Source organism: Elephas maximus, chromosome 4 (assembly GCF_024166365.1).
Source record: "Elephas maximus indicus isolate mEleMax1 chromosome 4, mEleMax1 primary haplotype, whole genome shotgun sequence".
NCBI lineage: Eukaryota > Metazoa > Chordata > Mammalia > Proboscidea > Elephantidae > Elephas > Elephas maximus.
Window position 1 is genome coordinate 71,585,848 of NC_064822.1, and position 288,358 is coordinate 71,874,205.

At 42.7% G+C, this 288,358-nt stretch overlaps 3 protein-coding genes across 3 annotated transcripts; 2 read left to right on the plus strand and 1 right to left on the minus strand.

Moving 5' to 3' along the window:
* The first annotated feature begins 21,061 nt into the window (after positions 1-21,061).
* On the plus strand, positions 21,062-82,701 carry FAM234B (family with sequence similarity 234 member B). The gene is made up of 13 exons (XM_049882516.1): positions 21,062-21,129; positions 41,213-41,611; positions 43,951-44,049; positions 47,994-48,182; positions 49,825-49,955; positions 53,778-53,925; positions 54,293-54,434; positions 55,441-55,584; positions 55,758-55,839; positions 57,076-57,231; positions 72,423-72,540; positions 78,329-78,549; positions 79,279-82,701. Exons 1-13 carry the CDS (start codon positions 21,093-21,095, stop codon positions 79,282-79,284), a joined length of 1,872 nt encoding a protein of 623 aa, XP_049738473.1. The 5' UTR covers positions 21,062-21,092; the 3' UTR covers positions 79,285-82,701.
* Positions 82,702-83,823: 1,122 nt separating this feature from the next.
* On the minus strand, positions 83,824-174,738 carry GSG1 (germ cell associated 1). The gene is made up of 10 exons (XM_049884840.1): positions 174,593-174,738; positions 172,830-172,958; positions 171,745-171,913; positions 100,003-100,143; positions 98,390-98,647; positions 89,124-89,442; positions 87,611-87,658; positions 86,688-86,840; positions 86,099-86,210; positions 83,824-84,254 (listed from the first exon to the last, which is right to left on the minus strand). Exons 1-10 carry the CDS (start codon positions 174,736-174,738, stop codon positions 83,909-83,911), a joined length of 1,821 nt encoding a protein of 606 aa, XP_049740797.1. The 3' UTR covers positions 83,824-83,908.
* Positions 174,739-205,833: 31,095 nt separating this feature from the next.
* Positions 205,834-227,716, plus strand: EMP1 (epithelial membrane protein 1). The gene is made up of 5 exons (XM_049882523.1): positions 205,834-206,002; positions 222,795-222,913; positions 224,656-224,752; positions 224,865-225,005; positions 226,058-227,716. Exons 2-5 carry the CDS (start codon positions 222,836-222,838, stop codon positions 226,222-226,224), a joined length of 483 nt encoding a protein of 160 aa, XP_049738480.1. The 5' UTR covers positions 205,834-206,002; positions 222,795-222,835; the 3' UTR covers positions 226,225-227,716.
* Positions 227,717-288,358: the final 60,642 nt, after the last annotated feature.

Below are 288,358 nucleotides of genomic sequence, written 5' to 3' on the forward strand. Positions count from 1 at the left end.
ATTCTACACTTAAAAATAATTTGAGTGACAAACTTTATATTCTGTGTATTAAATATATGCAGGAAACCCTGGTGGTGTGGTGGTTGAGTGCTTACGGCTGCTTAATCAAAGGATTGGCAGTTCAAATCTTCCAAGCGCTCCTTGGAAACTCTATGGGGCAGTTCTACTCTGTCCTGTAGGGTTGCTATGAGTCGGGGAATCGACTCGACAGCACTGGGCTTGGCTTGGGCTATATAAAAAATACGTATGTTTTATATATGTATACGTATACATGTATTTCTTTTTAATGGAAAAGTAGCCCCATGCAATATTGTCTGTCCAAGAGATCCTCCTTGGTTATAAGTTTTGGCTCTTCCAAAATTAGGGCAAGTGCCGCTTTCTCAGCAAGAGTGTACCTTGATTTTTTGATCTTGAGATAGAAATTTCAGACACTAGAGGGCAGAAGCAGTCAGAAGATGTCCTCACCGGTGCTATACAAGGTGTGACCATCCTGGCTCCCAGTGGTCCTGGGCCCAGATTTGGTGCATCTTTGACTGTCAGGACCTAGATGAGAGAGAGCTTGTCCACTCCCTTGCAATTGAGTGTCTGCAGGCATGTCTCGGTGACTACCATATTTTTTTTACCCGTGATGCACCCACGTAAATAATGTACCCACGCAAGTAACACACATAGCACACCTAGGAAAATAATGTGTGAGGGGGTTGTGTGGCTGGCAAAAAAAAGTATAATGTGTGCATTATTTGCGTAAAAATACAGTATTCACTCCATGTATTACTTTGCTCAGAGTAGATACTGTGGACTCATGGAGAGAACCCCTCACATCCTTTTACTTCATTTGGGTAACCAAGGGACAAGTTTATTCCTGTCCTTTTGGAAACAATGAAAACATGCATGCATGATTTCTCAATAAAGAAAAAAGTTTTGTAAAAAAAAAATCCACCCTTGTGTCAGATGTGCAGCCTGGCTTTTGGGAAGAGATTTATGAATCTTGCCGTGCCTTGTTTTAGAATAAGAAATACGTAGTGATGGCCAGTTAATCCCATGTGCTGCCCGTGAGAAGAAAGGATCACTACATTGTTGAGATAAGGCCTCCTTCTGGCCTTACATAGGGCTATCTGCAAGTATCCCATAGTAGGCTTTTAATTGGACTACAGAAGAAGGTAGCTTTGGGGAGAATCTCTCTAAGAAAGGACCAGAAGAGAAAATAATATCATTTGGGAAATCTACTACATAAGAGAACAAAACTTCACATCTATCAAGCAGATATACACCAAAGATTATTTATGATTGCTGAAGAATTACCAAAAAACCAAACCAGTGGGCGTTGAGATAATTCTGACCCATGGCAATCTCATGTGTTGCAGGGTAGAACCGCGTTTCATAAGATTTTTAAGGCTGTGACCTTTTGGAAGCAGGTCACCAGATCTTTCTGCCAAGGCACCACTGGGTGGGTTCAAATTGCTAACTTTTTGGTTAATAGTTGAACACTTAACCATTTCTGCCACCAGGATACTGTGCTGAGGGATTAGGTGGCTCAGTTGCTAAGCACTCAGCTTCTAACCAAAGGGTGGGCAGTTTGAATCCACCAGCTGCTCGTTGGAAGGCTTATGGGGCAGTTCTACTCTGCCCTATAGGGTCGCTATGAGTTGGAATCAACACGATGGCAACGGGTTTGGTTTTGGTTTTAACAGATTAATAGCCATCTTCCCTGCCTAGCTCCTATTGATCAAGTGAAGGCAGGAGATGAAAAATATCAGCTTCACTACTGAAAGAACGCTAAGCTGGATATTGTGGCTTAATTACTTGGCAAAAGGGGCTTGCAAAGTCTTTATCTTTGAATTAGGGTGACTTACTTAGTCTGACCCAGCTGGACAACTGTAGGTCCCTTAAGCCATGGCAGAGGGTAGATCAGAATGCATGCATGCTCTCTGAAGGCAGGCGAGTCACATGGGTTTCAGGACACCAAACTCTCCTGATTATCCTTCTGCCTCTCTGGTCATATCTGCTGGTTTCCTGTGCTGGTTCTTCCTCTTATCCTGGAATTGTGATTGTTGAAATACTGCCGGGCCCACTCTTTGGTTCTCTCTTCCTCTCCCCTCCGTTTACCTTCCACTCATGATAGATCAATATAAAACCCAAAACCCCGTTACTGTTGAGTCAATTCTGACTTACAGTGATCCTACAGGACAGAGTAGAACCACCCCATAGGGTTTCCAAGGAGTGGCTGACAGATTCGAACTGCTGATCTTTTGGTTAGCAGCTGAGCACTTAGCCACTTCGCCACCAGGGCTCCGATGGATCAATATAGAGGGAAATAATTTATTTCTATACATTGCGTGTTGGGCTATCATTTAAGGCCATGCACGGTTCCACATAGCACAGTGGTCTCTGGTCCAGTCTTCTGGATGAGAGTGATTGCAGCTTCAGAACGATTGGCTGCTGGAGTGGTAGATATGCGGCAGGATGGGTACAGTAACTGTCTCATTTGCAGTCAGCCTCACAGGAGAAGAAATGTGGGTTCTGTAAGGTCTGATAGTTTGTATAATAAGAGGAAATAAACAGCACACGTATTTTCTTTCTTCGAATAGGAGAGCAGTTAAAAACTCAGCATTTGCGCATACATCGTATTTGAGAGACAAAGTAGGAGTACTCAGGCCACCATGACCTCTTCCTTATAACTGCTCTCTCTGTCTCCATTCTCATTTTCCTCCAATTAAGTCAATTGGATACATCACTTTTCTAATTAAAGTCCTTTGATGCCTTCCTTCTGCTGTCAGAAGAAAATTCAAACTTTTACCAAGGCCTCCAAGACACCTGAGTGATGTGGCTCCTGTCTACCTCTGGCTTCTCACCACCCTTTCTTTGCAACTATCTTCCGGGCATGCTGGCTTTCCTCCATAGAGCCATGTTTTTGTCTGACTTGGGTCTTCACATGCTGTTCCTCACCTATCACGTGGGTAATGTCTACCGTTTTTTCCGGCCTCAGCTTAGGTATCAGTTTATTAACCATTTCCTCACTCCCCAGCCTAATCTATGTTCTCTCTGTACTATGCTTTCTCATTGTGCTATGCTTTTTCTTCCTCATGCTTATCACAATATGCGATGACATATTTATTTGTCGGTTTACTTGCTTAATGTCTGTCTCCCCCATTTGGGCTGGAAGTCCTTTGAAGGCAAGCATCTTGCTGGTTTTGTTCACGGTTTTATATCCAGCTCCATGGATGGAAATGGACAGGAACGGCCCCTTGAGAAAGATATAGCCAGTGGATTCCAGGAGCTCTTGATATCAAGTTTCAAGGCTTCCCATTATGTGTTATGATTCTTTGTAGAGATGCAGTGATGAGATGAACAGAGGTAATTATCGGAAAAGCTGAGTCCAGTTGACTGGTGGGATAGAGAAGAAGTTATAATCATGAGGTATATGTGGAACATGCAAGCACTCCAAAGGTTTTCCTGAATTCATGCTGACTGGGTGCCTGGATCATGACATTGGTATGAAGTAGAGTGATGAAAGAACTTGAGCACATTTGGGCTACATGAATTAAAGAATGTGAACATCGAAAAAAGTTTCATTAATTATAAAGTCCCCCCTTCTTTGTTTTGTTCTTAAAAAATTGATTTTATTTTCTTTTATAATGCAGTAGCCATTCGTTCATGAATTCACATTTATCCACTAACATTTCCTGCAATGTGTCATGCATTGTGTAGGGCTAAAAAGATACAGGAAACCCTGGTGGCATAGTGGTTAAGTGCTACAGCTGCTAACCCTAAGGGTCGGCAGCTCAAATCCTCCAGGTGCTCCTTGGAAACTCTATGGGGCAGTTCTACTCTGTCCTGTAGGGTAGCTATAGTCAGAATCAACTCGATGGCACTGGGTTTGGTTTTGGTTTTTTGAAAAAGGTACAAAACCTCACCTCCATTCTTTAGGAACTCAACATTTAGGATGGAGTTTTAACATGGTAGATATATACTCAAATCATTACAACACAGAGCTGCCTGTTATAAATACTCCAAAAAGGGCCGAAAAATGAAGTATTCTACTACTTCAGTAACACAACCAGTAGTACCCTAATTTATTGACTTTTAGAGCATTGCTTAAGTACTCTACTACTAGTCAAAAGGCCAGCAGTTCAAACCAACCCAGAGGTGCCTTGGAAGACAGGGCTGGTGATCTGCTTCTGAAAGGTCACAGGCTTGAAAACCCTATGGAGCAGTTCTACTCTGCACACTTGGGGTCGCCATGACTTGGGATTGTCTCTACAGCAACTAACAGCAGCAATATAGGACTTAAACAGCGAGCTAGAAGTGCAGAACTAAAAATACTCAACCAGGTGTGCTATTTAAGATATTAAAAAACTAGTACCGTTGCAGGGCAAGGCTTCCCAGCTTGGGACTAAGCCCTGTCTAGGTTCTTGCCTTCTTCTGACCAAGAATGACTCTGACCAAGAGGCTCAGAAGTTCCACACAAACAGAAAGAGAGTAAAGGCTCGCGAGGAAGAGACAGAGAGGGGCTTCCACCTATGCTAGCCTCCAGTCTCTCTCTGGACAAAGGGTTTCCTAAGGTTTATAAAAGTTTTTAGGTGGGAAAAAGGCATCATCTTTGTTCACTAAATGGGTGGAGATTTCCAGGAGAAGGGGAGGGATTATGAAAATCAAAGGTGAGCGCAGTTAGAATTCAAGATGGATTTCCTTGCAGAGGTTGCTGGAACTAAGATTGAGTCTGTCACAAAGGCTGCCAGGATGTTGAACAGGACTTATTCTGGGATGTTGTGCATGTGTGATGCCTCTGGACCTTGGTTCAAGTCCCGGCAAGGGGTCCCTGCTCATGTTTGTCTCATGTGGAAGGTCATTCATAGGCCATGTTACTCTTTGCTGTGCACACTCTCCACCTGGTGGGGCCTTGAAAAACAACTCGGGAGGATTATCAGTAATTTATAGCTGGTCAAGCATACAGGGCCTTGAAATGTAGCCCCTTGTCTTGTCTAAGCACCTAGTTTGTTAATCACAAGTAGTTCTTGGGTGCCAGCAGCAAAAGCTAAATGGTGGTCTGCACTTAGGTTTAGATTCCAAAAATACTGAGTCAGAGGTAATTTAATTCAGCCAGCCCCATCTCTTGCCTGTCTCAGTACCACACAGGCCCTGACCAGTCCTAATATGTCTGACTAATCAGATAGGACTCCCCACCTATCAGAACAAACATTGCCCAAATATCAGTTAGATTCCACACTGAACACCTGTCACGAATGAGCTACTGTGTTAAAGGGGTTTTTAGTCCGGTTACAATACTGTAAGCGAAGCAGGGATTACAAATAGTTCTCAACTTTTGGGGGGGAGTAAAATATATATAACATAAAATTTTAACCACTTTTAAGTGTACAACTTAGTGGCATTGATTATATTCACCGTTTTGTACAACTATTGCATTATTTATTTCTAAAACATGTTCATCACCCTAAATAGAAAAGTTGTACCCATTAAACAGTAACACCATTCCCCTCCCTCCCCAGGTCCCAGTAACCAATAATCTACTTTCTGTCTCTATGCATTTTCCTATTCTAGATATTTCATAGAAGTAGGATCATACAATATTTGTCTGGCTTATTTCACTTAGCATAATGTTTTCAAGGGTCATCCATGTTGTAGCACATATCAGAACTTCATTTCTCTTTATGGTTGAATAATATTCCAGTGTATTATAGAAAAGGGCCCTGGTGGCACAGTGGTTAAAGTGCTCTGCTGCTAACTGAAAGGTCAGCAATTCGAACCCACCAGCCACTCCTCAGAGAAAGATGTAACTGCCTGCTTCCATTAAGATTTACAGCCTTGGAAACTCTATGGGGCAGTTCTACTCTGTCCTATAGGGTTGCTATCTTAGGCTGGGTTCTCTAGAGAAGCAAAACCAGTAAAGCATATAAATATATACATACACACACACATATATATATATATATAGAGAGAGAGAGAGAGAGAGAGAGATTTATATCAAGAAAATGGCTCATGCAGTTGTAGAGGCTGTACAGTCCCATGTCCGTGTGTCAGGAAAGAGGCTTCTCCTGATTCACGTTGCTGCAGGGGCTGGCGAATACAAGATCAGCAGGCCAGAGAGCAGGGCTGTTGCTCACTGGATGCGAAGATCAACAAATTCCCAAATCACCAGGCAAGACCACAGGTAAGTTGCCAACTCAAGTCCTAAGAACCGGAGGTCAGACTAGCAGGAGCCAGCTGCAGGATCCAGAAGGACCAAAAGCCCCCAGGCCTTGCCAGAATGTCTACCCACACTTGATACATACCACTCGCCCAAGGAAACTCCCCTTCAACTGCTCGGCTACTCACAGCAGATCCCATCATGGGGATGTTCACATGTCAAATCTCAACAGAGAAGTGACCACAACATTACACAACTGCCAAAACACTGAGAATCGTGGCCCAGCCAAGCTGACACATGATCTTAACCATCATAGTCACTGTTAGTTGGAATCGACTCCATGGCAGTGGATTTAGTTTTGGTTGGTATATATAGATCACATTTTGTTTCCTCATACCTCTGTTGATGGGCACTAAGTTTGTTTCCACCTTTTGGCTATTGCAAGTAGTGCTGCAATGAACACAGGTGTACATGTATTTGTTTGAGTATCTACTTTCAATTCTTTTGGGTATATACCTAGAAGTGGATTTGCTGGGTCATGTGGTAGTTCTGTTTAACTTTTAGAGGAATTGTCAAACTGTTTTCCGTAGTGGCTGTACCATCTTACATTCTACCAGCAATGGAGAAGGGTTCCAATTTCTCCATTTCTCTATTCAAGTTCTTTGCCTATTTTTAAATTGGTTTGTCTTTTTGTTGTTGAGCTGTAGGAGTTTTTATATATCCTGAATGTTAAACCCTTGTCAGATATATGGTAAAATCCATTGCCATCAAATTGATTCTGACTCATGGTGACCCTATAGGACAGAGTAGAACTGCCCCCTAGGGTTTCCAAGGAGCAGCTGGTGGGTTCAAACTTTCAACATTTTGGTTAGCAGCCAAGCTCTTAACCACTGTGCCACCAGGGCTCTATTGTATGGCTACCAAATATTTTCTCCCATCCTGCTAGTTAACTTTTCATTTTCTTGACAATGTTCTTTGATGCACAAAAGATTTTTAATTTTGATGAAGTGCAATTTATCTTTTTTTTTGCTCATGCTGTTGTTGTTATCTCTAAGAATCCACTGCCAAATTCATGATCATGAAGATTTACCCCTATGTTTTTCTTCTAAATTTCTCATAGTTTTAGCCCTTAAATTTATGTATTGATCTGTTTTGAATTAATCTTCTCATTTGGTGTGAGGTAGGGGTCCAATTTCATTCTTCTGCATGTGGAGATCCAGTTTTCCAAGCAACATTTTTGAAGAGACCATTTTTTCCCAATTGAATGAAATTGGCATCCTTGTTGAAAATCAATTAACCATTGTCATGAACTGAATAACGTTCCCTCAAAAATGTGTGTATCAGTTTGGCTGGGCCATGATTCCCGGTATTGTGTGATTTTCCTATATGTTGTAAATCCTGCCTCTATGATGTTAATGAGGGAGGATGGGCAGCAGTTGTGTTAGTGAGGCAAGACTCAATCTACAAGGCTAGATTGTGACTTAAGGCAATCTCTTGAGATATAAAAGAAAGAAGTGAGCAGAGAGATGGGGGACCTCATATCACTGAGAAAGCAGCACCAGGAGCAGAGCACGTCCTTTGGACCGGGGTCCCTGTGCCTGAGAATCTCCTCGACCAGGGAAAGACTGAGGACAAGGATCTTCCTCCAGAGCCTACACAGAGAGAAAGGCTTCCCCTGAAGCCGACGTCCTGAATTTGGACTTTTAGACTACTTTACTGTGAGGAAATAAATTTCTCTTTGTTAAAGCCATCCACTTGTGGTATTTGTTATAGCAGCACTAGATAACTAAGACAACCATAGATAATATGGGTTTATTACTGTGCTCTCAGTTCTATTCCATTGGTCTATATGTCTATCCTTATATTAATACCACTCTATTTTGATGACTACAACTTTGTAATAAATTTTGGAATCAGGAAGTGTGAGTTCTCATACTTTGTTCTTCCTTCTTAAGATTGTTTTGGCTATTTGTAACTCTTCGCAATTCTGTGTGCATTTGAGTAACGGTTTCTCCTTTTCTGGAAAAAAAAAAGGCTGTTGGAATTTTTATAGGGATTGCATTGAATTTGTAGATGGCTTTGAATAGTATTGCCATCTTAACAATATTATGTCTTCAAACCCATTAACAGGGCGTGGTCGTTAAGGTAGTGTGTCAGCTTGGATAGGCCATGATTCTCAGTGGTTTGGCAGTTACGATGTAGCTTGGCAGTCGTGTAATGATGTAATTACCTCCATGATGAGATCTGATATAATGTGATCACCTCCATGATGGGATCTGCTGTGAGTAGCCAATCAGCTGAAAGGGAGTGTCCTTGGGGGTGTGGCCTGCATCCAATATAGGCCAACATTCTGGCAAGGCTCATGGGCTTTTGCTCCCTCTGGATCCTGCAGCTGGCTCTTATTCATCTGACCTCTGGTTCTTGGGACTTAAGCTAGCAGTTTACCTGCCATCTTTCCTGTTGACTTTGAGATTTGTTGGTCTTCGCAGCCTGTAAGCCAGAGCCCTGCTGTTTGACCTGCTGATCTTGGGTTCTCCAGCTCTTGTAGCTACGTGAGTCAGGAGTGGGGCCCAGACCAAGGGAAGGCAATGCAACAGGTTCAGGATGCCATGCAAGTGGCTGTGTCACTTGGGCCGTAGGATCCAGCTGATCCAATGGCACTTGAAGTGTCAGTGGCAGACAAAGCTACTGTTCAGAGTCTTGGCAGGCCTTTATTGGTGATTCACTGCACAGACTCTTAGGATTTTGGAGTAAAGCTCTGCCATACTCTGCAGATAACTACTCTCCTTTTGAGAAACACCTTTTGGCTTGTTACTGGGCCTTGGTAGAACTGAATGGTTAACCTGTGGGTTACCAAGTTACCATGTGGCCTGAGCTGCCCATCATGAACTGGGTGTTGTCTGACCCACAGAGCCATAAAGTTGGACGTGCACAGCAGCACAGCACCATAAAATGGAAGTGGTATGTACGAATTTGGACCTGAGCAGGACCTGAAGGTACAAGTGAATTCCATGAAGAAGTGGCCGAAATTCCCATGGTTTCTACTCCTGTCACATTACCTTCCATCTCCCAGTCTGCACCTATGGCCTCATGGGAAGTCCTTTATGATCAGTTGAATGAGGAAGAGAAAACTCGTGCCTGGTATACAGATGATTCTGTGCAATATGCAGGCACCACTAGGAAGTGGACAGTGGCAGCACTGCAGCCCCTTTATGGGACCTCACTGAAGGGCAGTGGTGAAGGGAAATCCTCCAAATGTACAGAACTTCAAGCAGTACACCTGGTTATTCACTTTGCTTGAAAGAAGAAATGGCCAGATGTGTACTTGTACCCTGATCCACGGGCTATGGACAATGGTTTGGCTGGATGGTCAGGGGCTTGGAAGGAACATGATTGGAAATTGGAGACAAGGAGGTATGGGGAAGAGGTCTGTGGACAGACCTCTCTGAATGGGCTGAAGAAATGAAGATATTTGTGTCTCATATGAATGCCCACCAGAGACTGACCTCAGCAAAGGAGGATTTTAATAATCAAGTGGATAAGATGATATGTTCTGTAGAAACCAGTCATCCTCTTTCCCCAGCCACTCTCGTCATTGCCTAATGGGCTCATGAGCAAAGTGGCCATGGTGGCAGGGATGAAGGCTATGCATGGGCTCAGCAACATAGACTTCCACTGAACAAGCCTGACTTGGCTACAGTCATTGCTGAGTGCCCAGTCTGCCAGGAGCAGATACCAACACTGAGTCTACAATATGGCACCATTCCTCAGGTGATCAGCCAGCAACTTGGTGGCAGGTTGATTACATTGAACCACTTCCATCACGGGAAGTGTAACATTTTGTTCTTTCTGGAATAGACACTCTGGATACGGATTTGCCTTTCCTGCATGCAGTGTTTCTGCCCAAGCTACAGTCAATGGACTTACAGAATGCCTTATCCACCATCATGGTATCCTACACAGCATTACCTCGGATCAAGGGACTCACTTCACAGCAAATGAAGTGTGGTTATGGGGCCATGCTCATGGAATTCACTGGTCTTACCCTGTTCCCCATCATTCTGAAGCAGCAGCCTTGATAGAATGATGGAATGGCCTTCTAAAGATACAATTATGATGCCAGCTGTGGCAATACCTCTCAGGATTGGGGCAGTGTTCTCCAGGAGGCTGTATATGCTCTAAACCAGTGTCCAATATATGGTGCTGTTTCTCCCATAGCCAGGATACACGAATTCAGGAATCAAGTGGTGGAAATGTGAATGGCAGCACTCACCTTCACCCATAGTGACCCACTTGCAGGACTTTTGCTTCCTGTCCCCCTGACCTTATGATCTGTGAGTCTAAAGGTATTAGTTTGAAAGGGAGGAATTCTCTCACCTTAAGGCACATCACTCATTCCACCGAACGGGAAGTTAAGAATGCCACCTGGCCACTTTGGGCTCTGGATCAAAAGGCAAAGAAGGGAGTTACTGTATTAGCTGGTGTAATTGATCCTGATTACCAAAAAGAAATCGGATTGATATTAAATATTGGAGGCAAAGAAGAGTATGTCTGGAATGCAGGAGATCTCTTGGGGGCATTTCTTACCACTACCATGCCTTGTGATTAAAGTCAATGGGAAACTACAGGAACACAATTCCAGCATGACTACTAATGGCCCGGACCCTTCAGGAATGAAAGTTTGAGTCACCCCCTCCCCGCCCCAAGGCAAAGATCCATGACCAGCTGAGGTGCTTGCTGAGGACCAAGGGAATATGGAATGGGTGGCAGAAGAAGGTAGTTCTAAATGCCAGTTACTACCACATGACCAGTTGCAGAAACGAGGACTGTAATTGTTTTGAGTATTTCCTCCTTGTATGTGCGCATCAAATATTTTTGTTTTCTTCACTTATAAAATATAAGATGTAAACAGGGCTAGTGCATTTTCCATTGTACATGATTAGTTCTATCATGTTAGGCACAAATATGACTTTGTAATTGTCTTTATTCAGAGATTATGTATGGCTTAAGGAGATATGTACAGGTGCCAAGTTTACAAGGTATGCACAGTGATTGTTAACATTGTGTTTCAACTTTGCTAGGCAGTGATTCTCAGTGGTTTCTTATGATGTAACTTGGCAGTTGTATAATGATGTAATCACTTCCATGATAAGATCTTATATAAAGTAATCACCTCCATGATGGGGTTTGCTGTGAGTAGCCAATCAGTTGAAAGTGGGTGTCCTTGGCGGTGTGGCCTGCATGTAATATAGGTAGATTTCCTGGCAAATCTCAAGGACTTTTGCTTCCTCCGTATCTGCAGCTGACTCCTGTTCTTCTAACCTCTGGTTCTCGGAACTTGAGCAGCTTACCTGGGAATCCTGGGATTCATCGGTTTCCACAATCTGTGACCCAGAGGCCTGTTGTTTGATCTGTCGATCTTGAGTTTGCCAGCCCCTGCAGCTACGTGAGTTAGGAGAAGCCTCTAGCCTTACCCATGAACTTGGGACTTTCCAACCTCTACAATCACGTGAGCCATTTCTTTGGTATGAATCTCTCTCTCTATATATGTAGATGATTCACTTGTTTTGTTTCTCTAGAGAACCCAGCCTAAGACACACAGTTTTCAATTTTTCAGGGAAATAAAATTGATAGGTAGTGGTTCCCTGCAAAGCTGAGTTAAGGATTCTGAAGCTGTGTCTAGGCTCAGTGTGAAAGTGTGTGGTGATTGACATGTATTATGTATGAAGCAGGGACAAATTGTAGCGCATGTGTCATGTATTTGATGTCCTTGTTTGTAATGAAAAGACAGACAAACCTGCACTCAAATCCTCCTTTTAGTACTTAGGAATTTTGTGGCCTTTATCTCTCTGGGCAAGTGGCTTTATCTATTTGAGCTTGTATTTCCTCATTTTAAGGTTGGGACAGTAATACCTGCCTCATATGATTATTCTGAGAATTAAACAAGATAATATTAGAGGGACAATATGGTGAACATTGTATCTTCTTGCTAACTGGTGTGAGAATCCTGTTGTATAGAGTGACAGCTTCGGTGAAAGATCCTGCCCACTGTGAATGCTATGTGCCCTGTGACCTTCCCCATGGTCCCATAAATCTTCAGTAAAACTATACAAGTCACAATATGCTTGGTGCATTGGGAGTTTTTTTGAAACTAGTGAAGGGGCTAATTTTAGAATCAAGGTTGGCAAGGGTCAAAAACAATATCTGCCCTTGTAGGTGGTAGGTGCTCAGTAAATGGTAGTGATCACCATCCTCGCTACTACTACAAGTGCTTTGGTAGACATATGAGCAAGATATAATGATGGCATAGAGGAAGAAGAGCTAAACTGGCCTGAGTTTGTCTGTCCTTAATTATACTGTTGTTTTAAAACATATATTCCATCCAGAGACTTTTTAAAAAGAAGCTTTCGCTTAAATTTCAGGGTCCAGAAAGCATTTTATCCTCTAGGCTCTAGAAAGTTCTTACAGCTGGAAGTCTGTATGAATCTGAGCTGGATGAGAACTTGTGCTTTATCAAAGGACTCTCTGGGAACATAAACCTGTTTGTGGTATGATGGATCACTTTTGCATAGCCTTTCTTGCCATGGTCTTGTAACTCACACCCAAGCGACTGGGTGGGACTGTGCAAATAAGGTAATTGTGGCCCACCAAGGGAATTGGTCAGTTTTACCATCCTGCTAGGCTTAAAAAGAGAGCCACTTCCAGAGCAGGAAGACGATCCTACCGTCACCAAGGAAGAATAGTCAGGAATAGAGCATGTCTTTTGGACCTGGGATCCCTGTGCTGAGAAGTTCCTGGAGCCAGGAGACAGAGAAAGAAAGAGAGCTGTAAATCTGAAACAGCGAAAAGTGGTGACAGAGAAATGGCAGCAAGAGACTGGCAGGAAAGACCAACAGGAGAGACTGGTAGGAGAAGCTGGCAAGAGACATCACAGTGGGTTTCACAGCCCACGGAGCAAGAAAGCTGAATGCCTTTGGGCCAAGGCTTACTGGTGAAGTGGAGTGCCTATGGACATTTATGGGTAAGCTAGAAGAGCTTTGTAACATTTGCCTGAGTAGGGCAGATGCCAATGGGCCAGAGAGAGATGTGCCTGAGAGCATGGCTGGGAAGAGGCTGCCCTGATGGAAGAACTGTATCTTGAGCCTTCCTGAACCTGAATTGTAACCTGTTACTTTCCTAATAAACCCTATAATTGTGAGTCTTGTCTGTAAGTTCCGTGTGACCATTGAAATGAATTAATGAACCCAGCAGAGAAGTAGAGAGTGCTGTGGGAAGGAAGGTTGGTGTCAGAACTGGTAAAGATAGTGGAGAGTGGAGCCATGTCTGACCTATCTGCCTCATAGGAATCAGCCTTGGGCTGTTGATCTTGATTCTCCTTCCACCTTGAGAAGTTAGAGGAGGTAGTTGCCGCCCCCATGCCATTTTTACAGTCTTCATAAGTTACACAGCCCTGGTCATAGAGTCATGGTCTCTGTGATGAGGATTATGCCATTTGTACATGCCTTTTTTGAACTTCGGATCCAAATGCAAGACTGATCATGCACTCTCTGACATTTGCATTTAGCTCAAAATTATTCTTTGGTGAGCACCTCTTTTGCTTTCCTCAATGTCACTACTCTTATTGCTATTTGCTACAGTATTTTCTCTTTTGCTTCCTTGATCTCATACTAATTGCTGCCTGATTCTACCTCTTTGGCACCAGCGTAGCAGCAGGTGCTAGTCTGAGCCTGAGATGGGTCCATCGGTGGAGTTTTGACATATCGATGCCCTGCTGACAGATGTAGGAATGCCCTCCAGAAATCCATCTGCAGCGGGACCGTGGAGCCTCTGGGAGAGAATTACCTTAAAGTAAAGAAAGTCCGTAAGTCAGGGCAATATGCTTGGCTCAGGAACAAATCTTCAGTCCCTAAAGGAGAAAGGCAATTCTAAGTAGAGCAGCTTCTGAGCCCTTCCCCCTCCACCAAAGACTCAGGTCTGCATCCTACAAAGAGGTGGAGCGATGAGTGTGGCTAGAGTTTCGCCAAATTTGTTTCTTTTTCTTTCTGGGCTCACAGTTCCCCGCACGTTTGTACCTGAGTTTTGGCCAGATAAAGGTGTATAGAAGTCACCTGGAAACACTGGTGGTGTAGTGGTTAAGTGCTACGGCTGTTAACCAAGAGGTCTGCAGTTCGAATCCGCCAGGCACTCCTTGGAAACTCTATGGGGCAGTCCTACTCTGTCCTATAGGGTGGCTACGAGTTGGAATTGACTTGACGGCAGTGGGTTTGCTTTGGTTTTTGGTAGAAGTCACCTACACCACCTCCAGGCCTGGCCCATAAAACTTCCTGCATAATCTGGGATGCAAATGATTCAGTGGAGGACTCCCAGGCTCTATGGGTTGAAGAAGCACTAGATGGAAGAAACCTGGGTCCCTGAATGACTGGAGGATTCAAGCACGAACACTGCCTACCCCTTACCCTCACTTTCATTGTGATATAGGCAAAAAATGAACTCTCTCTTAAGTCACTGAAATGTTGCTGTTGTTTGCTGCGGTAATTAGCTTGCCCTAACTGATTTATTATGTACAAATGGAGAACTTTTTAATGAAAATACTTCTTTCGACCTTGAGGAACAGGCAGCATAGCATTGGTATTTTTTTAATAGTATGTTACTTAAAAGAAGAGACAGGCTGTCTTCCTTATTTGCCATTGCACTACACAGCTTTGACATGAAAACAACACTAAAATATGAGGTGGTATTGACTGGTGGAAGATACAGAAAGAACAGATTTTTTAAAAAAATTATTTTTATTGTACTTTAGATGAAAATTTATAGAACTAGTTTCTCATTAAATAGTTAGTACACACACTGTTTTATGACATTGGTTAACGACCCCACGACATGTCAACACTCTCCCTTCTCAACCTTAGGTTCCCCATTACCAGCTTTCCTGTCCCTTCTTGCCTTCTAGTCCTTGCCCCAGGGCTGGTGTACCCCTTTGATCTCATTTTGTTTTCCGGGTCTGTTCAATCTTTGGCTGTGGGGGAAACCTCAGGAGTGACTTCATTACTGAGCTGAAAGGGTGCCAGGGGCCGTACTCTCAAGGTTTCTCCAGTCTCCATCAGGCCAGCAAGTCTGGCCTTTCTTTTCGAGTTAGAATTTTGTTCTACATTTTTCTCCAGCTCTGTCCGGGACCCTCTATTGCGATCCTGTCAGAGCAGTCAGTGGTGGTAGCCGGGCACCATCTAGTTGTACTGGATTCAGTCTGGTAGAGGCTGTGGTAGATGTGGTCCATTGATCCTTTGGACTAATCTTTTCTTTGCATCTTTAGTTTTCTTCATTTTTCCTTGCTCCCGAAGGGGTGAGACCAGTGGAGTATCCTAAATGGCCACTTACAGGCTTTTAAGACCCCAGATGCTACTCACCAAAGTAGAATGTAGAACATTTTCTTTATAAACTATGTTATGCCAGTTGAGCTAGATGTTCCCTGAGACCATGGTCCCCACAGCCCTCAGCCCAGTAATTTTGTCCCTCAGGGAGTTTGGATGTGTCTATGGAGCTACCATGACCTTGCCTTGTACTGGCTTTCCCAGTATTGTTCATTGTCTTACCCTTCACCAAAGTTACCACTTATCTGTTGTCTATTTAGTGTTTTTCCATCCCTACCCCTCCCCTTCCTTGTAACCATCAAAGATTGTTTCTTTTTGTGTGTAAACCTTTTCATGAGTTTTTACAGTAGTGGTCTCATACAATATTTGCCCTTTTGTGATGGACTTATTTCACTCAGCACAATGCTCTCCAGATTCATCCATGAGATGCTTCACAGTTTCATTGTTGTTCTTTATCGTTGCATAATACTCCATTGTATGTGCCATAGTTTTTTTATCCATTCATCTGTTGATGGACACCTAGGTTGTTCCATCTTTTTGCTATTGTGAACAATGCTGCAATGAACATGGGTATGCACATGTCTGCTCGTGTGATGAGTCTTATTTCTCTAGGATATATTCCTAGGGGTGGGATTGCTGGATCATATGGTATTACTATTTCTGGCTTTCTAAGGAAGTGCCATATCGTCTTCCAAAATGGTTGTATTATTTTGCATTCCCACCAGCAGTGGTTAAAAGCTCCAATCTCCCCATAGCCTCTCCAACATTTATTTCCTGTTTTTTTGATTCGTGCCAGGAATGCTGGGGTGAGATGGTATCTCGTTGTGGTTTTGATATGCATTTCTCTAATGGCTAGTGATCTCGAGCATTTCCTCATGTGTCTGTTGGCCACTTGAATGTCTTCTTTGGTGGTCTGTTCATATCCTTTGCCCATTTTTTAACTGGATTATTTGTCTTTGTGTTGTAGAGGTGTTGGATTTTCTTGTAGATTTTAGAGATTAGACCTCTGTCTGATTTGTAATAGCCCCAATTTTTTCCCATTCTGTAGGTTTTCTTTTTACTCTTTTGGTGAGCATAAGAGTTTAATTTTTAGAAGATCCCAGTTATCTATCTTATCTTCTGGAGTTTGTGTGTTGTTGGTTGTGGTTTGTATCCTGTTAATGCCGTGTATTAGGGCCTCTAGTGTTGATCCTACTTTTTCTTCTACGAACTTCATAGCTTTTGGCTTTATATTTAGGTCTTTGATCCATTTTGAATTATTTTTTGCATATGGTGTGAGGTATGGGTCCTGTTTCATTTTTTTGCAGATGGACATCCAGTTTTGCCAGCACCATTTGTTAAAAAGACTGTCTTTTCCCCATTTGATAGACTCTGGGCCCTTGTTGAAGATCAGGTGACCATAGGCAGATGGATTTACATCTGGGTTCTCAACTCTGTTCCATTGCTCAATGTATCTGTCATTGTACCAGTTCCAGGTTGTTTTGACTACCATAGCTATGCAGCAGGTTCTGAGTCAGGTAGTGCGTATCCTCCTACTTTATTCTTCTTCAGTAGTGCTTTACTTGTCTGGGGCTTCTTCCTTTTCCAGACAAAGTTAATGTTAAGTTTTTCTATCTCTTTAAAGAATGTTGTTGGTATGTGGATTGGGATTGCATTGTATTTATAAATCCCTTTGGGTAGAATTGTCATTTTCACAATGTTGAGTCTATCTATCCATGAGCATGGTATGTTTTTCCATTTATGTAGATATCTTTCGATTTCTTGCAGTAGTGTTTTGTAGTTTTCTTTGTACAGGTCTTTTAAATTCCTGGTTGGATTTATTCCCAAGTATTTTATTTATTTTATTTTTTTAGGGGCTATTATAGATGCTATTTTTTCCCCTGATTTCCTTTTCATTGTTCTCTCTATTGGTGTATAGGAATCCAATTGAGTTTTGTATGTTTACCTTGTATCTTGCTACTGTACTGAATCTTTCTATTAGTTTCAGTAGTTTTCTTGTGGAGTCTTTTGGGTTTCCTATGTATACTATCATATCATCCACAAATAGAGACAGAACAAACAGCTTTTGCAAGGAGACAGAGATGGCCAAGGGGCCTGGCAGTCCCAGTGGTACTGGGGGCAGGGGTGGCAGCTTCTAGTGGACACAGTGGTACTGGTTCCAAGAGGTAGCAGTAAGACCTAGTAGGAGGGTTAATTTCAGCAGAAGTGGCCACAGAGCTCAGCGAATGGCAAGTATTTTTGATGGCCAGATTTGATCATGAGCACGTGAAGGACACTTAGGGATTTTCGGCAGTACTTGGGGTATCACAAAGGTACCAAGAACTAGCAAATATGGGTCCCCTCTATAAGCAATTGGGACTAAGAAGATTCGGGAAGAATATTCCCACTCCAAATCAATGAAGGAAGAATAGAACCTGCGTTTGTGGCTTCATTTGTGACTTTCAGAAAAATAATGTTGCAATATCACTATATTCACAAATTCTTAGTGAAGGACTCTTTGGAGCAGAGCACAGACTAGCTACTTCTAATGGTGTGATCAACAGGCATTTATTACTTACAGAATAAACAGAACAGGGATGAGTAGAATAGCACACATCATTATCAGCCTAGATTCCCCAAAGTTAGGTTACTGTCCACAGGGTTAGGTCACATCCAAGAATGCCCTAGTTCATATCCTAGAAGGGGAATGCCTAAATTCCTCTCTCCTGGGATTAAATATGAATCAGACAGCCACGTCTACACGGCAGATGGCATGTACAGATAGTAGGTAGGGAAAGGGGCAATAAAAGGGGGTGATAAAAGGTAAAAGATGGTAATAAAAATGGAAAGCCCACTGCAGGCAATGGACATAATTTATTGCCCCTGTTCAGAGTGGGCTAAATTCTGGTGCCAGAGAACAGCTCTTCCTCCTCTACCCCACTAAGATAGCTTAACAGAGTTCTGGGTTTCTTCAGAGGGCAATCATCTCCCCCTAAAGCACATACGTTATGTCCATTAGTACCTATTATGCCCATTAGCAGCTAGGGAGGCTGTAAGGGGAATTATAATAAAGCACACCTGTGTATCCAGCATATGCCCTCTCTTCAAAGCAGGCACAGCACTCAGGCAGCCTAAAACTCTCCATGGGCTTCACACCCCCAGCTGCCCTTGTTTTACTTCTTAGGGAGGCAAGCCCAGTTCAGAAGTCAGGGAACCCCTGGGCGTTTACACATTGCACAGTGGCCTCAGTGAGAGCCTATGGGGTGTTTGGGCAGTGAACGCACCCACATACTGTCAGGTAACTAGAGAGGTGCTCACGGGTTTTCTCTGTGGAAAAGGCAAGGATCCTGATTCATTTGGCTTCCATTTTGAATTTTTTCTTTAATGAAAGAAGAGTTCATTAAAATTGAGAAGCACTATTCTAAGTGGTAATTCCTGTTAAAGTGGAACAAATGTGGAGAGATGGGAGAAAGGCTCTGGAGGTGGTAAGGAAGACGGGTAAAGGAAAGCTCAGAGAGCCAGGGAGAGAGGGATTCCCTTTGCATCTGCTTTCCCCTGGAAATCATCTGAAGAAAGCTGCGGCGATTGCGGGCAGGGTGGAAATGCTATAAAGATGAGGCATAGAAATCTGAAGGGCTAGAGATGCTACATCTATTGGATGTGTATACACTCATACATGTTTATGTACACATACCCAAGTGTGTGTACACGCACAGGTGCTTTGGGTGGCTATACAGTTTGAAGCAAAGTTTTTAATAAAACTTTAAAATATATACTTTTATTTTACTTGCCTCATATAAAGAGGGATCCTCCCGCAATATGCCTTTTCACTCCCAGGACAGATTTTCTCCTTTCCTCCTATCCTGTGTAATCTGGTATTTCATTCTATCCGTATCCTCAGCTACAAAACTTGTTTCTGTTCTTCCGCAACTCAAGTTGACATTTCCTATATCCTACTCAAACTTCTCAGTCTTCCTATCTCAAGAATGTATTCCAATTAGCTAATCTGATATCAGACAAGTTACTGCTGGCTCATTGTGACATGCAGTGTTGTTCCTTTTAGATGACCTACACAGATGTAGGAAACCCTGGTGGCATAGTGGTTAAGTGCTATAGCTACTAACCAAAGGTTTGGCAGTTCAAATCTGCCAGGCACTCCCTGGAAACTCTACGGGGCAGTTCTACTCTGTCCTATAGGGTCGTTATGAGTTGGAATTGACTCAATGGCACTGTGTTTGGGTTTTGGACATAGATGTAAACTATGGTTTTAAATCACGGCAGTGGTGGTTTAGTGGCAGAATTCTTCCCTTCCATGTGGGAGACCCCAGTTCAATACCTTGTGCATGGGGTCCCCACGGGTTGGGGGCCAACTCAATACCAGCTAACAACAACGTGCCAGGCACTGCTCTAAAGACTTCGCATATACATTTGTTTAATCTCAGACAACTCTGTGGAATAGTAAGCATTATTAGCCCCATTTCGCACATGGGGCAATTGAGGCACAGCGAGATTAAGTAACTAGCCCAATGCCTCACAGCCAGGAAGTGTTGGGAGCCCTGATTTGAATTCAGGCAGTCTGGCTCCAGAGTCTGTGCTCTGCCAGAGTCTGTGACATATTTTCGCGGAGAAAGAAGTGGTGACAATGGCTGTTAAGAATCTCTCAGAATACACCCACAGGACAGTTTTATCTACAGTTTCTCATGGGAATGAAGCTGCCTCCGAGTGAGTTATCTTAGAGCTTTTGTTCTGGCACTAAGAAGTCACATCACCTTTGTAGATCTCGGTTTTCTCTACAATAAAACAAGAAGGGTGGGACTAGATAGCCTCAAGATACATTTCTTTTTTAGGGTAATACAACATCTTCAGCATTCGTGCCCACCAAAATGCCGTTCTCACGGTGCATGTGGGGAAGAAGCAGGTCAGATTCGGTCTCCCCGACACATCACGCTAGAAGCCGCGCGGGGTAAGGAGGCTGACACCTGGAAAGAAACAGTAGTAAGAAAGGAGGATTAGAGCTACTAGAAACTTCAACCTCTACTTAAGAAACATAAAAGAATCGCACTTATTAGTGCCTACTGTGTGCGCTGTCTGTTCAAAATAGATTATATAATTTAATTCTCACAGCAAGCTTATGAAGTCTGTAGTCTCTTCTCCATTTTAAAAATGACGCTGAAGCTTAGGCATTCCAAATGACTTGCCAAAGATGGCCCACCTAGTAAGTGATGCAGCCAGGATTCAAATCCATTTTGTCGGACTCCAAAGCCCACGCGCATTTCACAACCTGTGCCTCCTTTATGACTTGTTACCTCATTCCATTCTCACTGAAAACCTAGAGGGTAGTTAACTATTTTCCCATTTTACTGAGGAAAAAAAAAAAAAAAAAACTCAGCGGTCATCGTAAGAAGTCCGGCTCAGAGCCAGCAGGCAAAGAGCCTGTAGGAGCGTGTACGTGGGCGCGGCCGCCGCAGCCCAGCGCCTCCTCTCGCCTCTGTTCAGCCGAGCGAGTCCCACCTTTTCGGATCTCCGCCTGGGCGCAGCCCGCACCGAACTACACTTCCCGGCAGGACGCGGACGCGCGCACGCGCACCGGGGCCTCCGCCATGGCGACCGTGCTGTCCAGGGCGCTCAAGCTCCCGGGTAAGTAGTCGCAGCGCCGCGACCACCCCGCCCCCGTCGGCCTGGGGAGACAGGGAGGAGATGCTTTGGGGGCAAAGCTGGTCCGGGCCTGGACGCAACCCGGGAGGAGCTGCAGGAGACCAGAGGCGAGGCGGATGCAGCCCTCGCGGGCTGGGGTCCTTGCGCCGCCAGGGGGCTGGAGGGGCGTTCGGCGGCGCGAGGGTCGTGAGCGCCGGGCGAGCCTGGGAGAGAGAAGAAGAGGGGCCGCTGGAGGCGCGCGTGGCAGGTGGCTGGGAGCGGGCGGGCGCCGCGGTGCCGCGAATGTCCGAGCTTGTGCCGCCTCCATCCAAGGAAAGGGGTGCTGAGGGGAGCATCCTTCCCCAAGCGCAGCGGACGAGGTACTGGGGGTCTCCAGCTCCTTCTGTTGTGGACTGGACCTGGGCGGAGGAGGGGAAGGGGCGGCAAGGCGACGAGTGACCCTCTGTGGAGCAGCAGCTCCCCTGAATGACAACAGTGATGCAGCCGGGAGGGTGCGACAGGTATTTCCCTTGCTATTTCACGGAATAAGAAAATGAGAGTCATTTGGCTAACTGATTTGCCCAGTCCAATGTCACGTAAGCAGGACTGGAAAAGCCTGGTCTTGAACGCTACGGGTCTTTTGACTCTAGATCCTGGTCTTTTGATTCCACTTGGTCAGCGTCTGTCTGTGGAAGCTAAGCATTTCCGAAAAAAATGCTTTAGCACCTGCAATTTGCAGATAATTTGTGGAATATTCTTTAAGGAGGTGGTAGTGGTGATGACGACTTCCAGAATTAATTCAGTTCTTTGGGCAGCAGCTCTGACCTTTTTTTCTATCTCTGAACCTCCAGAATGGGACTATGCTATTAGAAACTTACTATTTTAATAAAAGTATGATATTTATTCTGCCCAAATAAATGTTAAATACTAAGTCTTTTTAAAAAACTTTTATGGTTCTACCTAAATAAATTTTAAAAACATTAATCTGTAAGCATTTGTTTGCTGATAACTTAAGATGTTAGTGGGAAAAGCAGTTGTTTTTCACTGGCATCATTAGAAACGGTTAGTTGGGTGTCTGCAGGATACCGAGCTTTAGGCTACAGGGGGATTCCAGGGCCCTTGTTCTCAAGCAGAAGGTCTGTGGTTAGGACAAACGGGTTGCACGCTTGGCTGCTAATCAGAAGGTTGGCAGTTTGAACCCACTCTGTCACTTCAGAAGAAAGGCCTGGCTATCTGCTTCCATAAAGGTTACATCCAAGAAAGCCCTATAGAACTCAGTTCTACTCCGTAATACATGGGGTCGCCAGGAGTCAGAATTGACTTCACAGCAACTGGTTTGATTTTGGTTTGGTTTTCAGGGAGTTTCCAGTATAAAACATTGAAAGGAGCCTTGTGCTTTAGATGACACTGGGTTGGATATGAAATACGGAATTGTATTTCTGTTCCCGGACTTCATAACATCAGACAGATTTTTTTCCCCCCATCGGGCTCCTTAGAATATTGGAAGGAACATTGATAATATGTATCTTGGAATGTGTATATAACATTGAAATTAAATAAGGGACATGTCCCTTTACCTGAAGGATTAATTAATTTTGAAGAAAGTAGCCTCGTGTATTCTTAGTGTAAGATGATATACCCACGGGGGAGTAATGAAATTTCAAACGTATTTAGCTTTCTTTCTATTTTTCTTTTAGATTCCTTGTTTTATTTCAGCATGGTAATTGTTATTCTTTAAGGGTAAGAATGCAAGAAACTCTTGAGCTCTTTTGCTTCTCACATCTTGACACTGCGGCACTTATTACTTCCTAGAGTATTTAGTTGCAGTAACCTGGTTAGCTGACAGGGAGTAAAGCGTTCCCATGTTCACCCCTTGACCTGTGTTTGGATGGCAGCTTGTCCCTGAACAGTCTGGTATGTCTGTTTTTTTAGAGGGTCAGTGAAAAAGAGGAAGACCCTCAATAACATGGTTTGACATGGTGACTGTAACAACGGGCTCAAATATAACAGTTATCGTGAGGATGGTGCAGGACTGGGCCATGCCTCCTTCTGTTGTATGTAAAATTGGAATCACCTCGACGGCATCTAACAACAAGGGTTATTATAAGTCAGAATCAACTTGACGGCAGTGGTTTGGTTTTTTTGAGTATATATAGAGAGAGAGAGAGCGCAACTGTGAGTCCCTTGGTGGGGCAAATGGTTAATGAACTTGGCCCCTAACTGAAAGGTTGGAGGTTTGAGTCTACCCAAAGATGCCTTAGATGAAAGGAGGCCTGGCAGTATACTTCTGGAAAATCAGTCATAGGGTTTTCAATGGCAGTGATCTTTAGGTAGCAGATTGACAGGCCTTCCCTTTGGGGTGCAGCTGGGTGGGTTTGAACTGCCAACCTTTAGGTTAGCAGTCTAACACAAACCATTCGTGCCACCCAGGGACCAAGAAAGAGGACCAGGAACTCGATATTTGGAATTGGCAGTAAAGATGGAGACTCTCCACTGAGATCAGGGCTCGAGGAGACAGAGAATGAGGCCAGCTGTGGCTCCAGTTTTTGGAAGGAAGTCTTCTGCATTTAGATTTTTTTTTTTCTTTTCTAATAGACTTTATTTTTTAGAGCAGTTTTAGATTTACAGAAAATTGCACAGAAAGTACAAGAGAATTTCCATATACTCCCCTTCCCCTGCAGTTTCTCTTATTATTAACCTTTTGTATTCTTGGGGTTCATTTGTCGCTATGAACCCACGTTAATGCACTGTTGTTATAGCTGCCATGAAGTCGGCCCTTGACTCACAGCAACCGCATGCACAACAGAACGAAACGCTGCCCGATCCCACGCTATCCCCATGATCTGTTGTAGATCGCACTATTAATGACCCATAGGGTTTCTTTTTCTTTTTTTAAAATTGTGGTTTAGGTGAAGGTTTACAGTGCAAACTATTTTTTCATTAAACAATTAATACCCATACTGTTTTGTGATATTGGTTGCCAGCGCTACGATATTTCAACACTCTCCCCTTCTCGACCTTGGGGTCCTGTGTCCTCCTGCCTTCTTGTCCTTGCCCCTGGGCTGGTGTGCCCGTTCAGTTTCATTTTGTTTTGTGGGCTTCTCTAATCTTTGACTGAAGGGTGAACCTCAGGAGTGACTTCATTACTGAGCTATGAGGGTGTCCGGGGGCCTGTAATCTCGGGGTTTCTCCAGTCTCTGTTAGACCAATAAGTCTGGTCTTTTTTTTTTGTGAGTTAAAATTTTGTTCTACATTTTTCTCTTGCTCTGTCTGGGACCGTCTACTGTGATCCCTGTCAGAGCAGTTGGTGGTCGTAGCCGGGTACCATCTAGTTGTGCTGGATTCAGTCTATTGGAGGCTATGGTACTTGTGGTCCATTACTCCTTTGGACTAATTTTTCCCTTGTGTCTTTGGTTTTCTTTTTCCTCCCTTGCTCCAGTTTTTTTTTTTTTTCCCCTTGCTCCAGATGGGGTGGGACCAGTGCAGTATCTTAGAAGGCTACTCACAAGCTTTTAAGACGCCAGAAGCTGTTCACCAAAGTAGAATGTAGAACATTTTCTTTATAAACTATGTAATGCCAGTTGAGCTAGATGTTCCCCGAGACCATGGTCCCCACAGCTTTCAGCCCAGTAACTTCGTCCCTCGGGGAGTTTAGATGTGTTTATGGAGCTTCCATGACCTTGTGTTGGATAAGTTCTGCTGGCTTCCCCAGTATTGTGTACTGTTTTACCCTTCACCAAAGTTACCACTTATTTATTGTCTATTTAGTGCTTTTCCCTCCCACTCTGCCTTCCCTTGTAACCAGGAAATGTTTCTTTTTGTGTGTGTGTAAACCTTTTCATAAGTTTTTATAATAGTGGTCTCATACAATATTTGTCCTTTAGTGATGTGTTTCACTCAGCATAGTGTCCTCTAGATTCATCCATGTTGTGAGATGCTTTGCAGATTCATCGTTGTTCTTTATCATTGTGTTGTATTCCATCATGTTTGTACCATAGTTTGTTTATCCATTCATCTGTTGTTGGGCACCTAGGTTGTTTCCATCTTTTTGCTATTGTGAACAATGCGGCAGTGAACATGGGTATACTTACGTCCATTCATGTGATGGCGCTTATATCTCTAGGATATATTCCTTGGAGTGAGATTGCTGGATCATATGGTATTTCAGTTTCTAGCTTTTAAAGGAAGCACCATATCATTTTCCAAAATGGTTGTACCATTTTGCATTCCTACCAGCAGTGCATAAGAGTTCCAGTCTCCCCACAGGCTCTCCGACACTTGTTATTTTCTGTGTTTTTGATTCGTGCCAGTAATGTCAGCTTGAGATGGTATCTCGTTGTGGTTTTGATTTGCATTTCTCTAATGGCTGGTGATCATGAGCATTTCTTCATGTATTTGTTAGCCACTTGTATGTCTTCTTTGGTGAAGTGTCTGTTCATATCCTTTGCCCATTTTTTAACTGGATTATTTGTCTTTTTTTTTTTTTTTTGTAGAAGGGTTAGATTGTCTCGTAGATTTTAGAGATTAGACCTTTGTCTGATTTGTAATAGCGAAAATTTTTTTCCCAGTCTGTAGGTTCTCTTTTTACTCTTTTGGTGAAGTCTTTTGATGAGCATAAGGTTTTAATTTTTAGAAGATCTTAGTTATCCACCTTATCTTCTGGTGTTTATATATTGTTAGTTATGATTTGTATCCTGTTAATGGCATGTATTAGAGCCTCTAGAGTTGACCCTATTTTTTCTTCTACGATCTTTATAGTTTTTGTTTTTTTTTATTTAGGTCTTTGATCCATTTTGAGTTCATTTTTGTATATGGGGTGAGGTATGATTCCTGTTTCATTTTTTTGCAGGTGGACATCCTGTTTTGCCAGTACCATTTGTTAAAAAGACCGTCTTTTCCCCATTTGATGGGCATTGATCCCTTGTTGAAGATCAAATGACTGTAGGTGGATGGATTTATATCTGGGTTCTCAATTCTGTTCCATTGGTCAATGTGTCTGTCGTTGTACCAATACCAGGCTGTTTTGTCTACCATAGCTGTATAGTAGCAGGTTCTGAGGTCAGCTAGTATAAGTCCTCCTACTCTGTTCTTCAGTACCCACCACTGCCACTGCCGTCGTGCTTTACTTATCCAGGGCCTCTTCCCTTTCCGTATAATGATTAGCCTTTCCGTCTCTTTAAAGAATGCTGTTGGTATTTGGATCGAGATTGCGTTGTATCTGTAGATTGCTTTGGGTGGAATTGACGTTTTCACAACTTTAAGCCTATCGGGTATGTTGTGATACTTTTTTAGGCCCACATACAATAGCCATATGTTCTTGTATGTGTTGCTGGACTTTTTTCTCCCTTTGCACTTTTCCTTGCCTTTCTTCCCTCCAAAACACACTTTTTAGCTTTTTATGTAGGGTAGAAATTACTTTCCTATCACTCTCTTTCGACACCCACACCTGTTAACTGGGCCTGTGAGGTTGCCTGTCCTGGTTGGGCTACTTTGTCATGTTAGTTTAGTTCACATCCTCACTATTTTTATGTATAACAGAGGCAGAAAAGAATGGTGGCTAAGAGGAGGACACAGGCTTGGGTTTAAATCCAGTCTTCACCTGATGAGTTATTTAATCTCTTTAAGCTTTAGTTTCCACATCCTTAATGTTATTGTGGAACATTTACTACATGCTGTGCAGTCTACTCCATATTTACTGAGTAGGGTTATTTGGAATATTAAAAGAGGTGGTCGTATTTAAGAGGTTTATTAACTTCTGACGTGTTAATTAGGAGTTCTCTAATCAAAACTTCATAAGTGTTGGCTATTACTATTATCATCATTTGCACTGTGATCATTTCTGAATGTGATACCCGAAGGAAGGCCTGATGTGATAGTAAACTAATGACAGGTCTCAGCAACCTCGCGGTGAAAGACCAGTTGATGGGAATGTGTTTCAGTCTCGTACCCTTTCACTAAACTCAGCATGGAAAGATGTTTGGCTCACATACATAGAATGAAGTTAATCAGTAACAGAAGGACAGTATGACATTCATAAAGCCTGTGGGACAGCTTATCTCATAAGCTTATATGTTTTTTTAAGGCTGGTTTGAAGTTTGAAGGTCAAACACTGAAGATAATATCAAAACATAATATTATTGTAATGGATTTTTTGTTATGTGTAACTCAGAATGATTATGTGCCCTTGGATAAACTAATCCATGATGTGAATTATTTACCTGTAGTTGCATTAGAGCGCGTAGTATAATACATATGTAGTATAGTATACGTTCCTGTCTTGGTTACCTAGTGCTGCTATAACCGAAATACTACACGTGGATGGCTTTAACAAATGGAAATTTATTTCCTCACAGTAAAGTAGGCTAAAAGTAGGCCAAATTCAGGGTGTCAGCTCCAGGGGCTGGCTTTCTCTTTCTGGAGGAAGATTCCGTGTCCTCAAACTTCCCCTGGTCCAAGAGCTTCTCAGGCTCAGGGACACGCTCTGCTCCCGGTGATGCTTTCTGGGTGGTGTGAGGTCCCGAAGACTCTGGTTGCCTCACTTTCCTTTTATCTCTTAAAGACATAAAAGGTGGTGCAGGCCACACCCCAGGGAAACTCCCTTTACATTGGCTCAGGGAGGTGACCTGGTGTTACAATGCCACCCTAACCCTCTTAACATAAAATTACAATCACAAAATGGAGGGCAACCACACAACACTGGGAGTCATGGCCTAACCAAGTTGATACACACATTTTTGGGGGGACATAATTCAATCCATGACAATTACAGTGTAGTACATGTCCTAAGATAGTATATGCTGTAGTATATTTTCTTCAAAACATATGAGGATAGATTCTTCTCTTTCCTGTTTGTTTTCCTCTGTGCCATTTTGGAAACACTGTTTTAACCAGCACCCTCAGTCTTTCTAAGATGAAAAGTGATAGCTATGGAAAACTCATTTATACTGACGTATTATGAAATCAGTGCCCGTACCTTATTCTCTGAAACTCTTTCAGTGATTAAAAATCTGAGTGGGAGCTGAAATTAGAAGAGAGTGCTAAAGTACCCAGGACTATGAAGCAAGGATTTGATGTCTAACTCTTCAGCCTGAGTATAACTTTAGGCAAGTAATTACACTTATGCTTCAACCTGTCTTGCTGTCTTTCTGTGAATACATAGAAAAATACTTATTTGGGTGTTCTCTAATCAAAACTTAGATCCTGTAATAATTAAGCTGAGGTTGGATTTTGCACTATCTGAAAAAAATATGCATTAGTAAGTTAAAAGTAAATACCCATCCTCAGAGTTTGGCCCTAATCTTCTATGATCTTTTATAGAAAGGCTCGAGGGTATGATAACCTCTGAGTTTTTGCATGTTTGTCTTTATACTTAACAATATCGTGGCTGGGTCAGAGATCTTGGACTTTGCACCCCATGCACGTTCTTTCAGGACTTTGTAGATATTACTGCACTACCTTTTACTAACGTATGTTGTGGTGGAGAAGTCAGCAGGACTTTTATTCCCATCATTACTGACTTGATTGTTTTTCCCTGGTCTGGCTACTCCTATGATTCTTTGTCCTTGAAGTCCAGTGCCTTTACCAGGATATATCTCAGTATTGATTATTCTCTACCTGTTTTTCTTGGGACTCCTTTTACGCTTTTATTCTGCAGTTTTAGGTCTTGCTTTATTGCAGAAACTTTTTTTGTATATCCTTTAAATATTGTTTTTGCTTCCACTTTCTTTATCTTATCTCTTTGGTTACGCATATATTGAATCAGCTTTGTTCTCTGTTTCTATCACTTTCTAGTCCTTTTAAAAGTCTTGTTCTTTTCTGTGGGAGACACATAAGTAGTCATTAAGAGTACAGGCTTTGAAGGTAGACTATCTGGGTTTGAATCCTTGCACTGTTACTTGCTGTTTAACTATGGGCCAGTTACTTAAACTTAGATTTTTCAGGTTTCCTCATCTCTAAAATGGAGCTAATAATGTGTGTTTACCTCAAAAAGTTGTTCTGGAGATTTACTGAGGTAAGATGTTCAGGGGCTTGGAAGAGTGCGTAGGTAATGCTCAGGAATTGCCAACGATTGTTTCCATTCCATTTTGCTTTTTTTTTCTAATTTATCCTCCTTGACTTTGTTTTTAGCAATATCTCTTCTCCTTTTTTGCTGGTTCTAATAAGAATTTCTTTTCTCTAATTGTTTTATTAGTTTCTTCCATTGTCTTCCTGAACCCTGATGGTTTTACTTTTTATCTTTTCTGTTGAATGCCATTTGTTAGAAATATGAGCGTAAGTCAAAAAGTATTGCTATAAAATCATAGAAATCTCTGTTAAACAAAAATATCAAAATGTGAAGCTATTGTTTCTTGACATACCCTCCGTCTAGGTCTGTATGCTTTTGAAGGCAGTGTTTCCATCTCTCTAACCGTTCCCTGAAGAATTCTGTGCTCTTCGATTCAAACCACGTCAAAATGGCAGTTTTGGCATCCTCGAGGGACTCAAATCGTGTTCCTTTTAAATGTTCTTTGAGTTTTGGGAACAAAAAGAACTCTGAAGGGGCAAGATCAGGGCTGTAGGATAGATGGAGTAATATTTCCCAATGAAATTCTCATAGGATAGCCCTTGCTACCCTTGAAGAATAAGCAAGTACGTTGTTGTGATGGAAAAAAATTCCTTGATACAACTTTACTGGCCTTTTTCTCACCAATGCAGTTTTCAGTTTTCTTAAACCTTCTTTGTAATAAGTCCCCCGTGATCGTCCTGTGTCCTTTGAGATTACCCATTTGGAATCCCAAAAAACAGTTGCCATAACCTTCTGGGTGGTCTTCCCTCTCTTGGCTCATCTTTGAGGTCTTCTCGACCTTCCTTAAAATGCTTGATCCATGTAAAAACTGTTGTTTTATGTGGGGCAGCATTCCCATAAACTTGTTGCAAAGCTTCAGTGATTTGGGAAGATGTCCACTTGAGTTTTGTTAAAAACTTGATAATAGCCCTGACCTCAAATTTTTTTTCCTCCCATGGCACAGTAAGTATCCCTTTTTTAGAAGGCACCCTGACGAAACTAAGACAATTGTATTACAGAAGGAACTTGTCTGCAGCCATCCACTGATCACAGAGACGTGTTTAAACACATTTTGTTTGGAATAAATCCATGCATGTATGAACTGGAACTCTAGTAGCGATACTTTTTGACTTACCCTCGTATTTTGTCTTCTCTGTGGCCCTTATTTCAGACAAGACACATTTTCTTTGCTTTCTTGGCTTCCATGGGGAAGTGTCTATTCATTGTTTCTTCTGTGTCGTGATGTAATCTGTCCAGCATTTGTTCTTCAGCTAATTTTATTTGTGTGTTTGATTTTAACTTTTTTTATTGCATATTTATAGAACTTTGTGGTATCCTGTAGAGTGAATGCTATTGATGGTTCCTTTCTTTTTTTTCCTTCATTATTTGAATATGCCACAATATATTCTATCTTCTTTTGATGGAAATTTACTAATTAAACAGTGCTGCAGTAAACATTGTTGTAATTAGCAATTTTGGCAAATGTGCTTAATACTTCTAGGGTATACAACTAGGAGTGAAACGACTGGTTTTGTGCATTTTCAATGTCGTGATATACCACCAAATTGCTGCCCAATGTGGTTATATCAATTTACACCCCCATCAGCAGTGTGTGAGAGCTCCACTTGCTTTATATCCTCACCAGCGCATGCTTTTACCAGATTTTAAAAGTTTTTGTCAACCTAAGTGAATGAGTATCTGATTGTTATTTAAATTTGCACTCCCCTCATTACTAGTGAGGTTGACCTTTTTCCATATATTTATTTGCTGTTTGCCATTTGGGTTTCCTCGTCAGTGAAGTGCCTGTTTATGGCTTTTATTTTTCTTTCTTTTATTCTATTGAGGTATTAATTTGAAGGAGTTTTTTTTATGTATCCTTATACTAATCCCATGTGATACATGTGTGTTATACATCTCTTATTCCATTTTATAGTTTATCGTCTACTGAATTTATAGTAAGTCTTGAAATCTGGCAGGACAGGTTCTCCCAAACTTCTTTAAAATTGTTTTGGCTTGTTGTTCTTCTTTAATAATTTTATATTAAGCTTCTCAAGTTTCATGAATAATTCAGTCAATATCTTGATTGGAATTTCCTTATATCTATAAATTAATCTGAAGAAAATGAACATCTGTGTGATGTTGTCTTATCTGTACACATTGTATTTCTATCAACTTCTTTATATCTTCTTAAATATCTTTTTATCAAGTTTTATAATTATTTTTCTTAAGAATCTTAACCTCATACATGTTTTATTAAAATATAAATATTTTATCTATTGTAGCTGAGATTATAAATTAAATCCATTAAAAAAATTGTATTTTCAACTGCTTGTTTCAGGCGATTATTATACAGTAATTCTTTTTTGTTGTCGTTAGGTGCCATCGAGTCAGTTTTGACTCATAGCAGCCCCATGTGACAGAGTAGAACTGCCCTGTAAGTTTTTTTTTTTTTCAATAATTTATTTTGTTATTGTTGTTGAGAATATGTTTTTGTTAGGTGCCCTCGAGTTGGTTCTGAATCATAGCGACCCTGTGTACAACGGAACAAAGCACTGCTCTATCCTGCACCATCCTCACAATTGTTGTTATGCTTGAGCCCATTGTTGCAACCACTGTGTCAGTCCATCTCTTTGAGGGTCTTCCTCTTCTTCGCTGACCCTCTGCTTTACCAAGCACGATGTCCTGTTCCAGGAACGGATCCCTCCTGATAACATGTCCAAAGTACGTAAGGCAAAGTCCCACCCTCTTTGTGTCTGTCTAAGGAGCATTCTGGCTGTACTTCTTCCAAGACAGATTTGCTTGTTCTTTTGGCAGTCCATTGTATGTATATTCAATATTCTTTGCCAACACCACAATTCAAAGGCATCAATTTTTCAGTCTTCCTTATTCATCTTCAGGCTTTCACATGCATATGAGGCTATTGAAAACACCCTGGCTTGGGTCAGGCACATCTTAGTCTTCAAGTCATCTGCATAACACAGGTTGTTAATGAGTCTTCCTCCAATCCTGATGCCCCATTCTTCTTCATAGAGCCCTGCTTCTCAGATTATTTGCTCAGCATATCCATGGCACTGGGTGGGTATACAGATTGAATACCAAAAACCAAACCCAGTGCTGTCGAGTTGATTCCGGAGTTGATTCCAACTCATAGCGACCCTATAGGACAGAATAGAACTGCCCCATAGAGTTTCCAAGGAGTCCCTGGCGGATTTGAACTGCCGACCCATTGGTTAGTAGCTGTAACACTTAACCACGACGCCACCAAGGGATACAACCCTGACACACACCTTTCCTGACTTTAAACCATGCAGTATCTCCTTGTTCGAATGACTGCTTCTTGATCTTTGTACAGGTTCCTCCTGAGCAGAATTAAGTGTTCTGGAATTCCTGTTCCTCACAATGTTATCCATATTTGTTATGATCCACACAGTCAAATGCCTTTGCATAGTCAATAAAACACTGGTAAACGTCTTTCTGGTATTCTCTGCTTTCGGCCAGGATCCATCTGACATCAGCAATGATATCCTTGGTTTCACGTCCTCTTTTAAATCTGGCTTGAATTCTGGCAGTTCCCTGTAGATATACTGCCGCAGCTGCTTTTGAGTGATCTTCAGCAAAATTTTACTTGCTTGTGATATTAATGAAATTGTTCGATAATTTCCGCATTCGGTTGGATCACCCTTCTTGGGAGTGGACCAAGTAGCCATCTTCCAGATTTCTTGGCATAGCCAGATGAGCACTTCCAGTGCCGCATCCGTTTGTTGAAACATCTCAATTTGTATTCTGTCAATTCCTGGAGCCTTACTTTTTGCCAGTGCCTTCAGTGCAGCTGGACTTCTTCCATCAGTGCCATCGGTTCCCCATCATATGTTACCTTCTGAAATGGTTGAACATCAACCAGTTCTTTTTGGTATAGTGACTCTGTGTATCCCTTCCACCTCCTTTGGATGCTTCCTGCGTTGTTTAATATTTTCACCATAGAATCCTTCAGTATTGGAACTCAAGTGTTGAATTTTTTCTTCAGTTCTTTCAGTTTGAGAAATGTCGAGCATGATCTTCCCTTTTGGTTTTCTATCTCCCGGTCTTTGCACATTTCATTATAATACTTTGCTTCGTCTTCTCTAGCTGCCTTTTGAAATCTTCTCTTCAGCTCTTTTACTTTATCATTTCTTCCTTTTGCTTAAGCTACTTGACATGCAAGAGCAAGTTTTAGAGTCTCCTCTGAAATCCATCTTGGTCTTTTCTTTCCTGTCTTTTTAATGACCTCTTGGTTTCTTCATGTATGATGTCCTTCCACAACTCGTCTGGTCTTCGATCGTTAGTGTTCAAAATGTCAAATCTAGAGACAGTCTGTAAATTCAGGTAAGATGTACTCAAGGTCCCACTTTGGCTCTTGTGAACTTGTTCTAATTTCCTTCAGTTCCAACTTGAACTTGCATATGAGCAACTGATAATCTGTTCCACAGTTGGCTCCTGGCCTTGTTCTCACTGCTGATACTGACCTTTTCCATCATCTCTTCCTACAGATACAGTCTATTTGGTTCCCGTGTATTCCATCTGGTAAGGTCCACATGTATCATCAACATTTATGTTGGTGAAAAAAGGTATTTGCAATGAAGAAGTCATTGGTCTTGGAAAATTTTGTCACGTGATCTCCGGCATCATTTCTATCACTGGGGCCATATTTTCCAACTACTGATCCTTTTTCTTTGTTTCTAACTTTCACATTCCAATCACCAGTCGTTATCAGTGCAACTGTTATCAGTGCATGTTTGTTCGATTTCAAACTGCAGAAGTTGGTAAAAATCTTCAATTTCTTCGTCTTTGGCCTTAGTGGTTGGTTCATACATTTGAATAATAGTCCTATTAACTGGTTCTCCTTTTAGGCATATCACTGACAGCATTGTACTTCAGGATGGATCTTGAAATATTCTTTTTGATGATGAATGCAACACCATTTCTCTTCAAGTTGTCATTCTTGGCATAGTAGACCATATGATTGTCTCATTCAAAATGGCCATTATGAGTCTGTTTCAGCTCACTGATGGGATATCGATGTTTATGTGTTCCATTTCATTTTTGAGGATTTTCAGTTTTCCTAGACTCATACTTTGTACATTCTACTTCCTGATTATTAATGGATGTTTGCAGCTGTTTCTTCTCATTTTGAATCATGCCATATCAGCAAATGAAGGTCCTGAAAGTTTGACTCCATCCTTGTCCTTAAGGTCAACTTTGAGGAGGCATCTCTTCCCCAATCCTCTTTTGAGTGCCTTGAAACCTGAGGGGCTCATCTTCTGGCACTATATCAGGCAATGTTCTGCTGTTATTCATAAGGTTTTCATCATCTAATTCTTTTCAGAAGTAGACTGCTGGCCCCTTCTTCCTAGTCTTAGTCTGGAAGCTCAGTTGAAACTTGTCAGCCGTGGGTGACCCTGCTGGTATTTAAATAGCTTCCAGCATCACAGCAACATGCAAGCCCCCACAGAACGACAAACTAACAGCCGCGTGGGAGTGTTGACAATATACACAGCATAATGTTTTTTTAATGTACGCCAATTCAGCAATTTCTCCATGTACAATTCAATGACATTGATTACATTCTTTGACTTGTGCTACCTTTCTTACCTTCCTTTTCTGAGTTGTCCTCCCCGAATAACATTAACTTCCCCCTAACTTTCCTGTCTAATCTTTTGAGTTGCTATTGTCAGTTTGGTCCCATATAGATAGTTCTTAAAAGAACACAGTACTCAAGGCAGATAGTCTTTACTAGTTAAGCTCAACTATTGCTTGGTTTTAAGAAGACTTTAAGGGGGTATTTTTGGTTTAAAGTTTAAAGATTATCTCAGGGCAGTAGTTCAAGGGGTTCATCCAGCATCCATGGCTCCAGTAAATCTGGGTTCCATGAGAATTTGAAATTCTGTTCTACATTTTTGTCCCTTTCATCGGGATACTTCTGTAGAACCTTTGGATCAAAATGTTCAGTAGTGGTGGGATGCCTCCTTTCTGATTATTAAAATAAAATAAATCTCAGTTCAGCAATCCCACTCCTGGGAATATATCTTAGAGAAGTAAGAGTTGTCACATGAATAGATATATGTATACCCATATTTATTGCAGTATTATTCACAACAGCAAAAAGATGGAAACATCCTAAGTACCTATCAACAGATTAATGGATAAACAAATTATGGTACATACACACAATGAAATACTATGCAATGATAAAGAACAGTGATGAATCCGTAAAATGTCTCACAACATGGATGAATCTGAAGGACGTTATGCTGAGTAAAATAAATCAATGACAAAAAGACAAATATTATATGAGACCATTATTATAAAACCCAAGAAAAGGTTTTATAAACAGAAAAAAAAGTCTTTGATGGTTTTGAGCAAAGGGAGGGGTGGAGAAGGAAAGTCACTAACTAGATAGTAGATAAGTGTTAACTTTGGGGAAGGGAAAGACAACACAAAATATAGGGGAAGTCAGCACAACTTGACCTGGGCAAAGTCATAGAAGCTTCCTAGATACATTCAAACACCTTGAGGGACTGAGTTACTGGGGCTGAGGGCTGGGGACCATGGTCTCGGGGAACATCTAGGTCAGTTGGCAAAACATAATTCATAAAGAATATGTTCTACCTCCTACTTTGGTGAATAGCATCTGGGGTTTTAAAAGCTTGCCAGCGACCATCTAAGATACATCTATTGGTCCCATCCTGTCCAGAGCAAAGGAGAATGAAGAAAACCAAAGACAAAAGGAAAATATTAGTCCAAATGACTAGTGGACCATATTAACCACAGCCTCCACCAACCTGAGCCCAGAAGAACTAGATGGTACCCAGCTACCACCACCCACCACTTGGTACGATAGAGGGTACCGGACAGAGCAGGAGAAAAATGTAGAACAAAATTCAAATTTACCAAAAAAGAGTTACTGGCTTGACAAAGACTGGGGGAACCCCTGAGATTATGGCCCCAGACATCTTGTTAACTCAGAACTGAAGCCACTCCGAAAGTCACCCTTTCAACCAAAGATTAGATAGGTTTATAAAACAAACAATAACATGTGAAAAATGTGCTTCATAGTTCAATCAAGTATACAAGACTAAATGAGCAACACTAACCCAAAAGCAGAGAGGAGAAGGCAGGAAGGGACAGGAAAACCAGGGTGAATGGACACAGAATCTAGGGTGTAAAGGGAAAGATGTGGAGGGACTCTTCTGATTCTTGATCATATTTAATTGGAACAGTTGTTTTTCAGTTAGCTATTGGCTGACATTTGGAGCACAGGATGCAGTTAGGGGCATGAGCTGGGCCCGTTGGGAGATAGAATTTAATCTAGCCTTATTAACTCAGATCCCTTTCCCACCAGGACTCTTCTATGTGGACGTCTCTATCCTGGCTAGCTGGCTATCTGTTTGTCACCTTAGAGTGCTGATTTAACATTTACTTCTCTTTGGTTGTTGTGGCAGTTAAAATTTATTGCTCCTCAGCTCCAAATTCGCCTTCATTGCCTGATCTGTGAAAATGGATCTGGGCCCTTTAAATACTAAGTTGGTTTTTCATAAATTTGTTTGTCCCTCAGCCCTAGTGTACCTTTTAGAGTCCTCTTTTCATCTTTGTATTTACACTTCTATCATTGCTTAAAGAGCGCTGGTTAAAGCGATCGACTGCTAAATGAAGTGTCAATAGTTTGAAACTACCAGTGGCTCTGAGGGAGAAAGCTATCGCAGTCTGCTTCCGTAGAGATTTATAGCCCTGGAAACCCTGTGGGGTCGCTTTGAGTCAGAATTGACTTGATGGCAGTGGGTTTGGTTTTGGTTTGGTATCATTGCTTAATAATTTTTTTATATTAAATTTTCCTTCCTTGAATTACTGTCTAGTTTCTGTCTCCTGATTGGACCTGGATTGATAAAACTGTCAAAAATCAATCTGTTGCCCCTGGGTGGTGCAAATGGCCTGCACTTGGTTGGTAACCAAAAGGTTGGTGGTTCGAACCCATCCAGGGGCGCCGCAGAAGGAATAGGCCTGGCGACCTGCTTCTATAAAGATTACAGCCAAGAAAACCCTGAGGAGCATTTCTACCCTGTAATGCACCGGGTCCCAAAGTCATAAACCAACAACAAAAACAAAAGCAACAAAAAAAATCAACGTCTTCAGAAAGGATTGCCCCTGTACTTAGTTACTTTTTTACCCTGCTACTTTTTTTTTTTTTTTTTTTTACACTGATAGCCTGCTTCTTGCAAAGATACGAGCCTGTGCTTCTTCTCATTCGTCAGTCTTACTTCCCCTTCTATTCTGTAATGTTGGTGGAGCTCATTGGTGCTCTGTGATCCCAGAATTTGTCTTTTCAAGGAAGTGGTGAGTGATCTGACTATATATTTTTAGAGTATAAATTATTGGTTAAGAGTATGATTGCCTGGCTTTGAATCTTGGCTTTTCCTCTCACAAGTTCTATGATCTTAGGCAACTTATTTTTCTATGTTTAGGTTTTTTTGTTGATAAAATAGGATAATAATAATGCCTAACTTTATGGGGTTATTGTGAGGATTAAATGTGAAATGCTCGGACCAGTACCTGAGACATAGTAGGCAGTCAGCAAATTCCCAGTTATTATTGTCATCATCATCACTAATTCTGTGACCTCGTTCATTGCTAGAGATCTGTAGAAATACGTATCTGCTCCTACTGTGCCTCCTCGATTTGATATAAAGTTCACTTGAATTTAGCAACAGTTTTTCACAAATTGTGGTTTGGGAATCTGGCTGTTTTCCTATTTTTAAAAATTTATCTTTTTTCATTTTGATTTTCCTGGTTTTGGGGAAGAGAGAATGACAGAAATGCCTTCTTTGCCACTATTAACGAGCAGCATATCATTTCTTTAAAAGGACAAATTCAGCAGCAGCTTTGTTTTTCACAGAATACGTGGGAATTATTTTTATAGACTCATTAAAGATTTTACAAGTTTCTGTAGCATATGCAGCCAAGTTTTCTTTCTACCTGCCGGGGATAGTGTATGACATAACTAAAATGCATTTCTTTTAAATTGTTTTTGTTAGCCAGAATTTTATTAATGATTTCACTTTGCAATGTAGTGTTTCAGGCTGATATATTTATTGCAAGTTAGAATTTAGTAGGGGTTGATGTTAAATTTTTCACTTGATGCTAAAAATTCAATTGTGCAATTATAGGATAGGAGGAGTGTGTGTTGGAAATGCTTGGGAGTTTTAGTTGAGTCACTTGTATGTGACTGCCAAGAAAGCTACTAAGAGCTTAGGTTACAGTAATTGAATTGCAGTGTACTGTCTGTAACAAGGGAGGACGCAGTTCTGTCCTCCACTGCCCTGGCCAGACTGTACCCCGGGGGTTGTATCCAGTTCCCAGTACCATACTTGAAAAAGCAGTGACATATCACGTTGTATCCAGAGGAGGGTGACCAGGATGGGGAGGACACCAGCAACAGTGTTTCTTCTGATAATGAATTGAGAGAGGTGGAGATATTTAACTTGGAGATGAGAAGACTGGGTGGGAGAGTTAGGAGATACAGTCCAAGAGTAATGGCAATGATAATTATAGTGGTAAGAATAACAATACTAGTAATAATAATAGAAGCTAAAATTTATTGAAAGCATGCACATATTACCTTATTTAATCCTCATAACAATCCTATGAGATAAGAAGAATTATTATCCCATTTCATAGAGAAATAGACACTCAATAAAATTAAGAAATTTAATTGAAGTCACATAGTTGATAAGAAGTAAAGCCAAGATTTGACTCTGTTTGTGTGGTTGTAAGACCTGAGCTCTTAAGTACCATATTATATGTCTCTTATGGTTAGTGTCTTCAAGTATTTAATGGATTTATATGTGGAAGAAGGTATCTCAGAAATTAAAACTAGGACAGATAGTTGACAAGTGCCCAGAAATAGATTTTTGAATCAGCGTAAGAAATTGCTTTCTAGATTGGAAGGGAGTGGACATAATACTGGTTATATTCACTTGTACACGGCATGACTGCTTGGTGGGTGTTTGTAAGGAGTTGCAGTTTTGGAATAGGGGTGGGGTAGACTATGTGAACCTCAAAGTCTCTTCTAACCCTGAGGTTTGGAGATGCTGTGTATGTTTTCTTCTTTGTCAGGTGTTTTCTTTTTTGCTAGAAAAAATAATCATTTTACAAACCTACCCAACAGCTCTGCAGGAGAAAGACCTGGCAATCTGCTCCTATAAAGATTACAGCCAATAAAACCCTGTGGGACACTTCTAGTCTGTCATATGGGGTTGCTATGAGTTGAAATCAGCCTAACAACAACATGGTTCTGTTTCCTATATGTTTACATATAGAAAGCTATCTGGGATGGTTAGGGAATAGTGTGCCCTGATTGATAACGATAATTTGGTTTATAGAGTAGATATATAAATTGTAAGAGATTAACTTGAGCCTTTATTGACCCTATGGCATCTCCCGGAAATACTACTTTGAATTAAGCTTTTAATACTCAGTTTATTTATTTATTTACTGTAATTTGTGCCTTTAAAAATCAATTCCGTGTTTATTGGAAAAAAATTAGTAGCTCTCAATGTGAAAATGGTAGAAATTTCTAGTTAATAGAATGCCAGATTACTCAGTATTGTCTGTGTTTTTTTGCAGAGTACTTAATGTTATAAAATAATTTTGTGGGATGTTTATTTTAAAAAATTTAACAAACACTTATCGACCAAACATCAGCATATACTGTAAAGATTTTAGTTTCCCACATTTGGTCTCCACAAAGTGTTTTTTTTACTGTATATCATGAATTGTGCAAACTGAGATATATAACATATAAAATGACGTTACCAAGATCACAGGGACCCAGAGACAGAGATTAGCATCAATAATTCTTTTTAATTAGGTGGATTATATTGCCTTTTTAAAATTTCCTTATAACAAAAAGTTTGATAATAGAGTTTACATTAGTTTACTAGGTAATTCCCCCCAAACAGAAACCTTTCGTTGGTTTTTACTTGGCTACAAAATGAAATAAAGGCCCTTGGTAGTGAGGGCCAAGAGTAGCTTGGGAGGAGGGTGCTTAAGCCTTCCTGTAATTTCTACCTCTCAGCCACCCCAAGTAAACACAGTCTAAGTAAAAACAGGGTGCTGGCTGTTCAAACCAGCTGCAAGGCAAGTCGTTTACTTCTGTCTTCCTGTTCTGTTGCCAACACTCCCAGAATACCTGCTCAGAATAGCATTTTTTTTTTTTAGAGGTAAACAGTGTTTACTGAAGATCTGGTGCAAAGGGATTAGAATATAGGAAGATTCTCAGAAGTGGGTTTTCAGTAAAACGTCTCCAGATGACATTTAGTGTTTTAGCTTTCTAAGTTGTTTGCATAGAAACAATTGAGAAGCCACACATATTGGGTCTTGAAAAGCAGCGTACAGGGAAGAATTATTCTAAAAGTTTACCAGGAAAGATTAGGATATCAGAGATCTAAGAGAATCTATGGAAACCCTGGTGACGTAGTGATTAAGTGCTACGGCTGCTAACCAAGAGGTCGGCAGTTCGAATCTGCCAGGCGCTGCTTGGAAACTGGGGCAGTTCTACTCTGTCCTATAGGGTCGCTATGGGTCGGAACCGACTTGACGGCAGTGGGTTTGGTTTTTGGTTTAAGAGAGTCTATGGAACTATGTTTTTCATGGAACTATGTATATTAGCTATACGGGAAGTTAATATAAGAGCCATGGCCTTTTTCATTTGTGCGAGTCAAACAAATCAAGAGGTGTTTTTGTTTTGGTGTAGCTAGAAGATATTTGCTAATTTCTCTGTCTCCTTTTCATGATCCTTAAACTCACGAAGGCACATAATTCTAGGACACTGTAATATTCTTTTTCCCCATTCTCCACACTTTGCTGGCATCTGTTTTAGCAATAGCCACCCAGGTCCACACTTGATGTAACCTAGAGTTTTTGTTTTCTATGTGTTCACCGTTACCATGTATTTATTTGGGGAGGGCTTCTCCGTCCTAGTTTTCCTTGACAGATTTTCTGTCTTTTCAGGGAAGAAGAGCCCAGACTTAGGGGAGTATGATCCCCTCACACAGGCTGACAGTGATGAGAGTGAAGACGACCTGGTGCTTAACTTGCAGCAGAAGAATGGAGGGGTCAGGAATGGGAAGAGTCCTCTGGGAGAAGCCCCAGAGCTCGACTCTGATGCTGAGGCTGCAGGGGCTGCTAAACCACATCTTGCAGAAGTCACCACAGAGGGGTACCCCTCGGAGCCCCTTGGAGACATGGAGCAGAAGGCGACCTCTTCCATTGTGTCTTATGTGCGCACATCTGTCTTTCTGCTAACTCTGGTGATCTCAATGATCCTGGTGCTTGTATGTGCTTTCCTGATCCCGTGTCCCCCTAGAGATCTGCACAGCACTTGGAGCCGCCACTTGGGCCCGCAGGGAGGTGAGTCGTAGGATTTCCAGCCCTACTTCTGTAAAACTTAATGGTATATCTGATTACTTTGAAATTCTATTCCAAGTCTTAAAAAATTAATGCATGCCATTCAGCGTTTCCCTCTCTGAGTATAGAAATGGTTAGGAGGGTCAGATTCGAAATCAAACAAAAGAATGGAAAGATACATATCGAAAGCATGGGAACACTGCTGTGTCTCTGTCGGCATGGGTCTTAATTAGAGGCAGAGAGGGCAGGGCGTTGATCTGCTGGTTTCCTGCTGTGGTGCCAGTAATGTATCAGGGCCGTGCAAAGCTGTTGGAAGGGATATTTATGGAGAAAAGTAGGGCCCAAGGCTGGACAGACCAGAGGCGAGTGCTGTGGTAGGACCCTCAGGCATTCATGGTTTATAGAAACCTGACCTTTTAAATGAAATTATTTTTAAATAACTTCATGTAAAAGAGGGCTGCTATCTTTTCTGTCTTGCTACTAGTAGGTAGGGTGGTTGTGCCCAAGTAATTCCAGCTATTTTGTCTCATCATGGAGCAGATTAAATCAGCTTGCACTGGGTCAGGGGTGGGGATGACATCTAAACTGTCAGTGCCGAGTATCCCTGCCTCTTGTAGACTGGATCAGGCTATTCCCAGGCCCCTGGCATCACCTGGATCTGCAAATATTTTGTCTTTGATACTTGTCAGATCCCAGTTGAATTAGCTTCTCATGAGTTCTGTGTTCTTGTCTTTAGTTTCTCTTAAGGCAAAACTGAGTAGATGTGACTTATGATATGTTCCTCCCAAATAGAATAGCTCTCTCTCCCTTCCTTTCTTTGATTTTTCTAAATAAGCACATGTAATATTTGTATACCGCATGAAGACTAGTAATAAATTGTTCGTGTGTCCGCCACCTACCTTAAGAAAGAGAACATCCCAAAGAACTTTCAAGTCCCTGTGCGTGCCTCCTGACCATATCCTCCTCTGTCTGCCAAAGGTTCACACAGTCCTGAGTCTTGTGTTGGTTGTTCCTTTACTCTTTAAAGTTTTACCATACAGATATGTGTCCCAAAATAATATCTTCTTTCATTTTGTCTGGTCTTGTAGTCATGTAGTCTTCTGTGACTTGCTTTTTTGTTCAAAATTATTTTTTAAACGTTTTTAAGATTCATTTATGTTGATGGATCGTAACTGGAGCTTCTTCATTTTCACTACTATCTAAAATTTCAGGGTTTGTGTATCCCATGATTTATTTATCCCTTTTACTGTTGATGAACATTTAGGTAACTTCTTGTTCTTTTTTTTAATTTAAATAATAATGCTGCTAAGGACATTCTTGTACGTGTTTCCTGATGTGATGTATAGGAATTTGTCTAGGGTATAAACCTAGGAGCGAAGATGCTGAACCATAGGGTGTGTGCATCTTCAATCTTAGTAGTTTATGTTATTTCCTAAAGCTGTAACAGTTCAGACTTCCACTAGCAGTGTGTGAGTTCTCTCCAGATTTGCCAGGCATCCTCTGACTCCGTGCTGCTGGGGGCGGAAGGGTGGCAGGCGGTGCTGGATAAGACTTCATTACTGCCAACTGGGAGTAGAAGTCCACTTCCCACTGGCCTCTACTGGCATCACCCTTGCAGGGAGGGGGAGGCGTGCCTCATTACCTCTGGGTGGGGGTAGAAGTGTAGGCTTCCCCTGTGTGTTTGTTGTGGGGGGGCCTCACTATTGTTGGACAGGAAAGTCCTCTGACACCACTGTAGATGTGGGGGGGCACCTTGTTACAGCTGACTGTGAGCGGAGGTCTCAGCTCCCACTTAGCCTTTGCTGTGGGGCTAGGGGTGAGGCTGTGGTGTTTAGTTGGAGTAGAGCAGTTATTATCTAAAGTTCCTCTCTGGCCAGGCTTCCCCTTCCCTGGTCCTTTAGCTACAGAGAGTCAGCTTTTCCTGGGTTTTTAAAAAAAAATCGGAGCTTGTTGGCATTTCTGGGTTGCCAGCTTCTCCAGCACCCTGTCTGGGATATATGAAACAAAGAGAAAACCAGGAAGCTCATCACTGTGCCGTTCCTCAGATCCCAGAGTCTCTAGCTGGTCTGCCTTCTTCTCTCCACCTTGCAGTCTTGTTTCTTTTATATGTAAATATATATGTGTGTATACATTACACACGCTCATATATACAATAAATAAAGGGATTTTTAGCCCTACTTAGTAGGAGGCATTGGGAGAAGTATGTAGGAACTGAAAGTCTGCCTGGTTTTTATGGAGGTGCTGGCGGTACCACGTGTCCATTCCCTTTCTAACCTGGCAGCAGAGAACTGATTTGTGGTAACTTGCTAAGGACCTTTTTGTTTTTTTTGTGTATGTATCAGGTGGGGACCTGTCTCCACTGGAATTGGCTGATGTGAATGGAGATGGCCTGCGTGATGTACTTCTCTCCTTTGTTCCGTCAAGGAATGAGAGTGCAATAGGTAAGAGACATGTCTTTTAGAAGCTGCAATGTTGTTGTTGTTTTTGTGTGCTGTCGAGTCAATTCTGACTCATAGCGACCCTACAGGACAGAGCAGAGCTGCCGCAAATAGTGTCCTAGGCTGTAATTTTTATGGGAGCACATTGCCAGGTCTTTTCTCCCACAGAGCCACTGGTGGGTTCCAACCACGGACCTTTTGGCTAGCAGCTGAGCACTTTAACTGTTGTGCCACCAGTATTCCTTGGAGGCTGTTACAGAAGAAGTTTATTGATTGGCTGGGCTGTCAGCTAAGATATAGCATCAGAGTTGTCTCCTGAGGGGCACCGTAGAAGAGGGTCTACAGTGAATAGAAGAAGTTCCCATGATCTGTCACACATGATGACTGTTACCAGAAAATTCTGGCCCATCAGTGAAGCTCAGAATCATAGCGAGTTATAACTGGGAGGAGTTCTTAGTGATCCTTCGTGAAGGACAGTTCTCAGTGAAGAAACTGAGATGCAGGGAGGTGTTGACTTACCTACACTCCAGCAGTGAATAAGCATTAGTTCTTAGGTTTCCTGAGTTTTCTTCAATTTTCTGTTGACTTTTAAATAATAAATGCTGACTCTATCTTACCTTCGCACCCTCTGGCAGAAAACTTTTGTTCACATACTTTACGTGTCTTTACACACATCACACAAACGTCTTGGCTGGATGTCTTCTGTTCACGCCTCCAGATCTGCTCTCTCCTGCTCTCTGCTTTGGTAGGCTGACCTGTATGGATTATATCAGCATGTTCCCTTGCCTACTGGCTTCCAGTTGGGTTTGGCCAATGGGGAGCACCAGCAAGGAATTAGAGGGAGGGAAATGAGGAGAGGGGTCGCCTCAGGATGGCTACAGCCCTCACCACAGGCCATAGCTCCTCTTAAGGTGATCCTCTTACATGACTTTCTTTTCCTGGATTCCTGTAATTGCTTCCTCCCCTTGTCCCTTTGGACCAAGGAGTGGCGACAGTTCTGAGGGACTATACTATCTTGTGTAGTTTCCCTATACCTTGACCACATCTTTGTAAATAGTCTCTTTATTAAACCTTTCACAACTTACTTGGTTGAGTGTGCGGTTTCCCAGGACCTTGACTGTAATACATAGCGACTGAAAAAAAAAGAGTTCCATTTTCAGCATAGGTACACAGGGGTGTTTGGTATATCCTATAGCCTCTTGTCTTAGTCATCTAGTACTGCTGTAACAGAAATACCACAAGTAGATGGCTTTAACAGAGAGAAATTTATTCTCTCACAGTCTGGCAGGCTAGAAGTCCAAATTCATGGTGCCAATTCCAGGGGGAAGGCTCTCTCTCTCTTTCTGCTCTGGGGGAAGGTCCTTGTCATCAATCTTTCCCAGTCGAGGAGCAGGGACCCAGAGTCCGAAGGACGCGCTTTGCTTATGGCGCTGCTTTCTTGGTGGTATGAGGTCCCCCTGTCTCTCTGCTTGCTTCTCTCTTTTATATCGGAAAAGAGATTGGTTTAAGACAAAATCTAGTCTTGTAGATTGAGTCCTGCTTCATTAACATAACTGCCACTAATCCCATCTCATTAACATCGTAGAGATAGGGTTTACGATACGTAGGAAAATCACATCAGGTGACAAAATGGTAGATAGTCACACAATGCTGGGAATCATAAAAAAACCTAGCCAAATTGATACACATATATTTGGGGGACACAATTCAATCCATGACACACCAATTAAAGTGGATTAGAACTGCAGTCTGAAAACTGATACAGAAACTCTAAAAATGCCCTGTTATTAGCTACTGTCAAGTGGCCCCCTGACTCATGGTGACCCCATGTGTTACAGAGTAGAACTCCTCCATAGGATTTTCTTGGCTGTAATCTTTATGGAAGCAGTTTGCCAGGCCTTTCTTCTGCAGAGCTGCTGGATGAATTTGAACCATCACCGTTTAGGTTAGCAACCTATTGCAGAACACTTGTGCCATCCAGGCTCGTAAAGATGCCCCACTAACTACTTTTTAATCATTCAGACCCTGAAATGAACAGCTCGGTATGCTTTAGGGAATTCTAAACCACATGCCTCTCTGATGTTAATAGAAATTATAAGAATTATAAGGGTTATGTGATATTTAGAAGCAGCTGAGCAGAGATTTGTTACAGATCAGGAAATTGATTTTCATATGGTTGAACCCTAATTACATTTTTTTCTTGCCTGTAACTCATTAGCCTTTGAATTAAAAGTTTCCCTCATTCACTTTTTTTTTAGAGGTGTTTTTAGTCATTTGGTATTTCACAGAACTCATAATGGCAAAAATGTAGGTTGGACACAACGTGGACCAGCCTATTTGACCACAGATTATAAAATAGTAAAGCTAGCATATAGTTCTTTCTATGTGTTATTCACTGTTGTAAGTACATGACGTATATGAACAAATTTGTCCCTTAGCAGAATCCTATGAGGTAGACTAATATTATTCCCCTTTTATGGATGAGAAAACTGAGACATAGTGAGGTGAAGGAACATGCCCAAAGTCTCACAGCTGGTAAATGGTAGAGCTGGGGTACAAACCCTGGGAGCCTGACTCGGGGGTTCATGTTCTTACCCCTTTTCCCAAACTGATGTTCCCATAACCCCAACTAGTGGGTTCACAGATCGGTGCCATAGAGCATAAGAGGGGCTGAGTTTTTTTTATTTGCTTGTGATTTGTCCATCAATGCATTCAGCAACTATGTATTGAATACCTGCTGTGTGTTAGGCACTGTGCTAGGTGCTGGTTATATAGTGCTGAACAAAACGAGCATGGTCCGAGTCTGTAGGGGTCATGGTATAGTGGGGAAGGGATAGCCCATCATCGCCCTGAGAAAATTGCTTAGAGAAGTGAAACAGAGTTAGTAAGGTCCTCAAGTAAGAACAAAAGTACAGTGTATTTATCGTAGCATCCTTGGAAAGTCTGGAAATTAACATTTATTACTACAGTTTGTCAGTGCTTGGCAATGAGGTCTTGGACAGAGAGCCACAGTTTGTCACTTGTTTTTAGGTTGTATATTTAATTAGTAATACTGAGGAACAGGTAGCATGGAGTGTTACAACTTATGTTTGTTTGTCTGTATTTGTTGTTGACAGAAGCAGAAAGTATGTGAGATGGGCCAGTATCCCTATCTTGAAAGTGACTGTAAAACTGGCAAGACAGAGTTATTATTCTAATAGTTTAAGTGACATAAAAGATTATTTACTAAATAGGTGAGTTACTGAAATCATTTACTAACTATGCTTGGGCCTAGGTGTTACGTTTACCCAAAGTACTCTTTCCTGACTGGGACCATATCAGCTGATTACATGGGACTCTAGACCAGGAAGACCTGCTGATCTGTGCTACATGTAATCTTCAGGTTTACTTCAATTTTTTTTTTTTCTTCCTGCTTTCGGGGAGCATTTTCTAGGGATTATTAGAATTCTGGTATTTTGCTCCTTGTTCAACACATATACTAGGTCAGTCTCACTTTTCCGAGTATACCTTTGCCTCCTGGTTTTTTCGTTTTCAGCAACTGCTTTTCCATATTCTTTATTTCGCTCTTGTCTTTTATTCAGCAGATAATTGGTTGTTATGTGTCAGGCACTTTGCAAGGTATTGAGGATATAGTAATTAACGAGACAGCCCTTTATCCTCAAGGGTAGAACTATTTAGTGGGGGCTGAGGTGACAGACATATAAACAAATGTGTTGTGAAAAGCAACGGAGTACACCAGGCAGCATGAAGACTGTCTGTAGCATCTTGTCTTACATGAGACATGTGTTGAGCAGATCTGACGGACGCTGTTTTCAGACCTTGTGGTCAGAAGTACAGAAGGGTGACTGCCTTACCACCATTTGCTTTTGGTTTTCTGGCCTCCTGTTCCTCTCTGCCTCTTTTTTCTTTGCTTCCTTTGCTTTCTTATCTCTCTTTTGTGCTTTTAGGTGTCTCCAGGCCAACAGCTATTCTTGTGTGCCTTTCGGGGATGAATGGCAGCACACTCTGGTCCAGTCCCCTCCCAGAGGAGGCCCGGGATATTACATGTTTGGATCTGATGCCAGGAAGCTTGGCTGCAACCATCTGCCTTGTGACAGGGACCCGTAAGATGCTCAGTGCATTCAACGCGACATCAGGTAAAGATCATTTGCCAGGAAAGATCTCTGCTCCAGTGAGCCATAATCGTAGATTAGATCCATCCAGTGTGGAAGGGACTTCACCACCCTTACTTGGTAGAAAGTCTGATTTACCTTCTGGAAGGTAGATATTAAAAAGGAAATAAGAGAAAGGGTTTTGATAGATTGAGTAAATAGATCCATGATTCAACCTGTTTGAAAATAGAATGAGGCTCAACTGAGTTATGGAAACGGAAACAACCCTGAGGCCTTTGGTTTGTAATCTCCTAAGTGTTCCTTGTACAAAGACAGCTGAGCTTTGTCTTCAGACTTGGTGTACATGGGGCCCACGGGTAAACTTGGACATAACTACTTAAAAATCTGTCAGTGGAAAAACTAAGGTTTGTTGAGACACGTTGATTTGCCTTTTTATCTTCTTACTACCTTCAGACATATATATCAAAAGGAATGTAAAAGGATCAAATATAATGATGGCTCCTTACAGAATCATAAGTATACTTCCAATATGCTTGTTAAAAAAATAGCACCTTGGACCATGGGCTCCAGTGAAGTCGAATAAATAATAACTTACTAGTTTTTGAAGTAGGAGTTCAGTAGTGGGGTGCTTCTGAGTAAAAGAATTTTGCATGTGAAATAACTCTATAACTGAAGTTATCTTGAAAACTGCCTGCGACTTCTCTGATGCTTACTTATGTAAATATGTGGTACAAGGACTGAGAGTTGGTCTTCTGGTTGGCTGCCCTTGATTATTAGTTACAATAACCTCTAACAGGTTAGTTCCCCTGACCTAGACAAATTTGCTGTTCTTTCTTGAAGAGTCTTTAGCACCTTTATCTTTTCTAAAAAAAAAATCTAGATGTGAGGATTTTAGCTCACACCCAGTCTTAGTTATCTATTGCTGCTATAGCAGAAATACCACAAGCGAGTGACTTTTAACAAGGAGAAATTTATTCTCTCGTAATTTAGGAGGCTGGAAGTCCAAATTCAGGGCACCAGCTCTAGGGGAAGGCTTTCTGTCTCTGTAGGCTCTGGGGAAGGTCCTTATCTCCTTTCAACATCTGTAGGTCCACATTCCTTGGAGATCTCCATGTGTCTTGGCATCAATCTTCACCTAGGTCTAGGAGGTTCTCAGTGTAGGGACCCCGAGTCCAAAGGATGCACTATGCTCCCAGCTCTCCTTTCTTGGTGATAGTGAGATCCCTGCCCTCTCTGCTTGCTTCTCTCTCCTTATTATCTCTTGTAAGGTAAAAGGTGTGCCCCAAGCAAGGGTGTAACTTAAGTAAGGGCGTGACTCAAAATATGCCCCATACCGATCCTGCCTTATTAACATATAGAGATCAGGATTTATAACGCATCACAAAATGGAAGATAATTGTATCAGATCACAAAATGGAGGACAACCACACAATACTGGGAATCATGGCCAAGCCAAGTTGAGATATATTTTTGGGAGACACAAATCCATGACACAGCCCTGTACCCTTCCTTTCCAGTAAGATAAAATTAAAGGAAAAAAGTAAGTAGGAGTTACTGTCTGTTGTTCAGCCCGCCCAGTTATTCTTTCTTGAGCAGAGAAAGTTCCATCTGCCTTTTCCAGAGGCAGAAAGCCATAACTGTGATCAGCTTGTTTGTCCTTCCCTAGGGAAAACCATTTGGACTTTAAACCCAAAGTACTTGTCCAATGGTACGTTGGCTGCCCCAGTCGTGGTGCTCCCAGACTTGAATGAAGATGGCATTAGAGATCTTGTGGTTCTGGCCATTGGAGAATTGCAGGTATGATCTACACTAAATGATTCTTGTTTTTTATGGGGAATGTTTCAGTTTTAGTTATCTCAATTCCTAGTGTTACTGTTATAAACGGGGCTTGAAGCTTTCTTTTTACTAGGGCTTAGGTTTAAATAAACTCTTTTTGTGAGAGTCAGTGAATAAATTATCATTACGAGCCCATTTTTCCTGGCAGTCACGTGGTTTCATTAACTGTGGTATCTATTAGCTTTGGAACCAGATAGATCTGTCTTTGAATTTTGCCTCAACCACTTTGTAGCTTTGAGGCCTTGGTAAGTCCTGTAACTTATCCAAGCTCTGCCTTCTTTGTATGCAAAATGAGAATGTTAATATCTACTTGCAGGATTGTTTAGATAATTAGAGCTAATATATTTCAAGTGCTTAAAATAGTGCCTACTCTTTACCTTGTAAATGTATTGTTCATTTTTTTATAGATATTTAAATTCCATTTCAACCATAAAATAATAGGATAGACTTATAGAAAGTTCATAAAATATTTACAGGAAAAAAATCTAAGTCAAATAAGTTATAACAACAACAACCAAAGAAAGGAGGGTTGTAGTATATGCTCTGATAACATAAACTTTGTGTCCATTGCGCTGGGACAAGTTATTCCGTGCACAGATAATAGTCTTTCCCCCAAATCACAGGAAAGAATAAACTGATGAACAGAATTATCTCAATTTTAATTTTTTATTCAATAAGCTTTTCTCAGAGCTTTTGTTAGAGCTTCTCTAAGACTTTTTCTCAGACCTTCCTAGTGCTAGTCTGCCAGGAAGTGCTTGTGGACAAGAGAATTAAACAATTGGCAAAGAATATTCATGGAAAAATGTGGATACAGATAATTTTGTCTCATATGATAGCTTTTTAAAATTTTAATAGATCTTGTGTTTGCTTTTGTGATTCTCGTATTGCATATATGGAGTAGAGTTATGAATTCTGCAAGTAAAGTATTTAGCATGGAATGAAATCTGTCAATATGTTATGGTTTTCTGCCAGGAGTACCATAAATTCAAAGTGTTCCACCAATTACACGCTTGGAGGAGCAAACTTAGTACGCTAGGCAATAACTTGTGTATCTACTTTAAGGTGAGAAGAAAGGAGGTAATGAACTAAATTTCTGAAGCCTGTTCAGCTTTAAGGGTACTTTCTGTTAGTTTTCTTCAGCTAGCCAGTTGGTCTCAGTGAGCCTGAACCAAAACTTCAGGAGTTACCCTCACAATGTTTATTTATCCCAACCATTGGGAAAATTTCAATTATTACTTCTAGCAGGAGTGATCTGCAAAGGTCCCAAAGGGAAAATTATGGAGAGTTTCTTCTTGATGGAATTACGGTCAGCAGAGGCATAGCAAGACATTGAAAAATTTTATATATCCTCAACAAGTTTAAAAATCTTGGTCTTAATGCCCCAGCTGGCTTCTTACTAGCCAGTAGGTTTTGACAGGATAGCAGAACGGCCTTTGGGATCCTCCATAATGAGCAGGCCTCTGTTAGAGGAATTGACTTTCTGTCTGCTCCTACTCTGTGCAGTTTTTTGTTGTTGTTCTCTACCCAGTGTATTACTCAGCTTGCCATTCAGACTTTACTCATTTGCATAGTCATGTCCAGATATGGAATAGTCTCCATTCTGCCTGAAGAGTGATAAAAAAGTACTAGAAAAATCTTGGGGAGGTGATGGGTTTAGAGCAGTAGCTTCATCTTTATGCTGATCTCTTTTGACCTTTGTGTAGTAACAAAGAACCCAAGGAACCTGTTTAAGTTACGGCATGGAAGTTTCTGTCTTCACAAGGAAACATATTAGGTTTCTGACTTGGGCATTCTTAGATTGGGTTTAGAGCGAGTGGGATTAGAAGAACTGAGCTGGTCTAGAACATTAGTGTAAAGGGACTTAGAAAGCCATGTGGTTAAACCTCTCACACCGTGTTGTAGTCTCAGATACAGCATTCCAGACACATTGACACCTACACTCTTCTGAGCACTTGGACTGATGGGAATATCATTAATTTGTGAGACAGTCCATTTCATTTTTGGAAAACTCTAGAAAACTGTCGTATTGATGAGAAATCTGATTTCTTGTTGCTTCCATTTATTGTTCCAGCTTTAGACCCGTGGAGCTACTCAGTGAACCCAGTCCCTTTTCTGTATGAAAGCCCCTTAGCCATTACCTGTCCTCTAAACTGGCTACTCTCAAGGTTAAATATCCGCAATTTCTTAAACTGTTCTTCAAGCAACGTGAAGTTCATACACCTCTCTTTCTTGTTTGTTTTTTACTTTGCTTTTCACTTTGTCTGCCTCTCTCTTAAATTGTGGCATCCAGATCTGAAAACAGTATTCTATTTGTAGGATAATCAGTTATATCAATAATAATGAAATTATTGCCTCTTTTGATATAGATACTGTTTCTGTTTATGCAGCTGAAGATTGCACTAGCCTTTCTAGATTCACTTTTGTTTATAATCATTTAAGCCATCAACATGTTTTTTTTTTTTTTTTTATATAAACGGTCCCTATTCGGAGGTACAAAGTATTTTAAATGTAAATGAAGGACTTTACATTTTTCTGTTAAATTTTATCTTGTGAATTTTGACCCATCTTCCAGCCTTCTTGTCTTTTGAGTTTATCATACAGCATATTAATTATCCCTCTCAGTTTTGTGATAAGCTCGAATCCTATTCGTTTAAGCCATTGGAAAAATGTTTTATAGGATTGGGGCAATAGCAGAGTGCTGTGGCATTCCACTGAAAACCTTTCTCTGGGTTGGCATGGACCCTGTAAGCATCTATCTCCAGGTATATCACAAACCACATTTGTTTATCTTGTCCATAAGAAAAATCATGATAAACTTTATCAAAAGCTTTACCAAGATCAAGATATCAATACAATCCTTTTATTTCCCAACTAGTAACTCTATAGGAACCCTGGTGGTACCATGGTTAAAGCACTCAGCTGCTAACCGAAAGGTCAGTGGTTTAAAACCACCAACCACTCTGAGGGAGAAAGATGCAGCAGTCTGCTTCTGTAAGATTACAATCTTGAAACCCAGTGGGGCAGTTCTGCTCTGTCCTGGAGGGTCACTATGAGTTGGAATTGACAGGTTTTGTTTCGTTTTTGTCTTTTTTTTTTAGTGACTCTGACTCCAAAAGAAAATCCTGTAGAGCAAATATCAGCAAACTGTAAATCCAGTCTGCTGCTTGTTTTTGTAACTAAAGTTTTATTGGAATACAGCCATGCCATTCATGTGTGTATTATCTATGGCTGCTTTCATGGTACAGTGGCAGAGTAGTTGTGGCAGAGACCATCTGGCTGGCAGAGCCTAAAATATTTACATCTTGCCCTTCACAGAAAAATTTTACCAGCCCCTGCTTGACATAAGGTTCATAGCAGCTGGGCCAGACATCTAATGTTACGGGAGAGCACTGCCTAGGTTTATTCTAGTTGGGACCAAATATTACTGGACATTTCTGGGTATAGGAGTATGGACCTGGGGATCAGCTGGGCCTACTTAGCTTTAGATTAGAATTTTGTACCTCAGGACACTGTTCGGTCAGCAACAGATTTGCTTCAGAGAAAGTGCCTGAGCTACCATAAGGTTGTTCTTTGCGCATTACCTAATAAGAGAATGGAACATTTGCCTCACTTTCTCTCTTCCTGGGAGATAAAGAGAGGCAGCTTTGGCTTTGTGTTTTTCCAGTTTTCAGAAGTGTTTCTGAACCCTTTGCTGATGAGGAGGTAGTGACTATCTGAAGAAACTATTTGATCAGGAAATGATAGGGTTTCCATTGACTTGAACCCCTTCTTTCACTTTTTCAGCCAGATCTGTGCTTTCTGCTGGTGTCTGGCCGGACAGGGAGTCTTGTGGGCCGACCTGTGAAGTACAACATCGTGGGAGTGGGGAATCTGATTGGTCCTCAGGTTTACGTCACCACAAATGGGGCTGTCTACATCCTATTTGGCTTTGGTAAGAAGCAAGGCTAGTTTTTGGTACTGCTCCTCATTAGTGTGTATGATAAGTCTCCCTTGTGAGACAGGGTGAAAGCTCAGGAATTGCTGATACCAGCCCTTTCATTAGCTCCTATTGCAGGGGCCTTTCATCCTCCCCACCTGTTGCAGATTATTAACTCTGCTTTCCCTTGATCCCTCCTCCAAGGAGAAGAATCTTTGTCTAGCACCTGGTAACCACTTTCCTACTCATTCCATGTTGGACCAGTCAGGGTGGGCTCTGTCAGACCCAGTTGATCAGGCTCCATGTCTCCTGCTCAGACTCTCACTGTAGGATACTTCTATTAAGTTCACCTTCTCAGTGTTGGTTCTTGTTGTGGTGCTAGGCAATATCCAAGCTGTCGCCCTGCGGGACATTTTTGTTCAGGCTCAAAATCGAGACAGCTCACCACCTTCCCTGCAACTTGAAGAGCCAGAATGGGAGAAGCGAAGATCCATCAACCTGTCCGAGCTCATTGACATTTACAGGTAGGACAGTCGTCTGTCCTCAGTCATAGTGATATCATGGAGCCTCTAAGTTCGGTTGGGCTGGCGAATGTGTGGGCAGAGGTTTGAGGGGAAAACAGTGCCAGCCTTATGTACCATCTTCTGATCTGGCTAACGTTAGCAAGAAGTTTTCTTATCTTGGTAACATAATGTGTTGATATTCATGTGTGGTGACCACACTGTGTGATCACTTTGCGCACAGGTTGCAAAAGAGGGATATTTTTTTAGGCTTCCAAGTGAGTGGGGAGAATGTAGCTGGGAAACCTTGAGATAGATTTATTTAAAATACCTGTTTGTAAACTTGTGCTGAAGTGTCTGTCCTAATCTTTTCTTGTGTTTTTGCCTTAGTTAAGGCATCATTTTGGCAGAAGCAAGGGTAGCATCCATGAATCTTATTTTTCATTCTTATTTATTTCTTAACTAAAACCACGTAGTTTGCTATGTGCAGTGGATTTTACCCATTTAAACCTAGGCCTGGGCAATAATTGTCTGTTCTTTCCTACCAGAAGCTTCAAATCATTTTCTAGCAATATGTTTCTGTGAATTGGACAGATATTGAGTAGAGTGGTCCCAGTTGTACAGAGAAAGAAATAATTTGATAAAGGGTAACCACAAGTGGCTGTCTAAGCATAATGACAGTTCGAAGCCTCCTGTGTTGTGCTTGTGGCTTAGATCTCATCTGCCTCCCCTGCTTTATTGTTGGCTCTGTTCGTTTTCCCATCGTACCCAGTGGGAGAGGATTGGCACCACAGTGCTCCTCCTGGGTTTCTTTTGAACTTGCAGGCAATTCGCTAGGGATCCTTGGTTTCTAAGACTCAGGGAAGTGAGGTTCAACTGGAAGGACAGAATTCCCCCACTTAATAAGATGATGATGAGAAATACATACACGAGTATATACAGACAAGCACACTGAGAGAAAAAGCAAAAACAAATAGATCAGAATCCCATCCAGGTAAGAGACTAACTGTGGGGGTCTTGTTTGATCCAGTGATGGCGTTGAGCTACTCCAGATGGTGAAGGCACCAGATTCCAACTGCAGCGATCTCCTGATTACAACCAGACAAGGCCTTGTCCTGCTTCGGGGACAAGATCTTATACCTTACTGGACGTTGAGCTTTCCAGGCCTGCGCAGGTTGGCAGCGTGCTCCTTCTCGTGTCTGCTGTTTGATCTCCTTTCCATGTTTCAAAACTCCTTAGAATAATTGTTTGATATCTGGGACTGATACAAGAGAAGGAAGGGGAAGAGTTCCTTGTTTTCCAATTTTCTTATTAACTATTAATTGCTTACTTTGCCCTCATTTGCAGCCAGCCTACTCCTGGGTATTTCACTGATGATCAGACCTTAGACTTCTTTCTGCAAACTGAGGATGGAGTTGGGCTGAAAAAGGTAAAACTTTGGGACTCAAGGCAGTCGGAACGTGTGTAAAGTGTAAACTTTGTTTCCAGCCCTTTTCCAGGTGCTCGGAGGAATAGAAAGAACTTAAAACATGGTCCTTTCCTTCAAAGAACTCAGTGTCTAGCTGGATGGATAACTTAGTGCTAAGTTATATTCTCTTGGAAGCTTTTGTAGGCTAATCTCCTTCTCATGCAGGAGTTCCTTTTTTGAGATCAGTAACTTACAGTTAGGCCTTCTAAAATTCCTGGGTGGAGAAAGGGAGGTATAAATAAATGAAATACTTCAGTCCAGATATGTTGCCTAGTATTTCAGAGAAGGCAGGATATCTGTGGTAGCTAGAGTTGTTGTGGAAGACTTTATAAAGGTGGGAAATGTGAGTGGAACCTTTAAAGTTGAGTTGTATTTATAGGAAGAAGCGGTGGAAGGAAAGGCATACCAGGCAAGGAACACCAGGAGTGGAGACTCGGAGACAGAAATTGTGTGGCATTTCCAAGCAAAGCGAATAATTTTCATTGGCATCCTTAGGAGGATTAAGGGAGAGGGTATATACATTGGTTAAGGCTAACAGCTGAGATGCTGAGGGTTTTAGACCTGGGTTGTAATCCTGGCTCTACTGCTTACTGGTGACCTTGAGCAAATGACATAATCTTTCTAAGCCTCAGTTTTGGCATCTATAAAAGATGGGTAACAATATCACCTACCTTCATAGGGCTATTGTGGCAGTTAAATGAAATAATGCATATGTATTATAGGATGTAATTTTTTAATGTGGTGTTACTAGACTTCCAGTCTCCCCAAGACTGCCAGAGGGAATCTTGAATTGGTAGTCTGTTTTTGCCTCTCTGCTCATTCAGAAGAGTTTGTCTCTGCCAAGTTGAACCCAAGGCATTTTGTGATGCAGAGTCTGAGCCTCCATTTTGTCATCTGTTAAACAAGAGGTTGGCTGGATGATTTACCATGACTCCTTCCCACTCTAGAATTCTACAGTTCTTTAAACTCTATTAAATGGGAAAAACAGCTGTAGAAATTTGGTCCTGGTCTTTAGCCGTTACTTAATGATCTCTGAGCACCCAATTGGCTTATATCTAAGAAGTTCAGACTGTTAATATATGTATTATTTTAATATCTGTGTTTGTTTCTGTTTTATTTTGTTGTGTGTTTGTGTTGTTGGCCTGCTACTTTTCTGAGGACTGACTATGCCCACTCTCTGTGTCTTTTCTTTTGCAGATGATGGTGGTGGATGGTTACTCTGGCTCTGTTACTTGGAGTTACAGCGTTCCATGTCACATGAAAGAAACACCAACCACCTCGGCACTCACTTCAGACCAGAAGTCTGTCTTCCTCTTTTGGGCTGAAGGGCTATCAACTGTACCTCCCAAGCCTGTGAGTGAGCCTGGAAAGAGCCTTTTCTCATTTTGTCAGATGGCAGCTGCTCTGCAGCCTGACCTGGGCCTGGGGATGTTATTTGACTAGCTATGCTTTCAAGTGGTTATGGGTAGAAGCAAAACAGCATTTGCACGGGAAAAGCAGGAGTCTTGCTTCCTCCTGAGCTATGCCTACAGACCTTTGGATTTCAGCCAAGCTATGGGAAAGTTGTTAGCAGGCCCTAACTACTGACTACCCTGGATACCCACAGTGGGAGGCTCGATAAAGAATTAGCAGTCCTTTCAAGATACTAGGTCTGTATTTACAGTTGTTGAAGAGAAGAAGTAATTATGGGTGGTCCATAATAGGCAGGGAAAGTTTCTCAGGAGGGGCAGGCTGACCTTTGAGGTACATTAACTGAGACTGTAGAAATGGATGTGGGGATGGGCAGAGCAGTTGGGGAGGGATGTTGAATAGGCTAAAGTAGAGAGGTCAGCTGGGGGAAGGATGAGAGAGAAGGTCTGATACATAGAATGAAGCAGATTTTAGAAAGTCTTAAATCCTGGTGGTGTAGTGTTTAAGTGCTACATCTGCTGACGAAAAGGTCGGCAGTTCAAGTCCACCAGGTGCTCCTTGGAAACTCCTTGGGGAAGCTCTACCCTGTCCTGTAGGGTTGCTATGAGTCAGAATTGACTCGACAGTAATGGGTATTTTTTTTTCTTTGGTTAAGTGCTATACTGAAGTATTTTAATGGAGTCAATGAGGCAGGGTGCCCAGGGAGTTTTTAGTAATACCCACCCTGATTTAATTAAATTAAAAAAAAACTGATCCAGCACCTACTATGTGCCAGACACTGTGTTCTCTGTAGGGATTTAAAGATAAGCTGAAAAAGTCCTAGTCCTCTAGAAAAGACAGTTGATACACACATGATGGAGGAACCCCGATACAGGAGGAGTCCTGAAATCATTGACAATCATGTGCTTTTGGACAAATTATTTAACTTTTCTGAGTCTCATGTTCTTTATCCATTATATGAGGACATTAAGATACTCCCTCATTTTAAGGATCAGATTTATTTAAAATTTAGATTATAGTCCAAACTCTGATATGCCCTAATAGTGTGACCACGGGCAATTTACCTAACATTTTAACTTCCTGGTTTCCTCATATACTAAAATGAGGGGATGGGACTAGATGACTCTCAAATGTAAACTTCTATAAGTAATTACAAAAAAAAAAAAAAAGGCATGTGACAAATGCTATATAATGGAGGTACGAATAAGTTTAAATGGAAGCAAAAAAGAAGAGAGGGATTAATTTTGCCTTGGGTTATTAGGGGGCCCTTCATAAAAGGTGGCATTCAAGTTGGGGCGTAAGGACAGGAAGGAATTTAATGTGTGGAAATGTGGTATAGAGGATGGCTAGACTGTGTAAAGGAGAAATAATGAGATTGGCAGAAGTTAGATGAGCAGAGTGAAGCATGGGGTGGGCGAATAAATAAATGTAGAAGACTAGAAAAGGCAGATGCTGCTGAAGTGGTTTAAGAGCTTAATTTTCATGCTGAGGAACTTGGACTCCATTCTATATGAAGTGAGGAAGGAGTTTGGCTATTTTCTTGTCATGTTGTCTGAGTCAGAGATCTGTCCCCTCATACTTGGAATTCTAAGGGTGTCTGGAGAACTACCCTCTTCTGCTTTGTGGGCATGTGGTAGGAGTGAGGTTGCAAACTTCCTGCCTATGTTTCTCCTCACTTAGCAGACTACTACTTCTTCCCATGCTAAGAATTTGGAAGCAGTGGTGATATTCAGCCCTCAGGGATTTTATTTCCTTCACTAGGATAGACCCAAGATGATGCCAGAGGAGGTGAGATACTTGGGGAGCTTAGGAGAGCAGCCATCCACTAAGTGGTATGGGATTATTTTATTTATTTACTTTTTGTAAATTTTTTTTTTTTAATTGTACTTTAGATGAAGGTTTACAGAACAAACTAGTTTCTCATCAGTTAGTACACACATTGTTCTATGACATTGGTTAACAACCCCACGACATGTCAACACTCTCCCTTCTCAACCCTGGGTTCCCTATTACCAGCTTTCCTGCTCCCTCCTGCCTTTTGGTCCCTGCCCCAGGGCTGGTGTGCCCCTTTGGTCGTTTTGTTCCCTGGGCCTGTTCAATCTTTGGCTGAAGAGGGAATCTCAGAGGTGATCTCATTACTGAGCTGAAAGGGCGTCCAGGGGCCATACTCTCAGGGTTTCTCCAGTCTCTGTCAGGCCAACAAGTCTGGTCTTTCTTTTTGAGTTGGAATTTTGTTCTACATTTTTCTCCACCTCTGTCCAGGGCCCTCTATTGTGATCCCTGTCAGAGAAGTCAGTGGTGGTAGCCAGGCACCATCCAGTTTTACTGGACTCAGTCTGGTGGAGGCTGTGGTAGATGTGGTCCATCAGTCCTTTGGACTAATCTTTCCCTTGTATCTTTAGTTTTCTTCATTCTTCCTTTCCTCCGAAGGGGTGAGACCAGTGGAGTATCCTAGTTGGCCACTCACAGGTGTTTAAGACCTCAGACACTACTCACCAAAGTAGAAGGCAGAACATATGTTTATAAACTGTGTTATACCAGTTGAGCTAGGTGTTCCCTGAGACCATGGTTCCCACAGTCATCAGCCCAGCAGTTTGGTCCTGGAGTTTGGATGTGTCTATGGAGCTACCACGACCTTGCCTTGTACAGGTTGCACTGGCTTCCCTAGTATTGTGCACTGTCTTACCCTTCACCAAAGTTTCCACTTATCTATTGTCTATTTAGTGTTTTTCCATCCCCACCTCTCCCCTCCCTGCTAACCATCAAAGATTGTTTCTTTTCGTATGTAAACTTTCTCATGAGTTTTTACAGTAATGGTCTTATATAATATTTGTCCCTTTGTGACTCACTTATTTCACTTAGCATAATGCCCCCCAGATTCATCTGTGTTACGAGATGCTTCACAGAATGATAATTGTTCTTTATCATCGGGTACTACTCCATTGTACGTACCACAGTTTGTTTATCCATTCATCTGTTGATGGGCATCTAGGTTGTTTTCATCTTTTTGCTATTGTAAACAATGCTGCAGTGAACATGGGTGTGCATAAGTCTATTCGTGTGATGACTCTTCTTTGTCTAGAGTATATTCGTAGGAGTGGGATTGCTGGATCGTATGGTAGTTCTATTTCTAGCTTTCTAAGGAAGTGCCTTATCGTTTTCCAAAACGGTTATAACATTTTGCATTCTCACCAGCAGTATATAACTGTTCCGATTTCCCCACAGCCTCTCCAACATTTGCTATTTACTGTTTTATTGATTTGTGCCAGGAATGCTGGGGTAAGATGGTATCTCATTGTGGTTTAGATTTGCATTTCTCTAAAGGCTAGAGATCTTGAGCATTTCCTCATGTGTCTGTTGGCCACTTGAATGTCTTCTTTGGTGAAGTGTCTGTTCATTTCCTTTGCCCATTTTTTAATTGGATTATTTGTCTTTTTGTTGTAGAGGTGTTGGATTTTCGTATAGATTTTAGAGATTAGACCTTTGTCCGATTTGTAAGAGCCAATTTTTTTTTCCCCAGTCTATAGGTACTCTTTTTATTCTTTTGGTGAAGTCTTTTGATGAGCGTAACTGTTTAATTTTTAGAAGTTCCCAGTTATCTAGCTTATCCTTTGGAGCTTGTGTGTTGTTGGTTGCAGTTTATATACTGTTAATGCCATGAATTAGGGCCTCTAGCATTGATCCTATTTTTTCTTCTATGAAGTGCATGGTTTTTGGCTTTATATTTTGATCTGTGATCCATTTTGAGTTAGTTTTTGTATATGGTGTGAGGTATGGGTCCTGTTTCACTTTTTTGCAGATGGACATCCAGTTTTTCCAGTCCCATTTGTCAAAAAGACTGTCCTTTCCCATTTGATAGACTGTGGGCCCTTGTTGAAGATCAGGTGACCATAGGTAGATGGATTTACATCTGGGTTCTCAATTCTGTTCCATTGGTCAATGTGGCTGTTGTACCAGCACCAAGCCGTTTTGACTACTGTAGCTGTATAGTAGGTTCTGAGGTCAAATAGTGTGAGTCCTCCGACTTTATTCTTCCTCTTCAATAGTGCTTTACTTATCTGGGGCTTCTTCCCTTTCCAGGTATGCAAGGCTGGTTTAATATTAAAAAACCATTAATGTAATCCACCATATAAATAAAACAAAACACAAAAACCACATGATCTTATCAATTGATGTAGAAAAGGCATTTGACAAAGTCCAACACCCATTCATGGTAAAAACTCTCAGCAAAATAGGAATTGAAGGAAAATTCCTCAACATAATAAAGGGCATCCATACAAAGCCAACAGCCAACATCACTCTAAATGGAGAGAGCCTGAAAGCATTTCCCTTGAGAATGGGAACCAGACAAGGATGCCCTCTATCACCGCTCTTATTCAACATTGTGCTAGAGGTCCTAGCCAGGGCAATTAGGCTAGACAAAGAAATAAAGGGCATCCGGATTAGCAAGGAGGTAGTAAAATTATCTCTATTTGCAGATGACATGATCTTATACACAGAAAACCCTAAGGAATCCTCCAGAAAACTACTGAAACTAATAGAAGAGTTTGGCAGAGTCTCAGGTTATAAGATAAACATACAAAAATCACTTGGATTCCTCTACATCAACAAAAAGAACATCGAAGAGGAAATCACCAAATCAATACCATTCACAGTAGCCCCCAAGAAGATAAAATACTTAGGAATAAATCTTACCAAAGATGTAAAAGACCTATACAAAGAAAACTACAAAGTACTACTGCAAGAAACTAAAAAGGACCTACTTAAGCAGAAAAACATACCTTGCTTATGGATAGGAAGACTTAACATAGTAAAAATGTCTATTCTACCAAAAGCCATCTATACACGCAATGCACTTCTGATCCAAATTCCAATGACATTTTTCAATGTGAAGGAGAAACAAATCACCAACTTCATATGGAAGGGAAAGAAGCCTTGGATAAGTAAAGCATTACTGAAAAAGAAGAAGAAAGTGGGAGGCCTCACTCTACCTGATTTTAGAACCTATTATGCAGCCACAGCAGTCAAAACAGCCTGCTACTAGTACAACAACAGGCACATAGACCAATGGAACAGAATTGAGAACCCAGATATAAATCCATCCACATATGAGCAGCTGATATTTGACAAAGGCCCAGTGTCAGTTAACTGGGAAAAAGATAGTCTTTTTAACAAATGGTGCTGGCATAACTGGATATCCATTTGCAAAAAAATGAAAGAGGACCCATACCTCACACCATGCACAAAAACTAACTCCAAGTGGATCAAAGACCTAAATATAAAGACTAAAACGATAAAGATCATGGAAGAAAAAATAGGGACAATGTTAGGAGCCCTAATGCAAGGCATAAACAGAATACAAAATATTACCAAAAATGACGAAGAGAAACCAGATAACTGGGAGCTCCTAAAAATCAAACACCTATGCTCATCTAAAGACTTCACCAAAAGAGTAAAAAGACAGATTGGGAAAGAATTTTCAGTTATGACATCTCCGACCAGCGCCTGATCTCTAAAATCTATATGATTCTGTTGAAACTCAACCACAAAAAGACAAACAACCCAATCAAGAAGTGGGCAAAGGATATGAACATGCACTTCACTAAAGAAGATATTCAGGCAGCTAACAGATATATGAGAAAATGCTCTCGATCATTAGCCATTAGAGAAACGCAAATTAAAACTATGATGAGATTCCATCACACTCCAACAAGGCTGGCATTAATCCAAAAAACACAAAATAATAAATGTTGGAGAGGCTATGGAGAGATTGGAACTCTTACACACTGCTGGTGGGAATGTCAAATGGTACAACCACTTTGGAAATCTATCTGGCGTTTTCTTAAAAAGTTAGAAATAGAACTACCATACAACCCAGAAATCCCACTCCTAGGAATATACCCTAGAGAAATAAGAGCCTTCACAGGAACAGATATATGCACACCCATGTTTATTGCAGCTCTGTTTACAATAGCAAAAAGCTGGAAGCAACCAAGGTGTCCATCAACAGATGAATGGTTAAATAAATTGTGGTATGTTCACACAATGGAATACTACACATCGATAAAGAACAGTGACGAATCTGTGAAACATTTCATAACATGGAGGAACCTGGAAGGCATTATGCTGAGTGAAATTAGTCAGAGGCAAAAGGACAAATATTGTATAAGACCACTATTATAAGATCTTGAGAAATAGTGTAAACTGAGAAGAACACATACTTTTGTGGTTACGAGGCGGGAGGGAGGGAGGGTGGGAGAGGGTTATTTACTGATTAGTTAGTAGATAAGAACTACTTTAGGTGAAGGAAAGGACAGTACTCAGTACACGGAAGGTCAGCTCAACTGGACTGGACCAAAAGCAAAGAAGTTTCCGGGATAAACTCAATGCTTCAAAGGTCAGCAGAGCAAGGGCGGGGGTTTGGGGACTATGGCTTAAGAGGACTTCTAAGTCAATTGGCAAAATAATACTATTATGAAAACATTCTGCATCCCACTTTGAAAAGTGGCGTCTGGGGTCTTAAATGCTAACAAGCGGCCATCTAAGGTGCATCAATTGGTCTCAACCCACCTGGATCAAAGAAGAATGAAGAACACCAAGGTCACAAGACAATTATGAGCCCAAGAGATAGAAAGGGCCCCATGAACCAGAGACTTACATCATCCTGAGACCAGAAGAACTAAATGGTGCCCGGCCACAACCGATGACTGCCCTGACAGGGAGCGCAACAGAGAACCCCTGGGGGAGCAGGAGATCAATGGGATGCAGACCCCAGATTCTCATAAAAAGACCAGACTTAATGGTCTGTCTGAGACTAGGGGAATCCCGGCGGTCATGGTCCCCAAACCTTCTGTTGGCCCAGGACAGGAACCACTCCCGAAGACAACTCATCAGACATGGAAGGGACTGGACAATGGGTTGGAGAGAGATGCTGATGAAGAGTGAGCTACTTGTATCATGTGGACACTTGAGACTGTGTTGGCACCTCCTGTCTGGAGGGGAGATAGGAGGGTAGAGAGGGTTAGAGGCTGGCAAAATTGTCAGTAAAGGAGAGACTGGAAGGGCTGACTCATTAGGGGGAGAGTAAGTGGGAGTATGGAGTAAGGTGTATATAAGCTTATATGTGACAGACTGACTTGATTTGTAAACGTTCACTTAAAGCTCAATAAAAATTATTAAAAAAATGTTGGTATTTGGATTAGTATTGGATTATATTTGTAAATTGCTTTGGGTAGAATTGTCATTTTGACAATGCTGAGTCCACTTATCCATGAGCGTGGTATGTTTTTCCATTTACGTAGATCTCTGGTTTCTTGCAGTAGTGTTTTGTAGTTTTCTTTGTATAGGTCTTTTACATCCCTAGTTAGATTTATTCCCAAATATTTTATCTTTTTTAGGGGCTATTAAAAATGGTATTGTTTTCCTGATTTCCTTTTCATTGTTCTCTTTATTGGTGTGTAGGAATCCAACTGATTTTTGTATGTTTATCTCATATAATGCTATCTGCTGAAGCTTTCTATTAGTTCTAGTAGTTTTCTCGTGGAGTCTTTTGTATACTATCACATCATCCACAAATAGGGACAGTTTAACTTCTTCATTACCAATTTGGATGCCCTTTATTTCTGTTTCTTGCCTTATTGTCCTAGCTAGGACTTTCAACACAATGTTAAATAGGAGTGGTGATAAAGGGCATCCTTGTCTTGTTCCTGTTCTCAAGAGGAATGTTTTCAGCCTCTTTCCATTAAGAATGATGTTGGCTGTTGGTTTTGGATATAATCCCTTTATTATGTTGAGAAATTTTCCTTCTATACTTACTTTATTGAGAGTTTTTATCAGGAATGGGTGTTGGACTTTGTCAAATGCCTTTCTGCATCGATGGAGATGATCATGTGATTCTTTCTTTTCATTTATGTGGTGGATTACATTGATCGATTTCCTCATTTTGAACCATCCCTACATATCTGGTATGAATCCTACTTGGTTGTGGTGTATTATTTTTTAATATGATGCTTAATTCTATTGGCTAGAATTTTGCTGAGAATTTTTGCGTCTATATTCATGACGGATGTTGGCCTATAATTTTCTTTTTCGTGGTATCTTTGCCTAGTTTTGGTATCAGGGTTATGCTGGCTTCATAGAATGAATTCGGAAGTACCACTTCCTTTTCTATGTTCTGAAATAGTTTGAGTAGTACTGGTGTAAGCTCTTCTCTGAATGTTTGGTAGAATTCTCCAGTAAAGCCATCTGGGCCATGGCTTTTTTTTTTGTTGGGAATTTTTGTTATTACCTTCTTAATCTCTTCTCTGGTTATGGGTCTGTTCAGATTTTCAACATCATTTTGTGTTAGTTGGGGTAGGTAGTGTGTTTCTAGAAATTTGTTTATTTCCTCTTGGTTTTCAAATTTGTTGGAGTATAGTTTTTCATAATACTCTGTTATGATCCTTTTTATTTGAGCTGGGTCTGTTGTAACGCCCCCCATTTCATTTCTTATTTGGGTTATTTGTGTCCTCTCCTGTTTTTCTTTTGTCAGTTTGGCCAGTCGTTTGTCAATTTTCTTGATCCTTTCGAAGAACCAACTTTGGTTTTGTTGATTCTTTTTATTTTTTCTATTCTCTATTTCATTTATTTCTGCGCTGATCTCTATTATTTCCTTTCTTCTGGTGGCTGTGGGCTTCTTTTGCTCTTCTCTATTTGTTCAAGTTGTATAGTTAATGTTTAGATTTTGTCCCTTCCTTTTTGATGTGTGCATCTATTGCTATAAATTGACCTCTGAGGACTGCCTTTGCTGTGTCCCAAAGGTTTTGGTATGATGTGTTTTCATTCTCATTTGAGTCTTGGAATTTTTTGATTCCATCTCTGATTAGTTCTGTTACCCAGTGGTTTTTAAGCAAGGTGTTATTCAGTTTCCATGTAGTTGATTTTTTTTTCCTTACTCTCCCTGTTGTAAATTTCTACTTTGACGGCATTGTGGTCCGAGAAGATACTTTGTCTTATCTCAGTGTTTTGGATTTTGTTGAGGGTTTCTCTGTGGCCTAAGATGTAGTCTGTTCTGGAGAACGTTCCATGTGCGTTGGAAAAGAATGTGTAATTTGCAGCTGTTGGGTGGAGTGTTCTATATATGTCTGTGAGGTCAAGTAGGCTGATTGTGCTCCTTAGGTCTTCTGTATCTGTGCTGAGTTTCTTTCTAGATGTTCTGACCTTTACTGAGAGTGGTGTGTTGAAGTCTCCTACTATTATTGTGGAACTGTCAGTTTCTCTTTTCAGTGCTGTCAGAGTTTGTTTTATGTATTTCGGAGCCCGGTCATTGGGTGAGTAGATCTTTATTATGGTAAGTCTTCATGATGGATCGTTCCTTTAATCATGATATAGTACCCTTCTTTGTCTTTTATGGTGGATTTTGTTTTAAAGTCTATTTTATCTGAGATTAGTATTGCCACTCCTGCTCTTTTTTTTAAAAAATTTTTATTGTGCTTTAAGTGAAAATTTACCAATCAAGTCAGTCTCTCATACCAAAGTTTATATACACCTTGCTATATACTCCTAGTTGCTCTCCCCCTAATTAGACAGCATACTCCTTCTCTCCACCTTGTATTCCCGTGTCCATTCAGCCAGCTTCTGTCCTCCTCTGCCTTCTTGTCTCCCCTCAAGACAGGAGCTGCCCACATAGTCTCATGTGTCTACTTGATCCAAGAAGCTCACTCCTCACCAGTATCATTTTCTATCTTTTAGTCAGTCCAGTCCAATCCATGTCTGAAGAGTTGGCTTTGGGAATGGTTCCAGTCTTGGGTAACAGAAGGTCTAGGGACCATGACCTCCGGGGTCCTTCTAGTCTCAGTCAGACCATTAAGTCTGGTCTTTTTATGAGAATTTGAGGTCTGCATCTCACTGCTCTCCTGCTCCTTCAAGGATTCTCTGTTGTGTTCCCTGTCAGGGCAGTCATCGGTCATAGCTGGGCACCATCTAGTTCTTCTGGTCTCAGGATGATGTAGTCTCTGATTTATGTAGCTCTTTCTGTCTCTTGGGCTCATAATTACCTTGTGCCTTTGGTGTTCTTCATTTTCCTTTACTCCAGGTGGGTTGAGACCAATTGATGCATCTTAGATGGCCGCTTACTCGCGTTTAAGACCGCAGACACCACTCTCCAAAGTGGGATGGAGAATGTTTTCTTAATAGATTTTGTTATGCCAATTGACTTAGATGTCCCCTGAAACCATGGTCCCCAATCCCCCACCCCTGCTGCACTGGCCTTAGAAGCATTCAGTTTATGCAGGAAACTGCTTTGCTTTTGGTTTAGTCCAGTTGTGCTGACCTTGCCTGTATTGTGTGTTGTCTTTCCCTTCACCTAAAGTAGTTCTTATCTACTATCTAATTAGTGAATTTCTTCTCTCCCTTCCTCCCTCCCTCCCTCCCCCATCTCGTAACCATCAAAGAATATTTTTTTCTCTGTTTAAACTATTTCTTGAGTTCCTATTATAGTGGTCTTAAACAATGTTTGTCCTTTTGCTACTGACTAATTTCACTCGGTGTTAATGCCTTCCAGATTCCTCCATGTTATGACATGTTTCACAGATTCATTACTATTCTTTATCGATGCATTAGTATTCCATTGTGTGAATATACCACAATTTATTTATCCATTCAGCCATTGATGGGCACCTTGGTTACTTCCATCTTTTTGCTATTGTAAACAGTGCTGCAGTAAACTTGGGTGTGCATATGTCTGTTTGTATAAAGGCTCTTATTTCTCCAGGATATATTCCAAGGAGTGGGATTGTGGATCATATGGTAGTTCTATTTCTAGGTTTTTAAGGAAGAGCCAAATCGATTTCCAAAGTGGTTGTACCATTTTATATTCCCACCAGCAGTGTAGAAGTATTCCAGTCTCACCACAACCTCTCCAATGTTTATTATTTGGTGTTTTTTTTTTATTAATGCCAGCCTTGTTGGAGTGAGATGGAATCTCATTGTAGTTTTGATTTGCATTTCTCTAATGGCCAATGATTGTGAGCATTTCCACTCCTGCTCTTTTTTAGTAATTATTTGCTTGATACACTTTTTTCCATCCTTTGATTTTTAATAAATTTATGTCTTTGTTTCCAAGGTGTGTCTCTTGTAGACAGCATATTGATGGATCCTGTTTTTTGATCCATTCTGTCACTCTGTTTCTCTTTATGGGTGCATTTAGGCCATTTACAGTCAGTGTTATTATTGATGGGCATGTATTTATTGCTGTCATTTTGTAGTGCTTTTTTTGTGGTGCTAACATTTTCTTTGTTCCTCTTACTCTCCTGTGCTGAGGTCCTTTTGTTTGCGGGTTTCTCTTTAATTTATTTTGTTTTTGTAGATTTTGTTTTTTTTGAGACTTTATGTCTTTCTCCTTTATTTTGATGGGTAGGTTTGTTAAATTTCTTCGTGGTTACCGTGAAATTTACGCTTAGCTTCCTAGGTTTGAACCAGTCTATTGTTACTTGGAATCGCCTTGCATTCCTCACCATTAAAGAGTTCTATACCTATATCATTTATTCCCCCCTTTATAGTTCTTTTTTTTATAGTTCTGATGTTGTTGTCTTTTACAGATTAACCTCTCTGGTTCCCTGTTGCAACTTTTTTGATTTTCGATAGTCCTTGAGAGTTCATTTCCTGTGTTGGTATCTAGCTGGTACAATCTCATGTCCTAGGTTCAGGCTGTGGTCTGATGTTGTTTGTTCTTAAACCGAAGGACTCCCTTTAATAATTCTTGTAAGTTTGGTTTTTACATATTCCCTTAATTTCTGTTTATCTGGAAATGCCCTAATTTCACCATCATATTTGAACGAAAGTTTTGTAGGATATATACTATTCATGTTTGGCAGTTTTTTCTTTCAAGGTTTTATATATGTCATCCCATTGCCTTATCACCTCCATGGTTTCTGCTGAATAATCAGAGTCTAGTCTTGTTGTTTCTCCTCTGTTTGTGACTTTTTGTTTTTCTCGAGTTGCTGTCAGGAGTTTTTCTTTATCTTTGGTTTTAGTGAGTGTGATTATGATATACCTTGGTGTTTTCTTTTCGGGGTCTATGTTGTATGGGGTTCGTTGAGCTTCTTGGATGGTCAGCTTTTCATCATTCATGATATTAAGGAAGTTTTCTGTCAGCAGTTCTTCAGTGATCCTCTCTGTGTTTTCTGTTGTCTCTCCCTGTTCTGGAACTCCGATCACTCATAAATTTTTGCTTTTGATTATATCCCACATAATTTTCAGGGTTTCCTTATTTTTCTTCGTTCTGTTTTCTGATTTTTTCTCAAACAGAATTGTAGCCTAGTGTTTGTCTTCAGTTTCACTGATCCTTTCTTCCATCATTTGAAACCTGCTGCTCAGCTCTTCTGTGACACTGTCCATTTCTGAAATATTGTTGATTATCTTTTGGATTTCTAATTGTTTTTGTATGATTTCTAGTTGTTACTTTATTTTAGGATTTTGTTCCTGTATTATTTTCCTGAATTCTTCCATTTTTTGGTCTGTATTTTCCATGAATTTTCTGCTTTTTCCATACATTTGCCTATTTTTTCTTCATTTTTGTCTGCTTTTTGCTTCAACTCTTGGATAGCTCTGAATATTGTAGATTTGAATTCCCTGTCAGGTAGTTCTAGTGCCTTTTCTTCTACTGGAAAGTCAGTTGGTGTTTTATTTTGGACGCCTACTGGAACCATCCTGTTCTGTTTTTTAAATATATTTTGATATTGTCTGCTTTCTTCGGGACATTCAGTAGTTATTTTCTTTGTTTCTTGATTGTGTATTTGTTTCATCCTGTTTTTTTTTTTTTTGCTTTATCTGATTATGTCTGAGTAGGTGGGCTATGCATTCCTTGTTTTTGCTTGTCTGTAGTCGGATACTTTTCCCCTCTTTGTATAATGGGCAAGGCTGGTCACTCAGCTATGTGCAGCAGGGCAGGTCCAGCTGAAGGGGAGGGGCTAGGATTGGTGGTTTGTGGCATGTGCTAGGGCCTACAGGGCGGGCCAGGAATCAGTGCCGGGCAGGTTCCCGTAGGCCGGGCCTGTGGCACTCAGAGGTGTGATGTTCACTGCATAGCGTAGGTAGGCAGGAAAGGGGGTAGGTTGTGATGTGTGGAGCTAGTATGGGTATGGGAAAGAGAAGAGAGAATCAGGAGCCAAAAACAAAGGAAAAAAAAAAAAGGAGTGCAATGGGAGCTTGCCGTTGGAGTGGAGAGATAAGAAACTGATCAATGAGAAAAGCAAAAAGTAAGAAAAAGGGAAAATGAAAAAAATAACTAGATAAAAATTTGGAAAAGAAAAGCTCCAGCGGTCCCACCAGTGCAGCCACGAAGACTGGGGAAGTCTCCCAGGCTGTGCAGTATAGCCTGGGTAGGGGGGGCCACACAGCACTAGGTATTCAGGAGACAGGAAAAGAAGATACGTATAGACAGAGGAGAACTGAGAAATGAAGAAAGGGAAAAAGAGAGAAGAAAGAAAAAAAAATGCCCCCGGGGTCCCGCCTACGCAGCTGCGCAGATTGAGGGAGTGTCTCCTGAGCTGTGCATTGCCGCTTGGCTAAAAGGGGCTCCCAAGTGCATAAAGAAAAAACAGAGAAACAGAACAAAGGAAAACAAAACAAGCAAAAAAAAAAAGCCCCAGGGATCCCACCGGTGTGGTGCCATGGGCCGGGAGAGTGGTTCCCCAGTCGAGTGGGGCTTCACAGCCTTTCTAGAAGAAGCAGTGATGGCACACAGAGCCAGGTGTTCGAGAGAAAGGAGGGGGAGGTGGTGGGAGGCATGGAAGAAACCAGAAGAGATGGAAAGAAGCAACACCAGCTCAGGGACCCGGCCGATGGGGCGAATCCAAGCAGCTCGGGGCAGAAACAATTGCCTCCTGGCCAAGACACCATGGCTGGTGGGAAGCAGAGGAGGCCCAAGGGGGAGGGGAAGGAGGGTGGGGGTTAGGAAAGCGTATATCGCTTGTTTCCGGGTGCTCTGTCTCCTGGTGGGAACTTTGTGAAGCTGCTTTTTAGTACTCCCTGTCTGCCAATCTGTGATGTGGGTGGGGCGAACCCAAGCAGCATGGAAGCTGCACTTCCTGGCTGGCCAGGCCACTGCAATCAGTCAGGAAGCCTGGAGGTAGAGCAGCAGGGAGAGGATGGGGAGTGGGAAAGCATGTAACTACTGGTTACCGGGAGCTCTGTCTCCTGCTGGAAGCTCCGTGAAGCTGCTTTCCTATGCTCCCTGTCAGCTGATCTCTGACAGGAGTCCAAGATGGGGAGTCCGTGCTGTGTTAGCTGATAAGGAACCTCTGCATGTATCATTCCTCGCTGTCTGCCCTCTGTCAGTTTATTCCATTCAGTGTGTTTGGCTGAGTTCTTTATCTCTTCATTTGACACTTTGGGTTCCAGGAAGGACGTTAGTTTTTCAGGTCTTTGCTGTGGAGGGACGGCGTGGTACTTCTGTCTGTGGCACCATGTTGGCTGCAGTATGGGAGTATTTTAGAGCTTCAACAACCATGTGGCTATACACGTGTGCACCTTCCAGATAGCCTCCCTGCATGGAAGTCCTATTGATAAAGGTTGTCCCCATGTGCATTTCTTTTGCTGCAGGGAGTTTGGAGAAGAATACTTAGGCCTTGGAGTTTTTGCTTTATAATCGATGATTTGCTTCTGCTTGGTCAGAGTTCTGTATATTTCAGGAACTGAGAAGATTAATTTTCAGCTTGATTCCTGCAGTTGGCTCTGTGGCCCAATGAAAGGAAGTCTCTGTGGCTCACTGTGCTTTAAAAAATGGATTTTTGTCTCTACAAGTTCCCCAGCCTTCTGCCGCTCAAGAGATGAACCGCTTTTCAAGTATTCCCTTAGGCAGAAGACTGACGGTGGTGGAGGGGGTCTCCATATCAAATTTCTCTTTTGGGGCACTCACATTTCCTTTTTTTTCATGAGAGAAAATATTTTTTAGCTTAGACAGTGGTTTGAAATAGTGATCTGTCTGTGTTTTGAGCTCTTTGCAATGTGTCTCTTGTATATGGGAGTTTCTCTCAAACAAATCTTTGAAGTAGGAATCAGGTTTTAGCACTTTCTTTTCTGCCTTTTTTTATCTGAAAAGCATCAGGTTTTGGGAATGTAGAGTTACATTTGCTCTTCCTTTTTGCTCATCACAGGACAGGATCCTAGGAGCTGAGCCACCCAGCCTTCATCACCTTTACCTCCTGCATCCAGCGTTCCCCTCGATTCTTCTCGATCTAGCTAATGCCACAGACACAGTGACGGCTTCAGAGGGTAAGTCCCAGTGACAGGGAGTCTGTACACAGAGACATGGAAAGCGTATGTGCTAGCTGTGTGTGAAGTACCATAGTCCCTCCAGGGAAGGATGTGCTCTTTTCAAACAGCAGCAGGGGGTTTGTGCTGAACTGTCTTCCCTGGTGCCCCTTGTGGCTAGGGCATTACAAGAGTGCTGTCTCTGGGTAGGAGCACAAGCTTACATATCTTCTGAGATGAAAGCCATTCCCATCCCCAGATGGTTCTAAGGCGATAATGAGAATTCATGCAGCAGACATTTATTGAGCACCAACTACATGCCAGGCACTGCACCAGGTGGTGGGAATCCAATAAGACTAGTTTCTTGGCTCTCTAGGAACTTTAGAATTTGGAATTGATGCTGAGGAATATGGTGAAGGAGATAGAGTATATTTTGTCAGGGCATTGATTTAGGATCATTGGAGACTTGAATAGTAAAAGTAATCCTGTCTACTCCATAGAAATTGGAGCTAGCAGAAAAATCAAAGGAAAAAAGAAGTATCACCTGTAATCTGGCCACTCATAACCACTGTTAAGGAAATGCTCTTCTAGTTTATACACCTATCTAAATAATATTGTCATGCAAAATTGGGATCATATACTGGATCCCTGGTGGCACATTGCTTAAGAGCTTGGCAGCTAACCAAAAAGGCTGGCTGTTCGAATCCACCAGTGGCTCCTTGGAAATCCTATGGGACAGTTCTGCTTTGTCCTGTAGAGTTGCCATGAGTTGGAATTGACTCAATGGCAGTGGGTTTTTTTTTTTTTTTTATTGGGGACCCTTACTTCAGGAAACCAAAGCCCTGGGAACTCTTGCCATCGCTACCTGCTAGTCTGGAATTGCCAGAATAGAGAGTCACGGCTTGACTTGAGCCACAATCCATTGAATGAAGGGGAGGCCAAGTCCCTGTGAGGAAGGACCCCACTGCACTTGCAAAAATGAATACTGTTAATCTTTCTCCCAGCCTTTTATAAGAGTGACTGTTCACTGGGGAAAAGCAGATAATCAGACTTTTCAGGGATTACTGGACACTGGCACTGAACTGGAACCCTGGTGGCACAGTGGTTAAGAGCTTGGCTGCTAACTAAAAGTCCGGCCATTTGAATCTACCAGCTGCTCCTTGGAAACCCTATAGGGCAGTTCTACTCTGTCCTATAGGATCACCATGAGTCGGAATTGAGTCAATGGCAAGGGTTTTGGTGGGCTCTTAACTGACATTAATTCCAAGAGACCGAAAACGTCGCTGTGGCCCACTAGTCAGAGTGGGGGCATATGGAAGTCAGGTTATTAATGGAATCTTAGCTCATGTCTGCCTCACAGTGGGTCCCTAAACCCATCCTGTAGTGATTTCTCCATACTCAGCAACTGGCAGAACCCCCACACTGCATCCCCTGACATGTGGAGTAAGGGTTATCATGGTAGGAAAGGCTAAGTGGAAGCCATCAGAACTACCTCTACCTAGGAAAATAGTAAACCAAAAGCAATACTACATTCCTGGAGGGATTGCAGAGATTACTGCCTTCATCAAGGAACTGAAGGATACAGTGGTGGTGATTCCTATGACATCCCCTTTCATTCATCTTACCTGTTTGGCCTGTGCAAAAAACAGATGGATCTTGGAGAATGACAGTGGATTACTGAAAACTTAGCCAGGCGGTGACTTCAATTGCAGTGCTGTTCCAGATGTGGTTTCATTGCACTTGAGCAAATTAATACATCTCCTGGGACCTGGTGTGCACCAATTGATCTGGCCAGTGCTTTTTTCTCAATTACGGTTTCGGAGGAATACCAGAAGCAGTTTGCCTTCAGCTGGCAAGGCTAGTAGTGTCCTACCTCAGGGATACATCAACTCTCTAGCCCTATGTCATAATTTAGCCTGCAGGGACCTCAGTTGGCTTTCCCTTCTGCAAGATGTCACTCTCGTCCATTACATTGATGACATTATGCTGATTGGAGGTAGTAAGGAAGAAGTACCAGTGACTCTGGAGTTACTGGTAAGACGTTTTTTGCTAGAGCATGAGAAATTAACCTGACAAAAATTTAGGTGCCTTCCACCTCAATAAAATTTCTAGGGGTCCAGTGGTGTGGGGCATATCATTGAGATATGCCTTCTGAAGTGAAGGATCTGGCCTTCATTTGGCTCCTTATACAACTAAAAAGAAGGCACAATGCCTGGTGGGCCTCTTTGGATTTTGAAGACAGCAACATCCCTTATTTGGGTGTGCTACTCTGGCCTATTTATCAAGTGACTCAAAAAGCTACTAGTTTTGAGTGGGGCCCAGAACAAGAGAAAGCTCTGCACAGGTTCAGGCTGCCATGCAGGCCGCTCTGACACTTGGACCATATGATTCAGCTGATCCAGTGGTGCTCGAAGTGCCAGTGGCAGATAGAGATGCTATTTGAAGTCTCTGGCAGCCCTTATTGGTGAATCACAGAGCAGACCTTTAGGATTTTGGAGCAAAGCCCTGCCATCACCTGCAGATAGCTACTCTCCTTTAGAGAAAAAGCTTTTGGCTTGTTACTGAGCCTTAGTAGAGACTGAATGCTTAAATACAGGCCACCAAGTCATCATACGGCCTGAGCTGCCCGTTATGAACTGGGTATTTCCTGACCCACAGAGATATAAAGTTGGACATGCACAACAGCACTGCATCATTAAATGGAAATGGTATATACGAGATTGGGCCTAAGCAGGACTTGAAGGCACAAGTAAGTTGTGTGAGAAAGTGGCCCAAATGCCCATGGTCTCCACTTCGGACACATTACCTTCCATTTCTCAGTCTGTACCTATGGCTGCATGGGGAGTTCATTATGATCAGTTGACTGAGGAAGAGAAAATTTGTGCCTGGTTTACAGATGGGTCTTTGTGATATGTGGGCAGAGGCAGCACTATAGCCCCTTTCTAGGACCTCCCTGAAGGACAGTGGTAAAGGGAAGTTCTCCCAATGGGCAGAACTTTGAGCAATGTACCTAGTTGTTTACTTTGCTTGGAAGGAGAAATAGCCAGATGTACAATTGTATACTGATTCATGGGCTGTGGCCAGTGGTTTGGCTAGATGGTCTGGGACTTGGAAGGAATGTGATTGGAAAATTGGTGACACAGAAGTATAAGGAAGAGGTATGTGGATAGACCTCCCCGAATGGGCCAAAGAAATGAAGATATTTGTGTCTCATGTGAATGCTCACTGCAGGGTGACCTCAGCAGAGGGGGATTTGAACAATCAAGTGGGTGGGATGACGCGTTTGTTCTGTGGAAACCAGTCATCCTCTTTCCCCAGCCACTCTTGTCATTGCCCAGTGGGCTCATGAACGAAGTGGCTATGGTGGCAGTGATGGTGGTTTTACATGTATTCAGCAACATGGACTTCCACTTACCACGGCTGACTTGTCTACAGCTACTGCTGAGTGCCCAGTCTGCCAGCAGCAGAGACCACCCAGGTGCCAAAATAGCACCATTCCTCAAGGTCATCAGCCAGCAACCTGGTGGCAGGTTGATTACATTGGACTGCTTCCATCATGGAAAGGGCAGTGTTTTGTTCTTACTGAAGTAGACACTCTGGATACAGATTTGCCTTTCCTGCATGCAATACTTCTGTCAAAACTACCGTCCGTGGACTTAAAGAATTCCTTATCCATTGTCATGGTATTCCACATAGCATCACCTCAGATCAAGGGATTCACTTCACAGCAAACGAAGTGCCACTGTGGGCCCATGCTCATGGAATTCACTGGTCTTACCATGTTTTACATCATCCTGAAGGAGCTGGCTTGATAGAACAATGGAATGACCTTCTAAAGACACAATTGTGGTGCCAGCTAGGTGGCAGTACCTCGCAGGGTTGGAGCAGTGTTCTCCAGGTGGCTGTATATGCTCTAAACCAGCATCCAGTATATGGTACTGTTTCTGCTATAGCCAGGATTCATGAGTCCAGGAATCAAAGGGTGGAAAATGGGAGTGGCACCACTCAACATTACCCTTAGTGACCCACTCGTAAAATTTTTGCTTCCCGTTCCGCCACCCTATGCTGTGCAAGTCTAGAGGTCTTAGTTCCTAAAAGGAGGAATGCTCCCACCTAGAGACACATCAGTGATTCCAGTGAACGGAAAGTTAAGAATGTCACTCTACCACATTGGGCTCCTCGTGCCTCCGATCAATGGGCAAAGAAGGGGGAGATACCATGATGGCTAATATCGATCCTGATTACCAAGAGGAAAGTGGATTGATATTACACAATGGAGGTAAAGAAGAGTATGTCTGAAATACAGGAGATCCCTTAGGGGGTCTCTTAGTACTACCATGCCCTGTGATTAAAGTCAACAGAAATCTATAGCAGCCCAACTCTGACATAACTACTAATGCCCCAGACCTTTCAGGAATAGAGGTTTGGGTCACCCCACCAGGCAAAGATCTACAACCTCTGAGGTGCTTGCTGAGGGTAACGGGAATATGAAATGGGTGGTGGAAGAAGGTAGTTCTAAATACTAGCTATTACCACGTGAACAGTTGCAGAAATGAGGACTGTAATTGTTATGAGTATTTCTTCCTTCCATGTGTATATCAAACATTTTGGTTTCTTATAAAATGTAAGATGTAAACTGAGCTAGGGAGTTTTCGGTTGTATAGGTGTTAGCTGTATCATGTTACACACAAGTATGAGTTTATGATTGTCTTTATTTAGAGATTATGTGTAATTTAAGGAGATATGTACAGGTGCCAAATAGACAAGGGATGGACTGTAATGGTTAAGGTTGTGTGTCAACTTGGGTGGGCCATGATTCTCAGTGGTTTGGCAGTTATGAAATAATGTAATCAACTCCAGGATGAGATTTGCTATAAGCAGCCAGTCAGTTGAAACGGAATTTCCTTGGGAGTGTGGCCTGCCTCCAGTGTAAATGGATGTTCCAACTCTGGATCCTGCATCTGGCCCGTCATCATCTGACCTTGGCTCTTGGGACTTGAGCTAGTAATTTACCTGCTGATCTTGGAGTTTGTCAGCCTCCATAGCCTGTGAGCTAGTGGCCTGCCATCTGGCCTGCTGATCTTGGGTTCGTCAGCCCCTGCAGCTACATGAGTCAGGAGAAATCTTTAGCCTGACGCCATGGACTTGGGACTTGCCAGTCTCCACAACTGTGGGAGCCATTTACTTGTGATAAATTTCTCTCTATATACACATAGGGCTTTACTGGTTTTGCTTCTCTAGAAAACCCAGCCTAACGCAGCTTGTTTGAAAATACTGGATTCTCGCTGTAGTTGGCACATCCTCTCATTTCCTGAGTTGGGGCTTTTTGGAAAATAACTTTAGAAAAGCAAACGTGCAAAGATGGAGGAGACATGTATACTGCTTTGCTGGCATTCAGTCATTCACCTCTCTGCGCCCACTCCCTAACTCAGTGCCTTGCATTTATTAAAAACAACAACAAAAACAAACAGTTGCCATCAAGTTGATGTCAGTTCAGGGTGACCTCATGTGTGTCAGAGTAGAACTGTGCTCCACAGAATTTTCAGTGGCTGTTTTTCAGAAGTAAATCAGCAGGCCTTTCTTCTGAGTCACCTCTGGGTAGACTTGAACCTCCAGTCTTTCGATTATCAGCTGAGGTTGTAAACTGTTTTTACTACCCAGGGACTCTTTGTATTTATTAGGTGCTCAGTATTTCTTGTATGAGTGAATGGATGCATAAATGAATGAATCTAATTGCTGAACCAAACCACACCCTTTTAGTGGAAGGTATTTGTCCTTGTTAACTGCTCTCATTTTTCTTCTTCCTCAGTTGGAATTAACGACCTCTGGAAAGATGCCTTTTATGTTACCAGGACAACAGGGCAAAGCTCTGAAGGCCATTTAGCACCCCTGATGGTCAGCAAGCTTAGTCTACGCTGGGCACTCATGGAGGGCCAAATGGTCCAGCTAAAGGAGACCACCCCCAAAATTGGCCGTGGGGAGCTGCGAAGATTCCTCTCTAGGATAAAGTTTGTCGATTCTCCTTACCAGGTGAATAGCTTCTGAAAGAAGTATTTGGTTACTCCTCTGGGTTTAGGACAAATGCCCACTCCAACTTCGTTCTTGAAAGAAAGTAGGGAGAATGGGAGATCCATTTGTTTGGATCAGCACTATTTCCTAAGGGTGCTTCATGATCATTAAGAAATGGTCCTCAGTTTAATTGTTTTCAGCTAGAAACGGTACCGTTTCACTTGAGGGGCATTTGGAAATGTGGGGTCATGTTATTGTCCTAATGACTGAGGGGGTAGATGCTACTGGTGTCTTCTGGGCAGGGGTCAATGATGCTAACATTATGCAGGATCTGTGGTGGCATAGTGGTTAAGTGCTACGGATGCTAACCAAGAGCTTGCAGTTCAAATCCGCCAGGCACTCCTTGGAAACCCTTTGGGGCAGTTCTACTCTGTCCCATAGGGTCGCTATGAGTCGGAATCGACTCGATGGCAGTGGGTTTTTTCTTGTGGCAGGTCCGTATGACAAAGAATTACCATGCTGTCTATGGCCTCCTATGGTCTAGTTCAAAGTTCAAGAATTTATCACAGAAAAAGATTAAGTCTCTGGGCGTTTCTGAAGGGGCACTTACAAACTGGGGCAAGGCAAATCAGAAAACTCTTTAGAGGAATATTCTGACCTTTAGGCTTTTCCTATTTCTTTTCTTTGATAATGTCTACCATTAAAAAAATAACTGAAAAAAGTCACTGATACATCCACTTTTTTTCCTAGGTCTAGCCTGATGGAATCTTCAGTTTCTAAAGAAATGAATAGAATGAATACCCTGTCTTGTCAGTATAACATCCATTCTTCGGAGAGAAGGAAGACTTGAACCTCATTTTAGCACCTCCGTGAGATTGTTACAAAGCACTTTGGAAGGCATGTTGGAATTCTCTGAAAACAGCAAGATCTGTTTGGCTGGGATGTCTCGCCTACCTTTTCAGTCCCTACATTAACCTCCTGTAGGCACTGTGTGTGTAGTTTGGAAATGTGAATCTTATAAGTGTTTTATTTTTGTATGTCTAATTTATAAGCTCTTGCTGGGAAATTCTGTAACAGGAAATGTTTCATTTTGTGTTATACTGTGTGTGTATTTTTTAGTATTGTGGTGAAGTATTTTCCAGATACGTCCTAAGCTCCAGGGATCCAGTTTCTTGCTCTTATGAAGTACATCTGGTTTGTTTGGTTGTCTTGAGTCTTCCAGATGTCCTACCTCTGATATTGAGGATCACTCGAAATTTTTCCCATTCTCTCCCACCTGTACCTAGGCTACTTCCCAATCACAGGCAGCAGTAAGAAGGAGCCTGGTAGTGGCAGACTAGTTAGCCACACGAGCGTTTGTACCTCTTCCTTGTCTTAAGTATCCTGTTTCCTCAGGCTTTCAATCTATATATATATTTAGTGGCCATAAGAGTAACTATTTTCCTATGACAAGGGGAGCAAGAGAAATAGTTTAAATGACCCATCTCTGACGAAGCCTATATATTATTTTATATGTGGTTTTGATTGTTATGACAGTCATGATTTTTTTTACTGTAGTAACTGGCAGTCTACTTCTAAAAAAACTGACCAGTGAAAACCTTATAAATAGCAGTGGAAACAACCTGTGATATGCAGATGACACAACCTTGCTTACCGAAAGTGAAGAGGACTTGAAATACTTACTGATGAAGATCAAAGACCACAGCCTTCAGTATGGATTACACCTCAACATAAAGAAAGCAAAAATCCTCACAACTGGACGAATAAGCAGCATCATGATTAAGGAGAAAAGATTGAAGTTGTCAAGAATTTCATTTTCCTTGGATCCACAATCAATACCTATGGAAGCAGCAGTCAAGAAATCAAAAGATGCATGGCATTGGGAAAATCTGCTTCAAAAGACCTCTTTAAAGTGTTAAAAAGCAAAGATGTCATTTTGAGGACTAAGGTGCGCCTGACCCAAGCCATGGTATTTTCAATCACCTCATATACATGTGAAAGCTGGACAGTGAATAAGAAGACCGAAGAAGAATGGATGCATTTGAATTATGGTATTGGAGAAGAATATTGAATATACCGTGGACTGCCAGAAGAAGGAACAAATCTATCTTGGAAGAAGTACAGTCAGAATGCTCCTAAGAAGTGAGGATGGCAAGACATCATCTCATGTACTGTGGACATGTTGTCGGGGCACCAACCCCGGAAGGACATCGTGCTTCATAAAGTAGAGGGTCAGTGAACAAGAGGAAGCCCCTCCACAAGATGGATTGGCACAGTGGCTATAACAGTGGGCTCAAACATAGCAACGATTGTGTGGATGGTACAGGACTGGGCAGTGTTTTGTTCTGTTGTATGTGGGGTCGCTATGAGTTGGAATCGACTCACTGGCACCTAACAGCAGCAACTTCAGGACTGTATGTGTATGCTATCCTTAACTTAGATGAAAACTGGACGTCAGGAACAATTGAGCCTGATATCCTTGCTTCTTTCCTACTTCGCTTTCTTATCTTTTCCTCTAGGGCTTCCTCCTTACTACCTTTTTTTTTTTTTGCTTTCTCTTTTATTCAGGGATAGTTTAGCTTTGCTTGCATGAGAGCAGAGCTGTTTCTGGACATTTACCCTTGCTACTTGAGTCTAGTATGCAGCCATTCAGCCCTGCTGATCTCCTTCCTTATAGAGCCCTTGAACCACTGTATTTTGAGAAAATTCCTATGTAAATACTATAACTTGTAAATAGCTATGTTCTTTAGAATTATCTCTAGGGCTTACTTTCCCAATGTTTACTTCCCCCTTCTTCTATATATATATATAAATTTATTACCACTATTAAGTTCCCTTCCAAACTTCTAGGTCATTGTTTATATAACAGAAAATCCAGTGTTAGCTGGGGGAGAGCTGCTTTTCTTCTTGAACAGTTTTGAGATAGATTGAGATACTTGGACCTGTATCTTTTTAGCTTGTGTTAATGAAGGGATTCCAGAGAAAAATTCTTATTGATCTGATAGTAACAGTCAGATTTAAAGGGATATATATTAATTGCCCACTGATAGACATTAGGACATAACAGGAGGTTGATAGCAGTAGATCCAGGCAGGCATGTTGCCTGGTCTGCAGATGGGCCTTACTAAATTTTTGGACACCTCTGCCTTAAGCCCTGGAGAGCAAAGTTTGTTTCAACACTTTGGAAGGATTGTGTAGGTCCCGCTTATTACAGACTTTGGGGGAACAGTTAGAGGATATAACAGAGTATGGGGATGATCCCAGGTTCATTTCCAGGGTATGAATCTACTTGGGTAGAAGTTGCCTAGGATCTTGTTTAGTACAGAATCCTAAGGACTAATTATATCCAGCTGAACACTCAAAACTTTAGTTGTTGTCCTGCGGCCTGGGCTGAGCCATCAAGGGCTTAGACCTAGTTCTCTACCATGTTGAAGCTTTCTCGGAAGCCAGCCACTCTAGGCGGGGGTAAAACGCACAGTTATTTACTGAGGACCAGGTTTGGGGGGATTGTTTTGGGCAGAAGACTGTGCTCATGTTGGGTGAGTCCCAGAAAATGTGTAACAGGAAGCTAGAAAAACATGATGTCCTTGAATTCTTCACGGTGTGTTTGCAGACTGAGAGATTGTTTTGACTGTGGTAAGTTTGAATCTCCTTTTGCTAAACACAACGTCACCTCTAGATTTCTCCTCCCTCTTGGCAGCCAGTACCCAAGGATGTATGTGGTGGCTCAAGATTGAGGAAGCTTCATCTGAGCAGTGTGGGTGCTGGTCTCTTGTCAAATGTGTCCTTCAACTTCCTTCTCCTCACAGGCAGCCACTCCACCACACATCCAAGATAGGAAGTGCTCCTTTCTTTCCCTGCTCCCAACGTGGGGTTGCCAGGAAAGCCAGTACGGCCACTATTTAGAAATAGTAATGGCTTCTGCAAATGCAGGGGTCTTCTCTCCTCCCAATCTCTCTTCTTTTTTTCTCTTAACAAACCCTCCCCTTACTCTAAAACAACGTCCTCACCATCCCTCAAATGGTCTCTACTTACCCATCTGTTTTGGTATGGTGACAATAACCCCCTTAAATGTGAATTGCTCTCCTTGTTGTCCATATTAAAGAAAAGCCAGCTGATATATTGTCAGGAAGCACTATTTAAAATGTGAAGTGTTACAGAATAAATACTATGTATAGGAACATACGTGTGTGCTATTGTTTTTCTTTTTAGCCATCAAAGATGGTTTATTTTCCCTTATGGAAAAGAGAAAGGGTGAATTGGTGGATGGCAGTCTTTATGGAGAAGATAATAGGGTAAGTCTCTCAGAAGGGATAAGGAAAAGGTGGGGACTTAGAGAGGAGTGTATGCCCTAGCCCTGTTTGCTGGGGCAGTCTCCAGTATGGTTCTCCACTGGGGAGCCATAATCCTACCTGGAAATGCCTCTGTGAACCATTTTTGTAAGTGGATATGTCTCTGTATGCTTTAGGGGCTGTCTTATGTTATACGATTCTCAGAATGGCTTCTAGGATAATATTTAATAAAACGTTGTATTGGGTGTCTATAATGTGGATGTAAGACACGAATAGGGAGTGTGGAGGACATCAGTCCCAGATGCCAAAGCTTGCAGCAGTGCTTTCATCTTTCACATATTACTTCCAGAAAAATTCACACATATACCTCAGAAGTTGAGCCTCATTCCAACCTTTTGATTTGTCCACCTCTACTCCTCCAAATCCCAGACAAATGGGCAGATTTATAAGCCCCTTAAGAGCAGGGACTATATTTTATGCCTCCCCCCTCCCCCTTTAATCTCTATTGCTTATCTCAGGACCTGGGACATAACTAACAATCAGTAAAGGAGAGAAGGGAATTCTGAATGCACAGGAAGGAGAAATGAGACATGGAGGATAGTGGGGTTGAATAGTGTCTCCTCAGAAATTCATGCCCACTGGCAGAATGTGAACCTTATTTGGCGTGATGCAGCTACAAGCCAAGGAACACCAAGGATTGCCCGGAGCCAATAGAAGCTAGGAAAAGGCAAGGAACGATCCTCCCTTAGAGCCTTCAGAGCGAGCATGACCCTGCTGACACCTTGATTTCAGACTTCCAGCCTCTAAAACTATGAGACAATAAATTTCTGATGTTTTAAACCACCCATTTTGTGATAATTTGTCACAGCAGCCAGAGGAAACTGATACGTGGGGGTGAGTGAAAGGAGACAGAGCTCTGAAGGAGAAGGGAGCAATGGCATCCGGAGGCCCCACTGGACTTGTACTTGAAGATACCCTTATTCTTAGCCTCTAAAAACCATATTCAAGAAACAAAACTTTGGCTTAAGCTCATATTGATAACAAACATGTAAGGTAGGGCTTAGCCTGCATTCCAAACCCACTTATTCCTAACACTGCTCTTCCTCTGCAGATGACCCAGTGACCTCTTCTTGTAGCTCCTGGCCGGTCCCTTGCTGAAGTCTCCTGTTTGGTAGCTCTGAGTAGAAGTCAACTCCTTCAGAGATAGAGCGGATGGGCTGGTTTTGGTATTGGTGGTAGCCAGTCAAAGGCCCCCCCAGCTGGGCTGCAGATGACAGCTGCTGAAGCAAACACTGGTGGTGATGTGGGAGGCAACTCAGGTTTTCCCTGAAGCTCTTACTGTGCCTGTACTTGAATTCCAGTACCATCCTGGTGTACGTATTGAAGGTGGTGACAGCAGATGCCATGCAGCAGGTGAAGGAAACCCAGGCCATGCTAGGGACAAACGTACACAAAAAGTGGACCATGAGGATCTTTCTTAGAGGGGTGAAAACGAAACATGATTTCTTCCTTTTAGTAGTCAAGTCAGTGTCTCGGGGATTTAGGGACCTGAGAGTGCTGCTTTCCTCCATGTTTCAGGCAAGAGGACTTATTTAGTCTGTATTAGGAGGGTACATTCTGATTGTTTTGTAATAAGAGAAAATGACTCATTCAGTATTAAAGTCAGACAAGGGGTTTAACAGAATTGATTAGTTGTCATGGTGTGCCATGCTCTCTTATCCCGCCCAGGTCTATGTGCGTGTATTTTTTTTTACCTTTTATAATCTCCAGACCTTTAGTTCAGCTGTATATAGTGGGCATAGCCTAATGCAACAACCTTCTTCCCTTCTCCTCCCCCAAGACACGTACACTCTGCCAAAGGTTTCTTTCACTCATGCCAAGAGGAATTATCCCTCTTCTCCCATCCTTTGTTCTGAACTTTGCAGTCTTAGTGTCCACAAAGATGAGCCTCTGAGAGTCACTCCAGAAACATTTGGTACAAATCTGGAGATATTATAGGTTGCAGTGATGGAATTTACTTACTATGAAAACAGTGTGGTTCTTGGCTTAAGGGAGTTTATAATGGCTGGGAGAGAAGCTGGAGATTAAGGGAAAATGGATAAATTCAAGAAAGAAAGAAAGAAAGAAAAAAGACACCAGGGAACTGTATCAAACACATTCTTATAAATTTGGAAAGCCAAATTCCTAAACTTCCCCATAATTCTGGGAAGCTCAGGAAATGGGAAGTTTTGTGAGGTTAGTGAGGAATTCCATGAGGCCCGGTGATGGTTAAAGCCAGGCTGCCTGCTGGTACTGTACGTTCCTGTCTGCTGCCTCTGACAAGCTTCTAGACTGCTTAGCAGGTGGGCTGCTTCTGCTGGGAGTTCTGTAGTTTGAGCTCAGGAATGTTATGCCAAGAATGGCTTGAAGATAAACAAAGGTGAGAAACCGTGGGTCCGAAAAATGAGCTAAGCTTGATGTGGTGGCTGGTGGAGTAGACCAAAACCCCTGAATCAAATAGCACGTATTAAACCATGAGAAAGGGGATAGGATCTTAGACATTCAAGGAAAAAATGCCTAAATAGGTTTCCATGTTGCTTTCTTTAGAATGGAAATTCAAGTATAAATTGGCAACTATACAGGCTCCTGTAAGGAGTGGGAAGCTCTAGAGCGATGGGAAAGTATAGCTTGAATGTGTTTTGTCATGGTTGTTGCTTCTGGCTTTTTAAAGGAAATCTAAAATAGTTCTTTATGAGTTAGGGAATGACTTATAGGGAAAGTTTTGTTTCTAACACAGCTTTATGGAATAAGAATGGAAGAAGGAGAAAGAAATTAGAGTATTTCATTAGAGGAGAAGAGTGAACCATTCTCAAGGAATGGAATTCAATCCAAATTTTGAGGCTAAATCTCCTCCATTTCTCTGTCCTTCAATGCCTTGAGTCATCCAGTATAACTATAAAATATAAGGAATTTCCATAAGCCATAAGGTGTTTTCATTTCCCATGGGCAACATACATATCCGGGGAAGAGGCGATTGCCATAGCTCAGAACAACTGGACAAGGCAACATCCTCACAAAACAAACCAGAAGAATCATCTCTGCCACTCCTCAGAAGTTGGGGGAGGTGGGGAAGAATGGCTATGACTTGATGGTCCAGCCCAGTGTTTGGCTGTGACAGACTTCTGAGGATGAAGGGACAGTACAAGGACACAGAGCAAGCATATAGTTTAGGGGGGAAGATCTAATGAAGGTTGGCTGGAGAAGGGACTAGGAAGGTTCAGGAGATGATAAGTACTTACTAGAAGGCCCAGCCATAATTCCAAGTATGTGGCCTCCAGTCCTCTGGACCCAAGTTGGCAGTTGCCTGGAAGACTTGAGAATACATCATGTGGGCCACCATCCCCAGAAGGCCTACAGAGGAAACAAAAAGGCAGAAAACCCTTAGACAAAGGCTGTCATCGCCATCTAAGGGGAGTACAATTAGGAAGCAACCTCATCATTTTGCACAGCATTGCTGCTGCAATGTTGACTTTGTTCTTGATCTCATATAAGCACCTCTCACTTTATCCAACCAAGGTAGCCTTGAAAATGTGTGTATATGTCACGACTGAAAAATAAACCAAACATATATTTCATATATTGAGAAAGCTTGCAAATAAAATGAACCTAGAGATAAACTATTTGGTAATATACATAGTGATCCAATATAAAATTTCACATCATTTCGATTTAAAATTAAAGATGTTTTTGTAGTGTATCTCACACTCCATTCTTTGTACTGCCCTTGGGCTCTTCCATCTTTTCCTCAAGTTAGAGACTCAAACCCTTCAGCTAGTGCTTCAAAGATGGCTGAGGACAACCACCTCTGCTCCCTTGGGAGGTGCTCACCTGACAGCACTGAGGAAATAGCAGCAAAGGCACTAAGCTTGAGTCCGCGGCCAGGGTTCCCAGTAAATAGCAAATCCATTAGTAGCAAGAGGAAGCTGGTGAACTGAAGTCCAATGTAGGTGACCTGGGCTCCCAGTGATAACCAGAGGATCTCTGTGAGAAATCAGAGGAGGAAGGAACACTTACTCTGACAGTTAATAACGGAACCAGTGGGTGAACACATGATACTTGTTAGAAGTTAAAAACCTAGAGGAGAATGAGACAGCTGAAACCCGCTAGGAACACCAGTTTTGTGTTCTTTGATCTCACTCAGCTCCCAGTCTGCTCAGTATCCAGTATATTATCAAGTACACTTGACTGAAAATACTGGTAGGAAAATTTAAGAAATCATCCAATTTTCATAAAATCTTGCAGGGATATAACTTTTTTCTCGCTCCTTACTTAATTTTGAGACAATCAGTTTTGTTGTTTTTTCTCTTCTTTCCTTTCTCCTTTCCCTCCCTCCTTCCTTAGTCCTTCCTTCCATTTTACAAAAAAATTATTGGAGGAAAAGCTTAAACTATTCGACCTGATTACTTGGCAAAAGCTAGTAAAAGAGTAAGGCTGTTGGTGGTTTTCTACTTGTGAACTTTATCCCCACTGTTAAATTTTTTCAATCCTGAAGATGAGTGAAAGTCAGCTATAGAAGGGATTCGTGTCTCTCATTGGGGCACAGAAGGAAAGAAAAGCAGATCACAGTACAATTTAGATCAAGAGAAACCACATTATTAGCAACTAAATTATTTATCAAACCTACATACTTGCCACAAGCCCCAAGGGAAGGTGGGGGAGAAAAGCCTTCTCCATCAACCGCTTCCCTCCAAATCGGAGAGTGGGGTGACGTGGGCCTTGCAACATGGTAAATTCCAGTAGTCCTTTCTCACCTCTCTCGGTTGGTGGTGTGAGTTCAATGAAACTTCGGCACCTCTCCCCTGAAACATATACAAGGTACAACTTTGTGGGGGTGCTTCCTGGGACAATTGGGATGAAAGCCTTCCCCACCCCCATACCTGGTGCTGCTCCATTTACTCTGGCACAGTGCCTGCCTAGCATACAATAATGTCAATAAATGTCTCCTTTAGAAAGCAGCCAAGAGCGCATGGATAAATGAACGGCATAGGCAAGAGTCATCCAAATCAATTTCTTTCTCCTCCATTACCGGTAACAAAGAGAAAGACATTCCCAGAGAGTGCCTAGACAGAAAAATGTTCCCATTTCCTTACCTGGAAGAGTTAACAATTCTAGTATTAACTAATATCTTTTTGTTGCTGTTGTGCCACTGGACTGAATGGCCCTAAATTTTCGAAGACTGGGGTTAGAAGTGCTGTGGCACAGTAATAATTGACAAATACACATTTATATTTCTCCTTTGTCTACTTTTCCCCCTTAGTCCATTAGGGAAATTGGGCACTAGGAATTTTTTTTAGCTCTCTTTCCAGGCTAAAAGGTGACTGTTGGATGCTATGTGCCGGGAAGAGTCGAAGTCCTCAGTCTAATCCCTCCTAACCTGAGGAACCCACGTTGACTAATGCACACAGGCACAGTGCCTGCTTTGTTGACATGTACCAAGGTGGCAAGAGACCGGGGAGGGTCTATCTTTAGCTCCTCATGGGCCTCCTTACATGATCTAGTTATCCTCTCTGGCTTCAGTTCCCCTACATTTAAAATTGCAACAATAATACTTAGAATGAGAGAACACTTTTTTTTTTTTTAACTGGGGCAGGAGGAGGGGGCAGAAGGGGCTTTAAAGGTGATCTGCTATGACCCTTTAGTCTCAGAATGAGAAAATCAAGGCTTGTAGAAATGAAGTAATTTATGTAAGGTCACAGCTAGGTAGAGCTGGAACTTTTTTTTTTTTTTTACGATATTTATCTCAACATGGTTTGTTTCTAAACAGCAATTCTAGCTCACTAGTATGGAAATTCTCATAATCTTAAATGTCTAAGTGGAATCCTTAAGGTTAATGCTATTTTAAACCAGCGAGCCCCTTTGTTAGCAGTCTACTAAAGAGGCAAGAGATGGAACACCAGATGGACTCTGACCTGATAAAAAGGGAAACCTATGGAGCCCTGTTGGTGCAGTGGTTAAGAGCTTGGCTGCTAACCAAAAGGTCAGCAGTTTGAATCCACCACCTGCTCTTTGGAACCCTATGGGGCAGTTTTACTCTGCCCTATAGGATCGCTATGAGTTTGAATTGAATCGAGGGCAACCGGTTTTTTGGTTTACGGGGAAGGAACATTGTGGAAGATGCTAAGCCTGGAAGTGAGGCCCAGTGGGCAGGAAGGAGTGCTATACTTCCCACCCCTACTTCAGCTATTAGCTAGCCTAGCTGGTTCTTTGTCTGGGTGGAATCCTTTGGGGGAAAAGCAAACAAGGCAGATGGGGTGAGGAGGTTACCTGGTTCTTCCATGATTTCCTCACAGGATAGCCACATGCCGCTGTGGAAGGTGCGGAAGGAGAACCGGTCATCCCCAGTCTCCCAGCTGTACTGCACCACCTCCTGGGTTGATGTGTTGGTGTCGCCCCCAACCAAGGACATCGGCATGTCAAAGCACTTGGCTGCCAGACCTTTTCTGCACAGGGGCTTGGGCACCTTCTGTGTCCCCACAAACCAGTAGCTGCTGAGCAGGGATGTTGTGGAGAGGCTGAGTGATAGCATGTTGAGGATGGCAGATATGAAGGCCCGCTGGCTGGGGAAGACCTTCGGGAACTCCATCTGTAATAGACAAACACAAGTGGATGGGGAGCGAACTTGAGAGTGTAGAGGTTTGGGTTGTGCTGTACTCCCCACTCTGGCCCCAACCCTTAGCTAGCCTAGTTGGTTCTTTGCCTGGGTAACATCCCTTGGGGGGAAAAAAAAATACACATATACATCCTTTCTGTGGCTTCCTAAACTCAAGCCACATTTCTCCAACACTGACAGGTATCACCAACCTATGGGAGTTTTCTCCAAGTAGCTGTGTGGCCACTGTGCTTCAGGGATGGCCTGGAGCAAGCACCATAATGATAATGTTGATTTAAGCTGGTCCTTGTGTGGTTCCCACAGAAAACAAGCTGTGATTTGTGTATGTCAAATAATGAGCAGGGCTGGACTGTGGGGATGACATACAGCAATACACAGAAGGAGGGATAAAAGCCATCCACCAACTAGGACAAATTATAATGAAGGAGGTAGAAGTCAGAATGAATTGGAAACCTTCCATTTTGGGTACAAAGTTTCTGTTGGGATGGTGAAAGTTTTGGAAATAGTGATAGTTGCTCAACATTATGAATGTAATTAATGCCACTGAACTGTACACTTAAAAATGATTAAAATGGCAAATTTTATGTTATATGTTTTACCACAATAAAAAATAATATTAAAAAATCTCCCACTACTGCCCCAAGGTGAGAGTAGTCACTGCCTGGCCACCAGCTGACAGACCTTAGGGAGGATATGTACCTTTGTGCAAGTTGCCATAATGACCCCATCACATCATGTGCTCTGAGCAGCAGTGATGAAAGGCAACCTCTAGCTGGTGCCCTTAGTCCAGCAGGGACTGATTAAGAGAGAAAGTGTATCACTACAAATATTTCTCTGGCCGGTCTCTGTCTACTGCAATCCTGCCCTTCAAGGCTCATCCCAAGGCCCATCTTCTTCCGGAAGGTCCTCTAACCAGCACCTTCCATGGAAGTGAGGCTTGGAAGGGCTTCAAGGAAACTTGGTTTTTACCTTTTCCATGACGCTCTATCACCTTTATTTGTGGTCATGTCTTATCTCCCCCTCAAGACTTGAAACTGTCTTCAGGTAGCAAACATGTCTTTTTAATTTTATCTTCCCCATAGCGTCAAGCATGGTATTTTGCACGTTAGACACTCAAGGAATGGCTTATTAAGGATGATTTCATTAAAGCTTCAGATAATAACCTCAGTCATACTGTGATTAAGCCCCTGAGGTTATTGTATATAAGGTTTAGAAAAAGAATTGGAAGCACTCTAACCACTTTTGGTAGTAATTATTTTTGGTTTCGTTTCCATTGAGCGGTGGTGGCAGCACTGACTTGCCGAGGTCATTTATTATTGCAACAAAGTAAGTTATCAGGTTCCCCTCCTCCCCCCTCCGTACGGATTTCTGTGAAGGGAGTAAAGGGGATGTGTCCCATCAATGAATGTTAATGGGGATCACCTCCAGGGGGAGCACGTGGAGGCTTTGGGACTTCCAGGATAAAAGATGTGGGGCTATTGAGAGCCCTGGTCCTGGGAGAGGAGATGGGACTAATAGGTTCTGAGAGAGGCCGAGATCTGACCCAGCTTCCATCCACTGTCACTGAGATAACACAATCTTAAATGAAAGATGGCTGTAGAGTGCCTGTGGAGTCTGGACATCAAGTGTGGGGCCATGGAGCAGTGGTTGCGTGCCTGTGGCCAAGACTTTGGTCAGGCAGAGAGTGTTGGTTGTGGGAGTGGGGGGTTGGGGTGGGCATCTCTGCGCTGATGGAGCAGTGAGTAGAGCAGAAAGTAGCCATGACCAGTGTGACTCTGGCTAGAATCCCTGCCCTCCCCTTCATTTTCCTCACTACGTGAAAAATGACCAAGAATTGGACTTGTCCACATTGGTAAGTGGTGGTTTGGGGTCCGATTTAACATAATTTAGAAAAGTGAAATTTGACGCGTCTTGCACTTTGTTTATGGAGCAGTTTATACCGTTATATGAATACTCGCTGGACATTGCAGACAGATGCTGCTTAGAGTAAAGCATCTAGAGCTTTCCATGGGACCTCGAATATCTGAATTAATCAGACCTAAATCTGCTTAGCTTAAGAGATGTAAATAAAACCATAGCTAAATGGGACAGGGCCATAAATCTGCCTCTCTCAGCATCCCCAGCTTAACATTTTCGACATTTAACAGAGAACTTTATTTTAGAAATAGAACAGTTCATTCTTCAGAATTCCCACAGACTAAAGCAGTGCCTGCTACAGAGCACGTATTATTTATGGCAATACAAAATACGCAAGGCTCATATGTATGTAAAAACCCATATATAAAACATACGATAAAACAGCTTCTGGGAAGCAATCTGCTAATATGATTTTCTTTTTTTAAAGCACTGAACAAATTAACTCCACCAAGAATTATTAGTCCTTGTAAGACTCTGGGTGACCTTGGCTAAGGACTCAAAAACTACAGCATCCAGAAGAAGGAAAGATCTTATATTGCCAGACACAGAAGTCATATGTCGCCCCCGTCCAAAAAAGAATGTTTTCATCTTGGTTTTAGTTACAAAAATTCTATTTGTTTTAGTCATTGTTATGTTGCTATGAGTTATTCTTTCTAATCAATAATCCTTTCTAATTATTCTTATATCCGTTGCTCCAATAGGAAATGGGCTTCCAGGTAAAACCTCTCTATCCATCCTTCTGTATAAAAACTGAATTAAGGATCTAGGCAATTCAAATTTTGTAATCTCAGGGCACATTTTCAATAACTTTATTTTCAATCTTATTTGGTTTAGAAATTTGTCCACTATCATGTCAGATTCTAACTCTGCACCCAATCCATTTCAAGTTACACATCTCTCTAAGTATTTTCCAGGTTGTTCAGAAATAAGGATAACAAGTCCGACACCAAGGAACACCCACCTTGTGGCACCAAGATGACAGCTGATTTAAGGAAGAGGTGATTTCACAAAGGGTGAAAAAGAGCTTGGACTGAACAAAGCTCAAAGGGTGCTTCCAGAAGGAGAGGCCGCTAAAGATAGACACAAGGAGCCTCATTTTCAAGGATTTTCTTCAACACCTATAGAGCCATGCTCTTTGTCACATAGTTCTCTACTTCCTGAAAATGTGCCTCTTTTCCTCAGGATCCAGATATGAACAAATCTAATTTTGCAATGATTTCCTTAAGGTGCCGTTGATCATGGAGAAGTAACAGCCATAAGAAAAGCTATATCACTGCATTTACTGACAGGCCCCGTACCAAGGTGACTCTTTATACTCAAGAAAAGGGACAAAGGGTGGCTTCCCTGACACTCAGGGACTCAGATCAATAGGAACTGAAAAAATTCAATAACTCTTCCGTCAGCATAAATTAACAGAAAAACTCAGAATAAGGATAGGTTAATACGGACAACAAAAGTGCACACCTCTTAAAAGAATCAGGTGCAAAATAGCTATGGAATGGGCCTCCTGAGCAATAAGAGAGGGGAGCTGGTTACCTTAGGCATGGTCAGCATCTTGCAGCTTGTTCAGAAGGACCGCAGGGTGCCATCTGCGCTCCAAATCCCTCTGGTTTAATGTTGAAAGAATGAAAACTGCCTTTCCACCCTTCTCCCTCCCCTTCTGACCCCTCCTTTCTCTCTCACACTTTTTGGAGTGCCTGATGATTAAATGCTGCCTTGCAGGGAACATGGGCACTTAATAATTGACAGAGCAGTCTTGGCCCAGCTGTTCTGGGAGATTACACAGGAGAGCTTGCCAGTGGGTATCTGGGATTAAGCACAAAGAAGCAAGGACCTGCACTGGCAGAGAGAAGTCTCTTTAAAAAGTAAATGATGGTCTAGTTTCCATCTAACTGCCATTCCCTGTGTAACTGGTGTGAATGGACTGGGCTTGATTTTATGGCAGACACAGGAAATATTACAGGGTCACCATTACCACAAAAGTTCCTATTCCCTCGAGTAGGATTTTCCATCCCTTTGAATAAACTCTGCTATCTTTTTATCTGCAATGTCAGGGCTTCACAGAGCAATGGAGATGACACTGTTTCCTTGTGCCATGGTTGGCTTCCACCCTCTAGTTAGCATCCTTAGCAAGCGTTAAGAAATCTCTCTCCACATGCAATCCTGAGACAGGAGAGAGAGAGAGATGGGGATAGGGTAAGGTTAAGGATGTGGAATGGAGTAGGAGTAGGACTGGTGAAATCCAGGGCCAGGAATCCTATGGCTATAACCCATTTCTCCCCCAACCTAAAAAAGTAATCTGATAAATCTGTAAGGGGTTGATTGTATATCTTCTCGTGGCTGGTCACCTAGAAGTACAGGTTGTTCTTTCTGTCCTCAAAAATTGTACAAAATTAATTAGGGTGACAATGCTGGAGACATTTTGCAACTGCTCGTGGTTCCCTAAATAGTCGATGGACTTCCATCCTCCATGCCTTTGCCGGTGCTCTTCCTTCTGCCTGGAAAGACTTCTAATCTTTTTACCTGGTGAACTGCCTCTCATTGAGACTGGCTTAAATAGTCACTCATTCTTTGAGCGTTTCTTTTCTCCCTAAGAGAACAGTTCTCTCTTCTCTGCCATGGCACTGTACCTCTCACTTAGTACTGTACTTTCTAGATTCCATTATAATTACTTATCTTTCTCCTCTTGAATGTAAATTCCTCAAGGGCCTCTCCGTCGAGTCGATTCTGACTGAGTGACCCTATAGGACAAAGTAGAACTGCCCCATAGGGTTTCCAAGGAGCAGTTGGTGGATTCCAACTGCTGACTTTTTGGTTAGCAGCTAAGCTGTTAAACACTGCGCCACCAGGGCTCCACATTCTAGAGCAGTAGTTTTCAATTCTGACTTAAAATAGACTAATCTTTGAAACTTTGGACAACATGCAGATTTTGGGACTCTTTCTGAGAGAGCCCACAGTAGTTTCAGAGTGAGGCCCAGGAGTTTTAGAAAGCTCTTAGTATATACCCAGGGAATTAATGCACCATAAAATGATACCTACTGGACCCATATTGAGCTCACATTGAGCTGACATTTAATGATACCTTCTAGATCCTGCCCTGTAATACTGCTCCTGTTTTCCAGATTTGCTACTAAACAATGTTTTCCCCATTCTCTATTTGTGCAATTGGTTTGCAGAATCAAAGGTAGGTTCCTTTCAACTTCAGTGTTTGAATTAGTCCCCATTCTAGCCAAAAGACTCTCTTTGGATCCTGCTGTCACCCAATATATTCTCTGCTCTTCTCAGACTGATGTTACCAGCAAACTTGATACATAGCTATTTATGTCCAGGAGTGATTCCTGCATCATCCCAGTTACCCTTTATTCACTGTGGCAGAGATATCACTCTGGTCTGAGAAAAGGGAGCAGAAATTTTGTAGTCACTTTTTACATTGGCTGCTGGTTTCCTTTGAGTTTTTTGGCGCTTCTTGGAAACACTGGTGGTGTCGTGGTTAAGAGCTACGGCTGCTAACCAAAAGGTCGGCAGCACAAATCCACCAGCAGCTCTTTGGAAACCCTATAGGGCAGTTCTACTTTGTCATATAGGGTCTCCATGGGTCGGAATCCACTCAACGGCCACGGGTTTGGCACAGATCTTGTCCCAGGCTTGGTTTCCTGGCTACATGGTTTTCATCCCAACGCTAGGTGGCGCTATCTCCTCACAATTTTCCTCCTTCAGTCACATGCTTCCCCCCACCCACCCCTCCACGAGTCGGCAAAATGTGGGTGGAGGTGACTGCTGCTCCCTGTAGGATTGTTCTTTTTTCTTCATTTGGCCTCCTTCCCGCATACTAATCTACAGAACACCATGTGTCAGCCTTATGGAATCCAGGGCTCAGAATGAACTCTGGGGGCTTCCAGCCACTCTCTTGAGGACAGTTTGTAGGATTGCTTCCTGTAGCACTTTTTTGCTGCCAGCGCTAGTTTTCAGTGACTCAATAGATCCTCAAATACTTCCCATGGGAAATGCAGTTCCACAGTATCAGAGAGTACAGTTAGCCAATGTTTCCTGATGGCTTCTGTGTATGTTTTTCTTTACTTAATTGTATCCTTATTCCCTTTCCACCCGAACAGTGAATAATTCTTTTCCCTTCTCTCTGCTTACACCCTTCAAATGCTTGCAGGTACTTCTCATAGCCCGGTTGAGTCACTGTTTGGCACAGCCTTTTGTCTTTGGTTTTTATTGCCTCTGCTCATAAACCGCACCCCCACCCCACCCCAATACCTTAATAGCCTGAAGTTTGCCTTTTCCAGAGAAAAGAAGATGGGAGCGGCAGAGTCCTAGTGTGTTACACGAGGAGGCCCAGAGGTGAACTTAAAGAGAAACTAACGAAACTTCAGCTTCATGGTACCTTACTTACTCAGGCCCCTTCCAAGACGTTGTTACCTCATTCGTGCTTGTACTTTTGTATTATTATTCTTAAAGAGGGCCTCCAAAATTATGTTATTTTAGCTCTCCACAAAACCTTGATCCACCCTTAGGAGGCTGTACTTTTTTCATGCATGGTTGGCTGCCTGGCTACTTACTAGCTGTGACCTGTCTTGAATCTGCTCCCCAAGGACCCCGAGCCCCAACTTCTGATTTCCTCTTTTTGACAAAACATGAGTTTCTCTGCCCGGCAAAAATCAGTGGCCATCATCCCACTCACTTCCTTTCATTGTAGTTTGAGCACTTTTTTTTTTTTTCCTTCCCTTTCCTCTCTTAGAACAGAAAAAGTAATTGCTAGTCAAGACAGCATAAATATAATTAGGCTAGGCGCAGAAGCTCAGAAGCTAATGACTCAGTGCAGACATGACGATTCCACATCTCAGAACAGTATTTAACTTTGGTAGGCTGGAATGTTACCACCTCAGGATTACTCCCACAGGGATATCTATGTAACTCAATGTTTATGACATCACAAAGCCAAGGGCTGGGGCTACCTATATTTGCTAAGGTCCTCAGTCACTCTTCATTCCCTGCACTGCACAAAACCACATTTATAAGGTATGTGTAAAAAGAACAATCTTGGGACACCCACACCTACTTTGTAAATAGGAATACAATTTATTGTTTTGCGAGTGCACTGTAGATTGGAAGTGATTAAAGCGATGGGTAAGAAAAATGCTGAGCCAGAGCAGATCGTATACCATACCACTTCCTTAAATCCCACAGCCTAGGGCTAAGGGATCCAGGTGGGCCTTCATCCATACTGGCATCTTCTTCTAAGGAAGGTCCATTTGACCTCCCTGGGAGTAGTACCTCTGTTTTCCCAGATCCAGATTCACAACCCATGCCCCGTTGACTAACTCTCTTCTGTTACCCAGAGGACAAAAGCCTGGAGTGGAATGTCAGTGTTTCGGCTGCGCACTGGCTCAGACTGACATGCTCCTCTTCTCATTCCTTCGTGTTTTAGCGTGTGTCTCTCTCATATAACCCATCACATGGTTTACTTGTCTGTCATGCTCTCTTTAAGTTGCTTGTTAGAATAGCAGCTGTGTTTTACTCATTGTTGATCCTCAGAGCCTAGCACTGTCTATCATTGATGAATGAATGAAGTTTGTAATGGAAACGAGGCTCATTTATACAATTAGAAGCCAAAGGGTGAAGATCAGATGTGAATAAAGAAAAGTCTGTCCAAATGGGCTTCTGTTGCTAAAGCAGCTGAGCTCTTAACCACTGTACCACCAGGGCTCTGTTGCTAGACACGATCAATTCACATACGTAACAGCAGTGAGAAGCTAAAACAAGGTCCCCAGGTCCACAGACATACCCTAAATGTTTCTATACAGATACGCTCAGAGTTTCATCAAAAAGTTCCTCTGCCAATATATTTCCTCCCACCTGTGGAAACATTCCTGCTTTTTGATGAGCAAAGCGCAGAAAACAGCAATGATCTCATGAACGAGTTTTATCTTTAGTTCACAGAAGCCAGGATACAAATGGATTGCTCAAAAGCCAGTGACATATTGGAAATGATTCACCCTTTCCCAAGCCCGCTGATTCCCTACTGATTTAGAATCTTTCTGGATGACTTATCTAGAATCTTCTGAGATTTTGCTGCTCTAATTACAATTTTTACTTCAGTACCCATCATTTATTTGACTCCTTCAGCTGAGGAAGAGAATGAAGATATTTGCCCAGGACATCTTGATACCTGCATCCCAGACCAAAAGGGAAGATGCCGGTGCTAAGTGTCCAAAATAGGGTCACTGTGAGTTGGAATTGACTGGAAGGCAATGGGTTAGGACACTTAGCTCTAGGACTTCGCAGCTTCTGATTAATTATTCTCAACGGTAACCATGTTCAATCTCTTCATGACCCAAAATGCTCACACAATAAAAACGAATTCAATCTTCCTAACATGGGTCCCAAGTCCTGGAAACACTTCCACTTGTGCTCAGTAGGAAGGACTAAAGAAAAGCATTTCGGCCTCTCCTCCCTCTCGCCTTTCCTTTTCCGCTTTTTAATGGAATTGTTTAAGGGCTTTTGCTAATGCAGTCATTTCCAGGAGAGGAAGGCGCCTTTCTTCCAAACCCCAAGCAGCTGGAGTGAATCAGAGGGGTAGCCACATCTGCACATCCTGTGGGGCAATCGCTCACGCGCGGGTGACGGGGCCCACAGGGGCCTGGACGGTGGGGGGCTCTTGGGGACCGCGGGGCGGGGGTGTATCGGGGGTGGCCTCCCCAGGGTGCTTGAGATGTGGCCGCCGGCGAGCGTACTCGGACTGCCCGTTTTCGCGTGTGCCCCTCCCATCCCCTCTTTTCTTACTTGTCCCTGCTCCCCCGCCTGCCTGGGTGCCCGGGCCCAGCCTTGTCCCGCCACTTCCCCTCAGCCCTCCTCCCTCCGTGAGTAACACCGCCTTCCCTCCTCTCAGTTTACTACGGCGCCGCGGTCGCCTAGCAGCCGGCGCCCGTTGTCATGGCGACACGCCGGGAACGTGTTTTCAATTGTTTGGCGAGGCCCCGCCCTAGTGGCGACCGACCCTTTCGGACTTCCTGACTGGGTGGGGCAGGGGAGGTGGTGGTGTTTCTTCCTCCCCGGCTTCCTGCGTCTGCTGAGAACGGCGTCCCGGGGGCACTCCCAGAGAGAAGGAAAGAGCGCGAGAGGGCCGAAGGGACAGGGCCGGGGATTTGAGAGCCGCAGCGGGAGGGGACGAGGTCGAGCAGGGCCGCGTGTGCCCCGGGGAGCTGGGGCCGGGGCCAGGCAGCGAATGTTTGGCCCGACAGCTGCTTTGGCAAGCCTTGGCAGAAGGGAGTGAAGAGACTAGGTCACCTGCTGAATTCCTCATATCCAGGCCTGTAGGCCAAGGGTCAGGAGATGTGGGTTGAGGAACCCAGTCAGGCATTTCTCTGTCCCCTTCCGTACCCGCTAAAAGTACAGGTTCCCTGGCTCTTGTTCCAAAGTCAGGGTATGGCTTGGCCTTATTTCCCGGATCTGAGGTGAAACTTAGTGACGGCGGACCCCTCAGCGGATCTGAGTTCTAGTCTGTACTGTACCCAAGACTGGTGATTTTGGACATGCTACATAACCTCCCTGAGCCACTGTTTCCCAGAGGTAAACAGAGTGGGTTTTCATCCTTCACAGGTTTGCAGTGAAGATCAAAAGAGGTAGAGTGAAAGTGCCTCTAAGTGGAAAGGAGGAGAAAGGGAACCTGTACTGTGTAACAGGCATTTGGCTAGACTCTTCACAAACACCATCTCATTTAATCCTCACAACCAGCATGAAAGAGAGGTGGCATCTCTACAAGTGAGGAATCAAATTTAGAGCATTTGACTTGTTCAAGGCTACAAAGCTAGTAAATGGTGAAGCCAATATTCAAAACCTCCAAAGTTTGTTCCTTTGATTGTGGCTAGGTAAACAGAATGCAAGTCACCTTTAAGAAAATTACACAAATTCCAGGCCAGATTATGAAAAGTCACACAGAATGAGCTGACAGATTAAGTAGGCCTTATACTTCACACATATGTATTAACAGACTTCCTCTTAACCCTTCTATGTCTCTCTCCTAGAAAACCAATAATAAAAAAAAAATAATAGAAAGCAATAATAAAATTTACTGTAAGCTGTGATTGGCTTTTTAAATAAAGTTCACATCCACTTCTGAGGGTTCTTCTATATGATCTATTCACTTTGGGCTTCCAGACTGGGGAAGGCGGCTGAGCCCACGCTGACTGCAGAATAGCTAGCTCTGCTCTGCAGTTCCAGAAGTGTCTCTTACTTAGGCCCTAACCTCTCCTTTCTTCTGAGATCTCTGACTTCCTGTCCATGCACAGCTCAACACACTACTCCCTCTTGGGCTCCCACTGTCATACGTGCGTTCCATTTCACTTGCTAATTCTGTTTCATTTGTCTCTCCTGAGAAAGGCAACATACATGAGAAGGAGGAACGTTTGTTTTTTTCAGCATCTCTTTGAGCTTAAAGTCGGCAGCCCCCAGTATAAAAGGAGTCACATCATTTCTAAATGTCGGGTCCCACTCCAAACAAGCAGAGATATCTAGCCCAAGTGGTCTCTGCTGACTGTGAGGGTCTTCCTGGGTCTGGAATGATTCCTGAAGATTATCCCAGACCAGAAAAAGTTTGAAGATGTGCCCTACCTCCCAGTTCCAGGAGATTCCAAATCCGAGCTGGCTTCCAGCAGGACCACAGTGGTCCTTCGGATTTTCTGGCATAGAACTTAACGTCAGCTCGTTCAGTTTCACTAAGGCGTACACATCTCTATCACTTCCACCTTGGACCTTTCAAGGGGCCAGAATTTGGCAATAGCAATCACTCAGAGAAAGGAGAAAGAGAAGAGCCACAGGTCTCTAAAAAGACCTGGAGCAGAGAGGAAAGCAGAAATGAAGAAGCAGAGGAAGAAAAAAATGGGAGTTTTAATGGAAGAAGATGAAAAAGCAAGAGGCCAAGGTGTGGACATCACCAGGTTTATCAATAAAAACTGGGCTTGAGTAACAAATTTTCATTCCACTTCATATATTCTCTTAATGTGTTCCCAAGCTTCTTACCACAAGCATGTGAAATAACAAACTGATGGATTAGTATAACCTACATTAAAAAGCCAATATTAAGTCTACTACAAATAAGAGACATTCATGAGTTTGAAAAACCTACCTCCTGGGTGACACAAACATGGTGAGTCAGATGAGAGGGTTTGCTCATTCACTTTTGTAGTTCTGAGGTAAAGGAGTTTCAGTTTTTCTTCTGCTTTGTCTTAATCAGTTAGGTGGAATGAATATTTAGTCTGAGGACAGATTAGGTCCCCTCTTGCCAGCAGAGGGGTAAGATGGTGCGAAGTGGGTTGGAGAGGATGGAAAGGATACCCCCAAGGCAGGACACAAAGTTGAGCTGCCTGGGTGGGGCTGGCTGACCCAAGGGGTTTGCTCTGTGATGTCACAGTGACAGGCAGCGACCTCTCTGTTGCCCCCCCTGGCTCCTCCCCCACCCCCAGAAAGATGGGGCTACTCTGGACTGTCTGTCAAAGGCCTGGATGTCTTCTGAGGTCATCTAGATCAGTGCTTCTCTTATTGTGCAATAAGAATCCCCTGGGGATTTTGGTAAAATGTAGGTTCTAAAGGTCTGGGATGGCCCCCATATGGTGCCAGAGATGCTGGTCTGCAGGCCACACTTTGAGTTGTAAGGCTCTTGATCAGTACTGCCCAAATACAATGTGAGTCATATATGAAATTTTATATTTTCTAGTAATCACTTAAAAGAAGTAAAATGGACACGTGCACTACAATATAAGAAAAATATTTTATACAGTGCTATGGTTAATGTAAGGAGCCCTGGTGGTGCAGTGGTTAAAATGCTTGACCCCTAACAGAATGGTTGGTGGTTCGAATCCACCAGCCGCTTGGCGGGAGAAAGACATGGCAGTCTGCTCCCATGAAGATTACAGCCTTGGAAACCCTATGGGGGCAGTTCTACTCTGCCCTGTAGGGTTGGTATGAGTTGGAATCAACTCAACAGCAACTTTTTTTTTTTTTTTAAATGGCTAAAGTAAAATGTAGTCCTTCCAAAACAATAAAGTTGGGTTCAGTGGAGAAATAGTTTATGCTGCTTCCATTTTAAAATTTAAATTAGCTGAAATTAAATAAACTAAAAAATTCAATTTCTCGGTAGCACTAGCTACATTACAATGGCTCATGTGGCTAGTGGCTACTGTATTGGACAGCACAGCCCTAGACCATTCCCTGAAAAATAATGGTGTGCAGAAATTACCGTTCTAAAGGACTACTATCTGGAAACCTAGTAGATACTTTCTAACATAATTTAATGAATAAATAAGTAGGATTTGGGAACTATTAACGGTGGGACAACTCTCTGCGGCTTGAAAAGAGGGATGTTGGCTCCTCCAGTATCCTTCCAGTCAAGAGTATGGGTCCAAGGCCTCTGCTCCCTGAGAAGTGTCATGCTCGGTCTTCCTCAGAGCTTTGTCCTGAGTCCCCTTTCTGGGATTCCTTCCTCCTCCTTGCCACCCCACTTAAATCTTACAGAGCCTTCAGGACAGACGATTCCAGTCCCAATTCTGCCGCAAGTCTTCCGTTGTTATTCCAGCCTCTGAGTTTGCATAGCAAGTATGCCCTGGCTGTATAATGGGGAACTTTTTTATATGAGGTCTTGAATTGTTTTAGGTGTGTTAGTCTGTTTACCTCACAAAATTCTAAGTTATTTGAGGAGAGAATCTATTTCCTTCTATGGTACTCAGAGGATCAGCAAAAAAGAAGAAGACCCTCAGCGAGATAGATTGACACAGTGGCTGCAACAATAGGCTCACTGTAATGATTGTGAGGATGGCACAATAGCAGACTTTCATTCTGTTGTACTAGGGTCGCTATGAGTCAGAACTGACACGACAGTACCTAACAACTACATGGTGCCATTATAGTGCAGAGTGCAAAATAGTTGATCAATAAATATTTATTATTTTATTTAATGACCTAAGATACCTAAGTAAATTTCTAAGGGAGAACATCAGACTTAAAACTGTGAAAAACTTGAGCAAATAGAATAACGTATCTTGTTCTTGGCATGTCTCGACTTCATCAAGATGTCATCTTTCCCAAAGTTAATTTATAAATTTAATGCAATCCCAACACAAATACCAATGAGCATTTTTAAAGAGCAAGATGATTGATATTAAAGTTCATATGGGAAAACATATGCACAAGACCAGCTAGGAAAACAGAGAAAAGGAAGAACTCTGAGGGAGGGTTTACCTTAGTAGATGCTAAAACATACACAAAGGCTCTCTAATTAAAACAATGTGGTACTGGTGCATGACTAGAAAAACTGACTAATGGAATAGAATAGAAAGTCCAGAAATAAACACCAAACCCCCCTGCTCCCAAAAAAACAAAAACCCAAACACGTTGGTGTTGAGTCAACTGCAACTCATAGTAACCCTACAGGACAGAGTAGAACTGCCCCATAGCATTTCCAAGGAGTGGCTGGTGGATTCAAACTGCTGACCTTTTGGTTGGCAGCCAGGCTCTTAACCACTTTGCCACCAGGGCTCCGGAAATAAACACAACTACATATAAACATCTAGTTTATGACAAAGGTGAGTTCTCAAATCCCTGGGACAAAGATGATCTTTTTAACACATCGTGTTTGGGCAAAGGGAATAACCATTTGGAAAAATATAAATAGCATTAATTTCTTATACCACATTGTTACGGATTGAATTGTGTCCCCCCAAAATGTGTCAACTCAGCTAGGCCATGATGGCCAGTATTGTGTGATTGTCCACCATTTTGTGGTCTGATATAATTTTCCTATGCATTGTAAATCCTACCTCTGTAATGTTAATGAGGCAGGATTAGAGGCAGTTACGCTAATGAGGCAGGACTCAAACTACAAGATTAGGTTGTATCTTAAATCAATCTCTTTTGAGATATAAAAGAGAGAAGTGAGCAGAGACACAGGGGGATCTCATGCCACCAAGAAAGCAGAGCCAGGAACATGTGTGTCCTTTGGACCCGGTATCTCTGTGTTGAGAAGCTCCTAGACCAGGGGAAGATGGATGACTTTCCCCCAGACCTGACAGAGAGAGAAAGCCTTCCTCTGGAGCCAGCACCCTGAATTCGGACTTCCAGCCTCCTAAACTGTGAAAGGATGAATTTCTGTTTGTTAAAGCCATCTACTTGTATTTCTGTTATAGCAGCCCTACATAACTAAGATACATATACAATAATAAACTCGAGAATAGACTGGTGATCTGAATGTAAAAAATAAAACTATACAAGTACTAGAAGAAAACGTGGGTAATTCTCCTACAACCTGGGTATAAAAAAAGGCTTTGTAATTCTGACTAAAAATCCAGATACTAGATTAGAAAAGACTGATAAATTTGATTACATTAAAAAAAAATCACTACAAGCAAAATAAACAAACCACAAACTGGGAGAAAAATTTTGCAACATGTATCACAGACAAAAGGCTAATACCCCTAATATACAAAGAACTTTTACAAAATTCCTGTAGAAAAACAGGCAAAATACAGGATCATACAAAAAAAAAAAAAAAAAGACGTGAAGGTGGCCTTAAATGTATGAAAAGATGTTCGCCTTCACTTGTAATAAGAGTAATGCAAATTAAAACTGCAATGACATGTCATTTCTCATCTGTCAGATCGGCAAAAATGAAAAGTTTACCATATTCTCATTGCTGTAGGGAGACAGGCATTCTCACACATTACTGGTGGCAGTGCAAAATGGCACCACCCCTATGGAGGAGAATTTGGAACCATCTCATAAAACTACATGTGCATTTATCCATGATCCAGAAATCTTACTTCTAGGAATTTACCCTGAACAATTTACCTTCAAGAATATGAAAAAATATGCACAAAGTTACTTATTACAACATTATTTGTAATTGTAAAATATTGGAACTATCTTAATACCCACACAGAGGAGATTGGCTAAATAAAATATGGTACGCAATATGAGGGAGATTTCTTTGGACTGATAGAGATTAACTCTTAAGAGATATTAACTGAAAAAAAAGGAAAGTGCAAAAGATCTTTTGTGGAAGAAGAAAGGAGAAATAAAACATACCTATGTCTGCTTTTTATTCCAAGAAAAACAGAGGAAGAATAAAGCAGAAGAGAATGAAGTAGATTATTTACTGGAGGGAGAGGAAGGGGTGGAAGGGATTCAGGAGGAAGCAATACTTCTCTGAGAATAAATTTTTTTTTTTGTGTGTGTGTGTGTGTAGTTTTGACCTTTGGAAGCATACTAATGTTCTATGTATTTAAAAATAAAATTAAAACAAGACGGTCAGGAAAAAAAAAAAAAAAACTCTAAAACTGAAAAACATGCACCCAATTGTATTTCAGACGAATACTATAACCACATTGAAGAGGAAAAGAAGCAAAAGGAGGATCAAATCCAAGTAACTTATGAACACAGTGTTGGACTATCTATCCTCAGTCTTGGGTAAGGTTGAGGGAGGGAGGATTTCAAACCACTCTCCAGCTTTTTAGTAGTGTTGCTTGTTGTGGTAGATATGTGAAGTGATTTGGAAACTATTTTAGATGTATTATGGGACTGGATAAGTGAGGATGTGTTAAAGCTGTTGGGAGCAAGAGTTCTCAGTGGGGAAAAGAAACATAAAAATATGGAATAGGGGAAGGCAAGAAAGAACACTATGGGGTGAAATGAAATTAGAGGCATCAAAGTGAGCTCGCAGTTTCTTTAAAAAATGCAAACACACACATATATACACACATATGTAAGTATAACCCAGTAATCCAGTGCCATCGAGTCGGTATGTACCCATAAATATGTACGCAAGTATGTTGTTAGTTGCTATCAAGTTAACTGTGACTCATTGCAACCTTATGTATAACAGAATGAAATGTTGCCCAGTTCTGCATCATCTTCATGATCTTTGCATGTATGAGTCCATTGTGTGGCCATTATGCAGTGCCCTCCAATCTAGGGGGCTCATCTTCTAGCACTAAGCTGGACAATATTCTGTTGTGACCCATAATGTTTTTGTTGGCTAATTTTTGGAAGTATATCAACAGGCTTTTCTTTCTAGTCTATCTTAGTCTGAAAGTTCTGCAGAAACCTGTCCACTGTGGGACCTTCCTAGTATTTGAATTACCCATGTCATAACACTCAGCATCACAGCAACATGCAAGCCACCACAGCATGACAAACTGACAGACGGGTGGTGGCATATACATACATACCAGTAAAAAACCAGTTGCCGTTGAGTTGACCTCATGTGTGTCTGAGTAGAACTGTACTCCATAGGGTTTTCAATGTCTTGTTTTTTTGGAAGTAAACACCAGGCCTTTCTTCTGAGGTGCCTTTGGGTGGACTCAAACCTCCATTTCTATTAGCAGCCGAGCGTGTTAACTGTTTGCATCATCCTGGGATGCTATACATATGTACATACATGCCTACATACACACACGAGAAGGGAAGGCTCTTGCTTATTGTACAATGCAAGGAGCCTACCGGTAAATGTGAAAAAAAAAAATGTGAAGGGCATGCTAAAGCTGAAAAATCATCATGTTGCAACTATTCTAGTAAAGATGAATTTAGGCATAGTCATCAATGAACACTAAACATAGGGGAAATTTAGATGAGGAGTAGACTATTTTCACGGTCTTACAGTGTCTTCCCACAGACCACTTATTAATTGCAAGGGAGAAAGGTAACTATAAAGAATCAGACCACACCTTACACAGTCAAGAAATCAGATAACACCTTCACCAGGTGTCATGGATTGAATTGTGTCCCCCCAAAATACATGTCGATTTGGTTAGGCCATGACCCCCAGTATTGTGTGGTGGTCCTCCATTTTGCAATTGTAATGTTATATTAAAGAGGATTAGGGTGGGATTGTAAGACCCTTACTAAGTTCACATCCCTGATCCAATGTAAAGGCAGTTTCCCTGGGATGTGGCCGGCATGACCTCATACCACCAAGAAAGAAGCACCGGGAGCAGAGCACGTCCTTTGGACCTAGGGTTCCTGTGCAGAGAAGCTCCTAGTCCAGGGGAAGATTGATGAGAAGGACCTTCCTCTAGAGCCAAAGGACAGAAAGCCTTCCCCTGGAGCTGACGCCCTGAATTTGGACTTGTAGCCTACCAGACTGTGAGAGAATAAATATCTCTTTGTTAAAGCCATCCGCTTGTAGTGTATCTGTTATAGCAGCACTAGGTGACTAAGACACCAGGTGATTAAAATTAACATCTTCATGAGAGATAGTTAACCAAGCGTCTCTCGATGTGAAACTCTGAAAAGGATACATCAGTTATGTAGTGTTCAGGCTGAGGCTGCAGAAGCAATCTAAACACGAGTAAACGTCAAGCAAATCCAAAAGGAGCAACATTTTATTTTTTAAAAATTAGACTGTGTTCTTCAGACACACCAATATCTTGAAAGCAAAAGAACTATCGAAATACCCCAGATTCAGTAAAATTAAAGAGACATGACAACTAAATGTAATACTTGATCCTAGACTGGATTCTGTAAGAGGAGAATAAAAAATACTATTTATAGATATTATTGAGTCAACTGACAAAATTGGAATGTGGGTTGTTGATTTGATAAAAGTGTTACATCAGTGCAAAATTTACTAAAGTTGATAACTGTACTGTGGTTATGTAAGAAAAATCCCCATTGTTAGAAAATACACACTGAATCATTTTTGGGTGAAGGGCCATGATGTATACAGTCAGAAGGTTTAAAGAAAAAATTATCTGTGTATATGAGAGAGAGAGAGCAAATGATAAAGTAAATGATATAAAACTGTAAAAACAGGTGAATTTGCATAAAAGCTAGATAGATAAAGGGTAGATGGGTATACTTTGTACTATTCTTAGAGCCCTGGTGGCACAGTGGTTAAAAGCTCAGCTGCTAACCAAAAGGTCAGCAGTTTGAATCTATCAGCTGCTCCTTGGAAACCCTATGGGGCACTTCTACTCTGTCCTATAGGGTCAATATGAGTCAGAATCAACTCAACAGCAATGGGTTTTTTGGGTTTATTCTTATTCTTACAACTTTTCTGTAAGCTTGGAATTGTTTTTAAAAAGAAAACCAAAAACACCACATATTAACAGTGCAGAGACCCCCAAGCAGCTCTCAACTATTTTCTGGGAGCAGACCTGAATGTATCCAGGGTGTCTGGCATTAGATCCTTTTGGGAGCAGGGCTTATGTCTCATTGTGGCCTCCAGGTCTTTATTCCTGCTAATCTCTCTTGTTTATTCTTTATTGATCCTAAAGGACAGTGGAACAACCGTTTCCTGTAGTTCCCCTGGTTCATTCCTGGGAACAGAGAATATACACTACTTATCTCTGAAATCCCCACATTGCTTACTGGAAATGGATTGAATGAACCCAGATTGTTCTAATATCCAGGCCTTTGTAAAGAGATATGGAGAAAAACCTCTTCAAAGTCAACAAGGGTTGGGTAGTCAGCTGCAACTCCAAAATTGCCCCCTTGGATCTGGTGAAAGTGTTATAAACAGAGCTGGCTGCAGAATTCAGCAGAAAAAGAGTACTCATTGCTGTCTAGCGGATTCCGAATTATAGCGACTCCAAGTGCTATGGCTGCTAACCAAAGGGTTGGCAGTTTGAATCTGCCAGGTGCTCCTTGGAAACTCTATGGGGCAGTTCAACTCTGTCCTATAGGGTCGCTATGAGTCGGAATCGACTCAAGGGCACTGGGTTTGGTTTTTGGTTTTGGTACCCGTTTCCTAGAAGCCCTGGTGGCTCAGTGTAAAGATTACAGCCTTGGAAACCTTATGGGGCAGTTCTACTCTGTCCTATGGTAAAATGCTCAAGGGAGTCTGCTCAAGGTTCCAACTACCGCTGGCACATAAACCCTTGAGAAGAGCTCAGGGTAGGGGCTCTCTTAAATGCAGGTCATTTCTAGCTTTGTTTTGAAGATTCTAAACCCTCTGCATTCACGATCCTGGGAAGAATTTTCAACATTTGGATGTGATGCTGGCTGTGTAAAAAAATATATGGACTGTATTCCTGCTTATACTCCAGTCTCAAGACTAATTATAATATTCTGGCCTTCTGTCTTGATTCAAATAGTTGCTGGTAGTGTAGAAAGACGATGGAATGAGCTGTAAGGAGACTGGAGATTCAGGGTTAGCACCAAAACCCTTAGGTAAGGCACTGAAACTTTGGGTTTGTTTTCTTATCTTTAAAATGGGCTTAATAAAACCTTTCCTACTTACTTTATAAGAATGTCATAAAGCTAAAATGTTGATAGCTGCCATCGTGTAGGCCCCCAACTCATGGCAACCTATGAACAATATAAAGAAATTCTTCCTGGTTCTATGCCATTCCCATGATGGGCTGCAGATTGGACTACTGTGATCCAAAGGGTTTTCACTGTCTGATTTTCAGAAGTAGATTGCCAGGCCTTTCTTCCAAGTCTGTCTCAGTCTGGACTTTCTGCTGAAATTTGTTCAGCGTTTTAGCAACACCCAAACCTCCACTGATGGATGGGTGGTGGTTGCACATGAATTGCATTGGCTGGGAATCAAACTGGGGTCTCCTGCACAAAAAAAAACCTGCACGGAAGGTGTGAATTCTGCCCCTGAACCATCACTGCCCCCATTTCGTAGAGTCTTAAAGGGAATTAAATTTGATAACAGACATAAAACATTTAGTAGTGCCAGGCACAGAGTGTTTAATTAATGGAAGCTATTTTTATTAATAATAATAATTGATATATAAGGAATTGTGCAGTATAGTGTCGTAGTAAATACAAGGCTCGTAAAGTTCAAGAATACATTGGAAAATACATAAGCATGTTTGTATTTACTAACGACAGTAAGCAAGGCAAATATGTGTGTTCAAGCAACTGGCTGTCAACATAGAAGTATAAGCAAAACCTTAATGACTCTCTTTTGTTGAGATATTGCCCACCTATTTTTAGGTTTCAGTACTCCTACTAATGCTGGCATTTTGTGAAGCATTTTATGCCATGTGTAGTCTGATACCCATCTCCTCCTACTTCCTGCTAAGACTATAAATTCCTTGAGAATAAAGACAACATTTTCTACGCGGCCATAAAACCCCACAGGGCATGGTGAGGACTGTGTGGGTGTTTAATACATTAAGTACTAATTGGTGCCAGAGGGGAGCTGGGATTGTTATTAACTTTTCTGCCCAAAGTGATTCTGGGGAGTGGTGTGCAGCATACATGCGGAGTGGGCAGAGGAGAGGCTAATGACTTGCCAGGGATTCAAAGCCTCTTATAGAGGAATGTACGCACAGTTCTCTCCCTGGGACTTGTATTGATGGTGGCATGAATGAAAGTAGATTCTGAAGCAAAGCGAAGAAGATTGGTTAGGCCTCCTTCATTCTCCTCTGAAATACTGCCTTTGATTAATGTAGACACCAAAGTCCACGCTCTGACACTCCCTAGCCTTGAATATGTCATTAGGCCATTGTGAGTCTCAGTTTTCTTACTTGTGAAATGGAAGTGATGATTGCCGTTCATTTACTTCATGGCATTGTCGTAAGCATCCATGAGATAGCATACCTAAAAGCTGTGCAAACTGTCAAGCATGGTACACATGTATGGTGTTATTATGACGTTACTCAGCTAGTGGCTTGGGTCTTAATCCACGGCTTCTTGCCCCAGAGATGACAATCAGCTGAGTTCAAAGTATCGTGAACCTCACTGGTGTCCAGCAGAGATCCCAGCACAGTGGACTTCAGGGGCTGTGCTCCTCAGTAATCATAGTTTTTCAGAGTGCAGTAACTGTGCTGTCACTTTGTGTTTATGCCTAAGTAGCACAGACACAAAACTGGCTGTCCTTCAAAAGAAGATGTACATTGAGCTGTCCCCTGTCCAACACTGTTGTGTTTGCCCTGGCTGCTCACTGTCTTAACTCAGAGCCCTCTGTGACCACTGGGCAGGCATTTAGGGAGCAACTGGCTGTGTTTAGGGTGCTGTTGAGGGCCCAGAATGTAGTTCCCCAGTGGGAAGGTAACCAGCCCTCAACTGTCCTGGCTTCCTGTTAATTCAAGATATTCTATGAACATTTCTACCTGATACCTTCCCTGTCCACTCCACATTTTACCAAAGTTCTCCTTCCAGATTCTTTGCTTTAACTCATGGTGTGGGGCTGACCCATTGGTAAATCTGGTCCATGGAACTTGAAGCTTGACTTGGCTAATGACAAAGTCAGTTGCTAATGCCACATAGGTCTCTTACCTGTGCCTCCCCAGGTCTCTCAGGGGAAGGGACACTATCATTTGTCATTGTTACCACCCACCGCCTCACTTTTTTGAGGAGCCTTCCAGAAGAGGGGAGGCCATCTGAGATTGCTTTTGCTCCCTCCCATTGGCAGTTATGGAGAACCAAAAAAACAAAACCCATTGCCGTCAAGTTGATTCTGACGCATAGCAACCCTGTAGGACACAGTAGAACTGCCCCATAGAGTTTCCAAGGAGCGCCTGGTGGTTTCAAACTGCCATCCTTTTGGTTAGCAGCCATAGCAGTTAACCACCAGGGTTTCCATAAGACATGGAGAAGGACAGAAGTAACTGAACCCCTGGAAAAGTCTAGGGCTTCGTCACTTTCATTTCTCATAAGTTCTATTCCTTTTTACAAAGTACTTCAAGAAACCTATGGACAAAGTTCCTTCCTGCCATTCCCTCCAATTCATTATTTCACCAGGAGGAAGAACTTTCGGGTGGTTGTTAAAAGCTCCTTTAAGCTTTAATCACAGAATCACTGAACTTCAGTCTTGAAAGGAGCCTTTGAAACATCTGCCCTATATTAGCCTTCTTGTGGACACATGTGGACTATTGAGCAAGTGACACTTGTTACCACCTCCTGGGGAGGAGAAACCCACTCCATAGTTTGCAGGTGTCAGGATGGCTGAGAAGGACATGACTCACACACAGACATCGGATGGCATAAAGCTTTATTCACATACAGAAGACGAAGTTTAGCTTCAATAATGGGTGTCGGTCCTCCATGGACAGCAAGTCTCGCTCTGCAGCCGTCCTAGGAAGATGGTCTGCATGAACCTCTCTTGTGCTGCAAGAGAAGGACTGCATTCTCTCCTCACTGGGAACAGATATGTTAGTGGAGCTGACTGTATAACACACATGCTGAGCTAAAGCAGTTCCTGGGACTGTTGGCATGCGCTCAGGGCAAGAGGGAAGGGACATGTTTATAGGCGACCAGCTGCCATGAAATGTATTTTGGGTCAAGATGCCCCAGAAAAGAGAGTCCGCCCACATTCTCTTCTTGTCCAACAATCCAGGCTGGCAATCTGGTTCTAAGCACAAGGTTCATTTGTGGGTCACAAGGAAGGGTGACAGGTGAACTCATATTACCTCCTTTCACATGGACACTGAGGCTCAAAGAGGTGAGGTGATTTAGTCAACGTCCACAGCTGACAGGGGAAGAAGTGGAACTGAACTTTCAGCCAAATGCTCTCTGTTCTTGCCCACTACACTGGACAGAAGTTCCACTTCGCAATAATCAAAGACTCCCAGGCTAGAAGGAAACTTGGGAGAGATTTTGCTCTCCTTCTAGTTGAAGCAGCACTGACCGGCACTTCCAGAGTGTATGAGCGTGTAGTTTACTTCATGTTTTTATGTGACTTTCTTGTACTGAGGTCTCATAAGTCTCCCTTTTTTGCCTGCTTTTTCTCTTATTTCTCCCTTCCCCATAAAATGTAATTACTAATTACTGTCTTAGTTCCTAGATTGTGGTGCATTTTCCTAACACAACCAAACAATGATGCAATGTGAAAGGACCCCCCACACCCCTGAACACTGCTTCCCACCTGACACCAGACCTAGTCCCTTCTGCCCTTCCCACCTGTTTGTTCTGAACTTAGATCCCTTCACCAAGTTCCCTAGGCCCCAAAGAAAACCCTGCTCAGAAAGCTCAGTCACTCTCCACCCTGCCTGCCACATTCCATGGAATTCCAAGTCAAACAGGGATTTCCTGCCTTTTCCATTCAGTACAACATTCCTGGGTTTTTTCTGCTGCTGGCACGGAGCTCACAGACAGAGGAAAATGAAGCAAGCCTTTCAAGAAATGCGCTCACCTACCACAATGGAAATGATGGGAAAGTAGATAAAAAGTATAAACCATGTAGTTATAAATCATTAATAAGATTATTATCTCAAACAAACCTTGTTTATGCAAATTTGAAAATTCCATGCTTGAAAATATTTTGAAACCTACTGAAGTTATCTGAGAGCTATGTTCCCTCTCTTTGGTGATCAGTGATTTAGATCCCAAACCAGGATCCCTTTGAAAGTGAAAGTGTGTGTTACTTACTAACAAGTGCTCCAGGGCATCAGACATAAATCCCTGACAGTGGTCTTCTAGCTTATACTTAAATACTTGTGGTGGAGTATAAAAAAACTAAACTAAACCTGTGGTTGTTGAGTCAATTCTGACTCATAAAGACCCTACAGGACAGAGTAGAACTGCCCTATAGGGTTTCCAAGGAGCACCTGGTAGTGGAGTACAGGCAGCCTATTCTTTGGACAGCGCTGCACCTTAGCTGAAATGAGGTTTTTTCCTTTATATGAATGCTTCCCCTTGGGGCCACGAGGCAGAGTCTCTTCTCTCTTCACATGAGAACTGGTTGGATATTTGAGGACATCTCTCCTGTCTTCTGAGTCTTCTCTTCTCCAGGACAAACATTTCAAGTCCCTTCAGCAGTTGCTTGTTTGGTACAGTTCATGGCCTTTCACCATCCTGGTTCCTCTTCTGAATGGGAGCTCCATTTTGTCTGTATTTTAAAGCATGTGACCACATCTCAGTGCAGTCCTCCTCCCTCTCAAGCTGTTATAGCTCTATCAGCCTAAGCCTAGGTGGACTCTGGGAGCAGATAAACTCCCTTATTTTCTGGAGCTGTGATCTGTATATCTTCTTGGGCAGGGTGGATACGATTGGCGTTCATCAGTGATGAGACCAGAGGTACAGAGGAAAGAACAAGGACAGCAGGATGGGGGCTCTGTTCACACCCAAGACGGTCTCTGGGTGGAGCAAATGGTTTGTGCTAGACTACTACTAACCTAAAGGTTGGTGGTTCAGACTCACCCAGCGGCCATTGAAAACAAGCCTGGCGATCTGCTTCCTTAAGGATTACAGCCAAGAAAACCCTACAGAGCAGTTCTACTCTGTAACACATTGGGTTGTCATGAGTTGGAATTGACTCCATGGCAATGCGTTTGGTAAAAAAATGGAAAGGATTAAGTGTTATTCCTTTTTCTGTGTCAAGAGCTCATTTCCAGAATCAAACTACTTGGATTCAAATCCTATCTCATACCACTTACAAGATGTTTAACTTAAATCTCTCTGTGCCTCAGTTTCACCCACTGTAAAATGAAAACTCATGCTGTTGTCAGTTTTCTCACCCCATGCTATTATTGTTGTGATTGCTATTATTCTTCCTGCCCTCCTTTTCTCTTTGGTCACTCCAGGGAGATTTTCTGGAGCAGCAGAAATAGCTCGTCACAGGAGTGCTTCGGGCTGAAAACTCACCTCTGCCCTCTAGATTGCAGGTGTCTCTGTGGGGGATAATAACACCTAATTAATCCCTTACAGGCTCCTGTCATTAATCCCGTACAAGCTCCTGGGGCCTTTCATCCTAAAGTATTCAAGGCCCTTAAATAAAAGAAGCAAAAACATTCATTAGAAATATTAACGTTTGTATGGCAGGTACAACAAGTTGTCCTGATACAGCCCATCCTAAAACACGCTCGTTATCTGAAGCATTCACAGAGTCTTAAGAGAACAGCTTATTCTGAGTAATCTTCACATTTCAGCGGCCAGAAGAGCTTAACCCAGCATCTCCTTTCCCTTCCCCCTTAGCAAACCAGAGACGAAGGCTCGGCCTGGGCACCCTTGCCAGCTCTGTTTCCTCCGACAGAGGAAGTGGAAAGCACGGAACAAAAGAGGAAGAAGGAAGAGCTTTGGCCTCCTGCAAAATAACATCAGAATCAGCAAAGGGAACTGGGTCTTTTGTCTTAAGATTGGAAAGATATTTATACTCGACATACCTGATATCTGCTGTCGGGCACTATTATCCTTAATTTACAGAGAGAGTATTTTGACTTGCCCAAGGTTACAGAGTTTCACCTTTTAGGTGAAAACAATAACGATGTATTGGTTTGAGAAAAGATCAGTCTATGGTTTCTGATTTTTAATTAACTCTGCAAGGTTCCTCAATCAAGGGTGTGCTGGAAGTCTGCTCTGGTCCCAGGTCTGAGCAGTGTGGCTGGCCTGGCTGTGGGCACCAGAGTGACCACACAGCGGGTGATTTGGAGGTTGTCACATGCACAGCTGTGACTGCTGGAAGGCTGGCTTGCCAGCACTCAATCACATTGCAAGTCCCTCATGTTCTGTGAAAGAGATGGCAAAGTTTAATTTCCTAGTCACCCATGTGAACCCTCTCAGTAGAGTGTCATCTGCCTAGAAATAACCTGAACTTGTCAGAAAGATTAGGGCCTATTAATCTGGGCAGACCTTTTCACAACACAGGTGTTTTAAACATTTTTTAATTTTTTGAAGTTTTATTGTGTTAAAATATATGTATAACAAAAAACGTGCCACTTGAAAACTTGCAAATGAATTATACCTTGTAAGCTTCGCCATTTTAAGCCATTATTTCATTTGCATAATGTCTTCAGGGTTCATCCATGTCATGGCATGTATCAGACTTTCATTTCTCTTTGTGGCCAAATAATATTCCATTGTGTGTATGTGCCATATTTTGTTTTTCCATCTATCTGTTTGTTGATGGGCAACATGGGCTTTTAAAGACAGGCATTCCCATCTTCAGTAGCAGCAGATGGCTGGGTTTTCCTCCTGCCCTCTGCTCAATCCATGGCAGGCAGGGATCGAGGTACAAATTGATGAAGCCAGCTGTCTCTCACCATTTCTGCTCTCCTGAGTTTGGTGGCCCATTCTTATCCCTAATTTCTGGTTTCTTTAGAGAGAAGGAAAGAAAGAAGTGAGCTAACATTAAGTAAATGCTTATAATGAACTACCACTGCCATGAACTAGACATATTATATATACAATTTCATTTAATTTCACAGGGTGTAATGTTACCTGAAGCTCTCTCTGGTGGCACAAATCGTTTGAGCTTGGCTATTAACCAAAAGTTTGGAAGTTTGAATCCACCCAGCAGTACCTTGGAAGAAAGGCTTAGCAATCTACTTCTGTAAGATTATAGCCATTGAAAACCCTGTGAAGTTCTACCCTGACACAAATGGGGTGGCCATGAATTGAAATCAACTGAATGGCAACAAGCAATGTTACCTGTGAGCCCTGATTCTTCCGAAAATCCAAGTGAAGGAATGCAGTGGGTGATATGTAGTTTAGACCAGAGCATAGGAGATAAGGGGACAAGGAGACTCTCCTTGTAGGATCTATTCTATTCTTTCTGCTCACAGGAGATAAAATGCTGTAGTGTGGTCACTTTTAACATTGATATACTTTAACATTTGGGCACTTTTGGGGGTGCAAACTCTCATTTGGAGATTTATGAAATGATAGAATCATTTTACTTTGTGGACTAATATATCCAATGATAGTTGCAGTTTGGATCTGTACTGGTGGCTCTCTAGAGACAGTTTAGAATCTTTAGCAGAACTCACCGAAAGAGCATTTTCAGTTCTTCATTAACTGTGTCTCTGAGGAAACTCGCTGTTAGACCATGAGGCCACAACTAAAGCACCCCTCTCCACCTTATAAGGCAGGTATCTTGGAGGAAATAAACTGCCCCAAACGTGTATAATGATGTCAACAGTGCAACAATCATCCGTAGTATCAGTTTAATTTTAGTTCTTATTGCTTTAGTTTTACTTTTGCTCATAAGACTTATTGCTTGCTGACCGTAATAGCTCAGACTTTAATTCCATTAACATCTTTCAGGAGTAGATGACGTGCTTTGGGGCTCAGAGATCCCAGGAAAAGGGTGAAAATAGGGCTTCTGAGGTTTGACCCTGACTGTTTCCTGTGGGTGGACAGATACCCTATTCCACATGAAGAGCTGCTGGAAAGAGCTCATATGAATTACTTTAGTTTACTTTGCGTATATAAATGCTTAAGCCTGTGCTTAATAATACACTTGATGCAAATATCCTGATGAACACGCTAACCGCTAAATCAGCCTTTCACGTAAGTTCAATGGGCTGGCCATCCCACAGCTTTTACCAGCCTGCCCTCTCTCCAGGCTACAAAGCCTGCATCACAGAGACAGTAAAGCTAATTAAAACAATTAACGTTCTTTCCTACTGACTTTTTAAAAGTTGCCCTTGTGATAGATATGCAGTACAGCAACATGTGAGACTCAATCAACTTAAAAGCTTAAAACAAACAAACAAACAAATCAATTGCCATCGAATCAATTCCGACTCACGGCGACTCCATGATGTGTTAGAGTAGACCTGTGCTCCGCAGAGATTTCAATGGCTGTGATCTTTCAGAAGCAGATCACCAGGTCTTTCCCTTAGGTGCCTCTGGGTGGATTCAAACCATCAATCTTTTGTTTAGTAGTCAGGTGCTTAACCATTTGGGCTACCCATTGATAATGCAGATACAACACAGCCTCTGAGCCTGGTGACTTCAAGTTTTAAACACTGACCAGGCGCTCCTTGGAAACTCCATGGGGCAGTTCTACTGTGTCCTATAGCGTCGTTATGAGTCGGAATCGAATTGAAGGTACTAGGTCTAGGTTAAGTGGTAGCTGTTTATATTTGTCATTATGGAATGTGAGCCCCTGAAGAACCTTAGAGCTTGTCTTGGTTATCTAGTGCTGCTATAACAGAAATACCACAAGTGGATGGCTTAACAAAGAGAAATTTATTTCTTCAGAGCAAAGTAGGCTAAAAGTCCAAATTCACAGCATCAGCTCCAAGGGAAGGCTTTCTCATCAATCTTCCCCTGGACTAGGAGCTTCTCAGCACAGGGACCCTGGGTCCAAAGGATGTGCCCTGCTCCTGGCGCTGCTTTCTTGGTGGTATGAGGTCCCTATTCTCTACTTGCTTACCTTTCCTTTTACCTCTTGTAAGATAAAAGGTGGTGCAGGCCATGCTCCAGGGAAACTCCCTTTACATTGGATCAGCGATGTGACCTTAGTAAGGGTGTTATAATCCCACCCTAACCCTCTTTAACATAAAATTACAATCACAAAATGGAGGACAACCACACAATACTGGAAATCATAGCTTAACCAAGATGACACATTTTTCGGGGACACAATTCAATCCAAGACAGGGGTTTATTTAATCTAATCCTCTTCAGACATGAAAAAAAAAATGAGGCACAGAGCAGTCAGGTACAGCACCTCTGGGTTGATATGAACCATCAACCTTTTGGTTAGTAGTCAAGTGCTTAACAATTTGCACTACCTGGCGGTGCCTATAAGTGTTTACTGGGCATCTTTTGTGTTCCCACCATAAAGCTAAATGTAGATACCAGATGCAAAAGATGTGGGGGACACTATCCCTGTCCTCAAACTCTAACAATCAATTCAGGGAGTGAAGGACACTCTAGAGATAAGCATAAAATTTTTTTGACAATATGTGTAAATTACATGATTAAACTCTATCCTGGGGTATTTGAAAAGTCTTCAGGGAGGTGAAGAGATGGGCTGAGTATTGAAGAAAGAGTAGAGTTTGTGTTATCGATGATAACTATTTACAATATTGGAGCACATTAGCATTTACAGTGAGCTCTTTTTTTGATCCCAACAACATCCCTCTAAGATAGGTGGTAGAAGGAATGAGAATTTGTTGAGTAAGTATGCTAAGTTGACTGGATGACACTTACACATCGTATGGGCTTCTCTCCCCTGAGTTTAGGGAACCGAAATCTTTTATAACGGGCAGTAAGCCTGCCTGATTTTTGTTCCAAAAGGAGACAACGTCTCTGTCTTTCAAGGCTGTTTACTATACAAACACCCTTGAAAAGATAATATGGAATTTAGAAACCTCTCTCATAAGATATTCAAAAATGTGAGAGACCCATGGAGAACTGTCTTACAGTAACTTGCTCAAGATTACCCAGCTAGTAAGCATCTAGGGCTAAGAGTAGAACCAAAGTAGGCCAGATAAGTTTTCACTGGCTCCCTGTTCAAGACCATCAGTTTGTCCCAACCTCTGGGGCCATTCCATTTCCTTTTTGGGGAGTTGTTGCTGGCCTCACTCACGTGGGACATCCCCACATCAGTGACTGGGCTCTTTCTTTGTCTCTGTGGATAAACCCCAGTCTTGGACTCCATTCTTCTGGCGGTTCTTGACTTTTTCCAAAGGGCTGAAGTACCTGCCTTGGTCCTGGATCCAATCCCATAGTCCCAGGAATTTAGCTGCCATATCCTCGACCACTCTTGGCTAGCATTATGCCTGGATCTTTGTGTCTTCTATTCTAGATGTTGTCACTCTATCTCTCTACTTCATCTACTTGTTGCACTTGCAAGAGTTCCTTGATGCTGACCTACCTACTGAGAACACTCTCTTCATCCTATTATTACCTCTGCTGTTCAAAGACCATGCTCTGTGGCCCAGTTGCACTTCAAACATTCTGTCCTACACCATCTGCTCCCAAGTGCTTGTCTCGTTTTGTTCAATGTGTCTTGTTGTTGTGTCATTGTCCAGTTGCTTATTTAATTTCATTCCAATGGGAGAAGGAGGTGGTGATGGGGAGATCAAGGATGAAAAGCGTGAAGAAAGTACGGAGGGAAAATAAGAACACTGGGCCAACCAGGAGGCCGGTATGATTAAATCAAAGGGAAGAGTGGGACAAAAAAGACTTTGAATGCCAGGCTGAAGAATACCAATAAACACAACGACTGAATCATAGAACATCAGTAGTATGGACAGAGAGAGAGCATGGGCTTTGGAATCAGATAGAACCAGGTTTGAATCCTCGATCTGTGACATACTAGGTACGTGACTTTGGAAATTTTGCTCAATGTCTCAGAGTTTCCTAATCTGTAAAATGGTGGTAATAATATACCTACCTTATAGAGTCGCTATGAGTCAGAATTGACTTGACGGCAATGGGTAAATGGGTTATGGGGATTTTATGATGATTGTTGATAATGCAGCTACAACAAATAAGCTTTTTTCCCCAAGTTTTAAATGCTCAGTAAATGATAGCTGTTATATACTTGTCATTATGGAATGTTAGCCCCGGAAAAAACCTCAGAGCTTATTTAATCTAATCCTCTTACTTTAGACATGAGAAAAATCGGGCACAGAGCAGTCAGTAAAGTGATCTGTTTGCCCAACCTTGCCAGCTAGTGACAGACTCTTACTCACTGAACACTTATTACTTATCAAACAGGCATTGTTAGCATGTCGTCAGGCATTTATTAGTTGGTGGCTTTGTTGCAAGATAGCCAAGGCCATCCTCTGGAGACAGAGACCATACCTTTAATTTTGGCTTACTCTGTGGTGGGGGGAAATTTTCCTTCCTAAAGCCCAAAACCAAACTCATTTCCATCAAATGAACTCCAACTCGTGGTTCCCCCATGTGTTATAGGGTAGAACTGAGCTCCATAGGGTTTTCTTGGCGTAATCTTCATGAAAACAGATCACCAGGTCTTTCTTTCATGGAGCCACTGGGTGGGTCAAACCATCAACTTTTCAGTTAGCAGCTGAGGGCAAACAGTTTGTTCCAGGGCTTTGAACCAGCTCGAACGGGTTCAGTCATGGCTAATGAAGCGAAATTGGAACAAATCTGAATTTTTAAAATTTGGGTAAAGTGGAATGATAAGCTAAATGGGAAAAACTATGGGTTGAAGCCCTGAAATAGGAGACTTGGAAGAGGTGTAGTGAGCCCCTTCAGGAACTTGATGGGGGAGATTTGATTATTGCCAGGGCTGTGGAAAGCGACCCATATTCAAAGCAGCTTGGTCGGCCACCATCTTTGAGTGGGGTATTGCTATTTCTGACTCTGGTGGTCAAGAGATTTGGTTGCTATGCAACACACATGCTGCCCTTTTTTTCTGAGAGAGAGATTAAGTCTCTAGCAGCACTTCAAGCAGTAATTTTTCCCATTCTCCTTCACCCACATTTAAAAAATTCAGGTCTGTTTGGGTTTTGCTTTGTTGGCCATGACCGAACCTGGCAGAACCGGTTCGAAGGCCTGGGTTGCACCACTCAGGGACTAGCTAAAGACTGTCTAGATGTAAACTAAAAGTGTGCCTCTTAAAGAGTCCGGTAACCAGCACTTGAGCCTCACCCACCTTCCCTCTGTTCCTCAAACCTGCTGCTCTCTTTAGGACCACTTCACTCAGCTAATTGCTACTCATCCTTTAGGTTTCAGGGAAGCTTTCCCATATGTCCTCAGCTAGGCAAGGTTGCCTGTCATGTACTTCCATAAACTCCCTGTGCTTCTCTTTCACAGTGCTTCTCCAGCTTCTTATAAGTGATCATTACCCATCTTTTCTGCTAGGTAATCAATCCCTGTAAGAGTAGTATTTGGTCTTGCTCTCTGTGACATCCCCAGAGCCCGGCATAGAGTGGATGCTTAATACATGTTGGTTAAAAGACTGAATAAAGCTTGCTAACTGCAACAGTTATTCCAAAATTTTGGAGTTACTGCTTAGGATTAAAAAATACTCTGAAGATGGGGAGATAATAGTCTCAGAATAAAGGAGAATACTTCCCAGGAAAGGCAATTAGAAAAGTTACACTGATATGTACATATTCATGCAATATATCTACATATATGCAGCGTATTGCATTGTCTTTATTTTTCTCATTTCAGCTTGCAGTGACTCTTTGTCACAGACTTGCTTGGTCCAAGTACTTGGCATTTGGAAACTGCTATGCTAAAAGTCATAGCCATTAATTAACTGTAGCAATTGCCATTCCTGCACATTGCTTAGGAAAGCAAATTTCAGAGTCCCAAAGGTTTTCATGACACACATGCCAATTATACATCCATCTTTTATTTCCCTTTGGTTCTCTTTTTACCCCTGGTCCTATTTTTTTTTTAATGAAAATCCCATCTCATCGTGGTGGCTTATTTAGTTTTTGAGGCTGTGCACGCTGTAGGGGCAAGAGAGGTAGCAGCGCATGCAGATGAGGACCACTGCTGTTGTGTGCTGTTGAGTTGATTCCAACTCATGGAGACCCCATGTGACACAGTAGAACTCCCCATAGAGTTTTCTAGGCTGTAATCTTTACTGGAACAGATTGTTAGATCTCTCTCCTGAGGAGCAGCTGGTGGGTTCAAGCCACTGATCTTTTGGTGTGCTTAACTGTTGTGCCACCAGGAATCCTCTGTTCCTTTAGGGAGTGTCATTTAACAAAAGTGGAATAAGACCCCCCTGTGGCAGCTAAAATCCTTTCGTGGATTTATGGTGCCCTTAGTTTTTTTTTTTTTAGATCCTGGCTCAGGGTGAGGACAAGGGAACGGGCGCAGCTGTGCTTAGGAAATGAGACACAGGGATGCCAAGTAGAGCTGTGCAGGCTGTGCCCAGCCAGGGGGCCCAGCTGAGGGGTGAAAATCCTGCCAAGCTGTGTAGCCAGGTGGGAGCTGGGTCTGTTAGGAAGACATGACTACATGTTTCCAGATGAAAAGGGAAAGGCGAAGGGCTGCAGGTGTCCGTGGCACGAATGAGTTGATAGAACACGTTGATTAGAGGACCTGAACTCCACCACTTACTATGTGACTCTGGGGACGTTTGTAAGCCTTGGTTTCCTCATCTGTAAAAAGAAGGATAATACTATCAGTTTATAAGGTTGCTGGCAGGATTAAATGAGATAATGTAGTAGAAGGCTCAGCAGAGTTCAGGACCATGTTCAGTGCTTCATAAATGCTGCCTATATTGATCTTTGGAGGTATCATGAAACCCATGGTCATCCAGGAAGTACTGATGGACAGAGAATGCATACTGCCCTGCTCTCTCCTCCTCCCTAGCCCACTGATCTGTCTCAACCTGTGCCTTCCCCTAAAGTCACCACCATTTTCGCTTATCCAAACCAGAAACTCAAATAGCATCCTAGACTTCTTTTTCTCCTTTTCCCTCACCTCTGACAACCAAGCAGTCCCAAACGTCTGTGGATTCTACCAGCCAAATCCCTTCTCCATCCCTCTTACCCTGCTCCCTGGTCCAGAGCATCCCCATTCTTCACTTGGATAAGGGTAGCAGCCTCCAGGCTGACTCCCACCCAGATCTTTCTGAAACGCAAATCTGATCTCATGCACTCCCTTGCTTAAGCTTATCCAGTGGTTCCCTGCTTATGTGCAGGATAAAGCCAAATTTCTCTGGGCGTTATTATGGCTCCGCAAGATGTGGCCTGTCTCCTTACTGTTCCCACTGCCATTCCTGTGTTCCAGCACACGGCACGCTCTGTGACCTCTCAAAAGCTTTATGGGGTTTCCTGTCTCCGAGCCTTGCGCATGCTGTTTTGCCTCCTAGAATGCAGTTAATAATGAGGAGGAGGAGGATGCAGAAGAAGAAGGCAGCAACAATAGCAACTACCTCGTACTGAGCATTTACAGTGTGCCATTCCCTGTGCCAAGTGCTTTACGTTCATCATCTGCCTTTCCACAACCTTGGTCACTTGGTGAATTTATATAGTTATGCTCTTTTAAAATATATCTTTGAATTTATTCACATGAGCGCTTCACATATCATTCAGAGGACTTGACTTTGTGTCCCTCACCTACAGGGGGAGCCCACTTTGGCCTGTGTAGAAGGCTGTGTTGAGCCTTTGACTCATTTTTTTTTTTTTTTTTTCCAGTTTTTATTGTGCTTTAAGTGAAAGTTTACAAATCAGGTCAGTCTGCCATACAAAAATTTATACACACCTTGCTATATACCCCTAATTGCTTTCCCTCTACTGAGACAGCACACTCCTCCCCTTTACTCTCTATTTTCGTATCCATTCAGCCAGGTTCTGACCCCCTCTGCCCTCTCATCTCCCCTCCAGACAGGAAATGCCAACATACTGCCAACATACTCCCATGTGTCTAGTTGATCCAAGAAGTTCATTCTTCACCAGTATCATTTTTCTATTCCATAAAAAAAAAAAAAAAAAAAAAATTTTTTTTTTTTTTTTTTAGTCCAGTCTAATCCCTGTCTGAAGAGTTGGCTTTGGGAATGGCTCCTATCTTGAGCTAACAGAAGGTTAGCTGCTCTCCTGCTCCCTCAGGGGCTCTCTGTTGTGTTCCCTGTCAGGGCAGTCATCTGTTGTAGCCAGGCACCATCTAGTTCTTCTGGTCTCGGGCCGATGCAGTCTCTGGTTTATGTGGTCCTTTCTGTCTCTTGGGCTCATAATTACCTTGTGTCTTTGGTGTTCTTCATTCTCCTTTGCTCCAGGTGGGTTGAGACCCATTGACTCATCTTAGATGGCCACTTGCTAGCTTTTAAGACCCCAGATGCCACTCCCCAAAGTGGGATGTGGAAGGTTTTCTTAATAGATTTTACTATGCCGACTGACTTAGATGTCCCTGAAACCATGGTCCTCAAAGTCCCGCCCCTGGAACACTGGCCTTCGAAGCGTTCAGTTTATTCAGACAACTTCTTTGCTTTTACTTTAGTCCAGTTGTGCTGAACTTGCCTGTATTGTGTGTTGCCTGACTCATTTTTAAAGCATGGCTCAGAGCTCATCTTCTGTGATGCTGGGCCTGTCACTTCCCTTCCCTGGAAGCTGATCACTATGGCATTTGTGCTACTATTGTACCTTCTACAAACATCCATTGTGTTGTAAATATTTACCCAACAGACCGTGAGATTCTTGGAGAGAGGGGCATGCCACTCATCTTTGCATTTCCAGAGCAAAGTGCAATATCTTGTACTGATTAATTACGCAACACATGTTTGTTGAGTGAACTAAAGGTATAAAATGAAGAGACACGTGCACAGGGCAACCCTGCCTCCCTCGGAAGCACAGGGCAAGTTTTTCCTGCAGTAGAGAGTGTGAGAAATCTGATCCTGGCTACATTGCATCCTTAACTGGACTCCGAGCAAGTTTTGACAGATCCCAGATGTAAACCATTCATTCCCACCAGCTAAGCCACAGGCTAGTAAGAGGATGAATGTCCTCCTTGCTCATGACAGGAATGCTTGTTAAATGCTCGGAGGTTCTCACGGGCAAGAAACATGTTTGTCGCCTGCGTGGCATGTTTCGGAGAGTGTGTCCCCACAAAACTCTTCCTGCTCCTTTCCCATTTGTGCACCTTGTTTAGCTAGAATCTTCACTTTGAAGGAACAATCTACCTTTCTGTCTGGCTGTTCCGGTTTCCTGAAGCTGTAAGCGCATGCGCATGTGCGTGCCTAGGTGGCAGAACTCCTTTTGAATTCTTTCATGATTCAGTATATTGCAAACTTTTAAATCAAAACCTTCCTTCACTCTCTTCTTCTCCCACCACTTCTCTCTTCCTTCTGCTTTTCCTTCCTAATGTTTTTTTCTTCTTATCTTTGATCTCTTCCTTCACTTGCCGTGTTTTTGTAAAATTCTTCCCTCCCTGAACCCATTTGATCTCTGGCGTTTAGTGCAGAATGTGTTCCGTTATAGTTTAGAACACTTTTCTTTCAACCGGTCTTCTCTTGGGACCAGCCTATGCATCCAGGGTTGGTAAAGCCCTAGGGGGATGCAATTGGGAGAAGAAAGAAACTTCACATGATTCATAGGCTTGTGACCATTTGACTTACAGACATGAATGTTGAGACTTTCAGATGAAAAGTGAAAAAAAAAAAAAAAAAATCCAGTAAAAGATCACCAGATGTCTTGTCTGCAAGACTGTAGGCTTTTGATGTCAGGCAAAAAATTCTTGACTGAATTTTAAATATTTCGCTGGGTATTTTAAGGACATTTAGATAATAGTATTAGCATCTGGGGTCTGTTCAAGTAATTTGAAAAGTTAATGAAATATTCCATGCTTGTTGTAAAAAAGTCCAAATAATGTAGAAGTCTACAGGTAACAGCCTCCCTTCCTACCCCTCCAATTTCTCTCTTTCTTTCCTGAGATGAATTTCCAGATGGAACATGTATGCTTTGGGGGCATTTTTTTCTGTGCATTTGCATACACTCGTAGTTCTATTATTATGTTTTACTCAAATGGACATTTATTATACAAGTTATTCTGTGATGTTTATTTTTCATTGAACAATAGACCTTGGAGAGCTTTCATGTCAGTAAATATAAAACTACCTCACTCTTTTTAACTGCTGCAAAAGGTCTGTAACATGGGCATATTATCATTTATTTATTCCCCCAGAAGGGTTGTTTGGGTAGTTCCTTCCCTCCCTTCCCCTCCTGTCCCCTCCCCTTCCTGCCTTCCTCTGGACTTTGTGTCCTGCTTAGGAAGACTTCTTCCATCTCAATATTACTTACAAATCCCATATATTCTTTCAGTGTTTTGGTAGTTCTTTTAACCTATATTAAATTATATTTTTGTATATGGAGCGATATACTCTAAGTTTTCAAATGCGTAATTAATTGTTCAAAAATCAAACACTTTCTAGAGTTATCTCCTGTAATCTTTGACAAATAATTTTTTTCCCCCCAAACTTAGAGGAAGTTGGAAGAGTGAAGGGAGAAAGTTAACAAGGAGTCAGGAGAAAGCAAGGCAGAAGGGGCAGAGAGAGATAAGATGAGATTTTTGGACTGCAGATTCTAAAGGTCTCACTAAAGTTTTTCTGTAACAATTCAATGAGGTTAGTTTTGGCATAAAATAAGGAAAATGTAAGCTTAGTCTCCCCGAAAATATTATTTTCTAACTTAAACAGCATGGCAAGATGATTCCTAACTTGGAAATTACATAAAGAACAATTTCTGCATCTTTTTAGTGGAGACTTATCTGTGAAAGAGTTAGAATCAAGATACAAAGTTTGTAAGCTATAAACTGCAGCATTAGTAATTGATGAGTCTGTAGACATGTGAAATAAGGGAGCGAAAGAGAGAAAGGATCCAAATGCCATTAACAAGTGAATGAGTAAACAAATTGTGGTATATCCATGCAATGGAATATTATTCCGCAATAAAAGGAATGAACTACTGATACTTCCAACATGGATGAGCCTCAAAATAATTATGCTGAGGGAATGAAGCCAGACAAGAAAGAACATGTGCTGAATAATTCCATTTATATGAAATTTTAGAAAATGCAAATTAATCTGTAGTGACAGAAAGCCAGCCAGTGTTACCTGAGAGTGGGAGGAGAAGAGTCAGGGATGGATTACAAAAGAGGAACAGGGACAGTTGTGGGGATGATGGATTTACCCATTATCTTGATTGTGGTGATGGTTTCACAGGTATATATATATATATACACACTTCAAAACTTAAAAAATTGTACACTTTAAACAGTGTAGTTCATTGTATGTCAATTATACCTCAATAAAACTGTTAAAAAATAATGTTAGAAGGTGGTTATTCACTTTGAAAAGCATGGTGTTTTCTAAAAGATTCAAAATGAGTTTTTTTTAAGCTGGCAAGATCTACTACTGTATTCAATACACAGTTTGATTTAGAAAAACCCAGTTTACACCATCATACTTTTAGAATTAAAAAACTATTTAAAGACTATTTCTTAGAGTTGAAAGAGTCTGTGTTGATCATCTATGGGGTGGAAAGTGAATCAGAGGGAAATATAAGAGGTTTATAAAGGCATCTATCCAACTATAACACTCTTGGGGTTATAGAATCACTTCTCCAAAGGGAAATTATAGGCACTCCACTGCCATAGTCAATAAAATCCAACTGTGCAAAGACGACAGAGCCCAAAACTTGTAAATGCTTTCACCCAAAGATACAAGCTTTTCCCAACACCTATTATTAACACAGTCTCACACCACTCTAGGAGCAGAGGGGTACGCATCATCACCCTTTTTACAGATGGGGAGTTGTAATCCAAAAGGGCTCAGACAACCCGGCCGAGATCATGGGGTAAGGCAGATGCTGACTCAGGGGTAAGGCTTAAGAGTTCCGCCTCCTGACCCTGCCCTTACTTACTCCAACCAACAAAGGCCTCTCTGGCCCTAGACCAGAGCAAGTTTGTTCCAAACCACTTTGCTTTGGAAAAGAGATGGCATTAGACATCACACCAAGGGTGGGATCTAATGAGTCTGATGCAAAATCCATTTCTTTTCCTCCCTCACTATTTTGGACCAATTCATTGCTGTCTTCCTTTAACTCTTCGTGATTGACAGAATGTATTATTGAAGGTCAGGTGACAATCAGGATTGTCACCATTCGCTTTTCCCTGTTTCCAGAGAACCGACTTTGTTGTGGAAACTCTCAATCCTACTGGAATGATTATGGGTAAATTTGGAATTTTCTGGACCCAGGAAAGAAAGAATGCTAGAACCGATCACCAGCAAGTGAAAGATCTGACATATCCTTGGGAAGGTTTACCCCTGAGTTTCCAGGAATATTGTAGCCTTTAAATGTATCAGGGGTTCCCCCAGAGCCTAGAATGTGACCCCTAGTTGACTTTGGCTTATAAATACAGAGGAACCAGCTATTTTAGATTGTCAGATGCCATCATTAGGAGCAATTTTTTTTTTAGATGACATATGGTGAGATGTCTAATCAATGTAAGACTTATTTATTATGAGTTTCTATTGTAGCTCTTACAGTAATGCCTGGTTTATCTGGGGATTATTCATATACTAGGTGCAGCCTTCTGATACACAGCCGAGAAACCAGAAGGAAGCAAAAAGGCCTTTGCATGGCCAATATGGGCACCAGAGATTCCTAGAGCTACTTAGCTTCTCTCAGAGACTATTTACTTTTACTTCAGGCACAATCTAATAAGCTTAATTCTGTCCTGCAGTAGGTTATGATCAGCACATTAATGGGTCAGGGAGGAACTTTTAGAAACAGAAGCAAGAAGCTGACAGCTTCAAATACATACACAATTATAAAAGCACAAATAAGAATGCAAAACAAAAAGCAATCTGAGGTAAAGGTAAATGGCTCTCCATACTTCAAAAGCCCAAAAGTTCATTATTTGTCTACAAAGTTCAATATTGGAGGTTATAATTATTTATTTGTTCTACAAACATAAATTAAGAGCCGGGGTTCTGCACCAGGCACTGGGTATATAATAATAAACAAGATAGACGTGGTTCTTGCCCTCATGGAGGATAATAAATTATGTTAGATGAGCTTTGTTTAGAAAAATAGAGTATAGTTCAGTATATTTAGAAAGATTTCTGTAACAATTAAAATTTGTAAAATGATTTTACTCCCAAAGTTATAGGCTCCAGGGATCTGGAAGGAGCCATTAGGCAGAACAATTCATTCTCCACAGACCTAATAAATGTAGCATTAATTGTATTAGCATGACATTGTTAATAGATTTAAATTAAGGGGGTGGGCGTATGTGTTATTGTCTGAAGACATAGATGTCTGCCTTATCCTCTAATTATTGCCAACTCCCGTGAAGTTACATATTTCAGCTTAATTAATGCAGCCTCCTACTCCTTGTGATGAGGAGGCCAGGTACAAGCTCCAGAGCGTTTGATGTGATGGGAGGGGACACATTTGAGGGAGGAGAAAGTAAGGAGACAGAACAGGGATATAAGGGTCCTTCAGTTTTCTTTTCACCTTTTTATAGAAGACCCTTATTTTACCAGCCTCTCTCTTCGCCTTCTCCCCCAGTTGCCCCTTTCATGAAAATGGAAGTCTAAAAGGAGTAGATTTAATGGAATTAAAGAGAGGGTGGGGCCGCCTGGGGATGTGCTATGCATTTAAAATAAAACAAAATAAAATGTCTCTTGAGTGCCAAGGCAGGAACTTTCTGCCTGACTGGAAGATCTGGTTACTGGAACAGGGAGTCCTTGAGGGGCCTTTCTGAAAAGGCTGGCATGCATGGCTGTGGGAGAGCTCCTCAGGGCATCCCCACCCTCCTGAGGACTGGCTGGGGAGTGAGTCAACGCGGGGCAGTGAGATGAGTCTGACCCAGCAGAGGGATTCAGTCAGAATGTGTCCACATTCCACCAGGGTCATCTCTGTGTCAGAAAACACCGCGGGCCCAGCAGGCTGATGTTGACTGAACTGAGCAGCTAGTCTGAGCCAGATGCAAAACTAGAGCCAGCATCAGTTCATGGATGGGGTCTCTCCTCATCCACCTACCCTGACTGAAAACTTTTCTTCACGTTTTTCTCACCATTTTATCCTCAGTCCTGATAGGAGGTAAACCCGTTGCCATCAAGCCGATTCTGACTCATAGTGACCCTGTAGGACAGAGTAAAACTGCCCCATAGGGTTTCCAAGGTGCTGCTGGTGGATTCAAACTGCTGAACTTTTTGGTTAGCAGCCGAGGTCTTAACCACTGTGCCATCATGTGAGGTAAGTGCTCAATAACGTTGAATGAACAAATGAGTGGCTGGATTAAGGAAATGTCTTTGCTATCCCCTTATGATATAGCAGAGTCTGTTTCTGAAACTACTTGCCATCTCAATGAGCTACCACCTGATTTAAAAAGCAAAAGAAAACAAAAAAAAACACACGCACAGAACAAGAAGCAAAGCAAACAACACCCCAATCCAGCCTAGAGCTGCTCACACAGTGACATCCAAGGAAAGTAACCTGATGCTAAAATTGGGAGAAATCGGGCAATTATTCCCACATTATTATTATCCACTATTTCACAAAGGTTGCTGTAGAAGAAAATATTTATTCCATTTTTTCCTAGTAAAGGTTTGATGGTTTCCTGTTATTACTTTATTTACTATTAGTAATGAAGTGTATACCCAGAAGTTTATGTTTAGACAAGTTTTTACCCTGAAGGAGTAAGCAGCCTAATTATAGAAGACAAACAAACATAAATACACATACCTGCTTCTCTCATCAAAACAACCTCCGGGCAGGGCCTCTGTGCTTTGACTTTCAAACACCCCTGCCTCTTAAATATGGTGCCCCTGATGTCAGTCTCTTGTAGCGCTCTGTAGTGCTGGGAGATTGGATTTATGGAGACAAATGGTGGCACTGCCTTCTTGGAACCCATAGGTAAGCTGTAGCAGTTCTTTCCCACTGCCCTGTGGGTAGTGATCCCACAGTTGTCTACAGAAGTCAGTCCACAAACTTACCAGTCTACAATGGGTTAAGGAGCTTATGCCAAAAATGTACACCAACTATGTCATGAAACACACTGTTGGGTTCTACTTACTTTTTGGAATATGACTTTCTAGATCAAAGGTTGGCAACCTTTTTCTGTAAAGGGTCAGGGAGTAAATATTTCAACCTTTTCAGGACACTTAGTCTCTGTCACAACTAATTGCCATTTGATAGTGCACAAGTAGCCATAGACAATACATAAAGAACGTGTGTGGCTGTGCTCCAGTACAACTTTGCTTACAAAAACAAGCCAGATTTAGCCAGTGGTCTGGACAGGGGTGGGGGGCCCCTGTTCTAATTGAAGGAGGCTTTCTGTTGATTACATTCTGGTACAGGCTTCTTAGTTTGTTGCAGTTTCCTGAGATCCACTGGACTAGATGCCCTAAGAAAGGACACACTGGGTAGGATCCCAGGGCCTATCCATTTGTTGCTGGTAGACCACTAAGGTAGGCAAATATCATGAAAAGAACTACGGTTTCTCTCATGGATAATGTTTTACGAAAGTAAGCATTTATACCCTGGCTACATCGTCTTTTCCCCCAAACTCACCAACGTCCGCACCACCGTTGCTAGCCTCATAACTTCATTCAGTAAATGCCCACCTTCCCCCGGCCTGGTCTTTAAAAAGCCAGTTGCCATTCAGTTAACCCTGACTCATGGCAACCCCTTGTGTGTCTGAGTAGAACTGTGTTTCATGGGGTTTTTAATGGCTGGTTTTTCAGAAGTAGATAACCAGGTCTTTCTTCAGAGGTGACTTTGGGTGGACTCAAACTGCCAACATTTTGGCTGGCAGCCCAGCATGTTAACTATCTGCACCACCGAGGAACTCCCTCTTGCCCTTTCCTCCTTCTAAGTGCTGTCCTATACTACCGCCTGCGTTCTTGCCTCTCCTTCTAGTTTCTTGGCCATTCACCCTACCTTCTACTTTCTGCTTCCAATAATGCTTCTACTAGTGTCTCCTAAAGCAGATGCTCCTTTTCACACTTGTTGTCATAAAATGGTGAAGGCTCATGTTTTGTCATCATCCTTCTTATCTGGGTGTTCACTTCCTCTCTCTAAAGTTCTATGCTTCAAATCTTCTACCTCTTACTCCTATAGATCCTACTTCCTAAAGACTTCCCTGCCTTTATTGCCAAGAAGACTGGTCTCCAAGAGTAAATTTCCCTGTTGTGCTTCTAATTGCTAAATGGTCCTTTCCCTTTCTATCTAAAAGGGATATGGAAAGGGATAGTTTCCAACTGAGCTCACCTCAATTTCTCTCTCTAGCCTCTTGATCTTCTCTTCTGGGTTGCTGTCAAGAAACACGAATGCTTTTCCTGTATGAAAGGTTACCCCATTAATGCTTCTTGTCTCTATATTTCTTTTCCATTCAGGTTCTTTGACATGGAGTCTTTCCTTTGATTTGAGTCCTCACAATCACTACACTGAATGTAGTTGGTTGCATGGATCAGTCTCCTGAAATGGGTTGGCTGACATGGGCTTTTTAAATCTTGAATCCTCAGTATCTAGCTAGTACCTGGTACCTGGTGCCTACTCCACAAATATTTCTTGAATTGAGTTCATGTAGGCTGAGGACTGTATAGATATGCCCCCAGCCCTATGATACCTTGTAACGGGGCAAGGGCACACTCAGAATAAGCAGCAGTAAGACCTCAAAGGAGTTGTGTGGCCCTGGGTCTGGCTGGCGGTGCTGACTCTGTTTTTTGTCTCTAACTGGGTCTCTCCTCCACTCTCAGAATAGCCACCTCATCTTCTTTAGGGTGACAAATGCCTCCCTGGCCCTCATAGTCTTATAGGGCTCACCAGAGAGGCTGGTATGCTGGCAGCAGTAGAAGGGCTCCAGCACCTGACTGTGGTGGAGAATTGGGTAGGTAGAGGGTGAGGGAGACTCTGTCTTCTCCCCTTCCCGTCCACATGGTGGGATGCTTTGCATGGGGCATAAGCCCTTGTAGGGTTGGTTGTCAGTGAATGGCACTACTATCCTTCTATCACTCAAGCCAGAAACCCAGTCCCCTCAGGAGACTTCCTCTCTCACACCTACTCACATCCAATCCGTCATCCAGCCCTGTACATCATATGCCGTAATGCCTACTTCTTTACCTCTGACTACCACTATTTTGGAGCCCTCGTGGCGCAGTAGTCAAGAACTTGGCCACTAATCACCAGCTGCTTCTTGGAAACCCTATGGGACGGTTCTGCTCTATCCTATAGGGTCGCTATGATTCGGAATTGACTTGACAGCAATGGATTTGGTTTGGTTTGGTTTACTACTACTTTATTCTGGTGACCATCAGCTCTTAGTTGGAGTACAATAACAACTCTCTTCTCCCTGGTCTCCTTGGCTCCAGTTTGAACCCAGCAATTCCATAATCCTCACCATAACCAGAGGGACCTTTCTAAAATGCAGATCTGATTCTTCAATGGCTCCTCCACTTATACAATCTAAAGGCCAAATTTCTTAGCCATTCCTAATCTGCTCCTTGGTTACCTTTCCAGACTCACTGGTCACTACTCCCCAACATCTTCCTTTTCTTTTGCCTGAGCTAAGGCTCATTTGTCTTTTAGGCCCCAGGCCAGCTAACATGTAGTCACCACCTTTGGAGAACCTTCCCTTACTCTCCAGAGAGCAGAGCAGAGTAGTTGTTAAGAGCATAAGTTCTGAAGCCAGACCAAATATATTCAAATCCCAGCTTTACCGCTTACTAGCTGTGTGACCATGGACAAGTTACTTATGCTCTCTGGGCCTCCGTTCCTTTATTTGTGAAATGGGGGTGATGGTAAGCTTACCCGCTTCATGAAGATCCAATGAGGAGTGCAGAAGTTAATATATATAAAGTACTTAGAACAGCATCTGGCACATAGTAAGCATTCAGTGTTGTAGTTATTATTATTGTTTTCTCTTCCAGTTTGGGATTAAATGTGTCTCATATATGTTTCCTTTATACTGGCTATCACCCTATCTTTATACTTCCCACGCTGTGTTGTATAATCTCTCTTTACTTGCCTCCCCTGTGAGACTGTGTGTTTTTCCCTCATTGAACCCAAACGATCAGCACAGTGCCTGGCATAGAGCATATGTCAAAAAATATTTCATGAATTAATCAATGAATTAAAACCAAAGATTCTTCATGAACCCTGAAAACATTATGCTGACTCAAACACAAAAAGACAGATACTCTATGATCCTACTTATAAGAAGTATCTGTAATAAGCAAATATATAGAGACCAAAGTTTATTGGTGGTTACCAGTGGCAGGAGGGAGGGGGAGCCATTGTTTAGGAAGCATTGAGTATCTATTACTGGTGCTGGAAAATTTGCCAACAGATAGGGAGGATGGTTGTACAACGTGATTAATGTAATCAATGTCACTGAATTGTTGTTAGGTGCTGTCGAGTCAGTTTTGACTCATAGTGACTCTAAGTACAATGGGACGAAACACTGCCCGGTCCTGTGCCAGCCTCACAATCGTTGCAATTCACACTGAATTGTACAGGCAAAAAATGTTGATTTGGCAAATGTTTTGTTATAATATATTTACTACAATAAAAAAATGCAAAGATTTTTAATCTTCCTATAAAGTGGAGTGGAAGAACGAGACAAGAGGGAGAGAGAAAGAAATTGAGAACCAATACATTACTTTAAGATGGCCTTATTACTCTCCTCACAAAGATACACACGTGTCTTCTGCACCACCAGCGATTGACACGCCTTTTCTTCTTGCCACAGCAAGCAATCATCACAGCTCGTCACCTGCAGATCCTCTATTATTATGTGGGATCAAGAATTGATATCCTCACCAGAAAGCTTTTCCTCTTTTACCCCATTGTTATTTCCAGGTTCATAGCACTTTAGAAACCTGAGGGTTCCAAAGACAGATCTGGGGCTAACCGAGGTGTTAAAAGTGGATTGACTTCTCAGCAGCATTGCTCAGAATGGAATAGACCCTCAATATCTGCACATTTCCCAAGCCCTAATTATTGAAGGCTGGTGTTATTAATTAAATAGTGAAATGCCTGATTTCTCTAGTGAATCCTTGTCTTTAGTGGCCGCAGCAGCCACAGCAGAAGACTTGTTGCCCATGGTGCCATGATGAGGAATGAAGACATCCCTCGTTTTCTAACCATTGGACTTGTTCCGCCGTGATGTGTACTGCTTGGGAAAGTGAATAGCTCATCTTTAGGTGTCTTCAAAGAGGGGATTGGATGATGGTTTGAAAAAGATGTAGAGGTGAGCTGGGTGAGACAGCCTCCCTCAGATCCAGTAGGCAGTAGAGTCATTCAACTTTCTTTCAACAAGTGTTTTTTGAGCACCAACTGTGTGCCAGGCACTGTGTTAGCCCCAGAAGATCCCAAAACGAATAACATGGATGCCTGCCCTTCAGAAGCTCACAGTCTAGAAGGAGAGACAGTCAGAGAAGTCATCACATGATACGGTGCAGAGGAGTCACATCTTACTCAAGATTCGAGCCCAAAGTCAGCACATAAAGTGAAATGGCAGACGGTTAAGAAAATTGTTCACTAAAAAACCCCTTAAATAAACTGTAAGTAACTTCCTTTGCATTTCTGCTAGAATTTCCTTTTTTTTTTTTTTTTTTTCTCTGAGGCTAAGGTATATGTTGGAGGGGGTGGGAAATAAACAGATGTCTTTCTCTTTTCTCCTTTCCTTCCTGGTGTTTACTGAGCATGTACAGTTAAATTTATTCAAGTTAAATGTACATATGATGTTACTCCTTGCTCATCCCTAAAGGAGAAGTCTGTATGGATATATAAAATGCTTTGGGAGCATAGAAGAAAAAAGTCCAGACTTTACCTGAAGAAATCTAGGAAGGCTTTACAGAGGAGGTGTCATTTGAACTGGTAGAGGGAAGAGCTTTCCAAATGCAGGGAACAGCATGAACAAAGGCCTATAGATATGGGAGAGCCTGGTTTTTTCAGAAGATGATCTAGAGTTTATATTTGATGTAGGGATGGTGGTAGTGGAGAAGGTAGGAAGTGGTGGGACAAGAGAGGTTCATTAGAGCAAGACTGTGAAGAGACTAAAACACATCAAATGGCTGGCACAGCTGGAGAGAAGAGTGATGAGAAGCATCCTGTCCACTTCTGCCAGTCTGCCATCTTGCACCTCCATTTCTCCTCACTCTCAGCTTCCCCGCACGACTAACTACTTCCTGAAACGTCTAGATACACCACTCTCTGCCTCAATCATGTTGTATTGGCTGTGAATAATGGAGTGTTGTTTTCTAGCTGAAGGCAAGGATGTTTCTTCCTAAGGCGTTTTCATCTCAGGATCACCAAGTAAACTCAAAATACTGAATCACTATTAGTCTCGATGATGGCTTTAAATGTAGGTGGGTCTCACACTTCTGGTTTGTAGTTAAGAGTGTGGCGTAGCTACTCTTACGGAACCCACGAACCAGGGGTTGGCCATCATAAGCACCTAGATGGTATTCTACTTCTTGCTTTGTCATGTAGCCCATGCAATGGACATCTTCAGGGACCATTAAAACATTGTCATCTTTACTTCCTAGGAAAGGAAGAGAAAACGAGTGCCATATTTCATCACCTCTGGAAAAATTAAGGAAGTGACAATGAAATTCTCAGCCGAAGATATATCAAGGACAACATAGTATTATCTTCAAAATCTGGAGTGTTGCTTTATCAATTAGAATCAGGTCAGGTGGCATATAACAAAGAAACCAAACTAATGGTAATTTAAACAAAATAGAAATTGATTTTTCTTTCAAATATAAGAACCTAGAAGTAGGCAGCCCAAGGCTGATAAAGTCATACAGTGTTAGGGGCCCAGACTTTGGACTTATTACACTGTTATCCTCTTCATGAGGCTTCTACCTCATAGTCCAAAATAGCTGCTCAAGATCCAGCCATCACATTCACATTCTAACCAACAGAAAGAAAAAAAAACGGACATGGAAGGAGGAGCCAAAGCATACCTGGCAACTGTCTTACAAGGAAATTTATTGGAAGTTGCCACACAGGACTTCTGCTTATAGCACTTTGGCCAGAACTTAGTAGATGCTCTGAAATGTTGCCATTATTCCAGTTGGCAAGGTGAGAATAGATAAAATAGATACTCCAAAATCAAAAAATCAAATCCATTGCCGTCATGTTAATTCTGACTCATAGCAACCTGATAGACAATTTAATTAGCAGCTTCTGCCATAAATCCTGTGAGCAAGAGCCAAGCACTATACCTATGACCAGAGAGTTGACAGCAAAGTGTCGTGCCTCAGAGAATCACATAACAGCACTAGGGACTCCTACAAAGAGTCATTATCCTCTATAAATCACAGATCTGTGTGATCTGATTTTCATTGTCGTTATCGTTGTTTGTTGCCATCAAGTTAGCTCTGACTCAGGGCAACCCCATATATAACAGAGCAAAACGTTGTCCAGTCCAGGTCAATCTTCACAATTGTTGATATGCTTGAGGCTATTGTTGTGGCCACTGTGTATTTTGAATGCTTTCCAATCTAGGGGGTTCTTCTTCCAGCTACATATTGGACTGTGGTTAATTTTCAGAAGTAGATCTCCAGGCCTTTCTTCCTAGCCTGTCTTAGTCTAGAGGCTCTGCTGTCCACGATGGGTGATGCTGCTGGTATTTGAAATACTGGTGTCATATCCTCTAAGATCATCACAACACACAAACCACAACAGTAACAAACTGACAGAGGAGTGGTGGGATTATCATTAGTTCTTATTTAAATGCTAGGGAAAGGACGAGGGTCACTTTAATTTGCCACCACACTAGAATTCTAGGTTTTCTGAGAACATTGACATGGACTAATATTCTGCCTATTGACTTTTCATTCATGTAACAACCACTCATTCCAGGTAGAGCTGGGAACACCAGGGCCCTTGGAGCCCCCTTTTTTAGATCCCTACTGTTTTCCAGGCCCTCAGCTGTTTGGATGCTACAGCAGAGGAACCTAGCATCTTTTTAGCAATAATGAATATGGATTTCCTCTCTAACATAGGCAGGACATAGACAAGTGGTGACCAAAGAAACAGCAGGGGAAGAGGAGGAGAAGGAAGTGGAGGGTGAAGTAGAGAAGTAATGGTGGGCAAAGAGAAGGAGGAAGGAAATGGGTGGGGCAGGCCAGCCCTGTACAAATGTGTGAATGGATCCTGTTTCCTCTCAGGGCTCTGCACTATCTTTGGACACAATCCCCACACTCCTTAGTCATCCAGCCTCAGAGTCCTCTTTATCATAGCCTTGACCAATCCTTCCCTCCCTCTGTCCTGATCAAGAGCAACGTCTTCCGTCTTCTGTGTAGGTATCTTTAGGGATCCACGTAAGTGATAACACTGGAATAATGGCTAGTCACTAGAAGACACAATGTATGTTATATATTTACCCACTCTCCCCAACAAGTTTGATAAGCTTATACACTTCCACAATGATCAAGGTAAGAATGTATTCCTCCCAGAAGCCATATTTACAGTTAAGAAAGATTTCTGAGCCTAAACTCAAAAATATATTAATCACTTTTAATAGAATCCTAGCAAAGGGAAAAGCACTGGGTAGGAGGTGTCCCTGCAAGGCTAGGGCTGGGGTTCTGGGGCCTCCACAGGAAGGAGTGACTGGTGAAATAGGGCTCACTTCCAGCACCAAACTGGTGTGTGCCTAGTATAGTACAAGCTCCATACTAGGGGACTGATCCATAATGAATCAACACATGAATGAGAGTTTAATGAATGGACAATTTACAAAGCTGTGGGGTAGGGGTAAGAGAACCAAGAAGGAATGGTGCAGCATGCAAGGGCTAACAACAGTGGAGAACCCTTACTGCCTCCCAGCCTGAAGGGAGAAGGGGTGGGCGTGGCTACTAGACCTGGAGAGAGCTGTGGCTGGGGGCATAGGGTCTTTTGACAGAGGCTGTGGTATTTTGTGGTGGAACACAGCTACTGCCAAAGCATGACCTTGGAGGTCAAGGTGGGGGATAACTATCCTGACTATCTCTCTTCCCTCTTCCAATCTCTCGTCTGTGCCTTGTATTGGCCAAACCCACTGGAAGCCAATGGTGCAAGGGCACCTGGGTAATACAGCCTGAAGAGTTCAGCCCACCCTCCCCCCCAAGTTACTGGGCAGGGTAGAGAAAGGCGGAAAGTGGAATTGGAGGGGTTAATAGAAAATGCAGCCCATTAGCTTTTAGAAGCTTGTACTTTATTGTGGGAGATAGACTGATATGCACACAGTTCTAATAAAAGGCAGTGGGATAAGATAATGGTAAGACCAAACGAACTGACTTGGTTGGGATAGAGGGTCCATCTTGGGAGCAGGGAAGGAGATAAAGTTGGATAGTAATTAGGACCGCTCAGTGAAAAATCTCAAAAGCTGTCAGGCTGAAAAAAACAAAACAGCACAGAGCAGCCATCAATGTTATTAATAGAATATGTCATCTTACTCATTTTATTAAAAGAAAAAAAATGTCAACAGCTGTTGGCTGTTGGAGTATGGTCTGGAGATCTTCCAATCCTCAGATGAGATATAATTATAAATCAAAGTAACTTATCCATTCATTTACTCTTTCAACAAATACTGTTGTTATTGTGTGCCATCAAGTCAATTTTGATTCATAGTCAACCCTACAGGACAAAGTAGAACTGTCCCATGGGTTTCATAGGCTGTAATCTTTGTGGGAGCAGATTGCCAGGTCTTTTCTCCCATGGAGGGGCTGGTGGGTTCGAACCGCCAACCTTTTGGTTAGCAGTTAACCATTGTGCCAACAGGGCTCTCTCAAAACACACTAAGTCCTTTTCAGGTGGCAGGTGCTGTATTGGCTGTCTGCTCCTCGTTGGTTTCACATTGCCCTTTTCTTTCTATCCAGCAGACTAGCTTCTCCAGACCCTTTCTGAGGGACAGTGATGCTTCCGTGTTGCTTGGCAGGAAAGACTTGCCAGCCTTTGTTGCTTAGTGAGTAGAGAAGGGAGCTGTGAATGTTTTTGAAAGAAACAAGATGTGGATATTTGAGCTCAAGTGTGGACAGAGGAGTGGAGGGAAACAGTAGAGAATTATCGAATTTGGTAGAGAAGCAAAGCCACAGATTCTGGAATCCTGGACTAGAAGGTACAAGCTTTGGGGCAATAGGAAAGAGAAATATATAGGTGTTTAATGAAATGTTAAAGGGGGAAAATGTATTTAAATGACAGCTCATATCCCTTCCTTTTCTCCCCTTCCACAAAGAACCAAGTACAAGTACGGAGGAAAAGCTACCTTAGCAAGAGGCAGAGACTTCTCTCAGCCTGCTTGACCCAGAACTGAACTTTTTAGGACTGAACCCAGGAATTCAGCAATGTACAAGATTTATTCACACAGTCCCAAAACCATTAAGTGATGCAGACAGACTATCTTGGGCCCTTGGCACAAATTTCCAGCAGTTTCCCTTGCCAACATGACTCCCTCGCCCTCTCCGTAGGGATCTGCCTGCTTGTCTTTCCTTCATTCGGCCAAAGATCAGTGACCTGATGTCATCGTTTCCTAGGAGAACTATTTTTCAGTCTCTCACTCCTCTGTCTCTTGGAGTCACTGCTCCTTGATAATGCAGTATGTCTGGCCAGCCTCTTCTGAAGTATCTCTGAGGTATCTCCTTACATTCTGACTTTTACTGAGTAGATACTACATGTAGGAACCTTGGTAGCACAGTTAAGTGCTTGGCTGATAACTGAAAAGTTGACGGTTTGAACCCACCCAGGGCTCTGTGGGAGAAAGGCCTGGTGATCCGCTCCCATAAAGATTACAGCCTACGAAACCCTACGGGGCAGTTCTAACTCCGTAACATGGGTTGCTATGAATCGGAATCGACTCCACAGCACCTGACAACAATACTGTGTGCTAGACAAAGTGCTCCATTGCTTTTACAGCTTCTCCTCCCTTCCTTGACAGGTTCAGCTGTCAACAGGGTCTCCGTGATGGTCTCTGCTTTTAGCAGCACGGTGGTGAAGAGCACTGACGTCAGATTGCCCGTTGTTGAAGTCTGCTTCTGCTATTACCAGCAATGTGGTCTTCTAGGATAAGTCATTTAACCACTTTAAACCTTAGTTTCCTCATCTGTAAAATGGGAATAATATTAGTTTCAATTTTGTGGAACTGTTATGAGGGTTCAATGAATCAATACACATAAAATGTCAGGTCCCATGTCTGGCCTATCACGAGTGCTCAATAACTGCTCTTGTTATTACCATCGTTGGGGTTACCGTTTTCACTCAGGGGAGAGTGTAGGCCTCCTTGGAGTACAGTGTGCTGATTTCAACTCTGAATTGCTTTTTGTGCTCTGATACAAGGATCTTCTAAGCGTACGGATGACTTAACAGCTCTCAGGTTTATTTTTTACATAAAAACCTTGTTTTCCGAAGAGGAGGAGACTAGGGTAGAATCCAGTCTGTGGTCATTCAAAGGCAACGGTAAGCTTCTTCTAGAGCTTCCTTGGATTCAGAGAATCAACTAATGTTGGAGCTCAAAGTCTGTGAGATCTTTTAGCCCATAACAGGCATTTAAAAGATGAAAAAAAAAAAAATGAGACTTGCAGATTTCTTTGTTGTTAGTTGCTATCGACTCGGCTCCAACTCTGGTTGACTTTATGTATAACAGAAAAAAATGTTGCTCAGTCCTGCACCACCTTCACAACTGTCAATATTCTTCATGGACAATATTCTGTTCTGATCCATAAGGTTTTCATCAGCTAATTTTCAGAAGCAATCGCCAGGCCTTTCTCTCTAGTGTGTCTTAGCCTGAAAGCTCCACTGAAACCTACCCACCATGGGTGACCATGCTGGTCTTTGAAATACTTGTAGCATAGCTTCCAGCATCACAGCAACATGCAAGCCCCCACAGTACAACAAACTGACAGGTGGGTGGTGGACAGGTTATGAGGACTTGTCTGGTGGAAGTGGACCTACTGGAAACCTGGACTAGAAGCCACGTCTCTTACCTCCCAATTTGGCAGGGTTTCTCAAATGTCCCTTATACCTCAGTAGGGGTTTTCAAGTGTTTTATTTTTCCTCCCTCCCTCCCTTGTGCCTTTCACCTTTCCTATCTACCTATGAATCTATCTATCTGTTAACTATATAAACTTTTTTCCTCCAAATTAAATCTTTCACAGATGCCCTTTTTATAGAGGTGGAAAAGCTGAGCTGCTGTGGCTGAGGGTGATGCAGGGCCTGGAACCCCATGCGCTTGGCCTTTCCCTTGCTCTCTGCAGCAGCCCTTGAGACCGTTAACACATCTGTCTTATTGGTACTTGTACATGCATTTCTTTGACATGGCTTCAAACTCTATTTTTCTAACCAGTTTTTCTGGTATATGTTTTTGAACCTACCCTTTGAAAAACCCATTGCTGTCAAGCCAATTCTGACTCAGCGACCCTATAGGACAGAGTAGACCTGCCCCATAGGCTTTCCACGGAGCAGCTGATGGATTTGAACTGCTGACCTTTTGGTTAGTAGCCAAACTCTTAACCACTGCGCCGCCAGGGCTGTGTGTTGGTGGTTTTGGAGCCCAATCTGTCTTAAAAGACAATTGTCAGCTAGTATCCTCCATACCATATATCATAAATGGAGAAGTTTCTGGACAGATCACCCTGTACTTTGGTCTTTGCAAGGAGCCTGGAAGCCACCCTGACTATAACACTGGCCAAGGCTCTGTAGGATGGGAAGGACCCTAAAGTAAACAAGCCTACACCCCACTTTTGTCAACCGAAATATTTCTGTCCTTAGCTTGCAGCACACCCAAAACTGAGTTCCAAAAATTCCATTTTAATTTTTCTTGGCTTCTATGGTCACTCAGTTACAACTGGGGCCAGAGGAGTTTTGGCACCAAAAGCCTGCAAGGAAAAGGCTCTTTCTTTAAACTTTGTTGCCCAATTTTGCAGACAGTGTAGGCTGAGATAAGGTTTTGGATGGCCAGTCAATTCTTTCTACATGCTGCTCTGAGATGAAGCCAGACTCTGCCACCCCCTGAGATTCCCTGGTCAAATCGTGGCAGTTGTAAGCTGGCATTCCTGATGCCGAAGAGCCAAGTTTTCCCCACCACCATCTTGCGTGAGTGCGCCTTCTCCCAGCCACGCACTCCTCTTTACCCTGCAGGCTGGGCTTGGGCCACAATCTGAGCCTCTTTCTTAGGCCCTGAGCAGATGCTCAGAGTCATCTCTGTCTATGCTTGGCTGCTCACTTGAGAAGGTGAGAGGAAGGGTGTTTGGAAGCATTGCCTCAGCCCTCTCAGCTATTTCCTTTTTTTAATTGATAGCTAACATACATTGAGGGTTTACTCACAGTGGTTAAGAGCTTGGCTGCTAACCGAAAGGCTGGTGGTTTGAATCTATCAGCCACTCCTTGGAAACCGTATGGGGCAGTTCTACTCTGTCCTATGGGATCACTATAGGGAACAAGGATGTACATATACTGAGCACTTACTATATTGGGCTCAGGTGCTTCTCACAGTAACCCTGTAAGGTTGGTACAACTATTATCTCAATTGAACAGATGAGGAATCCAAAGCTCAGGACTCAGAACTTGAACTCAGGTCTGCCTGGTTCTAAGGACCGTGAACTTAAACATAACTTCGCAATTCTGCCTTCCAGATATGACAGTTGTTATCAATGGCAGGAAGTGCCAAGGTAGGCACCTCAGGAAATCATGAGTAGGGTACCAAGCCCTGCCCCAGTCAACTGAGCCTCCGACTATAAGGGTTATAATGAGATCTATGTGTGCAGTGTCTTTCCTTCTTCAGGTAGCTCTGTGTGTGTGTGTGTGTGTGTGTGTGTAAGGGAAAAGGGAGAAAGGCAAGTGTAAGGAGTCCCATTATCTTCTAAGCTCCATGAGGGCAGGGAGTGTATCCACCTTGCTTAACGTTGCATTCTCTATACCTGGCACATAGTAAGCACACAGTAAAAATTGGTTGAATGAATGTCTACCTTACTGAATTAGTAGGTCTTCTCCTCTTTCACAGAGGTAAAATGCTCACCAGCCTTGAGATGCAGGGCATGGACTTCAGTGATATTTTTCTGTCTGTGTCTATAGGAACCGGTTAGCAGAACCACCCCTCAGTTGAGGAAGCCACTTATGTGGTATGTTTTGAAGGGTGTTGGGGGTTCTTATTTCCCAAGTAATATCATCCAAGACTCAACAGTTCATCATTTTAAATTGATTTATTTGTGCTCTGAATGTTACTTGTCCAGCAGAAGTTCTCTCTGAGATGCTGATGTCCATGGTAAGGTATCACATTTGAATTTGTTAGTAAGATGAGCAGTAAGGTGTGGTGGGTGGAGTGGAAGCTCTGGAGTCAGGTGGTCCGTAGTTCTAACCTCAATTCCACCATTTAGCATCTCTGTGATCTGGAATAAGTTATTTGACTTTTCTCAGTGGGGTTCCTTAACTATAACATAGGGATAATAATATCAGGCTCTCAGAATGATGAGAGTTAAATGATATTGAGTCTGTAAGGTGTCCAGTCAAGTACTGGCATACTAAACCAAAACCAAACCAAACCCATTGTCGTTGATTTGATTCCGACTTGTAGTGACCCTATAGGACAAAGTAGAACTTCCCTATAGGGTTTCCAAGGATTGGCTGGTGGGTTCGAACTGTCTACCTTTTGGTTAGCCACTGAGCTCTTAACCACTGAGCCACCAGGGCTCCATTGACACACTGGAGACTCTCAGATAGTGAAGTCTTTTCCCAATCTCCTCCTTCCTAAGAACAAGCTCCTAGGGAAGGGGTAGGAGGCAAAGTGGGAAGGTGGTGAGAACAGAGGATAAGGATGCTTGGAGGGACAAAGACTTTTGACACAGTTTTAAAAATTTGTCTAGCAGTAGGCCTGTTGACTAATGTTGCTTAATGGGCATGCAAAACTAGTAAATAGGGAAATACTAAATTTTGTACAGTTATGTTATTTTATTGGAAAAACTAACAGGCTTAATGAGCACTTCTGTGCAAATTAGAAAAAGGTACCTCCATTAGAGGAGCCCAGGGGCACAACAGTTAAGTGCTGGGCTGCTCATTTAAAGCTTAGCTGTTAGAACCCATCCAGAGGCTCTGCGGGAGAAAGACCTGGTGATCTTCTGTCATAAAGATAGTTGTTGGGTGCAAACGAGCCGGTTCCAACTCACAGCTACCCTGTATGACAGAGTAGAACTGCCCCACAGGTTTCCCAGGCTGTCATCTTTATGTCACCTCCATTAGTGGGCTCTGCCCTCTGGTTGTATGACTTGGCAATCAGACCCGCACCTTCAGGCTCATTTGAAAAAGGGGCCATCCCCTCTGGCAGTGCAGCCCTGAGCCAGGGTGCACAGTTTGGCAAGCCCACGTCAGCGTTCATCACCGCTCACCTCAGTCAATTGCCCCCGTGAAGTGACCAAAAACCAAACCAAACCCACTGCCGTCGAGTCGATTCCGACTCACAGCGACCCTATAGAACTACTAGTCTAGTCATGAGTTGGCCTGCCAACCAGAGACACTGTTTGTGGAAAACTTGGGCTGAGTCATTAAATATAGTAGAAATTTGTGGATGAAAACCTACTATTTAAGTCAAAAGACCTGGTTCAAATGCCTTTCACTACTCTGTAACGTAGGGCAGGCTTATGAGGCAGGAAACACTCTGAGCCACAGTTTCTTCATCTAGAAAACAGTGATAGCAAATCTGTTTTAGTTACTTATTCCTGCATAACATTGCATAACAAATTGCCCTCAAACTTAGATGCTTAAAATAAGAATTAGCATTTATTATCTCATACAGTTCCTGTGGGTCAGGAATTCGAGAGTGGATTAGCCGGTTGGCTCTGCTTCAGGATCTCATGTGAGTTCACAGTCAAGCTGTTGACGGGGGCTCCAGTCATCTGAAGGCTTGACAGGGACTGGAGGATCCACTTCCAAGTTGCTGCTGGCTGTTGTCAGGAAGCCTCAGTTCTTCCTCATGTGGACTTCTCCACAGGACTGCTGAGTGGCCTCATAACATTGCAGCTGGCTTTCCTCAGAGCAAGTGATCTACTAGAGGGTAAGAGGAAAGCTGAAATGTCTGTTATAACTGGCGTGGGGGATCACACTCCATCACTTTTTCAATATAATATTGGTTTCACAGGTTAGCCCTATTCAACGTGGGAGTGTCTATGTATACCTGGAACGAATACTAGGAGGCGAGAATCATTTGGGACCATACAGGGGGCTGGAGGAGTCCCTGGGTGGTGCAAATGGTTAACACTCTAGGCTGCTAACAGAAAGGTTGAAGGTTCAAGTCCACCCAGAGGTGCCTCAGAAGAAAGGCTTGGTGATCTATTTCTGAGAAATCAGCCATCGAAGACCCTATGGCGCACGGTTCCACTCTGACACACGGGGTCTCCATGAGTTGGAGTAGACACAATGGCAACTGATTTTTTAGGAGGCTGGCTACGACAAATACCTACCTCAAAGGGTATTTTTTTTTTTTTATTATCAAATGAGGTAATGGATATAAACATATTTTGTAAATTTTAACCTACTATATATGAGTCCTGGCGGCGCAGTGGTTAAGTGTTAGGCTGCTAACCAACAGGTCAGCAGTTTGAATTTACCAGCCGCTCCTTGGAAACATTTTGGGGTAATTCTACTCTGTCCTACAGGGTTGCTATGTGTCAAAATTGACTCAACGGCAATGGGTTTTAAATAAGTATGAAATATTATTAATTGTATTATTGACCTGGATTTAACTGTCCAAACTGAATTTATGTCCCTGGGTGGGACAAACGGTTTGTGCTCAACTGCTAACCTAAAGGTTGGTGGTTTGAACCCACCTAGCAGTATTGCAGAAGAAAGGCCTGGTGATCCGCTTCTGTAAAGAGTACAGCCAAGAAAACCCTGTGGAGCAGTTCTAGTCTGTAACACATGGGGTCAGCCTGAAGCGGAATCAACTTGACAGCCCAAGACAACAACAACTGTAGTTTTCTTATTAATGGGTCCTGCCTTCGTTGCCCAGAATTCTTACAGTGTCCGGGAATTCTGCAATGATCTGCAAAATGAAGGTAAGTTTTGAGACTATGTACCCTTGCTGTCGTTTTGTTGACAGGAGAAAACATAAATATGACGGAAAAAGTAGTATTCCTAAGATTTACCGCGAGTGAGACCCAAAGGACAATTTTTGGCTCGGTTCTGCAGCCCTGCTTCTCAACTGAGTATTTATCTCCTTGCTCGCAGCTTTATTATGTGGGCTGAAAAGAGGCAACAAGATAAACTGCAAATTTAACAAAGAGAAGGGGAAAAGAAACTCAGGATTAGGATCCAAGAAGAAACACTGATTTTCCCTGGGTGATTGCCCAGGGAAGGTGCTTCACACCCCAGCTTCTGTGGACTCTGGTCCAGCTTTGAGGCCAGCCCCAGGGGTGCGGTTTCAGACCGGATGGAGAAGAGGGTGTGGTAGAATTGTAGCCAGATGGCTGTAAGCACCAGCTCCCTGCCCTTGCAGCCACCCCCCTCACCCTTGTTTATGGCTTTGGAAACACAACACTCTCTAGTCTCCAAAGTTCATGACAGCACTGGATTTCTGTCTGTGTTGTGGGGACCACTGGTTATGATATCCCCCCAGGCAGCACATAGAGTTTAGGTTCAATACAATTGGTAATGTTGGGTGCTGTTGAGTCGATTCCAACTCATAGTGACCTCGTGTGACAGAGTAGAACTTCTCCATTGTTTTCTAGGCTGTAATCTTTACAAGAGCAGATCTCCAGGTCTTTCACCTGAGGTCGAACCACCGACCTTTTTTGGTTAGCAGCTGAGTGTTTAACCATTGCGCCACGAGGGCTTCTTAGTAAGTATTCGTAGATTCACAAATTAAAGGCAGAGTCTGATTATTTGGATGTTGTTGTTGCGAACTGCTGTCTACTGGGCCCCTGACTCTTGGTGACTCCACGTACAATGGGATCAAACCGTTGTGATCCATAGGGTTTTTGTTGACTGATTTTTGGAAGTAGATTGCCAGGCCTTTCTTACTAGTCTGTCTTAGTCAGGAAGCTTTAAACAAACCTGTCCGCATCATAGCAACACACAAACTTCCACCGACAGGTGAATGGCAGCTGTGCTTGACATATACTGGCTGGGAATTGAACCTGGGTCTCCTGCGTGGAAGGCGAGAATTCTACCACTGAACCACCAATGCTTCCGATTATTTAGATAGTTTCCATAAATTGGCCTGGATGTTTCCTTCCAACTTTCTGAGTCTAATCCTTTTTCAGGCTTCAATGGTTCTTTTAGGAGAAGTCTCATCTTCACCCATTTAGTCCAAGCTTACTCCCTTTGGTACCTAAGAAATCTATTCTCTCACCTATCCAGACTTTCTTTTTCATAATTTTATAAATATTAATTGACATTTCTATTATAGCTTCCAGAATGTTCAGGTATCTTATCTCATTTAATCATCAAGCTGACCCTGTAAAGTAGGTAATGCTTTCATGGAGATGTGAAAAATCAAGCAATTCTCTTACTTGTGGGGACCTGTAAGTAACCCACATATATATAAATAATGCTTTATACAGGCCATAAGGGTGGTACAAATGGTTTGTGCTCAACTACTAACCTAAGGGTTGAGGATTCGAACCCACCCTGCAGTGCTGCAGAAGGAAAGGCCTGGCAATCTGCTTCCATTAAGATTACAGCCAAGAAAATCCTATGGAGCAGTTCTACTTTGTAATACACGGGATTGCCATGAGTTGGAATTGACATGAGGGCAACAAACAACAACAACATACCGGCTGTGGAGGCCATTCTCCCTAAATGCTCTGTTCAAATCTGGGTTATTCACAAGGGCTCCAGTCTGGCCAGTTTAGAAGTTAATGAGAAGAAAAAGTGAATCCTGGGAACGGCAAGAGACCATGCAAGTTGAGTTTACACTAATGGAAGATCGAATTCAGCTCTGGAAGCCCAGTATGAGCTCTAGAATCATTCCCACCTACCATGGTGCCTCCAGACTGGGTCTGCTCAGAGCAGACCTGGGATTGTCTTGGGCTCCATTGTGGTGTGGATTCCTGCCTTTAGATGGATGAAGACTGGACCATCCTCTGTGGGTGTACTGAGGAGGGAAAGAGGGCCTGGTTATGCCTTATGATGACATCTATCACTCTGGTTATCTTTATACACTCCTTTGCACCTAGCACAAGCTGGCACAGAAAGAATACTCAATAAATGTTTTTTTGAATTTAATTGAATTGTAACCAATATATTGTCATTTTTTTTCTTTCTCCAGGAAACTTAGTCTATAAATGAAATATACTTAACTGAAAATCTGTTGTTCTTCCCTCCCTTCCTTCTTCCTTGGCTCTCTCCCTTCCACTCAGCTCTTTTTTTCTTCCTTAACTCCTTCCATAACTAATGTCTATATAGAACATTACCATTTTCAGAGTGCCTTCCAGCCTCCTCAGGCCCTACACAGAGAAGGGCAGAACATGAACAAATAAGGAGCCTCCCCACAATAATCTCATTTGATCTGTAAATTTCACCACTCTTATCCCCCTTGAGTGTTAAATTTAAATTGCCATCCAGTTAATTCCATCCCAAATCCTAGTGTTTGTTCTGTTTTATTTTTCTACTTCCTGCATCAAAAAGCTGTTATCCCTAGTCTTCCACCCCCGCTCCTGGGGAAAGAAAAAATCCTCTCGTTTTCTGTGGGTGGCCTGTGAGTCTTCCTGAGCAGATGTTCAGGGAGTTAGGTTTCATCCATAGATTGGTGCCCCCGTCGCTTTGGTAAGCTGCGTGTATTCAATAAGCTGCTGCCTGAGGCCCGCCCCCCTCCTCCCCTCACACCTCTTACTTTTTTCCTTTTAATTCAATTCCATCATTTAAAAATGAACTCTTCTCCCACTTCCTTAGCATGTAGTTCCTTACAATAATGAGTATAAGTTGCCCAACATCCAGGAAAGATTTGAAAATTAGTTAGACCGTACATTTACGAACAATTCTGTTCTCGGCCAACTCAGGGACTTTAAGTGCACCAGGAAGGTGTGATTCAGCAATTGTTGCTGTTGTTAGTTGTCCTCGAGTCAATTCCAACTCATGGCGACCCTGTGTGTGTCACAGTAAAATTGTGCTCCATAGAGTTTCTTAGCTCTAAGAAAATAACATACAGAGAATCTCTTGGCCAAGCACTAGTTTTCTTTGAACAGTTTACCCAACGTTTTTCAATACAGAATACAATGGTATAGCCCAGCAATGCCTTCTTGTATCTGCTTTGAAAGGCGAAAACAGCATTGAAGTGATGCAATACAAGCTGTTAGACTTTTTCAGGATACCAACTAGTCTGTTCCAACTCATGGAGGCCCTGTGTGTTTCAAAGTAGAACTGCACTCCATAGGGATTTCATGGCTATGACCTTTCGGAGGCACATTACCAGGCCTTTCTTCTCAGGTACCTCTGGTTAGTCCAAAACACCAAGCCTAGTGCTTAACTGTTTGCACCACCCAGAGATTCCTTTTTTTTTTTTTAGGGCACACGGTATTTTATGGGGAAACCCTGGTGGAGCAGTGGTAAAGAGCTACATCTGCTAACCAAAATGTCGGCAGTTCGAATCCACCAGGCGCTCCTTGGAAACGCTATGGGGCAGTTCTACTCTGTCCTATAGGGTCGCTATGAGTTGGAATCAACTCGATGGCAATGGGTTTGGTTAGTCCTTTATGACAAGTGGCAGAGAAATCAAACCACTGACGTGAAAACACAACTCTTGATGTAATAATACTCATGCTTAGGGAATGAGTGTTTCAACCTGGTTAAAAGTGGCCATACTTTTATAAAACATGATTCTGAGGAACAGAAGGGAGGAAACCTGTAGGAGAAAAAGAATGGATATCAACCAAGTGTGTTCTAATAACTTAAAGGGTCCCCTTGGGAAGGACTTTTTGAAAGATGAAGAAGTTCAAGAGAACTGTTCGTTCCATAAGAAAACAATATGGTTCTAATAACGCAAGAAAAAGAGATCTTGATCCATGAGAAAGCAGGGAAGGGTAGGAAGAATTTAACTTGGCGAGGCCAAGGGCTACTTTAAAATGATCTCAGAAGTGGAAGTAGGCCAGGTGACCAGTGAAAAGAATGAAAAAAAAAAAAGGAAATAATTTGTTGAGAAAATCAGAAAAGCCAAGGAGAGAATGAAATGCAAAGACGTAAAGACATAAAGAGAAGCAGAAAAAAATGTATTATTTAGATACTTCAGGCATAAATGAGAGATACAGAAAAACATTACTGTTCATAAATGAAAAGAAGAAAGCCAATAATACAGGGTATTTAAATGCCAGTTTGTCACATGTCTGTCAGTTTGTCATACTGTGGTGGCCAGTTTGTCACATGTCTGTCAGTTTGTCATACTGTGGTGGCTTGTGTGCTGCTGTGATACTGGACACTTTGCCAGGATTTCAAATACTAGCAGGATCACCTTGGTGGACATGTTTCAGTGGAGCTTACAGACTAAGACAGACTAGAAAGAACAACCTTGCAGTCTACTTCTGAAAAAATTGGCCAGGGAAAACCTTATGGATAGCAGCAGAACATTGTCTGATATTGTCTTAGTCATCTAGTGCTGCTATAACAGAAATACCACAAGTGGATGGTTTTAACAAACAGAAGTTTATTTTCTCACAGTAAAGTAGGCTAAAAGTCCAAATTCAGGATGTCAGCTCCAAGCAAAGGCTTTCAGTCTCTGTCAGCTCTGGAGGAAGGTCTTTCTCCTCAGTCTTCCCCTGTACTAGGAGCTTCTCTGCACAGGAACCCAGGGTCTAAAAGATGCGCTCTGCTCCCAGTGTTTCTTTCTTGGTGCTTTGAGGTCCCCTGTCTCTTTGCTTGCTTCTATCTTTTATATCTCAAGAGATTGCCTGAAGACACAATCCAATCCTATCGATTGAGTCCTGCCTCACTAACACAACAGCCACCCATCCTCCCTCATTAACATCGTAGAGGCAGGATTTACAATATGTAGGAAAGTCACATAACACCAAGGTTCACGGCCCAGCCAAATTGATACTCATATTTTTGGGGGGACATAATTCAATCCGTGACAAATATACGGCTGATATATGAGCCCCTCAGGGTGGAAGGCACTCAAAAGACAACTGGGGAAGAGCTGCCTCCTCAAAGTAGAGTTGAGCTTAATGACGTGGATGGAGTCAAGCTTACGAGATCCTCACCTGCTGAGGTGGCAAGATTGTATGCTACCTCCTGAAATGGTTGAACACAGACCAATTCTTTTTGGTACCGTGATCCTGTGTATTCCTTTTATCTTCTTTTGATGCTTCCTGCATCACTTTAATGTTTTCCCAGTATGATCCTTCAATATCGCAACTAGAGGCTTGAATTTTTTCTACAGTTCTTTCAGCTTGAGAAATGCCGACCACATTCTTCCCTTTTGGTTTTCTATCTTCAGGCCTTTGCACATTTCATTGTAGTACTTTACTTCATCTTCTCTAGCTGCCCTTTAAAATCTTCTGGTCAGCTCTTTTACTTCAATAATAATTATACTTTATAATAAGTCTTAATCTCTGGTTGGGTAAGCCTTGTCTTTTTGCATTGGGCAAATCTGCTTCAAAAGATCTCTTTAAAGTGTTCAAAAGCAAAGACATCACTTTTAGGACTAAGGTGTGCCTGACCCAAGCCATAGTGTTTTCAATTGCCTCATATGCTTGTGAAAGCTGATTAATGAATAAGGAAGACTGAAGAAGAATTGATGCTTTTGAATTACGGTGTTGGCAAGAATATTGAGTACACCATGGACTGCCAGAAGAATGAACAAATCTCTGTTGGAAGAAGTATAGCCAGAATACTCCTTAGAGGCAAGCGCGGAGAGATTTTATCTCATACTTTGGACATGTTATCAGGAGGGACCAGTCCCTGGAGAAGAGCATCATACTTGTTAAGGAGAGGGTCAGCAAAAAAAAAAGAAGACCCTCAATGAGATGGACTGGCACAGTGGTTGCAACAATGGGCTCAAGCATAACGATTGTGAGGATGTTGCAGGACCGGGCAGTGTTTCGCTCTGTTGTGCATAGGGTCGCTATGAATTGGAATCAACTCAATGACACCTAACAACTAAACAATAAATGCCAGAGTTTCAAAAATTATTGAATTATAAAAGTAATTTTTACATTTAATAAAAAAAAAACTCGGTTTTATTCATATATAATCATTTTGTGTGCATTTCGGAAAGCATTTTGGTGCATTTTCTTCTAGACCTGAGATTGAAATGTGGGTAGTTCGAATTCAGATGTGATATAAGTGTAAAATACACACTGGATTTGAAGACTTAGTAAGCTCTCATTAACAATTTTTATATTGATTCCCTGGTGTAATTATTATATTTTGGATAATTGAGCTAAATAAATTATATTATTAAGGTTAATGTTACCTATTTCTTTTTAAATTTTTTTAATGTGGCTACTATAAAATTGGAGCCCTGGTGCCTCAGTGGTTAAGAGCTTAGGCTGCTAACCAAAGGTCAGCAGTTTGACTCCACCAGCAGCTCCTTGGAGATCCTATGAGGCAGTTGTACTCTGTCCTATAGGGTTGCTATGAGTCAGAATTGACTCACAGGCAATGGATTTAGTTTCGGGTTTGACTATAAAATTTAACATTACACACCGGTTCACATTGCATTTCTATTTTTTTTTTTTTTTTTAGTGCTGTAGTACTTTTGATTTTGTGTATGTGACGAAGGCACTGGGTTACTGGGTTATATGTGATAATCAGGAAGTCTTTGTTAACTTAGAAGTTAACCAAGTAAAATGGGAATAACATTTCATAAGTAGTGAAAAAGATTATATTTCATCTTGAAAATGTAATAAAAATGATAAAAAGAGGTTTATTCCCAGCCTTTTAAATAAAATCTAGGTTATCCTTGCAATCATATACCAGTTCTTAGAAGAAAATGTCAACAAATTGTGGATTTTTGAGGGGAGCAGGGGCAATTTTTTCCCCAAAGACAATGTAAGATAGTAGTTTAATACTACATCTTTCACTCCCATTTGATTTTTTTGTAACATGGCCTTAAAGAGGGCTATTTTTACAAAAATGTTTGAAGAGTTCATTGGTTTCCTCAATGGCCTCTCATGATGCTTTGATAGTCAAATCTCTCGCTTTTGCATGGCCCATGTTGTCATCATCCCTGCTGATGTTCTCTTCACGTTTTTATTGGTCTAATTCTCCAGATCCTCATTTGCTAGGGATTTTGCATGTGATTTGTTCAATCTCCTACGCACCCTCTGACTGACTTGATGAAATCTCGCAACAGTGGAGATTTGGATACTGCTTATGGGGACCATAAGTTCCCCTGTACATATTTACATACTTGGGGTAATACTGTCATACAGGTCTATATTCTATATCATCACTTAACACTACATCACAATTATTTTCCAATATCTTTAAGAATTCTTTGTAGACATCTTAAATGAATGAGTGCATTATAGTCCATTTTATGGATAAACCATAATCTGTAATTTATTGAATAATTCCCTTATTGTTGGATGTTCACAGCTTTTCTTTTTGCTATTGTAAATAATGAGACAAATAACGTCTTTCAACAGGAACCTTTATTATATTTGTGTTTTTGTTTTTGACGGATACCTAGAGGTGTAATTGCAAGGTCAAGAATTATGGAATTTTATCCACACTGCCAGTAGTTTTCCTGAATATTTGTAGTAATTTAAACTCTAACTAGCAATATATGAATGTTCATGGAGTTCTACCTTTGCCAATTGAGTCTTACCAAGAAAAGTATTTTTGTTAATCTGATATGTGAAAATAGTATACATGCAATTTTAACTTGAGAATTTTTTTGGTAACGGAGTTAAAATTTTATTAGCTAATTGCATTATATTCTCTTTGAATTCTCTGTTCACGTTATTTTTTTCATTTATTTAAAGTGGTTTTTTTTTTTTGCACTTTGCATGAGGTTTTATGTATTAAAGGCATTAACACTTTGTCTAGCATATTTGTAAAAATCTAGATTTTACTTTTTATTATTATTAAATATTTCAAGTATATAGAAATGAATAGAGAATATATATATGTAGTGAATTCCCCATACTCACCACCAGTTTTAAAAAACTTAAATTTTGCATTATTTGGCAAAATTACAGAAAACAGTCAAATTTCCTGCGGAACTTCCCTCAGCCTCTCATCACAACCCTCCTCTATACCCCTTCTCTCCCACCACAGCAGCCACTTCCTTCTGCTTCTGATTGTCATTTCTATTCATATTTTTATACTTTATAATAATTAGTATAAAAGATTATGTGTCATAAATTATATACCCAAACAAACAAAAAAACCCATTTTTTTATGTTTTAAAAATGTTATCATACTGTGTATATCATGTAGGAGGTGTTTTCTTTTTTTTTGCTCAAAAGTAAATTTTTGGGAGTCATTTATATTCGTACACTTGAACACTTTAATGCTAGCGGTATTTAATTATTATTACTCATTCTTCTACTAGTGGATAATTAGATATTTTTTGCTATGACAAATAATCTTGCAAAAAACATTTTAAACAAGCCTCCTTGTGTACATGTGCTTCCCTAAGGTACACGCACTGAGAAGGAGCGTGGCTAGGTTTTAGAGAATGTAGACCCTCAGTTTTGCTCTATGCTGCCAGCTTTCAGTCCACAGTGGGTGGTATCCATTTACATGCTCACCAGAAGTTTATGAAAGTTTTGGTTTCTTTAAATCCTTGTGAGGATTTGGTATTAACAAACTTTGATTTTTTTAACTTCCTGATTTCTAACAAAGTGGAGCATTTTTCGTAAGTATATTCATTTTTTATTTTTTTTATATTGGTAGTTTGTATTTCTCCTGTAAATTTCCTACTTGCATCTTCTAACCATTTTTCTATTGGGTTATTTGTTCTTTCATATTGGATTACAGAAGTATTTCATGTTTTCTAGATATTAATCCTTTGTTGATGACATGCATTGAAAATAGAGTCTCTCAGTCTGTGACTTATCTTTTTGCTTTTTGGGGGGGGTATCTTTACTAGTACAAAATTTTCAAAAACCAGTTCGATCAAATGTATCAATTTTTTTTCATAGAGAGTTAATGCTTTTGAGTCTTATTTAAGAAAATCTCTATTCTGAAATCATGAAGATAGCCTCCCAATTTTCTTCTAAAATGTATGAAGTTTTCTTTTCAGATTTATGTTTTAATCCATTGGGAGTTTATTTTTGTGGCTGCTGTGAGGGTGGGGATCTAATTTTGTAATAATCAATTGTCTCAGAACTATTTATTAAATATGCCATCCTTTCTCCATTGATTTTTAAAGGCCTCTTTTCTCATATGTAAGTTTTAATTTATGTGAGTCTGAGCTCTATGTTGTATCCTATTGATTTATTTGTTCATCCCTTACCAATACACTTTTTTTTTTTTAACATTTTATTGTCATCAAGGTGAAAGTTTACAGAGCAAAGCTTCTCATTCAACAATTTATACACAGCTTGTCTCGTGACATTGGTTGTAAACCCCTGAATGAGTCAACATTCTCCCCGCTTCCTCCCTTAGTTCCCCATGTCCATTCACCCAGATTTCCTGCCCCTACTGTCCTTCTGAACTTTGCTTTTGGGCAAATGTTGCCCTTTAGATCTCATATAGTTGATTGTTCTGAGGTGTACATTCCTCACTGGTGTTATTGTTCATTTTATAGCCCTGCCTATTATATGGCTATAATGCGCTCTCTGGAAGTGATTTCAGTTCCAAGTTTGAAAGGTATCTAAAAGCCATAGTTTTGGGGGTTCCACCAGTCTCTATCAGACCAGTAAGTCTGATCTTATTTATGAGTCTGAATTTTGTTCTACATTGCTTTCCCTTTCTGTCCATGACATACTATTGTGGTCCCAGTCAGAGGAGCTAGTAGTGGTAGCTGGCCACCGTCTAGTTTTTCTGGTCTCAGGCTAGTGGAGGCCATGGGTCATGTCCTTCGGACTAATTGTTTCCCTGAGTCTTTTATTTTCTTCACTCTTTTTTGCTCCTGACTGGATTTTACCATTACATTTTGTCTTAATAATTATACTTTATAATAAGTCTTAATCTCTGGTTGGGTAAGCCTTGTACCCTTACTTCAGGAGTGTCTTGGCTATTTTTGGCCATTTTAATTTCCATATGAATTTTAGGGTCAAATAAATATTTGATTGAAAGTATATCCAATTTATAGGTTTATTTAATAATAATTGATGTCTTTTCAATATTGAGTCTTCCATCCATGAAGATGCTTTATTTTTTCATTATTCAAGTCTTTTCTTATGTCCTTCAATGATGTAATTTTTTTTGTTAGAGTGGGCAGGATATTTATGATTTCCTGAAAAGACTGGATTTAAGTGATCCCTTCAATGGTATGCAGGCATGAGATAGAGAGGAGGAGTAGGGAGCAATTGAAGTAGAGGAGGCTGGAAGAGGTGAGCAAAGGCACAGAGTCAGGAAAGCACAAGATATCAAAAGGTAGACCAGTTGACTGTGATGTACAAATTGTGCAAAATGGCTTTTGGAATTCAATCTGGAAAGACATGCTGGTAGATTACTTCATGAAAACTTTTGTGATGACATGCAGCCCAGATTGGAGTAGGGAAAGCCAGAATCTCAGGCAGGAGGCCATTGCTGCAGTCAAAGTGAGTGATAGTAAGAACCTTTCATTGGTTCCTCATTGCTCTTCGGATGGAGTCCAACCAGATAACCTATCCTGATCGACCAGGTCTGACATGGTCTGTCCCCTTCCATCTTCTTCGGCCTCATCTTGCCCCCCTACCCTCTCAGCTCCAGCCTCATTAACCTCTCTCAGTTCCTCTATATTCCTTTGATCACAGAATCTTTGAATGAGTTATTCCATCAATAGGAAACTGTCTTCCTCTTCTCAGCATGCCACCTCTGTTTGTCTAGTCAACTCCTACATATGCTTCATGTCTCAACCCTTAAATATGATTTTCTCTTTTAGAGTACTCATTTCAATTTGTGGTTATGTACTCATTAGTGTTTTCTTGAGCAGTGTCTATCTCTTCTATCAAGTAATAAATTCCATCGATGGGGCAGAGGGTGTCTGTGTCTCTTCTGTTTACCCAGTTCCAAGCAAAAAACTTGGCACAGGGTAGGCACTCAATAAATATTTGCTGGATGAATCAATAAAAGAATTAATTACCTGAAGCAGGGAGTATGAAGTCAGTAGGAATAAAAAGTAAGAAGGAAAGGAGACTGTGAAATTATCAGAAAGAAGAACTGACTTGGTGATTGACTAAGTATGGGATGAGAGAGGAGGAGGAATTAGGAAAGACTCTGAGGGTTAGCTCTTACATGATCAATTAAGAGAGACAGGGAAGCCAGGAAGATGATGAATTTAATTTCAGGTATATAAAATCACTATGAAGGCCCTGAGAAGGACAATATCCGATAGGCATTTGCAGGGCGGAATAGTCATTTATGAAGGTACAGATTTTGGATGCATTTTCAAAATGAAACAGCCAGCCATTCAAGAGAATGGATGAAATTAACAAGAGAAAGAGTACATAAACAGAACAGCAGAGGCCCTAGGAACTAAATATTGACTAATATCTATATTAAGGAGCCCTGATGGTGCAGTGGTTAACAGCTCAGCTGCTAATCAAAAGGTTGGCAGTTCAGATCCACCAGCTGTCCCTCAGAGACCTTGTAGGGGCAGTTCTACTCTGTCTTATTGGGTCGCTATGAGTCCGAATCAACTTGATGGCAATGGGTAGAAGGAAGAGGAGCTGGCAAAGGACACATGGGGGCAGGTAGAGAGATTGAGACAGTGGAGTTGCGTGCTGTCACAGAAGCCATGGAAAATGAGAATTCCACTGAGGGGAACACTGATATTTCAGAGGAAGAATGAGGATGGAAAATTAGTCATTGACTTTCAGACAGTTCCTTGGTGACCTTTGAAAGTAACATTTCTACAGAGCATGAGTTGGGGCAAAATGCTAGTTTAGGGAAAGAAGAGGTCGTCTTTATAGATCACTGATCTAGAAAGTGTGGCAATAAAAAACAAAACAAAATAAACACCAAAATAGGATTTTAAGAGTGAACAGTGGAAGAAACATCAAGGGACATTTCTCGAATTATGAGAGGTCTGAAGGAGTCCCTGGGTGGCACAGACGGTTACAAAAATTTGGCAGTCGAAATCCACTCAGAGGCATCTCAGAAGAAAGATCTGGCTACCTGCTTCTGAAAGGTCACAGCCTTGAAAACCTTATGGAACGTCGTTCTACTCTGCAACACATGGAGTTGGAATCAACTTTACGGCAACTGGTTTCAGTCTTTTTGTTGTTGTTTTGATCACGCTCATAAACGGGACAAAAAGTTTGTGAAAGAAGTTGAAGGAATTGTCGGATGGGGAATGGGGAGTAGGTGGGGTCAGCCATGCTTACTGAAAGCTAAGGGTTCAGGGAGAAGTGATGAAAAAGGACCAGAGCATAGAGGTGTGATTAACCTTGAGTTAAATAGGGCGCTCCTTTCCTGAGATTGGAGCGAATAAAGTCTTTCGGGATGGAGAACAAGAAAGGCAGGTGTCCTTATCTCAGTCAGGTAGGAGATCATTGTTTCCTGTCAAGACTGCTGAAGATATTGGAGTAGGAAGGGGAAACTAGGGAGCTTGAAGGAAGTGGAATAATTGGGACTAGGCATCCACACACATCCCCAATAGTCTCCACTTGCACAAGCTCCCACTAGGGGAAGATAATGAGATTTTGCCCTGGAGCCAGCTGCCTGTCTGCTAGGTCAGTTGTGACACGGCTTCTTTAAAATGCTCTAGATGCCGTGAGAAGAAAAATAAAAAAGGCAGCTCTAGGGGCTGACACAGAGCAGCAGCCACAGTGCATTCTAGGGTTGTGCTCGCAGCTGGTCCCAGGCATAACTTGCCCCAGCCGTGGCCGCTCTGAGGTCAGTGGGAAGAGGCACTTCCCTGGGTACACGGGTGGAGGAGACCGCCTTTCCAATTCCTGCCCCGCCTCTGGCCCAGCCCAGCTGCCAACACCCTTCCTTTGGGCTGTGAACTCTACTGCAAGGGCTGGCGTAGGAAGCTTGACGCCAGTAGTGAAAATTCCTTACGTTTCCTGTCACAACAATTTCAAAAGGGCTTTCCCAAAACATGATCTCATTTCATCTTCATGGCACCACGGCATTGTCCCCAGTTTAAAGATCTCAATTGTTAACTGTCTTGAGCAAGGCTGTGCAGCTGATACTTGTCTGGGCCTTTTGATTTGGGAGCGCAGCCTCTTTCAACCATCACACATTGTCTACACCTCACTGATGCACTTTGGTAGTGCGGAGGTGGGCTCTGGGAATTGAGAGGTGAAAATGGCAAAAACCTATATTTCCCATGTAGCCTGAGCTTGCCAAGAGTAGCCACTTCCTTCTGTAGGCCAGGAAGCCATTCCCACTTCTGCTAGAGGGAACCGATGATGACTACAGATTTTTAATTTTCTAATGGAAATAAAAGGTTTAATGAGTTCTTAGAAGCAATGTTGTTGCTAGGTGCTATCGAGTTGATTTTCCTCACAGTGACGCCATGTGACAGAGTAGAAGTGCTCTAGGGTTTTCTAAGCTGTAGTCTTTACTGGAGCAGATCACCAGGTCTTCCTGCCGCTGAGCAGCTGAGAATATTTGAACCACCATCCTTTTGGTTAGTGGCTGAGTGCTTAACCATTGCACCACCAGGGCTCCTTTAGAAGCAGTATACCCATTGCCATCAAGTCGATTCCAACTCTTAGCAACCCCATAGGGCAGAGTAGAATTGCCCCCTAGGGTTTCCAAGCCTGTAATCTTTACGGGAGCAGATTGTTACATCTTTCTCTTGCTGAGCAACGGGGGATTCCAACTGTCAACATTTTGGTTAGCAGCCAAGTCTTAGCCATTGCACCATCAAACTAAATCCAAACTCATTGCTGTTGAGTGGATCCCAACTCATAGCAACCCCATAGGGTAGAGTAGAACTGCCCCATAGGGCTCCCAAGGCTGTAATCTTTATGGAAGCAGACTGCCACATCTTTCTCCCCAAGATCAGCTGGTGAGTTCTGACCTTTTGGTTAGCAGCTGAGCACTTAACTGCTGTGCTACCAGGGCTGTTCACTGCGCCACCAGCAGACAATTTATGTGTGTGTTTGGTAGTGGTGGCTGGAATACGGAGAGGAGGGAGAAATGTCTAAAACTATACTTATCTGTCTTGAGTGAACCCCATTACTTGAAGCACAACAGGTAAGCAGCCTATTTCCTCCTCCTTCACCTTGGATGTGTGCTTGTCCATTTCCAGGTGGAGGGCACTGACCAGATGTGTGACCCTGGGCAAATCACTTCATCTCTCTGAGCGTCAGCTTCCTTTCCTGGAAAATGAAGATTCCTTGGTTAATTCCTAAGTTTCTAACTCACTTGAATAGTCTCCGAGTCCATCATTTCTAGGAAATTGGAAATCGTTAGCAGGAAATGTTCCATCTTGTGGACTTCCTGTTCAAGGTCAGTGAAATCATCAGTGGTTCTAGTGCCCTCGTATCATTTGCAAAACCAACAAACACCTGAGTGGCAGCCAGAGAGCAGGGAAGAAGCTGTTGCAAATATCTTCTTTTGTGGAAAATAGTGAAAGGAGGCCATGACCTGGTGGGGAGTGGTGTTGCTATTTCCCCTCAGGAACCAGGGAATTGCAGGTCCAGCAGACCCTGTAAGTGAACAAGAGTAACTTATGAGTAAGGGCACGTAATGGTCTTATAGCCAGGCGATCGAATGAATCTCTTCCAAGTATGAATTGTCATTAAAGTACCAACAACTGGACAGCAGTCCCAGGATGTTTCCTGACACAAACCCCTAAGTGCTCCTCAGCTTGCAGGGCACAGGTGATTTCAGTTTCATGCGCCCGTGCCAAGAGTGGAGAGGCCCTGTGTGCACTTTCAGTCATGTGATCTAGTGACTCAGGCCCTTTCTGGTTCATGCTTGTTAGAGTATGGGAACGAGGGAGGAAAGGTGAGAAAAGACTTTGCAGTAGCCCTCTGAGAGGGCCTGGGGTTGTGCGACAGCTTGTTGTTCTGTGGGTCTCCCTGAACACTTTTAGGAGGATACAATAAACTCATCTTATAGCCCCAGAAATGACATTTTAAGGTGAGACTTCCAGAACTCATGTATTTCATCTCCTGTCTCCAACAAAAGTAAGCCAAAATCATTGGAGGGAAAAAAAATCCACATTTCACCACTTCCTTTAATGAAATAGTTTGATATTTAACCACCTCATCACCAGAGATACTTTTTATGGTACCTGTCTGACCTGAATCGACCCTGCCACGTTTAAGCTCGATTCCTCTTGCTCTGCTTGATGGAGTGGAAAACTCGTTCCACGACAGTAGGAATGTCTGAGTAACCGTAAGAGAAGGCAATTATTCCCGTCTCATTTTCTTTTCTCTGCCAATCTATCGCCTTCTTTTCTTTCAAAATAGGTTTCAGGTGTTACCTCCTTTAGGAATCCTTCCCTGATGAATCCTTCCTTTCCACAAGAGACCAGAATATATAAGCCCAGAGCTGTATTTTATCATGCATTTGTTCTTGTTGACCTGCTATTTTGAAAATATGTTGAGTCTATTTCAGGGCCCCAGTCTACCTACCAGGTGCCACTGAGTCAACTCCGACTCACGGAGAGCCCGCATGCGCAGAGGAGAACTGTGTTCCATAGGATTATCGTGGTGTGAACTTTTGGAAGCAGATCACCAGGGCTTTCTTCCAAGGCATCTGTGGGTGGGTTTGAACCACCAACCTTTTGTTTAGTAGTTGAGTGCTTAACCATTTGTACCACCCAGGTACCTTCTATTGTAGGGTACCAAACCAAAAACCAAACCCACTGCCATCAAGTCGATTTTGACTCATAGTGCTTTGTGTTTCCAAGTTGGATAGATTCTCTTCAATGCAACTGTGGTGTCAGGAAAAGTGTTGTGGGCTTGATTCGAAGGTCCTGGACTTGTCATTTACCAGCTGTTACTTAAGGCAGCTTTCTCAACCTCTGAGAGGCTCAGTTTACTCATCTGAAAAACAGAGAAAATGGTGCTTTAAACAGAGAAGAACAGGGAAAAGGGGATGTGTATGAAAGTGCCAAGGATGGCGGCTTGCACTGAACAAGTTAAGGGGAGTGACTGTAACTTCTTTTTGTGTAGTTTTTCCTAAAAGGCCTCAGTATGAGCTTAATGCATACTGCTAACTGGCTGTCTATTTGGCAGTTGATGACAGGCAAGCTAGAAATGATTTAGGGCCATTTTATGATCTGGGTGAAGTCTTGAGAAGTCCAAGGTTTGAGGGTCCTGATTCTAAGTAGGCTGAAGGAGGTGGGAAAGACATGGGTAGTGTGTGTTTCTGAGTGAGGGAACCAGGTGAGGCAAGACCTATTGAACAGGAATCTACAGGAGATAGAAAAACTGAGGATTTGTTCCTAAAGGAGAAGTCTGGTACAGTCACAGAGCAAGAAAAAAAGGGGCCAGCAATGGACCCATTTAAAAAATCTATTGTTGGTAACGTCACCAGTTCTTAGTGTTCACATTTGCGCTGCCTTCTCTGAATAACTGTGTCACTTCAAGAAGGCACCATTTCTGCTCCATATCTGTGGGAGGTGGGGTTTCCTTATCCAGTTGTTCAGTTTGATTAACTAGGAGGATGCAGAAGTTATTGCTGCTAAAATAAATTATTTCCCCAAAACACAGGATCTTGCCTCCTGGTTCCTCAGCCCACCCTCTGCATATGGGTCAGAGGCCTGAAAGATGGCTTTAGTGATGGCTGAATGGGTGCAGGTGACAAATGTCCACACTGCTCTCATTTTATTTTGGGTGAAGAGGGCAAGGGGTACTCAGAAGTAGAGGAGCTAGCTCCACAAGGGTTTTGTGGGAGGAAATGATGTTTGGGTGGGAAAGGGCTCGAAGCCCTGTAATAAGCTAAGCCTGGAGATTACTGAGGGCCTGAGAGGGGTTTATTTCTATAGGGTGAGGCCTTTTCTTTTTCCACTAGGCCAGATGAATGGAGAGGCAAGGGGAGTAAGGCTGTTGGAGGGTCAAAGAAAGGAAAGGCCACATCTGCTTCACAGTTCACCTCTTTGATTGAAGCAAGTGAAGGAGAATGCCAAAAAAATGCTTATTTATTTTTCTACCACCAGAGTCTTAATCCAGGATAGGACACTAGTGGTAAATAAATGCTTGTGTGTGGTGATTTTTTTTTTTTTTTATGTTGTAAAACATATGTATGACACAACATTTGCCAATTTAAGATTTTTTTATATGTACAATTTAGTGACAATAATTACATGAATCATGCTGTGCAGCCATCATATGCACAGTGATTTTTGTTTTGTGGAGCCTCAGATCAGATAGCCAATTAAACACATTCCACAATTCATGGCATATTGTCATTGACTGGCTGTGCAAGGTCCCTGGCTTAGGCTGGGTTCTCTAGAGAAGCAAAACCAGTAAAGTGTATAAATACCTATATAAAGAGATTTATATCAGGGAAGTAGCTCGTGCGGTTGTAGAGGCTGGAACGTCCCAAGTCCATAGGTCAAGCTGGAGGCTTCTGATTCACGTAGCCTCAGGGACTGGTGATCCCAAGATTGGCAAGTCAGACAGCAGGGGTATTGTTCACAGGCTGTGAAGACCAACAAATCCCAAGGCCAGCAGGTAAGACCAAAGGATAGCTGCTAGCTCAAGCCCAAAGAACCGGAGGTCAGATGAACAGGGGCCAGCTGCAGGATCCAGAATAAGCAAAAGCCATGAAACTTGTCAGAATGTCCACCTACATTCGATGCAGGCCATGCGCCCAAGGAAACTCCCTTTCAACTGACTACTCATAGCAGATCCCATCATGGAAGTGATCACATTATATCAAAATCTCATAATGGAAGTGATCACAACATCATATGACTGTCAAACCACATCGTAACTGCCAAACCAGTGAGAATCATGGCCCAGCCAAGTTGACACACAACCTTAACTATCATAGTCCACCCTTTGTCAACCTGGTACCTGTATAAAAAAAAAAAAAATCTCCTTAAACCATTCATAATTTAAGAACAAAGACAATTATAAAATCATACTTGTGCCTAACATGATACAACTAACATACATACAAGTGACAATACACTAGTTCTGTTTACATTTTGTATTTTATAAGTGAAGAAAACAAAAATATTTGATGCACACATACAAGGCAGAAATACTCATAACAAACAGTCCACGTTTCTGCAACTGGTCACATGGTTGTAACTGCTATTTAGAACTATCTTCTTCTACCACCCATTCTGTATTCCCTTTGCCTTCAGCAATCACTTCAGCTGGTTGTGGTTCTTTGCACAGTGGGATAACTCAAACCTTCATTCTTGAAGGGTATGGGCCATTAGTAGTCACGTCAGAATTGAGTTGCTGTAGCTTTCCATTGACTTTAATTATAGGGCGCAGTAGTACTAAGAGATGCCCTAATGGGTCTCCTGGATTCTAGACTGTAGTGGTTAAGGTATGTGTCAACTTGGGTGGGCCATGATTCTCAGTGGTTTGGTAGTCGTATGATGTTGTGATCACCTCCATGATGAGATTTGATATAATATGATCACCTCCATGACGGGATTTGCTATGAGTAGCCAATCAGTTGAAAGAGATTTTCATTGGGTGCCTGGCCTGCATCAAATGTAAGTGGACTGTCTGGCAAGGCTTGTGAGCTTTTGCTCATTCTGGATCCTGCAGCTGGCTCCTGTTCTTGGACTTGAGTTAGCAGTTTAACTGCAGCCTTGCCTGCTGATCTTGGGATTTGTTGGTCTTCACAGCCTGTGAGCAAGAGCCCTGCAGTCTGACCTGCCAGTCTTGGGTTTGCCAGCCCCTGTGGCTACATGAATCAGGAGAAACCCCCAGCCTGACCCATAGACTTGGAACACTCTAGCCTCTACAATCATGTGAGCCATTTTCTTGATATAAATCTCTCTGTATATACTTATATGCTTTACTGGTTTTGCTTCTCTAGAGTACCCAGCTGTACTCTTCTTTACCTTCATTATGTAATATCAATCTGATTTCCTCTTGGTAATCACGATCAATCAGGATCAATCACACCAGCCAGTATGGTAACTCCCTTCTTTGCCTATTGATCCAGAGGCACAAGGAGCCCAAAGTGGCCAGGTGGCATTCTTGCTTTCAATTCAATGGAATCATGAATGTGTTTCCGGATGGGAGGATTCCTGTTTTTGGAACTAGGACCTCTAGACTCACAGAGCATAGGGTTGCAGAGACAGAAAGCAAACATGTCTTGAGTGGGTCACTACAGGTAATAGCGAGCGGTGCCACCGCCATTTCCACCCCTTGATTCCTGGACCCATGAATCCTGGCTATGGGAGAGGCAGCACCATATATTGGATACCAGTTTAGAGCATATACAGCCTCCTGGAGAACGTTGCCCCAATCTTGCAAGGTATTGCCACCTAGCTGGTACCATCTTTAGAAGGCCATTCCATCATTCTATCAAGCCAGCTGCTTCAGGATGATGGGGAACATGGTAAGACCAGTGAATTCCATGAGCATGGCCCATTGCCACACTTCATTTGCTGTGAAGGGAGTCCTTTGATCTGAGACGATGCTGTGTGGGATATCACGATGTGGATGTAAGTCCACAGGTGGTTGTTTTGGGAGAAACAATGTGTGCAAGAAAGGCGAATCCATATGCAGAGTTCCAGTAAGAACAAACCAATGCTCTTTTCATGATGGAAGTGGTCCAATGTAATCAACTTGCCACCAGGTTGCTGGCTGATGACCTCAAGTGATGGTGCCATACTGGGGACTCAGTGTTGCTCTCTGCTGCTGACAGATTGGGCACTCGGCAGTGGCTGTAGCCAAGTTGGCCTTGGTGAGTGGAAGTCCATGTTGCTGAGCCCTGCATAACCTGCATCCCTGCCACCATGGCCACTTTGTTCAGTTTCAGGATCCCATTTCTTCCCAATCCCTCACTTTAACTTCAGATACCTCTCGAGGTTGACGATTGAGTTGGTGTTGTAATTCAGTCACTCTTACAATAAGACTCTGAGTCTGATTTTCAGCAATATCAGCTCTGTTACTACAAGAAATAAGGCTTTGTTTCAAGGCACAAATGGAAACTTAGAGGTCGTCTGTGTGGCACTTGAGCTTTGACTCTGAAGCCCTGAGCTCATCTCTTTCTTTCACTGGTTAGTCTAGTGAAAGTAGGACCAATCAACCAGCTTCTTTATACTTCTCATTATGACAAAATTGTAGAAAGATATCACACATGTGATCACCCACAACCTTGCCTTTCACCAATACCTGATCTATTGGTGATGATATTTTGTGTATTTGTTTGACCACCTCACCCCATGGATGAACAGTATCCTGTTTACTACTGGAAGCAGAATTATCAATATCTTTGAGACTAACAAGACTTGAGAACTAATTTAGAAAATTCATTCCTGCAATTTTGTTTCTCTAGAACCACTCTTGGTTCCAAATGTCTTAGACTGGGTTCTTTAGAGAAGCAAAACCAGTAAAGCATATAAATATAAATATTTACAAATAAATATAAAAAGATTTATATCAGGGAAATGGCTCGTGTTGTTGTAGAGACTGGAACGTCCCAAGTCTGTAGGTCAGGCTGGAGGCTATTCCTGATTTATGTAGCCTCAGGGGCTGATGAACTCAAGATCGGCAGGTCAGACAGCAGGGCTGTTGCTCACAGGCTGTGAAGACCAACGAATCCCAAGATCAACAGGTAAGGCTGCAGGTAAGCTGCTAGCTCAAGTCCTAACAACAGCAGCCAGCTGCAGGATCCAGAATGAGCAAAAGCTTACAAGCCTCACCAGAGAGTACACTTATATTTGATGCAAGCCACAGGCCCAAGGAAACTCCCTTTCAACTGATTGGTTACTCATAGCAGATCCCATCATGGAGGTGATTACATTATATCAAATCTCATCACGGAAGTGATCACAACATCACACAACTGCCAAACTACATCATAATTGCCAATCCACTGAGAATCATGGCCCGGCCAAGTTGACACACAAAGTTAACAATCACAGTCCCTTTCTTGCTTTATTTGCCTTTTCCTTTTTACTCCTAATCTTCGCTACTATTCTTCTTCTGCTCCCCGCCTCTTTCCCTACCACCCCTTACCCCTGACTCACATATGGCACTGTAATGATAAGACCCAGTTTCTCTGGGCATATACCAGGCATGGGGAATTTCTCAACTAAAGTAGAAGCCCTGGTGGTCCAACGGCTAAGCACTCAGCTACTAAATGAAAGGTTGGTGGTTGAAACCCACCCACCGGCTCCTCAGGAGGAAGACCTGGCAATCTGCTTCTATAAAGATTATAGCTTAGAAAACCCTATGGGGCAGTTCTATTCTGTCACATGGGGTCACTATGAGTTGAAAACCGACTAGACGGCACCTAAAAAGTAGATGAACGTTAAAATAAAACAACACCAAATTCCATGTGTGTCAGTCAGAGTAGAACTGTGCTCCGTAGGGTTTTCGATGACTCATTTTTTGGACATAGATCACTACGCCTTTCTTCTGAGAACTTCTGGGTGGACTCAAACCTCTAATCTTTTGGTTAGCAGCCAAGTTAGTTAACTCTTTGCGCCACCTAATGACTTCAGATGAATACTTAATTTCACTAAATACTGCCTGGTTGCTTTCCAGGATGGCTGTGCCATATTAATACTGCTTTATGCATGAGTGAGCCTGCATCCCTAATTCTTCTCCTGCAGTTAATATTATTCCACCTTTCTAATTTTTGTGCGTTCAGTGTGTGCAAAGTCATATATCACTGTTTCTAAATTTGCCTTTCTCTGATTTCTAGGAAGGTTACATATCTTGTTTCATACTTGTTAGCCATTCTCTAAATAGTGTATTACATGTTTTCCCCATTTTTCTTTTGGGTTTCTAATCTTTTTCATGCTGATTTGCAGAGTTTCTCGTACACATTAGATATGTAATTATCTATGTATGTAGATAATTTTTTTTCTTGTATTGTCTTTATCCAGTTTTAGACCAAGGTTACACTTATTAGCTTCATAAAGTTTTTGTTTTAATTTCTATAACGTTTAATTTTTATAAAGTTAAAATCACTATATGATTATTTACCTATGCAAGTTTTAAATTGCTTCTTCTGCCAATCCTGGCACTTTATAAATACACTATAATGGGTCTATTATGGATCTCTTCACTTTAACATGTTTTATAATACCCCATGAGTATTTTCAGTTAAAGTCTTTTATTTTCTTTAATTCTGAAAAATAATATTCATCTCTTTAAGTCTTTCTCCCTCTTCATTAATTTTATTCTCTCTTTCTGAGGGTTCTGCTGTATAATGATTCTTCTACTCTATATCTTAACTTTTTTTATTTAGAAGAAAAATAAAATTTACATGGTATTTATCTATTTACTCTGAATTAACATAAATCTCATAGCATTGTTTTGTACTTCTTTCTCTTCTTCCTGGGGCGCTTCTTCCAAGAGAGCACTGCAAGAGGTTTTACATATGCCTGAGATATTGTCAATTTGCCTTGAAGTTTAAAGATAGTTAATTGGAGTTAAAATTCTAGGTTGAAGGTATTTGTCTTTCAACTGAAATTGTGATCTATTTATGTCTGACATCCAGTGCTACTATTGAGAAGGCCACCAACAATCCCATTCTTGTTCAGTGTCAGGCAATGTACATCTTCTCTCTGAAAACTTCTAGATTTTCATTTTTGGTTTTGGTTTCTTGAAACATATATTTATTTTCTTTCCCTTCTGAACCCTCATAACACGACAGCAAAGGAATAGAAACTGGCATAAACCTCCAACAATTAAAGAGAATGTAGAGAGGGTCTTCTGAGGATAAGAGACTTTATAAAATATGGATGATAGGAAATAGAAGGAAAACTGGTGGCTGACGTAGTGAGGTAAGCACAGGAAGTGCAATGAAGAATACACACAGCGAGGGTGGCTTTAAAAAGCTGACTTTTCTTGCAGAAACTTGGAAAGGCTCACAACTCAAAAACCATAGATTTGATGGAGGGAAGAATGAGATATGGGCTGAGAGAAACCCCCACTTCTTCTCCACACTGGGGTCACAGAGGAAGGACTGAGCCTCTCTAAAGAAACCAAATACCCTTCTCTTCATGTGGGAGCTGATGCCACAGGACACAGACTGCCACATTGGCTCCATCCCCACTCACCCTAAAATAGTGCTCATTTGTCAACACAGCCTGCTGGTGTACACGAGTTCACAGTCAGCTTTGCTATTACCACCAATCACTAGGCATTTGAGGAAACTGTGATATACCAAAGAGCAAGACTGAGAAATAAAGAGAGGAAATGACCCCCCAGGAAACAAAAGATAATTCATGGTAAAGAAGAAACTTGAAAAAAACTCTAACTTGTATCCTCAGAGACATTTATGAATACCTAAACCCAGAGACATTTATGAATATATTGCATTAATTAAACAAGGAGAGGATGCTATGAAAATGTTAAAGCTGGAGGATAAAACAGAAGAAAAATAAAACAAAAAGAATAAAAAAACAACACATATAGAATAACCCAGGAGATAGACATCCAACTGATATGAGGCCCAAAAAGAGTCTGAAGAAAAAACATGTGGGAAGGAATTGCCAAGAAGCATTACAAGAGAATTTCCCAGAGTTGAAAGATCTGAAAATTTAAGAAAGAGCTGTTCACCTAATGTTTTTCCCAATGACTGAAAAACAGAAAATACAACATTATAAAATTCAGTACACAAATAGCAAAAGAGAGATCTTAAATGTTTCCAGAGAAAGGTGAATGAAGAAAAAATAATGACAGCCTACAATAGATGGGAATCAAAGACTTGTAACAACAACACTAGATGCTAGAAGACAATAAAGAAATGCTTCAAATTATGAAGGAAAATGCTTTTCAACTTGAAATCTATACACAGCAAAATACCAGTAAATTTCAAAAGCAGAAGAAAAGACATTTCAGACAAATCTTTTTTTGCAAATCATTTGTGAACACACTACTGCAAAATTCAGGAGTAAAGCAAGCCAGGGGAGGACATAGGATTCTAGAAGCAGGACATCCAACCTAGGACAGTAGCTGTTGTTCAGCACTGTTGAGTTGGTTCCGACTCAAAGTGGCCCTACGTACAACAGAACGAAACACTGCCTGATCCCGTACCAACTTCACAGTTGTTGCTACGTTGAGCCCATTGCTGCAGCCACTGTGTCAATCCATCTCATTGAGGTTCTTCCTCTTTTTTGATGACCTTCTACTTCACCAAGTATAATGTCTTTCTCCACGGACTGGTCCCTCCTGATAACATGTCTAAAGTATGTGAGATGAAGTCTCGCCATCCTCGCTTTTAACAAGTGTTTTGCCTGTATTTCTTCCAAGACAGATTTGTTCATTCTTCTGGCAGTCCATGGAGTATTCAATATTCCTCGCCAACACCATAATGCATCAATTCTTCTTCGATCTTCCTTATTCATTGTCCAGCTTTCGCGTGCATACGAACCTAGGACGGTAGTGACGAGAAACTCAGGGTGACCGTGTTGGTGCAGGTCTAGAGAGAGACCAATACAAATGTTACAGGTAAAGTAAACTCTAATTTGTATTCTTGGACATTTATGAAGACACCATAAGCACAGAGAGGTTAAGTAAATTGACCAAGATCATGCAACTGGTAAGAAGTAAGTTAGTGGTCTGGACCCAGACAGTTTGACTTGGGAACCTGAGCCCTTACCTTATATAGTATGTTGCTTTTCCTTTGTAACCTACCTTAAAGTTATTAAAGGTAACCACTAGGAAAATGAAAATAGTGCTATATTCCACATGTGCTAATCTCTGTAAATAAACTCATTTATTGGAGTTGAAATGCAAAAATGGTATGTAAAATTGCTAAATGAAGAAATAAAATCAAACCAAACCCATTGCTGTCAAATCGATTCCGACCCATAGGGACCTTATAGGACAGAGGAGAACTGCCCCACAGGGTTTCCAAGGAGCAGCCTGGTGGATTTGAACTGCTGACCTTATGGTTAGCAGCCAGAGCTCTTAACCACTACACCACCAGGGTTTCATAAATTAAGAAACACTTCACAGAAATCAAGAAATAATTTTTAGAGAAACGAAGGTAACCACCATGAGAGAAAAATTTAAGGAGTGAAAAGTAATTTGGCAGAGAATGGGCACCAGGAAGGGGAAGGAAAGAGATGGTTGCTCTGTATTTTCAGGCTTCTGCCCCATTTTTAATAATCATGTTCGTGTATTACTTTGAAATTTTTAGATTTTTATTAGATGTGTACCTCTAAAAGGGTAAGTAGGGGTTTGTTCAGAAGAGAAGCCAAATGGGAATTAGAGCAATGTGCAAAGGCACAGAAGAAGTGAAAGGTCATGTCTCGGTGGGGAGTGATGCGTTTCGGTGGCTGTACTGTAGAGTGGTCGTTGGGGAGGCCGGCATAGCCGGAGATGACTCTGGAAAAGTAGGCTGGGGCAAGGCTGTGGAAAGCCTCATATGCCACGCTAAGAAGTTTAGAATTTACTTTGTTGGCCAAGGGGAACTATGAAAAGCTTCGAGCAGTGTGATGCCATCTGTTTCAGAACGATTATCCTTATGACAATATGGAGTCGGGTTTGGAATGCGGGGGCGGGGCTGGGCAGGAGGGCCAGCTCAGAGATAGTTAACAACCATCTTAAGATCTCAAGCGCCTAAACTAAAGCTTTTACCTGAGAGGAAACTGAAGTGCCAGAACTGTAACTCGAATAAAAACTCCTCCTGTGACACGAGCTGCCTCCCTCAACTGTGGTCATCTGCCCAGTGCCCTCCTGTAGCCTGGGGCGGCCCGCTTACGCAGATACAGATGTGGCAGCAGCGACTGGCTGCAATTGGGTCACGTGAGTTCGCCCTTGCCGATTTGCCCCGCCTTCCTCACCCAGAAGCCTCTAGGAGGCCCTGCATAGGCAGTCTGGTGCCAGCTCTGTAGACCTCACTATAAACTCTTTTTTTTGCAAATTGTGTAGCCATGTCTTAGTTTTTAGTACAGGATTTTTACCAATCTCTCCCTGCCCAAGCACCACACCTTTTAATGATTCTCTTATTTGTCATAAGCAGTTTTTCAGTTTTTTCCTTTTGCCCTGCCAACTCATGTAACAAGTAGGAATTCCCCCCCCCTTTTTTATTATTAGAATTTTTGAAATAATAAAATGGAAAGAATGAATTTTTTCAAACTTCTGGCTTCCTGCTTTCTAGGTTCACACCCATTGACGCCCTCCCTTTGAGGCTTATTAACATTACATCTCACTGGGCTTGTGTGCCTGTGTGACCAGGAGTCCTAAGATGGCTTCAGCTGCTGTCTCTCCTGTTGCCATTATTTTCTCCCTGCCTTTTTACCCACTTCCACCTCTCTTTTCCTTCAGCGGACGTAGCTCAGGGCAGCAGAAGCCGGCTGGTAGTGCCCAGCTGAGGTAGCCGCTGTGCTCCTTCCTCTGGTAGCAGCCTGGCTGGGAGTCGGGCAGCTTACTGAAGGTCAAGGGCATTTATCAGTGGCCGTGACATTCTCTCCACTAGGTGTAAACTTGACTTAAGAGGGGAAATACTTGAAGGCAGGGCATGAGATGAAGTAGGGTAGTTAGTTTTCCCTTCACACCCAAGAGGGTGGATGGTTCTGCCTTCTGGCAGGGGAGGAAAAGGTGGAGCTGGACTGGTCTTTGTGCATTTCAGGAATGTGGACTGCATTTCCCTCCATGCCTCCACTGAGCCGTGCTTGAGAACTGGATTTGACACTGCAAAACTGACAGGTTCACTTGTTAGCAGAGACAGATTTTTGCAGGTTTGGGGCCACTCCTCTAGTACCTGTGTTACTTTAAATGTGGTTTTGGGACTAGCCACATAAGCATCCTCTGGGGACTTGTTAGGAATGCAGAACCTCAGCCCCGCCTCAAACCTACTGAACCAGATCTGTATTTTATCAAAATGGCTAGGCAACTTGTGTACTCGTTCAAGTTTGAGAACCACTGATCAAAAACTCTATTGTCAAATGGGTCGGGATGAGCGCATGTGGCTGTAGTGGGGCTCATGTGTTTCGGAGATCTCTGTTGCCCCTTTTCTCAGCTCTGGGAGGCACATCATAGAGGCTCTGGTTTTTTGTAGATTTAAGGAGGAGGGGAATACAAATGGAGAGACCATCTCAGCCTATGGTAAATCCTTTATCCTTTCTCCGCCTCCCCTTACCTTATACAGATATAAACAAAGGACGTTCACATAGGCAGTCTCACTTTATTTTCACACAATCCTTTGGGGGTAACAAAGCAGGGATCCTAATCTAATTTTAAACAATGAATTCCAAATTTACTGATGAAGAAATGATGTATCTTGTTCAAGGTCACAAAACTAATAGCTGGACTTATTCTTTGATTGCTGAGCATCTCACTTTTCTCCTTCCTTTTCTATGTGACAGAGGCTAGGACTTCCAGTCCTTTTCAACATAAAGCTCAAAAAAAAAAAAGGATTAAAAAAAAAAGCCATCAGAAACCTAATGTTGGGTTTGGTTTGTGTCATAAATTCCACCAAGTAGGGATGGAACAAGGGACTTTTTCCTGAGCTGCTCTCTGCAAATGATTCCAGTAGTTCAGGAGGCCCATTTGAACAAGAGGTGGTATGGATTGAGTTTCAAAGAAAAGAATGTTGAAATAAATCTTCCAGATGAGAATGGTCTCCAGATGTGAACATTACTCTTCCAGATGTGTGGAAGAGTGGGGTGGAGGAAGCAGAGGGTGTGAGATGCCTCTACTGTCTGCAAAATGAAATGGAAAAACTTCTCTCAGCCACAGGGGAAAGAAAGTAGAACAAGGGAAAGAGAAATGAAATGAGAGAATGGAATTCAAGTTAAACTCCTCCGTGCAGGGCCAGACTAAATAGGAGCCATTCCCACATGGGGTGATATTTTAAAAACGGAGTATGCGTAGAAGCCACATCTCATACTGAGCTGCTGAAGAGAAAACCCTGAAGGTATTGTGCCTGCAGGAAATGAACTCTCCTTCTCGGACCTGAGCAGATCTGAGTCAGGATGGCTGTGGGCTGTTAAACCTTAGAGAAGTGTCCCAGTTGAGAACCTTCGAGGCTGCAGAACAAGCAGGACAGGCTGTGTGTCTTACTCAGGGGACAGGAGAACTGGCCTCAGAATGCGGAAGGAGAAGGAGCCAGGAACTGCACAGCCCCTTCTTTCTTCGGCTTCTGAATCAGCATGCCTTCTCTCGGGGATCAGCTGGTTTGTTCCTTCACAGTGGCTCGGAGGTCCCATGCTTCTCAGATGAGTAAATCTGAAACCCCAGTAAACCGAGGCCTTAAGGGCAAGTCATCTTGGTTTGTTACGTCTCTGAAAAGTCTGAGCTCTCGTCACACTGCTGGTGAAGTAGAGTTAAACCCCCTTATTTCCGTTTGCCAGCATCTTCACCCTCTCTGGGAAGATCTGCCAAATCGCGGCTCCTTGTGTACGTCTACCCATCTCCTTACATTCCCAAACCTTCCTCTTCTTCTGTGTAGAGACTTGCCCTGAGCCCTGTCATTCTGGGAGTGTGATTTTGATTTCCTCTTGCTCCTGTATTTTTCAGCAACTCAAATAATTCACTCTGTACTGGTGCCACTGGTGGGGTTCACATATTTTTCCTCCCTGAGCGTTCCCAGAATCGAAAGACACATTCCGACAAAGCAAGTTAATTTAAGTGGCTATTTATATTACTAAAATATGTGTCTATGTAATAATCCCTACACACTGAAGAGATAGATATAGAGAGGGAGATATATATGAAAAGAGTCCCTGGGTGTCACAAACAGTTAGGCACGTGACTACTAACTGAAAAGTTGATGGTTTGAACCCACCAAGAAGCGCCTCAGATGAAAGACCTGGTGATCTGTTTCTGTAAGGTCACAGCCTTGAAACCCTATGGAGTGCAGTTCTACTCGGCACACATGGGAGCACCATGACTTGAAATCGATATAATGGCAACTGGTTTGGTGTTTTAAACATATGGAGGTCCCTAGGTGGTGCAAATGGTTTGCACTCAACTACTAACCTAAAGGTTGGCGGTTTGAACCCACCCAGTGGTGCCACATAGGAAAGGCCTGGTGATCTGCTTCTGTAAAGATGACAGCCAAGAAAACCCTATGGGGCAGTTCTATTCTGTAACACATGGAGTCACCATGAGTCATAATCAACTTGATGGCAACGAGTATGGTTTTGGTATACAAGCGGTACCACGGTTTTGAATGTCTGACTTATGTATAACCAGTAGTTACCAGCCAACCCCCTAAAGCCTATCAGGAAAAAAACTGACTTTGTGTCTGGGCTCTGGGCTCCCAAGATGGGACGTGCTTCTCCCGCAGGTGCAGGTGCCACAGTGGGTCCTTGGGCTGCTGCTGGTGACAGGCGGGGCCCCTGAACATGTTGCTCCCAGCTGGGTCGCAGCAGTCAGCAGAGAACCCATAAGCACCTGCCTCCCTCAGAGCTCAGAAAGGGTGTACCCTACAGTCTGCGTGCTCCAAGCTCCGCAGTTCCGCTCCTCATGGCAACCCTGCAGGTGGTGGCAGCCGGGACACAGATGTCCAACTTTACACGTTCTCTGAGTACAACCTGTCAGTGCTCCACTCTAAGCATATGGCGGGGCCTCGGTGGCGCCCCCTTACCCAGCTTCGTCTCACTAATCCCACCAGGCCGTCCTGCTGTGCAGCCAGGGCAGTCGCTGCACCTCTCTGGGCTTCTGTTTTCCCTAACTGACATGTGTGGTATTTCACTATTGTAACGCCTCTTGGCCTTTTGGTGGTTGGAGGGGGTGGGGTGGGGTGGGGGGAGCAGCTTTAGATTACTGACTTCTGTTATGTCCATGCAGTTTCTGGGGTCTGTGGAGAACTTTGGACTTGGCTTTCCCAAAGGGTCCTCTCTCCAACCCTCGGGCCCTGGGCTGACTCTCGGCACATCCTGACTGCACTTTCTCCCTTGCATCCCAAGGTGGGAGCCTCAGAGTTTGGTGGTGGGGTTGGCACACCTGGTGAGGAGGTGATGGGGGAATGATACCTCTGGCGCCACCACCATCTACCACATCCCTAACCCTCCCTGCCTCTGCTGAGGAGGGTTCAAAACCCAGCAGAAATGCAACCCGGTGGTACAAGGTAGATTTTTTACTTCAGAATCTACAATAAAGTATCTAATGGGTCTCAATGATTTTACAGAAAAGAATCTTCTGAGAATATTGGGTAACGTTTGCCCTGTAGGTATTTCTTCGATTGTGGAGGAGGTACAGCCAATGATTTGCAATAACAAATGGGCACTACTTTGTGACACACATCAAAACATTATTATTACCTTAAAGATGTTTTAGTGTATCTGGAAGTGTTTCTCTAATGTTTTACATGCATAGAAAGGTACACTATAAGACAAATATTTGAACCGTACCTAACTTTGCTGACTACATACATTAAAGACAGACTTAGGAATGGAACTTGTTGGTAATTCAGGGACTGCCTGTATAATCTCTGGTTAATATGTTAACACAATTAATAACTACTAAATTGAAAAAGTTAATTAGCTGTGTTCTGTTTTCCTATGTGGGGCTTGACTGTAGGGCTTAATCCTCTCCTGAACTGTCCTGAAAAGTGTTGTCCAGCTCAACACATTTCTTCAAGGCCAGACCAATAAAAAAGGTAGCTCGTTCAGTTGGAAGGTGCCAAGATCACTGTAGGGGTGAACTCAGGACTAGGCCACACTGGGTACTGAGATACATGTAATTACTCTGGGAATCAAATACCAGGAAGTACAGTACAGTAGTATCATCATCATCATCATTATTGGTTAACTGTGAGTTCTTTAGGGGCCCTGGTGACTCAGTGGTTAAGTGCTCGGCTGCTAACCGAAAGGTGAGCAGTTGGAACTCACCAGCAGCTCCGTGGGAGAAAGATGCTTCAGTCTTCTCCCGTAAAGATGTATAGCCTTGGAAACCCTATGGGGCAGGTCTACTCTGTCCTGTAGGGCTGCTATGAATCAGAGCTGACTCAATGGGAGTGGGTTTGGGTTTTTTTTTTAACAGGCCTTTGGGATCCCTGGAAACCCTGGTGGCATAGTGGTTAAGAGTTATGGCTGCTAACCAAAAGGTCAGCAGTTCAAATCCACCAGGCGCTCCTTGGAAACTCTATGGGGCAGTTCTACTCTGTCCTATAGGGTCACTATGAGTTGGAATCAACTCGGTGGCAACGGATTTGGTTTTTGGTTTTAGGATCCCTAGGTGATTTGAATGGTCAAGAGCTTGCCTACTAAGCTAAAGGTTGGAAGTTTGAACCCCCCCAGAGGTACCTTGGAAGAAAGGCCTGGTAATCTGCTTCCAAAAGGTCATGGCCATAAAAACGTTATTGAGAGCAGTTCCACTTTGAAACACATGTGGTCGCCATAAGTCGGAATCTATTTGATGGCAACTGGTTTTTAGGCTTTAATCACTGCATTTTGATCAAGTGTCAGGATTATAGAGATTCTCCACTTTCTATTTCTAGGCCTTTCCCATACCTCACAATCCAGAGTCATTCATTTGCTCCAGGAGAGATGGACTCTCGGCTCACCCTGTTTCTCTGGTGTGAACAGGCTTGTTCAGAAAGACAGGAAACGGCCTTTCTCCTATCACAACTCAGGTCCCTGACAGACATGTTCCCTGCGCAAGAGGGAATCCCAGCCATATACTCTCTAGCTCATTGCTCCTCAGCAGTGACTAATGCTCAAAAGCCCAGCCCTTGTTTTTGGATTCCAAGGGTGTAATTTCAATCAGAATGTTCCTTTCTGTTGACTTGTTCTCCACCTTTCTTTTCACCTGTCTGTTATGCTTAGCTCTACCCTCTTGCACGTGTTAATTCTAATCCTTTTGTGACCTAAACTAAAGAAAATGCCTCAGGAATAAACTGCTTACCTATTAATTTTTTTACCTGGATGATATGGCACCTATTCTTCTCCATATTAATATATTAGATTAAATCCACCATTTATTGAATGTATGAAGATCAAAGATTACAGCCTTCCATATGGATTACAACTCAATGTAAAGAAAACAGAAATTCTCACAACTGGACTAATACGAAACACCATGATAAACAGAGAAAAGACTGAAGTTGTTAAGGATTTCATTTTACTTGGATCCAGAATCAATGCCCATGAAAGCAGTAGTGAAGAAATCAAATGACGTATCGCATCGGGCAAATCTGCTGCAAAAGACCTCTTTAAAGTGTTAAAAAGCAAAGATGTTACTTTGAGGACTAAGGTGCACCTGACCCAAGCCATTGATGTTTTTTCAGTCACCTTATATACATGCAAAAGCTGGACAATGAATAAGGAAGACTGAAGAAGAATTGATGCCTTTGAATTATGGTGTTGGTGAAGAATATGAAATATACCATGAACTGCCAGAAGAATGGACAAATCTGTCTTAGAAGAAGTACAGCCAGAATGTTCCTTAGAAGCAAGAATGATGACACTTTATCTCATGTACTTCGGACATGTTATCAGGAGGGACCAGTCCCTGGAGAAGGACATCATGTTTGGGAAAGTAGAAGGTCAGTGAAAAAGAGGAAGAACCTCAGCGAGATGGATTGGCACAGTGGCTGCAATGATGGGCTCAAGCATAGTAACAATTGTAAGGATGTCCCAGGACTGAGCAGTGTTTCATTCTATTGTACACAGGGTCTTTATGGGTCGAAACTGACTCCACAGCACCTAACAACAACAACAACGTGCCAACTAATTTACTTATATTTGTTATCACATTTATTTTTACTAATGGCCCAACCACCTATATGGTGGTTTTTACAGATGAGGAAACTGAAGCTCAGAGAGATTAAATGCATTGCCCAAAACCCTGCAGGTAGAAATCAGATTAAGCCAGGTTTATTTGGCTCCAAGGCCTCTCCTTTGAGGACTTCAGGCACTCCAGTAGACTCCTTGTGATTTTAAGAAATTCTCAAATACCTCAAGCAATTTATTTTAATTTAGTGTAAATAAAAATGGTAACGCCTATATGTCTTATAGGTGGTGTAATGAAAGAAAGAAGAAGAGTGTTACAAGGCTGAAAGGTTGCAAATCACTCCCTCTACACTGAAGGGAAGATTTCAGAGTGCAAATAGATGTCTTCCTCAGAATGAGTTCTGCCATAGGTGTGTGAACCTGCCACCACCCTTTTAATTTGGAAGATTGATTTAACCCTGCGGCTGAACCTGATTGAGGAGCTTCTTTCCTGGTTCATGACCCTGCTGTCGAAGATGCAGAATCTTTAACTGGTTGGCTCTCAGTGACAGAATGAAGAGCTGAGCATTTGATCCTCACTTTATCTTTTTTTTTTTTTTATCAAACAATTGAAAGGGCAGATATACATTACAGAATTTGTAACAAGACAGCATTTTTATTAAAAGAATATATAGACCATTTTCCCTGCAAGTTTGTTTTCTTGCATACTTCCCCAACCCCTAACACCTTGAGGAAAAAAACCTATCTTGGCCACCAGAGGACAAGCCTATATAGAGTAAAAGCATGATTGATTGTGTATTTATATCCTCATTCTACCTCCTTCCATAAAGCATTTGAGGCAGTGCAAAAAATAACACTAGGCACCACCGGTACCATTTTTTTTTCCCACTGGGGACAGCTGATATCTTTGTTGTGCTCCTGGACTCTGCGGACAATTCTGAGGGGATCAAGCAAGTCCTCTGACAGACCCCTAAAGGTGAGAGTCAGCAATTACAACTGTGAAGTCCTGTCACAACCAATGGCATTTCTGGAGGATGCACAGATCTTTCTTATGCACCAAGAAGACTACTGGATCTAGAAATACCACAGAGGGAAGGGTTAACATTCTGAGCCCTCAAAACAAACTTTTAGGGAAGTACCTTTTCTTTCTTTTTAACTTCAAATAAAGGAGAGAAGGCCACATTCTTCCCAGGATCCTTCTCTTAGGCTTCTTTTTTGCCCGTGACAGGGTTGGTATTAAGGGAGGGAGACCAAAGCCTTTTGTTCTTTAGGTTACATGTAATATTTGCTCAGGAAATCTGAGCAAACACTGTGGAATCTTCATGATCATGTAGTAATTGCCTTACTGGCTAACTTTACAGAGACTATCATACTTCCAAATATAAAATGATACCTCTCTGTCTTTCATCATAGGATTTCTTGGCCAAATCACCTTACCCCTAATTTGCAGAGGTGAGAATAAAAACCAAGAGAGGTCACTAGTTGAAGGACAAGTCATTAGCAAGAGAAGGTGAGAGTTCAGCCTTCTTCACTGTGGCCCGTATAGCCAATGGGCTCAGCACATGAAGTTCATCTTACTCCTAGCCCTCGATATGCTCCATCTAGGTCATAGCTCACTGCAATGGGTGCGTGTAGTTAGTGACCAGAAACAGGAGTGGGATGGAGCAAGTACAGTTGCTGTTGAATTAGTTGCAAATTAGAGGTCAGTTAGATTCCTTATTATTAACAATCATTCTTTGAGCATCTATTTGCCAAGTGCAGCACTTGACCCCAGGAAAGGAAGACATGACATTTCAACATTTAATTAGCACAGAAGAAAGGGAAGGCACAATCTTATACTTTTCCTTGGGGAGGGGTGTCAATAAATAAACATGAAGCCACTAAAGAGTGACATGGAGCATGTTATCACAATGGCACAGAAAACAGTCTGAAAGGAGCACCAAAGGGGATGCATGTCAGTCTGATTACAGGCTGAGGTTTGAAGGAGGGATGGACAAAGGCTGGTTCAGAGAGAAGAGGAAGCTGTACAGAAATGTTATTGGTAAGGCAAAAAGCAAAAACAAAACATAAAACCCAGTTGCCATCCAGTTGATTCCAACACGTTAACCCCATGTACGTCAGAGTAAACTGTGCTCCATAGGGTTTCAATGGCTGTGATCTTTCAAAAGTAGATGACCAGCTTTCTCCCGAGGTGTCTGTGAGTTGATTCAAATGCCCCAACCTTTATGTTATAGCCGAGCACTTAACTGTTTGTGCCACCCAGGGACTCCTATTGGTGAGACAATGGGGCAGGGATCTTCAAGGTGAGTGAAGTAGAGCAGTAGGGCCACGTTGTGCTGTAACGGGCAATGATAAGGTAGAAGGAGAGAGAGAGGGCGGGAAAAGGAGCCATGTACATGTTCTGAATCAGATATGAAGTGGCCTTTGGAGCCAGTTATTCTGAGCAGCTGCATGTCGTTTGAATAAGCATAAAGAACAAGTGAAACCCAAGAAATCAATAAGAAGGCAGTTATAATATTCCAGCAGTAAAAAGATTAAAAGTTGAACTAGTGCTGATGTCTCTGGAATGGAGAAAAAGACTCCCAAACAGGAGGTAAAACAGGGGAAGAATTACCAGGGCTTGACAAAGAAATGGCTATGAGGTTGGAGGAGTGATACTGAATGTATTTTTGTTTAATCTTGGAATTTTTGAACTGGAAGAGCCTTTAGTTCAATATCCTTATTTTACAAACAAGAAAGCCAAGGCCCAGCCAGGTCAGTAGTTATACATATAGACATACATTTGGGTCAATGACGTTCAATTAGGCCTATATTTTATTTAAAAAATAACATAAAATATAATTTAAGTTTCAGACATAGAAACACCTGCAATATAATTGGGACATCAGAAAAAACAGAACACTGATTTTGGACTCATGCACTCTGTGTTCTGATTTCAGAAAATCTTACTGCTGTTAAGCCTCAGTTCCTTGGAGATCTGTGGCAGGCTCTACATTGGGGATAGAATGGACGGATTGATCCCAGTTGTCAAAAAGCCACCAGAATACATGGACAGGGGACTGGTAAGATCCTGGAGCTATATCCCTGTGCCAGGGGCTCCAAGATCTGGGGGTAGCCAGGCTAATTTGAGTGACTGAATCTCTTCCAAGATACCTGTTCTCGTCTGGGTCACCTAGTTCCCACCCAGACCCACATGAGCTTTACACACTGTCCAATTATTTGTGATGCTACAGACAGCTCCATCTTCCCACACCATATTTTGTCCAAATTAAAAAAAAAAAATTAAGAATCTTTCCAATGGACTGGGAACTCATTTCATTTAGCTTTGTTTTAAAGCCATTGTTAGAATTGTGCTCCACAAATCTGCCAAATACTATAAATATGTAATGAAGTTGCAATCGCCTCCTACACCCATGGAGAGATCAGTTTTTGGATGGATAACAGACAAGGAGAATTTTAAGTACATCCTGTTCCACTAAAGCTTTTTTTTTTTTTTTTTCCATTCTGCTTTCTCTCCTTCTTTAGCTCCCTCCTGCTCTTCGCTCCGCTCCCCCCAGCAGAAAATAATTGCTATGAGGGCTGAACCTGAGAAGAGCTGAAAATTTCTTCTTTCACTTGAAGTGTTGCAAAACCTTAAAACTGTAAGGGAATAGCAGCCCTCCCCCAACTCACAAACACAACTCTCCTCTGGGATCAAGAGCAATTGCCCAAAACCTTAGCAAACAGGAAACGATCCCAGAGCCAAGGGGTTCCTGAGCCAGGAAATTGGTCTTTGCTGCCCTGGCTACCCTCTCTTCGGGTTCTTCCTGGCCATTCAACACAATTTTAAATAGTAACCACCAAAAACCAGAAGAAAAGATGATTTCATTGTCTAACCACTGCAATTTGTGGCCTGATTTGGGTGGTGGCACTTGGCGCTAACCCTCTGACTCGGCAGCTTAAAAATTCTCCTAGGGTCATGGCTAGTCCCTCTACAGAATTTCAACAGCCCCCGATGGCTCTGGGAGAAGCCAGCCCACGTCCGGAGGGCGGTGAATTTGGCCATGCCGGCTCACCACGCAGGCGCACACATGCAGCACGCGCGCCTGCACGTGCAGACTTATGCTCACCTCAGCTGAGACAGCTGGAAACCTAAGATCTCCTCCTGGCACGGTCTGTGTACAGTGCTGCGGGAACACGCCAAGCCTGGCTTGCTAAAAAGGCTGGGGGCAATATCTCGCCGCCGTTTAAACTAGTCACTTGTGGGGAGAGTGCAACCTCCCTTGCCCCTGGTAGGCACAGGAATTTGTACAATATGCTCAATTCTACTCTTAGCACGGGAAGCTGCTGGTGTGACAGAAGGGGCCCAATGTACTTAGAACAGAAGAAAAATTTGAGAAGGTACATGAGGGTTACCAGCAATTAGTCCTGAGGAATAAAGGAGAAATCAATTTCTACCATGAAGCCTCCCATCCCCACCTCCTGCCATGAGATCATGTCCCTGGGTGTCACAAATGATTAAGTGCTCAGCTGCTAGCTGAAAGGTTGGCAGTTTGTGTCCACCCAGAGGCACCTTGGAAGAAAGGCCTGGCAGTCAACTTCTGAAAAATCAGCCATTGAAAACCCTGTGGAGCACAGTTTTGTTCTGACACACAGGAGGTCACCACGAGTGAGAACTGACTTGGCAGCAGCTGGTACTAGTAAAGCAGAAGATTTTAGTGATGGAAAAATCCACATGCCTCAATATAGGGCTTATGGTGTCTGCTTTGCTACTCAATTAACTAGGCAAGTGGGTTTTTAAATAACTCTTAGGTGCCTGGTACCACCCAAAGGGGTATGGGGATAGAGTAGATGTGTAAGGTCTGTTTACTATCTTTGAGGACTTTACAGTTTAGTTAAAGGGGAAAAACTAACACAGCTGAAGTGAACTGGATACAAAACACATCAAACATTCAATCAATAAATACTGAGCATCTACTATGGGCCAGACACTTCTCTGAGGAATGCAGCAGTGCACACACACACACACACACACACACACACACACACACACACACGCCTGCCCTCAGGGAGTTTATCTTCTAATGAGGGGAGGAATGTAATAACTAAGCTGGGGTGTGCTGGGTAGTGTAAGCGCTTCACCTGTTTATGTTGAGTTGATCCTGACTCATGGCAACCCATGTGTGTCAGAGTAGAACTGTGCTCCATAAGGTTTTCAATGGCTGATTTTTCAGGAGGAGATCGCCGGATCTTTCTTCTGAGGTGCCTCTGGGTGGACTCAAACCTTTAGGTTAGTAGTTGAGTGCGTTAGCCATTTATGCCACCCGGGGACTCCACTGTAAGTGCTGAAGAGAAAAATATAGCAGGGTAGGAAATGTTGGGGAGGGGCTGCAATGCTGCAATTTTAGATAAGTTGACCAGAAAACTTCTTACTGAGAAGGTGACGTTTGAGTAAAAACGTGAAAGAAGTGAGTACTAAAATTGCATGGTCCAGATTGGGCAAGTACTTTAGTAGAGGGATAGATTAGGGAATGTTGTTAGGTGCCACTGAGTTGACTTTGACTCATAATGACCCCATGTGACAGAGCAGAACTGCTCCATAGGGTTTCCTAGGCTATAATCTTTACAGGAGCAGATCTCCAGGTCTTTCTCCTTAGAACTGTTGGTTGGGTTTGAACCACCAACCTTTTGGTTAGCAGCTGAGGTCTTAACCATTAAACCACCAGGGCTCCTTAGATCAGGAAATAAAGCCAAACCCCAAACCAAACCCATTGCCGTAGAGTTGATTCTGACTCATAGTGACTGTATGGGAAAGAGTAAAACTGCCCCATCGGGTTTCCAAAAGCAGCTAGTGGGAATAAAAAAAAAAAAATTTTTTTTTTTTTTTTTGGAATAGGCAAAGGAAATTCATAATGGGGGTGAGGCTAAATCTAAACCTTTGAAGGTGGGGAAAGCTTTATCTAGTCAAAAGAAAGAATGACAAGGCCAAGATATAGTTACACTGAAATTTTCTACAATGCAGTAAATGTTTTCCCTTCCCTTTGCCACACACTTTAAAGAAAAACAATGATATTGCTTAATTATACTCTTTTGGTAGCTACATTGGCATCTGGAAATGTACCAGGGATGTCCAGAAGTCCCATCACTGCATCTGAGGCTGGGAGGCAGCAGGGTGTGGGGGATGCTCCTTGCTCTAGCAGTTCACTGGGGAGGTGGTCTCGGGGGAAGAGCAGTAGCTCCTCAGTCATCCAGAGGGTCATAAGTTCAAATCTTGCTCTATCACTTCCTATCTTTGTGACTGAGCATGTGACTGACTTCTGAGTCTTAGTTTCCTCATCTCTAAATTGGGAATGGAGCCCTGGTGGCTTAGTGGTTGAGTTCAGCTGCTAAGCAAAAGGTCAGCAGTTCCAATCCACCAGCTGCTCCTTGGAGACCCTCTGGCGCAGTGCTACTGTCCTATAAGGTTGCTAGGAGTTGGAACTGACTTGATAGCACGTAACAACAATAAATTGGGAACACTACTTTTCCTTTCTTTTTTTTTTCTAAACAGGATTGTTGAGGCACATATTAAGCACTCAAATCATACCCATTATTATCATTATCATGATGTCACATAGCTACATAAAATAAAATGATGGGCATGTCATTGCTATTGTGGGATCCTGTCATAAGTCTGAGGGGTGTTAACATCGGCCAAATTTATAGTGCACTAAAGAACTCTCAGCCTGGGGTAAGTGACTAAATGGAGGGCAAAGAGAGGTTCAGGGATGACCCTTCTCCACCAGACGCTGGAGGTGCAGTTGGATTGCACACTCTGACCTGGGGCTTTCAGGACAGAAAGCACATTGAGAGCCCTGGGTCAGCTTTTGGGAAAGGGGTATAGAGAAGAGGTAGGGAGAAGGCAGGGAGAATGGAGTAGGTCAAAACCAAGCATGAGCCAAGGGACCATGAGCCCTTGAAAGCCTTCCTTTCAGAACAGACATGGTCAACAGCAGTGAAGAATTGGAGATTGCCTATTGGCCCTTCCCCAGAATGTCACTCAGGTGGGATGTCCTCCCCATGCCCTATCTCTTCCCTCTTCTTAATTGATCTTGCTGGTTGACCCATGTGAGCACACAAAAACCATATGACAAAAAAAAAAGGGATAAACCTGACCCTGAAACTGTGAGCAGTTCAGGCATTTAAAACTGGTCTGGATAGGGCACGAGGGAATCTATAGTAGGAGTCAAGAGGCCGAAATGCACTTGGAAGGTTGGGAAATGAAGTGGGGAGTTAGGGGGAGGGGGTGGGGGTGGGGCTGGGGAAGAGCTGAGTGATTCAGAGCAAATTAAAAGTCCAAAGAATGTGATAGGGGCTAACACTCTGGGTGAGGGGAAGACCGGGACCTGACATAAATACCGCATTCAGCTTCTTGAGTGTTTAAGTCGTTTTTCCCATGGGGCACCTCACCATTAAGCTCAGGTCTCCCTTGGACAAATATTCCCTGTGGCTTTCCACACGGCCCCTCCCTCGCACATGATGGTGACCTGGGATTCTCCTGGCTTCCCATAGGTGTAATAGACATTCAAATACTTGCTGATTCATTGAACTGTAAGGCAGTCACTAGGACTTCTTAACCTTTAATTTATTTTTTAACATTTATTACACACTTATGACATGCTAGGCACTGTGCTTTACATGCATTATCTTGTCTTAGTCTCATAAAAACTTTGTGAAGCTTGCATTCTTATTATATTTGTTTTGAAGATAAGAAAACTGAGACTTAGAGAGGTTGTATATTATGTCTAGGTCTCACAGTTATTAAGTGGTAAGGCTAAGATTCAAACTCAGGCTACCAATGTCTGTGAACTTGAGCACAATGTTACTGCCTCACCATTGCTTAATTTTTGACTTGTTTATGTCTGTAAAACTGAGTTCTTAGAGATAGGACATGAATAATTTTTGAGAGAATGGGGATATTAATCTGTTTATGGTACATTTATAAGCAAAGCATTTTCATAATCTTCCATTCACTTATAAATATATTTTGTCCAATCAAAATAATAGACCACCAGCTATGCTTAGGCATGATTGGTAACTGGTGAAGATTCAGAGGCAAAAGACCATCCCTGCCTTCCAGGATTGTGCCATCTAATGAGACAAATAAATGAAAACTGGTGTTTGGTTGTGGTGAGTGCTAACGGCAGGTAGCAGGTGTGCACAGGGGGCTGTGGGAACTTCTGGAAGGAGCACCAAGACCACATTGGGACAGACGGTATCTTTCCAGGGAAGCCGATGCCCAGGCTGAATCTTAAAAATCAGGACAGGCAAAGAACACCAGGCCAGAGGAAAGGGCATTTCATCAGGGCCAGGGCATGCGAAGGCTTGGAACACGGAGAGCTCCATGTGGCTGGAAGATAAGGCATAAGTGGGGTGCGAGATGAAAGGTGGTGAGGAGAGGTAAGTGTGGTCAGATCGTTAAAGGCCTTGCATGTTGGCCACGTGGTGGGCCTGCATCTAAAAGTAATGGGTGCCATTGACCTGCTTTCTGTAGATGAGAGACATAGTAGTTTGAGAAAACTACTCTGAGAACAGAGGGGAAGAATTAGAACAGGGCACCTGGAGCAGAGGAGACCGGATAGGCAGCCAATGCAGTGATCCAGTTGAATGATCAAGGAAGGGGGCTGAGGAGGGCTTTGATTTAGGTACATGGAGGTCAACACTTGATCACCCTCCATTTCAAATCAGAAAATACATGTCAAAGCTTTGTTCTAATATTATTAATGCTGTATTTAAATTCAAATAGTTATTTCTATCTTATATCAATGTCTATGATTATAACAAATATAGTTTACAAACATTATCAAGCGTCTTTTTATGTGGCGGAAACCCTGGTGGCATAGTGGTTAAGAGCTACGGCTGCTAACCATAAAAGTTGGCAGTTCGAACCCACCAGGTGCTCCTTGGAAACTCTGTGGGGCAGTTCTACTCGGTCCTGTAGAGTTGCTGTGAATAGGAATCGACTTGATGGCAATAAGTTTGTTTTTTTAATGAGTTTATTTATGTGGCAGTTACTGTTCGAGATTTATACATAGGTCATGTTGTTTTATCTTCCTATCAACCTTCTGGGATAGATTTTATTGTCTCCATTTTATAATTTTATAGATGAAGAAATTGAGGCTTAGAAGGGTTAAGAGCTTGCCCAGAATCCTGCAAAGTAAGTAGCAAAGCTAAGATTCAAACCAAGCCCAGTGTTCCTGGTGGAATCTCATTTTGTGTTCTTGGTGGAATCTCATTTTGTGTTCTTGGTGGAATCTCATTTTGGGTTTTTGGTATTTGCTGTTGGGGGCAAATTCTTCCCTTTCTCACTCACACTCACACTTTATACGTTAGTAACCCAGGTCCTTTAAGAAATGCATTTTTATGCTATCCAATTCTCATAATTAAATAGGGATCAAAGTTGTGCTGGGCACTGTAACTAACATCTTGTAATTCGTAAAAAGTTTTCATCTATGTTAGCCTCGTTAAATCCTCACATAATCTAACGCAATGGGAAAGACATTATTATCCCCATCTTACGGATGAGAAAACTGAGGCTCAGAGGAGCAAATGTCACATGATTAAGTGGAATACTTAGGTCTTAATGCTCTGAATTTGTCCTTTTCCTTCTTATTATCTTTTATTAATTGCATTCAGGTGACAAATGGCATCACGTGGCAACCATTGGTGTATACAACTCAGGGAAAAAAAAAATTGACCTCTGACTGTTTCTCTATTCGCATCCAATGCAGCTCTCTTGAGAAACATGGAGTACCCACAGTGTCCAGGCACTTGGGGCTCAAAGATGCCTGACTTGGTCTGTAGGGAGCAAGCGGTGCACAGAAGAATGGACATGGTGCAGCTAAAGGAAAAATCACGTGCTAGGTATCTTGCTAGAGAGTGCTCTGGCTAATGTGGAAGGGTTAGTCACCCTGCTTAGGGAGGGGTGGGGAGTGGTGCTAAAATAGGATGGGAAAAGCTTCTCAGAGAAGGTGACATTTGAATTGGCTATGGAGGTGGAACAGCATTTTCCAGGGAGAGAAGGGCAGAGACAACAATAACAGCAATGGTATTTACTTGTTAAGCTCTTGCTATGTGCCAGGCCCAGTGTTAACAACTTTACATATATTATTTATTTGCTTCTCCCAGTAACCCCATGGATAGTAATTAGTATTGTCCCCATTTTACAGATGAGGACTTGAAGGCTTACAGAGAATTTGAACCTGAGCAGTCTGATGCCAGCACATTATTTTGACCACTGCAGTGCGGGGCCAGGCATTTAAGCTAGAGGATGGAGCTTGCAAAAAACTTCAGACATCAGAAAATGCCCAGCACACTCAAGGTGCAGGGTCCTAAAAGAAAGAAGGGCATAGGCTTGAAAAGTGGGTGGGGCCAGTGTGTGATGGGCCTTGAACACAATGATTTCATTTGCCAGCAAGATTAGAAAGCCGTCATGTTAACTATGTTGGCATCTCCTGCCTGGAGGTAGATGAGAGGATAGAGCGGGTTAGAAACTGGCGAAATGGACACGAAAAGAGAGAGCGGAGGGAGAGAGCAGGCTGTCTCATCAGGGGGAGAGTAATTGGGAGTATGTAGCAAGGTGTATATAAGTTTTTATGTGAGAGACTGACTTGATTTGTAAACTTTCACTTAAAACACAATAAAAATTATATATATATAAAAAAGAAAGCAGTCATGTTATCAGATTTGATCAGATCTGTGTGTCATACAGGTAACTCTGGTGGTGGAATACAGCCACCAACACAAATGCCCAGGGGCTTATCTATGGAAAATAGCACCCATGGCAATTAGTTTTAAATTGCTGAATGATATCTCATAGCTGGTGATGGAAAGTGCGATGGCCAATAGAAACTGCTCATTATCGCCCCTTCTCAAGCAGCGCCCGGGGCACAGACCCCACCTGCTCTGCTTTGTTACATCTCTGTGTGACAGGGGGCTGGTCTAAAGCAGTGGGAAGGGGAGGATGTTCCCGTTGAGGGTGGCAGGACCCACACCTCCAGCCCCTCCTACCTGATTGCCACCGTGTAGGACAGAAATCCCTTTTGTTGCCAGTCCCTCTGAATTTTAAAGAAACTCTAGACAACCACATTTTTTTAAAATCTGAAATCTCCTGATTTTAAAATGTAGGAAGCGAATTCAAATTATTTTGTGAACACTCTCAGGGCCAAACAAATTATGCCTGTGAGCAGCTAGCTTTCCACCTCTGGCATAGTGGATGGATCAGAAGGAAGACAGCTCATAGGGGAGACACCAAGGTTCAGACGCCATTGTAATTGTCTGGACAGAACAAGACCTGAGGAAAGGCCATGGTAGTGGGGGTGAAGAGGAGGGGTCAGATTTGAAATATATTTTTAAATAGATTAGTTAGTACATGGTGACTTTGGACATGGAAGAGGAAGGCTTCTAGGTTCACCAGGCGGATGGTGGAGTCATTAGTTCATTTAATTCTGGGGAAATAATTTATTAAGTATCTGCAATTTCAAGATACTGTTTTAGAAGCTGGGCTATGGCAAGGAAAAAGACAGTGTCTGGCTGTGAAGGAGCTCAGAATTTAGTGAGGAGGTCTATGGAAGGTAAGCACAGAGAGATGCAGGGCCAAATGGGGGAAGCACGTCTCCCAGTCTTGGGGAGCAGGGTGTCAGCGAACTTTATTTGTATTATCTGTTTGCTTCTCCCAATAACTCCATGAGATAACAACTAGTATTATCCCCATTTTATAGATGAGGAAATGAAGGCTTAAGCTCTTGCTATGTGTCAGGCCCTGTGTTAACAACTTTACGTGTATTATTTTTTTGCTTCTCCCAGTAACCCAATGGAAAGTAAGTAGTATTGTCCCATTGTACAGATGAGGACTTGAAGGCTCAGAGAGGAGCTGAACATAAGCAGTCTGATTCCAGCACATTATTTCCACCACTGCAGTACAGGGCCAGGCATTCAAGCTAGAGGTTGGAGCTTGAGCAAAACTTTGGAGATCAGAAAATGCTGATAAGGAATACAGCAGATGTACAGATTTGAAAGAGAAGATCATGAATCTGATTTGAATTTATTAAGCAGAGCCTTATCTTCAGCTCAGCTCAGCTATTTCTGTGATCGGATGAACTCCATGATGCTTAGTTTTTTTGAGCGGGCTTTTTTTTTTTTGTTGTTATTCACTCACAGGGCACATTCCTCTCTTGCAGTCCTGTCTTCCCCCTGTCCTGTTTTAAAATGGTCAGCATACTTGTGTACACCACTGAGGTTGTAGTGGACAGAGGCTGGTGTTACCCGCCACTGTCCGCATCTTCCCCAGGTCACTGCCTGCTTGCTGTTCATCTTAGGTGTTGCAATATTTATAAAATGAGCACGGGTGTGGTTTTTTAAATTTCCTCATTGCCATTGTGGTGAATGAGCTTCTTTCTTTAAGGTATTATGGTAATTATTAATATTGTATAGCAGATTAAGTTACGGGGAAGCACTGTGTGCTATTAATTACCTCCTTCCGGGGAATGCCTCACATTCCTCTATCAAACCTAGGCAAGGTTTTGCTTCATTCATCCAACAAATATTTATTGGATGCCTGCCACGTGTCACACTCTTCTATGTGCTTGAGATGCATCAGTGAGTAAACAAAGACTCCCACCCTCATGAAGCTCTGCTTCTCTGCAGCTTAAGTGACATTTAGCCTTTGTTTCTGTGTGGTGCCTTTGGATGTGCACAGATGGGTAGTTCCCTCCCAGCTTGGAGAATGTCCCCTCCTGTCCCCTCTCAGGCGGGGTTGTGTTCTTCATCATCTCAGCCTCTCCCATTTTCCTAACACGGATCATCCCACAGCATGGTAGCCTTACCCTGGCAATCGGAGCTCTGCTGTTGCAAATAGAACCTGAAGTATTTTATCCAAATTATAAATATCATCATTACTGCCCTGGCTCTGACCATAACTTGTTTTAAAGCCCATAGATAGCAGACCTTTGGCATACCCTGAAGATAATTTATGTCCTCTTTTGAGAAGATAATTTAACTGTGTCCTTAAGCCAGACTATCCCCTTCATTGATCTGTTCATCAGATGTACGCCTTCTGCTATAAAGCCTTTACAATGATGAAATCCTTGTCCTCATCTGAGAGTCTTTGCTGGGGGGGAGTCTCCAGATATGCCTGAAGGGTGCCTGGAACCCAGGCTTGAGCTGGTTTACTGATGTGAATTTGTACAGCAGGACACCCATGCCAACCTCCCTGATCACCTGGCAATGCTGGCATGTGAAGTTAAGCTTGGGATGAGGAACCAGAGCCTTTGCAGGGGGTTCTTTGGGGCTGGATAAGTTCCCCTTTTGTCTTAGCTATCTTGTGCTGCTGTAACAGAAATACTACCAGTGGGTGGCTTTAAAGAATAGAAATTTTCTCACTGTTCTAGGGTTAAGTTCAAATCAAGGTCTTGGCCGGCCATGTCGATTCCTTCCTTCTTGTTAGCCCTCGTGTTCCTTGCCTCCTTGGCAATCCTCACTTGGTATCTGTCCTCCTCCATGTTTGCGTGTATATCTCTATGTATAATCTGCTCTTTTTGTAAGTCAAAAGTGATTAGATTTTAAAATCCACCCTACTCCGGCATGATCTAATGAACGTAAAAAAGAAAGCTCTCTTTCCAAACACAGGTTTACATCCGTGAGTATAGGCGTTAGGATTCCAACACATATTTTTGGGGGGACACAATTCAATCCATGTTGTTGGTGTGTGCTGTCGAGTCTATTCCGACTCATTGTAACCCTATAGGACGGAGTAGAACTATTCCATAGGGTTTCCTAGGCTGTATTCTTTATGGGAGCAGATCATCAGGTCTTTTCTCCTACAGAGCTGCTGGTGGGTTTGAATCCCTGACCTTTCAGTTAGCAGCCAAATGCTTACCAGTTGTGCCATCAGGACTCCTTCTTTAATCCATAACACCATTCAAAAAATACGATCACAGGACTCTTGTAGAGTGTAAACTGTTCCATGAGGGTCTTACTACTGCCTACGTACTACCAGTTGCTGTTGCGTTGATTCTGACTCACAGCAACCTCATTTGTGCCAAGTAGAACTACTTTACTGGGTTTTCAAGGCTGTGACCTTTGGGAAGTAGATCTTTCTGAGGTGTCTTTGGGTGACTTCAAACCATCAACCTTTCAGTCAGTAGCTGAGACCATTTAATTATTTATGCCACTCAGGGACTCCTAGGAAGTTCCAATATGGATAGTACCCAGCTGGAGTAATTCAAAACTACCCCACACACCTGGAAGTCCTCTTCCTTTTTGGGCCATTCTGGGTTTTCAGCAGATCCTTTATAGCTTTAACGGGATATGAAAAAGAAAGCAAAGTAGTAGAAAGGGAGAAGCTATAGCAAACGAAGAGTTAAAATAAAACAACTAAGAGACCTAGATGCTGCTCCTTAGTAGTTCTGTGGCCTTGGTCCATCAGTTAAGCCTCTCTGAGCTTGAATTTTACTCTCCCAATATGGTTAAAAAATGTAAAAAATATGAGGAATGTGTGTCTATCAGGTCCTATGTAAATGAAAATTGTTCTTTACTGTTATTATTCTTATTTTTAGCAGACTTCCCTCCTGAAGCCATGCTATTCTGAACCTGATTGCCCAGGGCTGCTCCAAGGGCTCTCCCTCAGAGATGAGGACAGTCTTACAGCCAACGCCCACTGTGCCACCCCCTGTCCCAACCCATCAATCAGCCAGCACAGGGCTTAGGAAACTGTGCAGCTGTCACCTTGCCACCAGCTAGCACAGACCTTGCATTTTATTACTTCTGAGCTAAGGCTGGAAATTCCTTGGCAGGGGCCCCGCCAACACATGCTTGTCTGTTTCACTGCACCCAGTTTGCTGATGGAACCACGAGGAGCTGTAAGCTTAGCAGGCACAAATCCCTAGCACAGCTCCTGGTGCCCCTCTGAGTTTTGTGTGGGCTCCAGTCTATGGAACTGAGGGGTCACATCCTGAGCTGTGGGGATTAAGACATAAAGTGAGGGTGAAATGATGCCATGAGCTTGGAATTTGGGGAAATGAGTATGGTCGTGCTAAGAACACTAATGGAAGAGTTCATGGGGATTTAGCCAGACCCAAAGGATCTATTAATTCTCAAATTCTTGATAATCACCCAGCCCTATTTATTTAGGATTAGGCAGTCCCATTTGGTTCCTTGTTCTCAGAGGAAAGATCAGAAGGACAACAATGTGAACTCTCAACCATTGTTCGTGAGATAAAAAGGGAAGGAAAGAGGCCACAGAGAGCTGGTTGATATCCATTTATACATGCTTTGCATACATTTTTAGAATTGAGGGTGTCCATAAGATGTTAATTCTGGAAGAGATCCTCAAGACTATCCCTTGGAAGAAACTAAGATCCATAAAAAAAACTTAAGTTTTCCAAGATTGCCTACCAGTGAGTGATAAAATCAGTGCTATGTGCCAGTCCAATGAATGATAGACAGAATAATAAAATGACAAACATGTCACCATAATTCAAGATTACACATATGTGCAGATATATAATTTATAAGGAGGTTAACTAAATAATTGTTCACGGTGGCAAAAAATTGGAAGCAACATAAATATCCATTAACCATTAATAGGGAATTGTTTAACTGCTTTATGGTGTATACACACAACGGAATACTATGTAGCTATTAAAATAATGATGTAGATCTACATTTACTGATGTGGGAAGCTGTGGGCTTAGATAGAGGGACACCTGTGACTTCCTTGTTGTGTGATGACAGCAGATGTCAATACAGCATGTATATCATCTTGCGTAAAATTTTATATACGTGTATGTATACATATATATGAAAGAATGTTTATAATGATTATCTCAGAGGTGAGGTTTTGGATTGCTTTCACTTTCTTATTTACATTTTCATACATTGTTGGATTTTTTTCAAAGATCATATATCATTTTTCATAATCATAAATCAAACAGTAAAAGGAATTCCCTTCTTTTTTTTTGTCATGGATCTCCAGGTACAATTTCATAAGTTTGGAGAATGGTGGGAGGGAATTTTCCCATATCAGGTTGGTTCATACTTGTTGTTGTGTGCTGTTGAGTAGAGCCACCCCATAGGCTTTTCTAGGCTGTAACCTTTATAGGTACACCAGCAGGTCTTTTCTCCTACATACTGCTGGTGGATTCAAACTACTAACCTTTCAGTTAGCAGCTGAGCACTTGACCACTACACCACCAGGGCTCCTTGGTTCATACTTTGCTTCTTTGCAATAATAGGCAAGTACTGCCCAGCACACCATCTAAAAGAAGGGCATCATGTAGAGCAAGATGCCTGGGCTTTTTAAAAGGAAGTTGCTAGTACAAGGAGTGAATGAAGATGCCTCAGAACATCAAGGTAAAGTCTCCATTTAAGAGTAAAAATTACAAAGGATAGAATGGTTGGTTTGATTCCCTGTGGATGTAACCCTCTTAAGAAAAATCACAAATGGGTAGCAGAGGAGATTTAGTTTTTTTTTTTTTTAGCTCCAATTAAGATGACTAGGTATAGTCACAGGCAGCAAGACCGGAATGAAATTGTAACTAGAAAGATGAACCTGAATTAATAGCATTGGCTAGCACTGTAATGTGACCAAAGACATAGGGTTTCACTTAAGGAAGGTGATCAGTATAAAAAAACCTTAGAGACTAGAAAAGGGAGCTTTGTGTGTTCATCAGTATTTATCCAGCCTTATCTAGGGAAAAATGACGGTGAGTGCTGTGGACATGGACTCTGAAGGTTCCAGGACATTGAATACCTCCCTACACACCACCTTACAAAGGGTGGAACTGTCATCCCTGCAGTTGGAATGGCAAAGGTCAACTCTGTGTGTGTGTGTGTCTTAAAGTTTGAAAGAGGTCTTGCTTAGTCCTGTGGTACTTAAAAATTTTTGAGCCATTACCCTAAAATTTAACCAGAAAGAATACCTCATTTTCCAATGAGACTGAGTAATTGAGTGTGTCTACTTAGTGTTTGTGCTGCTGAAAGTGTTCACTCTATTTCAGAAATCTCTTCTAGTGTGTCCTGTGTCTTGTGCACTTTGCTGACCACGCAGTCCCAGTGGAGATATGTTTTAAGACACCTAGGCTGGGCTGCCCTGCTTTGTGCCCCCTTCCACAACAATTTTCCTTTGGCAGATTTAGACATGTGCTAACTGCTTTTCCAACAGATATGGCGCTGAGGTAGAGGGGTGCTCTGATCAGTATCAGAATTTGAAGGGGAAATCTTGATGAGTAGGTTTGTTAACTTTCTTTGTGGTTGCCTTGAAATTTACCCCTTGACTTTCTAAGTTTAAACCAGCCTTCTATTACTTGATAATGCCTTGACTTCCACTCCATTTGAAAGTTTTATAGCTACACCATTTATTTCCTCTTTTATTGTTCTGACGTTGTTGTCATTTACAGGTTGATCTCTCTGGTTCCCTATTGTAATTTTTTTTAGCTTTGTTTTATCCTTGAGAGTTCATTATTTAGGTTGGTTTCTGGCTGATGCTGTCTGATGTGCTAGATTCAGGTTGTTGTCTGATGTTGTTGGTTCTCTAACCGAAGGTCTCCCTTTAATAATTCTTGTAAGTTTGGTTTGGTTTTTACATATTCCTTTAATTTTTGTTTATCTGGAAATATCCTAATTTCACCCATATTTGAGGGAGAGTTTTGTAGGATATATTATTCTTGGTTGGCAGTTTTTTTTCTTTCAAGATTTTATATACGTCATCCCATTGCTTTCTTGCCTGTATGGTTTCTGCTGAGTAATCAGAGTTTAGTCTTATTGTTTTCCCTTTGTATGAGACTTTTCATTTTTCTCAAGCTGCTCTCAGGATTCTTTCTTTATCTTTGGTTTTAGTGAGTGTGATTATAATATGTCTTGGTGTTTTTCTTTTGGGGTCTATATTATATGAGGTTCCTTGAGCTTCTTGGATAGTAGGCTTTTTGTCTTTCATGATATTAGGGAAACTTTCTGTCAGCAAATCTTCAATGATCCTCTCTGTGTTTTCCTTTTTCTCCCCCTGTTCTGGAACTCCTATCACATGCAAGTTTTTGCTTTTGATTTTATCCCTCATCATTCTCAGTGTTTCTTCATTTTTCCTCATTCTTTTCTCTGATTTTTCCTCAAAGTGGTATCCAAGGATTTGTCTTTAATTTTGCTGATCTTGTCTTCTATTGTTTCAAATTTGCTCCTAAAACCTTCTATTGCACTGTCCATTTCTGAAATCTTGTTATCTTTTGGATTTCTAACTACTGTTTTTGTATGATTGCTAATGATTTTGACATTTTGTTCTTGTATTACTTCCCTGAATTTTTCCATTGTTTTGTCTGTGTTTTCCATGATTTTGTCTATTTTTTCCTTATTTTTGTCTGCATTTTCCTTCATCTGTTGGAGAACCCTGAATATTAGAGTTTTGAATTCCCTATCAGGGAGTTCCAGTGCTTTTTCTTCTAGCAGAAGGTCATCTGGTGTTTTATTTTTGTCACTTTCTGGAGCCATTCTCTCCTGTTTTTTTTAATATGGTTTGATATTGTCTCCTGTCTTCAGGACATTCAGGAATTATTTTCTTCATTTATTGATTGTAGACTTAATTGTTTTGTCCTACTTTTTTGTTTTATTTGGTTACATCTGGGCAGGTGGGCTGGGTGTATTTTGCTGCTTGCTTGTCTGTGGGCATGATACTTCGCACCACCTTGTCCGGGAGGGCAGGGCCGGTCTCTCAGCTATGGTGCAGTGGGGGTGGAGGGGAGGGGATGGGTAGTTTGGAGCATAAACTGGGGGCAATGGGGCAGAGCTGGGGGGACAGTGCAGGGTGGGGCCCGGGGGAACATGTCAGTACTGCTTGGGGACATGGCACTTGGAGCACAGTGCAGATAGGCAGGAGGGACAGGAGAGGATGTGATGGGTAGAGCTAAGTGGGTGGGTGAAAGAAGAGAGGGAAACAAAAGCAAGAAAGCAAAAAGTGAAGTTAAAAAAATAAAAAGAAAAAAGTAAATAAAATGGCGGTGCAGCAGGATCTGGCAGGTGGGGGCGGGGCAGATCCAGTGAAATTGTGTGCTGGTGGCTCTCTAGCTGAGAGGTGCAGCTCAGCCTGTCCGGAAGTGGTGTGAGTGGTTCATGGGGCTAAGTGGATGGGAGAAGGGAAAGAGAGAGAAGAAACCAGTACACAAACAAATAAAACATATAAATAAATTAAAAAAATAAACACAAGAGCAGCAAAAGAAAAAAAAAATGGTGGTAGGGGAGCTGACCATTGGGGGCAGGGTGGAATTGGGATGGTGGCGAGCTGATGTCTCTCTTGCCAGGTGGCAGACCACAGCCTTTCTGGGAGGGGCAGAGGCAGTGCAGGGCCTAGGTGGGAGGGAGAAGGAAAAGGAGAAGGGGAAAGATAAAGAAAAATAAAAAAATATGGCATTGAGGGAGCTGGCCTGCGGGGGCAGTGCAACCCCGGGAGACTGTGTGCCAGAGGCTCTTCAGCCAAGCAATACAGCACAGCCCACCAAGAAGTTGGGGGTGGCATACCGGCCTGGGTGGATGGGAGAAAGGAAAGTAAGGAACGGAGAAAGAAGAAACAATAACAAAAAACAAACAAATGAACAATAAATAAATAAATAAAATGGCACTGAAGGAGCTGGTTGGTGACAGTAGGGCAGAGCAGACCCAGGGAGGCTGTGTGCAGTGATTCTCCAACCTAGCTGTGCAGCAATGCCCCTCCAGAAGGGGTGGGCTGGTGCACAGGAGTGGGTGGGCAGGAGAAAGTAAAAGAGGGAGAGAGGAAAAAAACAGAAAAAAAGAAGAAAACAAACAAGAAAAAGACAAACAAACCAAAAAATCACAGCCCATCAAGAAGGGATGGGAATGGCACAGAAGGCTATCTGGGTGGGAGAAAGAAAGGAAGGGAGGGAGAGAGAGAAACAACAACAACAAAAGCCCAAAAAACAGTATCAAAAAACAAAAAACAAAGCAAACAAACCAAAAAATCACAGCCCATCAAGAAGGGATGGGAATGGCACTGAAGGCTATCTGGGTGGGAGAAAGAAAGAAAGGGAGGGAGAGAGAGAAACAACAACAACAAAAGCCCAAAAAACAGTATCAAAAAACAAAAAACAAAGCAAACAAACCAAAAAATCACAGTCCATCAAGAAGGGGAGGGGATGGCACATGGGGCAAGCTGGGCGGGAGAACAGAAAGGAAGAAAGAGAGAGAGAAGCAACAAAAAAAGCCAAAAAAGCAATATCAGAAACCAAACAAACAAAAAAGCTCAACCAAACAAGAAAATGGCCCTGAGGGGGCTGGCCAGTGGGGGCAGGGTGCACCCTGGCAGCAATGAGCTAGTGTCTCTTCGGTGAAGCAACTGGGGCCCACTGGAAAGCGGCAGAGGATGAATGGAGGGAAGAAGGATGGGGGTGGGAAAGCACGTATCCCTGGTTACTGGGTGCTCTGTCTCCTGTTGGGAGCTCCATGAAGTTGCCTTCTTGTACTCCCTGTCTGCGTTCTTTGGTGGCTGTATTCCAGGATGGCGAATCCAGCCACATTAGCTGGTAGGAGACATCCCCTCTGTAGCTCTCCTTGTTCTCTGTTCTGTCAGGTTCTTATTCCATTTGTTGCTTGACTGGTTCTTTATCCCTTCATTTGGTACTTAGGGTTCAAGGATTGATGTTTGTATCTGTTTTACTTAGTTTTTTGGATCTTTGCTGCAGAGTGATGGCATGGTGCTTCTGTCTATAGCACCATGTTGGCTCTGCCTCTGAAGAAAAAATCTTTTTTTTTTTTTAAATTGTACTTTAGATGAAGGTTTACAGAGCAAACTAGTTTCTCATTAAACAATTAATACATATATTGTTTTGTGACCTTGGTTACCAGCCCCATGACATGTCAACGCTCTCCCTTTCTGAACGTTGGGTTCCCCATTAGCAGCTTTCCTGCCCCTTTCTGCCTTCTTGTCCTTGCCCCTGGGCTGGTGTGCCCATTTAGTCTTGTTCTGTTTTATGAGCCTGTCTAATTTTTGGCTGAAGGGTGAACCTCAGAAGTTACTTCAGTACTGAGATAAAAGGGTGTGTCTGGAGGTCATATTCTCTGGGTTTTTCCAGTCTCTGTCAGACCAGTAAGTCTGGTCTTTTGTGTGTGTGTGTGAGTTAGAATTTTGTTCTGCATTTTTCTCCAACTCTGTCCAGGATCCTCTATTGTGATCCCTGTCAGAGCAGTTGGTGGTGTTAGCTGGGCATCATCTAGTTGTGCTGGACTCAGTCTGGTGGAGGCTGTGGTAGTTGTGGTCCATTAGTCCTTTGGACTAATCTTTCTCTTGTGTCTTTCATTTTATTCATTTGCTGAAGGGAAAATCTTGGAGGAAGACACAAGATTCTTTTAACTGGGTGTTAGAAACCTCATCAATTAATTGTAATAGATTTTATTAAGCCACTGCTAGGTACCCAGGATCGAGTAACTGGACCTGTTGCCCAGTGTTTGCAAAGGGAGAGAATATTTACTTACTCATTTAATTACTTATGTATATTCAGTTCTTCACCTGAAATGATCCATTAAGCAGTGAGAATAATGTGCTCAGTAACAAGAGAAGCAAAGTGAAAAAGCCACTGATTCAATATAACTTTAATATCTACCTTCTAGGTTACAGTTCACATAAGTTGGAGAAAGACAGGATCTTTTCAGTTTTTTTTTTTTTGACCACAACTGCTTCCTATTTCTTTGCTTGTTATTCTTCTCTGGCTTTGAAGTTGTATCCAGGGTCGACATGGCTCAAAATATCTATTCTTTCTGCCATTTTGACTATCCATTTCATTCTGATGAAATTGATTACAGCAATTAGTATCAATCTGGTAACTGTGTAAGGTAAAGTGGTTGGCTTATTTCCCTTGCTGAGTTTAGATATCATTGCCAACACTGTTATATCTCTTCTATAACTACTTCACACCCTTACTGAGATTTTTTTCTCAGTTCCGCTACAAGTGTCAGGGCAATGCCCATATTCTTGGAACACTCTTGAAGGTTCATCAGTTTTATCTTTCAAAGCAGTTTCAGGACTCGCTGGTTAGGAGGCAAGAATGGGGGAAACCAAGGAGTCTCTGGTTGGCACAAATGGTTAAGTGCTTGGCTACTAACTGAAAGGAAGGGTGTTTGAATCCGCTCAGAGACACCTTGGAAGAAAGGTCTGATGATTTACTTCTGAAAAACTCAGCCATCGAAAACCTTATGGAGTGCATTTCTACTCTGAAACACATGGGTTTGCCATGAGTCAGAATTGTCTTGATGGCACTGGAAAGGAGAATTTAGAGACTTGTCATTTCATAAAACTGTATAAATTACATTTAATTGAGAGAAATTTAAGAAAGTAAACAATAAATTCAGGGAGAAAAAAGCCTGAGGAACAAATAAAGAAATAATAGAAAAAAAGCAATAATGAAAGGAAGAAATGATGGAAACAAAAGGAAGGAAAGAAGGAGAAATATGAAATCTCTGGTAAATTCTCACATTTCAAAGAGGCGTGGCAAGGGAAAAGTATTCATTTGACTTTGGAAGATGCTCTGTAATTTTTTTATTTTCAACCTGTTTACCTTTCAAGGAGTGTTTGCTAATATTAACACTGAAATTTCCTGAGCATAAAATAGCTTTGAGGAACATGTTGCATAGTTTGGGATTCTTTTTTTTTTTTTTTTTGAACAAAAACAAGCTCGAGCTATTATGACAGTTCTTTTCCATGGGTCTTAGGGGGCCAGATCTACCTTAGGAGACTTCTGTTTGTATCTGTCAGTCATTAAAAGCCCTCGATTCATACCTTCATTAAAAGTGTCTTTGCTGGTTCTAACTTGAAAATCTGTACCAAATGGTATCGTGCCAGAAGTTGATTCTCGTTGCTTCAGAAGGAGGGGGAAGCATTCCTCTGCCTGAGAGTATAACACTGGGGCACTGGGCAAGAAGGAACATTCCTTCCCAAGAAAAATGGCTTCACGGAGGTCAAATGACACTTTGCCTGTGTGGAAGACAAATGTGTTTAAACTACCTTCCAAATGGGGGAAATGGAAGCATAGAGCAGAAAGGCAAATTGCTCCAAATTGTTTGGAAAGACTGTATAGACGCCAGAGAGAGCCGCATTCCACAACCCTATGTGGTTTTAGAACCCTGAACCCTTTCCTGTCCACAGTCTTAAAATTATACTACTCATTGCCACGGAAAGAATTGGCCTTAACATTTTAATTACATCCAGAGGCACAGTGAGCAGGAAGTCCAGCCAGACCAGATCCAATTTCTTTCCCAGACCTGATAACTTTGTTTTCTAAAATGAGCCCAGGGACATTTCAAGGGTTAATTACGAGCCTTTAGAAATCCTGGGCTGGCATTTATCTTTTAAAAATATTTACACAACTCAGCTTTATACTGCACCACTGAGTGCGTGAATATGTGTGTGTGTTTTAAAAGCTCGAAGCATTTAAATTTCTCTCTCTAAACCCAAAGCATCTCTGAAAGGACGTAGGAGGGTGGGGCTGAGGTTTACTAGGCCCATTTGGCAGGCAAGACTTCTACCCACTTTGAGGCTGAAACACAGAGCCGGCTGATCCCTTGCTTGTCACTACTTCCAGGCAGTAAAAGGAGGAGAGACCGGACTCCTGTTTTCTGGATCCCGTTTTCAGAGTTGTTTTCTCAATCTATTGTCTCTCTCCTTCAGGTTCAGCTTGGAAGTCCAGGAGGGCCTAGTGACTCCTTTACGTAAGTCCTTTAAGACAAGCTTTGGCATTTTCCTTCGTTAACACAGAGAGAGGGGTGAGAGGGACAGCATCTCCCCTCCAAGATTCCTGGCTCTAGATGTTTCTTTAAAAAAAGTGCGTCCAGACCACATTCTCCTCAGCATCCTGGGATTCTACTGCTGGAAGGCCCTCTTCTCCTTTACGTGCTACAGGGAAGGGAGAGTTTAAAACTGGCAGAAGGCCTTGGAGGTGAAAGGCAAACCCACGAGTGGAGAAGCCAGGGAGAGTGGCAGATTCCAGAGCAGAGAATGGGCTGGCCATGCCACCCTTGCTGGCTGCCTGAGAGATCCCTGGGCCCCACCATCAGCCATCCTCCCTGCCTGAGGGCTAGGCTGCTGTGAGATCAGAGTAACCCCACTGCTGGGAGTGGCTCCTCTCAAACAGGCATTTTCATTATCAAATGAGTGAATGGAGGGGAGGGGGAGTGGGGAGTGTGTGCGAGGAAAGATATGAGAAACCAATGCAGTCTTTTGTCACATCATCAGTTTTTAATGAAAAAAACTAGACGTTCTTATCCTTACAGGGGCGGAATCCAGTTTTCAGAGACTTGTGAAGTTGCAGCATCCAATCACTGTGCGTGTCTGTGTTTTCCTCATCGTTCGCTTCAGAAAATATTCTCTCCCTTCCATTTAAAAATATTTAGTCCTAAAAACAAAAGTAATGTAGGTTCATTGTGGAAGATTTAGAAAACATAGGAATGCACCCAGAAGAAACTAAAACTCACCAATTATCTTACCACCGAGAGATCATGCCATTAATTTGGTGGAGAATAGCTGCCAGTCCGTTCTGTATTCCTTTACGGAATGTAAATTCCAAGAGGACAGGGACCTTGTTCACGTCTTGGCTAATGCTTTGCACAGTAGATGTGCAGGAGGTATTCGTTGGCTGAACGAATAATAGCTATGTGTGCATAATTTGAATTGAATTAGGTTGTCGTGAAGGTGCAAAAGGTTAACGTGCTCGGCTGCTAACTGAAAGGTTGGCAGGTTGAGTCCATCCAGAGGCCTCTAGGAAGAAAGGATTGGCAACCTGTTTCCGAAAAATCAGCCACTGAAAAGCCTGTGGAGCACAGGCCTACTCTGACCCACATGAGTTCGCCATGAGTCAGAATGGACTTGACGGTAACTAGTTAGCTGGATGCGGTAGAGGATAAGGGAGATAGAACCGGGCTTGAATTTTGCAAACTTGCCTAAGCTGCTACCACCAATTTACTGTGTCTCCTTGGTTAAGTCACTCCACTTCTACAAAGCTGAGTTTCTTCTGTAAAATACTCATTATATACCAAAAAACCAAACTTGTTGCCGTCAAGTTGATTCCGACTCATGGTGACTCCATGTGTTACTGAGTAGAACTGCCCTTGTGTATTTTCTTGGCTGTAATCTTACGGAAGTAGATACACAAAGATTTTTTTCCATGGTGCCCCTGGATGGGTTCAAACTCCAACCTTCAGGACAGTAGTCGAGAGCAAACCATTTGTGCCACCCAGGGACCTTTATGCTCATTATAGCTGACATTTATTGAGTGTTTATTACGTGCCAAGCATTGTTATCAGCTCTTTAAGTGTATTTCTCACCACAACCCTATGAGATAGGTACTTCCTACCCCATTTTATACATGAGAAAACTGAGGCATAGAGAGGGTAAGCGATTTGCCCAAAGTCACACAGCTAATAAGTGGACAGCAGGGCTTGAACTAAGGTGGCCTCAGAACTGGGGCTCTTAACCTATCCAGTGGAATGCCTGGGCTGTGGGATTAGATGGTTAGACACCTCCCAGCTCTAGTTTTGAAAGAGAAAGGAGTGGTGTAAGGACATGGTTGTAGTGATTACGCTACTGGCCCTACTACAAGAAACTTTATTGTGGAGCAAGGTTCAGATGATTATTATCTGCAGATCAGAGAGCAAAGTTCTTAACTGGAGGACTTCCTCCCATCTTGTACAGAGTCCACATGACATTAACCCAGCATAATTAAAGACCAGGGATAGTCTGCCATTCAGTCAGTGCCCCATCATTCAGAGGCAGGGTTACAAGGGCTCTTGGTGTGTTCCCTTCTGCTTCCAGGGCTTTACAGCCACCCACAGGACAGTACACGAGAGTCAGGCAGGGAAGTAAATAAGAAATAAATTTGATAATTCCTGGTAGTGAGCAGTAGCTGAATACTTTGGGGGGAAGAAGAATGTGAATCTCATGTGATGATCACAGTGGTTAAGTGCTACAGCTGCAAACACAAAGGTCAGCAGTTCAAATCCACCAGCCACCCCTTGGAAACCATATATGGCAGCTCTACCGTGTCCTAGGAAACCCTGGTTGCATACTGGTTTTAAGCGCTACGGCTGCTAACCAAGAGGTCGGCAGTCTGAATCTGTCAGGCGCTCCCTGGAAACTCTATCAGGCAGTTCTACTCTGTCCTATAGGGTTGCTATGAGTCCGAATCGACTTGTCGGCAGTGGGTTTGGTTTTGGTTTTGGACCCTGCCCTATAGGGTTGCTATGAGTCGAAATTGACTGGACTACGGCAACAGGGGTTTTTTTTTTTTTTCAATTAGCAGAACACTGTAGCTTTCCCTCCCACTGCCCAGCTGGAAGTTTGGACAGATACCTTGTGTTTTGTCTTATGCCCATGGTAACCCAGCCTTTGGTGAGGAGGAATAGGCTTTGGTAAACAAATCTATTTGTGTGACTCCTATTACTCACTTGAAGCAGTGTCACTCCTTTTTCCACTGTGGTGTGTGTCTGAGTCAGAGAGGGCCTACAACAGGGCTCTTTGAATTGATGGCTCACTCCCAGTCATTCTTGACTGACTGCCAACTTAGCAGGGCGTAGTTCACCAACAAATCTTTTTTTTTTTTCAAAGCCAGACTGATTCATAGAAACTCCTTTAAAAACACAGTGAAAAGAAACACCCATCGCACATCCCAACACACCAGCAGAGGAAACTTATAACCCCAGGAGGCAGGTCCCTCCCCGCACTGTGGTCACTTACCTCCAGAAGAGCGGACCAGGCAGCCGCCAGCTCCTGCCACTCAGGCGTTCAGACCCTCAGGTAGGACAGCCCTGTACCCTGTGGAGCAGCGTGGCAAACATGACTTTGTTTTTCCTTTCCACTGTTCTCATGCTTTTGACCTCAGCTAAGCTTTGCTTTTTCTTTTTCCTCTTCACTGTTTTTCTATGATTCTGCAAGAATCAAGTCCTTGAAACCTTTGGCTAAAAGAGGATACTGAGACAACTTTTTTCACAGAGAAATCCATTTTGAGGAGGGACCAGGGGAAACTCGGCCAGCCTGGGCTGTAATTGTGTGTTATAGTGACTGGGTCCTTGCTGGGAAGATGAGAAAGGAGAAAGGACTTTGGAATAAACTGGGATAGGATATTCTCTATGGAGGAAACCCTATATACCTTCAAAATGACATATTGAACTTGTCAGAGGTTGTTTGCACCTCCTCCGTTTTGATTCAAATGGCCTTGGGTTTCGAATTGTTTCTCTCTTCCTTGGTTGTCTGCTGGTCTTTTTGGGGTGATGGTGGCTGGATATTTGGTTTTCAGTGTATTTTTTTTCTGTTGGTTTTACTGCCCTTTAGCTTGTGCCTTCAGTTCTGCTTAAATTTAAGTGCTTTTCTCCCCAGGAAGGGAGGAGGGGGATTGGTTTGTTTAAAGATAACCATTAAAGAAAGAAAAAAAAAAAAAAAGTGAGAGAGAGGCAACTGGTGTTTCATATAAACGGCAGGAGGGGTTCAGTTGGTAGAACTGGGAGTCTGATGTGGGTTCCAGAGATCCTTCTCTCCTTGGCCAGCTGTGGAGGTTGGGGGGAGGCAAGAGGGCACCAGGGCTTGGAGGAGAGGGTGGGGCAGCATCTGTTCGTGTAGAACTGTGGAATGGCTTTGTGTGCCCACCCAAGAAATAGCTGCATTTCAGTGCTGAGTGAAAAGATGGTATACCAGAAATGAGAGAAGAATTTCTTTAGGTGAATACAGAATTTTTCTGCACGGAAGGCCGTGGTTATTTTGCATCATGTATCTTCCCACGCCTTTCAAAACGTGGTTGTACAAACTCAAACACGATTTCTAATCATGAAACGGACCTGGAGAAATGAAAAGGGGTGCTTCCTATCTGCTTTGGTTTTCTTAGGTTAAGCATTTTGTTTGTGTGTGTCTGCCGAGGTGTGGTCCACTTCAACACATATACTGGTGGATTTTGCCCCCACACAAACAAGACAAGGAGAATGACAGGATTCAGCTTGTCTGATGAAGCTGGGCTTTTCCTCCAGAAATGCAGGATGTTGGAAGAGAAGATTTAAATGTAATCAGCCTGTGTGCTCCTGTGGTCAAGTAAAACTGCCCTGGGGTGAGGGTGAATGATTATGTAAGTGCAAGGGTAACTTTTCCAGATGTAGGGAATGTCTCCATTTGCTTTAAATGTTTATTATTTAAATTACATGGACGTGGATCATGGAGCCATTATTAAGTTGTTAGTAATGGCATCTTGTGAATATCACACAAATCTTTTAGTTCTATGCATGTTAAACTAATACACAATTTCTCACCAGTAAGCAAATAGGAAACATTGACAATTCTGGCCTATAAACTTGCCATCATGAGTTGCAGTATTTGTGGAGTGTTTAACATCACACTGTAGCTTTTTAAATGAGAAAATATGCCGCGGGTTGTTTCCTGGAGTTTGGGGACAATTTAAAAAAAAATGGTATTCTGACTCCTGCCTTCTGCCCTCCCTCCAAGAAGTAGTGGGAGAGTCTCTTGGCTGTGAGAGTCTTTTCTGGATTTCAGCTGCTGACAATCCCGAAATGTGAGGGTTTTTATTTTTCCCTGCTGCCTCCCACCCTCAGAGGTGGATCCAGTTCCACCTCAGACTCCGAAGAATGGCGCGGGGGTGGAGTGCTGTCTGGAGGACCACAGGACATCCGGTCTGGCCTCCCGGCCAGAGGACCCCCCAGAATTCAGATTGTTTGGGGATACTAAACTGTTCCAAGAGTTGGCAAAAGGCCATTGAGGACCAACCCAGAGCAGCTCACATCCTGAGAACAGACCCTGGCTACCTCCCAGGAGGACCGGGCAGACCTCTGAAGAAAGGAAAGACATCCCTTTCACAGACCACTGGAAGGACTCACTGTGGCTTCCTCAACCCTTCCTGCTTTCCTCTGGAGACCAGATTAGGCCCAGCCAAGATTCTAGGGGCCTCCTGAATGGGCTCCACAGAGATCGTCCTGGAGATGCAGACCCTGTTGGCTTGGCTTAGGTGGCTCTGGGGGTGCCAGTTAATGTCAGACTCACTGGGATCAGAGGAGAGAGGGTCCACTTGGAGATTTAGGAAGGCTTATAGATGACAAAACTGCTCTTCTGTAGACACCTTGGAGCCCGAAGAGTAATATATCTGGAAAGGGGCCACAAGCAAGGGCACAAAGCAAATTAGATTCATTCCATCCCTCATTTAGTTCATAGGAGTCTAAATTTGGGAGGAGTCTTGAAGACCAACTTATTTGATCTTCTGCTGTAAGCAGAAATCATTTGTGTGCCCCACCTCAGATAGATGACCATGTTACTTCTCTTTAAAATTTCTAGAGAGGGGAAACTCAGTAAGTCAGAGTGCATCCCACGTTCATCCCCCTTTGCTGGACAGCTCTGGTTATTAGAGGAGTCCCTGGGTGTAGCCAACAGTCAAGCACTGGGCTGCTAACCAAAAGGCTGGAGGTTTGAACTCACCTCTGGGTGCCTCGGAAGAAAGGCATGGAGATCTGATTTTGAAAGGTCACAATCTTTAAAACCTTATGGAGCACAGTTCTACTCTGACACACATCAGGTGGCCATGAGTTGGAATTGACTGGAAGGCAATGAGTTTTTCTGATTTTTAGAGTGTGTTGAATGGAGCAAAATCAGCTTCCCTGTAACTTCCATACCTTGTTCCTGGTTCTGAGGTCCGAAGCAACCCAGAAACTATCCTAATTTTGTTGTTGTCTCTCCATCCAGTGCTCCTTATCCTCTAAAATCTTAACTCTTACTTAATATTTGATGAGTAAAACTTTGTGAATCTGTATTATCTCTTTCTTTCCTTTTCTCTCTCTCTCTCCCTTCTTCTTAACCTTCCTTTAAAAAATTTTTTTGCCCAAGGTCCAGGTTCAGAAAGAGCAGGGAGCATTTTAGAAGCGTAGTAACTATGCACATAGTCAGCCATATTCACGTGATTTGATTCTGAGGTATTTCATTTTATAATCAGATGAATATGGTTCCTTCTTGAACTTACCACATGTATATCCATAGCTGCCCCAACACAAAAACTCAGAGTCACTTGGGACTGTCAGATGTACATACTCAGAGACACATGGGGACACACCCAGTATATGCTACCCCAGAAGTCATGGTTAAAGCAATCCAATATCAGAAACACAACCTTCTAACTTGGCCTTGTGGGCTGTCCCACACCTTGGCCCATAGTTCACATAGCCCACACCTATATACTGCTAGCACTTGTCATGGTAACTGCAGAGCAGACTGCCAAGCAAATGCAACAGGGTCTACGTGGCTGGCTGGCAATCTAGAGATCAATTCCTTGGGAAGAACTCACGATCCTTAACCGGTATAGAGCTGGAATTCTCTATCAGCTTCCCTTTCTAACATCCTTTCTAGTTCTGCCCAGATGACCCCAGGTTTCTGGGCTATACCTGCTATTCAACGAGCAAGAGAGCGCAGATATGGTTCAAATTAGAGGCTTATTTGAATTCCTAACACCAACCCCCTTCTCAACACACAGACATCCCAAGACCACTCTTTGTAATCCTTCAGTCCTTGGTGCCCTGACTGGGTAAAAACCATTTCCCTCAATTTAACTGGAAGATCCACTGATACTGAAGCATGAAGATAAAAACATAAACACATGTGGAGATAGCTATTTCTCTCTCTTCCTTTATAACATAATATTTGGGTCAACATTTTCTTCCTTGTTGTGGAGGTGACATTTCTCTGGAAGTAAAATGGACTCCTTTACTGTTTCTTTTACTGTTGGTGCTGATGCCTTTATGTGGTTGTGGCTGTCTTTGTACTTTCTGGGTCTATTTCATGAATTCTACCGCCAATAGAGAACCTTTCTGGCACAGATTGAAACTGGCAGCAAGAATCCTGGGATAGATGAAAGATGGATGGGCAGGAAGACAGACGGGCTGTGGTCTTGTCCTGACTCTGCCGTGTGATCATGAGCAAGTCATTTATGTTGTCTTCTCATTGAGCCCCTTGTGGCTCTGTAATTCTATTGTTCTAAGATCCCGCCATTTTTATTTTGGGAAATCCCTTGGGCTCACTATAATAGCTAGTTTACAAGAATTCGTAGAAAAGTGAAATGGGGCAACACGTTGCACTGGAACAGGCATTTCACAGAGGATTCTTGGCTCCTAGGGGCCTTCAGGACCCAGGCAGCTCCTTTGCCCCTTCTGCTCAAAGATTCCTTAGGCATGGTGTTCGTGGAATTTATTACCAGATAGCAATGAGCACTCACCCCACATCTTAGAAGAAAAGGAAAAAGCTTGATTAATTAAACATAAAAGGTGCCAGTACAGGGGCTGACCACCCAAGCCTGTCAAGACACTGATAACAGCAAGAAATTCACCAGGAACCCGGCTGGGCCCAGGGACAGACCAAGCTGGTCCTGGGAAAGAAACTTCACCCTATACTCAAGGAGGGAGACCCTGCAGCATGGGGGTGAGATCGTGAAGGTGTGGATGAGAGCGAAGAGGTAGGGAGGAGGAAAGGGAAGGTGCAACGAGGAGAGGAGGGGAAGGGAAGGAGAGTAACCATGACTATTTGTCAAGGAGAGGAGGCAGAGTGAAAGTCTTAGAGGGAGACAGCTAAGTGGAAAGAGAAAGGGAAAAGGCAAGACAGCAAGGGAGAAGCAGTGGGGATGCTTCCTCTTAACTCCTTCCCCCTTGCTTGGGGATCACAGACTCTCAATGCTTCAGGACAGCCCTTAGGTCAAATATTTTGTTCTAGTCCCCTGTGAAGAATCTCTTGCTGCTCTCGCCACATCTTATTTTTCTATATGGTCAATATATCCTTGGTATCATTCAGGTTTCCGCTGAATGTTTGTGGCAACAAGGCGTGGCCTCCCCAACATTTCTCCTCTTTTCAGAAACGTCAGACCAGAGCTGAGAGCAAAACGATGTCCTTGGTACTTGGACCTCTTGTTTCATATAATCAAAGACCCCTCCCCAGAGGCCTGGAGAAGTAGAATTGGAGAGAGGGTTCAGCATCTTGGCAGGTTCCAGCAACTCCAAAGGGAGTCATTTCTAACTTTTTCTAACTCACTCTCCTAAGATAATGAGTTCTGGGTCAACCAGTGTGCCCATGCTGATCTTGGAGAAAGAGTTCTACAGCTGAGACCCGGAGCTATCCTTTGCCATCTGTGCTTCAGTGGGGCGGGGACTCCTGTGCTGTGGGCAGGGGTCAGGACTGAATGTTGGAAGTGATGCTCCAGCATGGCTCAGGGTTTGCAGGGCGGAGGTCTGGTTTGAGCCATTGTTGGCCAGGAAGGGCTGGACAAGCAGGGTGGACCTTCTTAGAAATGACAGAAAGAAGTAGTGTTTTCAGAAAGACCCTTTGGTTTTGCCCATGACGCTGTTTTGCAGGGCTGTGCTGACTCTCTGATTATCTAGGAGCTGATGGGAGGAATAGAGTGGAGAGTCATTCTAGGAATCTAGAACTTTTGCCGACCCTAAGACAAAACTTCAGAGGATAGGAGAGAGGACATTGTGCTGGCCTAGAAAGAGTCCAGGCCTGGAAGATGAGGGGCTTCAGTTTTTCACCTGCAAAAAAAATAAAAATTTTTTTTTTTTTTTTTTTATCTCCCAGACACGCATTCCCTTCTTTGTCAAGAGGTTGGACCAAATGAGCTCAAAGCCTCTTCTTGCTCTAAATCTTTACATAATCAATTTCCCCTGATAAACAGAAACAGAGCCCCCAACCCAGCCAACACACTCGGGGTGCCTCTGGCCCAGGCAGCGACAGCCCCTCCCAGCGAGCACCTTACACAAAGCTGAGTTTCGATGGTTGAAGCATGTTGCTGCCATCTACTGTCAGACCCGCCCCAAGAGCCTCCAGGGCTGGGCCACACCTTGATTTTCTTCTCAAACCCTAATTATTATCCTGGCAACTGTCCTTTGAAGACCTTGTGGTTGCCAGAACCCTCCTCTTTTGTCAGAAGCAGAATGCAGCTGAAGCTTCTCTCCTCGCCCAGGGGAAATTGCTTGACCAGCTGTGGTCTGGGGGCATGGGTCCAGCTCAGGCTTCCCAGTCCAAGTCTCTCAGCCTTCGCAGATGCTGCTCCGACTCACTATCCTCCCCTGGCCACAGAAGAGGAGAAGAAGAAATAAGAGAAATAGATTATCCTCCTTGGGAACATTTGCAAAAACAATATTCATGCTACTTGTTTGCCTTTAGCGTAGTTGTTGACCCTCAGATTATGGCAGCAAAGCTTAAAGCCCATTTTGCTGGCCGAAGCCTCTCATTTTATGTAAAACCAAAACCCAAAACCCAAACCCTTTGCTGTCGAGTTGATTCTGACTCATAGCGACCCTATAGGATAAAGTGGAACTGCTCCATAGAGTTTCCAAGGAGTGCCTGGTGGATTTGAACTGCTGACATTTTGGTTAGCAGCCATAGCACTTAACCACTATGCCACCAGGATTTCCGTTTTGCATAAAGGAATAAAAATAACAAGAAACAATCATATAGCCCTTGCTCTGGGTCAGGCCTGGGCCCTTTGATCCTCACATTAATCGTATGAGGACTACAGGTCAGGATTTGGAACCAAGAACCCATGCTCTTAACCATTACACATTTCTGCCTCTATAGAAGCCAATGACCAGAGAGATTAAGTGCTTTTTCCAAAGTCAGCAGTTGGTAGAGGCAGAGCTTTGACAAGAACCCCGTTCTCCAACAAATGCCCTTCTCCTTTTTCTTCTTTTTAAAATAACATGCTTGCCCCTCCTCTGCCCTCCTTCAACCCTGTCTATGTGAGAGTCTATACTAGTGCTGGATAAACACTACTCTTTCTGTAACAGTCCTCAGTGATGATAGCCCACATTTGGGAGATGTAATTCCCTTTTTCCCACAGGACCATGAAAAAAAAGTTGTTTCTCTTGGAGCATGTAGATTCTTGTAAACTTTTGCTGCTTGAATGTTGATGTTTTTCCTGGTTAGAAAAACTGCCCTGCACTTAAAAACATCAGGCCTAGTGTGATATGTACACAGTGAGGTACAACCTGAGGTTCAACCCTTCTACACCAAACATCAGATATCCAGACGCAGGAGGAAATATTTCTTTAGGATCCTTTCTCTCCACATGTTTCCCACGGACAATTAATGTTCCCCTCTCCCACCTCTATGTAAAAACAATATTTAGAATGGAAAAGTACACTTGACGTAAAACAACAATGACCAGAAAACCTCATCCAAGGTCTTATCCACTCAGCTTGCCTTTAATCTCAACCTTTTCCTCCTCCAGATACATCCTCTATGTTTGCTTCCAAAAGGGAATATTTCCTTTTCTGCTTTTGTGTTAAATGGACATCCATTATGCCAACTAAAATCATCTTCAGTGGGAAACAAACACATCAAAAACAAAGTGAACCCAACTGGTCAAGGATAGAAAGTTTTTATGCTAGAAAACCTACATGGTCTCCTTAGGAAGAAGAGCCAGCTGCAGAGTGTCATTCTGCGGAAGATGGCATGGAGACATGGGGCTGACTCAATGTCATATGACCAGGAGCGTGTTGCCTTTAATCTCTTCTTATGCCTTGGAGGAAGCAACATGTCTTTGGTCAGATGGTGTGAGAAAGCTTTTTTCAAAGTTTGCTGTCATCCGCGAAGGAGATGGGAATTTCACTGCTGGGAAAACATCAATCAGTGAAAAGAAAGAGCAATGTCTAGTGATGGAGTAATCTCAGAACTGTTTTATGACTTGATTGCAATTTTGGACCTAAAGTGATGTTCTCTGGATAATTCTCTGATTACCTGGTAGTCCTGCTGCAATGGTAACCATAGTAGAAAAGGGTTGAAGAGGAAACATTTGATGAGTTGGGCTGGCCTCACTGGCAGAACTTAGCTCAGGGGTAGTTGTTGCTAGGAGCAGACTCTGATTCACTGTCAGAAGGACATTTCTGATGGGGGGTCTTGTTATATAGCTAGCTCCCATGACTGGAGGCATTTAAGTATATTTAGATAGTTTCTTGATGCAGAATTGTAGATAAGTGTGTATTGGGTTGGAATTTTAAAGCCCTCTTTCAGTCCAGAAATAGACAGTGAAAGAGATAGATAGAAAAGTTAAATCTGTAGACAAATTACTGTTTAGAAACACATTTTCTTTGCATTCACTTATTTCTGTTTGAACAAAAGGCAAGACATGCATATATACTCTTCTGTCTTCAAATGCTAAAGGTACTAAGGAAATATTCACATTTTATTGGCATTTATATGGATATACATAACACGGTGTTTGCATATAATAAGATGCTCAATACAGTTATATTAACATATAAATTATTTTTGATAATAAAAGATTAAAGATTATAAATGTAAAAAGAGGAAAATATTTTTCTTCTAGAATTCTGTTTACTATGAAGGCTTCTGTCACTTTGACATTGATTTTCTTTTCTGTGGAGAAAAAAAATATTGCCTTCCTTAATTCATTTACTTATTTGTTGAATAGATATTTACCTAGTGCCTGTTATATACAAGACTCTCCCTTCAGGAACTCGGAATCTTAGGCGTAAGGGAGCCAAAAACATCCATAAACAACTGTTACCGGAAAGGTTGCCATTAGTGGGTTAATAAAGGGCTATGCAAGGGTTATAGCCTAACAGAGAGGTGTATCTGGGAAGGCTTCTTAGAGGAGGTAAGAGTTGAGTTTGATGGAAAAGACTTCGAGAGGTAGTTACCAGGGGAAGTACATGAAAGCAGGGGCAATATGTTCAACAAAAGCTGGTTGCAAGAAAGTAGAACAGGTCAGGAACAGAGGGGATTAAATAGTGTTGACAACTGATGTGTAGTCCAACCACAAACAGAAAGGTGTAAATAGTGTTAAGGTGATGTGATGTGTCCAGAGAGGGAAAGGAAGTCTGAAAATATCAAAGAAAACCAGATTCCTAGGATTTGAAGGGCCAGCATGAGGCATTTGGACTCTCTTTCCTGGAGACTAGGGGGTGCTTGGAGGTTTTCAGTAGGGGAGTGACATGGTCAGATAACCCGATGGCAGTATGGAGGGTATATTAAGGGCGGGGGGGATTTAGAGAGAGGAATATGGGAAAGGCTGATGCTATGGTCCAGTCTAGTACCTGAATTGGACAGTGATGATGGGAGTGGTAAGTAAAGAATGGATGAAAGACAAATTATGGAGGTAGAACTCATGACATGACCACGATGTTTTGGGTAATATAACCAGGGTGAGGAAGAAGAGATGGAAAATCTGGCATCTGGCCATTATCACTCTCTTCTTTCCAAAAAAGCCTGGGCTATCTGAGGCTACCAGGGAAAAATGACTAAACTGCCTTCGGGTTAGCCAGATCCACATGCCTCTAGGACTAGCCAGTCTCCGAGGCCCTCTTGCACCATCTTTGCCTTTCATTTGGGAGATTCTCACCCACTCTCAAATGAATCACGGAAATCAGAGCTCTACAGGGAGGGATTCCCCAGTGTTCACACAGTCCCACCCACTGGTTTCTGATTATCTTGTACCTCTAGGCTCAGACTAGTTCTTCAATGACTCAAGTCCCAGGACTTCCACCACTTCCTCTGCTGAAGAAGTGGGTTTTTGGTTACTCCAGTCTATTGTATTGCTTTCAATTACTGTGCCTTAGACCACCCTTAAAGAACAGATTTTCCCTAGACCCCCTGTGGTGGTTCAATAAACACACAAAGATTTCACAACAGGAAGAGGTTGTCCCACCCCTAATTTAGCAACAACAGAGTCAAACTACCCACATCTAAATTCCTCTCAAAATCTCAATTATTCTCCAAGTCTCTGCAGAATCAGCTATCAGAAAAGGAAAGACTCCCACCGGGGCCTGATTATTTTCTCACTGGACAGAGTACCCTAAAAGTGTTAGGCTACCTGAACCAAGGCAAATAGGTGATGCAAACCAGCATCTCAGGGCTATAGTTTCTTTGATTCTCTCATTTTGGGGGGTAGGGAGCATAAGACAGAGACAACAAACCTATAAAGATTTAAGTGGCTATAGACAACTAGAGAGAGTGGTTGCCCCTTTCTACTTCTTTTCCTCCAATTAGCAGTCATTTATAGCTACAATCACCAGCAGTTGTAATCCTCGGGTCATTTGCACTTACACTAATAAATTTTCTACTAGCAAAGAAGTTAATTCAAATCTAGAATGATCAGTGGTTGTGAAGCATGAGTTTTAATGTGGTCTGGGCGATGCTGATACTGGAAGAAAAGGAGAAATTGTGGTCAGAAACAAAAGATGAAGGTAGTGGGAAGGAAAATGACAGTCCATCCCTTACGGCAGAAAAAAGAACAGAAAAGAAATAACAGAAAACCAGCATGTGGTTCCAAGTCTCCCAATCCCCATTTCTCTTAACAATCACTTCTCTCTAGAGTCAACATTCATGCCTCCAATACTTTCTCCATTTCCACCCAGCCCCATGGAGCCCTGACCACCGCGCCTGTGCCAAGCATGTTGGAGAGCTCAGGCTAAAGGGAAGACCTTGATCCAGTTGTAGTGGTGGGTGGGGAAATATGTTCCTGGCATCTCCCATAGAACAGTCAGTGGTTGCCCTACCTTTAAGAACACTATGTTTTGACTAGCTCTGGTGGCCTGGGTTGGTGAGTCTGAGCACCACAAATGACATCGTTGTTATAGGAATTCCCAGCAACCAAATGACAAACTCTTGGACTGTGCAGTACACCTAAGCAGTCTTTGAGAAGCAGGCATTGCACCCAAGTATTCAGGATTGCAATGTTGTTATTCCCTACTTCCTGATTTGAGCTGCCCACCTGGGACTAGGGATATGCTTTCCGCTGGGGAGTACCGTGCACAGAGCTTTAGAGAGGTGTGAGGGAGAAATCAATTATTGTTCTACTGAAACATACTTCAAGGAAAGAAAGTTACAACAGTCAATAGTTCCAAAGATATGAGATGCCCAGGAAGGTCTCTTTTCAGTGCCTTTGGATGAAGCAAGACCAGCTAGCGTGAAGGATGAGCCTCCCCACAAACTGCACTGAAAATAATGGGTGGGAGGAAGTCTCAAGAGCATGGGATCTCCTGTTATCTATACCCATTCTACTCTGCGGTTCTGATTGATCCCCCAAATATTCATCCATTAGGTACCATTAATGGTTGTCCATAAAGTCCTCAAGGATTGCCTCCCTCCAGCCTACAGATTTCTCTGCTGAAGAGTCTCTAGTATGCAGAGCGGACAAGTAGGATAAACCAGCCCAGAAATTTGAAAAGATAGTTCATTTGGTTTTGGAATGCCTTGGGGAAGACCACTGAAAATAATGGAAGCCCTTCTAAGCTGACAATGAATGATACTAATAAAATCCGATAAATTTGGGGCAGTGAAAAGATGGTCAATTATATGCATTATGCTATAGCCCCAGCCAAGCAGCCCCTACCTCTGAATGGATACAGCAGCCAAAAGCAGAAAGAAATTGCGTATTCTGGGCATCTATACATCTGTACGCTAAGAACACTTGCTAAGCCAAGACATTTTGCTCCTTTTGTGAAAAGACATAGCATGATCACAGAAATCAAAGATGAAAGAGAGTCACTTCTTGGCATGATTCCTCCACCTACTCCTCTAGCCGGCGATGCGCAGGGGACTGGTGGTCAGGTGGGACTGTGGTTTAGATCAACAGTGAGATCCAGTGGCCAGGAACTCGCCTGCCATGCAGATGTAGTGGGTGAGCCAAGATGGAGGTGCAGTGGGAGGAGGAGATTTGGAACGCAATCATGTCAATCCTAGCATCTAGTGCTGCTGTAACAGAAATACCACAAGTGGGTGCAAACAGAAGTTTATTTGCTCACAGCTTAGGAGGCTGGAAGTTCGAACCCAGGGTGCTGGCTCTAGGGGAAGGCTTTATCTCTCTGGCAACTCTGGAGGAAGGTCCTTGTCTCTTTGAGCTTCTGTTCCTGGGCTGTCTTCATGTGGCTTGGCATCTCTCCACCCTCATCTTTGCATGCTAGCTTGTCCTAATCTGAACTGCTCTTTTCATATTTTGTAAGCAATTGATTCAAAACCTAACTATACTAATCCTGCCTCATTAACATGACAAAAGGAACACATTCCCAAATGGGATTATAACCTCAGACATACAGGTTAGGATTTACAACACATATTTTGGAGGGACACACTACAACTCCTAACAATGTTCAATTCATCGAAATTGAGAGCGTGAGCAGGGGCAAAAGGAACTCAGACTTGACCTTAGAGGATTACATAGCAACCAAGGAAACAGAAAATGCTGCCCAGTTCCTAACAGCCTGTACGAGAAGAAATGCAGAATGTTTTCCATGACCTCATTTAAGAGGCCTCACTTGTGTATTATATACCATTCTTGGCCCCTCAACCACTTCCCAATATTAGGAGGAGGATGTTTGTAAATTAGAAGCAAAAGGAATAAAAAAGACATTTAAAGAGCCCAAGGAGAATTAAAGAAAAGAACTGATTATATAATATTCGCAATCTCTCTGCAATCAACCTAGTCCTTTCGGAGGAGATGGTGTGAATCCTGGGGATGTCTGGGGGAAGGGGGATGGCCAGGAGAGGGCTGAGAAAAGTGAGCTTCCTCTTGGCCATTCATGAGGATGTGCTCTTAGTGGTCTCCTGACACAAAGGGCAAGGATTAGGCATAATGACAATTTCTAAGAGGACCAAAATGGTTTTATGTGCACTGTCTGGTGAATTAGATAGCAAATATCTTACAACTTGCACTTAACATGGGGCAGCTTGGTGATGAACATGGGGCAGCCTGGGGTTGGGTTAGTAACAGCTACTCAGCTTCTTTTAGTAATAATAACAACCACAACCAAAGCAACCCCACTATTAGTCCCTGCCACGTGCAGACACTGGGCTTAGTGTTCTCCACATGGGATCCAGTTTAACCCTCACACACCCCTGTACAGTTGGCATGGCAATTCTCTCTTTATATGCAAGGAAACTGAGACCAAGGGGCCAAATATTTTAAAACTAATTCTAACTCAGCCACTGTCTGATTCAAAGACCTCTTTCCTCATGTATTAACGTCAAGCAGAAAATTGTGCAAGAATCTGAGGAAAGCAAAACCAAATTTATGCGTGTGGGGGAGATTATTAATAGCAGGCGTGAGAGCTCCAAGCTCTCCCCTGAGGGAGCAGGATAAACTTCATCACTTTTGTTATTCACACGGAAATTGGTCCTACTGCTAAAAATTTGCCTAGGTGGGAGGGAAGTGCCTAGCTTGGGAAGGAGGGCAGGGATTGTTGAAGCAGGTCAGAGCGGACAGTGGAAGCCAGTCTCTGCCTTTCACTCGCTCGCTGTAAAGCTAGGCACCCTAGTGTACATTAGATCATTCTAGATTTTGAGTGCCTGATGAGGAAAGTAGAGGAGATAAAGGACACCTGAAGTGTTGGAATGATAGTATCAGTGCTCTCCAATAAACGCTTGGTATAGCATGAAAGTGGCTCAGCATACCCCCCCCCACCGCCAAAAAAAAGCTTCAATTAAATTAGGTGGAGCGAGAGAGGGAAATGGGGCAACTGTAAGACACGCACAGCCATCTCCTCCCTAGGTGGGGCCATCTGCACACGCACCCTGCGCAGGGTGTGAATAACCTCAAAACCCCTTCCTTTGAGCCAGCACTGCATCCTAAGTGTTGTAGGCATGACAAAGTACTCCTCCTGCAACGGCCATAAATCAGAGCAGACTCCCCAAGTGTGCATGCTTCTCACTTCCTTTTGAGTCCCTGTGTGGTGAAATGGTGAAGCGCTTGACTACTAGCCTAAAGGTTGGTGGTTCAAACCCACCTAGAGGTGTCTTGGAAGGAAGGTCTGGCAATCTGCTTCTGAAAGTTCACAGCATTGAAAATTTTATGAAGTACAGTTCTATTTTGCAACATATGGGGTCACCATGAGTCACAATTGACTCAACAGTAGCTGGTACTAGTCTTCCTTATTGCCAAGTTTTATGATTAATGGGCTCCCTACTCTGCTGGGATTATGGCTGGGTGCTTTTGTTCATCAATTCATATTCTTAATCTGTTAGTTCCCAATCCCCTGCCTGGTGATTTATGCATTTGCCTGTCTTCTGTATTGAGTCCTGAAGGAGTGGCATTTGTGTAAATGTCATGCACAGGTAGAAGGCACATGCAATGATATCTCAAGCTGCATGTATCTAAAGCCCCTAGAATTGTCATATTGAGCCATAGGAAATACAAAACTATGCCTCAGACCCACAGTAGAGTCCCTACTGTGAGACATACGATGTTGAAGGCTCAGGTAAAGTAATCCAAGTCTGAAACATTCTGTCATTAGGCGATCATATCATTAAGCTGTAATATCAAGTCAGATTTAGAAGAGGACGTCGAACCAGGGATATCATTGCTGATGTCAGATGGATCTTGGCTGAGAGCAGAGAATACCAGAAGGATGTTTACCTGTGTTGTACTGACTATGTAAAGGCATTTGACTGTGTGGATCATAACACATTATGGATAACATTGCGAAGAACAGGAATTCCAGAACACTTGATTGTGCTCATGAAGAAACTGTGTATAGACCAAGAGGCAGTTGTTTGAACAGAAGAAGGGGATACTGCATGGCTTAAAATCAGGAAAGGTGTGCATCAGCGTTATATCCTTTCACCATCTTTATTCAATTTGTTTGCTGGGCAAATAATCGGAGAGGCTGGACAATGTGGAGAAGAGCACGGTGTCAGGATTAGAGGAAGACTCGTAATAACCTGAGACACGCAATGATACAACCTTGCTTGCTGAAAGTGAAGAGGACTCGAAGTACTTACTGATGAAGGTCAAAGACCATAGCCTTCAGTATGGATTACACCTTAACATAAAGAAAACAAAAATCTTCACAACTGGCTAGATAAGCAACACCATGATAAACAGAAAAAAATACTGTAGTTGCCAAGGATTTCATTTTTACTTGGACCCATGATCAATGCCCACCGAAGCAGCAGTTAAGAAATCACGGTATATTGCATTGGGCAAATCTGCTGCAAAAGACCTATTTAAAATGTCAAAAAGTAAAGATGTTACTTTGAGGATTAAGGTGCACCTGACCCAAGCCATGATTTTTCAGTCTCCTCATATGCATGTGAAAGCTGGACAATGAATAAAAAAGACAGAAGAAAAATTGATGCCTTTCAATTACGGTGTTGACAACGAATATTGAATACACCATGGACTGCCAGAGGAAGGAATAAATCTCTTGAAAGAAGTACAGCCAGAATACTCCTTAGAAATGAGGATGGCAAGACTTTGTCGCGTGTACTTTAAACAGGTTATCAGGAGGGACCACCAGTACATGAAGAAGGACATTGTTATGGACTAAATTGTGTCCCCCCAAAATATTGGTCAACTTGGCTAGGCCATGATTCCCAGTATTATGTGATTGTCCACCATTTTGTCATCTGATGTGATTTTCCTGTGTGTTGTAAATCTTATCTCTATGATGTTAATGAGATGGGGTTAAGTTACACCTTAAGCCAATCTCTTTTGAGATACAAAAGAGAGAAGCAAGCAGAGAGATAGTGGGGGCCTCATCCCACCAAGAATGCAGCGTCGGGAGCAGAGCACATCCTTTGGACTGGAGGCTCCTACATGGAAAAACTCCTTGACCAGGGGAAGATTGATGACAAGGACCTTCCCCCAGAGCTGACAGAGAAAGAAAGCTTTTCCCTGGAGCTGGCACCCTGAATTCTGACTTCTAGCTTCCTAAGCTGTGAGAGAATAAATTTCTCTCTGTTAAAGCCATCCATTTGTGGTATTTCTGTTATAGCAGTACTAGATGACTAAGACAGACATCATGCTTGGTAAAGTAGAGGGTCAGTGAAAAAGAGAAAGACCCTTAACAAGATGGATTAACACAGTGGCTGCAACAGTGGGCTCCAATATAGCAATAATTGTGAGGATGGGACAGGACCAGGTAGTGTCTCTTTCCGTTGTACATAGGGTCACTATGAGTCGGAACTGACTCAATGGCACCTAACAACAACAACAACAATTATTGAATACCAAACAGTATTATAATAATAGAAGTTGTGGCTCTCACATTTTGTATCACACTCAGGATCAAATTAGTAGCCTATTCAGTATACAGACATTGAGTAATAGCTGCTATTCTGTGGAAGGCATTCGCATCTATTAAAATTGCTGGGTGAGCAGTTTGATAGAAGCGGGCACTTCCCTAGCGGAAATTGGAAATTTATATGACATTGTTGCACAGGGACCTAGAAATCAGAGCTGTAAGAAGGCCTTTGAAAAATCAAAGTCCTACTTCTGGCCTCAAAAACACAAACAAAATAAAATACTAACAGTTGTCGTAAATGTTCATTATTTGAAATAGGCTATATGAGAGAAATGAGTGTATATAACTATCTGAGAAGGAACAGAGTTACGTTTACATTTACGTAAATATAAATAGATGAATAGGCATTTGGGTGCTAGGAAACTAGATTAACAAGATGTTTTCGGGAATTTATAATGAAATTGTGATGGTTTTCATTGCAGTGCCTCCTGATTGTTACAGATAGCCCACACTTGCGGGAAGGTTGAATTGTATTATTGAATCTGATAATAACCTTTTCTCTTCCTTTTCTCTTTCCTTTACAGAACTCTCTTTGCTTGCCGCTGCGTGTTAACAAAAAGCCAAGATGTTGGTATTACTGGCTGGTATCTTTGTGGTCCACATCGCCACTGTTGTTATGCTATTTGTTTCCACCATTGGCAATGTGAGTAATGCTCTTTTGTTGGTTCATTTGTTTAGCAATTTTTTATCTAAATATTGATTTACATAAAGCCCTAGTCATTGCCCTCTGTGAATTTATTCCTCAGTGTGGGAAGACATACAGTACACATTCACGCCTACAGAATTAAGTAACAAGGAGAAAACCAAGTTTCCCCTGAGGGCTGTAGGTATCCGGAGGATAGAGGACACATGAGGCTTCTTCTCTCTAATGGAGCCTTCTTGGTGGAGGTGGGACTTGAGGTGAAGCTTGGAGGCCTGGTAGATGGGTGGGGCTCCTCTGGGTGAAGAAGGACAGTGGGAGAAGCATGGGGGTGCATTCCAGGCAGGAGTGATAGCAAAGGTGCTGACGTAGAAGGACAAGCTTTGCTCAGGGGATGGTGAGGACAGCCATGTGACTGGAACAGAACTTCCCTTCCTTCTGTGATTAGAAGGATAGATTGGAGTGTGTGGATGAACAGATCTGATTGCCAGGCTGATGAATTCAAGTTTTGAGCCGAGAGTAGCATCTGTAAGTGGAATTTTGCAAGATTAACCCAGTTCCATCGAGTTAACCCACTCATGGGAAACAACATAAAAAAATAACACAGGGAGGCAGCAAGCTTCATTTTTCTCAGAACCTTGGGCTACTCTGACCTCTAGTGGTAGTTTAAAGCATCCAATTTGCTTTCACTGTGCTTTTCTCAGGAAAAAACAAGACAGCTTCTTGGACATAAAAACAAACCAAGGCTGCTAATCACTAGGCAGGCAAACTATGGCTCCAGAATCTGCTTAGATCCCTGTTACAATGAAAGGATAAATCAAATTTAAAGTTCAGATAGGAGAGCTTAGTAAACACTGGTGAGTGTGATTGTAAGTAAGGCTAATTTAAGCAAATCCAACAAGGATTCCTGGTGGTGTAATGGTTAAGAGCTTGGCAGCTAACCAGAAGGTCAGCAACTTGAATCCACCAGCTACTCCTTGGAAGCCCCATGCAGAGGCAGTTCTACCCTGTCCTCTAGGGTCACTAGGAGTCGGAATCAGCTTGATGGCAATGGGTTTGGCTTTGGGTTTGAGTTTTTGTGTAGACAATAACCCTGCCTTCCTTTTCCATTCCAGAAGAATAATTGTTTTTCTTGGGTCAGGTAGGAAGGGAAGCTGGCACCATGGTGAGCCTGAGGCAATACACTTTGGTTACTCTTATACTGTTAGCTGCTGTCCCCACGAGAAATATGAAATTACTCCCCCCTCCCGCGTGTTGTGACCTGCAGAGTTTGGCCCTCTCTTTTTTTAAAAGAAAGACTTTGACCACTCAGACTCATTGCTATTTTTTTGGTGTTTCTCATGTTCTTTACTTGTCTCCTGTTGAACATTTTCCCTCACCTTTTTCTCCCCCTTATGTAGGCCCTTACGGGAAGCGATCTTTATATAGTGTATGAGTTGTGCACCCTTAAAACCAGTTTCCTAATCCAGGGTTTCTGTTTCTTGGAACCTTAAATATTTAAAACTCCTATGATCAAATTCCTTCCATTTTTTAATTTTTTTAAGTGATGAGGAATGTGAACCCAGAGGTTAGGTAATTTTTCTCCTGCTGCACATTCTTCAGGCCTTATTTCCACCAAGAGATAGGCTGGCTGCTTAGAAGAAGACTAGGGCTAAATATGATGTCTTGCTGCTACTCGCTGATTTCTTTTTAAAGCAGAGGGGTCAGTTTTTAAATAACTTCTCTTTGTTTCCTTCTGGATTCAGGCCTGGGTGGTTTCAGATGATGGAATAAGATCAGTAGGTCTCTGGAAAAATTGTACCTCTGGCAACTGCTATCAAGCCCTGTCGTATGCTGATGAAGGTATACAAAAAGACACTGTAGTCAATATTAACATTTTGTGGGGTCAGGAAAACATCCAGCCTCTCAGGCACTGGTTTGTCTAATGCCTTGCTTCTTCACCCTCTGGCCACAGATGCCCTCAAGGCGGTGCAGGCCTTCATGATCCTGTCCATCATCTTCTCTGTTATCGCCCTCCTGGTCTTTGTGTTCCAGCTCTTCACCATGGAGAAAGGAAACCGATTCTTCCTCTCAGGGGCTGTCACGCTGCTGTGCTGTAAGTATCCCAAGGGCAGACTCCCAAATATGTTGTTGTTAGTTACCACCCAGTTCACCGACCTTTCCGAAGCACTTCACCAGGTCTGTCTCCGGAGGCATCTCTGGGTGGGTTCAAACTGCAAACCTTTTGGCCAGTAGTTAACTATTTGTGCCACCCAGGCAATCCTCATTTAGGTAGAAAAACTGTAAGTAGTTCATGCCATGGAATGGACACTGCTGGCAACTTGAGCTGATTAGCACATAGCTCAGGGAAACCACCTTGTACAATTTTCTCCTCTGGCTATTTGTTCTCTTTTAGAGAACCTCTGATTGCAGCTCAAATTAAGATCCCTAATCTGGTTCATGGAGCTCTGGTGGCACCGTGGTTAAGAGCTCAGCTGCTAACCAAAAGATTGACAGTTTGAATCCACCAGCCGCTCCTTGGAAACCCTGTGAGGCAGTTCTACTCTGTCCTCTAGGGTCGCTATGAGTCCGAATCTACTCGATGGCAACGAGTTTGGTTTTGGTTTTATCTGCTTCATTGTTTAAAAGTAGTGCTCCTGGGTGGCTACCAAGTGGTCGGGGCACACCCCTTCAGGAGCACCTCTTGAAGAAGGTGTGAAGGTGGGAGTCCTCCAAAAGATGAAAACACTGCCACAATAGATGCGAATATTGCGAAGATCATTCTATTGTCATTCTTCCCAAATACATCCAGTTTGGCAGAAGGCCATGTTCTTTTGCTGCACATTCCTGAGTAGCCCTGCCTGGACACACTGGAGTCCAGGAGGGAAAGCTGGGCGGTGGACACATGTTTTACTTCACACTTGCAGCCATACAAACCAATGCAGGTGCCAAGGCCCTAAACACTGCTAATTTATCAACACAACTGATCAAGCATGGTCCCAGGCAAATCAACAGAACTACTGTTTAGGGTCAAACAGCCAGATTTCATTTCCCGTTGCCAGTAAGGGAAATAGGATCTTACAAAAATGATAAGAACTTCTTCTCCCTTGTACCTTAAAACAATAGCCAACTTTAATGTACACTTCTTTTCTCTCTCTTTCATGGCAGGGCTGTGCATTTTGATCGGGGCATCCATCTACACTCATCGCTATGCAAATAGTAACAGAAGCGGTTTTGAGCCCTATCATCACGGCTATTCCTTCATCTTGACCTGGATCTGCTTCTGTTTTAGCTTCATCATTGGCATTCTCTATCTGGTCCTGAGAAAGAAATAAGGCTGAACCAGTGTATGGGGACCTGGGGGGTGGGGAAGTGGAAGCAGTTAAATCCGGGAGGGAAGTGGAAGTTGCTGTGCAGGAAAAACCGAGAAAGGGGTGGGGAGCGGGGAGGGGGGAGTAAGAGAGGAAGAGACCGACACCCAAGCTATTACTGAGGAAATTCTCTACTATCAAGACCCTGCCTTTGGAGGAAGTAGTTGGCTAGTACTTTGATGCTCCCTTGATGAAGGCCAGAGAGCCTCTCTCTTGCTACCAAACTTGGCCTCCAGCAGTTCTCAGTAACACACACTGCCTAGGACACCCTCAGCTGCCACACCACTGGCCTCACCTCCGAAGGTGAATTCTAGGTCATGCACTGAGGTCCTCAGACCTACTGCACCAAGTTAAAATAGCGGTACAAGCTCCGGCAAGAGTAGACATTGTTTTTGTGCCGAATATGCTAAACCATCCCCCCCTTCTGAAATACCCACAGAGGGCTTTGGCCATGGGGTCATTTTTCCTCTTTAGAACTGATATTTAGCTCTGTGGAATTCAGTGGCATTTGCGACATAATGGGAAGAAGTGAGATAGTGCTAGCAGGCCAAGTTGGAGGGTTAACTAAATCAAGAAAGAGAACTTTTTATAATGGAAGGCCTGAGGGATGGCTAGAGCCCAGACCAGACCTCACACAGCTGTCCCTCATGGAGGCCTCTTGCCATGGACCTTCCTATGCCTCTCCCTTAAAGCTAAGGCAGCTCTTCTGTAGTTCTGTAAAGCCATTAACGACCAATTCAGTGGTGGAAGCGCCACACAAAACACGGAATCAAGAGGCAGCCTTGCAACAGGGCTACAGTAGGGTCATGTTTTTAGGATCTCCTCTCAATGCAGTCAATATTTCTTTCAAATATATACTTGGAGAGAGATGGCCATAGCTCCTGGCGACATAATCCTTTTACTCTCCCTCTAAATTATACCTTTCAAGGAAGTTCTGCATACTTATCCATATTGGGGATCAGGGATCCTATGCTTAGTGGTAGCTCTAGCTTTGACACTGGCTAGAGTGGTCATCTCTCAGAGTCCCTGCCTATCCCATTTCACAGGAGAAGCATGGCAATTCTGTAATCTGATTAAAACACACATACAAACCAAAAGCAAACAACAGGTTCTTGGGTGGAAGGTGCTATAGTAAAGTATTAAGCATACTATATTTCAGTCATGATAAGAACAGAGTGCCTGCACTCCCAGGAAAATAAGAAAATTCCCATGTGATAAATACAAATGTAGGTGACGGGCAGATATTTTCTTAAAAAAAAAAAAAAAAGCAAAAACTCTTGTGGCATACAGTCAGATGATAACTGAGCTGCTCTGATGCCACAGGAGTATTTCTATACAGTACTTATAAGTAAGTAGTATGTTATTCCTGGTTAAGCAGGCATTGCTCTTCCCTGGAGCAGCTATTATAAGCCATCTCAGATTCTGCATAACGGGTTTTTTTTTTTTTTTTTTTTTTGGGAAAACACTTTCTTTACCAACCTGAGAAGATCTACCCCAAGGAGAATCTGAAACATCTTGCCCATTTTCCTTCTTCTTGCAATCTCCTCATCCCCTTTCTCATATACCTTTCCTTTTTGGGGAGTTGTTATGCCATGATTGCTGGTATTTATGTAAAAGGACTATTACTAAGAATATTTCTCCATGTTCATTCTGGTTAAGGGAATATTGATGGCAGGCCACCAAATTACTGGGTTTGGGGTGGAGAAATTGGCCAGAAAAACTGTGGGATGATGAGCTTTTAAATTATGATTTAATTATCAGACAATTATAGAAGTCTGCCTTATGTGCAGACATATATTTACGTATCAGATATATCCAAAAGAGATACTCACATTATATTAAAAAGTCAAACTATGACTGGAATGAACTGTGTATTTCCTTGTCTTTTATTTTTTTCTGTGACATTTACGTCTCATGTAATTGCATTACACTTGTGGGTTGTTCTAGTACTGTATTTGGCTTCTTCTTTAATGGATTGATATTTCATATACTATAATTGTAAATATTTTGATACAAATGTTTATAACTCTAGGGATATAAAACACATTCTGATTCTCTTCACTGTGTGAATGTTTTCTTTCTAAAAAAGAGTAGGGAAATATGGATGATAGTGACCTTTATTCCTAATTAAGTTGCCAATCAATTTGATTTGGACAACTTGGCATTTATTTGAGACATTAAGCTACATTCTGGTAATACATTGGGGATTTCTACAATAACTCAGGCAACTGAATGTTATGAAGTATAGTTTTATCTTGCTTTAATTAAACATTTTAGATAAAAATGGAACTCACAAGCTAATATATTAGAGAGAGGTTATTTTCTTGAAAATCAGAATGGCTTGTGATATGAAGAAATGAAGCACATGGTAAGCATCCTAGAAATAGTCAGCTCCTCTAATGTTTTCAAAAACAAAGTGATTCACAACGGTAAACATCACACACATTTGCAGGAGCCCATTCATTGCATAAAGTGGGGCATATCCGCATGAGCTCCATAAGTGAAGGAAAACTTTACTGCTTCTGTGAGCAACAAGAACTAGCAGCAATGGTGGAAGAACAGGGTGGATACCGTGTACCCCAGCATCATGTCAATGCCAATATGATAAAAACGATTTTAATGTGGAATAGCCAATCTTTCAGTCCCCTTTGATCGTGGATGAAATAACTGCACAGAATAATGCACCAAAAATACACAATGGAACCTGAAAATAAAACTTCGACATATTTTAAAATCAGTTAATTGATCAAATTGCATTGATTATTAATGCCCTCTCAAATACCTAATGATTCCTGAGATTGTTTCTTGGATACTATTGTAAGAGATTTACTTCCCTCCCATACTTTTCCCAGGACATCTGCCTGGAGATTCTTTCCCCCCATGGCGTCTATACAGACATAGATCGGACCTCCAAAACATCCCTCCTTCCCTTCTCCTAGAGAAGTCCTTAGCCAGAATATCCAACAAACTGCCAACCCTGCCCAAGGGGTCCTCTCCTGCCAAGATGGCATCATCTTGCTCAGAAATCTGGATGGTGAGTGGGAGGAACATTCTTATCGAGGACAAGGCACTGGTTTACAAAACATTTTCAGAAAAAAATTTAAAAGAAACAAATGTGTTTACAGATGACACTTAGCTCTTTTAAGTTGTGAAATAGAGAAACACGAGGGTTAACATGCAAGATGATTTGGGTGTCCTGTGAAAGGGCAGAAAGTTGTCAGAGTCCCTTTTCTACAAGAGTTTAATAAATATTTGTTGATATTAATATTTTAGGTAGACTCAAATTGAATTCGAGTGGTTAAGTAAATACTCTTAGGTGAAACTGACCTAAATTATGAGAATAGGAATGATGAGCTATGGAACTCTTAGCTGTCACTCAAGAATGGGACCTGCAGCAACTGGTGACTTAGTCATTCTTCAAGGTGATAAACTTGAGACACCACATGGTTAACAGATGGCAATGTCACTCTGCCTTGGGCTCAGCCATTACAGCACATGTGTGAAACTCCACTGGTTCAGGCATGGAAAAAGAATTTCAGAAAAACCTTGAGAGGCATATGAAAACTAAGAGGATATTGAGCAGGACTCCACATTTGAACAAAAGAAGCTCTCTCTTAAGTTTACTAAGAAATAGTCAAATACACCAAACTACAGATAAAATGTACCAACAGAAAATGTTCAAATGCAATTAGAGGAGAGCCGGATTTGGGGGAACACAGGGAGCGGGGTAGGGTGGTGGGAGCAGGACGAAAGTAGAAAAACTTGCCAGGCAACTTGGAGTAGATTTTGAGGAAGAATGGTTAATTTTACAGATGTATTCATAGTCTAGAAGGAGAACACAGCGCCCAGGGCATGCAGTAAGTTCGGAAAGATGAGCCCTGGTTGTACGGGGTCCAACAAGGAAAGGAGTGCTTTGGAGTCCCACTTGGCCTTACTTCTCTTAGGGAGACCCGTGGGACCTACTCATAGAGCACACACACACATCCATTGCCATCGAGTAGATTCCTACTCATAGAGACCCAGAGTGGAACTGCCCCATGGGGTTTCCAAGGCTGTAATCTTTATGGAAGCAGACTGCCACATCTTTCTCCCATGGAGCCGCTGGTAGGTTCTGACAGCTGACCAAGCACCAAGGCTCCTTTACGCATGGGGCAAGGGTGACTATTCAAATATGTACTGAGAAAATACTGGGTGCTAGGTGCTGCACCTAGATGCTGGGGAATAAGAGTCATGATTCCTGTCTTCACTGAGTCTAGTTTGGGGATAAATCTCATACCCAGAGAGAATGGAAGGATGGAAGGAGGCTCCATGGGAGCCCAGAGGAGATGGGGAGCACTGCCACCTGGGGGAGGGTAGAAGAAGAATGTTCAGGACTTCAACTCTTCCTCATGACACTCTTCCCACCTCACAAGCAATTAGTTGATAAGTCCTGTGGATTTTACCTCTGCTGCATCTCTCACCTGCCAAAATTCCCTGTTCCAAATGCTACACCTTGGTTCCAGGCCCATATTGTCTTCCATCTGGATAACTGCAGGTGAGAGACTTTCCAACAGCCTCCCTGCCTTCAGCTACGGCCTCTCCAACCTGTCCTTTATGCTGATGTCAGGATGTGTGTTGATGGATGATGCTATCACTCAATCTGGGCTGGGAGGACCAGAGCTGCAGCATAGAAGGCAATGCGTGCATTCTCATGGCAGGTTCATATTCAATCTTCTGGCTAACTGCTGATCTACCAGGGCATGTAGAGTGAGCCCCAAATCAAGAATGACTGCTTAAGTATGGGAAAAGAGGGGATTTTATATTAAGTGATAAATTGAACAAGGGGTACAGGGGAAGTAAAAACTGTTGAACTCTTTGCAATTTAGGAATAAGTCGGCTCAAAAAGTTATTTTCCTAAGCCTATTGTTTGGAACTCAAAGCAAGTTTTCCCACAAAGACAATTCTATACTATTTTATTTATGAAATGAGTTAAAAGAATTCGTGTAATGTAGCCTTGGAGCTCTGGTGGCACAGTGGTTAAGAACTTGGCTGCTAACCAAAAGGTCAGCAGTTTGAATCCACCAGCCACTCCTTAGAAACCCTATGGTGGACTTTTAGTCTGTCCTATAGGGTCGTTATGAGTTGGAATTGACTCAGCGGCAATGGGTTTGGTTTTTTGATTTTTAATGTAGCCTAGAACCTTAATTAATCATTAAACTTGTTTTCAATAGGAAAAGAGTTTAAATTTTGGAACCTGGAACCCTCTGGCCCCTCCAAACCCTTCATAGAAAGAGGAGTGTATCTGATAAAGGGTAAGCTAGAGAGTAAATATAGCTCCATATTCAGAATCCACGGCTGCCCTAGGACAAGGGGATTGATTTTCTCAAGCTACGACTGGAGTTTACCACTGAGAATGTGGAAGAATGTAGTATTCAGCATGACTCTGTCTGGATCTAAATATAGACTTATATCTTTGGAGTCCCTGGGTGGCACAAAAAGTTACCGCATTTGGCTACTAACCAAAAGGTTTGAGTTTACCCAGAGGTGCCTTGGAAGAAAGGCCTGGTGATCTACTTCCAAAAAATCGGTTGTTGAAAACCCTACGGAGCACAGTTCTACTCTGGCACACATGGGGCTGTCATGAGTCAGAGTCAACCTGATGGCAACTGGTGGTTATCTACAGCTTTACAAGTTGGGTGTTCTTAAATTGGGACTGCTTGTTCCACTCCCCTGATTTCATGGTTCAAAAGCAAATCTCATTTCTTCCCCCGTGTATTAGCATTTCAGTGGCTTAAATCCAGTTTACCTAGGAACCTTAGAATGATTACACCTCTTTGGTATAGTAATTTAAAGGCTTTTGCACATTTTGAAATCTTACTATTTTTGGTTTGATTTCACAACTTCTCCTCCCTCTCGTAAAGTACTTACATAGGTGACATATACATTTATAATTTTTAAAAGTAATTTTTATTGTGGTTTAAGTGAAAGTTTACAATCAAGTCAGTCTCTCACACAAAAACCCATATACACCTTGCTACACACTCCCAATTACTCTCCCCCTAATGAGACAGCCTGCTCTCTCCCTCTGCTCTCTCTTTTCGTGTCCATTTTGCCAGCTTCTAACCCCCTCCACCCTCTCATCTCCCCTCCAGGCAGAATATGCCAACATAGTCTCAAGTGTCCACCTGATCCAAGAAGCTCACTCCTCACCAGCATCCCTCTCCAACCCATTGTCCAGTCCAATCCATGTCTGAAGAGTTGGCTTCGGGAATGGTTCCTGTCCTGGGCCAACAGAACGTCTGGTGGCCAAGGCCACCGGGGTCCTTCTAGTCTCAGTCAGACCATTGAGTCTGGTCTTATGAGAATTTGGGGTCTGCATCCCACTGCTCTCCTGCTCCCTCAGGGGTTCTCTGTTGTGTTCCCTGTCAGGGCACTCATCAGTTGTAGCCAGGCACCATCTAGTTCTTCTGGTCTCAGGATGATGTAGTTGCTGGTTCATGTGGCCCTTTCTGTCTCTTGGGCTTGTAATCGCCTTGTGTCCTTGGTGTTCTTCATTCTCCTTTGATCCAGGTGGGTTGAGACCAGTTGATAAATCTTAGATGGCTGCTTGCTAGCATTTAAGACCCCAGACGCCACTCTTCAAAGTGGGCTGCGGAATGTTTTCTTAATAAGTTTTATTATGCCAATTGACTTAGATGTCCCCTGAAACCATGGTCCCCAGACCCCTGCCCCTGCTATGCTGGCCTTCGAAGCATTCAGTTTATTCAGGAAATTTCTTTGCTTTTGGTTTAGTCCAATTGTGCTGACCTCTATATTTATAATTTTTGAGATGAATCAAAATTAAACCTGTTTTGAGTATTTGGGTACTATTTTGCAATAGCTCTTGAAGTAATAAGGCATCGAAAAATCAAGTTTGAAAATTTTGGTACTGGATTGATGAGTGAAATAGATTACACTCATTAATCTGACTTTTAGATATCCTGTTTTAAAGAAAGTTAAAATCATTCTGCCAGCAATATTTAAATCCAGATTTCTTTCTATAAACCAAGTTACCAAATTCGCTTCAACATGACATGCCTGAAGTGACTCTACTAATTTCCTTCCCCAGAGTAATTCAAGTTCTTTACTTTTCATTGTATTTAATACTTGTCAGGGCTCGTGGGAGAAGAAAGAAAAGATTTTTAATTGTTCAGTTAAAGTTCATTCCAGTCCTCCATCCCATGACCTTACCGTTCCCCAGAGATGCTTTTCCTGGCTCGAGGAAGGAGTGTTCCTTTTTCTTTCTGTGGCTAACACTGCCGACATTTTTGAATTTCATGGTCTTTTAATTTCTCAGGAATGCTCTATAGGTATGCCCTTTCTCCCTGCATGTACAACCTCTCTCTTTCTACTGGAATTTTCCTCTTCTGAGTAAAATATACTTAAGTTTATCCCATCTTAAACACAACACTTCTTTCTATTCTAATACTTTACCCCTTTCTCTTTTACCTTGACTTCACAGCCAAGCCTCTTCTACTTTTTAATTTTTTAAATAATTTATTTTATTTGTTGTTGTTGTGGAGAATATACACAGCAGAACACACACCAATTCAACAGTTTCTACATGTACAATTCAGTGACATTAATTACGTTCTTCAAGTTGTGCAACCATTCTCACCTTCCTTTTCTGAATTGTTTCTCCCCCATTAACATAAACTTACTGCTTCCCAGGCTTCCTTTCTAACTTTTTGAGTTGCTGTTGTCAGTTACAGTCAAGTTTTGTGAAAGGCCCCCTCCCTGACATTTGTGGGGTACAGGAAAAGTACAAACGGGAGTCTGTACACTGTATGTCTAAACATTAAAAATTTATATATCAAGGTAAATGAGCTGTTAAGTAAAACATATTCTATTCACCCACCTTAATAATTATACCTAGAGGGTCAGGATCACATTTAGAACCCTCAGACTCTTTGGAGTTCTGGGATAGAACATAGTTTTGCAGGTGAAAGTTGGCACTGAGCCTCCTGCTCGTGCCTGCCTTATCTTTTACTTGTGACTCCATCCCTCATCATGGTGGACCTTGAGTGTATGCATGTGGATACCCCAGCCCACACGTGCAAGAGCAGCCCATATCCCTTCCCCATCCCACAAACAGCTGTCGCTTGGCCATCCCTTCAGCTAGGACTGTGCACACCAATGACATTGTAGGCTCAGAGAAGAGGCCCTAGAAGTGAGCTCAGGGACATTTCGGCAGGGAATTTGGGGGTTCTGGGTAATCAGAATATAATCTGAAAGGAGGTGTGGTCTCCAGTTGGGTATACTTCTTTATCCCCTGCCCAAAGAGTGCTCATCCATGGAGGATGTGGCTGGAGGACAGCCAGAGCACAGCCTTCAAAGCAGAGGCCCCTTTCTTGGCCGAAGGTCACTGGTCTCAGTCTTACTTCTAACTCACTTTTCTATGGCCTTACTCAAGCCAGTCTGCTTCTGCCCTTGCCACTCCAAAAAGGGCTGCAAATGTCCTGGTCCAGTGAACACCCACAGCCTGTACCTTCTTGTTTTTTCTCAGCCCTCAGCTCATCTTATCTCTGAATTCTGTATGGGCGACTTAATTAAAACGCATATTACTAATCATCATCTACCTTTTAACGGAAACCCTGGTGGCACAGTGGTTAAGAGCTACAGCTGCTAACTGAAAGGTTGGCAGTTCGAATCCACCAGGCATTCTTTGAAAACTCTATGGGGCAGTTCTACTCTGCCCTATAGGGTCGCTGTGAGTCAGAATCGACTCGATGGCAATGGATTTGGGTTTTTTTTTTTTTTCTTATCTTTTAATGGACCCAAAATCTGCATCTTGGCTCAAACCAATTTTCTGGGAGCCAGTCTCACAGGAACTACAACTGAACCCATTAAGTCCCCTTTGCACACCTGCTTCTTTAGTATCCCCTGTCTCAGGTAATAACCACCTCTCAATCAGATGTATGGGCTGAAACTCAGATGTCAATCAAGAGTCCCCCTTCTTCCTCATTCTTCACATCCAGTTACTAACTGCATCTGGTTGATTCTAACTCCTAAATATTTCTAGACTCTTCCTTTCTTTCCATCCCCTGCGCTATGACTTCGGTTCAGACCTTTAATAGCGTTTATTTAAAGTAGCCGAATAGGCTCATAAGAATTCACTGTCATACCTCATTTTCCACTCTGCTGAAAAAATGATTTTCCTAAAATGCAGATACGGTCATGTCATTCCCCTGCTTTTAATCCTTCGTTGGACTCTACATGTTGTTCAGAATAAAATTCAGAGTCTCAAACTTGTCTTATCTCGACTGTTTCCCTACGCCCATCCTATCCTTGAGCTGAAACCCACTATTTGCACCACGCTTTTGGGAGCATTTCCCCACATGCAGTTCCTTTTTTCCTGAAGGTCCTTCCTTCCCCTGATGTCTGGCTTCCTCCTCCTGATTCCTCCAGACTCAGCACAGGCATTGTCCCTGAAAGGGGAGCCTGACTGCCCAAAGCCCAATTGGGATGCCCCTCATCAGTGTTACACAAAACACCCTGTGTCGTTCATTGTGTGTTTATGTGAATGTCTCCCTCATGGACTGTGAGCTCCACGACGCTGAGGAACTCACCTTTCATTTCTTACCCTCAGCGTTCAGCACTATGCCTGGCAGTCAGCAGATGCTCAGTAAAGTGTAAGAAGTGCTGGACAAGGCGTGCGTGTTGGCGGGGTGGGGGTGGAGATTAGGTCATGTCTCCAGCTCAATGTGTAGAGGGGAATTAGACTAGTTCAGAACTGGCTCCAATGCAGGTGGAGAGCAGTTGGTGAGGAGAGGACGAGCAATGTGTGAACTAACCCAGCCAATACCTCCAGGTGGGTGTTACTAATCTTTTGGGGGTCATTAAATCAGATAAAATTACCCTCTGCAAAAAATGTACATATACTTTTTTTTAATTTTAGGATATTCACAGATTCTTCTGGAGCCATCCTAAGCAGTACAGGCCTTAGACGTGGGCAAGAATGACCTCTGCTTTAGAGGGATCTTCTCCGATCCCCCTCCAGCTGTGCCCTCTCCATGGGGTGAAAAGACTGTGAGGCCAAGGGCCCATCTGAAGCCCTCTCCCATTTCTAGAAACAGTTTAAAAACTATGGTGGAGGAGCATTTGAGATGAGCTTGAACAAATTTTGGAAGTTGTACAAATGGGGGAGGAGGGAAACTGGTTTAGGACTGGTCAGCAAAGGCACGGAAATAGAAAAGCTGACTGGGGCGAGGGGCACATTTGGAAAGGTAGAGTGGAGGCTTTATTATTGAAGGTTCTGACTCTAAATTTTAAACTAATCTGGGGGACAATGGGAAGTCGTTAACTTTTTTTGAGTAGGGAATGATATAATTGGAGTGTGCGTTGAGAGGATTTGAGAGGATTAATTTGGCAGATTACAGAGTGGGCCCAAGGGGGAAGAGAAAGGAAGTGGGGGAGACAGGGAGCTGTTGCAGTAGTTGAGGGAAGAACTAAAAAAGAAGAAACTGGACAAAGTGGGTGGGATGGCAAAGGACGAAATTAATATAAAAGACATGGCTTAGATTCCACATGGTGGAATAAGAGATTAAAACAAAAGTCATGGCTTAGACTTCACGTTGCTCAGCAAGAATTTGAGGAGAAGGCAATAAACATTATTCTGATGGTACAAGACTGGTTGTTGGGAGACTGGCCATGCTGTTAAAGAAATAGGGAAGGTAGAGAAAGGATTATTTGAGGACAAAGATGTTAAGCTCAGATCTGGATGTATGAACTCTAAGGAGCTAACTGGGCATTTAGGTAGCTCTCTCCTTCAAGTCTAAAAAAGTTATAAGATAATTATGAAAGGTTCTGTTTCAGAGTTGTCCTAGAGGTCCCTGTAGCACCCAAAAATATAAGCCCCTGTTGTTTTTGCTAGCTGCCATTGAGTTGACTTTGACTTATGGTGACCTCTTGTACAACAGAAAGAAATGTTGCCTGGTCTTGCATCAGCTTCACGATCTCCAGTGTCTTAGTCATCTAGTGATGCTATAACAGAAATACCACAAATGGATGGCTTTAACAAAGAGAAATTTATTTTCTTACAGTCTGGTAGGCTAGAATGCCCAAATTCAGGGCATCAGCTCCAGGGGAAGGCTTTCTTTCTCTGTGGGCTCTGGGGGAAGGTCCTTCTCAACAATCTTCCCTGGCTAAGTTGCTTCTGAGAACAGAGACCCCAGGTGCAAAGGATGTGATATGCTTCCGGTGCTTCTTTCTTGGTGATATGAGATCTCCTATCTCTCTGCTCACTTCTCTCTTTTAGATCCCAAAAGAAACTGGCTCAAGACACAATCCAATCTTGTAGATTGAGTCCTGCTTCATTAACATAACTGCCACCTATCCCCGCTCATTAACATCATAGAGGTCAGATTTACAACACTTAAGAAAACCACATCAGATGACAAAATGGTGGGCCATCACGCAATACTGTGAATCGTGGCCTAGCGAAATTGATACACATATTTTTTGGGGACACAACTCAATCCGTGACAGCCAGCATGTTCGAGTCCATTGTTGCAGCTACTGTGCCAGTCCATCTCACCAACCATCTCCCATACCCTTGCTGGCCCCCTACTTCACCAAACATGATATCCCCCTCCACCGATCGATCCCTCATGATGATGTTCCCAAAGCAAACGAGTTGAACAAGGTACTGTTGTGATCCAGAAGATTTTCACTGTAGATTGCCAGGACTTTCCTCGTAGTCTGTCTTAGTCTGGAAGCTCCATTGAAACCTGTCGACCATGGATGGACTCCTAGCATTGAAGCAACACGCAAGCCACCAGTACAACTAAGACAGTGGTGGATAAGCCCCTAGGAGGCTGCATGTTTCCCACGTTTAAAAGCAAGTTAAGTTTTTCCAGGCACATCCATCATGCTGGGTCAACTCATTTGGGACTGACTCTTTATTATATTTGTTTGAATTCAGCTGACTTCTTGTTTTTAATTGTTTTATTGCCAATTTTAGCTTCCTCAAATTAGATCATATTTTTCTCTTTATGTTAGTTCCAACCCTGATTCTGTGGCCCCATAGGGAACAAGGCAGTTGGGGTGGGGTGGCCAAGTAGGGGTAATAGGAGGACAGGGCATGGATCTAGGCCACATTTGGGAGCTTTAATTTGGTATCCCAAGAAACTTCTCATTTAAAATCTCTGATTTACTTAAACTTGTTTTTCAAAAATCTTTGCCTTTTACTAAATTTTCCTTTTGAACATTTTTAACATCTGTTTTTGTTTTCAAATGGTTGTCTTTCTTTCTTGAAGATATCTTTTACTTTTGCCTAAACTTTCCTACCCCTAAAATAGAGACTTCTTTGGGACAAAATATTTTCATACCAAGCCTTTGAACACCAGTCTCACAAATGAGAGATCTGGAATGATGTTGGCTGTAGGTAACAGGACCTGGCAGGGACATTAGTCAGAAATGTGATGCTATTACGGAAAAGCCCAAGTGATACTGGGGTATATGAAGAAACATGAAGATGAGAGGCAATAACTCCTCTCTATTCTAAATTAGTCAGACTGTAGCCTGAATTAGAGCACTATGCTCAGTGTTGGTCACCACTGTTCAAAAGGGATGTGAAGAAATTGATGACCGTAGAAGCACACAACAGAGATGATTAAAGGGTTGGGAAATAGGCCCCAGGATGAAAGGTGAAAAGGTGTGTTGTTGTCTCCAGAAGGGAAGACTAAGGTGGGACATGATCCTCACAGGTTTTTATAAGGGGATGATTAACAGAAAGATAGAATACCAGAATACACGATGGAAGAAGATTGGGAACAAACGTAACAGAAGAGCAAATGATCTATCTTAGATAATTTAGGCCAGACTACACTTTCCACCATTTTTTATGTCCATGGTTGTTGTGGTGTGCTGTTGAGTTGATTCTGACTCACAGCGACCCCAGGTGACACAGTAGAACCACCCCAAGAGTTTTCTAGGTTGTAGTCTTTATGGGAACAGAACACCAGGTTTTTCTCCTGTGGAGTGGCCGAGTGGGTTTGAACCACCAATCTTTCAGTTAGTAGCTGAGTGCTTAACTGCACCAGTAGGGATCCTTTATGCCCATGGTGGTTGTTGTTAGGTGCCATCAAGCTGATTTCGACTCACAGTGACCCCAGGTGACAAAGTAGAACTGTCCCATAGGGTTTTCTGGGCTGCAATCTTTACAGGAACAGATCACAAGGTGTTTGTTCAGTGCGGCCAGTGGGTGGGCTTGAACCACCAACTTTTCAGCTAGCAGTTGAGCATGTAACCATTTGCCCCACCAGGGCTCCTTATGCCCACGGTAGACATTGCTGTTTGATCACAGCGCTCTTTCTTGGGAAGCTGGGGCCAAGCCTTAAAATCTTTGATACAGAGCTCCAGGCAGCCAGTACCAGTTCTCTGAAATTTTTAACTAATGGAGAAACCCATTTGCCACCCTAGCTTGAGACATTGAAGTTTTTGAGGGCTGAAGTTTGATCAGATGATTTTTTTTTTTTAATTATACTTCAGATGAAGGTTTACAGAACAAACTAGTTTCTCATTAAACAGTTAGTACACATATTGTTTTGTGACATTGGTTACCAACCTCACGACATATCAACATTCTCTCCTTCTCGACCTTGGGTTCCCTGTTACCAGCTTTCCTGTCCCCTCCTGCCTTCTAGTCCTTGCCCCTGGGCTGGTGTGCCCTTTTAGTCTTGTTTTGTTTTATGGGCCTGTCTAATCTTTGGCTAAATGATGAACCTCAGGAGTGACTTCATTACTGAGTTAAAAGGGTGTCTGGGGGCCATATTCTTGGGGTTTCTCCTGTCTCTGTCTGGCCAGTAAGTCTGGCCTTTTTTTGCGAGTTAGAATTTTATTCTACATTTTTTTCCAGCTCTGTCCAGGACCCTCTATTGTGATCCCTGTCACAGCAGTCAGTGGTGGTAGCCGGGCACCATCCAGTTGTACTGGACTCAGCCTGGTAGAGGCTGTGCTAGCTGTGGTCCATTAGACCTTTGGACTAATCTTTCCCTTGTGTCTTTAGTTTTCTTCATTCTCCCTTGCTCCTGAAGGGGTGAGACCAATGGAATATGTTAGATGGCTGCTCACGGGCTTTTAAGGCCCCAGATGCTACTCACTAAAGTGGAATGTAGAACATTTTCTTTATAAACTCTGTTATGTCAATTGCGCCAGATGTTCCCTGAGACCATGGTCCCCACCGCCCTCAGCCCAGCAATGTGGTCCCTCAGGGAGTTTGGATGTGTCTATAGAACTTCCATGACCTTGCCTTGATCAAGTTGTGCTGGCTTCCCCAGTATTGTGTATTATCTTACACTTCACCAAAGTTACCACTTACCTATTGTCTATTTAGTGATTTGACCAAATGATTTCTTAAAGCTCTTCCCAGCATGGTGTTTCTTCTAAATTGTTTGGTTAAGTGAGTTTCATGAGGAACAGACTTTATAGATGATAGTGGATACAAGTCCTTTGAGTAAACTAGGACATCTTTGGGAAGTTTTTAGTGGAATAATTGGAAGTTTAGTTGTCCTCTCAAACAACTCTTCACAGACAGCCTAAAAGCCTCACAATGCTAACAAGGTTGAACAAAAAGAAACATTTAGGTAGAGCAAGACATAAGGAAAGAGTTTCTACCAGGATTGCCTCTTTAGAGTGTACTACTTGGCTTAACCAGGTGCCATGGAGTCGATTCCAATTCCCACTCATGGTGACCCCATGTGTGTCTCAGGAGAGGAAAACTGGGCTCTAAGCTGACCCCAAATGCTGAATGGCTGAGGAAGCATCATGATGTCGTAATGAAGCTAACAGAAATCTCTACTTTTTCTGTAGCTCTGTATGCATTGCTATGAGAAAACCTGATGAACAGTGGTTTTTCCGACACCTAGTTCTGGGAGGTAAATGGTGATAAATGGCAGATCAGGAAGTTGAAGGCAGAAATCAATATTTGCTGTTATATGTAATAAATTACGAAAAGTCTTGGACAAGAGGGACAGACGTTGTTTTTCAAATCGCACTGCTTGAATTTTAGTTGTTTATAAATCCCCTTCCTCCCTGTGGGCCTTAGTTTCTGTGTCTACTATACATACCGTAAGTACATGGGAATATCTATCAGGCCAATTAAAAACCTGGAAAGTAATTCAAATTGTTAATACCTGAATTTTCTTGTCTACCACCTACTTTCTCTAACGTTTCCAGTGAAAACTAGCATAATTTGTTTTGTTGAAGGAGGGCCATTAGTCACAAAGTGGATGAAAAGAAGAAAATAAAATAGACTAATTGTGCTCTAAAAAAAAAAAAAACCTTAAAGCATTCTCTAACGCTACATTTCAAGGGCAGCGTCACTCTCAGTGCTATTGGGCTCACAAACGTACAATTCCAGAGCCACTAAACTTGAAACACAAAAATAAGAGGGTTTGAAAAAAAGTCCATTTCTTCCAATGAAGTCAGTAACAACTTTCACCATTTTTTTAGACAAATTCACCATGTTCTGCCAAGTAAGATACTTACATACACTAGAAATTTTACCCCTGAAAATAATAAACAAAATGAAACCGTCTTCAAAGATTTTTTTTGCAGTCGTTGACCTTTAGTCTTTATTGATTTTCCTATCTTTTTATTATTTATATTCCTTTTTTACACGGAGTAGTTTCTTGAAATTTGAGCTAATACAGCTGTTAGGAAATTCTGCTTTATAGTTGGCTGGTGGTGCAGTGGTTAAAAACTCAGCTGGTAACCAAAACGCCAGCGGGTGGAACCCACCAGCCACTCTTTGGAACCCCTATGGAGCAGTTCCGCTCTGTCCTGCAGAGTTGCTATGAATCCAAATAGGGGCCACAGCAATAGTGGATTTAGTTGCTGATTAGGCTCATAATCAGAAGAAATGCCCTAGATCTAATTGGTCAAGACTTCTTGTGGCCGGTGCTTCCATTGTTGCTTTCCTGAGACAGCCATGTGGTCCCTTCTAGGACAAACTCACATGAGGTCTCAGACTCAAGGTTGCAGAGGGAATGTACCCACCACAGGGCCCCAGCCACTCAGCGCCACTGCAGTTACAGAGGGAGGGGCTGGCTCTTCTTGCTCCCCTACCCCACCTGCCTCCAGACTGCCTCCGGGCTGTTGCTGGGCTCACCTGACCAACCCATACCCAACCTGTGAGAGAGCTCAGGAGGAGCGATGGCTTCCTGCCAGACTTAAGAATGTACTTTTTGAAAGAAAGTGGGAAAAAGCAACCAGGAGAGCCCTATAGACCTCAGGGCTTTAATGGTTTGAAGGCTGTGACCCAAGTCCAGATTGCAGACTACTTAGCCATGATCTGATTAGCACTAAGTGAATCTCCGTTAAGGTTCTGGTGGTGAAAAAGGCTTGCCTTCAACTATCCTAAAGGCTGAGAGTTTGAACCCACCCCGTGGTGCTGTGGAAGAAAGGCTTGGTGACCTGCTTGGTAAAGGTTTTTTTAAAAAGTTGCTGCAGCGGTGATTCCAACTCACGGCAACCACCTGTGTTACAGAGTAGAACTGCTCCATAAGGTTTTCTCAGCTGTAATCTTTATGGAAGCAGATCTCCAGGACTTTCTTCCGTGGCACCATTGGGTGGGTTCAAGCCACTCACCTCTTGGTTAGCAGCTGAGTGCAAACCATTTGTGCCCCCCAGGGGCCTTGTCTGTAAAGATCACAGCCAAGGTAACCCTAGGGAGGAGTTCTACTCCACAACACATAGGGTCGCCGTGAGTTGGAACCCACTGAATAGGCAAAGGTTTTTTTTTTTTTTTTACCACCACTGACTATAAGTACCTTAAGGATTTTGTTTTAAGACTTTTTCTCGATTGTGTTTCCAGAGCCCAACACATTGCCTGACCCACAGTAGACATTTGGTTTCACTTAACAAATTAAATGAATGGAAGAATTAAAAAAATCTTTGCTTAGAATGAAGTACAACCAGGCTTACATTGAAATATCGAGAGGCAGGGCGTACCTGCAGCAGGATTTCTTGACAGGGAATATTGTCGAAGTCTGCTGTGGATTATTGAGGAAGCTTCATGTAATGCAAGGAAATGGAAGATCACGGTAGAATTTCAACCATTCCTGAAAGATTTCAGTGCGCGGCCTGGAGGAGGCCGTGGAGTGGCTACTCCCTCTACATTGACGGCTCTGATTCTCAGAAGGTCCCCCTTGCCCAGCCGTCCATTTTCTAGGACAATTCCAATTTCCTCACAGTCACTGCAGTACAGGAGCCAGTGGTCCTGGAGCGGTTTTGATAATATGGCCCTTTTTTGGAGCCCTGGTGGTGCAGTGGTTGAGAACTAAGGCTACTAATTCTTCAGACAGGGATTGGACAGGACAATGGGTTGGAGAGGGATGCTGGTGAGGAGTGAGCTTCTTGATTCAGGTGGACACTTGAGGCTATGTTGGCATCTCCTCTCTGGAGGGGAGATGAGAGGGTAGAGTGGGTTAGAATGTAGCCAAATGGACATGTAAAGAGAGTGGAGGGAGGGAGCGGGCTGTCTCATTAGGGTGAGAGCAATTGGGAGTATGTAGCAAGGTTTATATAAGTTTTTGTGTGAGAGACTGACTTGATTTGTGAACTTTCACTTAAAGCAAAAAAAAAAAAAAAAGAACTAAGGCTACAAACCAAAAGGTCAGCAGTTTGAATCCAGGAGCTGCTTCTTGAAAACCCTGTGGGGCAGTTCTATTCTGTCCTATAGGGTCGCTATGAGTCAGAATAGTCTGGATGGCAAAGGGTTTGTGTGTGTGTGTGTGTGTGTTTTTTTGGTTGGCCCTTTTTCAGAGCAAAGATGATACTTTCTCAAATGCATTCATGACGCCTTCTGCGGGTGCGTCTGGAGAGCTAAAATGCGAGGCAATTACCCCTCTGCTAAAAAGTTTAGTGCATCATTAATTCCTCGTGGTAGTAAGTGTTGAGAAACAGGAGTCAGAAGCTTCTCTCTCCCACCCCCACTTTTTTTTTTCACATTGGCATCTGTTGACCTATATTGTGCATTCTGTGTAAATTCCATATGTCAGAGAAATCAAGAGTAAAAAGGTCAAGTGAAAGCAGACAATGGGCTGGAGAGAACGTGGACTAAGAAGACAGTTTATCAAGACATAAGCAATGGTTTCTGATTTTTTTTTTCAAGCAGAAGATAAATAAGCACAGAGGATGGTAACACATTGCATGTTTTGCAGTAGGAAAAAAAAGGATACATTTCCCTCTTTTAGATATCTCTTTGTCCCTTCTGTCTTGGGGCTACCTGGGAGGAAGTGAAGATGCCAAGCGCTGACTGATGGGCCCTTCAGAGCTACTGGACCAAGGGCCAGCCCTTAAGGAGTGTTGCTTGTCCACTCAGTTAACAAATCAGGCTAATCTCCTCGTTCTAATGAGTGTCTGGTTCCTAGTCTGTTATTTCACACTTTGACACTAGATGTCAGGGAAAGACTTAATGTTCTCATTTGCAGGTCTCCCACCACTTGAACAGAAAGGAAGGCTGCCTGCAGAGAGAAATCAGGTATTGAAAATTGGCACATTTCCCACTGTGAGCCACTGAGGACACCAGTGCTTATGCCAAAGCATCACTGCCCTGCTCACGCCCTATTAGACACACTCTCGATGCTGTTAAATCCCATTTACAGAATGGGTTAGATCAAGGTCACTTCATAAAAATAGGTTTTTTTTGGGGGGGGGATGAAAATCACCAATTTACTCTTTCAACTTTATAATAAAAGATATTCAATTTTACTTTAAAAAAAAAAGGAGAGTAGACATAACATGATCATGTTCTTATAATCCTTTTTATTAGTGAATTAGGAAATAGCCAAACCAATTGAAAATCACATGAAAGCCTCATCAGATCCTTCCAAAATTCTATAGTCAGTTCTTTCATTTTGCAAAAATGCCATTTTGTTTTAAATGATAGTCAGCAAAAATGTGGTTTTACTGCAGAGTGAGTAAATCTTGACCTGCCATAGTTATATTGCCAGATTCCTGAGGCTCTCAGCCCCGTAGCTGGCTTTCTGATGCAATAGAAAACCCGTGCTTTTTCGTTACTATGGATGACACATTCAAAGATTTTTCTTTTTTTGCCCAGAAATAAGGCAATATGAGCAAGCTGGACGCAGGCAGGCCGGTGGTGAAGGACAAAGACAGAAAAGGATACATGATTTTGCTCATCAGGCACATTTCCTTCTCCTTTTCCAAAGGTCATCGCCATTGTGCTCTCAATCATCCTTTGGAAATAACTAGTTGTCTACCCGCCCAAGGTTAAAAATAGCTCTCCTCTTGGTGGGAGGAGCCCCAGGGGGAGGAGGGTCGCCAGGCATGGTGAAGCAGCCCCGCCTGTGGAAAGAAGTTCCAGGAGTCCTCTTGGTGATTCTGGAAGTCATTACATCACCATCAAAAATAGCATTTTTCATACCACATGGGTGTGTCCTTCATGTACTTGTGAGCTAGGTGTTGTGCAACACATAGGAGACACAAAAAGGAAAAGGCAGGCTTCTTTGAGAGAAGACTAATGTCCATCGTAGGCATTTGCAGTGATTCCAATCTAGACGACCTCATCCTCATCCTCTTTCAGATAAAAATCGATGCGGACAAACAATAAAGGCAGTTTCCCAGCATAACTCAGATTAGAAGATTACTCAGATAGGAATAAAATTCTAGAGGAATTTCAAGTACTATTGATTGATTGATTGATTGATTGATTGATTGATTAAAAAAAACCCACTCATACTGCACACGTACAATGTGCCAGGCACCACTTTAAGAATTTTGCAACTATTGATTCACTTCATCCTTAAAACAACCCTATTAAGCACATACCAGTATTATTTTCATTTTACAGATAAGTAAATTGAGGCACAAAGAAGTTAGGTAGCTTGCCCGAGGATTCAGTTTGGGCTAGAATGGCAGGGAGCTATTTCACTTCTCTTTTTTCCTGCCAAACCTGAATTCCCACCTGACACCTATGCTCTTTCTCGTCCATCCAGAAAGAGCACTATGTAGCTCAAAAACTTGCGATTTTGGAGTCAGTCAGAACTGTGTTTCACTCTGAGCTTTGCCACTTAACAGCTGTGAGGTTGTGACAACTTTTACTTAACTTCTCCAAGCCTAGCCTTTCTTACAGGGAACAACGGTAATTGATTTGTATAGCTGCTGAGAGAATGGAAGGAGACATCATAACATGTTATATATATTTGATAAATGTTCCTGCTTCCTATGGATGCCAGCCTCTAAGATCTGTTGTTATTGTTGTTCATTGTGCTTAAATTGGCCCTACTCATGGTCACCTGTGCCCCCTTCATGATCCTTGGTTATGTTTGAGTTCATTATTGTGGCTCTTGTGTAGTGCCTACCAACCTAGGGGCTCATCTTCCAGTATTATTGGACAATATCCTACTGTGATCCGTAAGGTTTTCATTGACTAATTTTCAGAAGATTGCCAGCTCTGCTGACACCTGTCCACTAAGGGTGGCCCTGCTGATATTTGAAATACTGGTAGCATAGCTTCCAGCATCATAGCAACATGCAAGCCATCACAGTGCACAAACTGACAGTGTGCGGTAGCCTCTAAGATGTCCCCAATGATTCTCATCTCTTCGTAATCACACCCTTTTGCAGTTTCCTCCCACTTTGAATAGGGCTGACCTATGTAATCAATAGGTCAACGTAACCAGTTGCAGAAATGCTAGACTATGATTTCTGAGGTTAAGTTATAAAAGGCATAGCAACTTCTGTCTTAATCTTCCATTGATCTCCCACCCTGGGGAAGGGCAGCTGCCACGTCATGAATATCCTCAAGCTGCCTAATAGAGAGCTCCCCATGGTAAGTAGCTGAAGCTCCTGCTAACAGCCAATATCACCTTGCCAGCCATGTGAGAGAGCCATTTTAGAAGCGGATCCTCCAGCCCCAGTCAAGCCTTCAAATGCCGGCGGTCCTGGCTAAGAACTATTTTTTTTTGTGTGTGTGTCAGGTGAAAGTTTATAGAGTAAATTAATTTCTCATTACACAATCAATACAACAATTGTTATATGACATGGTTTGCCAACCCTGTGATGTGTCAACTCTCTGCCCTTCTCCACCCTGAGCTCCCCGTTTCCATCTGTTCAGTTTTCCTGTCCCTTCCTGGCTTCTCGTCTTTGCTCTGGGGCTGGTGTGCTCATTTAGTTCTATACATGATTGAACTACTAAGCACGTTCCTCACATGTGTTATTGTTTTATAGACCTGTCTAATCTTTGGCTGAAGGGTGAACTTCAGGAGTGATTTTAGTACTGAGTTAAAAGGGTGTCCAGGGGCCATACTCTCAGGGTTTCTCCAGTCTCTGTCAGACCAGTAAGACTGGTCTTTTTTTGTGAATTTGAATTTTGTTCTACATTTTATCCCACTTTATCCAGGACCCTCTATTGTGATCCCTGTCAAAGCAGTCAGGGGTGGTAGTCGGGCACCATCTCCTGGCTAAGATCTTGACTACAACCTCATAAGAGATCCTGAGCCAAACCACCCTGTTAAGCCACTTCCAAATTCCTGACTCACAGAATCTGTGTGAGATCATATGTATTTATTGTTATTCTAAGCCAGTAAGTCTGTGGTAGGTTGTTACAGCTAGAGATAACTAATATACTTTCCCTCACCTATCCTTTCTTCAATAGAACAAACTAGACTCTTCTTGTCTTATGCTTCAGACATGAGTTCAGTGGATGAAGTTTGTCCTGGGAACCAGCCCCTCATAGTCCATTTTATTTCTTTTTTTGTCATCCATCAACTCCCCCTCTCAGCTGCCCGCTAGAATTGTCTTGCCTCCTCATGAGGTCAGCCAGCCTTCACTGAAGTTCAGCTGAACCCTCAGCATTAGCAGATGTGACCTCTAATATGTCTCTTTGCCGGGACATTTGTACTGTGAGAGTGGGTATGGACGATGAGACGCCTTTACATAGCTAGTGATGTCTGTCTCAGAGTGAGTCTCTAACGGTGGAAGACAAGTAGTGGGGGCTGAGAGTTTGGAGAAGACCACTAGTGAATCACGTTTACGAAGACCATCCCTGAAGGTATTAATTCGTAGGAATGTCTCTGTGTGCACAATGTGGAATATAAAAGGGAAGCACATGGGAGTTTGAAAACTTTTAGCACTTTTGGAGCAGGCACTGACTGAGTTGCTAGATGTTTGTCAGCTTGCAGTTTAGGCACAGAGCTTGTGAAGATCTTGGTATTGCCTCACACGTTTGCCTCAAACAGCATTCAACCCCCTGTTCTTCCAGGACATCTGGACATGTTAGACTTGGTGGACCTGAGCTCTTCCAGAGAGCCTGTCAACTGTAGTACACGTGTTTACTGGAAAGAAACTGGGATTTGAAGTCAGATAGATGTGGATGGTACCCTCTTAGACCTTGACTACTGGGGTCCCTGCCCTGAGCCCTGAACTCTAAAGGGCTCTGTTCTAGCAAGGAGTCCAAGGAGCCAAGAGGAGCCAAGTAAAGGGGACAGTATTCCCTGGAGCCCAGACTGCTCATAGACCACATTTGAGTGCTAAGAACCCTAGGATTTCTTGACCAAAGACACCCACATGTTCTGGGGTCCCTTCACTAGGGTGGGCCACCCTGCATCTCTTGTTTGAGGAGAGAGCAAGGGAAGGCTGTTGGGGGAAGGAAAGATGGAGCTTGGACTTGAAGGCGAGGGAGTCCACACACATTCTCCTGTGAAGCCCTTTGTGGAGCAGGATGGAGCAGAGAGTGGGAAGAGAAATGTAGCCTGGGGGCTTCCTTTTAAACTCTTTTTGAGGATCCCTCACCTGTTTCACCTGTTAGGTATAGGCCTGGACTTAGATTTGAATAATTAATTAATAACTTAAAATCTGAATTCTTTGTTCATCACCTACAAGGTCCTTTGTAATCTTTCCCTGCCCGCCTTTCCAGTTCATCTCATACCGATCTTCCCCTATCTCACTGTGTCCCAGCCCACTCAGGACTTTCTGTCCCAGGAGAATGTCAAGGTTTTTCCCTCCTTGGGATTCTTGCACGTACTGTTGTCCCTGCATGGAATTCTCTTGTCCCAGGTATTCACTTGACTGGTTCACCAGCTACTCTGTGGGAGGAAGATGTGGCAGTCTTCGTCTGTAAAGATTAAAAACCCAAAACCTAAATCCATTGCCCAGCAGTGACCCTATATAGGACAGAGTAGAACTGCCTTGTAGGGTTTCCAAGGACCAGCTGGTGAATTCAAACTGCCGACTTTTTGGTTAGCAGCCGAGTTCTTAATCCCTGTGTCACCAGGGCTCCCCATAAAGATTATAGCCTTGGAAATTCTGTGGGGCAGTTCTACTCTGTCCTGCAGCATTGCCTACTTCTTTTCTGGGCTTGATCCTAGTTGTTAATGTAATTGTGCCCCCTGGTGGCCACTTCAGATGTGACACATTGTGGAGAATGAGAGAACACTTAGAGAGACCTGTACATGGATCATTCTCAAATAGCTTCAACAGGAGACAACAGGTCAGAGTCCAGAAACAGTCTGGGTCACAGAAATTATGGTCTCCATATCTAGTCAGTCACATACTCCGCACCCCTCTCTATGGCCTCACTGCCTGGCCTCAGTTCAGACCTCAGCATCTCATCTGGATCACTGCCTCCTCACATTTGAAACATCAGCCTCTAAATGATTTCCCTTCCACACAGTCTCCTCCTTCAAATAGATAGTCATTTTCCTAAAATTCAAGTTTTCATAAGCCACTAGTTTGGTCAAAAACATTCAATGGCTCCCTCTTGTATGAAGAATATAAAGTCTCGGCTCCTCAGTTTAGCATCTCAGACACTTCAAAGCCTGGCTTCAACCTGCCTTTCCAGTTCCGTCTCTTCTGCCCTCCTCCTGCCTCCTCAACCTTTACATGCTTATGTGTCAGGCGCCCTGGCCACTCTTGACCATATGCCTCTGCTTTACCAAAGCCGTGCCTGGCTTCATGCTGTTCTCTCTACCTGGGATGCTCTTCCCCACTTATGCCTACTGGTTGAACCTCATATACTCAAGACCAGCTCAAAGGCTCTGACTTCCATGAACTTCTCCCCCTCCCCACTCCCCTCTTGAAATCCACTGCTTCCATAGACCATTGTCCATATTTCTACCATGGCAGTTATATTATGTCTTGTAATAGGTTTTATTTTTTTTTACAGACTTGTCTATTCCAGGTTTGCAAGTTCCTTTAGGACAGGGATGGTGTTTTATTTACTTTAACACACTGCCATATGCATAAAAAAACAAAAACAACAAACCTTTGCCATCAAGTCCATTCCTACTCATAGCGACCCTATAGGACAGAGTAGAACTGCTCTATAGCATTCCAAGCCTGTGATCTTTATGGAAGCAGATTGCCACGTCTTTCTCCCATGGAGCAGCTGGTGGATTCAAACCCTGGCCTTTTGGTTAGCAGTCAAGCACTTAATCATGGCATCACCAGAGGTCCTTACCGTGTGCATAGTAGGCCAGTAATACTTATTAAATGTGTAAATGAATATAAAGGCTGGAGTCCATATTTTCTGGAGCCCAGCTAGGCTGGTCTGAGAAGTAAGAGGCCGTATATGGTGATACTGGAACAGGATCTTGGAAATGGGAACTGCATTGGGCAATCTGGGATGCACAGCTACTCTAAATTGAAAGTAGAGTCTCCACTGAAATCCCATCGGTCTCAGCTTCCTTAGAGGAATTATGGTCACAATAATTGGTGAATCCTTTTCTTTGTATCGAGAGAACTAAGGTGAGGATCTTAAGGTCATGTCTTATATATTCTGATGTGTTAAGATAAAAGGCAAAAGTAAAACTAGACACTATTTTAAGTTTAATCACATATGTGGGGAAATTGTATTCCTGCAACACTATTTCTCTTCCAAACCTTAATTGATTCCTACATTTCTTTGGTTTGTATCCTAAGATAGCTATACATTACCAGTGGTTGAGATTAACAAGACTAATACTATAATAATCTCTCTCCTAATTACTGAGCCAAAGCGCTCGGTGATATCTAATGGACATGACACAGTCCTGGAGATTCATCTTTATCCAAAGCCACTTTCTTGTATCTTTTGTTGATCTTTTGTCTCAGTTTTCTCACCTGAAATTTAGAAGTAACACCCTATTTCCAATATTATTGTCTTAGTCACCTAGTGCTGCTAAAATAGAATTACCACAAGTGGATGGCTTTAACAAAGAGAAATTTATTCTCTCACAGTTTAGGAGGCTAGAAGTCCGAATTCAGGGTGCCAGCTCCCAGGGAAAGCTTTCTTTCTCTGTCAGCTCTGGGCAAAGGTCCTTGTCATCAATCTTCCCCAATCAAGGAGCTTCTCAGTGCAGGAACCCCAGGTCCAAAGGACACTCTATTCTCCTGGCTCTTGTTTCTTGGTGGTATGAAGTCCCCATGTCTCTCTGCTTGCTTCTCTCTTTTACATCTCAAAAGAGATCAACTTAAGACACAACCTAATGTTGTAGTTTGAGTCCTGCCTCATTAACTTAACTGCCTCTAATCCTGCCTCATTAACATTGTAGACGTAGGATTTACTGCACATAGGAAAAGCACATCAGATGACAAAATGGTGGACAATCACACAATACTGGGAATCATGGCCTAGCCTAGTTGACAGGTATTTTGGGGGGGCACCATTCAAACCAGGAAAATTATCAATAACTTACGTGTTCAAACAAACAAAAAAAAAAAAACCCATTGCCATTGATTGGATTCCAACTCATGGTGACCCCATGTGTTATGGAATAGAATTGCTCCATAGGATTTTCTTGGTGGTAATCTTATGGAAGCAGATCACCAGGCCTTTCTCCTACATACCTCTGAATTAGCAGGTTAGTAGTTTTTTTTTTTTTTTTTTTTTTTTAGTTGAATGTGAACTGTGTCATCCAGGGATCTTTTCTTAGTTGTTCAGTGAACACTAATTCAGTCGTACTCAAATGGTTGAGTTTTCCAGAAAAATGACAACTGACTTAGAAAAGGTTAAATATGAAGCCACATAGTTGAAACCCATCTTTCCATATCAGAGACCTACACCTGAGACCAACATTATAAGGTACATTGTCTTCTGTTGCTCTTCTTGGCTCATGGAGAGAAAGAAGGTTTGCCTGATTCCATGTTCTTTGATTCCTTGGATACCTAATTTCTACACACTAGAACCCATACTTGTTCAAAGAGGAGCAGTTGGTGGCTAAATTTGGCATAAATACTGTCACATTCCGTACAGAAGGATACATTAGGCTATCTCCCAACAATATAACCTCAATGGGAAATCCAAACTAGCTTAGAGATTGCAAGGGTCTTGTGGTAAATACTGAACCACTAAGCCTGTCTCTATTTCTGGGTGGAGGAATACATTTTTTCATGGGCATACTCTACAAAAAAAAGAAAAAATAAACTTAGGTGGGGAACCAACTATACCCCTGACTTGTATCTCATAACCACGTGGTTTAATAAATAAGATGTGCCATAAAGTAAACACTAAGCTCTGTGGCTTGTATCTACATAAGCTAAATACCTGAGTGCTATTTTTAGCATACTTGGAGGCTGGTGGGTTTGGGACAGATTTCTACATTTTCTGGGGTTTCTGAAGAAATCATAGTCCAATCTTGGTTCTCGAGTACTTTGAAGACCCATTAAACAGGTTTCTCTTTGACCGTCCAGGACAACTTTGCATTTGGCACTGATCTGTTGGAGACCTTGAAAGTTATCTTTGGGCAAGGCTCAGAGATTCCTTGATAGCACCAGTGAGAACTTGGCATTCTCAAGTTCCACCATGAGGAGAAAGTGCTCTCTGAGACCCACTAGGGTCAGTTGTTCCACGTCCATGTGAAATTGTAGAAGAATTATTCCAATAGCCCCGACTACTACTCAGAAGAGTGATAAATACCTAATATCATGTTCCTGGCAAATATAAGCCTTTCTATATGGCTCTGCAATTTAGACTACCACCCACAAAAGCAAAGCCAACACTTGTATCAATAGCAATGTAGAAGGAGATATTGATATCCTGGTAAATACTTCGTACCTCGCTACATTCTTCTTACAACTGGATCAGGTCTGTGATAAATAGCCAGTCTCATTGCCTATGGTTCCTTTGTTTTATCTGAAAGTCTCTTTCAAGCACTCCATCCACCAGTGCCAGTACCGGTCCTGGAATAATTTGAGTATCCACCCCTTGGCTATATATGAACCAAGTTCAGTAGCTTGCATGAACTTCTTCAAGTTCAGGGGAAGAGTTGCCCACCAGGGCACTTGCTGCCAGACCTATGGAAACACATTTAATAGATGAGGCTGTGAATGCTGGAGCTGGTGACTTCTGTTCTAAGAGCAAACGGTGTCTTACCATAATATAGATACGGCTGCGGCTAAGTGTATATTCAGCAGTGGGTACCTCCCATCCATGCACTAAGGAGATAATAGATAATGATATTCCACCAGTTACGTGAAGTGTGAGACGGGTCAAGAAAGTATTTCAGCCTCCAGGCTCTGAGAGGCACCTAACCCATTGCCAATGAGTCAATCCCAACTCATAGCGACCCTATAGAACAGTGTAGAACTGCCCCATAAGGTTTCCAAGGCTGTAAATCTTGAAGAAGACTGCCACTTCTTTCTCCCAGGAGTGGATGGTGGGTTCGCACTGCTGACCTTTGGGTTAGCAGCCAAGCACTTTAACCACTGTACCACCAGGGCTCCCTGAGAGGCATCTAGACTTATGCAATCCTAAGTCCTTGGGTATAAGCTACAAAAATGGACTTCATAATCAGCAAAGAAATCCCCTATTCTAAGTTCACCTTGATGTGAGATTGACCTGTATAAATGAGTGGCAGAGAGGGAAAGAGGGAAGGAAGGGCGAGAAAAGTTCGAATGAGAGAGAGGAATGAAAATGAATAACGGGAGGTAGAGATAAAGGAAAAGCAATATAAAGTGGAGAAAGGATAGAAATGCAGTAATAACTTCTGAGGATAAAAGAAACAGTGGAAAAGAAGGGATGATGAGAGTGAAAAGTGGGAATATGGTGACGGATGGAAGAAAGAAGAAACGAGTAACCGGAAGAAAAGAGGAAAAGAAAAAGGGAAATACTGCAAAGGAGTAGGTAGGAAACATCTGGAATTTAAATGAATTATTTTACCTCCCAAGTTTTTAACTTACAATGTATTCTGCCCATGACACCCTAATTCCCAATTAAGATATGCTAATAAGGCTGACCATAGACCATAGACTCCCCAAGCCTGATAAGCAGCTTATTTTCTTTTGGGGTTGGGGGGAGGAGTTATCTTGCCTTTCCACGCCTAAGTTTCTCATTCACATTCCTCCTGCAATGACACAAAATGACCACATATTGTTCTAACTAATATTTGTTTTAGTCTAATACACTTTCATCTCTGCTGAATTGACTGCCAACAGCTCACTATAAATGCCCTTTTTCTCCTGCTTTCAGTTACCTTGATCAAAAGTAATATTCACATGAATCTTTTTACTAATGGATGATTTCATTCTGGTCTATCTGTGGCTAAATATAATTATTTTCCAGTACGTAAAGCATCTTACCTGTTGCCGTGGAGTGGATTTCGACTCATAGCGGTGCTACAGGACAGAGTAGATCTGTTCCGTAGAGTTTCCAAGGCTGTACTATTTACAGAAGCAGACTGCCACTGCCGAACTTTAGATTAGCAGCTGTGCGCTCAGCCACTGCACCGTCAGGGGTCCTTAAAGCATCTTACCCAAAACCTATTGCCATCCATTGATTTCAACTCATAGCAACCCTGTAAGGACAGAATAGAACTGCCTCATAGGGTCTCCAAGACTGTAAATCCTTACGGAAGCAGGCTGCCATATCTCTCTCCCTTGGAGAGGCTGGTGGGTTTGAAACACCAACCTTTTGGTTAGCAGTTGAGCACTTCAACCACTGTGTCACCAGGGCTCCTTTAAAGCATCTTAGGAAGCTGCAAATATGCCTCAGAGGTAACGCCAAGAGAAAAGGGAAAGCTTCTGCCACAGAGTCAGCTTGCTGACCTGCACATAATAGGCAATGAATAGGAGCTGGGTCGTGGTGATTGAGTGAAAATCTGGACAGCCCTTCAAGGGATGTTAGAAAGAGCATCAGAAAATGACAAGAAGACTTAACACACAGACCTACAATTACTGAGCGCAAAGGCATTGTGAAAGACACTGTGACTATATAACCACATTTCATAGAAATGGAACCATCCTTTTCACATCCAAATTTCCCCAACGAGTGCCCCGTCCCAAGGTTCCGCAGGAATGCCAGGGTCCTTCCCCAAGTGCTTCTGGAAATCCCCAGGAAGTGCTTATATTCTACTGGTGTTACTGCCAAGCTCTTGCTCCAGGATTCTCCCAGATCTCTGCTGGGCTTATCTTTACCTTTCCATGGTACACCAAGATCTCTGGTCCAACCCATCCCAAAATGTCACTGCAGATCGTCCCTTTATTTCCCAAGCCAATACAAAACAGAAGGCTAAATAGAGTAGCAGTGGTTAAGATTTGTGCTCTGCAGTCAAACATTGGGAGTTCCAAATTCAGACTTTGACTTTTACTAGTTGTATCATGTTGTAGAAATTACTTAACCACTCTGTGCCTCAATTTCTTTGAGAAAAGGGGGGTGATAATATAGCTCCTTCATAGGGTTGTTGTGAAGATGAAATGGTTTAATAATATGTAGAGCACTTAGAAGAGTGTCTGGCATATTGTAAGCCCTCATTAACGTTAGCTATTATTAGTGGTAGGTTGTAATGGTTAAGAAACTTTACTGAAGACTTAATAAGAAAATTATGGGTTTGGGAAGAAACAATGTGAAATCGGATATCAGATGTTCCTTCTGCTAGAATTCATTGGCCACTCTCTAACACAGAGTCCCAAAACAGGCTTTCCCCTTAACTCTCCTTTATTCTTAGTCCTCAAACTCCACCATCTTGCTGAAGTTGCATTCGGCTGCTAAACAAAAGTTTGGCAGTTTGAATCCACCAGCTGCTCCTTGGAAACCCTATGGGGCAGTTCTACTCTGTCCTATAGGGTACTATGAGTCAGAATTGACTCAATGGCAATGGGTTTTGACAATTTTTAGTTCTCACATTCCTCTCTCATCTCCCATTTCCCCCCATTTCCTGTACCACAAGCCCCAGTCTGGGTCCTGCCCAGTGGTGGTGGTTGTCGTTGGATGCTGTTGAGTCGATTCCAACTCATAGTGACCCCACATGACAGAGTAGAACTGCCCCATTGGGTTTTCTTGGCTGTGATATTTAGGGATGCAGATCACTGGGTCTTTCTCTCATGGAGCCGTTGGGTGGGTTCCAACTGCCAGTCTTTCAGGTTAGCTGCTGAGCCCCAACTTGGTAAAAGCATCGCAGTCTCTGCACCCAAGGCAGACAATCCTTTCACTTTCCTATTTAGAAGCCTTAGGTCTTCACGCTCAGGATCCCTTCCTTCAGATTAGGCACCAGTCTTACATTTACATAACCACAAATCCCATTCAAGTGTTTCACAAACAAAACAAAGGCCTCTCCCCAAAGATGAATTCTCCTGGTGTTCCTAGAATAGGGATAAGGCCGCAGGGGGTGGAATTCCCTACAGGTCTCAGGATCCATCCATTAGCACTGAATATTAAAAAAACATCCCTTGACTGAGATAGCTAAGTTTGTTTTGAGACTTGAAGTGTGTTTGGTGTTATTCATGATCATCTCTTTGAAGAAAACTTTGAAGTGCTTCAAGAAATGGTCTAGGTATCGGATGAGTATACTGTACAGATGAATTTGGTGGTCAAAGACTAAAAACTCTTCTTCAGAAATATATGACGAAGCTGGAAATTAAATGCAATTATCATGTATTATTTCTGTATGCTTCCTCTAACCTCAAAATATATATTGTCTCCATGTTTTCTAATCATACTGGCTTCTATTTCCATGTCTCTGCTGAAATAACCAAAACAAAACAAAAACAAAAACCTGTTGCCATTGAGTTGATTCCGACTCACAGCAACCCTACAGGACAGAGCAGAACTGCCCCATAGGTTTTCAAGGAGCAGCTGGTGGATTTGAACTGCCAACTTTTTGGTTAACAGCTGAGCTCTTAACCACTGTACCACCTAAAATGGGTTTCTTAAAAACCATCAAAGTCCTCCAAGTTGCTATGTTTAGTGGCTTTTCCTCAATCCATATACTCCTTGATTCTTTGGAACATCTGACATTACTGAATTCTGTTCCCATTGGATCTCCTGGTTCTTCAATCACCTGATTTTCCTTGAACCTCCGGTTGCTTCTTCTCTAACATTTTTGTGGCCTTCTCTTCCTCCCCCTTTCCCCCAATGTTATTATGGCCAAAGGCTTTGTCCTTGATATTTTTCTATGATTCTTGCACTTTCTCCTTCATAATCTTATTCATTGCTATACCTTCAAATATAATTTCTCTAAGAATGGATCCCAAATTTATCTCTCTAGCTTTGACATTTCTCCTGTCTACACCCACCTTTTCAACTGCCTGTTGCCTCTTGCCATTTAGATATTCAGCTGAAAGCTTAAGCTCAAACTCAGTCTTTATATTGAAAATCGTTGCATTTGTTAATGATACCACAGTTTTGCAATGACTCAGATTTAAAGCCTCTAAGTCAATTTCAGTTTTTAAAAATTTATTTTTACCATTACTCATTATAAAACATATACTTAACATCCTGACCCAGTATATACACACATCCAGACACACACACATACACATAAGTGAAACAAAATTTCACAAAATAGAAATGTGTGATGCACTCTGATCTGTTTTATCCTAATCTATTCCATTCCATTAAAAAAATCGGGCTGCGACCCATTAAACTGATTTCATGATCCACGAAAGAGAAACGAATTGCAGGTTTAAAAATATTGCTTTTAAATAACCTTTGATTCATCTTTCTTTTTTTAACTCCCCAATCTAATCAGTCACTGAGTCATCGGTTCATTTTCAAAATGTCTTGCATATTCAACCTTTCTTTTGTAGTTTCTTCCTGATTCTTTCAAATGTCACCTTTACTGTGAAGCTTTTCCAGGTTTCCTCAGCTAGAGGCTATCTCACTTTCCCCTAAACTACTCTCTTTCTTCGGTTGTATGTATTAAATTATTACAACCATTGAAAATAACCAGTTGCCTTCGACTAGACCCTGACTCACGGTGACCCTCATGTGTGTCCAAGTAGAACTGGGCCCCATCACCAGACCTTTTTCCCGAGGCACCTCTGGGTGAACTGAAACTTCCAACCTTCCAGCAACTGAGTGCGTTACCTGTTTGCACCATTTAGGGACTCCAACCATCTAAAATTTAACCATCTAAAATAGCACCCCATAACTCTCTGCTTTCTTATCTTGCTTTGTTTTTTCTTTTTAGATCTTATCCCTTGACAATATATGGTGCTTTTATTTATTTGTTTGTTTGTTTTCTGTCTCTCTTACTACATGGTGAGTTCCAAGACAACAATGACTTGGTGTTCCTAGCTCTTAGACTGAACTATGCTTGGAATGTGTTGTTGTTAAGTGCCGTCTAGTGGGTTCTGACTCATAGCAACACTATGTACAACAACAAAATGCTGCCTGCTCCTGCCCCATCCTCACAGTTGTTGCTATGTTGGGGCCCATTGTTGCAGCCACGGTGTCAATCCATCTCGTTGAGGGTCTTCTTCTTTCTCACTGACCCTCTACTTTACCAAGTATGATGTCCTTCTCCACGGACTGATTCCTTCTGATAACATGTCCAAAGTATGTGAGATGAAGTCTTGCCACCTTTCCTTCTAAGGAGAATTCTGACTGTACTTCTGCCAAGACAGATTTGTTCACTCCTCCGTCAGTCCACGGTATATTCAGTAGTCTTCACCAACACCGTAATTTAAATGCATCAATTTTTCTTCAGTCTTCCTTATTCATTGTCCAGCTTTCACATGCATATGAGACGATTGAAAACACCATGGCTTGGGTCAGGTGTACTTTAGTCCTCAAAGTGACATCTTTGCTTTTTAATACTTTAAAGAGGTCTTTTGCAGCAGATTTGCCCAATGCAATACATCATTTGATTTCTTGACTGTTGCTTCCATGGGGGTGCCCTCGTGGTGCCATAGTTAAGTGCTACAGCTGTTAACCAAAAAGTTGGCAGTTTGAATTCATCAGCAGCAGCCACTCCTTGGAAACTCCATGGGGCAGTTCTCCTTTGTTTTAGAGTTGCTATGAGTCAGAATTGACTCGACAGCAATGAGTTTGGTTTTTTGGGTGGCTTGCATGGGTGATGATTGTGGATCCAAGTAAAATTAAATCCTTGACAGCTTTGATATTTTCTCTGTTTACCATGATATTGCTTATTGGGCCGGTTGTGAGGATTTTTGTTTTCTTTATGTTGAGATATAATCCATACTGAAGGCTGTGGTCTCTGATCTTCATCAGTAAGTGATTAGAGTCCTCTTCACTTTCAGCAAGCAAGGTTGGATCATCTGCATATCACAGGTTGTTAATGTCTTCCTCCAATTCTGATGCACCACTAGGGGTTCTTCTATCAGAAATAATTACCTTCAAACCAACTTTGCACTCCAATTTGTGCATGCTAACCTGGCCGCTATACTAAGTCATTCCACTATACGGTGGAATGACAGACCTCCCTCAGCCCTCTTCTCCCTCCTCCTTCCAGGTAAATCCTTTGTTCTAAAACATACCACTTGTTATTCAGTAAAATACATAAAAAGGATACACTGTAACAGAGTTGCTTTGAATTGAATGAAGAAATAAGTGAGTGAACCAGTGGCTAAAATTCTGTGCAAACCAATAATACACGAAATAAACACGCGAATGGTGCAAAAGTGCTTTTATCTACGTTGAAGGATGATGCCCTCAGGGAGAAAAGCAGAGGGGGCAGCCAGAGAAATCTAAAGCAGTGCTGGACATTTTTTAAGCTTACAGAGAATTCTCCCCAGAGGAGGTCTTTTCTGTAACTTACAGGTACCTTCCAACTGGCAGGGTCCCTTCTCTGCAGCAGCAGCCTGAGCCAGGAAGAGGCTATGAGCCTGTTGGTGCTGAGGCCTTCACCAGGACCTCAACATGCTGACTTCCCCAACACAAAGAGAGGGAAACCCCTTCAGCCCTCTTCTCAGATCCTGCAGGCCCACTTGTAGAAAGATAGGACCGACTACTCCCTTAGAGTATTCAGACTTGCTCAAAGCTACCAAAGCATCTGCTTAGAGGGGAGGTTGGGTAATACTAGCACACATTTGAACACAATGATCATAACCCTCCTTTGTGTAGCTTCCATAACTCTTAGCATATCCAGCCAGAGACGGGCTGATGAGTGAGTGCCCCAGGCTCTGAGGAGGCCCAGTCCAGCCCTGCTGAGAGGACTCAGGATGTGGGCACTGACTGGGGGGAGTAGGGGGCAGGAGGCAGACTTGTCAGTGGGTGCTACAGAAGACCTCAGACTCCTTCCATTCTGTTCAGATACTGCCTGTCAGATGTCTTTGTGGAATCAAAAAAGCCCCCTTTAATCCATTCACATTGACCCCCCTATTGTGGCACTGACTCTCTCCTCCTCCTCCATTTTTTTTTTTTTTTTGCCTCTGACAGTCATTTTAATCAAATTTAACATGGATAAAAGTACAGTGCAGGATTGGGAGGTGCCTGGGGTGGGGACGAGTGTTGTTCACTAGCAGAGTAATTAGAAGGGCATCTGTTCCCATGTACCTCCTTCAATCCATGAGTGTGAAAAATCAACCCTACCTACTCTTTGGGATCCAAGTTCAAAGCCTCTGACATATCTGAGAAGATTAACACCTCAACACATGGCTGTTAGCATCCACTGGTCCATTAGCAGAGATTTGTTCTCAGATGATCTAGTCTCTGATGCTGGAGCAGGATGAAGCTTTACGCATAGCATCTCATTTGACTGTCAAAACAACCTTCTGTGGTGGATCTTATTTTACAGACAAGAAAACTGGGGCCTCGAGAGGATGTTACTTGATTCATTCATCCATCTGCCTCTCCGTTCATTCAGTCACCATATTTATTCAATGCCTGCTATATAGCAGATGGAGCCCTGGTGGCACAGTGGTTAAGAGTTATAGCTGCTAACCAACAGGTTGGCAGTTCAAACCCACCATCCCCTCCTTGGAAACCCTATGGAGTAGGTGTACTCCATCCTGTAGGGTTGCTATGAGTTGGAATCGGCTCGGTGGCAACTTTTTTTTTAATACATATAACAGATGGAGTCCATGGATGGTGCAAATGGTTAATGCGCTCAGCTGTTAACCAAAAGGTTTGTGGTTCAAGTCCACCCAGAGGTGCCTCAGAAGAAAGGCCTGATGATCTACTGCCAGAAAAATAGTCATTGAAAACTCTAAGGAGCACAGTTCTACTCTGATGCACTTGGGGTTGCCATGAGTCAAGGTCATTTCCCTTGCAACTGTTTGTTTTGTTTGTTTGTCTAGATAAACAGATAACGTGCTGGAAGCCGGGATACAAATATAAAATAAGGCTCCTGGCCCCGATTAACTCAATCAAGTAGGATGGAACAACAGTAGGTACACGCTGGTAATCACAGTGCAGACCTGTAGAGCTAGTTAGTGGATGAACTATGGCCATAACTCAGGCCTTCTGACTTTCCAGTCTAATACTTTTCTCATTACATCAAACTGTCTCTTTCATTATAGCAACTGGTTTCCTGATGTGTGAAATATAGCTAATGTATGAGATGTGGCACAGCTAATAAAAATAATTGCAGCTCACCTCTTGTGGAGGAGTCTTTTAAACAGCCTTAATGAATCATATGAGTTAAAAAAAAAAAATCAAGACTTCTTTTCAAACTATCCTGTAAAATTGTCACTGGCTTTTTCTCACTCCTCCAATAGCAGTGGGCATCCGTTGTCTAAAGAATCATGTATAAGCTCTGTGGTTCATAATTTTGAGTAGTTATGAAAATCTGTCCTTTTGCAGAATAGCATTTCTTTTCCAGTCAAGCAAATTTGCATGGCCTTTGCTAATCTGCATGGCTGTCTAGCTCCATTAGAGGTGCAGGTGGAAGGAAGGCCTAAGGAGATGTCACCTGCCCAGAGCATTGATGAGCAGAGGAAGCAATGCCACCAAAGGGCAGATGACAGGAATTCAGAGTCATCAATGACCATGCCATGGAAATCAGGACCTTAGAGATCATCCCACACAACCCTTATAACGTACCCAGAGGAAGGGGGTTCAGGGCAGAGAAGTGGGTCAGACAAGGTCACACAGCAGGCGAGTGTCAGAGCCAAGACCAGGTTGGATCCAAGTCTCCTAATGCCCAGCCCTTCACCCTGATGCTACCTTACCTGTTGCCATTGAGTTGATTCTGACTCATAGTGACCCTTTAGGCAGGGGGAAAATAATCTGTGTCCATGCGACCAAATATTTTGTAGAGAGACACAATCTAGCAACGAAGAAATTAGCTATTGGAATTTTAGGAATCAGTTTTTACAGTTTTTATTTCTGGAAAGTCATTGAGCCATATGTATCAACCTACCTGAAGCACAGAGTTGTAGCTTTGATCTGTCCTTCTCTATCCAAATGATCTTCTACCTGTTAAAGTATGTATGTGGGTACATATATATATATATATATATATATATATGAATATATATACAGACATAACACTTTCCGTATTGTATCAGGGAGTTTGTGGATCCCATATATTACTGATCGTGGGGCTCTTGAAGAATCTGATGAAAGGTACAGATCTTCCCCAGAAAAATCAGGCATTCACAATTTTACAAGCATTCTTAGGGGTTTCGGGAACTTTTTGAACCTCATTCATGGCACAAGTACAGAGACTCTATGGCTCAGGGAAGTTGACACAATATGATCATGAGCCACTTTAGCTGCTTTCAGAGGTCTCTTGATGATGGGCATTGTCACTCCCTAAGGGTACTGAGGCTATAATCATGACAAAAAAGAATCCAAGAGCACAAGTTGTTTTCTGACAGAAGTTGGTTGTGCATACCTCTGCCAAGGTGGTAGATAAAACCTGTGCTTGCTCTGGAGAGTCATTATTTTAGGCAAAAGCATTGGGATGGTCAAATAGACTAAAAAGATAGATTTCCTAGAATCTAGTTTATGGGAGCAAAGCATAGAGTGATCAGGCCATCCAATAAGACTGGGCTCCAGAACCAGGATTAAATAAGCAAGCTGAACTCCTTAGAGCTGTCCAGGGTACCATGCTGCTTCATGCCTCAGTGCCTTTGCACAAGCTGTTCCCTCTGCCAGGAATGTCCCTACTCACTTTGTTTTCCTGGGAACTTCTCATTCTTTAATACTCAGCTTAAACATCTGGCCCTACCAAGCTCTTCTTCTGTTCCACCTCTTGACTGAGTGCATTCTGATATTCTGATCCTCATTCCACAGCACTGTCATGATTTGATTACATGCCTGTGGTCTCTGCTAGATAGTGAGCCTTCTGAAGGCAGGGACTTTGGAGTCTATTGGAGATGGTATTACAAGGGCCTTACCCAATGCCTCGTATAGCGTGTTACTGAAGGTGCTTCGTGGAATGTGGTTCTTGTTTGTACTGTTCAGTCGATTTTCTTCTGGCAGTCCATGGTGTATTCAGTATTCTTTGCCAAGACCACAATCTAAAGGCATTAATTCTCCTTTTGTCTTCCTTGTTTGTTGTCCAGCTTTCACACGCATATGAGGTGATCAAAAACACCATGGCTTGGGTCAGGCATACCTTAGTCCTTAAAGTGACATCTTTGCTTTTTAACACTTTGAAGAGGTCTTTTGCAGCAGATTTGCCCAATGCAACACGCTGTTTGATTTCTTGACTGCTTCTTCTGTGGATGTTGATTGTGGATTCAAGTAAAATGAAATCCTTTACAACATCAATATTTTCTCCATTTATCATGATGTTGCTTATTGGTCCAGTTGTGAGGATTTTTGTTTTCTTTACGTTAAGGTGTAGTCCATATGGAAACTGTAGTCTTTGATTTTCATCAGTAAGTCCTCTTCACTTTCAGCAATCAAGGCTGTGTCATCTGCATATCGCAGGTTGTTAATGAGTCTTCCTGCAATCCTTACTCTGCATTCTTCATATAGTCCGGCTTCTCAGATTATTTGCTCAGCCTAACCAACCAAAAACCAAACCCAGTGCCGCCGAGTCGATTCCAACTCATAGTGACCCTGTGAACTATGAGTTGCTCAGCCTACAGACTGAATAAGTATAGTGAAAGGATACACCCCTGATGCACACTTTTCCCCTTGTCCTGTTTGAAGGACTGCCTCTTGGTCTATGTACAGGTTCCTGATGAGCACAATTAAATGTTCTGGAATTCCCATTCATTGCAATGTTATCTATAATTTGTTATGATTCACAGAGTTGAATGCTTTTTCATAGTCAATAAAACACACTTAAACATCTTAGACATCGCTAGAGGGTTCATGTCCATTTGTCTCTTTAACTTGGGAAGGGTCTCTAGACTGGCAATTATTTTTATACCAAGGCAGAAAGGTATACCATTGCATCAAATAATAAAGCTGACATTTTCCCATGATAGGCACTTAAAAGGAAAAAAATTTATTTAAAAAATGTAAATGTGTAGTCATCACTGTTAACACTTCATGTTTTTAAAGTAAAATATTAGGTAAAATTGAATTTACTTTCCCTAGGTCTTGTTTACCTTCAGTCCTTCATTCTTCTTTTAGAAGGCTGGTCTCCTTTTTTTTTTTTAAAATAAAATATTAACTATTGCAGAACTACAGTAGAATTTTCCAGCCAATTCAGAGTTACCAAGAGGAGAGAAAGCATCTATCTTAGGCACCCCACCTCTCGGCTACTGGAAGGAGAAGGTGCAGCTGAGTCTGTGCCCAGAAGATGGTGCTGCCTGCAAAACATGGCAGGGTTGGGGCAGTGAGGGTATAGAGGCCAGGAGCAGAGGCCAGGGAAAGAAAAGGAGAAGGGGGTAGGGAGGACAGGAAGATGGAGGACTGAGCAGCAGTAGTGGTTAGAGGTTCTAATGGTTCCAAAGTATAAATTATCAGTTTTGAAGGAGGCATAATTTAATTCTAACTGTAATTAAGGTGGGGAGGTGACATTCCCCTTTAAGTCTAAGTACATTCAGACACATCTTGGAAGGTCAGGAAGCCTGAGGAACTGAGTCTCCTAGGAGACTTATTTGCATGAAAATTGAGGCTCCTTCTAGGGAAGAACTCATCCTAAGGGAAGAAGGAGCTGGTATTGAGTCTGGCCTACTAACAGCTGGTCTTGGATTGGTAAGTGCCAATTGTGCGAACGGCATGGAAGTGGCTCCTGAGTCTCACGGACTCAGGTCTGTACTTTGTCATGAGAGAGGGATTAATGTAAACACAAGAAGAGATATGTTTTACTACAAATTCTATAAAGCACCGAGGTACAAGTTGCACAGCCTTGGGATTCTTGTAGCAGTGTGTACTGCCAGGGGCCCTTCCAGAGCAGGTCCCAGATGGCTGCCGAGGTATCCAGTGCTGTGACAGGGCTGTGGGAACATTGCTAACGATGGGACCCAGAACTTTGCTTCCTGGCCCTGTGCCAAGTGCTTTACATTCATGGTCTCATGTAGATTCCAAAACAAATTAGGGAAGTAGATTCTATTTTCAGTCTCATTTTACAGAAGAGGAAACTGAGGCTGACTATTTGTAGACAGAGCTAAGAAGTTGCAGGGCCTGGGTTTGAAGCCAGGTAATGCTTACTTGGTGCTTACTTAAACTCTGGGGGAGACAGGACTTGCCCACATCAGGTGCTCAGAGGGCAAGATGAGGTTGTGGTAGAGGGTATATAACAGTGCTAACTGGTGTTATCAGTGAGGTCTTCCGTACTCCTGGAATTGAGCTAGGTTTTGAAGATTTGGATTTGAGAAAGGAGTTAGCACTTCAAGCAGGGGCGTAGAAGGAAGGAAGGAGTGAAGGAAGGAGAGGCAAGGTGTGTTCAGGGGCCATGAGAGGTCATTCTGACCAGGTGGAGGGGGCAGTGGCATGAAGTGTGTACAGGAAGTGGTGGGGGTGGGGGGTGGGCAGAGCTGGCAGGCTGGGCAACATAGCATTGATGCTGGCACTTCTGGGCTCTGTGAGTACAAAGAGAACACAGGGAAAGGAGGGTGAGGTGAGCTTCAGTTCTCTAAAGCCCCAGAGACCTTTGGATTGTCTTCTGTCTGTGGGGTTACCTGCCCAAGCTTTTGAGTTGCTGGTACCAATTAGAGGGCACAGACTGTTTACGAGACTTGGTCAACCTGGCGTGAAGATGGCATCAGGAATGAAAAAAAAAGTTTTTTTTTTGGAAGAAGGTTGCAGAGAAAATAATTTTACTGTCAATTCTCAATTATCTTTGAAGAATAAGGTTAATTGAAATCTACAGATTTCAATAGCTAAGAGCTTTGCTTTCTTTTGCAGCCCATCTTCTACCACTGCTTCCAGAAAAGAGCAAAACTGACTAATCGGATTTTCACATTTTCTCCTTCGTGTCCTCCATCTGAAGTGCTAATGAGCAGTGAAATAGCCCAAATATGGACAGCAGGAGGGAGAGGAAGGGAAAACAGAGGTCTGGATAACTCTCAACCTAGATCCTAAGTTCCCAGAAAACCCAGTACTACTGAGTGTTCTGACGCAATGGTGCCAACGCCACTGTGGGTGGCCACTGGGTGGGAACCAGCAGGTGAGGGCAGGGGGAGAGCTGGGACAATAGGAGCTGCAGATGTCATGGAAGTTCAGATATTCACGAGCACCTTCCTCTCCCCCCCGCCGATGTTTACATGTCCTAAGAAATCTGACAAAATATCCTGTTGGGGAAGCTTAAATGGAGAGCAGCTACAAAAGTGGGGGTGAGCCAAGCTGTGCACCAGCTAAAGGGGTAAAGGAATTCGGTGAACAACTCAGTGTGCCTCACCATTCCTTTCTCATTTTGTTCCCCTGGATAGAGGCTTTTGCATGGTAAATGTTTATCTAATATCTGAATTATTGGTGATGTCATGCATGCCCTTGTATCTTAAAACTTATTGTGATTATATAAAGTTAGAATTGAAATTCTGTATCATCCCCATTTTTGCTAGGGAGGATCTATCCTTGATGTAAGGATGCTGGATCTTGGGAAGGACATTTAGTACATTTGAGAGAAAAATGGTTAAGCCCTTAGTTGCTAAGGTTGGCAATTCAAACCCACTCAGTCACTCTACAAGAGAAAGATCTGGCTATCGGTTTCCATAAAAAAAAAAAAGGATTAAAAAAAAAAAAAAACCTGTTGCCATTGAGTCAATTCCGACTTTTAGCAACCCTGTAGGACAGGGTAGAACTGCCCCTGTAGGGTTTCCAAGGAGCGCCTGGTGGATTCGGACTGCTGACCTTTTAGTTCGCAGCCATAGCACTTAACCACTACACCACCAGGGTTTCCTCTATAAAGATTACAGCCTAGGAAATCCTCTGTCATCCTTTCCGACCTCTCCTGGTTGCGCATTGATTCTTCCTGCCCTGAGGCATCTGCCTCTGGTCTTTGCTAGGAGTAGGAAATCCTGTGGGGCCGTTCTACTCTGTCACATGGGGTCACTATGAGTCGAAAATTGACTTGACAGCACTCAACAGAACGACAGGTAATCTCAAGAGCACTTTTCCTCTTACAAGCTGGGGAAATGGGTTTTGGCTAAATAAGGAGGTTCATAAGTGGAGTGACCAGGCAGGGGACTGGAGAGAGGGAGGGCAAGTGTTTCCTACCTTTCTTGGCTGTAGGTGCCTACCAAAGGCCAGAGGCAGATGCCTCAGGGAGGGAAGAACCAAAGGACAACTAGGAGAAGTCAGAAAAGATGGTAAGGGCGTCTAACGGAAGGAAGCGGGGGAGATGGACTCTGCAAGGCTGCAGCCTCTGCTCAAACCCTTGTCTACTTTTCTGACAGCAGCTGCACAAGAGAAGGAGGTGCTGTGGCAGCTTCTTTTTCTTTTGTAGCCCATTGCTCATTCCTCCCAGCCCTAAGTTTTTCACCTCAGACAGCTGCTCTGGCCTCTTGCAGCCCAGGGACCCAGGAGCAATGTACCGGCCATTGCAGGTCAATGTCACAGCAGACATACCCCTGGAGCCTGGCCACCAGGGGATCCAGATCCTGACCAGGTGTTTCAAGGGCTGATTGCCTGGGGCTACATATCCAAGCTCTTAACCGCTGCACCATGAGGGTCCCTGTCAAAGCCTGCCAAAAGGTTAACATTCTCAGAGGAGAGAATAGACAAGGAGGACAAATAGCCAAAAACACTCTTCCCACACTCTTGGTAGCAGCCCCTTTGCTTATTATGGGATGTGGGTAACCATGACAATGGTGAAGAGGTAGAATAGAGCAAGAGTTTGAGTGCTGTTACCATATGTAGAGGGACTTCTCTATATACATTTTGGGAAAGTTTATTCGCCTGAGAGCTCTTGAATTGTTGTATTGCCTGCTCTCGTTGTGAAGACAATAACCCCCTCTGTGTTTCTGTAATTCCGCTCTTCTCTGACCACGGCCCTGGTGACTCTGGAGAGACATGACTTTTGACTTACTGGTTGGGAAGTTCCAGTATTAGTGTTACTTTCCTAGAAAAGCTGGACTTGAAGATGGGAACAGTTTATTATTTACTAGGTTGTCAGGAGCCTTTAGGAGCCTGGGTGGTGCAAGTGGTTTGTGATTGACTGCTAATCCAAAGGTTGGTGGTTCAAACCCACACAATGGCTCTGCAAAAGAAAGGCCTGGCAAACTGCTTCTGCATATATTGCAGCCAAGAAAATCTTATGGAGCAGTAACACATGGGATTGCCTTGAGTCAGAAGCCAACCTGATGGCAGCGAACAACGACAGGAGCCTTGAGTTTTGTCTCCTGCTCCATGAAGGGCTAGGTGTGTTAGTTTGTCAGTAACAATACAGCTTTGGAAGTGTCACGTCACCATCTTTCAGTTACTTCATGTGAAAAATGAGGGGGTTTAGAGATAATGCCAAAGGTATCTTTCACCTCTGATGGGCTCTTATTCTATATCTCTGGACAAACAACTTACATCTCTGACTATTTCCTTATCTACAAATAGGAATAATAATATCCACCCTTACCTTCTAATCCATGTGAAAGCACTTAGAGCTCTGGAAAGGAAAAGCATTATTTAAATCTGGGGCAGAATTATTATTATATTTTATTTGTTCTCTCCCTGTCATTCATCATTGCTATGCTCTACAATTATGCCCTGGGGCGAGGGATGTGAACAAACAGCCACGCCAGGCAAGCTTCTTAGGTGATCGAGCGTTCTGATCGTGCTGGTGGAAAAGACACCAAAAGTCTTTTATTTAGTTATTTTGTGTAGTCAGTGTGGAACTTGCCATCTATTTAGCATACAAGTCAAAATTGGAATACATTACTACCTCTGGAATGAGATTTATGCGATTTGGCCTTTGGGGTGGTTTTCTTGCTCTTGGATTTCAGCGGGCATTGTTTTGACCAGTTCCTTCCTGGCAAAACACAGCACGAATCCTCTTTGGCTCCCAGCAAGACCCTGAAACAGCCCCAAACTCTGAAGCTACCTGCAGTTAAGGGCCTAACCAGGGTCCCCTTGTCTAGAAATTCTGCAGAGGCAAATGTGCATACATAAAAGCACACCTCACCTCCCTGAACAAACACACAGGCTTATAATCACTTTTGTATTTTTCTGTCGTAGCCACCAGAGGCCTCCCAAATTGTGGTCTGTTTTAATGTCAGTGGAAATCTACAAGGAATTAACACAAAATCATTTTCAAATTGATAGAATGCCTACAGAAGTTCAAAATCTGTTACCTTGTTCATTCAACATCGCTGTTCACGCAAAATGTCATGCAAATCAGTCCTTATTTACTGAGTACTTTGCTTCAGTAACCAAAAAAAAAAAGCTAAGAAAAAAATTCCTTATGTTTAGCCATCTATTTTTCTAAAAATAGGACAGCAATTAAAGTAGTGCCACATGATGTGACTGATGACATCAGTGCAGAGAAAGAATGCCATCTTCGTGCTCGGCGCTTAGGGCTGAGCGTCTGTCTCTTGACAGGGACAGGGCGGGGTGTCAGAAGAGAGGCCCTGAAGACACAGGGCCATGGGCCATGTGTAGAGTTTACATAGGGCACGGAGTGAGGAAAGTATTCTTTATGGTGAATAATCGTGGTAACTGTGCCTTCCAACGGGGACCTCAGAGACTCTTTAAGAACCTGCTTTCACCTCTGTGGGCCTCAGTTTCTTCTATAAAATGAGAGGTTTGGGCTATGTGATAGAATTCTAAGTTCTTAAGATTCTATGATTGTTTTCTAAAACAGTCAGGACTGTTTATCGTGCACCTGTTATATGCAATTGTAATATAAGAAGCTTTCAAAAGTTTTCTTAACCCTCATCGCAGCCCTTTGAAGTGGGAGTTAAAAAAAAAAAAAAGTTGCCATCAAGTCAACTCTGACTCACAATGACCCCGACTGTGTCAGAGTAGTAACGTGCCCCATAGGGTTTTCAATGGCAGATCTTTCAGAAGTAGATCGCCAGGCCTTTCTTCCAGGGCACTGTTGGGTGAACTTGAACTTCCAACCTTTCGGTTAGAACCATTTGCACCACCTGGTGACTCCTGAGGTAGGAATGCCCAATCTTATTTCACAGGCAGTGAAAATTAGTTTGAAGAATTTAAGTCACACGCCAGAGGTCACACAGTCTGTAATCGGCAGAGCCCAAATTTGCACTCAGATCAGTCTGATTCCAAAACTCTGCCTTTCTTGTCATTGATGCATTTCAAAATGGAGAGAATAAATGCAACTAACCTAAGTCATTTAGCTCCTGGGGTGAAGAATTCATTTCCGATTGCTATGTCAGTTAGGAATTGCACTGGCTGTATAAGTTAGGAAATATAATGGCATAAATACACACGTTTATTTTCTCACGTAAGTATGGAGAGAGGAAGTCTGGGCAGGTATGGTGGTTCCAGAGTCACCAGAGGACCCAAGTCCTTCTGTCTTTCTGCTTCGCTGTCCTAGTATGTGGCTTCTGTCCTCAAGGGCAACTCGTGGTCTAAAATGGCTGATGGAGATCCAGCCACCACACTTGAGTTGTAGGTTTGAAGAAGGAGGAAAGCAGAAGAATACAGTTGACAGGTCTCCAAGTTGATTAGGTCCCATTAGGCAACATTTTAGAAATTCCACACAGCCCTTCTACTTACATCTCATTAACTACAACTTAGTCACATGACCACACATAACAGTGAAAATGCAAAGTTGAGAAATCTAATCCTTATTTTGGGTGGCAAACTGCCCAGCTAAATATTAGAGTTTCTGTAACTAAGGAAGAAAGGAAAAATGGGTATAGGGAAGCAAATAGCTGTCTTTGCCACAGTTACCAACTCCACAGCTACTCCCAGCTCTTTTCTGCTGACAGAGTCTCGATTTCGTTCAGGATTCTGCCTCTCCTCAATCTTTCAAGTAATCCTGAATTTTCAGAGTGAGTCATGGCGGTACCACTCTCCTAGCCCATGACTGTGTTGCAGTTAGACATATGAACCTGTTCTGGATAATGAGATATGAGTGAGGCTTCTGGAAAATGTTTCTTTGTTCTTCAAAAAGAGATACTTGGGAAGAAACTGATTTCTACTAGATATTGTAATGTCTGGCAATGATACCTAGAAATATAGCAACCATCTTTGTAACCATGTGGGGAGCCTACTTCTATGGACAAAACTGATATTTGCAGGGTGGCAGAGGGGAAGACAGAAAGAACCTGCATTCTTGAGGATGAATTGACCAACTCTGGAGATGGCTTACTTACAGACTTCTTGTGAAATACATTTCCGTGTTGTTTAAGCCAGGTGAACCAGGCTTTCCGAAGACCTCCTAGCTCAGTGCTCTTGTCACCTCTCCCTTGGCCTGTCTCCAATCCAACTCAGCTTTAAGGTCTGAAATGCTTATGGCCCTGTCTTGGTCATGGTTAGAACTCTACTCCAAAGGTCTCCTCCAAGGCTTTGCCTCGCTGCCCCTTCCATGTGACCCCCTCAGTTCCAGGGCTGATGAAGTTGAGAGTGATGACGTACAATGGTATGCAGGCAGTGATTTTCAACTTCAGCTGTTGCCATCCACATTAGCCATGGCTGTCATCTTCTTTCTGACTGCTCTTGCCAAAGCATGCTGGAAATTATTAAGATGGCCCTGCCTCCTTCCCTTGAAATCAGACCCCAAAGGATTTCTGTGCACTCGAGCCCCATCTGCTCCTCATTCCAGACCATGTCATGTCACAATTACTCACAATCATGTCTCATTTGGCCAGGCAGTGCATACCTGGCTGGGAGCAATTCCCCCAGTGACAGTCAGAAGTGTGTGCAGCTGCACCAGGTTTGTGGGGGAAGCTCTGGGGCTTAAGTGACAGGCTCAATCATGTTATGTGAATATTCTCAAAGAGAGGCAGTGTGACAGTCACATACTTGAAAGCCAGATCGACTTGGCTCAGCTACTTAGTAGTTGTAAGACTTTGAATAGGCTGTTCAAATTCCCTAAGCCTCAGTTTCCTTACTTGGAAATTGAGCATAATAATACCTACCTTGAAAGGTTTTAGTAAATACTAAATATAATGTATATAAAATGCTTAGTGTATAGTTCAAAAACCCATTGTAGTCGAGTCGATTCCGACTCATAGCGACCCTGTAGGACAGCGTAGAACTCCCCCACAGAGCTTCCAAGGAGCACCTGGTGGATTCAAACTGCCGACCTTTTGGTTAGCAGCTGTAGCGCTTAACCACTACCTGTCACCAGGGTTTCCTAGCATATAGTAGGCACTCAGTAAACCACTAATTAAAAAAAACAAAACAAAACTCACTTTTGTCACAGTAGCATTTAAGCTCAATTTCTCTCTCTCCCTCTTTTTTCCTGGGGTAATACGCTTTATTCTGCTGTTGACTTGATACTTCCTGGATTCTTACTGTTTCCCTGGGATCAAGAAAGGAGGTTACGTGTCAAAAGAAAACCTTATATTTTTAGAGTTGGAGGGAACTTGGAGCTCTATATCCTTATCTATTTGGTCCTGGATTATCAGGCACTGTGGTTGAGCAAACAGGACTGAGACTAAGAAAGTCAACTGAAAGGGTGGGCCCTGAGGTACCATCACCCCATGAGTTACCTTTATGCCACCTGCAAAGGATGTCTTCAAAAAGACCACTGCAGGCACCAGAAAGGACAGCACCCTATTGAGAGCTTATAGTCAAGGTCAGCCTCAATCCAACCTGTTTTACCTTTGCCTGGCCCAGCCACTCTGAGCCTTTATCAATTGGGGCTACCCTGTTTTTCTAAGATCCCCTGGATCTCACATAGCCTTTCTAAGGATGGATAAACCTAGACAGAAGGCAGCCTAAGGTATTGTCTTACATTACCGTTGCAAGAGATGGCACCAAGGGAATGAAATGGGGTGAATAAGAGAAAGAGTATCCCCTTCGCTACGTTCCCTGTTATGATGACCTTGTTATATGACTTTGAGAACTTAATATTGTCTTTGATGTCTGTCATCCTCCCTAGAGGTGGAGTGAGGGGTTGAAGACCTTGAGTTCTCCCTTGAGACTCTTAGATTTGATCAACAGTGACCTCATAATACCTGGTAAATTTGGTTACTTCTCCTAGTACCCTCAGTTTAGTCGCAGTGGTCCTATCACTCCTTGTTCAAACACAGCCACATCGTTCATGTCTTGCTGTCAGTTTCCTGTCTGTACGGATGACTAGGGCCATAAACGCTTTGCTGTGGTAAGCAAGCTTCTACATCAGCACAAGCATTCTCAAACAAACCTCACCCTAAGTTTAAGGAATACCTTTCATACCGCCTACAGAAAAGAAAATAGGCTTAGGAAATAATAAATGAAAAAAAAAAGTTAAACAGATTCTTAAGGGGAACATTTGATATCTCAAGATTTGGGCAGCTGGAGGATATTTTATGATAAAGTTAGGTAGTCCTCTTTATTGTGGGGTTGCTTGAAAAAACTTAACTAGGCACTTGTTCCAGAGATTGGTTTGAATGTATGGAACAAAGGCTGCTGGGGCACAGATTTCACTGCAGTGTCAAGGGGTCAGCCCCCGGAGATTTCTAGAAGCCCCTGTCCTCTCTCAGCCATCAGGTCTTAAATTCCAGAGGTCACGCTGGGAGTTGGTAAAGGATGGAAAAGGATGTCCTTAGGAGCAGGGCTCATTGAAGCTGTTATGACACAAGTCGTTGTCTTCACTTTCCCTGCAGAGATCAAATGGGGCTAGGGGAAGGATCCGCCAGCTCTGGGTTGCACAGATACACCACATGGATGAGAACCTCTCCCATTCTCTGTGCTCTACACTTCTATTTAGAGGCAGTAGGTGGCTCCCTAGGCAACACACAGGGCTAGGCTGCTGGGTGCTGATTTTCTCATCCTCTGCTCACTCACACCCTCCATTTCTTTGTTCTTTGTCTTGTTTTTTCCTCTGTGTGTGCTCATCAATATAGATCCTTCCTTCTATATTTATTTTCTCTTTACTTCTCCTTTGGTGTTTTTATTTTCCAAGTATTCAGCCTTTTCTGGTTTCTCCCTCCACATCCTTATCCTCCAACGTGCTTTTTCCTCTCTCAAGCTTTCCTTCTCTTCTGTATTCTACCCACCATTTTTGTTCTTCAGTCTCTCCTTTTTTATCTTCTTATTTCCTCCATTTCTTTGCCTTTTTGTCTTTACGCTTTCCTGTCTGTCTCCTACCTCTCCCTGAAGCATTCTCTGAGCATATTTGAGAACTCCGATAAAAACAAGAACTTGACATGGAAACATCCTACTGAGAAAGTCTTCCTCTCCATTAATCTTTAGGCACCATGGTGGCTGTCATGAATTGAATTATATCCCCCCAAAAATGTGTGCACCAATTTGCCTGGGCCATGATTTCCAGTATCATGTGTTTGTCCTCCATTTTGTGATTGTAATTTTATGTTAAAAAAGATTAGGGTGGGATCGTAACACCCTTACCCAGGTCACATTCCTGATTCAATGTAAAGGGAGTTTCCCTGGGGTGCGGCCTGCACCATCTTTTATCTCTCAAGACAAAAAAAGGAAAGGGAAGCAAGCAGTGAGTTGGGGACCTCATACCACCAAGAAAGCAGCACCAAGAACAGAGCATGTCCTTTGGACCTGGGGTCCCTGTGGCTGAGAAGCTCCTGTACCAGGGGAAGATTGAGGACAAGGACCTTCCTCCAGAGCGTACAGAGAGAGAAAGCCTTCCCCTGGAACTGACACCCTGAATTTGGACTGGTAACCTACTGGACTGTGACAGAATAAATTTTTCTTTTTTAAAGCCATCCACTTGTGGTATTTCTGTTATAGCAGCACTAGATGACCGAGACAATGGCTCATACCCATGACCCATGTTTTTATTCACCAAACATATATTTAACATGCTATTTCACTCCAGGATAAGATTAGTTTTCTCAAGGTTAGTTATTAGTTCCTGGAGTGGGCCATTACTATAGACAAGGAAGCTAAATGGTTGAGCTTGGGGCTACCTAAAATATGTAACCATACAACTGAAAATAGCACTCCTCAGGTAGCTGGGACGAGGCTTGGAGGGAGCAGCCTTTAAGTGGTCCTCCTTGACACCCCATGACAGGTTAAGTGCACTACCTACCTACAGTTGTGCTGTGGGCTCTTCCTCTTTCATAGTTTCTATCACCCTGCCTATGCGCTTGGTTATAGCCCCTCCAAAGCATAACCTAGCACAGTGTTTGGTATGTAGTCGGTGGTCATTTAACTGGTTGGCTGCTAAGCAAAAGGTTGGGGTTTTGAGTCAACTCAGAACAGCCTCAGAAGAAAGGTCTGGCAACCTACTTCTGAAAAATCAGCCACTGAAATCCCACTGGAGCACAGTTCTACTCTGGCAATCATACGGGATTGCCATGAGTTGCAATCAACTCAGTGGCAACTGGTGTTTGGCTTAGGTGCTCCGTGCATGAAATCCACTGAATATCAACAGATCCTAGTGAGAGTCTGCCTCCCAAAAAATTTCTTTGCCAGCTCACCTCTAGAGTGAAATAATTTCCGTGGATAGCTACATTGAGAATTCCCATTTGTGTGTGAAACCAGAGAACATTTCATTTCAAATAGGTATTCCAATTAATTAGTCAACATTTCTTCCCAACAAACACTTCCAGGCTTGTGCTAGGAAATAATAGGTATTAGGGACACCAAAACAAATGAGGCATCCCTCCTGTCCTTGAGGAACTCCGGTCTGGTGACAGGTCCTTGCCCAATCTTGAATTTCACTTTTCTAAAATCCCCAAATTTGGCTGTTGGCACAGTTGTCTGAAATGAGGAGCCTCCACAGCTCTGACCTTCTTGCCCCATTGGATGTGAGCTGTGGCATCTGCTGGAATGTCCCAGGGGCCTGGAGAGTGAACTCCCAACTGCTGGAATTTTCCAGTGTATAATTTCCCCATCATAAGGGCAAATATTTTCCTGACCAGGACCTGTATGGAATATGCTATTAAGTGCATTGTGTGTTTTCTGGAGATTATCATACCCACATGACTTTTGTTTACAAACAGGTTCATGGCCTGCTTTTTTTCCATAATTATTTCCAGAATTGTAAACAGGTGTTTCAAAAATCTTTTGCCTGTAAAGCTACATTTAGCTCAGAAATACACCATCGAGCCCTATTATGGTTACCCCCCCAATACACACACAAACACACACACACACACACAAAACCTGTTGCCGTCAAGTTGATTCTGACTCATAGCGACCCTATAGGACAGAGTAGAACTGCCCCATAAGGTTTCCAAGGAGCACCTGGTAGATTCGAACTGCCAATCTTTTGGTTAGCTGCCGAACTCTTAACCTAGTGGTTTCCATTATGGTTACCAGAGACACTTTTATCCCAAAAGTCGCCTAGCTTAGGAACTAGCTCAATTTAAGGGATTCAAAAATTCACTTGTGTTACAAGAGGGAATTTTGGGAATGACGGTCATGTTCATTATCTTGAGTGTGGTGAGAATTCACAGGTGTTTACATATGTCAAACTACCTAATGGTATACTTTAAATATGCGTGGTTTGTTGTATGTCAAGTACACTTCAATAAAGCTGTTTAAAAAAATCATTTGACCCAAAATACCCCCCCTTCTTTTTTTTTTTTCTTTACCTGAAATCCATCACTTCATTTTGTCTCACTGCTTTCAACTCCATCAATCAGTCATTTGATCCTATCTGATTTTATGAAGCTAGGAAAGTAAAAATACAGCGACCAGATTCTCACACTCTTGAATGAACGGGTTACATCAATTTGCTTACTTCTTACCAGCTGGAATCCAGAGCTATAAATGGACAGAACTGGAGCTCAGAGGAGGAGGGGAGAGAGGGAAAAGTAAATTTGGAGCCTAGGAAAATTTGGAGTATGAGGGGACAAGGTAAAGTGGCTTGGCAGTTATTATGGATTGAATTATGTCCCCCCAAAATATGTGTTGGAATTCTAACACTTTATACTGGTAGATGTAAGAAGCCCTGGTGGCGCAAGGGTTAAGCACTCAGCTGCTAACTGAAAGGTGGTCAGTTTGAATCCATCCAGCCACTCTGAGGGAGAAAGAGCTGGTGACCTGCTTCTGTAAAGATTACAGCCAAGAAAACCCTATGGGGCAGTTTGCCCCGTCACATGAGTCACCGAGAGTGGAAATAGACTCAGAGGCACCCAATAAGTAAGATGACAACATACCTGTTTATGTAATCCCATTTGGGAATAGGGCCTTCTTTGTTATGTTAATGAGGCCATATCAGTGTAGGGTGTGTCTGAAACCTAATCACTTACAAGTTATAAAAGGAGCAGGTTAGACACAGAAACAAGCAAGCATGAATGGGGGCCAGATAGATGCCTCTTGAAAATCACCGAGGAATCAAGGAATGCCAGAGCTACAAAAGCTGACGCTACAGAAGCTGATAGAGACAAGGATCTTCCCCTAGAGCTGGTGCCCTGAATTAGGACTTCCAGCTTCCTAAACTGTGAGGAAGTAAATTTGTGTTTTTTAAATCCAACCACTTGTAGAAGCACTAGATAATTCAGACAGTAATCAACCAGGTTCTGGGGTTGGGGGACCCAGGAGATAAAAGTGTTAACTTCTGTGAACTTGTCAATGGTCAATCCTGTTTTTACCAGACTGTCCTCTTATTCTTCCGTTCATTAGTCTAAGTGGTAGATTTGGCGGAGGTTTTGAATTTGGGTAAACATGGACTTGATGACAGGCGCCACCACTAATTAGATAGATGTATGATCTTTGGCAAGTGCCCTCAACTTCAATTTCTTTTTAATTTAATTGTGCTTTAGGTGAAGTTTTACAGAGATCATTAGCTTTTTGTAAATAATTAGTACACATACTGTTGTGTGACACTGGTTGCCAACCCCACGACATGTCAACACTGCCCCCTTCTCAACTTTGGGTTCCCCATTACCAGCTTTCCTGCCCCCTCCTGCCTTCTCGTCCTTGTCTCTGGGCTGGTGTGCCCATTTAGTCTCGTTTTGTTTTATGGGTCTGTCTGATCTTTGGCTGAAGGGTGAACCTCAGGAGTGACTTCGGTACTGAGTTAAAAGGATGTCCAGTGGCCATAATCTCGGGGTTTCTCCAGTCTCTGTCAGGCCAGTAAGTTTGGTCTTTTTCTGTGATTAACTTCAATTTCTTAGTATATAAAAGAGTATAGAAGTTCCTAGGAGGTACAAATAGTTAATGCACTTGGCTGCTAATTGAAAGGTTGGTGGTTTGAGTCCACTCGGAAGCACTTTAGAAGAAAGACCTGGTGACCTACTTCTGAAAAAAGTCATTGAAAACCCCAGGGAGCACAGTTCTACTCTTACATGCCTGGGGTTGCCATGAATTGGAATGCACTCAATGACAATTTTTTTAAGGGCATAAGAATATTTATCTTACATGGGTGTTTTGAGGCCTAAGTGGACTAACATCAGTTGAGACCTCCACCTAGTACCGTGAAACCTGTGGGAGCCAGAACTTGAAGGGACTGCCTTGTTTTTCCAGGTGTCTCAAGTTTTCTGTCTTTGATAGGATACAGTCTCACCACTTTTCTATGGCTCATTTTAATGGGAAATATTTGAGTTTTCCATCTCTGACTTGTCCCACCTTACACAGTGTCATGGATTGAATTGTGTCCCTCAAAAATTTGTGTCCACTTGGTTAGGCCATGATTCCCAATATTGTGGGGTTGTCCTCCATTTTGTGATTATAATTTTCCTATGTGTTATAAATCCTAATCTCTGCCTGTGGTTAATGAGGCAAGATTAGAAGATTAGGGTGGGATTATAACACCCCTACTAAGGTCACATTCCTGATCCAATGTAAACGGTGTTCCCCTGGGGTGTGGTCTGCACCTCCTTTTACCTTACATGAGATAAAAGGAAAGGGAAGTGAGCAGAGAGTGGGGACCTCATACCACCAAGAAAGAAGCACTGGGAGCAAAGCGTGTCTTTTGGACCCTGGGTTCCTGTGTGGAGAAGCTCCTAGTCCAGGGGAAGATTGATGACAAGGACCAAAGCCGACGCCCTGAGTTTGGACTTCTGGCCTACTAAACCGTGAGAGAATAAACTTCTGTTTGTTGGTGCCATCCACTTGCGGTATTTCTGTTATAGCAGCATTAGATGACTAATACAGAATTTGGCATTGGGAGTGGGGTGCTGCTCTGACAGATACCTAAAATGTGAAAGTAGTTTTGAAACGGTGAATGGATAGAGGACTCAGAAGGAAGTGAGGAGTGGTGTTACACTGGAGATGGTGTAGATGGTGAGAAGCAGTGGCAGAGAACCAGCAGCAACAGAGAACCAGCAGCGGCAGATTCAGGAGACCAGTGGGAGATGGTGGTGGAACCATCCCATGGAGCAAGACTGCTGAGTGCCTGTGCGCAGGAGGCTTCCTGGTGGGGTGGGGTGCCTCTGGGCACTTATTGGTGGAGCTAGGCTTGCTGATCCATGCAGAAAGAGAGCCAAGTGCCTTCTGGCCAAAGTTTATTGGCAGGGTGGGGTACCTCCAGGCACTTATCAGTGGCGCTACAGAGCTTTGGAAGGAACACTTACCCCAGCAGGACAGATGTGGGTGTGAGGCCCAAGGGCGAGAGGCCAAGGAACTAGGAAGCAGAAGCTGAAGAGACAAGGAACACAGGGACCTGAGCTGCCTCAGTCTCAAAAGATTATGGCCACAACCTCTGGGGTTTCAAGGGGTGGAGCCATGGCTTCTGATGTTTCTAAGGGTGGAGTTGCCACTCTGATGGACTAGGAGAATGATGTGCCTAAAGCAGAGGGAGCCGAGTTGCCATCCCAGTGGGCCTGGAAGGCAAAGCTGAAGCCCAGAGCCAGTGGGCCTCCACTCAGAATCCAGAGAGTGTGGCCAATACCTAGAGTCTGGAGGGCAGACCATTGTGTAAATTGTCTCAGAGAACACAGGATTATTTTCAAAGCCTTGAGGACTAATGTAATGTATTCTGTTGACTTGCTTGGTGCCTGTTATCCGTTCTTTTCCTCCAATTTCTTGCATTTGAAATGGAAATGTCTGGCTTGTGCCTCTTCTTTCATTGTACTGTGGAAGTAGATAACTTGTATTCCAGATTTCAAAGATGAATAGGAATTTTTGGATTTTGGATTTGGAGTTGATTTAAGACTTTTGCTATGAGATGATGGGGTGAATGTGTTTTACATATGGCAAGGACATGAGTTTTGGGGGCCAAAGCATGACTAAGACACACAGGTTCTGGCTTTCTCAGATTTTACTGTCCCCACATATAGGGCCTATGTTTCTCCTCCTTCCCCTCCAAACCTTCCTAATATTTTAAAATATTTTAACTATATATGTCTATATATCTTTTGAAGCTCATCAAATCCAGTAAAAATATTTACATGTGTTCACATGTGTTTTTTTGTTATAATTCCAGTGGTAATCCATTCTAATAGTTTTGAAAGAATGCAGAATACAGATCAATCAATAGGGGTATGGAGAAGTGGCAGGGGCCAACTCTCTTCCCTGTGAGTCCACCTGAAAATATAAACTTTCATTCTGCCCCTTACAGATTCCTGCTAAGGGCAAACACCCTTAGAGTGGAAAGGGGCTGGGAAACTGTACTGCCCGTGTTTGGCTCACTGCCTGATAACTTTTGGTCAACTCTGATTTCCTTTTGATTATGGAAGTTCAAGTTGACACTTATTTTCAGAGATACCATTGTCTTATTTTAAACAAAAGGTAAAAGAGAAACACGGCATCATTTAAAATTGGGAAGTTCAAGACTGCTTGCTCAGTGTTGAGAATGAAGGTGGATGTATCACATGACCAAAGCAAATCTTGCAGTTCTGCTGTTTCCTTTTTAACAAGGCCAAACCCAGAGCATCCAATCTTACTTCTTGACTTGCAGTTTCTTCCGACCTCCAAGCACAACAGAATTAGCCTGCCAGCCCCACAACCTCTGAGTTATCACCAACTCTTCTCATTCTTCCCCTCCAGCACTGGCTTAGTCTCCAGTCTGTGCCTGGTCTCTCTCTTCCTAGCCCCTCATCATTCTGATCCTCATTTCTGCTGCCCCTGCAACAACCACCCTACTCTCTATACACGTTATCTTTCCTTCTTGCCAGATGTTCCACCTCCAGGCTTTCTCTTCCTTTAAAGTCCTTAAATTATATAAACCAGTTGCTGTTAAGCGGATTTACACTTGTGGTGACCCCACGAGTGTCAGAGTAGAACTGTGCTCCATCAGATTTTCAATGGCTGATTTTTGAAAATAGATCACGAGGTCTTTCTTCTGAGTCACCTCTGGGTGGACTTGAACTGCCAACCCTTTAGATAGGAGCTGAGTGTTTTAAGCATTTGCGCCACCTGGAGACTCCCCTTAAATTATAGAGTCACGCCAGCCAGAGCTAAAAGAGACTTCAGGGGTTATCTCATCTACCTTTTGCATTGCACCAGGCTGGCTGAGTGCCTAGTTTAAAGCTACATAGCTAGGACACGCTGGATCTGATACTCCAGGATGTGTGCCCTGGAGTGGACTGGAAGGATGGGCAAAATCAGAACAAGGGATTCTGGCCAGGAGCACCTGGCATCACTTACTTTTAAACAAGGGAAATCTTGGATTCTCTTAATTTTGGGATTTCATGTATCACAAGGAAAAACTCTTCATTCTAAACAGTTTATTTGCTCATGTCACTCTTAAACCTAAAACCCTCCTGCTCAATCCTCATTAACTGGAGGGTCAAGTTCAAACTCCTTAGGGTACCAATCAGTGTTCTTCAGAGCCCAGCCTGAGTTTATCAGGCCCCAGCCCTCAGACGCTCCGTGGCTCTGCTGCTCGATCACCCAGCATCACTTCTTCCTCTACACCTCATGCCTCTGCACATTCTGGTCCTACTGACTAGATGCTCTCCCCACCTTTCCCACCTAGAAAATGCCAGGTAAACCCCTCCTCTGTGGCATCATCCCTGCCTCAGTGCACTTCAGTCATGAATTACGTCCCCTTAAAAATGTGTGTATAGGTTTGGCTGGGCCATGATTTCCGGTATTGTGTAGTTGTCCTTCATTTTGTGATTGTAATTTTATGTTAAAGACGATTAGGGTGAGATTGCAATAATACCCTTACCCAGGTCATATTCCTGATCCAATATAAAGGGAGTTTCCCTGGGGTGTGGCCTGCACCACCTTTTATCTCTCAAGAGATAAAAAGGAAAGGGAAGCAAGCAGAGAGTTGGGGACATCATACCAGCAACAAAGCAGTGCTGGGAGCAGAGTGGGTCCTTTGGACTGAGGTTCCTGTGCAGGGAAGCTCCTAATCTGGGGGAAGATTGATGAGAAGGCCAACAGAGAGACGCCCTGAATTTGGACTTCTAGCCTACTAGACTGTGAGAAAATAAATTTCTCTTTGTTGAAGGCATCCACTTGTGGTATTTCTGTTAATAGAAGCACTAGATGACTAAGACAGATGACAAAGACAACAATGGCAACCAACATTTATTGAGCATGGGCTATATGCCAGGCGATAACGCAAATAAATTTGTCAAAACCAACATTATTAGTATGTTGCTTTTGCTGTTAGTAGTTGCCGCTGAGTCAATTCCAGCTCATGGAGACCCCATATGTTCACAGTAGAATGGCTGCACAGGATTTTCAAGGCTGTGGCCCTTCAGAAACTGATCACCAGACCTTTCTTCTGAGGCTCCTCTGGCTGGGTTTGACCTGTTAGCCTTTCAGTTAGTAGCTCATCACTTAACCACCTGCCCCAGCCAGGAGTCCCTATGTTATTTTGGGGGTCAGGAAACTGAGACTTAAAGAGGTTTTGTCCTTCATCCAAGGTCACAGCTAAGAAATGGTGGCCTAGGGCTGAAACTTAAGTTTACCTGATGCCTAAGCCCAAACCCCTAATTATGACATCGCCTCTTTGTACTTGCTGTGTTGTCTTGTTGAGGACAAAGACCAGCTGTGTATCCCCAGTGCCTAGAACAGTGCCTGGCATATACTAAGTCTTCAGTATATGTTTGTTGAATAAATGATTAAATAAATACACTTCAAGAGCCTTCCCCACCTCCAACAGTCCTTGAACCAAGCCCAGTGACTTGGGCGGAGGTACGTTCGCCTGTGGCCAGGAGCAGCAGCAGCAGATGGTGCTGCCATGATATGCTCCTCCTTCATTCCTGCACTAAGCTGTGTGCTCTCTCCAGCCCCTCTCCTCCTACTCTGAGAAAGCCCCATGCTCTAGGAAGACAGCCAGGTGAGGCTGTAAGCCATCCAGCCGGAAACACCTGGTTGGTCAAAGGCTTTTGCAAAGCTTTGTTTCCATAATTACCTTTTATTTCCCTCTCCCTCTTAGGCTTTATGCAAAGCCAACTGGTATTTCTTTTTTAAACAGCTGAGAACACCAGATGGAAGGGTAGGGGAAGGTGGAGGAACGGTGAAAGGCAGGAAGGAGACAGGCAGGGGCTGTGGACGAGGGGAGAACATTCTGAAACATGTGATGTAGGGAAAATGCCAGGCAGGTCAGCAAAGTAGAGAAGGAAAAAGGAGCTGAAAAAGCCAGCAGCCATCATACGTGTGCATGCACATACACGGAGGGCTTTCAACATACCATGAAAATAGAGAAAGCAACGCTCTGGTTTCCGTAGCAACAGGCCTATTGGTGCCTCAGCCAGAGAAACTTATTGGGAAAAAAACGCATTTGCCTGTTAAGGAGCCTGATGAATTGGGAGATAATTATACAGCATCCCACCATTACTAAAGATGCACAAATACACTCCAGAAAATATTTTAAAGAACACAGATTGTCACAGATCCCACCAAGGCAGGGGGTGTGAGTGAGACGGGGCAGGCAAGGAAAAAAGGTGACTGGAATGATCCTAGGTGAACACCCTAGGGAGCGAGCTCTTAGGAGGGGCAGTTTGGGACCAGCTCATTTGTCTATCACCAGAGGTCTAGTGCAGGACCTAAGGCTATACATATTTGGATCTGATCCTAAGGGGCCAGTACATTCAGCCATATTCTTCTTTGTCCCTTCAGGAAGTGGGTAGGTGGATCTGCGAGGTCTAACAATTAGATTCAATATGAGAGCGTTTGGTGACCAGAGTAGTGGGGATCAGTGTTTATCAGGGTCCTGCTACTACAGTGGAGGAGCCCCTGGCTGGTGCAAATGGTTAACATGCTTGGCTGCTAACTGAAAGGTTGGAGGTTTGAGTCCACCCAAAGGTGCATTGGAAGAAAGCCTTGGTGATCTACTTCCAAAAATTCAGCCACTGAAAGCCCTATGGAGCACAGTTCTACTGTGACACACGTGGGGTCGCCATGAGTTGGAATCAACTTGACAGCAACTGGTACCGGTACTGCAATGGAGTGAGCCTTGTGAACCTCACAGCTCCTCTGGTCCCCCACATTGGTTGGGACAGAAGAGTAGATTCTCTATAACTGAACAGGGAATATAGGCTCTTGCTTAGGGTAGAAGGAAAAGAAAAACAATGATTTTGTACTTCTCACAGCAGAGGGCACAGTGCTGGTGACATAACAATTGCTGAGTGAATGAGGAACTGAATGGCTAAAAGGTTGGATGGATGATTTAAGTGAGTGATCTGATGAATGAATGGATAAGAAATCATGAGTAGCCAGGTAGCCATCTTCTCTCCTCTTGCTCATCTCTAGAAAAGTTAGTTGCAAATTAACGTGAGCAGTTTTGCCCTCCAGAAGATGGTCACTGAGCAGGCACAGTCTCAGAGGTGGAGTCTTTGGAGGAAAGCTATGCCCTGAAATGAGCCCTAAGCTCTTGGTGCTAAAGACGGGCCAGTATCTTCAGGGGACTCTTACTTTGAGGAGCCGGATTTTCTGCACATGTTCTCCTTCCCCACCAGGGATGTATTCTAGTCATATCCTGAATTAGAGGGAAGACCTCACTTCATCAAAGTACCAGGACCAATTTCTATTGCACTTGAGGTTCAGGTAATCCCTCAACTTTGATTTGAATCAGTTTTGAATTCTCTGATCTCCTAGAGTGCTTGACAAACCCCTCATTTGACCCTTTGACAGACCATCTTTTATCATTACTTATTATTTAGTTTTTCTTCTGTGTATGTCACACTTTCCTGATAGACTGTGCCTTAGGGGCAGGGTCCTCCTAGAGAACCTCTCCACCTTCCAAGCACCTAGCAGAGACCTTACATACTCAAGGCATTGAATGTTTGCCATACTGACACCAAAGGCAACGACACTGATCTTTCAGACCTCACTGAAGGCATCAGAGTTCACCTCTAGCTGGGATCACCTCCATGCCCAAAAGCTCCTTGCAAGCCATATAGACCCACATGTACCACTTTGTGGATCCTACCTGGAATGCTGTGTGAATGGATGACAAAGAGAGGGAAGGAGTCAGGGGACTAGCTGGAAGACTCATCCCCCAAGGGAGAGCTGCTACTCATGGGCTCTTGGCCTATCGTTCAACTGAGTGTATCACAGTCATACCCCAAAAGGGTCCTGCCAGGAAAAGGAATGCAGAACCATCATCTGATTTCTCTGTACTGAATCCAAAAACGAGGTCAGGAACACCTAGGGCCTCTTTATCACCACAATCCTAGAGGCAAGTTTTCCTTATACTCTGCTTTCTAGACAAGGCAACTGAGGTTCAGAGAGGTTGAGCAAATTGTTCAAGGTCACACAGCTTGTGTGTGACATACGTTGGATTTGTACTCAGGATTTATACAGTCTCTCTTCAATGCCCAGACTCTAAACTCCTGTCTTGTATTGACTCTTTTAACCCAGAATCACTGAAGGCACTGTAGAGCCAGCTCTATTCCCCTGGATAAGTGTGTTTTTCAAAATACAGCTGGTTTGGGGGGGTATGAACCGGAAAATCAGGTACAAACAGTGAAATTTGAGCTTACTGCTGGTTAGAAGTGAAGATGAAGGAAGTAGAGTTCAGAGCAGGGAAAAACTTTTAAGTCTTATTTTGTGTAGGCATCATATTAAGTAGATTCCTTTCCAGCTATAAACAGATTTTCACATTTCCACCTACCCCCTCCCATTACCCTCCGCCAGTCTCCACCATCCCCAACAGATCGTTCCCTTCCTTCCTGTTTCGATTATAAGAAAGCAAAATAGGCTTTCCTTTCAGTCCCCTTACCGCAGCCCTGCACCATCTGGGGTATATATTTCTTACCCCGTTTTCTTGTAAAATATTCCCTTCCAGTCTGGTGGCCCGATTCGCTTTTGAAGCTCTGCCGAGTTTCTCCGTGGGCCGCCAGGGGTCGCAGTCGAGCAGCCAGAGTCTCCTCTCCGCAGGGGAGCCGGGCCGCTTGCCGGGAATCGCAATCCCATCTCCTTGTACTTATCAGCGCACAGCATTAATCAGGCCGCAGCCTCTGCAGTGCTTTGCGAGGGGAGTAAGAGACTAGGGCTAGGAACGAGATCGGGCTTTTTCAGACATCTAGAAGCGGGCCCCCCTCGACTCTCTTGCCTCAGGCTCTGAGCAAACTGTGCTCAATGAAATGGACTGAAGCGGGTCACTTGCCCAGGCAGGGTCACGCCCCGCCTGCCTTTGAGGATTCCTAAACCCGCACCTGGGGCTGTGGAGGACAGTGACCCCCCCAGGCCTGAAGGAGGAGGTGCTACAGGGAAGCAGTTTTGGGTGTAGATGGAGAGGATCCCTCCTTTCCCGCCTCTTCTTGCTGCCTCCCATTCTCCTTAACCCCTCAGGGCCCCCAGCAGCAAGCGCCTCTCTCACCGGTGGTGACTTTCTGATCACCTCAGACAAACTTGGCTGAGGCTCCCCTGGTCTCCGCATGTACCTGGAAAGCAAGGCCTTTGCCTCTGCCAGGATTTTATCAGATGGGAGGCCGAGGAGGGGAGGGGAGCACGTGCTTCGTTTAGCATGAATTTTTCAACATCGCATTTTCATGGCTCTGCCCCACTTCTCTCAGTTCCCTCCTCCTGCTCTTTTCAGAGATGGAGCTGCTCCTTAAGATTTGACTGGGCATCTAAGATGGAGGCACGGGGAGAGAAAGGAAGAGAGGAAGCAGAGGGGAGGGGAAGAGACTTGCCAGCTGCGGATGCCTGCAGTAAACCCATGAAAAGAAGATGGAGTAGGCTGGGGTAGTGGCTAAGGCTTTTGCTGTCTTGGGAAGCGCTGTTGAGCAGATTTATTCAAGCCATTGAGGTAAACCAACAGGCACCCTTGAGGCATCTCCACTTTTCATTTCTTTTTTCTCCTTCCCTCCCATTCCTTCCTCCTTTCCTTCTTCATTTGTTCCTCCCCTAGAGACAGATGCAGTCACACACACAGACAAATATACATGCATAAATGCATGCTTATAATACAAGACAGATTTTGAAGTTTTAAAGAAATAAGGAGCTATGGAGGTAGAAATTAATTTTAATGGAAGGATCTGGGAAGTTTCTTGAAATAAGTGGGATTCGTGTTGCATATTTAAGGAATGGGATCTTCTGTAAGGGGGAAGAAGCCATGCCAGGTAGAAAAAAAAAAGAGTTTGAACAAAGACCTAAAAGTGAGAGATTTCATAGCATTCAGGGCAGGTAATGAATAGGCTGCTGTGGTTGAGCAAAAGGCAGAGGCGAAGGGAGTTTATTGGGTGTAAACATGCAAAAGTAGATTGGGCCAGAAGATGGAGAACACAG

Coding starts and splice junctions, on each gene's coding strand:
- FAM234B (XM_049882516.1), top strand. CDS start 21,093: ATGGCGACCGTGCTGTCCAGGGCGCTCAAGCTCCCGG. Junction 21,130..41,212: donor CAGGGCGCTCAAGCTCCCGG/GTAAGTAGTCGC, acceptor CTGTCTTTTCAG/GGAAGAAGAGCCCAGACTTA. Junction 55,840..57,075: donor ATGGAGTTGGGCTGAAAAAG/GTAAAACTTTGG, acceptor TTTCTTTTGCAG/ATGATGGTGGTGGATGGTTA.
- GSG1 (XM_049884840.1), bottom strand. CDS start 174,738: ATGGGACCTCCGAGCCACTGTGAAGGAACAAACCAGCTGATCCCCGAG. Junction 89,443..98,389: donor CAGTCAGGAAGTCCGAAAGG/GTCGGTCGCCAC, acceptor TGTCTATTACAG/ATGGAGTTCCCGAAGGTCTT. Junction 84,255..86,098: donor AATTATGGCTGGGCCTTCTA/GTAAGTACTTAT, acceptor GTTTGTCCCTAG/CATGGCCTGGGTTTCCTTCA.
- EMP1 (XM_049882523.1), top strand. CDS start 222,836: ATGTTGGTATTACTGGCTGGTATCTTTGTGGTCCACATCGCCACTGTT. Junction 222,914..224,655: donor TTGTTTCCACCATTGGCAAT/GTGAGTAATGCT, acceptor TTCTGGATTCAG/GCCTGGGTGGTTTCAGATGA. Junction 225,006..226,057: donor GGCTGTCACGCTGCTGTGCT/GTAAGTATCCCA, acceptor CTTTCATGGCAG/GGCTGTGCATTTTGATCGGG.